This window comes from Chrysoperla carnea, chromosome 1, assembly GCF_905475395.1.
Source record: "Chrysoperla carnea chromosome 1, inChrCarn1.1, whole genome shotgun sequence".
NCBI classification, from domain to species: Eukaryota; Metazoa; Arthropoda; class Insecta; order Neuroptera; family Chrysopidae; genus Chrysoperla; species Chrysoperla carnea.
Window position 1 is genome coordinate 5,880,938 of NC_058337.1, and position 278,511 is coordinate 6,159,448.

The 278,511-nt window shown below is 30.2% G+C and overlaps 19 protein-coding genes across 19 annotated transcripts; 13 read left to right on the forward strand and 6 right to left on the reverse strand.

Moving 5' to 3' along the window:
• Positions 1 to 50,407: 50,407 nt before the first annotated feature.
• On the forward strand, positions 50,408 to 152,374 carry LOC123290627 (putative uncharacterized protein DDB_G0271606). The gene is made up of 6 exons (XM_044870881.1): positions 50,408 to 50,575; positions 142,904 to 143,085; positions 143,539 to 147,822; positions 147,944 to 148,349; positions 150,861 to 151,101; positions 152,215 to 152,374. The coding sequence occupies exons 1-6, from the start codon at positions 50,485 to 50,487 to the stop codon at positions 152,372 to 152,374; spliced, it is 5,364 nt and encodes a 1,787-aa protein (XP_044726816.1). The 5' UTR covers positions 50,408 to 50,484.
• A 9,022-nt stretch (positions 152,375 to 161,396) lies between these two features.
• Positions 161,397 to 163,409, reverse strand: LOC123290401. The gene is made up of 4 exons (XM_044870568.1): positions 163,352 to 163,409; positions 162,995 to 163,156; positions 162,571 to 162,741; positions 161,397 to 161,590 (listed from the first exon to the last, which is right to left on the reverse strand). Exons 2-4 carry the CDS (start codon positions 163,118 to 163,120, stop codon positions 161,429 to 161,431), a joined length of 459 nt encoding a protein of 152 aa, XP_044726503.1. The 5' UTR covers positions 163,121 to 163,156; positions 163,352 to 163,409; the 3' UTR covers positions 161,397 to 161,428.
• Positions 163,410 to 167,774: 4,365 nt separating this feature from the next.
• Positions 167,775 to 174,432, forward strand: LOC123290628. Its single transcript, XM_044870882.1, has 6 exons — positions 167,775 to 167,899; positions 168,331 to 168,495; positions 169,408 to 169,515; positions 172,621 to 172,776; positions 172,843 to 173,007; positions 174,277 to 174,432. Exons 1-6 carry the CDS (start codon positions 167,801 to 167,803, stop codon positions 174,430 to 174,432), a joined length of 849 nt encoding a protein of 282 aa, XP_044726817.1. The 5' UTR covers positions 167,775 to 167,800.
• Positions 174,433 to 177,614: 3,182 nt separating this feature from the next.
• On the forward strand, positions 177,615 to 179,585 carry LOC123290630. The gene is made up of 3 exons (XM_044870885.1): positions 177,615 to 177,761; positions 178,374 to 178,541; positions 179,403 to 179,585. The coding sequence occupies exons 1-3, from the start codon at positions 177,615 to 177,617 to the stop codon at positions 179,583 to 179,585; spliced, it is 498 nt and encodes a 165-aa protein (XP_044726820.1).
• A 4,371-nt stretch (positions 179,586 to 183,956) lies between these two features.
• Positions 183,957 to 188,844, forward strand: LOC123290632. Its single transcript, XM_044870889.1, has 6 exons — positions 183,957 to 183,994; positions 184,148 to 184,336; positions 184,401 to 184,568; positions 185,028 to 185,150; positions 187,546 to 187,731; positions 188,692 to 188,844. Exons 1-6 carry the CDS (start codon positions 183,989 to 183,991, stop codon positions 188,842 to 188,844), a joined length of 825 nt encoding a protein of 274 aa, XP_044726824.1. The 5' UTR covers positions 183,957 to 183,988.
• A 1,582-nt stretch (positions 188,845 to 190,426) lies between these two features.
• Positions 190,427 to 191,536, forward strand: LOC123290933. Its single transcript, XM_044871318.1, has 3 exons — positions 190,427 to 190,603; positions 190,670 to 190,837; positions 191,358 to 191,536. Exons 1-3 carry the CDS (start codon positions 190,451 to 190,453, stop codon positions 191,514 to 191,516), a joined length of 480 nt encoding a protein of 159 aa, XP_044727253.1. The 5' UTR covers positions 190,427 to 190,450; the 3' UTR covers positions 191,517 to 191,536.
• A 6,802-nt stretch (positions 191,537 to 198,338) lies between these two features.
• Positions 198,339 to 201,332, forward strand: LOC123290934. The gene is made up of 4 exons (XM_044871319.1): positions 198,339 to 198,406; positions 199,461 to 199,628; positions 199,686 to 199,850; positions 200,990 to 201,332. Exons 2-4 carry the CDS (start codon positions 199,491 to 199,493, stop codon positions 201,158 to 201,160), a joined length of 474 nt encoding a protein of 157 aa, XP_044727254.1. The 5' UTR covers positions 198,339 to 198,406; positions 199,461 to 199,490; the 3' UTR covers positions 201,161 to 201,332.
• Positions 201,333 to 203,082: 1,750 nt separating this feature from the next.
• On the forward strand, positions 203,083 to 205,357 carry LOC123290939. The gene is made up of 4 exons (XM_044871325.1): positions 203,083 to 203,136; positions 204,126 to 204,290; positions 204,874 to 205,038; positions 205,161 to 205,357. Exons 2-4 carry the CDS (start codon positions 204,207 to 204,209, stop codon positions 205,320 to 205,322), a joined length of 411 nt encoding a protein of 136 aa, XP_044727260.1. The 5' UTR covers positions 203,083 to 203,136; positions 204,126 to 204,206; the 3' UTR covers positions 205,323 to 205,357.
• A 1,442-nt stretch (positions 205,358 to 206,799) lies between these two features.
• On the forward strand, positions 206,800 to 208,765 carry LOC123290931. The gene is made up of 4 exons (XM_044871316.1): positions 206,800 to 206,885; positions 207,691 to 207,855; positions 208,010 to 208,174; positions 208,584 to 208,765. Exons 1-4 carry the CDS (start codon positions 206,805 to 206,807, stop codon positions 208,752 to 208,754), a joined length of 582 nt encoding a protein of 193 aa, XP_044727251.1. The 5' UTR covers positions 206,800 to 206,804; the 3' UTR covers positions 208,755 to 208,765.
• A 1,146-nt stretch (positions 208,766 to 209,911) lies between these two features.
• LOC123290930 lies at positions 209,912 to 212,166 on the forward strand. Its single transcript, XM_044871315.1, has 4 exons — positions 209,912 to 210,004; positions 210,744 to 210,908; positions 210,973 to 211,158; positions 211,923 to 212,166. The coding sequence occupies exons 1-4, from the start codon at positions 209,933 to 209,935 to the stop codon at positions 212,088 to 212,090; spliced, it is 591 nt and encodes a 196-aa protein (XP_044727250.1). The 5' UTR covers positions 209,912 to 209,932; the 3' UTR covers positions 212,091 to 212,166.
• Positions 212,167 to 214,171: 2,005 nt separating this feature from the next.
• LOC123290932 lies at positions 214,172 to 217,050 on the forward strand. Its single transcript, XM_044871317.1, has 4 exons — positions 214,172 to 214,289; positions 214,494 to 214,658; positions 215,673 to 215,837; positions 216,184 to 217,050. The coding sequence occupies exons 1-4, from the start codon at positions 214,218 to 214,220 to the stop codon at positions 216,358 to 216,360; spliced, it is 579 nt and encodes a 192-aa protein (XP_044727252.1). The 5' UTR covers positions 214,172 to 214,217; the 3' UTR covers positions 216,361 to 217,050.
• A 6,320-nt stretch (positions 217,051 to 223,370) lies between these two features.
• LOC123290935 lies at positions 223,371 to 224,867 on the forward strand. Its single transcript, XM_044871321.1, has 3 exons — positions 223,371 to 223,506; positions 223,763 to 223,927; positions 224,534 to 224,867. Exons 1-3 carry the CDS (start codon positions 223,384 to 223,386, stop codon positions 224,717 to 224,719), a joined length of 474 nt encoding a protein of 157 aa, XP_044727256.1. The 5' UTR covers positions 223,371 to 223,383; the 3' UTR covers positions 224,720 to 224,867.
• A 6,146-nt stretch (positions 224,868 to 231,013) lies between these two features.
• Positions 231,014 to 233,896, reverse strand: LOC123290936. Its single transcript, XM_044871322.1, has 4 exons — positions 233,847 to 233,896; positions 232,693 to 232,854; positions 231,992 to 232,156; positions 231,014 to 231,321 (listed from the first exon to the last, which is right to left on the reverse strand). The coding sequence occupies exons 2-4, from the start codon at positions 232,834 to 232,836 to the stop codon at positions 231,160 to 231,162; spliced, it is 471 nt and encodes a 156-aa protein (XP_044727257.1). The 5' UTR covers positions 232,837 to 232,854; positions 233,847 to 233,896; the 3' UTR covers positions 231,014 to 231,159.
• Positions 233,897 to 240,632: 6,736 nt separating this feature from the next.
• On the forward strand, positions 240,633 to 245,614 carry LOC123290633. Its single transcript, XM_044870890.1, has 5 exons — positions 240,633 to 240,746; positions 242,314 to 242,457; positions 242,523 to 242,612; positions 243,420 to 243,962; positions 245,232 to 245,614. Exons 1-5 carry the CDS (start codon positions 240,683 to 240,685, stop codon positions 245,612 to 245,614), a joined length of 1,224 nt encoding a protein of 407 aa, XP_044726825.1. The 5' UTR covers positions 240,633 to 240,682.
• A 3,103-nt stretch (positions 245,615 to 248,717) lies between these two features.
• Positions 248,718 to 250,208, reverse strand: LOC123290634 (zinc finger protein 436-like; the record flags this gene model as incomplete). The annotated part of the gene is made up of 4 exons (XM_044870891.1): positions 250,202 to 250,208; positions 249,873 to 250,075; positions 249,326 to 249,620; positions 248,718 to 249,076 (listed from the first exon to the last, which is right to left on the reverse strand). Coding segments are annotated over exons 1-4 (864 nt in total), but the record flags the coding sequence as incomplete, so codon positions are not given.
• A 1,198-nt stretch (positions 250,209 to 251,406) lies between these two features.
• LOC123290938 (signal recognition particle 19 kDa protein) lies at positions 251,407 to 252,103 on the reverse strand. Its single transcript, XM_044871324.1, has 2 exons — positions 251,942 to 252,103; positions 251,407 to 251,869 (listed from the first exon to the last, which is right to left on the reverse strand). Exons 1-2 carry the CDS (start codon positions 252,007 to 252,009, stop codon positions 251,482 to 251,484), a joined length of 456 nt encoding a protein of 151 aa, XP_044727259.1. The 5' UTR covers positions 252,010 to 252,103; the 3' UTR covers positions 251,407 to 251,481.
• Positions 252,104 to 257,352: 5,249 nt separating this feature from the next.
• LOC123290924 (zinc finger protein 271-like) lies at positions 257,353 to 259,410 on the reverse strand. The gene is made up of 2 exons (XM_044871307.1): positions 259,340 to 259,410; positions 257,353 to 259,245 (listed from the first exon to the last, which is right to left on the reverse strand). Exons 1-2 carry the CDS (start codon positions 259,344 to 259,346, stop codon positions 257,525 to 257,527), a joined length of 1,728 nt encoding a protein of 575 aa, XP_044727242.1. The 5' UTR covers positions 259,347 to 259,410; the 3' UTR covers positions 257,353 to 257,524.
• A 1,472-nt stretch (positions 259,411 to 260,882) lies between these two features.
• On the forward strand, positions 260,883 to 268,554 carry LOC123290923 (probable ATP-dependent RNA helicase DDX43). The gene is made up of 3 exons (XM_044871306.1): positions 260,883 to 262,077; positions 264,580 to 264,987; positions 266,556 to 268,554. Exons 1-3 carry the CDS (start codon positions 261,007 to 261,009, stop codon positions 267,120 to 267,122), a joined length of 2,046 nt encoding a protein of 681 aa, XP_044727241.1. The 5' UTR covers positions 260,883 to 261,006; the 3' UTR covers positions 267,123 to 268,554.
• Positions 268,043 to 275,307, reverse strand: LOC123290636 (trypsin delta-like). Its single transcript, XM_044870892.1, has 5 exons — positions 275,264 to 275,307; positions 273,608 to 273,834; positions 273,096 to 273,344; positions 272,209 to 272,349; positions 268,043 to 268,135 (listed from the first exon to the last, which is right to left on the reverse strand). The coding sequence occupies exons 1-5, from the start codon at positions 275,304 to 275,306 to the stop codon at positions 268,043 to 268,045; spliced, it is 753 nt and encodes a 250-aa protein (XP_044726827.1). The 5' UTR covers position 275,307.
• Between the last annotated feature and the right edge of the window lie 3,204 nt (positions 275,308 to 278,511).

Consider the following 278,511-nt stretch of genomic DNA (forward strand, 5'->3'; position numbering starts at 1 on the left):
AAAAATTGTATTCTTACTTTTCGTCTTATATCGTCAAGTAATAATATAAATTTATCATCAAAATTGAAAATATCTATTTTTAAATTTGTGCCCCCACTACCATGCTCATACATCCTTAAAGTTCATTTAAGGTTATCTCTTCATTTATTTATTTTTGGCTTTACAATACCACGTAACTACAAAAATATATAATATATTGTGTACAAATGAGGCTTATAAATTGCATAATATAGATATCGCTCTTCAATCATCAATACTATAACTAAAGTCGTCTTTGTTCATCAAATGATGAACTCATAATTAAATTAAAATTTTGTTTTGATATCATCGACAATCTTATATTTTTATGGTAATTTTTATAAACTACAAGATTGTCGAAATATTTTAGATAGTTTTTTATCACACTCTCTAGATTTTTTGATATAGAAATATCCAATTGAAAAGGATCATCTATATGATCCATCATTTTTTCAGTCAACTTTGAACGATAAAATAATAATAAAAAGCCCGATGACCTAGGAATTTTTTGTGATTTTTGGAAACTTTGTTAATCAAAATAAAAGTTAAGGAGTTACGAAACCGTAGAGGCATGTGCTAATAGAAACAACTTTAATCTTTTATTTACAGATGTTATATCTTAGGATATTCGAGTCATTCACATTACTCCCAAAAGTAAAAGGGTTTTTTGCTGTTCCTACAGAGAAGAATTTCAATTCCAGCTGCACTCATCTATGTATCGAACATAATAAAAACACATCGACCTTTGAACCTGATGTGATTGACAGCGAATAAAGAAATTTATAACAAGAAACTCCCTGAAACATAAACTAACACTAACAAAGTATACAGGAACATATGTATTTATAGGAAGACAATAGAGAACCTATTACATTACGAAATTGGTTTTTCAGTTTCGAAATCAATGTTTATTTAACAGAGTCCCCGAAAAACGTACACACCAACTTCATTATTTAACCACTTCGAAAAGTGTAAACAAACAACGATGTTTAATATTTCTATCTCTTATCCAAAACAATGTTTTAAACATTGCATTGAGAAAATGGATTTTCACAAATATCTTTGTCTAACGTATTATAAAAAACTGTATTTATCTCTCTGAATAGATATTTATATATCTAAATAACTTTTTAATATTAAGAGAGTAACTTTATCCTACCTCTTTTTCAATAGTAATTTTCTCTTTTTCAATGTGTGGTGTTTCTGGAATAAAAGGAATATTGTATAAATTCAATAATTAGGGACCCGTTACTTACAAAGTCGGGACTGTTCACATTCAATTTGAAGTAATATGTTTATATTTTTTTTAACTGATTTTAAAATGATTTTTAGTTAACTTCCGAAGGAAATGAGGGGATTGCACAAGCAGAGGGCGAATTACCCGAAGAGTTGGTAACCTATAGGAATTTTGGCTTCGGAATTGTGATCAGCGACTCCAAAAACTCTAACTTTGTGGTCCATATTGTCTAATATTTACGAATGTTGCTGTTTTGAATCAGCATGATCGAATTACCTCAGGAGGGGCAGTTTATTGGAATTTTGGCTTCGGAACCGTGATCACACAAAAACTCCCGAGTATACATGTTTGGCTAATTTTGTTGACTATTTTCAAACTTTTAGAAACTTTCAAAAATCACCTAATAAATGGATTCCAATAATTGCCTCATTTGGCCAATGCAATGGCCAAATTTTCTTGCGGAACCAAGTTAATTGTAGATTTTGATCAATGCACCCTCCAGAAGATTTAAAAGCTCTATAGACTGTTTATTTATAAGCTGTTATATTGTTTATGGTGGAAGCATCGAGAATGGCAAGAATAACAATATTTTCTCTATTGGTATTTTTAACCTGCGGCCTTAAAAAAGAGGTGTTATAAGTTTGATCGCTATGTGTGCATGTCTGTCTGTGAGATTTTGATTTTTTTGGTTTCGTTTGAAAGGTAATTTAATGAAAAGTGCTCTTAGCTATGTTTCAAGTGCGAGTTTAGAATTCCACTCCCGAAAATTTTTAAAGTTGGCGATGGTCTTCAAAATCGGCTAAAATTGGAAAAGGCTTTAAGGAAAAAGATAATTTAATGGAGAGTATTCTTAAATATGTTTCAAGGGCGAATTTCGGGTTCCGTAATTTGTCGGAAATTTTTAAAATTTTGTAAATTTCACTTGTTTCTGTTGCTGTTTTAAGAGTAATTACTTCCTTGCGCTTCCACCAAATTGTTTAAATAATTTGACCTTTTATAACCTTTTTGTGAAATATGTTGTTGAAAAATGGTACATGTTGATTTTCTGAACCATTTATGTCTGCATACGCTCTCCACTCAATTTCTGATAAAACTAGACACAAAATGAGTTCACAATAATTTTATAATTATATTTTATAATACAGAAAATGTTTTTAATGAAAGTCACATTATTATTATTATCATCATCGAACATATTACCCATCTCTACCACACTTGAGTACACTCTTAACTACCTCTCTTACTCTTTTAACCTCATCATCATCAACAACTATTACACCCACGCTCACATTTATAAAATATGATGTACAAAATATAACTACTTGAATATTTTATATTAATATTAGTGGGTTGAACCTATTTTATAATAATACAAGATTCATGAGATAATACAAGATTCATTATACGAGAGTGTTGCACCATGGATCAAAACTAACCTTTACAAGATGTATTTCATAGGGAATTTAAATATTAAACAACTATATAATATACCATGAAGCAAATACTTTTGTACCTTTGATCATTCACCTGCATCATCACTACATATTATAAAACAAAGTCGCTTTTTCTGTCCCTATGTCCCTATGTACGCTTAAATCTTTGAAACTACGCAACGGATTTAGATACGGTTTTTTTTTAGAGATAGAGTGATTCAAGAGGAAGGTTTTTATGTATAATACATCCATAGTAGAGTAAGGGGTTGAAATAGGGGTTGAAAGGGATATGCTTCAAAAACTAAAAAAGTTGTGCATCGATTAAGCTCAAATATTGACAGGATATACAACCAGCTTCAAAGATCTATTGTTTTTATCTACTTTTAACCTTCGGAGGGTAGAAAGGGGTAGCGAGAAAGTGGGAAGGAATTATCGAATATTTACAAATATACCTAAGTGGGGTATCAAATAAAAGAGCATGACGTGTACATTACAAAACTGTTATCCCACGGAAGGAAATGTGGAGGGAGGGGTACAAATGGGGATGTTGCCCAGCAAAGTGGGTAGTTCACAGCTAGTTGTCTATAAAACTATTGTCTATAAAAGTCTCTACAGTTTCACTTTAAGAAAAACACTATGTGCGTGGTATGTTGACCTACAAAATGCAGAATAATTATATAACCCGATCATCTTCGTCAAAAAAAAAAGTGGTCAACCTCGGAATCTAATGGAATAAGGTGAATTTTTGTACAAATCTTAATTGTGGTAGTACAAATGCTGTCTCAAAAGTTATATATGGTGACGCGTACACGTCCTTAGATACCCAAGGTCAAAGGTGGCGAAAATCAATTGTTTGTGAATATCTCATTTGTTTTGCTTTCAATCGTATTAACATTTACTTTTTTTGAACGTTTTTTTGTACGTTGAACCGTTTTTGAAATGGAAGGAGCGCTCAGCTTAACGAACTTCAGTGCTGAGTCAATATTTATAAATATAAGGTATTAAATAATTATAAAAGTAAAATTTAACGAATAATAAAGCAAAAAAAAAACCTCATGATAGACTAAGATTCACAATTGACCCTGTTTATTATACTTTTTCACTTAATTATTGATTAAATACTACATAAATAATTATTTAATACCTTATATTTTTAAATATTGACCCAGCACAAGAAAATAAAGAGGTTTTATTTTAAGTTACATGGTCGGCAAGGTACAACAGTTTACCCTCGATATTATAATATATTTATTTATAATAATATATAATAATACATTAATTATGTTATTATATTAATTAAATTTTGTAGTTGTGTGTAGTCATTAATTAAAAATTTAATATTATTTATTATTTAAAAGTGACTTTATTTACATGTTCGTTAAATCGTATTAAAATACTTTACAACAAAATTATATTAATATTCTAAGAAATTTGTTTAAAATTATTTCATTAAAGTTTTATCAAGAATCATCGACATTGCGCTTGTTATTCAATAATACATAAGTTATAACGCTGTTCCTACAGAGTGTTCCCCTACAAGGTCTCTCGTTCTTTTGAATTTCTCTTTATCACTCTGTATCTACACATTATTTTCATATTTGTTCTCTGCAACAACAACACACAAAAAAAAACTAATTAAACATTTCATCAAAGTTATTAAATTCTCTTATTTATTATTTTGTATAAAAACAAAATATCATAATAAAAACAATACAAAAAGAAGTAATTCATATTTTGTATATTTTTTTATGTACTTTGTAATAATTAAATGAATATCTACGGATATTATTTTTATACAGTTAAACCTCTTTAAATCAGTGGATGGAGTAATAATAACATTATTAGGAAAATCATTTTGGCATATGGCAAATTCGAAGTTTCAGCAGACGTTGAATGAATAGAAGCATTTTAAGAAATCACTAAAAAAAAAGATAAATACCAACCGATATAAGTTTGTCTCAACCTCATCGCGAGATCAGATATGGCGAATGGAGTCACGAATGAGATACAACTACCGTACAGGGTTGAGTGGTGAAGTTTACACAAACGCATGAGTTGTTTTTATGAAAGCAATATACCGTCTAACAAATTTCAAATATGGTTTTTTTTAAATGCAACATACTTTTAAACAATTTTTTTTTCTAGTTAGTAATATTCATGTAGTTGACACAATTACATATATACTAGACATGACATGTATGTGTTTATAAAAACCAAATCCTCTATTTAAAGAAAATTCATCGATTCGCTTTACTTACACGATTATATATTCCAACTAAATACAATTTTATTTTCCATCAATAAAATGACTTTAAACTATAATCATTCTCTTTCATAGAAGTAATGATTTTGTTTATTTAACTTCAGTGCTTTTATATCAATGAATTCATAAATTCAATCCCATTATAATATAAATACAAATATTTAGGTCTACTTGTTCCAATCTTTAGAAAATTGTTTGAAATTATTTTTAACAAAAATATATTATTAGTATTTTTAACAAATTACTAGCTGTTAAACCCGCTTCGCTGGGTTGTTTTTGCACATTTAAATATCAAAATTGTTAAATGAAAGACTTTTTTTTTAATTCTCTCTGTGTGTACGGAACAATAAGATTTTTTTGGCCGATCCCAATATTATGTCTACACTCTCTGTGTGTACGGAAAAGTAAGGGAAAGATCGATAGAAACCCATGGAACATTCCAGAATATTCGAGAAAGTTCTAAAAAATTCGATAGAAATCCATAGAACATTCCAGAATGTTCGAGAAAAATCGAAAGACATTTGTGCCATAGCGCCATCTAGTAGAACTATTTTTTTAATCTATTTTCTATGAATTCCTAGATCATTTTTAATTCCACCCCCACCAAACTCCCTTATTCACAATGGGAGCCTAAGGGCTACCCAATGACATAATCCCTTACCGAAGGTCAATGGTTAGTTTTAGGGAAAATCGGGGACATACAAACAAACACTCTCTTTTTATATATATAGATTAACAAAAATTAGTTGAACAAGTAACAAACTTAACGTAGTTTAACTGTTTAAAAGAATATACATACTTACTAAAATATGAAGTAATTATAAAATGAATTTGTAAAAAAAAAAAAAATTAAAAGTAAAACACAATTATCAAAATGAAAGAAGACAATTATTTTAATATAATAACATTATTAATAATCTTGATTAAAAATTATAATATATAAATGTAATTTATTAAAAATATAACAACAATACTACAATAACAAGAATATAATATAAATATAAATATAAATGAATATAATAGCAACAACATAAACTTTATACATACTTATGTTATGTTGTTGTATTATATCACATCTGCTATAGACAACAACATTATGTTATTATTATTTTTATTTTATGTTTGTTTTTAATATTTTTAATGTGATCATATATAATGTATAATATGATTTTAAAGTTTATGTTGAATCTTAAGATATTTATTTATTCAGAAAGCTCACACTAAAAAAAAAGCCGTTTTATATTGAAATAAAGTTAAAATACTTTAAAACTATTTCCTAATGATTGGAACAAGTATAGCTTAATATTTGTATTTACAATATAATGGGATTGAATTTAAGGTAGTTCCTCCGCGACAGTCCAGTCAAAAAGTTTTGGACTAATACTATCATTCAGCGCATTAACTGTGCTATGACTACTATGACTATATCATATATTATTTTCACAAGACGTAGTTCCTCACTACTGTATCTCCTATCCGTATAAACACACACACTATGATATATACCTTTACCATTAGTTTTTATATCCTCTCCACAAAAAAACATCGCTAAAACGAGTTATTTATTTAAGTTTTTTATCGAAACTATATGGTAAATAATTTTTATTTTTTTTTATATATTTTCTAAATATAGTATTCTACATTATATTAGTTTTTCATAGAGATGGTGAACGTCATTCATTGATAAATAAATATAATATTTGTAAATTTGTGTATTTTTATACGCTTCTCCCATGTACACGTACAAATTGCGTCACTTTTAATTGCTAATATCTCATGTATGACATGGTAAATCATCTTCTAATTTTAACAGCATGTGTATTATGAATTAAATATTTTATATTCTGAGTTTTGAGAAATTCTTGAAATATCACTTTCGTGTAGGTACTACCTTAAAATATGAATTCATTGATACAAAATCACTGAAGTTAAATAAACACAATGATTATTTCTATGAAATAGATTGATTTTAATTTAAAGTCATGCATTTTATTTATGGAATATAAAATTGTACTTAGTTGGAATATATAATCGTGTAAATAAAACAAATCAATGAATTAAGAGAAAATTTCTTTGCGTTTGATATAAATATAAGATTTGGTTATTACAAACACATAGTTGTCATGTCTAGTCTTTATGTGATTGTGTCAACTACATGAAGATTGTTGTTACTAACTTACAGTGAGTTTGAATTAAATCAATTAGCAATTCCGTTATTCATCAGGAAAGCTTAAATTACAAAATGATAAAATTTCAAGCTGGGAATTTTAGTTCGAAAAGAAACATCAGAGTTGAAAAAATCGGTTGATTATTGATTAATGAAAATTTTGGTCAGACATACTGTATCGAAAAAATAATTTTGCCACAAGACAACCGGTGGCCTAAAATAGGCCAAAACTGCGTTCAAGCAGGCGTTCAATAGATCAATATTTTTTAAGAAACTTTATAAATTATCAACAATTCTGTTCAAATGGATGAAAGAACTTCATAGCCCACTATTTAATGGTCTACTCATTTCATCGACTACTATCTAATATTTTCTTAAACACCGAACCAAAAAGAAGGATGTTATAAGTTTGACTCCTATGTGTGTGCGCTTGTCTGTCTGTGGCATCGTAGCTCCTAAGGGATTAACCGATTTTGATTATGTTTATTTTATTTGAAAAGTAATTTAATGGAACGTGTTCTTAGCCATGTTTCAAGTGCGAGTTTATGGTTCCATACTCAAAACATTTGTCGGGGGTTTTCTAAATTTCACTTTTTCAAGATTTAAGACTTCCTGCCATATTTACTGCTTTGACGTCATCAATGATTTTCCCAATAAATGTTTCTGTTTTGAAGGAACTTAAAATTTTTCGAAAAATTATAAAACAATGAATATTAGATAATCGAAAATTGCTTACAGTTTACGAAATTGTTAAAAGATCTGAGCTACTCTAGAATAGATACCAATCACCTGTGATTATCTAGGACCGTTACATTCAAATTGTTCATTATTCTATTATTGAAACTAAATATTACATTTTAATTAGTGTATAATAAATGCATTACGTAGAAGTAATATTATTATCATTATTATCAATGGCTGTACCGTTGGTTCTATCTCCGATACCGTGGACGATGGGCGATGGACGCTTACATTAGTATCTATATAATTATAGTTCGTATGCAGTTGTTTTGTTTTTTTTGAAAAAAACATGTTCACTGAGTTTCAATTTATTTTAGTTTTATGGTAATTATTTTATTCTATCTGCACCACCTTTTGCTTTTGTATACGTTTTGTTTTTTTATTATCTGTAAAATCATAATTTATCATCGATGTGCATTTGATAAAGAATTATTATTACATTCATTAATTTAATTAGTATGAATTAATAGGTTCGTTTGTGTTTTGAAAACTACTGTTGTTTTAAAATTAATAGAAAAAGTTCATTAATTTTGATAAAAACTGCCAATTATTATTTTTATAGATAAGTTCACGGCACCAATATTGGACAGGGCCTGGCATTGATCCTTGAGGTATACCTTTAACTGCATACTAACTCATCTAATAAACGTTTCTTATTTCATGCCAATGTCTGTGGACACAATAACTAAAAAACGAAAAAAGATATCGAGCTGAAATTTTTACAGCGTACTCAGGACGTAAAAAGTGAGGTCAAGTTCGTAAATGAGCATCATAGGTCAATTGGGTCTTAGGTCCGTAGGACCCATCTTGTAAACCGTTAGAGATAGAACAAAAGTTTAAATGTAAAAAATGCACCTTATCAAAAATTAAACAACTTTTGTTTGAAACATTTTTTCGTAAACATCACTGTTTACCCGTGAGGGCGCCAATTAGGCGGAAATTTTGTAATATGTACTATACTTGATTATCAGTTATGTATGTGTCACTTGTTTGTATGTGTAATGTGATAAAGAAATCAACACTGACTATGCATGGTATTTCAACAATTAACTCAGTCAATTGTTTGTTTTCACTTGTTTTATTTAGTAGTAAGTTATTGTGTATAATTTATTTCAATAACTAGTATAAAACAAAGTCGCTTCCGTCTGTCCTTAATCCCTATGTATTGTTTGATCTTTAAAACTACGCAAGGGATTTTGATGCGGCTTTTTCTAATAGATAGTGATTCCAGAGGAAGGTTTTAAAGTATAATACGTGCATGATATAATAGAGTAGGTGGCTTAAAGCGATGTGCTTCAGAAAATGCTACTACAGATGTGCATCGAATAAAATCAAATATTGACAAGATATACAACCAGCGTCAAGGATTGTTTTAATCTGTTTTGAACCTTCGGGGAGTGGAAAGGTGAAGCGAGAAAGTGGGGATTAACAATTTGATATTTTAAAATATAACCAAGTAGGGCATCAAAAAAAAGAGCATAACGTGTACATTTCAAAACTGCAACCTCTCCGCAAGGGACAGGGTAAACGGGGGGAAGTAGGGGATGTTGCCTATCAAAGTAGGTAGTTCACAGCTTGTAAAGTATAACTTTAAAAGTAGTTTTATTATAGCAGTAGTAAAATAATAAGTAGAATTATTTTTATGGCAACCCCTAGATCTATGAAAGTCAAAGGATGTTCATGTTAGATTTTTTACCATGTTTATTATATACAATTTATTTGATGATAACAAAAACAAAAATTCAAATTGATTTATGGTTTACTAATTAAATTTTGTCCAATAAAGAGTTGTAACATTAACATCCACCATTATATGTCACACGTATATATCAATTTTATAAAATATAAATGACACTGAATTGAAATACGTGTTGTCGTATTTAATATAACATAACCTCAACTCTGATGACATGCAGACTATATAAAGTGTTTCAGAATTTCACAGCATTATTAGAGATATGCGTTCTTTAGCACAAAATAAACAAAAAAAGTTTATACAAACATGTTTTTCGAATGAATTTATTACCGTACTAGCTGTGAACTGCCCGCTTTGCTTTGAACACGTCATGCTCTTTTATTTGATACCCCACTTAGGTATATTTGTAAATATTCGATAATTCCTTCCCACTTTCTCGCTACACCTTTCTACCCTCCGAATGTTAAAATTAGATAAAAACAATAGATCTTTGAAGCTGGTTGTATATCGTGTCAATATTTGAGCTTAATTGATGCACAACTTTTTTAGTTTTTGAAGCATATCCCTTTCAACCCCTTACTCTTCTATAATATTGATGTATTATACATAAAAACCTTCCTCTTGAATCACTCTATCTATTAAAAAAAACCGCATCAAAATCCGTTGCGTAGTTTCAAAGATTTAAGCGTACATAAGGACATAGGGACAGAAAAAGCGACTTTGTTTTATAATATGTAGTGATTAGGAGCTCCGTTTTCCAGTCTTATCTTGGGTGCTATAGACATCTAGTCGTAGAAACGAAGCAATGAAGTTCGAAAAATTGAAACAATAAGTTAAATTTGGACGCGGTGTTTGACATTCGATTCGTTAGAGTGTCAGGAAATTTTGTGACCTTAATTGATTTATATGCATTTTATAATTGCATTTTAAATTTACCGTAAATATACTAAATTAACAATTCGGTTGGTAGTGATGAAAATAATTCCAAACTTGTTGAGTTTTTGGGTCCGGTGAACGCGAATGTCAGTCAGAATTGGTCATCGAGGTACTTGGTGCCCAGAGTAAACGGTATTTCTGTCATCTCCTGGGGTTTTCGGAAAATTCGATATATAATCGGTTCAAATTCGTTACCCGGGGGTTTTTGGGGACGATGAGGGCGAATTTTGCGACAGAATTGATCCCCGAGATACCTGGTGGCCGATTCTGTCGCGATATTCGTAACAAAGACTCCAAAATCCCTCGAGTAACGATTTTGAACCGACTACATAACGAATTTCCCGAAAACTCCAGAAGACGACGTGGTAGTGTTGCTCAGTTTTTTAACACCCTGTATAATATATCCATTCTGTCACCCACACTACTATGGACATACAATTATTAGCAAATAGTAACAAACAACTAATGCAAATGATCTTCTTCTATTGCAATTCATCAATATCCAATTTTAATATGGTTTTCAAATTATTTGTTATTTTAAATAAATAATTATTTTGTGATGAATAAAATACGATTATAAATGCACTAATGATGAGGTTGTCAGAACTCAGGATTATTAGTAAATGCGGTTAATTATTTATTTCATTGAAATAAAATGTATATTTTAAAAACTGATTATAGATGTGATTTTTAATGTAGATTCTACTTTACACGAATATTGGTAAATTCATAATCCAGCTCCAATATTTTCCGTCTTCTCTAAATAGCTCCACCTTTCCACCCCCGGTTAAGAATAGAAAAACTCCTTGATGCTGGTTGTATATCTTGTCAATATTTGAGCTTAATCGATGCATATCTTTTTAAGTTTTTGAAGCACATCCCTTTCAACCCCTATTACAACTCCTTATTCTTCTATATTAGGCATGTATTGTACATATAAACCTTCTTTTTGAATCACTCTATCTATTAAAAAATCGCATCAAAATCCATTGCGTAGTTTTAAAGATCTAAGCATAAATAGGAAAAAGGGACAGATAGACGGAAGCGACTTTACCTAAAATTTACATGGTTGGTTATTTTTTGACTTATTGTAGCATTAAAATTGACAGGAGTGTACTTCTTTTAAAGTACGAATAATTGAAAGGGAATATCTTTTAAAGTAAATTTTTTTTCGGAGTACCAAAATATGAATTTGGTTTTTGCGTAAGGAAAATTATTTAGTTTCTTAAGTATTATTCTTAAAAAGTATAAAACTTATATTATAAATCATGAGATGTAACTCATTTTTGATTGGTGGAAGGACCTGCTTAATAATAGAAATACAGTTTTATTAAATAAATGCAAAAATATAATAACAGCATAAAGTTTTTTATAATACTAATTGGCAACACAAAATAATGAAGCTAAATGCAACACAACACAACACAACATACAAACACAAAACAAACAAGCTTAAATATGATTCTGGTAATGAACGTTAAAACGATAAAATCCATTCTGTCTAAATCTAAAACGTTATTAACAATGGACTATGAAAACCATTGTTCCAATCTATTCTTCTATTCTATTACCTACCATAGTTATAGTAGGTAGTTGATTTTGTGAAATTATATGTATAGAATAGGTTTTTATTCGATTATAACTTTAATAATACTCGTAGATAGAAACGTACGCTTCCATAATAATTCATTTAAAACATTCAATAATATAATCTACAATATGCATTGTAATAATCTGCATAAATGTACCAGGTGATTCGTATTTGTCGAGAGTGGGCTAATTAGAATGTCTAAAATTTAATTAATGTACTAGCATTTAACACACCCACTTCGCTGGAAAACTGCAGTTTTAAATACAAAGACTACTGCGTTATAAAATTTCACTTAATTTCCCATCATTTATCCCCGCTAATTTTATTGGTTTTAAATTTTTGGTGTGGAATCCTAACTTTTGTGAAAATAAAATACATGTTACTCGTGGATAATGTAGCTTTTTATAAGTGTATTCAATGTACACCAGAATTAATGCATGCAATAACTTTCATTCGCTTTTTCATCACCTTACGAGTTAAATTTCAAAAATCCTTCCTATGGTGCATCTATAGTGTCAAAAAAGATACAGCCAAAACTCCTAGATTTTAGGAGTTTTAGCTGTACGTGGATATGTGTCAGTCAGTCAGTTTTTATTTTGTATAAAAATACAAACGATAAAATATTTTAGATTTTCGATTTAGAAAGAAGCATTTCTAACATACTGCTTGTGAGAAGAATAATGAGAATTCTGTTTTGTAAATATTATAAGTCACATGAAGTTAAAAAAACCTTAGTATAGCAAACTTTGATCTATATTAAATATAACAGACTCGCATCGAAGGAATTCTCTGTCTGTCTTTCTGTGGCATCGTGGCAAATAAACGAATGAACCGATTTTTCAAGTGCGAGTTTAAGATTCCGCATCCTGAACAACTAAAAAATAGGCCATGATCCTCAAAATTGGTTCAGTTTGGAGAAGGGTCTAAGGGAAAAGGTAATTTAATGGAGAGTGTTCTTAGATATGTTTCAAATGCGAGTTTAGAGTTCCGTACCTGGAAAATTTGTCAGGGGTTTTAAGTTTTGTAAATTTAACTTGCCTTACTTGGTATGACTCCAAAGCATGTCACAAACGCGAATTTTTAAATACCATTAATCTACCATTTTTAATATAATTAAATAATGTTTAGATGGTTTATTTGACAATTTTGAGCATTATAATTAATCGCATATTTAAAAAAAACGTTCAACGATTGATTCATTTTGGGATGATTACCCCATCGTATTCTCGGCCATTAAAGATACAGATAATAAAGTTTTTGTTTGGTAAATAAAACTTAAACACCTCTGTATAATTGTGAAATAATTATAAAAAATAGTATGATGTGAAAGAACTCGTCGATAATCATTTAACATCCAACATATAACATTCTCTACATACACCCACTACAAGTTGACTTTTCAAAGCTGCTTTTTAGCTTGTGTAGCTTATACATGCATGCATACAATAAAAAATAAAACAAAGATAGAAGTATATACTAATATATTAACAAGGTAAAAACATACGAATAATGTAGCACAGAACGCGCGTTAAATGTGCGTGCAGTTTTGCATGATATGCGGTAATAAAAATCAAACAAAAATCTTTTTTCGTATCATTGTTTCTACATAACACACAGTGTTTGTATTCAGGGCGTTGTTGCATACGTTATATAGGTGATTTTAAAGTAAATATTCAATTTCCTATAATGATTTGCATCATTTATTTTAACGACAAGATATTCACGGAGAAGAGTGAGCTAGGAATCAATTAACATTCGACTAAACTTTCCCCTGGTAGACTTTTCTAGTTTAAACCACTGCTTACAATCTTTGTATAAAACCTTGTCTCAAAATATAAGAAACTTGTGGTTCTCCAAAGCTGAGCAGATGATCGATTTTCTCTTCTTCTTCATTGAATTTCCTAAAAATAAAAACACAATTGTGATTCCATTACTCTGTGTTTGACTGACGGCCTTTGACTTTATTTGTAGAATCAGTAAGTTTATACTCTACAGATCTGGTAGTCTGCATTTTTCTCATCATTACTGTGGTAGCAAATCTCACTTTTGCATCAGATATCAGGCAACATTTTTCGGTACAAAAGTTTTAGGAAGAGCTCATAAAAAACAATGCATTTACTAGCTATTTAAAGCCTTCGCTACACTCGAAAAGTTGGAGGTGATACTTGTATCGTCTCGCCATGCCCCATTTCGCTAAAAAAGCGAAAAAAAGCGCTCCACATTCCCGTGATTACTTGTGTTATTCAAATCAAAAGTTTTGTTACAATGCACAAAGGACTACCGAAGCAGTGTTATTACTACCGAGGCAGTGTTGTTACTACCGAAGCACTTCCACGACATCCATAGCAATGAGATTCTTTTCGAAATAAAACGAGAGTGAGCTGATGAATGCTTCGCTTCCGCTCACTTTGGCGAGTACACTCGACGAGGATATTTCGCGAAAGTGTGGATGGAGGAGGTAAGAGATTGCTTGATTGTTGTCTTAAAGGCCACTTTCTAAGGGTAATTGGTTGTTAGCGTAACCAAAATAATATATCAGAGATGATAACCATTGATCACATTCATCTTGTAAGATCGAAAAGAAATAAGAATCACTATTTCGTAACCAAGCACTGAGAAAAGCATGGCGAATCCAAATCTAGAATCAGTACTCTGCCACCTAAAACAGCTGTGTCTTCTACTCCTTACAGAAGCAGACGGTATATATGGGTTTCAAATGAATTTAGCTTAGTTTTATGAAGAAACTTTTAAATCATACATAAAATTGAAATGGTTTCACGTAGTTGAACATGTCATTGTTAAAACAAGACCGATATGTTTGTATATATATATGTATGCAATTCACATATTGATAACTTTGACTGTTCTATTAAAGCATGTTGTATGAAAATTAAAATTTATCTCAAGTTTTAGTAAAACGATCGCACACACATACAACAAACATTAACTAAACTGACTGAACTTAAGTAAATACTACTTACTAACTTATTGATATGACTAAGGTATGTGCTTTGCTTTAAACTGCTTAAACTTTAACTACTACCGATTTATATTACAGAGTTTTTAAAAAAGTATCAAAACCACTTCTGATCTCAAAACTTTTGAAAGTTAGAGAAGAATAACTGGGCTTGAATTCGATCGTGTCCTTCAAGGTCCGTTAAAAATTCAACTCTTTATTTCTTACAAAGAACTAACATTTTCTTGTTCAAATATTGGGAAAACCACTAATGACGTGACTCACCAAATCTGGCAGCCTTAAGCAGGCTTTTATCTTAAAAAATTCAGCAGTGGTTTATGGAATTTTCATTCATACATTTGAACAGTATTGTTGTAAATTACTATGGTTTCGTGATATACATCATTTATTGAACATCTGATGAAATAAAGTTTAAGCTTATTAACGCAGTTCCATTTTAGCGCATAGTATAATGATTTTGCCAATAATTGTCTTGGCATTTAATTGACTTTTAAAAAATTGTTTTAAAAAAAGTAGTTATTTGATTTTTAAGGAATCAGTTTCTATTTTCAAACTTTCCCTTATCTCTAACTTTAGATTCTTACATCAAAAGCCAGGTGCGTTATTTTTTGAAAACATTGTTTTATTATAAAGCAAACTATTTATTTTTTGTATTTTGAAAAATGAAATCGTGTTTACACGATCATGACTAGCTTGGTGCATTGTAAATGCATTTGTCGATGATAAAACATTATTTTTATATATAGGTCTGAGTTTATTTACAATGTTGCCAAAATGGAACAAATTTCACATACTTGCATCTGGACTAAGACCTTAAAATAACGATCGATATTGGCACTTATTTACTTGTTTATGCCTCAGTGGAAACTGATATATTTCAGTATTAATTGAACGAGGGGAAACTTTCAAGAGAACGGCAAAGATATCACTTAATATTTGGCCATGGGTCTTTTGTCAACACTTTTCGTCGACTTCACGGTAACCACTTGCACACTTTCAATTGGCAGATACTTCTTAAACGATGAAAATTGTCATTGTCTCACAAATCAGATCCCTCAGTTCAACAATTTTGCTCTTGAAAATTAGTCTCATAGTCAAAATGAATACGCTTTTTAACACAGGCCGTTGTAGAAGTTTTGCAAGAATATGAATATAGATTACAACGTTCTTGCTCACTCAGAACCAAACTCTTACGTGTTTTTGGTGGAGGCGGTGAAAATATTGAGTAAAATAGAACTGTTGAAAAATCAAAAATTAGAGTAACACCAGTGTCTTAAAATTTTTAACCATTATTGAGCCTTTTTTTCGAATAGGGAGTATTAAAACACGAAATATGTTTTCAATTGTTTTTCGCTTTAATAAATCCATAATATTATAACTTATGTATCAAGATAATTAATAATTAACCAGTTTTCAAATATTCAATTGAGATTGAAAAACTGGCAACAAAACAAAATAATTCACTAGGCATAGAAAATTGTTAGTAAGTACTTGAACAAACATGATAATTCACTTGCTGTCAGCCAGAGTTAGTTTTATGTAAAATATGAATGTATGGTGTTATATGTCTGTGTATAATAATATGTACCATAAAATCGGGCTACATCATTTACCATACAAGTCCTAGAAAATTTTCCTATTTTCTAGGCAATATTAACAACAAGGTACTTGATTTTTCAAAACTTTTTCAGCATGATTATAAGTCTTATAAGATGGAATAGAAGTAAATAAAAACTGCTTAATTTTCCTTGTATTTTTTCAAAAAATAACAAATAGGAAAACTCGATTTTTACCCCTCAGAATGGCATTGATTTATCAATTTGTGATGTTTTAAATATTATAGTATAAAAGAATAACGGACTGACTGGTATATCAACGCACTGTCTAAAAAAATTTAACTGCTAAAGGAAAGAAAGAATGAAAGTTTGTATGAAAATGCGCTACATTTTCTAAAAATTAGGATTCCTTACCAAAAACGTAGAACCATGATAGGGGATATGTTAAGGCTATGAAGAGGTAGTCTTTGTTTTTAAAGAAATTGCCCATCGAAGCGGACGGATTGTCTTTTGTTGTCTCTTGTGTTACTGGAGTTGCTCATGGGAGAATTAAGACAATGCCGCCATTTTTAGCCAAATAAATTTAGTATATATCGTAATATGAAAGCTATATGACGTGTTATGAACTAAAAATTCTTAATTTTTCTGTTTTTTTGTTTTGTTTTTTTTTTTGAATCTTTCGAACCTAAAAGGGGGCTGCTATAAGTTTGACTGCTATATGTGTCTGTCTGTCTGTCTGTCTATAAATCTGATATAGGTATTTTAATGAAGAGTGTTTTTAACTATTTTTCAAGTGTGAGTTTATGATTCTGTACGCGAAACAATTAAAAGGGAAGCAAGTCAGTTTGAAGAAAACAAGTGAAAACAAACAATTGACTGAGTTAATTGTTGAAATACCATGCATAAATAGTGCTGATTACTCTATCACATTGCACATACATATACAATTTATATATTGCATACTATACAATTTATGCCTAATTTGCGCCCTCACGGGTAAACAGTGATGTTTACGAAAAAATGTTTCAAACAAAAGTTGTTTATTTTTTGATAAGGAACATTCTTTACATTTAAACTTTTGTTCTATCTCTAACGGTTTACAAGATGGGTCATACGGACCTATAGGTCAAGATCTAATTGATCTGTGGTGCTCATTTACGAACTCACTTTTTACGTCCTGAGTACGCTGTAAAAATTTCAGCTTGATATCTTCTTTCGTTTTTGAGTTATCGTGTCCACAGACGGACGGACGGGTGGACAATCGGAATTGGACTAATTAGGTGATTTTATGAACACCTATACCAAAATTTTGTTCGTAGTATCAATATTTTTAAGCGTTACAAACTTGGGACTAAACTTAGTATACATTGCATATTACATACATGCATGGTATAAAAAGTAATTTAATGAATAGTGTTAACTATGTTTCTAGTACGAGTTTTGGGTACCTTAGACGAAAAATTTGTCGGAGATTTTAAAAAATTTTATATATTTCACTTGTTAAATAAATAAACCATTATTTTTGTGTCCGATTAAGCCAAATCGATTTTAAAATCCATAAATTCTGCAGGTATCACTAATTATGACAATATTTTTTATATTTTCCCCTTTTCAAGTTCAAATGGTTTTATTTGCTTGCATTCTCTGATGATTCGTACTTTGACTGATTCTATCGATAAAATTCACTAATATTCGGACTGGGATCTTAGAATAGCATAATAAATTTATAACAAATATTCAGCGAGAAGAGACTATGAAACAATATCAATATCATACACACAAGTACACAGTACACAATACACAGTACACAGTACAACAGTGAAAGATGAATGCAAAACACTGTTTGGTATTTATTATTTATTGTGATATTTTATCAGGATATTTCTCACGTAGCCATCCATACATATATATTTATGCATGTCGGTATATACGGATTTTATATTACCGATGAGTTTATATCCATGATCAAACCAACTGCATGTCGGAGCTACCTAGAGTAGCCAGCTATTGTCAAATCAATCGACCACATACGAGTTGCATAGAAAGAGCAAGCAGATTGTTTTTTGAAATATTTATTTAAAATGAATTTGAATTTGTGTTAAATATTAAACAAAAATGAATTTCCAAAGTTTATATAAAAATAGTTGTATAACCATAGTTTCAAGAAAGCTTTGTTTTCGAGTAAAAGCTTTTATGGTTTCTCGGGGTTTTCTTAAATGTACAGATTGGAGTTTTTACCATCTTTTATTGGTTCAATGTTTGTATATTTCTTTGAGTCTTGCCACTGAATTTTAAAACAATGATCCTCAACCGATTGAAGTGAAATTTCGAATGCACGTTTAGTTTGGATGACTTTTGGATGCTTAGCTAAGTGATGTCATCACATCCAATGTGGTGGACTAGATACCGAACTAGTTAAGTTTTAGGCACCCACACACATGATACCTGATTTTCCCATCGCTGCCACCATATTTCTTTTCTCACAATAATATGCATGCCATTTTTACTTTTCATAAAAATAATTTTTAATAAACAAGCTTTTAATTGTACTAAAATCCTTGATATTTTTAATTGAGCCCCTCCAGCTTTTACAAATAGTCATGTATGAGTGAGAAATAATTATTTTTTACTTTTTAGTACAATACAAACTTGTCTTTACACATCATGGTCGTATGTTCCTCCATTCTTTGGGTTGGAGACAATGTGTAGAGTCTTCGATCTTAACACACTTTCCCGTCAAAGAAAGAAAAAGGCGGATCCGAACCCTGGGGATTAATTCAACCTTTGTCGGCTTTGAATAAATTTGCATACTATTGAATCAACGTTTCTTTGACGGATGGCTTCTGTAATTTGTAATCTATTGCATTGTAAACTCTTTAGACATTTCTAGACTACTTCAAATAGTTTAAGAAGAGACCTAGAAATTGATTGGTCTCTTGATTAATGTGTGTCTTCCTCCACAGAAATATCCATATTCTAACATAGCTTCTTACTTCCTAGGCGGGCTGAAAGAAAGATCTTCCTGACAAAGCAAACTCATGAAATCGCTTCTGTAGACTGATCTGACTTGACTGGTGTATTATTGGATTGTTTAATTTTAACTAGTGAAATAAGATATTTCTTTCTGTTTAACCCAAAATAATGCAAATTGTAGAATTAAAAGCTCGCAAATAGCTTTTTGTTTGATTGATAGCATTGATCAAAAAATTAAAAAAGGTATGGCATTATGAATTTCTACGACTTTATCCTTGAGACATTATATTAAGTAAATTACTGTTGAGTCTAGACAAATACTTCTTGGATTAGTGTTTCGATAAAATAAATTTTGAATCAAAGGGTACCGTGCCATTCAAAAATTTATTTGCTTGGGAACTTGTTAATATTGAATTCAAATTGACATCCTGTATACATCTCATACATCTCATATAAAATGTCATTTCATTTTATTTTTCATGTCCAATATAAAATGTATTTTTATGATGATAGTGATATATTTGTGTCGAATTGAAAAGGATGATATTTATCCAAATATCGTGCTCACAAATAAAATTTTTGTCAAAATATATTATTTTTCATTGTGTTTATGATTTTTCTTTTTTTTTTTTCTATTAAATTTGACATTTCCCTATATTTTGAACGAAAAATGTTTTTTTGTCAAGTATATGTACAAAATATATATATAAATTGTATTTTGTTGCACAATGAATTTTCATTGTCAGATTTTTCTTTTGACACTGTTTTCTCATACAAAAAAAATTATGAAGCATACAAATTTACTCTACTTCACATGGTTCTGTACTATAAAATTTTGTTGCATCTACAGTTCTAAACTATTGTTATTTCCTTGTAAAACAAAACAAAATATGAAAATACCGCAAAAGAGACGTTTAAAAGTGAGCTTAAATTAAAATCGGCCCAGAAATACGGATGATATAGGCATTTTAAACTACTAATTTAGACATTTTAAACTACTAATTAGACAGTAGAATACTATGTTTGCCATAAGAACTCCAGGCATAATTCTGTTTTGCTAGAAAGACAAACAAACAAATCTTTGATGGCTTCCATATTGGTAGATTTTATAGTTATTTAAAAAGTAAGTTTTTTCTCCTGTTTGAGACTTGAATGAGCTCTTATTAAACGACCATAAATAGAGGGTCATGAACATTCAACATGAACTTGAAATTAAGTTTAAGAGCAATTACTTCAGATAAATCTTCTCTTTTTAAAATTCTCTTTTTGAGAGAAAAAAAGCAAATTGAGAATATCCCAATTTTCAAAATCTTAACCTTCTGGGTAAAAATATTTCAAAATCTTATACTTTTGTATTTTCTTTTTGGGCGTAAGCTCAAAGTGTCACAAAAAAATGACCCAGTTTTTATATAAGAAAGTGAATAAACAAAATTAAAAATATTTTGATGAGATGAAAAATTTACACTTTGTGTCTAGACCTCGTATAGCCGAATTGGCTGAGGCGTTTCGCATGAATTCAAGAGGTCCGGGTTCGAGCTGCATGTGTATTTTTTTTCAATTCTCTTTAATTAAGAAAGGGAAATTTTAACACACTCGGTTTTTTCCCTGTAATGTTCTCAAAACTAAACTGATATTCTTGAAACATTTAGCTAAAAACACTCTCGATTACCTGTCAAGCAAAGAAACGAAATCAAAATCGGATCATCTTTTTAGAAACAGACAGACACACCGATACAACAATAAATACGTATAAAACCTCTCTGTTTCGTCGAGGGTTTCAAAAATGATTCGAAGCAGCCTTTTTGCATTGATATTTAATGCTTTTTTTATTAGATCACACTGTATTTATAGGTAAAAGAACCAGTTGCTATATTAAATATGATTAAACGTGTGTGAAGATTTGTATTATATGGTTTTCATATTAATAAAAGTTAAAAAAGAATGTTTTTAAGGTTATAGCTTTATAGTTTAAACTACAAGAGCCACAAGTAAACAGTTCATAGAATGAAATATATGTTAAAAACCACTAACTCTTGTGTTCAGTATGTGGAATGAATTTAAATTCCATTCTTCGTGTAATTAATTTCATACACATATTATAAAGCCCTCTACATATTTAAAAGCTGTACTACGAGTAAAAGTAATTTCATTTATAACAATTACATATTGCCTTATTCATATATATAAGTGAAGATATGTTTACTTCTTATACTCTCAATGACCCAATTTGGGATTATTTTATCAAAACAATGTATATAAAAGAATAGGTTTTTAATCTATGTTTTCAGTCGGCTTTATAATTACGATAAAATCAACGGAAAAATGTGTTTGTTAACCTCTTAGTTCTTTGTGGTACCCACACATACCTCTTTTTATACCCTGTATATATGAAATATATGTCAAAGTATACTAAATTTAGTCCCAAGTTTATAGCGCTTAAAAATATTGATGTTAAGAACAAAATTTTGGCAAAGGTGGTCAAAAAATCACCAAATTCGTCCATATACGGTTGCCTGTCCTTCTGTCCACCCGGCGTCAACACGATAAAAATTGAAGTTGAGTTCGTAAATGAGCAACATAGGTCAATTAGATCTTGGATCTGTAGGACACATCTTGTAAACCATTAGTGATAGAAAATAAAACCTTTAAAAAAAAAACCGTCTTCAAAAGAAAAAAATTTGTCCAAAACAAATTATTATGCACTAAAAAGGAAAAAAATAACGACAATATAACGAAGTTAAAATTATTGTTATTTTAAGAGTCGGTGTCAGCCAAGGAAACAATTCTGACAGAACAGTTTGCTACATTAACTTGACTGACACTGACTCCAAAAATAACAATAATTTTAACTACATTATATTATAGTTGTTTCTTTTACTTTTTAGTGCATATTAATTTGTTTTGATAAAGTTTTTCTTTTGAAGTCGGTTTTCTTTTTGTTAAAATTTTTATTTTGTGATATTTAGAGAATCTGAAGTACATTAACTAATTTGTTACTAAAAAAAGAATCATCGAAATCGGTTGGCGTGATATTGAATTATTCGTCCTCTTGTCGTGCATACTTAATGCAAATTTTAGACTTTTACGGTTTTCTCATGTAAGGTCGTTGTCAGAACTGGACCAAAAAGAAATGGAACCACATGGAAAGCACCAGCTTTCAAATAGATTAAGAATCATCAAAATCGGTTCACCCAGTCGAAAGTTCTGGGGTAAGACACATTTTAAAAAAATACAGTCGAATTGATAACCTCCTCCTTTTTTGTTTGAAGTCGGTTAACAAAATAATAAATCCGATCAACCCTCAAAATGTATTTTCCACCAAAAACAATCATAAAACTGGCCATCACAAACTTTTATCTTATAAATATTGGGCTATTTATGACAACTTTTGCCCTATCATTAAAATCAATATCGATACCCATTAAAACGTTTATAACATAAATCTTTAAAAGACCGATCTTAAACCGTTCTTCACATTTTCTTTTAACCAAGACCTACATATACTACATGAACAAAGTGACTTTGACCAAGAAATAAAAATCGGTTCTAGGCCATAACATATCCACATTTATGATAATCTCTTGTACAAAGTACTCTCACTAAACGAATACATACAAACCATACATTGATGTTGTGTTACGTTTCATTTAAATTATAAATAATTATGGTAATTTATTTTGACAAGTCTTTTCATATTATAATGCATTAATTTTTATTTTGTAATGTTTTGCGAGTAGGTTTTGCTTATGTTGTTTTATTGACTTGTGTGTTTTATGTATGATATTTATAAACAACATTATCTTAGTTCTTGGGCCAGGCAACGCTTTCAAAAGCTAGATAAATAATTATATTATTTTTTTACGCCAAAATATTTCTACATTATACAGATGGGAAAGCGTATTCTACAGAAATGTAACATACCGTGTGCGGTATACTCTCGTCCACGGTATACATTATACAGATGGGAAAGCGTATTCTACAGAAATGTAACATACCGTGTGCGGTATACTCTCGTCCACGGTATACATTATACAGATGGGAAAGCGTATTCTACAGAAATGTAACATACCGTGTGCGGTATACTCTCGTCCACGGTATACATTATACAGATGGGAAAGCGTATTCTACAGAAATGTAACATACCGTGTGCGGTATACTCTCGTCCACGGTATACATTATACAGATGGGAAAGCGTATTCTACAGAAATGTAACATACCGTGTGCGGTATACTCTCGTCCACGGTATACATTATACAGATGGGAAAGCGTATTCTACAGAAATGTAACATACCGTGTGCGGTATACTCTCGTCCACGGTATACATTATACAGATGGAAAAGCGTATTCTACAGAAATGTAACATACCGTGTGCGGTATACTCTCGTCCACGGTATACATTATACAGATGGGAAAGCGTATTCTACAGAAATGTAACATACCGTGTGCGGTATACTCTCGTCCACGGTATACATTATACAGATGGGAAAGCGTATTCTACAGAAATGTAACATACCGTGTGCGGTATACTCTCGTCCACGGTATACATTATACAGATGGGAAAGCGTATTCTACAGAAATGTAACATACCGTGTGCGGTATACTCTCGTCCACGGTATACATTATACAGATGGAAAAGCGTATTCTACAGAAATGTAACATACCGTGTGCGGTATACTCTCGTCCACGGTATACACAATACAGATGGGAAAGCGTATTCTACAGAGATTTTTTGCCGTGTGAGGTTTTTAACCGCACACGGTAAGCTATAACACACGGTATACGTTTATATTGGGATTATTAAGCCGTGAATGGTTCTATACCTCACACGGTAAGCTATAACACAAGGTATGCGTTTATACAGAGATTTTCAAGCCGTGCGAGGTTTTTAACCGCACACGGTATGTCATAATAGACTGTATACGTCTAGATAGAACTTGTAAGAATTGAAATTGCTTTATACTGCACGCAGTGAGCTATATCTCACGGTACATCTATATATTAAACTTGTGGAGCCTTGTATGCTTTTATACTAAAAAAACTCTTCCACAAAAAAAACTACATCCTCGTAGATGAATAAAGTACAACATAATGTACAACTGATACAAGTCACAGTATTTTACTATGACTTATGGAGTGGAGCACAAGTCACAGTATTTTACTATGACTTGTGGAGTGGAGCACAAGTCACAGTATTTTACTCTGACTTGTGGAGTGGAGCACAAGTCACAGTATTTTACTATGACTTGTGGAGTGGAGCACAAGTCACAGTATTTTACTATGACTTGTGGAGTGGAGCACAAGTCACAGTATTTTACTATGACTTGTGGAGTGGAGCACAAGTCATAGTAAAGTACTGTGACTTGTATTTGTTGTACATTATGTTTTACTTCATCCATGTCCAAATTTGAAATTTGATTTATCAGTTAACCATCCTCTTATACGTCTTTTATGAAAAATTAATATCGATTCTCTGTACGGTTTAGGAAAAATTAACTATCAAAGTCCGTGTTTTTACCAAAAAAAAAGTTTTACATTTTTATATACAGTTCTTAATTTTGGTGTGATTTTAAAGCTTAAAACTTGTGGAAAATTGATAAAAGTTTTTTATATAAATTGTAAAACATTTTTAAAAGCACTTGTTGACTAAAAAACCTACATTTTTGTGAATAAATTTTTCAAAAATGATAACATTTGTTGACAGTCTTACGAGAAAGTAACACTCTACCAATTTTTTCTTGAATTATACTATAAGTTATCGATTAGATGAAGTGCAAAACAATGAAAATTAGTTTTTCGAAATATTCATTTCTATTTTTTCTATATTATTTACGTGCAGCTTTCGTTGCTAATTGTTTTCTTGGTGCTTTACCACCAGTTGATTTACGTGCAGTTTGCTTGGTTCTAGCCATTTTCAAATAATAATGTTTTTACAAAAAAACACACAATTTTAAAAATTATATTCGACAATTTGATACTACAAAGTCAAACGTTTAAATGCCTTGAAAACATTATATTCATTTCGAAAACTTTACCGTGAAATCTATTGAGAAGAAGATAATTAACTGAAATTAAGTGAAAATTTGTTCTTAAGGCAGCAAGTAAATACTTTGATTTAAGACAATAATTTCTGGCTGTACTTTAAGTTAAATAGGTTCTTAATTTAGTGATTTACCGAGATGATTTCGCCTCTAATATTAATAAAAATGCATAATTTACTTCCAGTCAGCGAAACAACCCTCTAAAAAATTTTCCAGGGTCCCTTGAAAGAGGATTTAAGAAATTATTTTCTGGCCTGAGATCTATTTTACATACATAGGTCAAACAAACTTCATCATATCCATTGTGTTTTTTAATTGTAGGTACCTTTATATATAGGACTCTTAAATCAAGTATGTAATTGGTGTAAATCGTGAGGACCTTGAGGTGTATCATATACTCATAGTCATATTAAACGTAGGTACTTTACAAGAAGTTATTGAAGCCATAACAACAAACAATAAACAACCTTTAGTCTTTTAGTCCTCCATTGTCTTATAAATATTTCATGTGTTTATCATAATTTTATTGTTCTAAAACGTTTATTACGAATGCGTCAAAATATGATACAAGAATTGGAAGTTAGAGATAATTAGTTGCTATATTTGTTGGACCAATGATCTCTGTTGGAAATTGAAATTATCGAGGTTTTTTGCATTGCCGATGCATATGCTGTCATACGATTTTCAGATATTTATGTTACAATAATAAGGGTTAGTATTGACAGATGCCTGGTGGATGCATAGCTACTTAATGGATAATACACGGATTTGTACTTAATGGATAATACACGGATCTAATAATTACTCGATTTTCCATTGCATACCTTGATCGACGCTTATTGATCTGGCCAAGACATGTGCTATTATGGATCAATCAACGAATCATGAGCAAACGATCAATCTTGGCAGATATGTGCCTGATCCTCGGTGACATTGTTTGACCGATGCTTTTAGACCTTGCCGCATGTAGCTACAATGTGGCTTCAGTGTAAGCGGCCGAATTTTGCTTACCAATCACTGCCCTGTGATTGACAAGTGAACGGCATTAACTTGTGACTCATTAAGGGGCGTCCATAAATTACGTGAGATGATTAAGGGGGGGAGGGGGTCGAGTCAAATATCATCTAATCTCACGTTGGGGAGAGGGGGGGTCTCGACAAATATCACGCAATTTTTTTTTCTGATTGAAACAAAAAAATATTATACTATTTTGTTGAATTTAATCCAAATTGTATGTACAACGGCTTGGAGTGGCTAAATCAGAACGAAGTTGAAGGAGCGGATGATTTTACTGAAAATCATATGGACATGTTGGTTCCAATAGTCTCTCTTGAGACCGCGCATAATTCTCCATGGACTGAATTAGAGTAATTCTTTTTTTTTAATCACAGCAGACATAATTTAAGTATTCTATTCTTAACTTTTTATTACATTTATAACTCTCAGCAATATTGATTGGTAGTCTTAACTAGTCGTAAATAAAAGCCCAAACCAAATTGTTTTTTTCTTTTTACAATAAACAATCTAACGCGTTTACGTAATAAACCCACATTCTGAAAAATCTCACGTGAGATTGGGGGACGGGGGAGGGGGTTGACTAAAACCTCACGACATCTCACCAAGGGGAGAGGGAGGGACAGAAAATTTAAAAAAACACCTCACGTAATTTATGGACGCCCCCTTATTGAGTGTGGCTGATTCTTGTTTGCATTGCTTGACCGATGTTTTGCGACCTCACTTGAGCTTGTGTTACAAGGAACCTCATGTGATTGTTTGTCCAACGACATTCATGTCTCATTATTGAGCACTTTTGCATCCTTTGATTAGATTTTGCTCTCGTATTTCATAAACAATTTTAACACTTGTGTCACAATATACTATTTCTATTTTCCTTTAAGCCATATAATAAATAATTTAATAAACTTCTTCTCATTATATACATTAAACGATCAGTCAGAGACTTGTTGTTCTTGTATTATTATCAACTTATAAATATAAGTAAAATAATATATCTTAACAAAATTTTAATGACTATTAATTTAAAAGTTATGATAAGTAAACTTTATAATATAAAACTATTAGTTAGCTCATTTAATAATGATTTTAATGACTATTAATTTAAATTAAATTTTATTTTGAAAAATAAATAAAATATATACAAATAAATAAAAAAAATCACACGCATAGCCTTGAGACTCACTCTCTTAATAACTGGTTTTAATGACTTGACAGTCATAAGAAATAAAGTGAGAGTGTAGTAAGTACGTACTTCTTTTATACGTTTAATAAGCGTACATGTATTACTTGTACTTGTAATAACACATATACGTCTTATTTTTATGTACGAATACTTCCAATAACTTTTTAAAAAAATGTAAGGGAATTTTCTGTCTTTTCTAACGAAAGATATCATCCTTCTTATTTCGATACTATGAGGAAAACTACCCTTAGAGGATAGTGGGCGAAGGAGTAGCACCCAGGATCAAAAATTTATGTTTTGTTTTTCCCCAACATTGAGGCAACATCATAATATACCATGGATCACGTCCTAATGTACCTAAAATCATCCCCACTAATTGTACCTGAAGGCGCTTTATTTAGCATGTTATCATTACAGTTGACTCTACAAAACAGCATCATAGAACGTATGTCATTGAGAAACCCTACACATTTTGCTAAAAGGATGTCACCTCCTTTAGTGTCCATCAACACGCTTTCCCTGGTCTTCCGACTCGAATGAGAATTTTATTCCACTGTAACTTTGCTTATTTATTCTTAAAAACCAATAGAAAATAAGAATATAGGTAAATGTAAAATTCTGTGCATACATATTACCATGTATATCAATGGTACAATATGTTGTTAGGTTCAAAGTACATGACTTTTTGTATTTGAAACTCCCTATAAGGTGTACTTAGCTTAGTTCCAAGTTTTTGTCCAACAAAATTTTGGTACAGGTGTTCATATAATCACTTAATTAGTCCATTTTCGGTTGTCCGTATGTCTGTCGACACGATAACTCAAAAACGAAACGAGATATCAAGCTAAATTTTCATAGTGTACTAAGGTGGTAGAAAGTGAGGTCGAGTTCATAAATGAGCAACATAGAGCAATTGGGTCTTGGGTCCGTAGGATCCATCTTGCAAACTGTTACAGATAGAACAAAAGTTTAAAAGTAAAAAATGTTCCTTAAAAAAAAATGAACAACTTTTGCTTGGCACATTTTTTCGTAAACATCACTGATTACCCGCGAAGGCGCAAAATATTTGCAAATTTTATAGTATGTCTTATATGGGAATATCAATTATGTGTGTGTGGCTATCTTTTATCTAAAAATGAATATCTTTCTTTATTTACGTGACGTAAAAATGAAACGATTGCGCCATCAACACTGTCTGTACATGGCATTTCAAAAATTAACTCAGTCAATTGTTTGTTTTCACTTGTTATAACTGGAACATGATATCAACATCTTACTCACTAATAACCAGTGAATTTATGTTGAGTATGATTCATAAAAAAAACAATATGCTCTAACCAAATTCTAAAAGACAGTTAGAAGAATCAAAACTTTTCATTTCTTTCGCAAATATATTTTATTTTTGTTAATTCGTAAACCAAATCACATTTGCAAACAGTCTTCAGCCTATTTGAAACTACTGAATGAGTCAAAAAAGTTTCCTTTCCAATATTCGCTCCGTGCATGAGTTAGGTTTCCATGGTAACGATACACTACTTTAATTATAGAATTGTATGGATGCATATATAATTGTATGGATTGCATTTAAGACTTACATTTAAAATTTAATATTTTTGTTTCACAAATTTAAATAAATAATTATGATAATTTACATTTGAAAAATAATATTTGTTCAATTTGATTTCTTATTTTCACAATTTTTAATGCATTAAGTTTAATTAATTCGTGTTTTTCAATAATTTTAATTTGACATTGTCTATAATATTAACATGTAAAGAATTGCAAATTAGTCATAACAGCCCCCTTTAACTCCAAAATTTTTCACTGGAAGCGCTGGCATCGATTTTATTGTCCCTACCATGACTACGCACACAACGAATACCTTTTAGGAAGTACTTGTATTTCTTTTGTACAAGATGTACTATATGATTTCGAAACACAACACTTCATTTTTTTTTAAATCGTAACTACACTAGATATGTCTGAAGTACTTAACACTTGAAGGTGTATCATATTCGTTATAAATTTATTTATTCGTCTTCGTTACAAACGATCTACTATAAACCGTACCGTTTGTATCCATGCTGAGTTTATGTGCCAATTTATGAAATTTTTATACATTTGTTAGTACGTAAAAAAAATAAAATTTTGCTTTCAACATTTCAAAATAAATAAAAATATATGTCTACATTGTGCGTTGGGGAAAAGTGGTGCACCTTAAATCAATAGTTTCGTTTGATAGAACAATATTTTTTTCAAAATTTCATTATTAAACAGTTAACAGTTATAAATATTATGGATCGTGATCCGTGGTACAAGACAAACTATAAGATGAATCACATTCTTATGTACATAGGATCACCTCTACTAGAAGTACCTAAAGACGATCTTTTCAATATTTATAGAAGGAAAAAGATTATTTACAAAAAATTAGCCTACAATATGGCAGGCATGCTGAAAGCATGCTGGGCCTGGCAGTGTATCACGACTACTGCAGGAGCTGTCACGGTGGTGAGGAGGAGGAGACAATATCTCATCTTCTCTGTCACTGTCCAGCTCTTGCCATGAGAACATGGACTTACTTGAGCCAGCCCTTCTTTGATGACCTCTCCGATCTTAAGTCCGTCGACGTCAAAGCTCTCCTGCTGTTCTTAACAGCTCCAAATGGTTCATGGAGTAGTGGCCGGATGGGCCAAACCTTTTTAGGAATCAACCCTATGGTCTAAGTGTGCCTCCCTCCAGGACTTATTCATGGATTTCAAAAATTTTACGTCAGCGTTTCTTAGTAAAATCTTCATAATCCCACTTTTATACTGAATGAAAAACAAATTTGAGTTTGAAGTGAAGAAAAACCGTGTTTTTGAGAATTGCTAATTTCAAAATCATTGCCCGGCCATTGAAATATAAAAATCACCATCAAAGTTATAACTTTTAGAATGGGTTAAATGAATCAGTTGACTAAAATTGACATTTAAAGTCACATTTTAGAAAATTTTCCACAAATTTTATTCAAAACGGTTCATGCCCGTCTTGGTGAAAAGATAAACAATAACAATTTAGAAATATGCAGTTATTTGTGCAAATTAGTATATCTGTGTACCTTACTTGTCAAAAACTTGACTGACATGACGGGCATTATACTTTAAAAGAAATTAAAGAATGGTCCAAATTACATTGTCTTCAAGGCACAACACTTTATCACTTACGATATAATAAAAAAATAAACAAGTATATGACTGTATGACATGTATTATTACATATTTAACATGAATATAAAAAATCAATCTTGACATTAATTAAAAATAATTATTTTGTATTGATATTGATAAATAATAAACAATATTTATAACTTTTTGATTTATTATGTGTTTTTTTTAACCTATTTTTTTTTTTTAATATTTTAATGCTAATTATTTATTATTAACACGTAAGTTTAATAAATTTAATGGTTTTATTTTTATGATAATATAATTATTATAATTTAATTTATTTAATTGCATTTCACTTTTACTGTTGAGACCTTAAAAAATACTTTGTTTTTGTGTTAATTTGTCTGAGTCAAGAAAATGTAACAAACAAATAACCTTTATTTTCGGAGTATTTAAAATTAAACCTTAATCTTAAAATAAATGTAGCTTCAAAGTAATGTCTCTTTCGTTGCTAAAATAAAAATGTCTAAATCAAGAAAAATATGACACACATGAATCCAAGAGTTTTCAGACTTTTTTTTAGCTATGTTTCAAGTGCAAGCTTAGGATTTCGTACCCGAAAAAACTAAAAATTGGTGATGATCTTCAAAACCGATTTATTTTGGAAAAGACATGGCATATAAATAATTACTATGGAAATGAATGGTCAAATAAACTTGATACAATAGGGCTTTTCATTAACAAAATGATTCTTTTTTGTTTCGGGCTGTTTTCAATCAAGTAAAGACATATCTTATATCGTCTTTCCTTGTCAAAAAGCGCTGCTTGAAAAAGATAAAATATATTTAACTTTCTTAGGTTGAATAATTTTTTGACAACTGCCCGAAACAAAAGCAAATCGATGAAAAGGTCTATTCATTTCGAAAAGTGAAATGGTAAAATAATTAAGTAATTCAAAACAATAATTCAAAAGAACAAAGTCAACTTAAATATTTCAATTTCAATATTTCCAAAAATTTGTTCCAAAAAATGATAGTTCTCTAAGTATTCTTTTCATCTCATCTGATATCCTTGACCATCACTTTGATAATGATTTGAGAAGGAATGTTATAAATTTAAAGTGTTTATCTGTGCATCTGTGTGTTTCTCGGTGGCATAGCCCTTAAACAGTCGAACCGCCTTGATTGCGAAAATTTTATAGCTAAGTTTACAAAAATCAGTTTACAAGGAATAAATCGCATTTGTCGAGGGTTTTTTAAATTTTGTAAATTTCATTTGTACAATTTTCTATTAAGATTTCGTATAATGATTACAAAATTGGTGTAAAGTAATTCTGAGCGACTGGAATCAGTTTGGAAATTTTTTTTTGAATTTTTTAGTCTACGCTATGGAGGGTAGAGATAAGAAGAACCATCTCCGTATATAAAAAGTGTCCATCGAAAAGCAGCAAATAAGGATGGCGCTGCTGTGGCAAAAGTGTAAGTTTTAAAAGAAGTGCTCAAAGTAATAAGAGTAAGATAAAGATGTTCTGAAAAAGTTGTTCGAGAAGGATAGAGAATTTCACATCAAACACTTCCTACAGCGCTACAAAAGCGCCATTCTGGTCAATTTTGTAACTGTTATTTGCTGTTTTTAGATGGGCACTTTTTTACTTTAACTCCTATTTAAGATAGTTCTCCTTATCCCTACCCTCCATAGTTTACGCTTACACATAAGCCCATTAACTCCCAAACAATACACGATATAAATGCCAAAATGCCAATAAACATAAAAAATAAAAGCTTAAATACAATAATATTTTATTGTTTATAATATATTTAAAATAAATGACATCGTATCATCAAATTAAATATGATTAAGATAAAACGATTTAAATAAATAAACATCTAACATAAAATAGATAAACGATGATTATTATATTATTTTAAAATATATATAAAAAAAAAATTAGAAAATATAATAAAATGCGCATTGACCTTTTCGCAAAATGCAATCACCTTATTCCGTTTTTCTTCTTCTTTCTCGCTCTGTCTCTACTCAATAAAAGAAACATGAGTCACGATTATATTATAATAAGTCATGTCAAATAATATAGTTGGTACTCATGCTGTGTATCTATCTATTTTATTATTATGCGATTAGAAAACACGTTGAAAAATTGATGGAATCAATAGAAAAGGGTCTTATGCACAACGGTAAAAATAGTCTGGAGTAGTATTCGACAATCATTTCCAAACGACTTCGTTTCCAAACGAAGTTAATTTTCTGTCATGTTTGTGCCATGACAACTTTTTCCTTTACGAATTTTCATATTAGACTACAAATCCATGCTGAAATTTTAGGGATGAAATGAAATCCGAAGAATCATGTGGAAAAAGATACCCATACATGTAAAAGTAAGTTTAAGCAGAATGGCGTCAATTTTTCGCGGTACAAGTGAAAAGATGAATGTCACACCCCTTAGTGTCTCACCCCTGCGTTGCTGGATGCTAACTCTGCGTATGAATTCGAAGCGAATTACATAAATGCCATACAGAAATAAATCACGCAAGGCTTCGAAAATTAGCGGGGAATCAAAAGCTTTTTACGTCCGGTACCGAAGTTACTTGATTTATTTCTGAACGGCATTTATGTAATTCGCTTCGAATACTTATGCAGAGTAATTATCCAGAAATGACGTATATATTTGCTGATGCAGGGGTGATACATCAATGGGTGTGATATTTATATTCTCATCAGTCCTCACCTGTACCGTGCAAAACTGACGCCATGATGCTGAAACTTACTTGTACATATTGGAGCATCTTTTTACAACATGATCCCTGGTGGTTAATTTTGTAGTCTATATACGGAGACTTCTTTTAAGGAGGATTGAGAAATTTTTCATTGTGTGACAAGCAGAAATTGATTATTTATTTATTTATTTATTTGATATGCCCTATTGGGCTAATCAATCCATACATAAGTACATAAGCTCTGATAAAACAATAAAAAAGTATATTTACATCACAAAAAAGGAAACTTCAAATTATTGAAACAATTAATTAATAAATACTACTAAAAATATCGAAACAATGGATTTCGGAGTTATATTAAACTAAATGAAATGAAACGTTGGGGAAAGAGTGTCAAGGTATTTTCCCCCGTTTTATTAATCATAAATTATTTTCCCCGTTAATCTTGCTGCTCTGTTGTTCAGTATTTCTTTCAAAAAGTTGCCCACTTTCAAGACAGTTTCTTCATCTCTAACATTCAAAACACTTTCTAAGCACGATAACCCACCTCTCATCAAATCAAGTCTTTTACCCTCATTGACTCCTGGACAGTCAAAAATTAGATGGTAGCCAGATTCACCTCCACCACATAGTGGACATATTCTTTGGTTATTTAATTTATTTTTGTTTTCCCACATGTATCGTCCCAATCGGAAGTTAGCCAGAACTCTCCTCGTGCTCTTCTGCGCTACTGTTAGGTAAGGTGCCCCGTATACAAAGTGGCCAATTTTATTGAAAATGTCCAAAGACGGCATATTTTTTATATTTTCAAACATGTTTTTTCTATGCCACACATGTAAGAGTTCTTTTATATAATTTTTTTTACTATTATATGATTTATTAGTATCTATTAATTCATCAATATCAAGTCCGAACTCTTGAACAATTTCTAAGATTCTGTCTTTAAATCCATGATCGAAACAATCCTGTTGAAGCTTTCTTTCATTTTCTCCCATCTTAACTCTGCAAAAGTATGTCAAACAGTGCTGCACTATATACGCGTCTATGGGCACTTCTCCTAACTCTATCAGTGCTGCATCGCTAGAAGCTGCTTTAGCCACACCCAATACGTCTTTCCACATACTGCACACAAAAGACTTTACATTTTTATCTATTTTTTCCATTCCCCATATTTGTGCACCATATGTCAAGATTGGCATAACTAAAGCTTTGATCATTTTTTTAATAACTTCAACAGGAAAATTTGGATGCTTACATAGGCTTAGTCGAATGTTCGCCCAAACACCTTTCGCCTTTCGAATCATATTCTCTTGGTGCATTTTCCAGCTACCATTATGAGTAATGTAAACTCCCAGGTATTTGAAGTCTTTAACGCATTCAATCTCTTTTCCACCCATGCTCCATGTTTCATTTTTATGCTTTTTGCATCCATTACTCACGATAAGCATTTTTGTTTTCTCCACATTAACAGTTAGTTCCCATTTATTGCAGTAGTTTTCCATTCCTTTTAACGCATTTCGCATTCCCCCAATTGAGTTTGAGATCAACACTATGTCGTCCGCATACATTAAAATTCTAATTTCTTGACTTCCAACGCAAGGACTAATAGTGTTATACTCAGTCATATGTTCTGGTAGATCATTTATAAATAATATAAACAATAGTGCAGATAATTGACAGCCTTGCCTTAAACCTCGGTTTGTTTTAAATGTTTCTGACACTAATGTTGAGCTGTATCCAATGCAACATGTTGATCCAGCGTATATTGACTTCAAAATGTCAATCATATTCTTTGGCATTCTGAAAGTACTTAATTTATGCCAAAGTTTATTTCTGTCTACCAGGTCGAATGCTTTACAGAGGTCAATGAAACAGCAGTACATCTTATTGCGTTTCCTATACAAGTTTCTTTGTATCAGGTATTTTAAAATTAAAATATTGTCCACTACCTCATAGTTTGGTCGAAAACCGGATTGACAGCAAGTTATAATTTTGTTTTCAGTGGCCCATTCTTGTATTCTTACGGATAGGATTTTAGTATATACTTTACTTATGCTTGGTAGTAAAGTAATCCCTCTATAGCTTTCTATATTATTCACACTACCTTTGCCCTTGTATATATTACGCACTAACCCCACCGACCAAGCTGCAGGAAATTTCTTGCTTGATTGCAGTTTCTGATAAAGCTCCGTTATCGTTTTTACCCAGATTTCACTTTTACTCGCACACACAATAAAATCGTTCAATATTCCGTCAATACCAGGTGCTTTTCTCAATTTTAAACCTTGTATTGCACTTAAAACTTCGTCCACCTGTATTTGAATGCTTATATTATCATCTGGTACATTCTCAATTTGTTCTTCAATAGATTCATCAATAGAATCTTCTCTGTCACTTTCGTAAAGTCTCTTGTAGTGATTAACCCAATCGTGTACATCTGTTTCTCTGGAAAACTCTTTAGCTTTTTCTTCTCGCATCAGAGACCACAACTTCTTGTTATCGCCTTGCTCCAAAGCAGATTTAATGTCATCAATATGCTTTTCTTCGCTAATGCACTTTTTAAACTTACACGTCTCCCTGTATTTTTTACGAGTATTGATATACGCATGTATAGTGTGATAATTTCTATTCCGCCGCATTTGTCTCAGACTATTTCTCATTTCTTTTTTGAGTTCTATGCAGTCTTTATCAAACCATTTTGCTTTTTTAATTTTATTGTCATTACTAGATGATTTCACTTCCATATCACCAGCAACATGTGAAAACCATTTCTCAAGCAAGTCTACTGCTAAGTCTGTATTATTATTCTTTACACATTCATTAATGCCTATCATATACAGCTCTGTTTCGACTGACTCAAGAAGACTTTCCATCTTCTGCAGTCCTTGTTCTGTACACCTGAATCTTCTTCTCTCTTCACATCTTTCTTCTATGTCTTTTTGAATATTCGAGGATATATATACTTCAAGTGGAAAGTGATCTGATTCTGTTGCCTCACTAACTCTCATGTCAATCCCATCCTGATACAATGCGTCAGAAACTATAACATAGTCAACGACACTACAACCATTTTTATTTACAAATGTCCATTCGCCTTTTTTATCGCTTTTAGTTCTTCCATTAATAATATACATATGAGTATTTACACACATACTTAATAACATTTTTCCGTAATTATTTATAACCTGATCCTTACTTAACCGTTCCAAATTTATGGTATTTATGTTGGTGTAATACGTTAGTTCGTCTGCTTCTTCAGTTAATATTTCTTGTGCATTACCTACTCTGGCATTAAAATCACCACCTAGAACCATTTCTGCGTGTGGATTAAAATTTCTGCGAATGTGGAAAGAATTCTGTGGAAAGAATTCTGCGAAATTGATTAAGTAAGAAAATATTTGAATAAAAGTTGCATAAATGATTTTCTCCGATACTTATGTCGCAATATGTCGTAGAAAGAAAAAGCTTTGGCTATAAAAATTTACATTTAAGAAAAGTAAGGCATGATCATTTACAATCGCCTCTGAAACTTTTAGGAGTGGTGAAATCTGTACACCATAAATTGTTGCGAAATCATAATAAAACTATGATTATTTTTCTAAGCTTTCCATGAACCTGGAATGGAACCTGAAAAATGGGTGGACCATTTTATGGGATATCCTTTCCTTTTTCACTCTTATCAAGGGCGATTATTTGACATTTTAAAGATGCAGTTTTAGAAATTGTTGTATCTTTAATGAAGTTAACAAGATAAATTCTGTAGAAATATATCTTGAAAACAATTTTGAGATCAATGCAATACAGTTTGTTCAAGAGACATCACAGATTGGATATTCATGTTAATTACATAATATATGATTATTTGAAATATTTTTAAAGTATAAAATATCTACTAGTAAATATCTTTTAGCTAAGAAACACAACTGAAGTCTACTAAGTCTATCTTTGAAGTAAGTAACATTGAACTTCAAACAATATTATATAAAATTATTCACTTAATGCTTGTTTATTGGAATGTTTTTATGCAGTGTTCAATGTTTAGTGCTCATAGTTTTCTTACTTGTTGTGGCTTCATTGTCATATATTCTAACGTACATTATGTACACATTGTGTATTAAAAACACTTCCATATTACACAGAGAATAATGTAGTACCTCTTCTCCATATCTGTTATAAATTTTGTACGGAGAAAGGAAAACTTCCTTTTCATTCGCTTGTCAGTGTGCTCAAGTCGAACGTTAGCATAAAATATAACTTTAAATTCATTTTAAAGCACATTCAAACTTTTATTGGCTATTGAATAGTAGTTGCCATAATGAAGAAAGAGAAGAAACGTTTCACTTTCTCAGTCATTGCCTTTCTCTTGTTATGAGACAAGTGAAATTTACAAAATTAAAAAAACCCGCGATGAATTTTTCGGGTACGATACCCTAAATTCACCCTTGAAACATATCTAAGAAGACACTCCCATAAATGACTTTGTTCCTTAAAGCCTTCCAAACTAAATCGATTTTGAAGTTCATCGCTAATTTTTAAGTTTTTTTCGGGTTCGGAACCCTAAAATCCCACTTGCTAAATAGCTAAGAACACTCTCACACATTGGTTCTTCCGCTTAGATGCTACAATGCCACAGACAGACAGATAGGCACCACACATAGCGGTCAATCTTATTACACTCCTTTTTCAGTTTGGGGGTTAAAAATTGACTTGATTCTTTTGAGCCAGTTATTCTTTACACATCTCCATGATTTGATAACAAAGCTCTTTTGCTGTTCTTCACCGTCTCCAAATTGACGATATAATGGACGATAGTTGGAGCTGGTCTAGATACCATTTAATGTATTGCAATCAATCTTGTAGTTTAAGATTATCCCCCCCTCCTTTAGATAGTAATTTTAACTTAACCAAAAATATTTGTTTAAAATGGAAATATTTACAAGGTAGATATCGAAAAATTTTATTCTTATTTTTCGTCTACATTCATGAAGTAATAACAATATTCATCATCAAAGTTGAAAATAAGGTGCAAATAATTTCAACCACAAGTCTAAACTTGCCTTGGCGCTCATACTACCTTAAAATGGAAATATTTGTCATCAGCAAAGTTTTAGGTAGTAAAATTTAATATAATAAAAAAATTTTGCATTCATATAGATACTATTTTGATACATGTACTGTACCAAACATAAAAATAGTATTATGCAAAAAATAAATTTAAAAAAAAAGAAAAACATATATCTAGTTAGAGATTTATCTCAATTTAATTTATCTGAACTTGATCACAATTTATCTCGTTTCTCCGTAGAATTTCTGTAATGTATATTTATTTATATACATATCTTATATAGGTACGTTTTTGATTTTAAATTAAATAATATTCACACAAAGTTAACAATACTTTGGTATTGCATGGTATTTGCAATACATAATTTACATACTCTTGCTCATAAATTTTATTTGTAATAATTTTATATTTTATACTTGGACTTGGAGAGTGAAGAATAAATAATATGTGGACGATTCTTTTATAACAACAAACCACATTTTTTATAATCTAGCAATCTATCTGTTTAAAAATTATTATATGAGAAGTATTTTATATAGAAATAAATACAAGCTTTAGGAAAGATTTCTTTCATAGTTAAGAACAAAAGTATCTATTAAGGAGATATGCAAGGATTGAATAATACCAGGGATTTCAATAAAACTTTATAAATACATTTTTTGACTACAAAAATTTCCAAAAATCATAAAAAATTCCTAGGTCATCGGGCTTTTTATTATTATTTTATCGTTCAAAGTAAAATATTTAGACAATCTTGTAGTTTATAATAGTACCATAAAAAATAAGGTTGTCGATGATATAAAAACAAAATTTTAATTTAATTATGAGTTCATCGAAGATCCATCATTTGATGAACTGGGACGACTATAGTTAGAATATTGATGATTGAAGAGCGATATCTATATTATCAAATTTTAAGCAGCACTTACACATAATATATCTTATATTTTAGTAGTTGCGTGATATTGTGAAGCTAAAAATAACACATTATTTGATTACACAGCATGTATTTGGTTTATATGTATGTACCGTGCAATAAACCAAAACTTTATAAAAAAATAAAAATGAAAATGTGTATTTATTTAATAAATATTACACTTGTATAACTATTGCATAATAAAATCCATTTTTTGACAATATTAATCAATCAATGAATAAAACTCACAACAAACCATTTAAAATCGTATTAATCTTGTGATAAATATGTAAATTAGTGGTTGTTTACCTTCACTAATAACAAACCCACTTTCACTAAATTCACATATGTACACATATTAACACTTGTACATATTTAATACATATGAGTCTAGGACCAGGCGGAGTATTTGATGGACATTTCATAACTGGGAGGCTTTTGTCAAGATCTTCCTATTCAAATTAAATTGATAGTTATTCCTTAAGGTTGATATTCTAATAAAAAGATTATTGGAAAACTAGGTTCTTACAATTTAAATTTATAATTTATTTCTTACATTTGAGAGTCATTTATATCGATACAAAACTGAAAATTCTTGATAAATCGTCCTAAATTTAAAAAATAAATCGATAAATTTAAAAAAGGACTGGAAATTGGATATACATAAACCTTTGCTTAATAGAAGCTCTGAAATATAATAAACCCCAACGCCATTTACCAATTTTGTTCCATTTTTGCATAAGCAATGGTAATGGCGGACGAATCAATGCAGTATTGAAGTCAGGACCAAACTGGTTGGCGATATCACAATACTTCTGGTGGATAGCCCTATTCAATACTGAATAACTTATTCTAACATAAATACCATAGTATCATCTGTCACTATACCATACCACCATTGTAGTAAACGCCTTACATTTGTCAATTTGTATTTTCTGTAAAAACTTTATGTTTTATCGTTTAAATATATTGAGTTTAAAAAGTTATCAGAAGTTATAGATAACAAAGATAATTTAAAGTAAGTGAAATGAATTTTTATGTTATGTCATAACAAATATCCTGATCAAATCAAACATATTGGGTTGACTACTAAGTCAGAAGTATGCCTTTTTTAAACTAATACTACAATTAATTTATACAGTAAAAACTAAAAGTAGATATAAATTTAAATTCCTTAAAATATCAAACAAGTATTTGTCTTCTAAAATTAATACCTTAAATTTTCGGAAAAATAACTTGTAAATAAAAAAAGTAAGCGCATCATTTATAATGTACCAAGGTACGAAAGGAATATAGTTCCTACCAAGTGTCCCACGACACCTTCCATTCTTTTTTATATAATAATTCAATTTGGTCTTTCAGTTTAGTCTTTAAAACCGGTTAGTTGTTACAACCATTTTGACTGTTATAATTCACTTTCCAGTCTTTCTAAAATAACTGTCAAATACTACATTTGATCCTAGTTCTAAATTGTGTGCATATATCAATATACCTTTATTCATTTAAATGTCGATATGAAATGAATTTTGTATTGTTTTATGTATATAATTATTTAATGATAATTACTATACATTAAACTACGCTGTATGTATGTATGTACACTGTTAAATTGTAAATTTACCTAGTTATTACTAATTAGTATTATCATTATAATAAATGTCTTTATTTGAATAATTAACGTACATAATGTGTTTATTTACCTACTACCTACCTACCTATATCTAGTCGGTAACAACATTATCTACATTATTTACAATAAGTACAGTTATTATGTAAATAATAAAAATACAAATACAGCATTAGTAATGTAAAACTCAAAGTACCGAACACGAACTATAAAAAAACCTCTTCACTAATTTACGATGTAATTGCTTTGTTTTAGTAACGCGGAGCGCTTTTTTATGTTTTTATGTGTAGAGAAACATTCAGTATTTATTTGAATTAGTGTTGTTGCGAAACCAGATAAAACGGGAATGTTTCGAGAGTTTCAACTCAAGATTTATTTTACAGAGCTGGTTAATATTTTAATTAGCACAGGATAAAATTTTATACATTAATTTGTTGACACAACTAATATTAGGGGATTTAAACAATAATAATAATAATAATAATAATATCTGTTAACCACGTGATAACAGATGAGTGACCCAAGCCTACCAGTTCAAGTTAGTTCATTATTGTTTGTCTAACTTGTCTTGCATTGCGTGCTTATTGACCACAAAATATAATTTCGTAACAGTATATAATTTACAAACGTGATATTTGTCAACATAACAAAATAACTCACAAACACATTTAGCACTACTGAGAGTGACATCTATAGTAATATTTCACTTTATCAGCAGCTTTGCTTACGTGGAAAATATTATCAAATGTCCGGTGGAGGCGGTTAGAGGATTGGACTAAATTTTTGTTATCATTTTCGATATTCACAGAGATTTCATAGAGATTTCAACCTTTGAATGCAATCTTTGATTGCTTAAATTTCACCTTCAAATTTTGTCATGATATCAAGTCTAGTTTTACATTTTTATGGGTACTATGGCCAATGCGACATCTGGATTAACCTGTATTGGTCAATCCGGAGTCTGGAGATGAGGTTTTCATTGCGACGCACAACCTGAACTATAAATCTCCTTCTAATTTTCTACAGTTTACTCGAAACGGAGGCTAGAAGCGGTAGAAACTCATTTTCTTTATTTTGCTTTGTAGGAGGGCAGGAAAGTTTTTCTGGGTTAATTAAAATATGAACAAATTTGCGTGGGAGCTATATAGATAACATGTCGAAAAGTGATTTTCCTTATTCAGTCCATAAACTTTACTTGGTCATTCACAGATATGAGAATCACAGATTCTTTGTTACACTTCTCCTCGGTTGACAAAAGACTTCCAAAATACTTTTAAAACATAGGAAACTGCCTTGCTTTTTAGGAAAATTAGATTCTTATTTCATCTCATAAAGTAAACGAGATAGAATTTACAAAGCCGCAGTAGTTTCCAAAAATGAGAAATCTCGCAAATTTTCCCCTCGTCCCAATCAAAACAGATGATACTTTTCAATCCCTACGAGACAGAAGGGAGAAATTCTCTTTCCTTCTTTCACACCATGAATAATGGCAGGTTGTACAATCTTAAAATAACGGGAGGTATAACCTCGTGATTATTACAATAATTTGATCTTCTTTCTTCTGCATTTGACATAAAAGTCATTTTGAATTATTTCTAATGATTGCATCCGTTTAAAGACATGCAAACTCTGTACGAGCAACAAACATAAATCTTGATGAAACTCATCAAAAGTAAATAAAACCTAACAGTGCCATGGCAAAAAAATAAGAAATAAATTTCCGTGTAAATATAAAAGGGAGAGAGCGATGAATGAACAGTTTTTGTTACAGAAGTGACTATGTTGAATAATCTATCAAAATAAAGTATATGAACATCAAGATAGACGGTTGCAGTAAAAACAGCATTCATCATGTCAGTTTTATTAAAATCTTATTTGCTCTGTATGATTTTATTTTGTTCTTCCCTCTTCGCACAATAATAAATATAAATCGTGATGAATAGTAGACAAAGAAACAAACATAACACAAAAATATTTATGTGCAGTTCTTAAAAAATTAAGGTGTCACCAATTATTTACAACTCTATTGTCTTTTGAAAATTACTTGGTGAGAGGAAACTGAGATAAATTACTTTGGACAAATTTTGCTCAAATAAAAGAATTAACTTAATAGCGGCCGTAAATCACCCTGATTGATATTTCCTTGGATAAATTTTAATGGTGTTCGCCACATTGGTATTTGAGTCAAACGTTAAAAATGTCTTCGACGTTCAATTTATTGTGGCTTTTACTGTGATAATTTCTCGGTAGACACACGATTTTCGTCCGGGAATTCGTTTATTTTAAGCGTTAAAGAAAGCGCTGCTGAGCAACAGGTATCCTAAACTTTTCCTATAACTCCAGGCGCAACTACTCTCGATATCCAATTACATCTTTTGGATATTTTGTCTCTTTTATGTATAAAAGATAGCGCTGCGCCTCAATAAGTCCTTACAAGTTTCCTATCCTTCCAAGAAAAATTACAAACTGCTGCTAGATTCGAATTCAATTATTTCGGACACTTTTTCCTAGTGCCGTATAAAAAAACGTGTCAGTACGTGTGTTTACTTCCGCTTAGTGTTTACTTCTTCCGTAAGTTGTTTTTCACAAAATTTGCAGAAATGTTTCATTTTGAAAGTCGTAATCGTCTATTTCTTGTCAAATCATCTGCAAACTTATTTCCCTACATGTTTTACCGATAAAATGATATAGGCTTCACTACTTGCGACCTACGTCAATACCTCCTGCAAAAGCGACAAATTTGGATAGTTTATTATGACTAACTGCAACATCTAAGGTATTTTATTACTCAGTAAAAAATAGTAGATGTTAGAAAATGTTTTCTAGATTCCAGAAAATGATTATGCCATCTGGGAAAATATATCAGATAATAATCGTGAATCTATTTTTCTAAACAGAGACAGAAATTTGATTGCCTAACTTTGTGACGCAATACAAACGAAAAACGTATCACGTATATTTTCATAACAATAATTCTTCACAAATAGCATCATGTCAACATCACAGCATGTTGTTAATAATCACGACCACACCTCGAATTACAGTACAAAAAAAAAGTAACAAAACAGAAATATTACGTCACAGTTTTCATCTTATGATAAATTGGCACTGTGTATGATTAATAATACTCTGTTTTGACATTTTTAAAGTCTACATACAAATGTTTCATTTCTTTCGGTGTATGAAGGAGCATGAAGGAGAGAGTTGTTTTGTAAAAGTTGTCTTCTCTAAACCCTCTACAAACCAGTGCTTACACCCAATTGTCATCGTTTATTTATGGAATCATGTTCATGGTTTCAACGAGTCACATGCTAGCGGTGCTAAACAAATTCTTTGGTCATCTCACACGAATAAGCTGGAGAGAAACTCCCGATATCCCCACAACGTGCACACTTGCGAAGATTGTTTGTTGTGTTTGAACTACTTTGCTTTCGTGTCTTAAGTTAGGTAAGGTAAGAGTGGCTTGTCGTTGGGCACACTTAGACCATAGGGTGATAACGAAAAGAGGGTTGACCCATTCTACGCCACTATTCCATGAACCATTTGCTGAAACGTCAACGGTCTTCAGATCGGAGTGGTCGTCAAAGAAAAGCTGATTCAAATGAAATCTCTTCATGACAAGAGGCAGTGACATAGAAGATGAGACATCGTTTCCTTCTCCCCCACTATGACAGCTCTTGCAATAATCGGGATACTCTGGTAAGCCCTGGCGTTAAGTGTGCCTACCGTCTAGACAGTATTCTGTAAAAGTTGCAACGATCTCCTTAGTTATGGCACAATAAATGAAGACTGACTATCGTACTATAAATAAATGATGGCATACTAATTTTGCCCATACGATTCTGTGCGAATAAAATTGAGAACCGGGGGTGTGTATCTAGAATATCTGAGCACGACGAGGAAGACTAAGTTATCGAAAGACTATTATCGACATTTGAATTTCATTTCTTACTGTAGTACCCTAGCCAAGTATTTTAAATGAGCTGCGATTTAGATGATTTTAGATACCAAGATGAACACAAGGAGTTTCTCATCTTGCCTCATCTCACGGCAATCTGGGGTCAAGAATTCTCGAGAGACACCACTTAAACTAAAGAAAGGAGTTGTTTTATTCGTAAACAATGCAAATTAGTCTTTATAAAACCATAAAACTAAGAAATTTAGTCATTTTGATACAGGCAATCTGAATCGAGAATATAGGGAAATGATAGATCGGGATTCACGTGAAAAATACTCTCAAAAATCACGGAATCGTGTGATTAGAATGTGTAAAAACAAAATACAAAATTATAGTAGCAAGAAAGGCTTTTTGTGTATAAACTTACTAACTCTCAATTGCTTTATTTTATACTACCTACTACATATATGCTTGTAAGTTTGTCATCTTTTCCCGTTGCACTTTATATTCGATTTATGAGATTGTTTATGTCTTTTGTTTTGTTGTTGTTGTTGTTGTTGTTGCCTGTTTGTTTGTGTCGAACAATAAAGTATTGTCAAAGGACATCATTTTGTAATGTAGTTAGTTAAGGATGACGTGAAGTGGAAGCAAGTAGTATCCTTTTTAATCCCTATACTTGAAATACGATTATTACCGTTCTTATGGTTTTCTTAAATAATATAATTATGGATTATTTCCTTTTTGTGGTTGAAAAACATATTTTGAAAGATTTCAGTTATTATTCACAATTTTAAGATTAATTTCAAGAAGTATATTGTTTCTTTATCTTTGAGAATTTGTAGGGAGATACGATGTTTCAAAACTTCATTGTCTTTACAAGGAATGATCATTTTTTTGAATTCCTTTAAGAAATGCATTTAAGCAAAACATTTAGTTGCAGAAACAAGGTTAAAGTTCGAGAAATGTGAACAGTCAGTCGGATTTGAAAGCATTCGATTCGTTAAATTAACTGTACACATCCTAAACTCATAATTTGGTAAATAGCGATGAAAATGATGCCAAACTTAGTACCGGAGGGTTTTAAAGGTGGCTGAGTACGACTTTAAAGTCAGAATTGGTCTACGAGGTACTTGGTGCCCAGGGAAATGGGATCTCTATCATCTCCTGGAATTTTCGGGGAATTCGTTATATAATTGATCCATACTCCTTACTCGGCGGTTTTTGGGGCCACTGAACACGAATATTGCGACATAATTGGGCATCAGGTGCACCACGGGGAGGGGGGTGATATCTGATTACAAACTTTATTATCTGCATACTTCAGAATTGTTAATTCATGTTCACAATATGTTTTTTCACTAAATCCTTCTTATTTACAGAATCACCCCCTTAGGATCATCCACTTTGATATCAAATCAATCCATTATCCATGGTTAAACCCAATTAAAGACCACTTTTATCCTACTTTATTATTAATATACCTAATATAGTAATGAATAGTTTATTGACCGTATTTAATACGTTCTAACTATTATGTTATTTATTGACAACAAGAGGGTGGAACTATATCCAGAATGCTAAATCTAAAAAATTCACTAGTCAAGTTTATTTACTTTTTCACAGGCAATTATGGATTTCTCCCCGTAAACCATTTTTTTCAAATTTTTTATTTTACCGTTTTGTTAAAATAAAACCACGATATTAGACTTAAACTAAATTTCAGCAGGGGGTGGATAAATAAAGGTATTTTATAGTCATTTTCCATGGAAACCATAGTCATTTTTAGCAATACTGTTAAAATATTTTATAAACCACGCTTTTTCAATACGCTTTGTCTATAATTTTATAGTTATACAATAGAATTTAGCACAAGTTTCGTAATATTCCAATGTGATGACGTTACTGTTTTTTTACCGATTCTCTCTCTGTATTATTTTTTTAGTAGTGCTCATAAAGAAATTTCAAAAGCTGTTGGACTAAGCATAATATCTCACTCCAATCCTAGAAATGTGTTTATCTACGCCAATATATTCTTATGGACAGTGTTATTAAAACCCAATAATATTTATCAGAAACTTATTGGTCTGACGCATAAAGGTATCTATATCCAAACGACATGTTTATTATTCCCTTTATATGCCACAAATAATCTTTTTATATGAATACGTAATACATTCGCAATAATAAAAATGTTTCCCCTATAATAATATAGTAAAATATATTGATAATATTATTTGTGATTTGAGGGTGGATACCAACCCTCCCCCATATATTGGCAAATGTTTATGTTGAGTTTTGATTACAGTCAATATTAAAAATAAAAGTTAATAGAAGTCAGACTCGCAGTCATATCATTATTATTAATGTGTATGGAAAAAATTCATATTCATAAATTGACGTTAAATTGATAGTAAAAAAAACTGTATTCCATTTACTTATAAATAAACGGGAGTTATACATTCAAATGTTTATTTATATATTTTAGGTTTCCGAAGAGTACCCAACGGAACCCTATTATACTAAGACTCCGCCCTCCGTTTATCTATCTGTTAGCGGGTCGTATCTCATATACCGCACCAATTAAAGAAGTAAAATTTTATCAGAGTGGTAGAATTTACTCGAAAGTCTCGAAAGAACTTAATCTCACTAATAAATCTTCTTGTGATAGAATATCTCTGAAGTTTGTTTATTACCGCCGTCGCAACAAAATTAATTTAATTAATAGTTGTGATAGGCTGGTGAAGTGCATGGTATATGCATGAAGGAGGTGCACTCAGCGTCTGAAATTGAGGAGCTGATAAATGAAATTATCAGCGAAAAGGTGGTAAAACACATATATGGTATCGCAATGGACTCTATAGCCTAAGTGTGTCCTTCGTAGACAACCAATATAACCTAACCTAACCTTGTTTATTACCACTTTAAAGAAACGTGAGATAATTCTTATTTCGACATCTTACATAATTATTCCTGCTACTTTCAGTTTTATGAGAATTTCTCTCGGAAGATTATTCAAGGCTAAGACTGCATATTTCAGAGTTTTACCAAAGAAGCCACTCTACACTGTGTAATTTCAACAACCTGAACTGTGTAAAAATGCCGAAACCGTCATGATTGACATTTGTAGAAACTTTTTTTTCTTGCATAACATAAAACGTAAGATACTGAGATTTGCAGTGATTATTGTGATTCGTATTTTAATTTTCCGTTTTTTGGAAATATTTTTCAACGCTAAACGCTTCATTTTCTGCAAATGACAAATACATAATATTGTGTAATATTAAAAAACTTTGTGTCTCCCTCTTTAAATTAAATTAAATTTTCATTGAAAAGTTTAATTTACCAAAAAAAAAAAAAATACAAAGGCACACACACACACACACACACACACACACACACACACGCAGACACCAATCAATATAAAACAAAGTACAAAAACATATTTTTGAAATTAATATGAACGACAAAATTGACATCTCCATAGAATTTAATTCTCTATTGACATTAAACTACCCGCAAGCAAAATAAGTTTGCTTTACTACTATTTACGTGACTATATTGCGTCATTAGAATTCGAAAAATTCAAAACATTTGAAAATCGATAAATTTAGGAGTTCTTATTTGTTATTGGGCTTTCCAGATAAGAAATAGCCTATTTAGGAGTTTAAATAATAATTAATATTTTTAGCTTTTTTTACACTTTTTTTAGGAAGGCTATGACAAAATACTCTTTCTTGACAAGAGCCAAACTGATAAAGACTTTAATTTGACAACACATTTATTTTGATCGATTTTGGCTCGTATTTCAAAAACTATTCGACCAGTCAGCAAATGTACCCGATTTTTGTACTTTTTGGGTCAAAATTACCTTATATACATACTGAGTTTTATCGAAATTGGAGATTAAAAAAATTTTTCAATTTTTTGCAATTTTTTTAAGGGGTACCCCTTTGAAAAAATCGAGAAAAAAGCAAAAAAAAATTTTATTTTGGAATTTGATGAAACTTGGTTTATGGGGTAATTTTAATCCAAAAAGTATAAAAATCAGGTTAATTTAATGATTGGATGCAGAGTTTCTGAGATATCGCAATATTTGAATCGATTTTAGTGCATATCTCAAAAAGTATTCGACCAGTCAACAAATACACCCGATTTTTGTTCTTTTTGGGTCAAAATTACCCTATATACTGAGTTTTATCGAAATTGGAGATTAAAAAAATTTTTCGATTTTTTGCAATTTTTTTAAGGGGTACCACCCCTTTGAAAAAATCGAGAAAAACGCAAAAAAAAATTTTGTTTAAGAATTTGATGAAACTTGGTTTATGGGGTAATTTTGATCCAAAAAGTATAAAAATCCGGTTAATTTAATGATTGGATACGAATTTCTGAGATATCGCAATATTTAGATCGATTTTGGCCCGTATCTCAAAAACTATTCGACCAGTCAACAAATACACCCGATTTTTGTTCTTTTTGGGTCAAAATTACCTTATAAACTGAGTTTTATCCAAATTGGAGATAAAAAAAATTTTTCGATTTTTTGCAATTTTTTTAAGGGGTACCCCTTTGAAAAAATCGAGAAAAATGAAAAAAAATTTTTGCTTTGGAATTTGATGCAACTCGGTGGATGGGGTAATTTTGATCCAAAAAGTATAAAAATCAGGTTAATTTAATGATTGGATGCAGAGTTTCTGAGATATCGCAATATTTGAATCGATTTTAGTGCATATCTCAAAAACTATTCGACCAGTCAACAAATGCACCTGATTTTTGTACTTTTAGGGTCAAAATTACCCTATATACTGAGTTTTATCGAAATTGGATATTAAAATTTTTTTTCGATTTTTCGTATCTGCTAGTGTATTATAAAATGATTGTATTTTGTGAAAATTAAATCACTAATAGTAATTTTTTGTTTATTTTCAGGTTGCTGGTAAACCATGGACTCTAACGCCGGACACAAATGTTGGGGACTTAACCAAACTATGCAACCACAAGAGAAAACTGCTGGCAATGAACTCTAGTAATAATACAAATAATAGTAATAATAGTAATAATATAAATATAAATAATAGTAATAGTTGTAATATCAGCAATACTCAAGGAAAACCTCTAGCAGCGGTTACAGCCATTGGTGGGGGTGCAACAACAACAACAAATAATATTAATATTAATAATAATAATAATAATAATAATAACAATAATACAAATAGTAATAACAATAATAATGGTAATAGTAGTGATGGAAGTAATAGTGGAAGTGGTGGTATGATCACTACAGTTCTACCATCGACAACAACAGCACCTGTGAATGCCGTCGCGGCGACAAACTCCGTCGATCCGAACAAGCTCAGGAAAGGTAAGCATCATATATATACATTTTATATTTTAACAGTATATGTTATTGTTATGTGTATAGAAAAGTCGCAATTTATCCTGCACTGCAGTATTACTGTGTATTATGTAATATATAAAGGTACTTATTGATTTCTAACCCCCTCCCCCCCACAACGATGTTTTAATATTCACGGTGTCTCAAAAGTGTGAATGACAGATTTATTAATTAATATAAAGGTTGATCGAAAATAACTGGAATCTTACAGATCACATAAAATTTTATACCATGTATGTATGAAATATATCAAGGTATACTAAGTTTAGTCCCAAGTTTGTAACGTTTGAAAATATTGATACTGCCAACAAAATTTTGTTATAGATGTTCATAAAATTACCTAATTAGTCTATTTTCGGTTGTCTGTCCGTCTGTTCGTCTTTCTGCCTGTCTGTCAACACGATAACTAACAAACGAAAAAAGTTAACTCAACTGAGCAACATAGTAGGTCAACTGGGTCTTGGGACCCTAGGACCCATCTTGTAAGCTGTTAGAAATAGAACAAAAGTTTAAATTTTTACAACTTTTGTTTGAAACATTTTTTCGTAAACATCACTCTTTAGCCTTGAGGGAGCAAATTATAAAGTATATGTTTTATATGGGAATATCAGTTCTGTGTGGCTATCTAAGAGTGACTAGATCATGTCGATTCTTTCTTTACTTACATGGCGTTAAAAACGTAATCAACACTGTCTATACATGGTATTTCAACAATTAGCTCAGTTAATACAAAACCTTTTCCCGTGCATTATCCAAGATGAAAATTAGCCTATGTCCTTTTCTGACTCCTAAGCCACCACTAAATGTGCAAAAAATCATATCGATCCTTTGCTTATGACAAATTAAAACAAGTCTATCCTACGGGAACTATTCATTACGGGAATTAAAAGTAGTCTATGCGGTATTCCACTATATTCATCCAAATTCGTTCGATCTGTTACAATTCAATGCAAATAACGATTCTCACAACTATTTCAGGTGTTACCTCTCAAACTATTTGCACTCACTTGACCTGTGTTAAGAAAATTCCTTTGATTTTTAAACACTTGGTATATAATGTTTACTCGAGTATACTGATTCCATTATCTCCTCACTATCTATCTTTTTTTAGTTTTTTTTTTTTTTTTTTTGATACCATTTATACCTTTCTATTCTTCATACTTTGAATAAAATGTATAAAATGGTATACATAGTTGGATAAAATTATATTAATATGTGTGTGGTAGATGGTATTTGTTTGGCGCAAAACAAATCTAACGCCAGAAAATAGCAAAACCTTCTTGTATTTTGAATTTACAAAAAAATTTGTTCATTTTATCATGCGTTAAACATAAAACATTGGTTAAATTTCCTACAAACCTTGTTTAAATAATACAATAGTAATTAAATGTAAAAGATAAATTAACATTATTTAGGGTGATTGTAAACCCACAATATTGTAAAAAAGTTTTGGTTTATTGCACGGTACATCCATATAAAACCAAATGCATGCTTATTAGTCAAGTATTGAATTATTTTTGGCTTTACAATATCACGCAACTACAAAAATTTATAATATATTGTGTGTAATTGATCAATACTCTTTAACCATTAATACTCGAACTATGGTCGTCTCTGTTCATCAAATGATGGATCCTTAGATTAAATTAAAATTTTGTTGTTATATCATCCACAACCTTATATTTTTATGGTATTATTATAAAGTAGAAGATTGTCTAAATATTTTAGATAGTTTTTTATCACACTCTCTAGATTTTTTGATATGGAGACATCCCATTGAAAAGGATAACCTATATGATTGATCATTTCTCAGCCAACTTTGAACGATAAAATAATAATAATTATTGAAATCTCTAGTATTATTCAATCCTTACAGATCTCCTTCAATAAAGAATTTTTAAAACGTTAACTGAACTGTATATGTAAACTGAATAGTTCCACGAGGTGGCGCTAAATTCAATTCTGCACGCAATGAATATATCTGGTATCGTAGTATGAGATAACGGCGATCATTTTTTTTCCTACTTTTATTTGTATGCATAAATAAAATAATAATAATAATAATAATATTCTTCTTGTGCTCATATTTATTATAAATATGGAAAGAAAATCTTTTTATAATATTTAAATTTTTTACCTACCTCTACTCTCTCTACAAAACACACACAAATTCTGTTTATTTTTTTGCGTTTTTATGAAAAATATGAATTCATGTGAATTTTAAAATAATTTATGTTTACATTTTATATGACGTAAATATATATATACAAATATATTCAGATATGATGGCATAAATATTTATTGTAACGTACGGTTTAATAATGGTGTGTTTGTATACCCTGTGTTTATGAAAATTGGTACTCTTCAGTACAGCCAACAGTGTAAAAAAAGTCCTACTTGAAAGAAATATCAAATATGTTCTTGGTATAAGAAAATATGTTCTTAAAGTAGTTCGATCGTCACGTGACTAGTCAACTAGTCAATTAGGCAATTTGTACGTAAATGTAATAAAATGCTCTTAAAATATCGTAAAAGCGTCTAAAACTAAAGTTTTCTTATGTTTTCTTTTGTTTTTTAATAGAGGATTTGGTTATTACGAACACGTACCTGTCATGTCTAGTCTATATGTGGTTGTGTCACCTTCATGAAGATTGTTGTTACTAATTTACAGAGAGTTTGAAATAAACTAATTGATCTATAATATATAATATATTTTTATAATATGTATGTAATATATTTTTATACATATATATCAACCATCGGTAGCCCAGTTGATACAGCGGTGGACTTAAGACACTAAAATGAATAGGTCCATAGGTCACTAATTCAAGCCCGACTCGACGAAATATATATATTTTTTTAAATAAAACTAATAAACCTGCTCATGTGGTTGTGACAATCACATCAGTATTTTGTTATAATATTTATTAGTGGTAGAACCAATCAAAAAAAGATTTTTTAAAACTATGTTTCATTTCAAAGCAACAGTATTTGAAATTTGCCAGAAAGTATATTACTTTCATACAAACAACTCAAGCGTCTTCACATGAGTTGAAAACTGCTTGTGTTAACTTCACCACTCAACACCGTGCGGTAGTTGTATCGCATTTATGGTCCCAATTATGTTATTTGATCTTGCGATGAGGTTGAGACAACCTCATATCGGTTGACATTAAGAATCTTTTTTCAGTGCATTAACAAGGCACTGTACAAAGCATCATTTCATCGAATATCAATGACGCATAACTAATTATTTAGAAGCTCAATTAATTATTGCAATTGATATGTCATTGAAAATGTCGATTTTAATTAAAAATTACAGAATTTTAACTTCATAGAACAGAATGACAGGAGATATAAATTTCGTTTTAATTCAATCGAAGTTCTATGATATCGGTTTACATGAAAGAAGATAATTTAATAATCATTACACTGAAACTTTATTAAAAACTTTTTTTTTATTTTCAATCCAGAATAAAAAACCATGGGATAGTTAAAACCTTGTTACAAATATAATAAAGTTTTATGTAGGGTAAAGGTGGGAGAAGTAGAGTGTATATAAAATGGTTTAGTTTAAGGATGTCATGTTTAAAAAAAATTTAATGAATATTTTATTAGAGGGAAAATTCTTTTACGTATAGAGATGGCATAACGTCACAGATTTATCCGTATATATAAAGAACGGACAAACATGACCACCCACACTTTTCTGTTCGCATGAATAGTGTATTTATTGATTCACTCCCTCTTTAACTTGAACGATAGCGGTGACGACCTTACACGAATGACACACTTAATTGCTTTTGTCATCAAATTGAAATTGATATTCTTCAACCAAGTTAACCAGGTTTTTTAATAATATCAGTTTAAAGAATCAATTTTGTTAGATATTCAAGTGACCTTCGTATACGGGACTAGGTACTGATTTTCACTTCGAATATGTTTAAATTGTTCGTAAATTTCCGTATACACTCGGTAATCGAACTGCGGTTTTTGGGGCGCTTAAAGCCCGCATATTCTAACAAGTAAAATTTGCAGAATTAAAAGAACCCACGAGAAATTTTTCGGGTACAAAACCCTAAAATCACACTCGAAACGTGTCTAAGAACACTATCCCTTAAATTACCTTTTTTCTTAGAGCCTTCTCGAAACTGAACCGATTTTGAGAATCATCGCCTATTTTTTTTTGTCCAGGTACGAAACCCTAAACTCACACTTGAAACATAGCTAAGAACACTCCCCATTAAATTACCTTTTAAACGAAAAAAACAATCATATCTGTGCATCCATTTACGCGCTACGATGCCACAAACAAACACATAGACAGACAGACAGATACACATAGCATTCAAACTTATAACACCCCTTTTTTGGTTCGGAATAATTACCAATAAAAATCGAAAAAATCAGGTACTGGTAACTGGTAAATATAAAATCAGTTAAATTCACGATTTTTTTTTGTCAATTTAAGATTAAACCTATTTTAAAAATCTATTACAATCATATATCTGGCTTTATTTTGACTTAAAGCCTTCACTTATTTGTGGACATTTACGCTAACATGCTCGCCAACATATTGGCGATATTTTCCGCAGAGTGAGATTTGGCAGAGCCGTAGTATTGCTGGTGGCATGTAATAATGAAACTTTAATTCCTCAAATATGTCTATCTGTTTATTATGTTATACAAAATAGTTATTTACCACGCTGTATACAAAATACATTAGAAGTGAGAGTGACTATCTATTTTTGTTTGTATTAACTTGTTTGTTAAACACTCATATCGCTAGATAATGAAATATCTGTGGTGACAGACTAATAACGTATGAAATTTGTTATAATATTTTTATTCAATAAGTCAGACTGACGAGCTGGCTAGTTCAGATTTGCTAGGCGGACCTACCAGTGAAGTCATGTTTACGGGGCAACTGACAATGCATGTCTATAAACAATCATATCACATATCATCACATTTATTACATAATACACATGAAAGTCAAATACATAATATGCTCTATAGTAACATAGAAAATTGAGACGAACACAAGAAAGAACAAAAGAGCGAATTATCCATTTGTGAATATAATTTTCATGCAAAATGTAATAAAAATTCAATTTAAACTTTTCTGCTATTATAAGCTATATAAATATTATACTTGAAGAGCTTTTTATAATAATAATCATAATAATAATAATATGAACTGAACTTTACATATAGCTGGTTGGTTGGCTGCAACAGTGGCGGTCGATGGGCAAGTAAACGTGAGTAACGGGTAACGTTCGACGTTTTACGTTTAGTGGTTTTAACAATAATAACATATACACTAACTCTTACATTCATATATATAAGGTAGAAAAAGCTTCACACATACATGTAAGGTAGAAAAAGCTTTTCATATAAAATAATAAAGCTTTACGAATATGTATGTTTAAAATACGATAAGCTGATTCATTCGTTTTTATTTTAATTATTTTATGAGTACAAAAAAAAAAAATAAATAAAGTGAATTATTACTCTTTGTGAAAATGGTATTTTTCTTTTTATTTTAACAATGGGTTAAAGCTAGTTAATTTTTGCACCTCTATGTACAAGCTTTGAGCTTTCATCAGATCTACATATTTTGAAAAGATTTCATGATGACAAATACATCATGTTTTAACCCCCCGTACTAAAAAGGTTGTTTGATCGCTATGTGTGTCTGTCTGTGGCATCGTATCGCCTAAAAGGATGAACCGATTTTGTTTGTTTTTTATTTCGTTTGAAAGGTAATTTAATGGAGAGTGTTCTTAGTTATGTTTCAATTGCGTGTGAGTGTTCTGTATACGAAATCACTAAAAATTAGGCGATCGATGTTATTCAAAATTAAATGGAGAGTCATTTTCCTTCGCTATGGTTCAAGTTTAGGATTCTATAGCCGAAACATTTTTCGGAATTTTTTAAATTTTATAAATTACACTTGTTTTGTCCTTTCAAAAGCGGAAGCTTAATCTAAGAATAAGTTGTAAGTAAATACAAATCTCTTGACAATTTTTATTATCTCAATTATCCAGAGAAAATAAAAGATCAAAGTTTTTTGAGAATGAAAGAAAAATTTGGCTTTAAATAAGTTTTCGTAAGGGAATGTCAGTTGTGTTGGACAGTCCCCTCAATGTGTGTGAATTTTGATTAAAAACTTGATGAATTGTAAATTCAGCAAGAAAATGAGCAAAGTGAAACTTCAAGACTTTATTTATGAAATATTTGATCGAATTCGGCAAACTTATTTTACTCGTGTCTCTTATCCAGTTATTCCTTCAGTTTTTCTACTTCTCTGTTTCTGTAGTAGTCAAATAGTATTGGCTTTGAAAAAAATTAAGTGATCAGCTACAATTATTTGATCATGGCCACTGTCGAATGACCAAGTCGAATGTCTCGAATTATAATGTTTTCCACAGAGTAAAAGACAACGTTGTGTTGACAAATTTTCCCGATTTATACCGATGTTCAAATTTTGTAATACTTTGAACATCGGTATAAATCGGGAATATTCGTCAACACAATGCGTGTTGTGCTTTGATCTGTCGAAAACATCATAGTAAAATATTTAAGATTCTTAAGATTAAGTCTATATATGGAGGTTTTGTGGCATTGAAAGCAGATTTTCTAACGAGCTTAGAAAGCTAGTTAATATGTTATTTTTTTCCTAACTGTATATAAAACAATTTTAATATGGTTTACTTACCTTTTACGAGTGGGTATATTTTAATACGAACCTTTTTTTATATTTGTGCCTGTTTTTTTTTTTAACTGACTGCCTTGCTTGGTTGCTTGTACTCCAAGCTATTATAATAATTTATATAATTACATTTTTATTATTTGAAAAGTTATTATATCAAGTGAATGCGACATATTGTTTTGAAAATATTATTTGCAACAAAAAATGTATTCAAGCTTTTTAAGGTTATTCGATAGCACATATTTTAAACAGATTTTAAAAGCCACACATCAAGATGTCCGTGATACTATACTTAGTAGTAAAACTGTTGGAGGATAATTTTTTGAAATAAAACATCTAAGGCCAGACTTAATTCAACACATATTTAATTCGATAAAATCTCGAATTTTATTATGAAGGATCTATCGCAGAAAATGCCACAAACATGCATCCAAAAAGATTAAACATCCATCTTTTTTGTTGAGAGATTTTCTAAAACACCCTTTTAAATGGAAAGAAATTATTGGACCAAAGTCTGAGAAACTTTAGAAAAATAATTAAAGTATTTACAAATTACCAGATAATCTCCTTAAACCTGGATTGACTTTTATAGATAGCACCGTTATTCAATTGATCGTCTTGAGGATTGTGGGATCATAACCACATTTCACACACAGTAAAGTTTAATGAATTCCTGTAAAAGTTTTATAGAGAATTAAATCCCTTTGTATATCAATATCAAGTTAAAGTTTTCAACTCTTATTCAAATAAATCAATCGAGAAAAAACTTTTATTATTTTAAGATTAGGAGCCAGGCGTAAAATTTAAAGGTAGACCTCATATCAGGATGCGTCTTCCACGAAAATTTGCATAGCCGTATGATTCCAGGCCTGAGAAATCTACTCGAAATTTAAATAAATAGATAATTAAATAAAAAAGTAAAAATAGATTTTATCGGTTCCAAAAAGAGAGATGGTAGTTCTTCGACACCTATCGAAAATCGTCCACAGAAATGAATAGTCGTTAGTTTTAAGTCCCGATTTAAAATTTTTGACTTCATGAAAGAGAAGTCCCTGTTTATAAAAATTTTTGTACTTTCAGTTTTTCGAGATGATCTTGAAAAGAGCCTTTAAAATTTTCATACCTTCTAAAATAACTGTCAAACACTCCGTCTGAACCTTGACTCAAACCTCATTAAATTCAATTATAGAGGATAAAACAAAATGTGGACGATTATAATTGATCTGTGTCGATTTTTTATTTCGAATGTAAACAAATAAAATTAAATGAGCATTAAAAGTAATATCACCGCCATTGGTTTTTATGTGTATTATATGAACTCGAACTAACTTCGAATATTATGATGATTCTATTCGAGTAGGTGGTATGGGATGAAAAACGGTCGTGGTGATGGGTGATGTGGCTATATATATATATATGATGATTTTCTTTTTTACGTCCAATACAATATTTTAATATACAAGGTATCTCAAAACAAAGTGCGCTGTCTCAAAACTTTCGGATCAGAAATGAAGCCATCAATTGAGAAGTAATTTAATTGGGTCATTCCTAGGGGAACATTTTTGAGAAAACTGTCAAACATGATTTTCTTGGTCCATATTCGGCAAATTCTTGGCAAATTAAGGCTTCAATAATGGGTGGAAAAGGAAGATCCAATTTATTTACAGACTGTTTTAAAAATGAAGTGATGGTTTTTTAACACACTGTATACACACTCATTCTACCATGAAAAATAAAAACGTATTATAGAAAATGAGATACCCTAGAATTGTTATTGATACAAGCATAGAGTCGCGCGTTGCGCATAAGATCATCACTTCAATGCGAATAATATTATTGTTCTATGTGTGTGTGTATGTTTTCGGAGAGGGTGGGGCAGGAGGCGCTGTATAAATCTAAAAGCAGATAAAATAATATATATTTTTGTTTGGTTTCATATTATCATTTTCACACCAAATGTTTTGTTATTTTTGTTTCTTTGTTCTGTTATTTTTTTCCAATGTTTGCCAACTATGGTAATCTAGGTCCGTTTTAACCTTCTTGTAGCCTGTGGCTAAATAATATGTTTGAAATAATCTATTCTACTATTCGAGTTTGGGAAACATATCACGTAAGAAACTTGGTAAGCAATTTTTGGATTTAGAAATGTATCGAAATATTATCTGTTTTGGTGGAAAAGATAGAAACTGCGCTGTCGTAACTCTAAAAATTTCCGACAGGCATCCTCAACCCTGAGCGCCAGTAACTGTTTCAACTGGTTTTTGATTTTTGAGAATTCGAGATGAATGAGACTTCTTGGTAATCTATAAAAGGATATAATTGAAAAATGTAATGCGTTCATCAAGTATCATTGATATGTTATGTTTTAGATTCAAGGTACATGATGCGTATTAGAAACTGTATCTTTTCATAGTTTATGTTTTTTTTATAACTGAAATATTGTATAACAACTTACACACTGAATTATAAAATAATATGCATTCATCAGCTTATATTTTTTTAAACAAAACCACATTGACTATCAATCTACAGCCTACCTACATTCTATTAAATATATATTTTCAAAACGATTGTTGTTTAGTTAATTTGCGAAAAACAACAGAATGATTTAAGGTACATTGTACTCTAAGTGCCGCAAAGTTATTTCAACTATTACCTTACTTATTATTATTTTTTTGTCATATTAACAGCGGGGATTTTTTTTTTAAATAAAATTTAAGGATTTATAAGCATGATAGTGGAGGCACAAATTTAAAAATAGATATTTTCAATTTTGATGATAAATTTATATTATTACTTGACGATATAAGACGAAAAGTAAGAATAAAATTTTTCGATATCTGGCTTAATTTTCAAAATATCGAAAATTGAAAATTTTGTTTAATTATTTAGCTTTCGATATTTCGAAAACCAAGACACATATCGAAAAATTTTATTCTCATTTTTCGTCTACATTCATGAAGTTATAACAAAATTCATCATTAAAGTTGAAAATAAGATAAAAATAATTTCAACCCTTAATCTACCCTGCTCTTACATCCCTTATATGGACGGTGACACTTAGTTTTTTTCTTTTCTAATTCATTGCTAATATGTTTACTTTCTATTAAAAAGTTTTTTTTAAATTTGTTTTCATTCATTCCAAATGAAAATTATCAAAAACTTCCAAAATATGTCGTTTTTTGAGATTCCTCCATAAGAGCCAATGTATTTTATATCGATTTTTAATGACTTTTTTCTTAAAAATTTGCACGGATACCTAAGCTGAAATTTTAACCACATATTCTTTGAGTAAAAGACTATCTACAAACAAATTTTGAGCCTTTAAATCAAACATTGTTGTCATGCTCATACATCCTTAATAAAAATAAAAACAGAAAATCTCTAGTTTCGTAATAAAAAACAGACTCAGATATCAAATGAATGGAAGAAATTGTACGTTATTATGTTGTATTTCTTATCAATAAATAAATACTTATATTCAATAGCCCAACCAGTTTTTCTATGTTCTTCGACATGGTAGCACAGAGCATAGCGAAGTAAAATAGAGCAAGCAGTTTTAGCTCATAGCTTCCAGTTGTATACACACGTACAAACACACATACATACATACATATAATGTTTGCTTTGTCTTGCTTTGTATAAATGTTATTTATTTTTATTGGTGACTGGAAAATTGTTTTTCAAATGAAAATATTATTATTCCTTTTTCTCTTGTATTTCATAATGTTAAGGTATTAAATTTCCTTCTTTGTAAAATATTTTCGTTTTTGCTACAACATTACTTTTTATTAGATGTGAAAGATGTATTAAGTTTGTAGTAAAAAAACAAGTACCTTAAAATCTACCAACCGATATGATGTTGTCTCAACCTCATCGCGGAATCAAATATGGCGAATGGTGCAACCAATGTGATACAACTATCGTACAGGGTTGAGGGGTGAAGTTGACACAAACGCATGAGTTTTTGTAGTTTTAAACAATCTTTTTTTTATTGGTTCTACCACTTATAAATATCATAACAAAATACTTAAGTGATTGTCACAACCACATGGCCAGATTTATAACTTTATAGGAAGATTATCAACCTACTCCAAATTTCTTGTTTTCACAATAGCTCGTATTTTGTAATTCACGCTAGAAAAACAGCACGAATATCCCTTGATATCAGTCGCTTTTGATGAAAAGCGGGAGGTGGAATGAAAAATTGGTAATACGTTTTGCAAACACGATGGTGATTGTTTAAACATCTTAAATTTACATTTCCTTGTGGAACTTGTAGCTGCCTCCAGTTTCTAAACAATATGTTTTCCAAAGTTACCACTGCTAAGAAATATATTCTTCTGATTTAGGAGATTTTCTGATTAAATAACTAGGAACTCGAAAACACTCAAGATAAAGTATTGGAAATAGCTCGAGAGTGTTCTTAGATACAATTCAAGTTCGTGTTTAGGGTCCCGTACCCGAAAAATTTATGGAGGGATTTTTTAAATTTCACTTGTTCCTAATAATTCGAAAACCAAATAAGAAATTCGAATTTTTTTCCCTTTAGAATATACTGTACTACCAAATATTTCCGTCCACACTCTTTATACGACAATTGGTTCGAATATATTTTCGTATTTCTCGAATAAGCAGCAAAAAATAAAAATAAAGCAATAAACAACAGTAGAGAGAGAATTCATGTATAATAAAACACAATATTATATAGAATTTATATATTTGTTTATTATTTTCATTGTATTTTCTAGAAAATTTTTGTTTACATATACAGTTTCTAATTCATATTTGATTTGTTTTATTCACAACTGACAAATGCTGACGGGGAATAATGATTCCAGATACGATCTCTCTTAGACAGAATCGAATATTTTTAATACTCGAAGCTATATCTTTGGTGTAATATAAATGTATATACAATGAGTCATATATGCAAATTTATACACGTCTCAAGTACTATCACACTTTTCTCCGCATCACTATACTTGAATTTTTCACTCCTGATACTCTCAAGTGATTTCTTCATTGATTTTTATTTATGAACTGTTTTTTTTAAAACTCAACACAAAAGAATGTATTGGGTGCCTTAAAAGAGTACATTTCTGCTTAAGGTGTTTTTTTCCCTACAGTATTGTGAAAAAGTTTTGGTTTATTGCACGGTACATACATATAAACCAAATACATGTTTTGTAATCAAATAATGTGTTATTTTTAGCTTTACAATACCACGCAACTACAAAAATATATAATATATTGTGTGCAAGTACTGCTTATAAATTTGATTATCTAGAAATCTCTCTTCAATCATCAATATTCTAAATATAGTCGTCTCTGTTCATCAAATGATGAAAAAAAGTCAATTTTTCATAACCTCACTCTATACTTTATATTTTATTTTCTAGATAATATATAGAAAAAAAAAAAAACTTTATCCAACTGAAATAAATTACATTTGACAAATAAATATAAAAAAAAAGACACAAAGCATGGATGGAAGAAAAATGCTTAATAATACAGTAAAAAATGTATTTTAACATTGAATTGAACAACTTTTACAGAATATGAATCTCATCTTCTTCATATGTTCAATTCGTATGTTGTAGGATATGTTTTTCACCTCTATGTTCAATAGCGTTGTTCTTCATATGGAGGTTTTGGATCCATGATTGATTTGGGAAGTTATTTGCGGCTAACTATTAAATATAGTTTACTATATGGCACATTTACCAAAGTTTTCTACGCTTAATGCAAAAGTCATCGCTAGCCTGCAAAAATCTTGAAGAAGGTTTAAAGGACTGCACAAAACTTGAGGTGTTTCTTTCCCTACAAGTTTTAGTTTATTGCACGGTAAATACATATAAACCAAAAACATGCTTTCTAGTCAAATAATGTGTTATTTTTAGTTTTACCATACCACACAACTACAAAAATATATAATATATTGTGAGGAAGTGTTGCTTATAAATTTGATAATATAGATATCTCTCTTCAATCATCAATACTCTAACTTTTGTCGTTTCTATTCATTAAATGGTGGATCTTCGATGAACTCATAATTTAATTAAAATTTTGTTTTTATATCATCGACAACGTTATATTATTATGGTTTTATTATCTCATCACTCCTTAGATTTTTTTATATAAAAATATCCAATTGAAAAGGATATCCTATATGATTCATCATTTTTTCAGCCAACTTTGAACGATAAAATAAGAATAAAAAGCCCGATGACCTACGAATTATTTGTGATTTTTGGAAATTTGATTAATCCAAAAATGTAATTAATAAAATCCCTAATATTAATCAATTCTTGCATATCTCTTTAAAGAAACAAGGAAAATTCAATGCATTCGTATAGAATCGCTACCAATTTTTAAGAATCTAAGAGTTTTTTTCCCCCTGAGCCCTGAGTTTTTTCATTGGAAATACCAAAATATACTCTTTTTGACCAGACGACAACTGTTTGATCCAAACTAGAACACAGAACTCGTTTATAAGCAGAGGAGACATGTATATGGAGGTAATATAACTGTTCGGATCAGATTTTTTATTTTTTCTAATATCAATTTGAATGACAAATTTAGTGTGGATTCACAGTAGTTGGGGTTTATAAAAACTTAACATTGAATATTTGCTACACAACAATATGTTCAAATGATGGTAAAGAACTACTACAACCTCCCCCCCCCCACTCCTACAGTTTATCTCAACATATTTCTATCTATCGCCGATGTAGATGGTCATACAATCCATCTATATAAAAATATATATGTGTAGCATTGCATATATATTCCTATAAATCTTGTCCTGGCTGCTGCTGAGTTATTGGATTAGATTATAACATTTTCATATTCAAATACAACCTTTTTAAAACCTAAATATAATCCGGATTTTGATTTTTGATAAGTAGAATTTATCAACCTTCTTTCTTGGAAATTTTCTTTTTTAAATTCATTGACAACCCAAAATCAGTCAGGAGAAAACAGGGACTGATAGAAACAAAATGGTAGCATACATTAAAACATTATTACTAAATTTTGCATTCTAGTAAGTACCTGAATGACTGGACTGAGCTTTGCTCGCTATTTTTTTCGTTGGAGCCGTTTCCGAGATTAAAGTCTATGAGATAAAACGTTTTCTAAAATGAAACCTAGCTAGAACGATTGTTCGCCGTCGAAAACATTCTTCTGATATATATACCTTCGTAGTAAATTTATGGAACATCTCGCCGAATGAACAATCTTTAATTATTTCTATATAAGAGGCCCATGCAAAATTATCTTATCTTTAAAACTACAACTTGAAGTATTACACTTAATTATTTTTGGTCCTTCAAGCCGGATCAACAATTATGGATTATTTTTATAAGACGTTCACTGCCCACACCTAATGTAAAGATAGATTAACTATCTATTTCTGATTATAGAAAGAAAAAGAATCACTCAAGATAAAGCAGAAAGAAATTTCTAGATTTAAAAATAATTCTTAGAAAATAGAAAAATAAACTAGAGAGTTTTCTCAGAAAATTAATAAGCTTCAATAAATAAATTTTAATGTTTATTATAGAAATGAAATGAAAAATTATATACTCATAAATCAAAATATTTTATTAAATAAAATAAACGTCAAACTTCAAGAAAATGATATATTTTTTTTAAATTAAAAAAAGTAAGAAAAAGAAAAGAAAGCACTGCTGAAGAAAGCTTTTCATTATTATTAAAAAGACCCTTATTATTATTATTATTTTTATATAAAAATTTTCTGCACATCAACAACAACAAAAAACCGAAGTATTATTATTACTCTCTATACAAACCGTGTTATTGTGGATGTGAAATTGTGAAAAATCAGTCACAGAATATCACAACAACTTATATAGACATGAACAGCATACATAGAATCTTCTACCACCACCCTAAACAGTATAATCTTCTTCTTGTTGGAGTTAGTTCATCGAACATTATGTTGGTATGTTTCGTAATGTGAATTTTCTATGTCATTATACTCCCACATTTCTACAGGGTGAGACTTCCAGAATATTTATTAAAAATGTTTATAATTGCTGATAGATTACTGTTAAGGTTTTTCAAAATGTCGCTTAATAACATTATCTTGAAAGCAGTTAAAATGAAAGCATTGGTGACTCACAGGGAAGAGCAATCTTGGATCCGAGGAAGCGAAAGGAGTTTTTCCATAATCCTCCGACATGAGTGGTTTAGTATCGGATTCGGACAATACGAAAGATGTTGTAATAAAAACAAAGCTTGGCATCTGAAAACACAGGAAAAATAGCTACCACTATTATCATAGAACACTGAGCAGTTAATTTTTCGACAATTCTTTGCGAATGCGAATTTGAAAGACTGACTGTTTTTTATATAAATTGTATCACCCGATATATAAAAAGTACAATGTTGACAACATATCATTTAGTTTTATATATATTATCGTCAATACGATTTTTAACCCTTATCAACTAAAGTTGACAGTCTGTCTGTTTGTCTGTATGTCTGTCGGTCGGTCGATCTTTACTACAACATGTTATATCAACGCCAGCTTATAACAACACATTGCTTGCTTATACTTTTGCCTATATTCGAAAAATGTCGTCGACAAAGATAGTAAAGTATAGCATCAGAAGAATATATATTCTCTTGTCAAGTTTCTGATAGAAAGTCATTTTTTCACTTCGAAAATCAATGTTAACAATTTTTTACGCTAGGAAATTTTTGTCATAAGCCTTTAATATTGAGTTTGTATATATGAGAGATCGTGGTAAAATTTTTGTCGCATGATAAGAATCAATCAATTTGACGCGACAGAAATGCTTTATTTGAATTTGATCCCATTAGTTTGTCAGATTGTCCTGGGCTGAAACACTCAGGGTTCGTTATTATAACAAAAAATGAGTTGGGCAATCCCAGGCTGTTTAAGAACAGCAAAAGTGCTTTGACGTCAAGCGATGCTGAACAATGGCATTGAACATGACATATCGTTTTTTGACTGCGACTGCTTCTGCGATAGTCGTGAAGCACTGGTAAGCCCAAACGTTCAGTGCGTTTGTTTCCTAAAATAACTGCAACGATTTTACTTAAAGAGGCTCTTTGGAATGAGAGAAGAGCTTAGAAACGTCTACGATTATACTCCGACATGTCTTCCCGTATCACAAGTGCGTTTCTTGCTTCATTTAAGATTTGCCTTTCTAACGATTTTCTCATTGAAGAGCAGCTTGAAGTTTGCAAAGGGAAACCCCAGATTCCAAGTGATGTCTATGTTCCGTGGAGATTTGTTTAATCTTTATTTCAATCTATAAACACAGCAGTAATCAATTCCTCACTTCATCCAAAAGGTTATTGATTTTGGGTTGGTGTCTAAGGGTCATAATCACTACAGATTGTAAAAGAAATGAATGTTGACTAGTTGTTCCAGTCTCTAGATAGGGATTATTGATCTTAGAAAACATTTTTCTATATTTGTGTGTGTATTAAAACATACATTTTGTGTGCGCGATTTTTCAACTATCCCATTTTTATGCAAATATATATACATTTTTTTTTCTTCACAATTTGTTATACGTGTATGTTTTGTAAATTTTGTTGACATTTGATTTAAATGGTTTTGTGTTTTGTCTCCCTTTTTTTGTTTGAATTTTACTCGTATTTCTCGTATTTTCTCTTTTTTTTTTCCTTGTTAAATTCATTTAGTTTATGCAAATATAATTAAAGAAACAAAAAAACAACTCAACGATGTTAATGAAGCTTAAAAGAATTTTGTGGTATGTTTTTAATCGACTTAATAAAAAAAAAAGCTTTTCTCTTGATTTTATACATAGTGTTTGTAAAAATACTGGTGATGGAAATTGCCTTATAGGACCTTTTTAAAATATAAAACAAGGCTTGCAAATTTGACACGTACAGCATGGATATCTCAAGAGAGTAAATATAGTTACACTTTGTTTCCTGCTGAGTAGAAATATCATCATCTATCTGTATTGTGGTTGTAACAAAAACAACTATAGTAGAATATTGTTAACAACTTATCACAAACTGAGTTATGTTTGTGTGAAGCCTCAAACTGGTACAGTATTAGACAAAAATTACACCTCACTTCACCAAAAGCTCATATACTCTTACCGTGCACATAATCAAAAACTTTTTGGCAATATGGTAGCAGAGCAATATCCTGACGTAGATTTGACTCAAATCGCAAATCACAAATCATCATGACAAAAGTTTGATACTCAACTGATTTCAACTTTTAAAGAAGGATATGCTTAGAGTTAAGACACAATATTGAATGCTGTTTTCAATTTCGATAGTAATTTTCAAAAAACTTTTTGATTAACTCTGATACGATGGTTGACAAATTAAATATAAGACAATTGCAACTCGTTTTTCGTGAATCACAACAATTTTGTTTGAACTATGTTTTTTTTTTCTTTAAAACTATTTGTCAAGTTATTTGCTTGTATAAAGTTCAATGAATCATCCGGTATACAGCTCCAATAAAATACATAATGTATAATGAAACGTTCACAACAGTTTGTTAAAAACCATAAATTTTTCTCAGAATATAATAAAATTTTCATCTAAAGTCTTGTATGATACAACAAATCTATAATGATCGTTTATAAACGTCTGTAATATATTACTGCTGTTCGATGTTTTTAATAACGATGATAACCTGTTCACTTTTCAATTTTCCATTTCTACTTGAAGAAACTTGGCATATGTTTACTGGATAAACGATAATGTATATTTTTTTTATTTCATTTATTTTTCAATTTTATTCACATACAATATTATTGTTGATGAAATTGACAAAATAATATTGGATACATTTTTTTACATCAATCCAGATATACCCGGTGTAGCAGAATAAACGTGTGATAAGATACACACGGTAAAAATTTGTGGATATCACTGTGTACTGTATTGGGAGAATAGTAACATAAGTAATAGTTCTGACAGCCGAGTCAATGCAGTATGAGCGTCAGGCCCATACTGGTTGGCGATACTCACAATACTTCTGGTGGATAGATGTTAACATAGATACTATAGTCTCTATACCAGCATTGTAGTAATCGTCATACATTTTTTACATTGCACCAAAATAACTATTTTAGTCGAGGGAACATGTGTCCAGAAAGGATCCTTTTCAGAGCTACAGACGTTTTTGTGTACCATTACGAATTTCTGCCTAATATGTTGGTTTTTCGAAAAAATGTTTCGAACAAAAGTTGTTGAAAATTTTACAAAAAATATTTTCGCTATTTAAAGTTTTGTCCATTCTTTAACATATTATGAAAAAAAACGAAGTTTTTGAGAAAAATTGATATTGAACATTCTCAATTCATAAATAGGCAAAGTTTAGTCATATCCTCTTATTAACTCCCAACAAAAATTACCGTAAATTAAGCTCAAGCAGCTTTATCTAGAATTTACGATTATGCTCTCGACATATATCGTTCACATTTTGCCTACGATTAATCTACGTCGTTTTCTAGAGGAAAACATAATGAACTTCGAAAATTTTAGATTGTGCTTTGTTCATTTAATTTAAATATCTCTAGACACGTTGATCATTCGACTAGATAGAATATATTTTGACATGTCTACAGAAGATATGAACAACATAGGTAAATGTGTTTCCCCCTAAAAAACAATGAATATTCAAGAGATAATATACGGAAAAATCGTAGATTTTTCCCGTGTATATGGTATTTACATATGTTTTAGATATATTATTACATTATTTCATATACAGCTTGTTATATGATAAGATATATAATATGAATTGCATTTTATATGCTGATGATTGATGTATATAATATATGAATAAAGTTTTATACATCATCATATCACGTATGCGTACAGTGAGTCCCAAAATTAACCGATCATGAGTGCAAGATTGAAAGAGAAGCTTAAATCGTAAGCAAACAGTTCTTTTAAGTAGTTCGGTTGTTTGAGCAAATTCGGTGAATGTTCATTATTTTTGCGATAAATGATAGTTCTAAGTCCCTTGATCACAGTTTTAGGGCCTCTTGTGGGAAAAAATTGTGAATTATTTCATTTTAAAAGTGTGATTTTTAAGACAGTACCTTATGGAAGAATAAAAATTAATTGGTGATTGAGTTTTCGTCATGAAGAAAATTTATCATAGATTTTGTTTATGCAAAATAAAAAGCGCGCTTTTCATAAAGAAAATATAAAAAAAACTTTGATTTTTGACATTTAAACGTCAAAAACTAGTCAAATTGATGTATAAATTTTATTTTTTTACGATATTACGTGATACAAAAGAAGAATTTACGTGATACAAGTATTATTTTTATTCTTAACTTAGATTTAAATTCAATAAATATAAATTATTTGCTAACTTGACTAGTCATGTGACGGCCGAACTTCTTTAAGGAGCAATTTTACAATACGCTCCAACTTTTTTTTCAACAAAAAATAAAAATTTTAATGTTAAATTAATTGTTTAAATTTAGACAGCCTCTACCATCACTATTAATCGAATTTATGTAATTATTTAATTACTTAAAATAAGTTATCATTTTTTGACTCTAGTAAGTATGGCGGACGAAAATTTCCATGTTAGAGGTATTTACAAAACTCTTTGCCAGACTATTTTAACGTAATTTTTAGACTTTAACGTAATGTATACGACATTAAATTAATACAAATAGAAGTTTTATCTATAGAAGGTGGAGAAACATTATCGAAAATGTTGTTGCATTCAACATTTGCTGTTCTTATCTCGTAAATGATATATAGATTCCTTAAGATAAATAATAAGATTACTTCTGATGAACTTTAGAACACATTGTATGGTAATAAAAAGTTATGGAATGCTGCTATGGATATTGCATGGGTTTGACGGTATGTGAAGGTAGAATTGTTTTGTGTTATAAGGTAAAAGTTTATAGTAAAATTGATATGATGAGTGAAGTAATATTATATTTCATACAATATGAAATACACATATGATATTGTTTGTCATGCTATAACTTGTGTTTGTGTTTGTGTGTGATGTTTTATAACATTGTGACAATTTTGGATGGATGTTGAATGTGCTTGAAGTTTCAATACTCCTAATACTCAGTTCTTAAGCCATATTCTTTTTTAATCCAAGATTTTTTAACAAAATGTTGAATATTAAGATATGATGGCGTGAAATTTTAAAGCAAATCGTCCATTTTGAAAAAGTGTGAGGTTTACGCATGCGAGCAAAGTGAGGGATAGGCCTATCAACCCTCTGGATTATATCCCATAGATGCATTTAGCGTAATTTTTATTTGGAAAATGTAAACACCTCGTATTCCCTTTTTGCATAAACAAAAATTGCTTTCAATTAAGAAAGATAGCCAAGTTCAATTGCCCAGTAGCTTTTAATGGCATTAAAGCATTGACAAAATATTCGATTAGAGCAGAAATATAATTGACATGCTGTATATATAACACATATCGCATTATATGCAGACATGACATGAACAATCTAAAATTATATTAAAATGTTCATTTTGAAGTTTTGTTTTACTGATCTGTTTAGAACTATTTATATCCACCAAATGTTCTACAATCATATACAAGCCTGTACTTTAAGAATACCACCTTCTTTATTTTCAAAGACACTTTTCGAACACAAGCACTTGAGTATGAATCTATTTATTCGAAGTAGATACCAATTCGCTTCGCTGAAAAACTTGATACATTTATACTCTGGATGTATTAAACAGAAGAATATAATAAGGTCCTTGCATAGTTGCCATTTTTGGATCATCCAAAATGTCGATGATATGATGAAAGTATGCGAATTTTAGCTCAAAAATATTTTTTGTCCAAATATTTCAAAAATCCAATAAAAAATGATTTGGCATTTTTTAAAACTAGTTGGTCAATATTCGCTGAGAAACTTCAGTTTTAAATACAAAGATTATTGTGTTATAAACTTCACTTAATTTGAACCTTCTTTTTTTGAAAACAGCCAAAATTAAGAATGTGGATGCAAACCTTGAAGTAGATTGGACCAACTAATCTTGTTGTTCCATACAAACTTTGCCCCTGCTTTTCACCCTCTTAGGGGTAGAATTTCGGAAAATCCTTGCTTATCAGATTCTTACGTGATACAAAGAACAGTGGTTTAGGCTGTGCGTTGATCCATCAGTCAGTCTTTCAGGACAAAGCATTTTATTTGTATAGATTTATATATGGATTCAACCGGAGCCTTTCAATTTCGAATGTCCTGCTACTTATCGTGAATTCAAAAATTTGCAGGTGGCCGAATCTTAGGAGTTCAAGTGGACATAAACATTTAACTCTTTGTTCTATACATCTAGGGTTCTATACATAGAAAATTTCCCATTCTCTGTAAAAAAATTTAACATTTCCTTAATACAAAAATAATTGCACGTATTTTTTCTATAACTTTTTCGATGACATCAAATAGAAATAACTTATTATTTAAATTTGTAAATAAAATATAAAAATCATGGAAATTCCGCACGTAAACATGATCAAACATCACGCTTAAAATAAATCACTCAAACACACAACAGCTAAAAAATACCCTCAATATTTCCATTACAAAAGGAATACATAAGGAAAAAAATTCCTTTGCTTGATATGAAATGAATGAATGATATCATTTTTATCAAAGGAATAAATTTTTTTTAAAGAAATAAATGTATAACATTAAATTGACAATCAATTGGGAAATTTCTTTGAAATCAGAATGAAAAGTGTGTGTTCTTTTCATGACATCTTTTAATATTAGATACTTAAAAAATAATGTTATGTTTTTCAATCATCAACCGGTCATACTATAAAGAAACAAAGTATTTAAGGTTATTCGATATTATCAATAAAAAATATTCGTATATTTTTGTATTCTATACGGTAAGAAATGTATGGCGTTTACTACAATGCTGGTATGGTATAGAGACAGATACATACAGTATCTATGTTAGCATAAGTAATGTTAGCCTGGATGACCGTGCTTTACTCGGTATTTTTTGAGTTAAAAAGACACAAATTTTATCACTAATATAAGAGCCATTTAAAATGTCTCCACAGAAGAACAATTTGAATGTCCCCGTATTTATGTACTTTTTTCCTTTGCCAATAGATGTCAAGAAGAGTCATATTTTGCAGTTTTGCCTGAAAACACGAATAAAACACGACATTTTCTAAAATAAAGCCTAGTTAGATCGATTTTTCTAAACTTTTTATACCTTCTACATATTAAATATATCAAGATAAGTTCAGTCTCCACTTTGTAACGCTTAGAAATATTGATCCTACCAATAAAATTCCGTCCGTCCGACTGCCTGTCTGTCTGCTTGTCAGTGAACACGTGCTTAGGATGTAAAAAGTGAGGCCGAGTTCGTAAATGTTCAACATCTTGTAAACCGTTACAGATAGAACAAAAGTTTAAATATAAAAAATGTTCCTTATAAAAAATTACACATCCTTTTTTTCAAACATTTTTTCGTAAGCATTACTGTTTACCCTTGAGGGCGTAAATTACGACATTAACATTATATAGTATACATGTATTGTGTATATTTTGAAGTTGTACGTTACATATATTATGCATGTGTGTGTTTGTTGATAGCATAAACTATATCCACTGACAAAGTGAAAAAAAAGATACTCTTACTTTGATTACTTTGTGTGTAAGAGTGGCTATTTTTCTTTACTTACATGACGTAAGAAAACGTGCGTAATCAACACTGTCTACACATGATATTTCTATAATTAACTCAGTCAATTGTTGCTGTATGTAAAAATATCGTTTTTGACTATTTGTGAATCCGTTACAAGTGTACAAAATCGAATAACCTTAACAAAATTACATTTTACGTAACATAGGAAATAAAATATTGCTTAAAATTTTTATAAACATTGTATAAAACCAACATGTTTTGATAGGTTTTCTTCTTGTTAATATCTCCTTTTTCGAAATAAAATATCTATTTCTCTAAAACTCTCTACTTCTAATATAGATATAAAAATTTATTTGTTGGATCAGAGAATGGATTGTAAGTATATATTTCCAATTATGTGTTTACTATAAATGGAAATTTATTGTGGATTTAATAAGTTTTTTGTGTTGTGTTGTAAACTATAATATCAATGAAATTACTTACTTATACTTTGCTATAGAATCTAATAGAGCAATAGCTTCTACAGTGTTTCTACTTTTGTTTCTGTTACACTGTTAAAAAAAATAACCAGATTGGAGTAAAAGCATTTTGGAGTAAATAACAAGTAAATATTTTGAAGAATCAACAATATTAATATTTAATGTAAGGAAATGAGACTGGTTAACTGGTTACTGGTTTTCTTGAACTAAGCAATTATTTACTTGCTGTACTTTTTTTAGAGTGTATGGATGTTTACAATAAGGTAAAAAAGATCTGCTATAGATTGGTAATTGGCTGTTTTTTATATGGAGATAATAAGATTAGTTTTTTTCTAAGAGATTTGCTTTTCCATTAACCTTAATTATTTTCTCTTTTTTGGAACTTGTTAACGATTATTTTATTTCGAATCATATAAAAATTTTGAGATTTTGTATTAAATCAAATGCAATTTATGGCTTTTGTATCTATTTTTGTGTCAATTAAGTTAATGTTATTAAAAGTCTTAAGAAATTAGCTTCTGATGGTGACTGAAATATTTATTTCTAACTAGCTTTGTCCCGCCACGCTTCGCTGTTGCACATAAAGGTCATGAAAATAGATGAAAAGTTTAACAGCTAGCTAATTTTATAAAGTTTTATAAACCCATGATAAAAGAGTGCACTGCTTTTAAGGATGTACGAGCATGGTAGTGGGGGCACAAATTTAAAAATAGATATTTTCAATTTTGATGATAAATTTATGTTATTACCTGACGATATAAGACGAAAAGTAAGAATAAAATTTTTCGATATCTGGCTTAATTTTCAAAATATCGAAAATTGACAATTTTGTTTAATTATTTAGCTTTCGATATTTCGAAAACCAAGACACATATCGAAAAATTTTATTCTTATTTTTCGTCTACATTCATGAAGTTATAACAAAATTCATCATCAAAGTTAAAATAAGATAAAAATAATTTCAACCCTTAATCTACCCTGCTCTTACATCTCTTATATGGACGGTGACACTTAGTTTTTTTCTTTTCTAATTCATTGCTAATATGTTTACTTTCTATTAAAGAGTTTTTTTTTTTAATTTGTTTTCATTAATTCCAAATGAAAATTATCAAAAACTTCCAAAATATGTCGTTTTTTGAGATTCCTCCATAAGAGCCAATGTATTTTATATCGATTTTTAATGACTTTTTTCTTAAAAATTTGCACGGATACCTAAGCTGAAATTTTAACCACATATTCTTCGAGTAAAAAACTACCTACAAACAAATTTTGAGCCTTTAAATCAAACATTGTTGTCATGCTCATACATCCTTAAATGGCAAAACATGGACAGAAAATGGTTGTTATCGTCAAATATTAATCCAGACTAATTTCACAATCATAACAAAACGTTCATAGAAACTATATAAGCTATATTTTTAAATCTAACAAAAGAATTTGTTGAAGAAATAAAAGAAATTTACATCTGTTTTTTATTTATTATTTCAATGACAATATTTTTTTTCGTGATTCAGCAATAATAATAATCGATGTAGAGCCAGATGTAAAAAAAATCATATCAAAATTTGTAAAGCGATTGTAAAGAAGTTTGGAAAATTTTTAATTTCTCGACAAGCTTAAAATATGATTTTATATGAATGATCATTATTTTGGGTATTAAAAGTTGCACAACAGAAGGTATCGGACAACAGAAACCTGCTTTGTCGAAAAAAAAGCTTTGTCGGATTTCGATCTATTGTGAAAATACTGTTAAAAGCAACCGCTGGTCATAGATCTACAACTAACTATTTCAACAAATAAAGTTATTTTCGGTTCAGTAATATTATTTATTATTCAAATGTTCGTTTTTACGAAAGTAAATCTTATTGAAACACAAAAATACATGAATTTTTTATTTTAAAAAAAACACAACAAACATTGTAAAAAAAAACCTAATATCATAATTCACTTAAATGATAAATTATATTGGAAAAACCATTTTCAATTCTTAGAATATATTATTCCAGTTTTTTTTTGTTGTAGTCTAGTCAAATAATATTTTCTTTTTTATAGAATTGACAACACATCTTTCATTTGAAATCGATTCAAAGTTTTCATCAAATGAAATTAAATATACCGCATCATTCGGTACTTGATGATTTCGAAAATATATTTTCATTTCCCTCTTATATCGCTTTTATAGTATCAAAATATTGCACTGAATTTAATTTTTGTGCACCTATTGCCAAGTCGTTGCCAATCAGCGAAAAGTATGAAGTTTGACGTTGAAAAAAAAATAGGGAAAATTCAAAACTTTATTTGGTATTTTTCTTTTCTGTGGAGATTTATTCAGAAATGAAGAAAATGGCTATAAATGATCAAAATTTTGGACTCGTCAAATATCATACCATCAAAATATATTTCAATGCATGAATAAAATTCAGTAATTTTTTTTAAAGAGAATAACATTAAATTGTCAAAAAAATTGCAAATATATTTATAAACTATAAGAGTTTAGGTGAACAAGTCCATTGAAAACTACTGTTAAGACATTTGAATTTAATTTTGTATAACAAAAGAATTTATGAAATATTAAGAAAATACCATTTTGAACAGAAGTAGGTACATTTTAAAAATAAATAAACAACTTAGAATTTCGATGGTGGATTCTAATAAGTAAAGAATATGACATAACTGATGAGTGCATATTCGTATTTTAATAGTTCCTAGACGTATATGATATAGAAATACAAAGTTGGCTTGATTAAGGACGTTTTCGAATGATTTTCGAAGTATTGCATTTAATAATAACGATAGTTATCTTGTGTGGACACAATTTGTCTTCTTCGAAATATAGTTTAAAAACAAAGTCCGACTGTCTATCCCTATGTATACTTAGATCTTTAAAACTACGCATCGGATTTTGATGCGGTTTTTTCTAATATATGGAAGCTTAATATGTATAATTCATGCATAAAATAGTTATACATCGATTTAGGTCAAATATTGACAAGGTATCCAACCAGCTTCAAGAATCATTTTTATCTATTTTTAACCTTCGTTGGGTGGAAAGGTGGAGTGAGAATGTGGGGATAAATAATCGAATATTTACAAATCTACCCAAGTGGGGTATCTAATAAAAAAGCATGACGTGTACATTACGCAAGGGGATATAGGAGAGGAGTGAAAGTAGGGATGTTACCTAACAAAGGGGGTAGTTCACAGCTAGTTTTTTTTTTTTTTAAATATTCAAGAAAGATTAAGAAATATTCAAAGTGATATTTGGTTTGAGCATCGAATTTTTTTACATTAGTCCCTACCTTAGATTTCTTCTTTTGTTCTGAAAACATCAAGACTGGCATTTTTGACCAAAAGTAAATCTTACCTGTGAACTCACGGTTGTTAACATACCTGCAAACGATTAGTTTCTTGCACAATATTGTCGTTTTACCAAACGTTTCAGCACATAAAGCATTAAATTAAAGAAAAGAAATAAAAAGATATTTTTTTTTTTTTTTTTGTAAATATAAAATGCAATATGCTCGAATAACTGGCAACAAGCCAAACGATATACAGAAATATTATCATTATATATTTTGTATAAATCATATGTATAAAATATTTTCTAGTATTCAACCGTAGAGAATGAATTTTCTGGATTATTTTTCTTATTCATAACAACAACAACAACGGTTTCCAATATCAAAAATATATATTTTTAAATGCTCAATTTACTTTTTTTGAATTCAAATTTTACAAATTGTTACGTCTGTCAGAAATAGTTTCTTTTAAAACTGTGGACAAATTCAACAAAAAATGAAATCAAAGCCAGAAAATTTCAGTCACTTGAATGAAGACAAAAAGTAGATCAATTTTGACTTTAATCAGGGGAATTTTTCGAATATATAAGGAGCCTAACATCTTTAATAATTCGTTTCCCATTTTTCGTCTCAGCAACGATTTTGTCATGTTTATTATTGCATCCATTCTTATAATTCTTATCTCCGTTTTTCTGACATATACGCCTATAACAGAGGCCACTCACATCATTATTTGTTAATCTTTATTTATTGAATTACAAACATATTTACAATTACATTTTGATGTGGGTGGAGTCGGTTACTTCGTTCTTATCCAAGCGACGACAATGTGATCAATTCTACCATCCTCATTAATCATAATTGTTCACACTGCCGCTGCCTGGATTCGAACCCGCAACCTAAGCCTAAATGGACAAACAGTCTAATACACACGTCTTAGACCGCTCTTCCATTTACGCTCTTCATTTTTATAATACCTAGTATGAGAAAACATGATCCAAAGAGATAGCAAGCAGCCCACTCGATTTACTAGCGTATTTTCGCTCGTGGAGCATGTATCAACGCTGAAATATTTTTCAGAGCTTTCCAAGACAGACGCGGGAAAATGAAGCACAGAAATATGACTTTTCTCTTAAGTTCTAGTAGATTTGATTCTACCCTGATGTGATGAAATTGAATGTGTATTGGAGAAACTTAACAGAGATGCAATCACTGTACTTTATTAAGGGGGTTACATTATATGTCCTAAACGATTTCTTTCTAGGAGGAGAATTAATATATTAATTATTAAAAATCATATAAGTATGACTGATTTTTAAATCAATTATTCTTTTGTATTTAAAAATATCCAACACGTTACTTGAATGAAATCCATTTTATGCTATAATGGTGTAATTTCGCAAATGAGTAAATTTATCCGTATTCAAAAACCCATAACAAATTAAGAGGTATATACGCACTTAAGGGAAAGTTGTCTAGGTCTAGATATCGTACAAATTTATATTTCCTAAAAGCAATGAAGTATTTTGGTGCAACTAAAAATTTTGGAAATCTTTGGGTAGTTCAATCACATAAGATGACGATTGCGGTGAGAATAAAGTCTCACAAGTTTTCAATATGAACGTTGCAAATTTGGTACCCCTTTGAAAAAAAAGAGAAAAAGAAAATTGATGAAACTCAGTGGATGGGGTAATTTTGATCAAAAAAGTATAAAAATCAGGTTATTTTAATGATTGGAGGCAGAATTTCTGAGATATCGCAATATTTGGTTCGATTTTTGGCCGTATCTCAAAAACTATTCGACCAGTCATCAAATGCATCCGATTTTTGTACTCTTTGGGTCAAAATAACCTTAAAAACTGAGTTTTATCGAAATTGGAGATAAAAACATTTTTCGATTTTCATGAGTCAAAATTATGATCACACTTAACAACCTTCCCTTACAAAAAATTCTTAAAAATTATATTCATGATAGATTGGTGACAAATTTTAATGAATTAAAAATACGTTGAATAAATTCACTTTGAAGATTTTAATACCACAATTTTAATTAACAAAAAAGAACAAAATGAATTAATATTAACAACGCACAACGATACAGGAATATAGGGAAGATGATGAACAGAGGAACGTTATTTAATGAATATACTTTCTTGTATGTAAAAGACGTATTGTATTTAAAATGTAATCATATTGTATAGTTGTGGAATATGTCGCATAAGCTTCATCATCTTCTTCCACACGAAGAGAATTAAAATTAAAATTTAAATATTAATAAATAAATACAAATAATATTCTTAAGGTAGTTCATTCGTTGCATCAAATGTCACATATTTCATTTAGAAGTTCCATCCAAGACTGATTATTTCAAGTCATTTTACTTAAAGCATTTCTAGCTTAATGCAAAGACTTTCATGTGTTTGGGTATTTCTCTGAACTTCTCCGTGAACTTTGGATGGTGGTATAGCTGACGTTAAATTGTCTTTGCTTATTCTTGTTGCCCTGTAATAATTGTGGTTTATCATCTTTCAATTGAAGGCTTTGCCTATTTGCACAGTTTTATATGACTACTCTCGCGTTTGAGATTACCTAATTTTTCCTAGTTTTTAACACTCGCGTGTAATGAATTGGCATAAACTGACAAAGTCGATGCTGTTCGGACATCCCCAATGCTCTACTTTGCCCAACTTTCATCTTTGCACTTCTTTAACTCAATGGTTGGAAGCTGTGACAGTTTTATTGCCCCGATCCTACTTTTACTCCCCAATTAATCTGCTTTAGATTACAATGTACATTACAAAATGTACTCAAAACCAGACGAAATTTATCTATGCTGTCTGAGTCTATGAAAGCACTACTCTACAAGATCATATTTTATCAGGATTTCAGAAGATCATGATTGCTCGAATAGGTTGTGTCATTTTCCATTCTCCAGTATTAGTCCTAGTACACGAGACGGCATAAGGTTTACCATTATTTTCGTAATTAAATTATCTTTCTTCTGATAGCAGTTACGATTGGACTCTAAAACTATGACATGAGAGTTTAAAAATCAATAAAATTTCGTAAAAAATATGTCTCGTCTGATTATCAGAAGGGTGAAGATCGACCTTATACCGTCTCTTCTGATCATCTTTTTGCCTGTCTTCCTGCCAACAATAAAGTACCTTTGTCGACAATATTTCTAAGACTTATTTTCACGAAGAAACCATCTTAAAAATTAAATGAGATAATATATTTATAGATCAAAAGAAAATACAGAATAACAGAGAGTTTTTGTGTTTTAATGAGTTATTGTGTTACGATTCACCGATTTTATATTTGACAATAAGCATATCTGTTAAATTGGTGCTCCAGGAATATAAGATTTGCCGACATTTTCAACATTATATGTTCTCATAGATGAGATTTTGCACCTTCTGTTCTAATAGCATAATACTTTTATCCGTACACTATGAAATTCCGTCACATGTTCACTAGATTTATTACAAGCTGTATGATATAATTTATTTATCATTTTTGTTTGATAGAACAAAAATTTTGTATTAGGCAAGTACAAAAGAAAATTATCAACAAGTAAATTATAATTTTGACATGTATGCAAAAAAAAAACTTATTTTTAAATTATCCATAAACATTCCATTATAATATTTTCAAAATAAATTCATCAATAAAAGAACAGAACACAATATGTTTAAAATAATATAAATATTTTGATGTATAAAGCCCACTAATAGCTTTTGTTCTATAGAGGGTGTTTCCACCAACATTGGTCCTAGAAAACATAAAAATTTATATTCATTTGTTTTAAAGCCATTTTTTAAATATAACAATCAAAAGAATTTTATAAATATCATCTTATCATTGATCAATGGTACAGTATGTCGCTTGATTCAAGGTACATGACCATGTGTTTTTTTAAGGTTTATCTCTTCAACATTTACATTTCAAAACTGAAATATGGAAAAGCAAAATACCAACTAATACGCAGTTATTTTAGTAGAATGTCATTTAAGGCAATAGTATTTATAGAATGAGCACGAACAGGCTTCCGTATTAGGCCCCAGGTAGATTTACGAAGACCAAATACATTTAAACAAAAAACACCCGATATATTTTCAAATAATTTGTGTGCTGGCATAGTTACAATTTATATAATTTGTTGGCAATTTTACTAGTTAGATGATACTCTTGACGTTAATACATATATAAATACAGGATGGCTCATAAAGTATGCTGTAACTAATACAAGCTAATAGTTGTACAAAATATGTTTAATTGGATATGGCATTTTAAAACACCACCAACTGTTTTATGTTTTAAGAAGATTTCAATTACGAAGAAGTTTTTTTTATTGTTTAAAACATTAAAATATGCATTATACAGAATTATATTTTTGCAAGATTATGTGGGCGTTGTCTTTTTTCAAAAATTTAAGATAATCAACTGGAATTGAAAGGCAATGTATGGTTAATTAAGTGACGTCATTCTAAATCTAATGTGACGGGAAAGGTAGATATTTTTCTGCACCACCATGATATAGGTATCAAATGAAAGGGTTTATTGAGATGTAAGGCGAATAACCTGTAACTCGGAGAACAATGCATTTTTATGGTAAGCATGAACTGATTTTTTTTAGAACGTTGACTCGAGAAATATTTACTTGTTATAAGAACATCAACTGTAAAGAAAACTGCAATCCAGTTTATTTTACTGTATAGATATCCCTATCTGACATTTTACTACTCCATCTATGATCATAATTTTGAACTTTAAGTAAAAGATTTCTGTAAAAATTTAAAATAGTAAATGTCAAACAATTCATGGCCATCTTTTCTGATATACTCAATGAATTATGACTATTTTACACTTAAAAAATTTGAATACTTATATATTTTAGCGGTATAAAACAATCCCTTCGAGTGTTATGAAAGGGGGATACGTTAGATTAAGCGAAGTGGAGGCTATAAAGCGATGGTTTTTACTTTTAAGCCCAGTGAACCGGGCGGGTACGAAGCTAGTTAGTTTATAAAATGACTGGGTCAAGATTCAGTATTTCAAAAAAGAAGTCAGATTTTCAAATCCCTAGAACTGAATAAAACGAGAATGGTAGGTAGAAAACACACAAAGGTTCTTATTGTTGATTTTCGTTGTGAAAATTTGTCACTATATATTTATATAAATATTGAAGAAAATCTTTTTAAAGCTGTAAAAAGTTTTCTTTTAACAAGTAATGTAAATAAATCACAACATGTAGTTACCTACACAGTGATAACAAACAGCATATATGCGCTTAAAGTTTATATTTACAAAAAGGCGAAAATACATATGAAAAGTTTATATTTTATATAAAAGTACCCAGAATACAAAGGTATACCTCTTATATCATCTTAAAATGAAAGATGGGTATCTTAGAAAAGTAGGTATAAAACTTTTCTAAGTAAAATCATTTTATAATTTATTCTTTAACTACATTCAAAAGAAAATGTAATTATTTTTCTTTAAAGATTTTATAGCAAATAAAAGTAAGACATACAAAAAAATTATTATATTTATTTTATTTATTTGATCAAATTCACGCTTACCTTACAGAAACGAGCCGAGAATTTTGAACCGATTTATGTAAAAACCAAAAATAGTAAATGTAACAGAATTCATGGCCATCTTTTCTGATATACTCAATTAATTATGACTATTTTACATTTAAAAAATTGAAAACAGTGTATAAATTTTAGCTGTGTAAAACAATATCTTGGAGTGTTATATAAAGGGAATAAGGGAGATCAAGAGAGCTGGAGGCTATAAATTGGTGGTTGTTACTTTAAAGCCCAATAAACCGGGAGGGTATCAAGCTAGTAATGAATAATTTTTAATTGGAAAAATATAGACTATTAAAACCAATGAAAAAATATTTATACATAATTAATATTTAAGTTACACTATACTCTCCTAACTCATTTATTCCTGCAGGTACTCTGTATATTTTTGCTTTCATAGAAAGCACATTTATATATAAAATTAATGTTCATAAATTATTTATGAATATTGAATATTGAATATTATTTTAAACATCCCAAAATATTGATTAGGACAATTATTATAATCAACTTGAATAAATTAATTTAATCAATTTAATAACTAGTCACTGTTGTACGACTATACAGTTACATTTGTAACAGGAGTAGGTACCTGTTCAGTTCATGTTACAGGATATCATATTGTCAATTTAATATTACCTCCATTCATATGCAAATTATATTGGTATAATTATTATTTGCTATACTGGTAGGTACTTAAGGATGTATGAGCATGGTAGTGGGGGCACAAATTTAAAAATAGATATTTTCAATTTTGATGATAAATTTATATTATTACTTGACGATATAGGACGAAAAGTAAGAATTAAATTTTTCGATATCTGCCTTAATTTTCAAAATATCGAAAATTGAAAATTTTGTTTAATTATTTTAATTATTTTAGCTTTCGATATTTCGAAAACCAAGACACATATCTAAAAATTGTATTCTTATTTTTCGTCTACATTCATAAAGTTATAACAAAATTCATCATCAAAGTTGAAAATAGGATAAAAATAATTTCAACCCTTAATCTACCCTGCTCTTACATCCCTTATATGGACGGTGACACTTAGTTTTTTTCTTTTCTAATTCATTGCTAATATGTTTACTTTCTATTAAAAAGTTTTTTTTAAATTTGTTTTCATTCATTCCAAATGAAAATTATCAAAAACTTCCAAAATATGTCGTTTTTTGAGATTCCTCCATAAGAGCCAATGTATTTTATATCGATTTTTAATGACTTTTTTCTTAAAAATTTGCACGGTTACCTAAGCTGAAATTTGAACCACATATTCTTTGAGTAAAAGACTACCTACAAACAAATTTTGAACCTTTAAATCAAACATTGTTGTCATGCTCATACATCCTTAACGATGTAGAGTGCCAGGGCAATTTTGGATAAAAGGCTTAATTTTTTTTATACAAAGTTGGACTATATAAATACATGACTTCAAAAGTAGGTATATTGATTGAATGATCTTATGGGAAAACGGTAGATGGATGAAACTTAAAAAAAAACTATTTTAATTAAAGTTAAAACCTTAATAAATTATTGAAAACTAAAATAACCTGTAGTTCCTGACTAATTAAGGATGCGTGAGCAAAGTAGGGAATACACAAATTTAAAAAAATTCATTTTCAATTTTGATGGTGAATTATTTTATAACTTAACAGTATAAGCCGAAAAGAGATAATAATATCTTCCGATACTTTTCTTAATTTTCAAAATATCGAGAATTGAAAATTTTCTATATTTCGAAAACCAAGGAATATATTGAAAAATTGTATTTGTAATTTTCGTTTACAAACATCAAAGTTGAAAATAAGGTACAAATAATTTCAACCACTTGTCTAAATTTGCCTTGACGACCATACTACCTTAAGTTAAGCATTTTTATCGAAAGTCATGATTTTTTAATGTCATCCATTCGAAATTTGAATGGCACGTTTCTTAAGATTTTGGTCACTCCTTAAATAATGTTCATTCATTGCACGAATTCAAGTTTTGTTTTAATTCCTTGCACAATCACTTACAGTTTTTTGATTTTGCATTACAAACAGTTATTTTTTGTTTTTGTATTGTAATTGTAAATAGTGGTGAAGTGTAAATACATGCTCTATTTGAAGACGTAAAGGAGTTCGTATTTCAGTTTTGACTCGTACTTTTCAAAAAATAACTGGTGAATTAATGCGTCTTTATTGTATTTCAATGTGTGTTTTCAGCAACTTTGTATTAGTACCATTTAGGAAACATGGTAAAATAGGCATGTTGACTTAATTTTCACTTCTGATAAAAAATTCTCACTGCACGGGCAGAAAAGTGAAGTTCATTTTTGAAAATCTTTAGAAGTACGCAAAATATGAACGTTTAAAATTCCTAATTAAACAAAGAAGAAGATAAAGGTTAGTGACATCATTGCCCGATATCACCATAGATGCATATGAAACTTTGTTTTGCTAAAAGAGATGGGCAATAATCTTTGAATGCTTATAATTTCTTCGTTTTTTAATAAATTTTAATTTCACTTTCAAATTTTGTGATATCAAGTTTAGGTTTACATTTTTATGCGTAATATGGCAAATTTGACATCAGGCAACTAAGGTACTTAAAATATTCTCCTTAAGTGGTTTTATGAAATTGTTATTATCGTAAACCTCTTGATTTTATCACATCTTTATTTCTCAAATTAAACTGCCATTCTAAACAAATATTTTTTGTCTAGATTATTTATTAAGCGATCGTTAGATTTTGCCTAAAAAACAGCCAAATACGAATTAAGTACCGGTACGCAATTGGCTACTTATTAAGGTACAGAACCCTAACAAAACAATCTGGTAGTTATTTTTACATATTAAACCCTACCTAGTTATACCGTATGAGTATATTGATTGATAAGAAGACATTCTATCTGTTTTTACTGCTCGTCAAGGCGGTCTGAAAAACTGTCTGTCCTTTGTATATATGTTGTTATGCATTGTGAAAGACAATAATCAGATTACCATACAATGAAACTAAAGGTTTTTTTTTATTTTGATACACCAGATGTCAGACCTCTGTCCGGTTTGTTGATTTGACAGCGTGTGCTTTTAATTAGAATCAAACAAGGAGAGGTATAGATTCATCAACTTGAATATTCAATAAATACAAAAAAAAAATTTAAAATAAAACAAAAATAAACACCTTATTTCGTATGCACATTTTGTATCCTGTTTAATGAAACTGTTTTTCGAGGGTCCGTATCTTAATGATCTAGAAACGGTCTTGGTGTTTGTCTGAAATTTGATTGCATTGAAATACAGAGAGTGGATCGATAAAGGACCTTGACGTCATCACATTAGAATTTAACGAAACTTGAAACTATGCCTTTTCTTCTTACTGTGTAATATTAATAATAAATACATTTTCCATTCACAATCGTGTTCTAAAATTTAACCATAGTTTTATTTCCCATTTATAGATAGCATACGTGTACTAAAATTTAACAATAGTTCTATTTTCCATTCATAGATGGCTATTTATTGTCAATCTACATAATCAATTCTAAATATTTATAATTTATATAAATTTTGTTTCAATGATGTATGAGCATGACAACAATGTTTGATTTAAAGGCTCAAAATTTGTTTGTAGGTAGTCTTTTACTCAAAGAATATGTGGTTAAAATTTCAGCTTAGGTAACCGTGCAAATTTTTAAGAAAAAAGTCATTAAAAATCGATATAAAATACATTGGCTCTTATGGAGGAATCTCAAAAAACGACATATTTTGGAAGTTTTTGATAATTTTCATTTGGAATGAATGAAAACAAATTAAAAAAAAACTTTTTAATAGAAAGTAAACATATTAGCAATGAATTAGAAAAGAAAAAAACTAAGGGTCACCGTCCATATAAGGGATGTAAGAGCAGGGTAGATTAAGGGTTGAAATTATTTTTATCTTATTTTCAACTTTGATGATGAATTTTGTTATAACTTCATGAATGTAGACGAAAAATAAGAATAAAATTTTTCGATATGTGTCTTGGTTTTCGAAATATCGAAAGCTAAATAATTAAACAAAATTTTCAATTTTCGATATTTTGAAAATTAAGCCAGATATCGAAAAATTTTATTCTTACTTTTCGTCTTATATCGTCAAGTAATAATATAAATTTATCATCAAAATTAAAAATATCTATTTTTAAATTTGTGCCCCCACTACCATGCTCATACATCCTTAATATAAAGCTAGTGAAGTTTTAGAGTCCTCCGACCAATCAATTTTTTTTAAACATTATTTTGTATAAACAATCCCCCGAAAAAAATTTATTTATTATCAATTATTGTTAATGTTTTTGCTGTAAGTTAAATGGTAATCCAGTGGTATAAGGAACTTATTGATCTACAAAATCATACTTTTTCTTGTAAATAATTCACAGTTAAGATAGTACGAGTGCCAAGGCTAGTTTTGCTACCGACCAGTTTTGGAGAAATCTATAAAAACATATCATCCATCTTCCGTTTTCCCATAAGACCAATGTTAAATATGTTTAACAACTATAAATAAACTTAATTTGAATGTTTAGTTTAAAAATTATAATAATATTTAGTATAAAAATGTAATTACCTAAATAGTACCGGTACATTTTCAGCACCTCTATATTAGTGCACGTATTTCAACGGAACCTTCGATACAAGAGTCCCTCTCACATTTGACCAGTGTTGTTTTTTCTGTAACAACATAAGGTAATCAGTTTCGATACATTTAGAAGAAATCATTTACATTTCTAGAATTTTATGGTATTATTTTTAAACTTTTTACCGTTGATTCTCTTGAAACATATTTATTTCGTGCATACAAATTATGTGTTTTTTTGAGATAAAAATCTTCGATTTAATGATTTTAAGATTATATGGAGATATATGCAAGAAGTTAACTCTTTTATCCATTTACAGAAAATTCAATTCTACGAACAATCTAACGAAAACCTATTGTCTTTGGAAATAATATGCAAAAAAGCTTTCGAATTGAAATAAAAGATTAACAACTATATTAAACACTGCTTATTGATTTAAAAATGTGTAGATATATTCAACAAGTGAACTCTGTTTTCCATTTAGGGAAAATTAAATTCTACGAACCGCTCTCGCAAAAAAATTTAGAAATAAAGCCTTTATATTTACCACTTTTTATTTGGTTAGTTTTATTTTATATCTTAATTCATTTCTTTTTCTGTTTCAGGTATGTATTCTCGACTATTTTACTTCGAAAGAAAATAATTTTTAACTATCCTCACCTGTAAGTATATTTTTAGTTCTGTAATTATTTTGAATCAAGGAATTATAATCTACGAAAAATTGAAACATTTAATGTGTGTCTGTCTGTGGCAACGTAGGGCCTAAACGAATGTACCGATTTTGATTCTTTTTGTTTCGTTTGAAAGGTAATTCAATGGAAATTGTTCTTAGCTATGTTTCAAGTATGAGTTAAGAGTTTCGTACCCGAAACAATTAAAAATTAGGCAATGATCTTCAAAATCGGTTCAACTTGGAGAAAGTTTTAAGGGAAAAGGTTATTTAATAGACATTGCTCTTAGATATCTATCAAGTGCGAGCTTAGGGTTCCGTACCCGAATTTTTGTCGGGGATTTTTTAAAGTTTGTAAATTGCACTTATAAGCTTTTTCCATATAAACACATTATACCACAAAACATAAGAAGCCGGGACTATACACTTCAAAGGTTTAACACGCCATTACGTTTTTTCATTGAAACATATAGAAACGAAAAAAACTCGAAACGATTTATGGATACAATTGTACCTATACTGATAAAATAACGATTTATGGATACGATAATTATTTTAAATTGGTAACAGTTAGCGAAAACTATATGAACTTGGCACCTGGTGCTATCAATGTTGGATAATTTCGTACTTATTTTCAAAGGTAATAATTAATCCCAATTATTTGATTGTGAATCTATATTCCACTTGACACAATCAAGAAACTGAATCTAATTCTGTTATTCAGTTATGTCAGTTTCATAATAATAATCATTTTAGTACCAATCATGACTTGTCCAAAGTGGTATAAAGTTCACAGTGTTGGCCCATAACCTGTACTATAAATAAAAAAGCATATGTACACATTTATTGAAGCGTACGTGTATAAAATGTAACCATCGATGCAATAGTAAATACATGGTAACATAATACACGTATCAATAATAACAACCGTATGAACTCTACCAAAAACTATATTTATCAAATTAGTTCAAATTTTGTTGTATTTTAAACTGCATGATAGGAAATTATTGTTTCCGTCTCAATTTTCCTGATTGATGAAAATAACTTTTAGAAAAAATATTTTATTATTTTATTGTTCAAAGTTGGATGAAAAAATAATGAATCATATAGGTTATACTTTTCAATTGGATATTTCTGTATCAAAAAATCTAGTGAGTGTGATAAAAAAACTATCTAAAATATTTAGACAATCTTGTAGTTTATAATAACACCATAAAAATATAAAGTTGTCGATGATATAAAAACAAAATTTTAATTTAATTATGAGTTCATCGAAGATCCATCATTTGATGAACAGAGACGACTATAGTTAGAGTATTGATGATTGAAGAGAGAGCATGAGCATGTATTTGGGGGGACATTAATTTTGTGAGATATCAACAAAATCGTAAACCCCGTTTCAATACAATTATTCGATCTATCAAGAAGTTATTGATTACTCCTCTAAAGGTCATATCCACAAGCTTTGTTTTAATTTTTTTGTTTTCAGTTATATGGTTTTCTACTATTCTTGTATTAAATTGATACCTATGTTATTTCACTAAATACAAGACTTTTAAAAAGACTTTTATCTATTTATAACATAAATTTTAAATATTTCCGGTATTAGTAGGTAATATTATACACCGTTAATCGTCTCGATTATCGTGTGTTTAAATATATCTGTCTGTTGTTATTTAACAGCTTATGTTTTTTTTTTTTAATTCTATATTATTTCAGATTAGATTCATTTATCAAAAAGATGTTATCAATTATTTACAGTTCGTAAAATCTAATGAAGTTTAAAATAAAAATTGATTAAACACAATAGCCACGATATTAATGTTAGTATCAGTTGAATGAATTTCTACAAGATTTGAATTTCGATATCCGATTTGGATGTTGTCGATGTTTTTAATCAACTTATAAATAACGTGTGCGAGCAGTAAAAAATACTACAATAGAGTCTCGATAATCGAGAAAGTCCAATAATTGGAATACCAGTGTCCTCACGTTTCTTTCAATGACTCAAAAATGACTTTGTTTGTATATACATCTAATATGATTCATTTTTATGATGCTAAAAACACCAAGGCTTCACAATAGCACGAGTTTAATAACGTTTACACTTTCGCCTAAATTCATACACTCTAAAGCTGTTTTTTTTTCAATGCTTTATATTGTATTTAAAATAAATTTACCATACATTCCCAGTAATTGAAATAAATCCAGTAATCGATACATCCCCGGTAATCAAGTCTACTTCATTCGAAAAATTTGGTTGACTGTAAAATTAAAAATCCCTTCAGAGCATGATTATTATCTATCAGATTATAATACAAGTGATAACAAACAATTGACTGAGTTAACTGTTGAAATACCATGTACAGAAAGTGTTGATTACGCAATCGTTTGTTTTTTTTACGCCATGTAAGTAAAGGAAAGACAGCCACACATACAAACATGTCACGCACACATAACTGATATTCTCATATTAATTCAAACTACATAATTTGCACCTAATTAGCGCCCTCATGGACAAACAATGATGTTAACGAAAAAATGTTTGAAACAAAAGTTGTTTATTTTTTTATAAGGAACATTTAAACTTTTGTTCTATATCTAACGGTTTACAAGATAGTTCCTACGGATCCAGGACTCATATTGCTCATTTACGAGCTCGACCTCTCTTTTTACGTCCTAAGCACGCTGTAAAAATTTGATATCTCTTTTCGTTTTTAAGTTATCGTGCTAACAGACGGAGGGACAATCGAAAATGGACTAATTAGGTGATTTTGACAACGCCTATACCAAATTTTGTACAACATTTTTAAGCGTTACAAACTAGGGACTAATCTAAATATACCTTGATATATTTGATATATACATGGTATAATAAGAATAATTCTTAAATTTCATACCTTTTAGTATAATAAATATGAGAATCTGTTGAATTGTTATTAATTACAACGAAAATTATTTGAAATATGTTTGTTTCAAGAAAGTTTAGCTTTACTGTATCATATTTATTAGATGCTATTATGCCTAACAAATATTACATAAATATTAATATCAAAAAGTTTTAAACATTTATATATATCTATGCGCTTGAAATGAAGAAGGTAAGTAAAGTGAGGTGAACAAACTAATCATAAAGTTTTGTGTTTTGTGTGCCTTTTAATATCTAGGGAATTATTTTGTCTGTAATGTAGAGTAATCTCATTATTTATCAAATAATATCTAACAAATGTTATAATATATTATTATATGATTATTATATAATTGGTTTGACAATACGTTGTTAGATGTCCTTTTATATCTCATTGACTACATAATGCTAAAGAATTCATTTCATTACCTTTTTTTAAAAAGTTATCTTTTAAAAAATTGATATTTCCCGAAAAAGCTATATTAGATATTTTAAACAATAAATCAACTCATTCACTAGCTGGTGTTCATTATATAAGCGTCTCATTTGGTAAAGCGAATGATTAGAGGCCTTGAGGCCGAAATGACCTCAACGTATTCTCAATCTTTAAATGGGTGAGATCTCTACCTTGCTTAAAAACATTTTATATAATAATGTGAAGCTATGAGAATATATTTATTTTTTGGATCAGAGTGCCAAGTGGGCCGCTTTTGGTAAGTAGGACTGGTGCTGTGAAAGGAACCAAACGGAGAGTTAAAGCGCAAATTAACAACTCACCTGCCGAAGCAACCAGTCCTAAAAATGAATGGCACTAAAGCGTCATGCTTATACTCTACCGTATAAGTTATTTTCGATAGAAAATTTAGCTATTTTATCATGAAACCCTAACGCGTAGGAGGATCGCGGCGGTGTACGTGGAAGGATTGGCTGTAAGGCCATCTGGAACCGCCATCGGTGCAGATCTTGGTGGTAGTAGCAAATACTCCATTGGGAATTTAAAGGATTGAAGTGGAGAAAGGTTTCATGCCAACAGTTGATGTACATGAGTTAGTCGATCCTAAGCCTTAGGCGAAAGTTTTTATAATATTTATAATATATTAGCCAAAAGGGAAATTTGTTGATATTCCAATACCTAGTAGCGAAACCGATATGCTTTTTAATATATTTTTTATATATCTTAAGTCATGCCTTTTGAAAAGTTCGTCATGGTAACTTAACATGGAGAAGTTGTCGAAAGATCTAAAAAGAGTTTTATTTTCTATATGAGTAATCAGGTACCCTGGAATTTTCTAGCAGAAAGATAGGGTAACAAACAAAATGCCTATTTACAGTCACGTTCTTATTACTTAAGAGGAGTTTTGGAAATCCACGAAAGTTGAATCAACTATTTATAATGCTAGAGGAAAAATGTTTTTCAAAAAAATAAAGATTTTTTCTGGTTACAGATTAAACAGAAAAGTTATACCATTGTTTTTTCAACGCGCTTTTCATCTTGTATTATTTCTTATAATCATACTTTATATAACTGTCCTTAATTTTATTCTTTAAAGTTTCCAAGTATGTTGTTGCCAAGTATTCTATTTTATATATCTTGTTACATTATGTTTGACAGCGATTAAATTATCTTAATTGTATGTATATAATTCAAGTAAGTACAGTACAAATTGGATAAAACTGTACTTGAACAACTAAAGAAAAGTACAACTTGAAAATAACAAGTGGCCTTATACTATATCTGGAATGAATGTACTAAACTTTGAGTCACCTTGTAAATAGGTACTTTGAGATGGCTTATTTTTCTTTGTTAAATCCAAAATATACTTTATCATCATATCTAAAGTGGTCCTCTTTTTTATAAGCACTAAGGAAGGTCTAAAACAGAAAAGTTTTAGTATGCCACTTCTTTTCTTTCCTTCTAATGCTTAAAATTTATATACCATGTATATTAAATATATCAAGGTATACTTAGCTTAGTTCCAAGTTTATAACGCTTAAAAATATTGATCCTATGAAATCACTTAATTAGTCCATTTCCGGTTGTCTGTCTGTCCGACAACAAGATAACTCAAAATCGAAAAAAGATACCAGTTGAAATTTTTACAGCTTGCTCAGGACGTGAAAAGTGAGGCCGAGTTCGTAAATGAGCAAAGTAGGTCAATTGGATCTTGGTTCCGTAGGACTCATCGTGTAAACCGTTAGCTAGAACAAATGTTTAAATGTAAGAAATGTTCCTTATAAAAAAACTAAACAACTTTTTTTCGGAAACATCACTGTTTACCCGTGAGGATGCAAATTAGGATCGAACAATGTTTAGTATGTCTGGGAATATCAGTTATGTAAAGTGACAAACAATTCCGTAATCAGCACAGTGTATACATGGAACTTCAACCATTAACTCATTCAATTGTTTGTTTTCACTTGTTTTCTTAAAAATTTGAGTGGATACCTATATATTATGTACTAGTTTGATACCCACCCGCTTCGCTGGCCTTAAAAGTAAAGACCATTATAGCCCTCACGTCCATTGCTTTCATTGTGTCCCCGTTTGTCCCCATCCATCTTCTTGGGGGTAGAACTTCAGAAAATATTTTCTTATTGAATGCCCTCGTCAGGGTTTTTGGTTTTACGTTGACCCATCAGTCAGTCATTTAGGACAAATAATTTTATATGTATAGATTTATTTAGGAAATCAGTCTGAGCCTTTCCAAATTTGACTGTGCTTGTAATTTTACTTACCAAAAAGATTTTCTGATGAATTTTCTCAGATTTAAAAAGTATTTAAGTACACTACTATCGAATGCTTTTGATAAACAGTGCAACAGACATTTTTTTGTTACATCAACTTAAAAACATAATATGCCTATTGTTTTTCTGTCCATTTTATAATCAATTGATTATTTTCAAAAAATTTTTTTGTCAAATAAATATTGCGAATAGAGAAATATCTTTTGTTTTTATTAATATCGTATTATAATTATTATTATTCATTGCATCCATCATATTGTTGTGTTCACAACATGTTGAATAAAAATAAAATAGGCTTTAGAGTGATTGTAGAGTGTACCTATGTAGTGCTTACAATACACAATACACATTGCTTTATGCAATTTAAAAAAATGTAGTATGAAAAAAAAATGCAATGAACGCCCAAACACCTCCATGTAAAAGGGAGAATGATTTTATAGGAGTAGTATTCTTTGAAAGTAGAAATATTTATGGAAATATGCAAGGATTGAATAATACTAGGGGTTTCAATAAAACTTTATAAATACATTTTTTGATTAACAAACTTTCCAAAAATCACAAAAAATTCTAGGCCATCGGGCTTTTTATTATTATTTCATTGCTCAAAGTTGGCTGAAAAATGATGAATCATATAGGTTATCCTTTTCAATTGGATATTTGTATATCAAAAAATCTAGAGAGTGTGATAAAAAACTATTAAAAATATTTAGACGATTTTTTAGTTTATAATAATACCATAAAAATTTAAAGATGCCGATGATATAAAAAAAAAAATTTTTAATTTAATTATGAGTTCATCGAAGATCCATCATTTGATGAACAGAGACGACTATAGTAAGAGTATTTATGATTGAAGAGAGATATCTATATTATCAAATTTATAAGCAGCACTTGCACACAATATATTATATATTTTTGTAGTTGCGTGGTATTGTAAAGCTAAAAATAACATATTACTTGACTACAAAGCATGTATTTGGATTATATGTATGTACTGTGCAACAAACCGAAACCTTTTTACAATACTGTAGGTTTACAATCACCTTAAAGTAATTTTAAAAAGTAGAATTATTTTTCTTACGAAAAACAACTTTTCTGCAAACTTGCATATGGAGGTGATTTTCTAACAAAAACAATGCCAAACAAACTACTCAATAACTAAAATAATACAACAAATATCTCTCCATTCTGTGTAGACTTTTGAAATGAAATAATAAAATAGAAATCACGTGCAGCTGTCCAATTTTATTTTTTGACACACATGTCGATCTAAAACAATGAATTTCGAAATGGATTCGTTGCAGTATTATTGATTATCACTTTTTTTTTTTTAAATATTTTGTGTTGTTCACTGCTTGTTCAGTATTAGTTTTTAAAAAAATTAGAAAAAATTGGTGAGGGTAGCACATGACTTCATTGTACGCTTTTAAATTTGTTAAAATAAGAATTCAAGAATTGTCAAAAAAGATATTTCTTTTGAAATTTTATTGAAAGTCGTTCAATTGAAATTTTAGTTCTGGATAGCGCTGCGTTCAAGGAAATTGTAGGTATGTGAACTACTTACAAGAAAGTATACAAAAAAGGTGGACAAGTGCATGTAAAAGCAGTTCTTAAGGGGTATGTAAATATACAAATTATGAGTTCATCAAAGATCCATCATTTGTTGAACATAGACGACTATAGTTAGAGTATTGATGATTGAAGAGAGATACCTATATTATCAAATTTATAAGCATCACTTACACACAGTATACAAACTACAACTTGACTACAAAGCATGTATTTGGTGGACATATATTTTTTGAGATATCTTAAGGGATATGTAAATAAACAAATTAGGGATCATTTGTGCATAAATAGGTTGTAATTGACCGTTTAATTCACGAAAAAACAATTAACGAAGATAATTTTGACGAAAATTTATTCCACAAGTAAACCATGTAATTCTGTGCGCACAGGTGAGCAATATATGATAGCATTCGTTGTAGCATTCACAGATTAACTACACTTATACAACTTCTATTTAGAGAACAATTTTTTTTCTCTTTCTAAAATATCGCGTTGTAGAACATACGTTTTTTGATCTATGAGAAATACATGCTAAAAATGGATTTCATCTTGAAAATTCAATATCGAAGTTTTCTGCGATCACAATACTTCCTTTAGTTCTTGTACAAGGGAGTAAAAACATAAAATAAAAATTCTATTCGATTATTATGTGACGAATATTTCAATTTTTGAAATTCATATATTTATTACTGACTATTGGTGTACAGTTTTTGAATAAAAATATTTTTATTGCAATTATTATGATTTTGTTTTCATAATACATGAAAAAAACTGTCGAATTTTTATCGAAGTGAGATACTGCATTTCAATTATTACATTTTTTGTTATAAGTTTGATAATATTTTTATTTTTACTAATTCAAAACAAATTCTTTAATATTTTTCATGTTTTAAAGGGTGGGTTCGAAATTTCCGACTCATTCTGATACCCTGTATTTGTTATACCATCTTTTTCTCTTATAATTTCTGCTTTTCAATAGTTTTAAAAAGCTGAGTAGGTACCTCTTTCTATAAAACACAATACAAGCCCATTACAACTATTAACTAAATTAATTTTTATTATGATACCGGGAAGCGACCCCTTTACCCTAAATCAGCTACTAAGAATTCTTCATTCTTTGAATTTTCTACCCATCTTTAAGATACACCCTGTATTAATATAGTGTTGAAAACTAATTAATAGAATATCAATCTCTTTCTAATTAATAATTCATTAATAATTCATTAAATGAGGGACTAAGAAATATATTTGATACGTTTATATGAAAACATAAAATATCATTGTACATAGAATTTCGTTGAATGTCCGAAGTACGTTGCTTTATATTGATTATACGTACGTTGATTTATACAGAAAGTAATGCATTGAGCCAATCTTATTCGTGGAATGTCCATAAAACAATATGAAATGTTTTCCCGGGAATAAATACGTTGTTTGATGTTCTACTGTCATTATAACTACGATTTTAGTATGTAAGTTGCCGTGTGTTATTATTATCAACCAATCTGTTTTTCTTTTATATTAATGCTCACTTCTATGACATATAAAATAATTTCATATCAGTTTCATCTAGCGTAAAATTTAATATCCTACTTACTGACGTTTTAGGGACGACAATTAAACTATAAAGACAAGTAATTTGTCGAGTTATTTGTTAATTAAAGATAATTGAAAAAAAATATACACACCAGAAGTCGAATTCGGGTCTCTTCGATTCATGCCAAGCACCTTATCCAACTGGGTCACATCACATGTGCTCTAGGGCCAATGTGTAATTTTTAAGTGTGGGTAACATTCTTCGTTGTCCACACTTTAGAGGATGTATTTGATTTTCAACATGTTTTTGTGTAGTTCATGGTGTTTTGTTGTTAGGTAATAATTATCTATGAAATTCAAATAATTTAATATGGTATCTACGAACAGTAACAGTAACAACGTGATATTAGTGTAACAAGACCATAATGATTAATGTCTTGTCTATGTATAATGTTTAATGCTATGCGTGAGTGAATTGTGTTGTTTGTGTGATATTGTATTAAATTTTAGTTATGAAACATTACGAACGTACGCGTTACATATATCTACTACAACTACGCTATCAGGCTAGTATATAAACAGGGCTGGATCACCAACTCAATAAGGGATAATCCTGATATCGAATTGGCCATATTACCCATAAAACTGTAAAACTAGACTTGATACCATGACAAAATTTGAAAGTGAAATTAAAATTGATTAAAAAGCGAAGGAGTTATAAGCAATCAAAGATTGTTGCCCATCTACTTTTAGCAAAACAAAATTTTATATGTAATCTCTATGGCGATAGCCATGTATGACGTCACTAGTGGATATCTTCTTCCTTGTTGAATTAGAAATTTTAAACGTTCTTATTTTGCATTCTAGTAAAGATCTTTAAAAACCAACTTCACTTTTTTATTCGATCCTGTATTAAGACAACCTTACCAGAGGTCTACCCATTATTAAATTATTCGTACGAGCCAAAAAGTAGGTATTCTATTTCTTCTTCTAAGGTATTTCCATCGGAGTAAGAGAGAACAGAATGACTTAGAAAGAGATGAGTAGAGCTCTCTAAATAAAAGTTGTATTAGTGCTGTAAATCTTCTAATTCTACAACGAGTATATTGCTCATCCGATGGCTCAATACTGAAAAAATTAAAAATACGAATTGTATTATGAAAATCGATATATGAGTATAAAAAAAATATACTAAGCAAAATGTTTTTTTCGATATCTCTAACCATCACTGACGATAGACAAAATAATCGGCCCTATTTGTTAATTTGTACTAAGCTAAGTTTAAAGTTCAGATTTCGGTTAAGTATCTTAAAAAATGTGTCCTCCATCACTCCATCATCCTGTATGACTGTGCAAAATTTCCAATCGATATTCTTATAAATTACGAAAATACGAGGGTGTCTTCATCTTAAATGCGACACACTGTAATTCTAGTTTTGTTTACACAGTTACTTTTAATTACAAAAACGCGAACTAAAAATGTCTTCTAAATAGTAAGTAATCCTATCCTATATCGACACCTTTGAAAATTTATAGCAGCTAACAGAAACGGTCAACTCTTCTACAACGTGTCGTTAAAAACTACCTCTTCCCTTTGTAATCAATACTTTTAGGACTTAGAAATACCTAAAATACGGATCTGAACACAATGGATTTAATTTATTGTTGGAAAGGTAACAAATATGTATAATAATAAAGCAGTACCAGTAAAACAATAACGTCATATCAAGAAGGGCAGCTTTTTAAATAATAAAGGGTGATATTCGTCGAACCGAAACGTTCATTTAATACATACACACACATATACACATATATAATATATAATATCCCTTTTGTCGTAATGTTTCGTCAATTCTACAATAATACTACTATATTTTGAACATTTTTTTTTTATCAAAAGGGTATAAAATATTCTAGTTAGTAAATCGTACAGTTTTATTTCTAATTAGTACCTGAGGCTCTTCATAATATGTACGGCTGTGTGTGTGTATATGGATTGGGGAGAGGAAGTAGGAATTACTGGATAGTATTTATGTAGTATCCATTTTCTAAAAAGGGATTATTTATCCAAACACATATGTATTTATTTAGTGTTGGAATGAATTTTCATCATAAGCTTTTTCTCACGGATTCATTTAGTGAATTATTGATTCATTTAGAGAACCTGCCTTTACCTCCTTTTTTCTCGCAAGTAAAACAATATCAACTTTGAAAACTCGTATGCTTCAACCTGTTAGCCCGCCCCCTAAACATCAACTTTAAATCCATCCCCTTGGGGTATAATGAGACCGGAGCTCGCTACCTCCCGTTCGTCGCTCCGTCCGGTTCGTTTTTCTATGGAGATCATTTTTGTTCAAATTGAATCAAATTGAAATACTGTCTAAACTATTTGGCTTACAAAAAAATGTTTCAAACAAACAATGTTTGCGTGTTTATAAAGAACAACTTGGTAATTTAAGGCGTTCATCTGATGTTTGTCAGTTACGAACCGGAGTGAAGTTTTAATTGAACCTTAAAACTAACATCGAATTCGATATCGGTATAAGATGTGTGTCTTTGAAGCATGTCTCGTTTGAAGCATTTTCCGCGATTAAATTCATTTATCGAGCTTCAAGAATATGTCAATTCAAAAATAACACTCTGTATAAATAAAACAGATTGGTTTATAATAATTACACGGCAACTTACATACCAAAATCGGAGTTATAATAATATGAAAACATCATACTACTTATTTATTCTCGCACTTGGCCTTTTCGTTGAAAATCATGTGAACATTCCTCGAATCAAATCGGTTCAATACATCCCTTTCGGTATTAATAGCGTAACCCATTCTTATATATTCGTAGAAGGTAATAATGTGAATTTATCACAGTTCAAGAAACTGTATAAAATGTAATTATGAAGTTTTCTGTTGTCTCTTCTGTTTTTAATTTGTACGCAAGGGATCAAGTAAGGTATGCAACATACTAATGTTGAATTTAATTCCTCTTTTTTTAAGATATTTTCATTTCTATCCTTAAAATCTCATAAATTATACCCTTATCAAATTGTGTAGGCAGGCGTGTGTGTACCTTTCTTGATTTTAATGAAATTTTTAGGTAAATTTTTCTTGATTTTTATTTTTTTAATTAACGATGGAAATCTGCCTTTTTTTTTATTTAAAATAACAAAATTACTAGAAAACGTGACGGAAATATCCTCTTTTGTTTTTATTTGAAAATAAAGTTTCTCGACAGTTTTATATCGTTGTCGCGTCTTAAATTTTTCGTTTCTTCTTTATTTCATCATTTCAAAACGAAAGAATTCGTAACAAAAAACAAACACCTTACAGTCCTAAAAATAGGGAATTTGATTACCTGTAACCATATGGTGGTAGGAAATTTTTGAGTTTCCAGAAAACAAATTCCTATATACAAATCTGAACAGTTTTATGTAATATTCTAAAAGGATTTAATGTAACCCCCTCCCCTTTATAATAAATAAAGTATGCATATTATAAACTAAAAAAGGAAGTGGAATAGTTAGTATTGATTTTAATATCTATAAACAACTATTAATGAAAACCACCAATGGTAAGTTTTAACTTCCATGTTAACTTAAACCTTTTTAAACCTGTAATTATACCATATATATATGAAATATACATAGTATATTAAGTTTAGTCCCAAGTTTGTAACGCTTAAAAATAATGATGCTAGGAAAAAAATTTGGTCATAGGTGTTCATAAAATCACCTAATTAGTCCATTTCCGGTTGTCCGCCCGTCCGTCTGTGGACACGATAACTCAAAAACGAAAAAAGATATCGAGCTGAAATTTTTACAGCGTACTCAGGACGTAAAAAGTGAAGTCAAGTTCGTAAATGAGCATCATAGGTCAATTGGGTCTTAGGTCCGTAGGAACCATCTTGTAAATCGTTAGAGATAGAACAAAAGTTTAAATGTAAAAAATGTCCCTTATCAAAAATTAAACAACTTTTGTTTGAAACATTTTTTCGTAAACATCACTGATTATAATATGTACTGTACTTGATTATCAGTTATATATGTGTCACATGTATGTATGTGTAATGTGATAAAGAAATCAACACTGACTATACATGGTATTTCAACAATTAACTCAGTCAATTGTTTGTTTTCACTTGTTTTCATATACAAGGTAGACCATTTTAATATATTCTAAAAGCTCGTTTTGTTGTTAATCAATCAAAAGAATAACTTAAACAAAAGTTCTAGAGTTTGACGTGGGGCATTATGTTCTAACATCAGCTTGGACTTTGTTCTCCGAGTTGCTTTAATAGTCAATGTAGATCCTAAAAGGTAAGAGATAAGATAACACTTAAAATTTGAAAGTTGATCATCATTAAAAAACATTTTTTCGAATTAATGTCAAAACAAGCTATTTGCCATAATGATGGATTAAATGATGCATCCTGTATAAATCTACTTATTTGTTTATGGAGGTCACATGAGCGTATATTTTCTTCGATTTTTTTATTCTTAAAGTGTAAACACGTATTTGTATACTAAATACGAATATAATAAAAAAACCAAACTTATAGCTTGTTAAATAAAATGTTCTATTAACCACATTTTTATTTTAACCCACCTTTAAATAGCATATAAATTTATGAAAACTAATTACTTAATGGTTTTGCTTTTATATTATGTATGGGTGTACGTTTTATACACAATGTGTACCAGCAAAAAATACACTAAACACTTGAAACAGATTGCTATGCTTCAATATTGCCACACAGATTTGGATTATAACCGCGGTAAAAGTTTTTGAGCTTGTAGTGAAATAAGGTATAATTTTTGTCTTATACTCTACCCGTGGAAGCTTCACGTTCACAATAATTTTCGATGTAGGGAATTGTGTATTTAATTACTTATCAATTTTATAAGTTTCTTAGTATATAACAATCGTGGAGCAACTACCTTATGTAAAATTACAAAACATTATAGAACAATCGAGAAGGTGCATTAATTTTTTCTATGGAAAATTACGTTATAACTTACTGGAAGCCAGTTGAGAGACAAACTATATATCATCATTATTCATGTTATTTTATTATTTCTCCGTGCGGTAGCGTTACGAAATGGATGTGTTGGCGTCACTTCATTTGAGTTTATAGTTTAGAAACACCATTTTTCAATTCTAAAACATACACTGGACTTAAAAATAACAAGTGAAAACAAACAATTGACTGAGTTAATTGTTGAAATACCATGCATAGTCAGTGTTGATTTCTTTATCACATTACACATACAAACATGTGACACATACATAACTGATAATCAAGTATAGTACATATTATAAAATTTCCGCCTAATTGGCGCCCTCACGGGTAAACAGAGATGTTTACGAAAAAATGTTTCAAACAAAAGTTGTTTAATTTTTGATAAGGAACATTTTACATTTAAACTTTTGTTCTATCTCTAACGGTTTACAAGATGGGTCCTACGGACCCAAGACCCAATTGACCTATGATGCTCATTTACGACCTTGGCCTCATTTTTTAGTCTTGAGTACGCTGTAAAAATTCAGCTCGATATCTTTTTTCGTTTTTGAGTTATCGTGTCCACAGACGGACGGACGGACAGCCGGAAATGGACTAATTAGGTGATTTTATGAACAACTATGACAAAATTTTTTCCCTAGCATCATTATTTTTAAGCGTTACAAACTTGGGATTAAACTTAATATACTATGTATATTTCATATATGCATGGTATAAAAACTACCGCTTTTTATTCTCCAACTTTCTTGATCCCACTTATCCCCATAACACTCAAAGGGATTGTTTTACACAGCTAAAATACATTTAAGCGAATTTTTAATATATCTTCATAAATTAAAGCTCATGTATTATTCTGATGTATGAGCTGTATTGTTGTACAGTTTCATTCAAATCAATTTGGTAGTTTTTGGGTGCAAGCGTAACAAACACACAAACAAACAAACATCCTGACTTTTATAATATACAGTTATAGGAAGAATAGGAATATGTATACATTGATATTTATTTATAATCCTTCATTACATTTATGTCGGTCAATCTGACTCACCTTGTAATCACTGTATTACTGTATGTAGAGTGTGGTGGTTATTATATGTTTCCTCACCTCATGTCATGTAAACAAGAACCTTTTATTTATATAAGCACTTAACGTATAAACAACATATATTTTAGTTTAGTTTAGTATGATATTATTATTGATTTATTAAATATAATTTTATTACATCACATATATATTATATATTATATTAAATTATATTTTATAATATATTATATTGATTCTATAATGTAAATTAACATAACTATACTAAACCAAATCTAACTTCATTATTTATTTATTTTAAATCTTTAATAGAGTATGTTTATAAACTTGTAGTCACTGAAACTTGTAAACTTGTAGTCTCGAGTGGAGCTAATGAAAGCTTTCAAAGAAACTTAGATAGTTTCCAAAGTTTGTAAATTAAATAGTAGTAAATAAGATACAAATTTCGATGATAATAAAAGCATTTTTTGTCTTCGGGCCTAAAAATAGTTTTTATACAAATCAAACTTTAGAGTAGTTGTTAATCAAGCGCACCACTCAAAGTGTAAATTACGAAATTTTAAAAACCCCCCGAAAATATTTTTCGGGTACGCAACCCTAAACTCGCACTTGAAACATAGCTAAGAATACTCTCCAATAAATTTCCTTTTAAACGAAACAAAAAAAAACAAAATCGATTCATTCGTTTAGACGCTATGATGCCACGGACTGACAGACAGACAGACAGGAACACGGTTCGGGCTTTAAAAAAGAAATACAGACAGTATACCATTAAAAAAACCTGACGTCGTCGCCTTGGAATGTTGCAAAACTTGGAAACTGAAATCCCATAGATAGCGCTCGTGTACTAAAATTGAACAATAATGCTATGTCTCATTCACAGATGGCGCTCATGAACTAAAAGTAAATAACAGTTCTATTTACTAATCACAGATAGGCACTGGTGTACTAGAATTTAACAGTAATTCTATTTCCCATCCACAGATGGCCTTCGTATTCTAAATGAAGAAGATATGCAGTTCTACTGTATAACATTTATATCACTACTACCCTATGTCCCTATGTACGCTTAAATCTTTGAAACTACGCAACGGATTTTGATGCGTTTTTTTTTTAATAGATAGAGTGATTCAAGAGGAAGGTTTTTATGTATAATACATCCATATTATAGTAGAGTAAGGGGTTGAAAGGGATATGCTTCAAAAACTAGAAAAGTTGTGCATCGATTAAGCTAAAATATTGACACGATATACAACCAGCTTCAAAGATCTATTGTTTTTATCTACTTTTAACCTTCGGAGGGTAGAAAGGTGTAGCGAGAAAGTGGGAAGGAGATATCGAATATTTACAAATATACCTAAGTGGGGTATCAAATAAAAGAGCATGACGTGTACATTACAAAACTGTTATCCAACGCGAGCGTTATCCAAAGGAAATGTGGAGGGAGGGGTGCAAGTGGGGATGTTGCCCAGCAAAGCGGGTAGTTCACAGCTAGTTATTATTATAAAAATTAACAAAATCATTTAAATAATAACAAAATACATATTTATATTATTATTATTAATATAATCGTTTGTTCGTTATTGTATATTATTTGTTGTTTGTTAAATGTTCAATAAATTGATATTATTTATAATATTTGTTTGAATATAATAACCATTGGGTTTGTTGTGTGTTTTATATTAAATGTAAATATGTATAAATATAGTTTTAATAAATAAAATATAACAATTATTATTATATTAAATTACATTTAATATAAATAAATAAATATTATAATTTTAATTGTATAATGTATGTATTATTTATATGTGAATCTGTTATTTAAATAACAATTACTATTTAATCGTTTACGGTGCAGTTCGTTATAAATCTTTTTACCCATGCACTATTTAAAATTGTCTATTAGAACTAGGACGGATCTAGGGAGAACGCAGTTTTTGTTTTATGAAGCTTTACTAGTGTGGCAATTTTGAAATTTACGAGTAGTGGCTGTGGATTATACTGGTTGATTAATTTACAATTTGGCATAGTACATTTCCCGAAGGTAAGAGAGAGTACGCATACATTAAGCAATGCCTACAAGAAAGAGGTGTTATAGGCTTGTTTTTTTTGCCATGAGTTGAATGTAGCTTTTACACGCGTTGAGTTGTACACAGCACATACAGCACAATAGAACTGTCGTACAGTTTAAAGAGAACCGAAACTACAACACTTTCAAGAAACACATAAACCTATAACACCTCTTTCTTACACGCATTGCTTAACGCATATACTCTGCCATACTCGTGGGAGATGCCTATGCCAAGATGTAAACTAAACGCATGGCATATTCAAATAAGAAAGTATTGTATGTGTAAGAGAAATAACTATAGTACTATAGTATATGTTTGTAAACAACTAATCAGTGATTAGTAATCACTAAGTGAGTGTTGTATGTGTTTAAAGTTGTGTGGTACAGTACTAGAAAAAATTATACCTCATTCCACTGCAAGTTCATTCACTCTCTCTTTTTTTGACAATATTCTAGCAAGATAATATCGTTAAACTTTCTCTAAATATTATATAGAAGCGACATTTATTTTCAGAAAACAATAACAGTATTTAACATACATATACAAATGTGTATATTTGTCAAACAAGATACAGAAGAAGTAAATTAGTGATAGATGTAAGAAGTGAATGAACACATAGGCTTCTTGAGTAACTATCTACAAGTTTTTAAGAGATACCTGGCTTGTTAAGCAAACATAAAAGTATATACTTGAACGATTCAAACAATATAAAAACATTACATATTACTGAGAGTCACAGAAAAAAAGTTTAATTAAAAATATCTTTTAAAGAACAAGTTTTTATTGTACTACAAGGTAGAAAAAAATTATTAACATATTTTATTCGTATTCTTCTCAGCAAACCCTTTCATTTGGTACCCATCTCATTGTAGTTCATAAGATACAACTAGTCTGCTATTTGGTCCGCCATATTTAATTTGAATGACGCCCCTAAGTTAAACATTCATTATCACCCAAATTAAACTTGTATGCGAAATTCAAGCTCAATCGATTGTGAATAACGGCTTAAACATTCACTTGAAAGATTTAACCCGAACATACTTACAAAAATTGAAAGTTAATAAAAGCTTACAAACTTTGCAAGTTACATAAAAGATTGTAAAAACAGGAGCCTATCTTGAAACGAGTTTGACGAAAAGTTCGTGGTATGTTGATTATTTCTTTATGATTTTCACTGGCTCAATTTTAATCTTTGAGTTGCTCCAATTGGCAGTAATAGGAAGAATAAACTGCCCTACCAATCACTCATAAAAATGTTATTGTTTGTGTGTATATACATCTAATATGATTTAATTTTGTGTGTATAGTCTCGTTTAAATACATACATTCTAATGCGGTTTTGCAATGTTTTATTTATATTAATATTGAACTTTTCCATGCAATTCCAGTAATCGGAACAAATTCAATAATTGGAATACCCCTGGTTTTTATTGAATCACAATTATCGAGAATTTTTGATAAGCATTTCGTGGAAACTAATTGTTTCATGAAATGAGCATAAACCATTAGGTGCTATAAAGCCAGGCTTGTAGTAAGAATACTAATGGACACACATTTAAAAAAATAATCGTAAAACTAATGAGAAGTCAGTGAAAAGAATTGTTAGAATGTCTAACACTGTCAATGAAACAACTGATGTTATAAGGCATGTTCAAATAAAATTTCATGTAAACAAGGCAGAAGCATACTTTGGCAAAACGTTTTGTAACACTCTGTACACAAATCATTTACTACTAAGAGAGTTGATAAAAGTGTAGGTGAATTGGGTTTATTCACACTCGGAAAAACATACACCATTTAAGTAGTAACATAAGTAAGATAGCTTGTATTTATTATTACAAAAGATTTCTTCTAAACTAAACCTATCCATGCTGTTGTTAAACAATTACTCAGTTAGGTGCGTTTTAATCCATTAATTGTGTAAACATATCAACTACACAGAACAGAAGAGTTTCAAGTACAGTCATCATCAAATGTATCCTCATCACAAAAGACTTTGTTATTAATATCATTAAAGGTATCTTCTGGTATATCTTACAATTCTATACAGTTTGAATATATATAATAAAATTTATTTTAAATGGTTTATGGGTTTTTATTTATTTAGCATCTTTGTATCTTTGTGGGTATTATATCTGCAATTATATTTTATGTAACATACATTGTATACAGTCTGTGTTGAATATTATGCCCAACACGAATTCAACGTCAAACACAAACTTGCATATGTGTGGCTGTGGGACATGCTTGGTAAAACCCCCACTAAATGGAAATAATACTTAACGTTGAAGTAATATTGGAAATGATATTTCACACACGCTGTATATGTCGGTAATATTTTTTGTAGAAAAAGAGCAAGCCATTTTTATTGTACAACGTGTTCTGTAATTGACTGCAGAACTCTTCATTCCCTAAAATCTCTTTATCAAATTTTGGTATGAAGCTTAATTTCCGAGAAAATTAACCAAATAATTTTCATATTATCACTCTCACTTTTTTTAATTTTTATTAAACCCAACTCAAAGTAACCTGTGTGTATTTTTATATACCATGGTAATTACTGAGTTGAGTTGGTTAATTATCTCGGAAATTAGACCTCAGATCAAAATTTAGTAAATAACTTTTTCGTTCGTCTTTATAAGCTTATTTAGGAAGTGAAAAGTTCTGCAGTCAATTATTAAACACTCTGTATATGATTTTCAAAAAAATGTCATATGGCCATCAAAAATGTATTTACCAAGATAATTCAAAAATATCTTTATCAAAAATAGGGTAGGTCATTGGATAATGAGGCATATAAACTTAAGAGTGCTTCTACGTTAACGGACTACTGATCAGAGGGATCCTCAAGGAAAGCCTGACCCAAATGGGTAAATATTCTCAAGATAAAAGTCTGGGCGATGAGAATATAGGGGCCCTTTGAAGAAAGCTAAGATCTTCGGGACAAGTATGTTCCATCCTCCATTTAAAACTAGACATTTTTAAGATTTCCTCATTTCAGACTTGCTCGCAGTGCGCAAAGGGTACTCTTGGTTGCTCCTGATAGTGATGCTTGTGGTTAGATTAGCAAGCTAGAGGTTAGGTTATAATTTTATGGTTATTTTTTAATACTCACCCTGTAAACAAAAGTATTTTAATCGATAAAATACAAATCATTGTGAAAAGACATCGCAATATTCTATAACCATTTATGAACAATTCAAGCGTATATTCATTCAGTCTATATTGTATTGGATAATATAATATAATTAATAATATACATCCATACTCCATACTTAATATTATAAATGCGAAAGTAACTCTGTCTGTCTGTCTGTCTGTCTATCTGTTACTCTTTCACGCCTAAACGGCTGAACGGATTTTGATAAAATTTGGTATGGTGATAGATGATAACCTAGAAATGATCATAGGCTATAAATAATCACGCCATCGTTCTTAGGGGGTAGGCAGTAGGCAGATAACTAAATTGAGTTAGTGATTTTTAGTCGTTTTTGTTGGTACTTTTGCTCTTTCACGTCTAAACGGCTGAACAGATTTTGATGAAATTTAGTAAGGTAATAGATGGTTACCTAAAAACGGATATAAGATCAAAATGATCACGTCATCGTACTTAGGGGGTAGGAAGTAGGCAGAAAACTGAATTGAGTTAGTGATTTTTTTATGGTTTTTGCTGGGAGTTTTGCTCTATCATGCCTAAACGGCTGAACGGATTTTGATGAAATTTAGTTAGGTGATAGATAGTAACCTAGAAAAGGATATGGAATATGGGGGAGGGGTGAAAGTGGGAATGTTGCCCAGCAAAGCGGGTAGTTCACAGCTAGTATGTTATATGTACAGGTAATGCAATTATTTTATTCAGTCTAGAAGATTACTCATAACATTTTTTCAGTTTCTTTGTTGCTAGATTCATCTTCATATGTTCTCTGTAAAAAATTATAACCATGAAACTGTAGAATTGCGACCGTCACGACGGACGAAGTTTCTTAGATAATCACCGTGGATATTTGGTTTAAATTAGATACCTAGATTATTTTCCCGATAATAAAATTTTGTTTAAAAATAAAAAACAGTTAGAAATTTTAGCGAGGCATTGATTCGGCCCAGATAGGGTGAGGCATTTAAATCAGTCTCACGTTTGGAACATAACGCAGTAGCAATGTCCTCCCTTCCAAACTGCTACCTAATCAAGAAGCATGTTCCAAACGTTGGCCTGGTTTGATTGCTCCACTTACCTCGAGTTTAGCATTCAGTATGCCCTACTTGGGCCGAAAGTCAAAAGGAAATAATAGAGAGCCGAACTTATCCCCGAATAGCTTGAGATTGTCATACACAAGTTTTGATTAGACGTTCCTATTTAGATGAGGAGGTGGAATTTCACTTAGTCTTTAATATAGGTTTGCAAGTCGAATGTGAAAAAGTATATTACGATCCTAGGCCAGAAAGTTGGATTTGCTAACTGTAGTTTTTACACTATTCTAGATTTTTTAACCACAAATACAGACTTCGTGTCCGCTTTTACCTCCGAGAAGAACTTCAATCGCTCTTACCGAAACTAAATACATCTGGAAGACCCTATTTTTGGTTTACTTAGTAACTATTATTATCTACCCAAGTTTAAATCTTTCACTATCTGTATCATCACTACATAGTATAAAACAAAGTCGCTTTCTCTGTCCCCAGGGCCGGATTAATCCTCAACGGGGCCCTAGGCAACCATCAACTTGGGGGCCCTTTTTTCACGTCCGTTCCCTTCTTTTTTCGATTAAAAAATACAAACTTAATCTGACTCAATGCAAAGTATACCTAACATCTCGAATCGCTCTTGTCGCGTTGTAGCTCTTTCAGCAGCTTCGATTTTTTTTTAATTGCGAGAAGGATCGTTCGGCAGAACAATTTGTGATCATTAATGTTAAAAAAATCCGAAGAGCTATTTCTGTGTTAGGAAATACATCGGCTAATTGATCTTCCATTAGAATCTTATACAAATGACTATAAGTTGTGTCAAAGTAGTCGGAAATGTCCTTTTTAGGAACTTTGTCTAGTTCGTCGGTCGTCGCCTTTTGAATGCGGCCAATTGAGTTTTATTTATTTGAGTAAAATTTATTTTCAGTTCTGATTATATTTCCTTTCACTCTCTAGAATTTTATGTTTGTAAGAAAATTTTAGAAGGCTTTTTCATTTTTTGGGGGCCCCCTAAAATCGGGGGCCCCAGGCAACTGCCTATTCTGCCTACTTGTTAATCCGGCCCTGTCTGTCCCTATGTCCCTTTGTATGCTTAAATCTTTGAAACTACGCAACGAATTTTGTTGCGGTTTTTTTTAATAGATAGAGTGATTCAAGAGGAAGGTTTATATGTATAATAACATCCATTAAATAGTGGAGAAGTACTGCTATTTTTGAGGTTAATAGTTAAAAATGTAAAAAGTAAATAAGTAAAAATGTAGTGTATGAATTTAGATATTCCAAAGATAGCAGGAAATCTTCATGGTATAGGGAAAGGGGGATTGTTTTACTCCAAATTTAACGCGTGCGGGCCACGGGCAGTAATGAATAAATCAAAACTACTGGATCGATTTTAATCACATAGGCTATATATTTTATACCCGTGCGAAGCCAGAGCGGGCCGCTATGTTTTTATATACAACGTTCACAGTTTTTCTGTAGTGTGTTTAGTATCAGCATTGCACCCGTGCGAAGCCGGGGCGGGTGGCTAGTTTTATAATAAAGTACTCTGCATAGATACATATACGCATTGTTCACTTTACAAAAGATTCATTTTTTATTTATTCTACAGCAAATTTAAAACAATTTTATTATCCATGTATGTATATATGTATGTATGTATGTTAGTATGTATGTATGTGTGGATTTATTTGTTTTATTATTGTTGTATTGTCCACTTAACAATAACAACTGAAAATATACACAAGAGATGGAATTTTTATTTTGTAACAATTTAAAAAGCTTCTCTGAAAATGATATTCAAAAAAACAGAGTATTAAAAAATTAAAATCATTATTCCATGAATTTGCAATTAAAACTGTTTTGTATATGTTGTAAAAAAAAAAAACACTACATCTTTGTCGGTCTGTAGTCAATGAAATTATAAGTTTCATTAAAAAATCAATTTTAATCAAATAAATCAAAGTTGAATCAAATAAACGAGAAATTTTATCAACTCAATCAAATATATCTCTTAGATTTCTAAGATTGATTTTAATAAAGTTATTATCTTATTTATCTGTGCATTATTTATAAAATTCTAAATATCTTTCAACAATATTGCCATTAATTGCTCGTACACCAAAAAGTTCCATTCAAAGAAACACTTTTTCTAGGACTCATGGAATGTGTTTCTTGGGTGTCAAATATCATTAGTAACGCACGAGTTAATAAATATTAAATTGTTAATTCAATGGAATGGTTAATGTTAAAGTTGACTAACAAAATACTTAAATAGGCAACTTATAATACGTATACGCTAGTCCATACTAATATTATAAATGCGAAAGTAACTCTGTCTGTCTGTCTGTCTGTCTGTTACTCTTTCACGCCTAAACGGCTGAACGGATTTTGATGTTATTTGGTATGGTGATAGATGATAACCTAGAAATGGTCATAGGCTATAAATAATCACGCCATCGTTCTTAGGGGGTAGGCAGTAGGCAGATAACTAAATTGAGTTAGTGATTTTTAGTCGTTTTTGTTGGGACTTTTGCTCTTTCACGTCTAAACGGCTGAACAGATTTTGATGAAATTTAGTAAGGTAATAGATGGTTACCTAAAAACGGATATAAGATTAAAATGATCACGTCATCATACTTAGGGGGTAGGAAGTAGGCAGAAAACTGAATTGAGTTAGTGATTTTTTTATGGTTTTTGCTGGGAGTTTTGCTCTATCATGCCTAAACGGCTGAACAGATTTTGATGAAATTTAGTAAGGTAATAGATGGTTACCTAAAAACGGATATAAGATTAAAATGATCACGTCATCGTACTTAGGGGGTAGGAAGTAGGCAGAAAACTGAATTGAGTTAGTGATTTTTTTATGGTTTTTGCTGGGAGTTTTGCTCTATCATGCCTAAACGGCTGAACGGATTTTGATGAAATTTAGTTAGGGGATAGATGGTAACCTAGAAAAGGATATGGAATATGGGGGGAGGGGTGAAAGTGGGAATGTTGCCCAGCAAAGCGGGTAGTTCACAGCTAGTATAAATATATATATAATAAATATATTCAAGAATTGTTCGTTTAAATATATATAATAAGATAACAAGAATTGTATCTTAATTGATTCAAAAGCTTAATTATTTTCTCTGTTTAATTAGCTAAACCCTGTATTTTACAAATACCCGGTATCGTAATTTTTTAATAATAATAATAATCATTGAATCAATTTCAACAACAATTTATTATTATTATAAAATAATTCTTATTCAAATTGAAATTTATTGTAGAAATATTGTTTTGTAGTATATATGTATATGTATTATGTATGTATTTACTATTTTTCCTATTTATTATTATTTTATTTTAATTTGTATCCATGGTATTGTATTGTTTACTTGTGAAAACATATATAAATTCATACATATAATATACAATACGAACAATATTGTATATGTGATGTCACTAACGAATTATTTTGTAAAATATATTATCTACAATTGTTTTTACTTGTATTGTGTACAGAGTGGTCTAAGTTATAACAACAGCTTTTCTTCAAATGGTAGAATGACGTAAAAATAATGACAATTTCTCTATTAGTAGACAAAACGTCCGTTATTACCCCATCCACCTAGTTTCATCGAATTCCAAAACAAAATTTTTTTTTTGCGTTTTTCTCGATTTTTTCAAAAGGGTACTCCTTAAAAAAATTACAAAAAATCGAAAATTTTTTTTTACCTCCGATTTCGATAAAACACAGTTTATAAGGTAATTTTGACCCAAAAAGTACAAAAATCGGGTGCATTTGACGACTGGTCGAATAGTTTTTGAGATACGGACGAATATCGATCCAAATATTGCGATATCTCAGAAAATCTGCATCCAATCATTAAATTAACCGGATTTTTATACTTTTCGGATAAAAATTACCCTATCCACCAACTTTCATCAAATTCCAAACAAAAATTTTTTTTTCTTTTTTCTCGATTTTTTCAAAGGGGTAAAAAATTGCAAAAAATCGAAAAATGTTGTTTATCTCCAATTTCGATAAAACTTAGTATTTAAGGTAATTTTGACCCAAAAAGTACAAAAATCGGGTGCATTTGATGACTGGTCGAATAGTTTTTGAAATACGGACTAAAATCGATCCAAATATTGCGATATCTCAGAAACTCTGCATCCAATCATTAAAATTATCTGATTTTTATACTTTTTGGATCAAAATAACCCCATCCACTGAGTTTCATCAAATTCCAAAACAAAAATTTTTTTACCATTTTATCGATTTTTTCAAGGGGTACCCCTTAAAAAAATTGCAAATTTATTGTTGTTCATTATGTAATTTTGTATATCATATCTGTAATAAAATTGCCTATAAAACAAAGCTTATATATTATTTCTATAGTTGGTTAGCAACTACGAAATTTCGTACAGATCAAGCTTAATCCGTTCTTATGTATAAAACAAATAAAAAATCAATTGTATAGCTGTACAATTGATTTTGCTCAGCACATAAGTCCTTTTAAAATATTAACGATAAAAACAAGATATTAACAATATTTATTTTTAGTATATTTTCATCATATTTAATGTTTATTATTATCGTAAATAGTTAATAAATAAAATAGTCAGGATAATTTCTACGATTGTTAACCTTTTGATCTAAGTAGGCGTATAATTCAACTTTATGGTTATATTTGTTTTTTTTAAACAATTTGTAAATATGTACGTTTAAAATTTTATAATGATTTGATATGCATAAGTACAAAGTGTATCGTAAGTGGATATACAGTACTTAAAAAACTTAATTTTTCAGTTGTTTCAAATTTTTTTCGTTTCTTGTCACGCAAATCGGATGTTGACTAATACTAACTCTGTAAAATGAAAGGGGTTTTCAATATGAAAGGGCGAAACAGGCGAATAAGAACATTTCCAAAAAAAAAAAAAAATGAGTGTATGAAAATATTTGAGAATTATGTTTCAAATTTTAAGGGTGAATTATTTTATAACTTGGGGAATTAAGATAAAAATTAAGAATAAAAGTTTTCGTTATGAAAGTTTTTGAAATATTGATGCCTAAAGATTTAAAAAAAATCACTTATAGAAGATATAACACACAAATGCAATTCATTTCATCACTTTAAACGTATTTTATGGAAAATCGAGTGATTCATATAATTTATAATAGATGATCTAAAAATGGTCTCACCAGACTGGGTTCATGTATACACATATACAATACCGCTTTATTTTATACATAAGAACGTCTGTAAGAACTTTTCCTACTTCATATAATATAATTGGCTAACGATTTGGTTTAGAAACAGTAAAAAATCTGATACAAATCGATAGAAAGATATAGGTATAAAATAAATACTTCTTGTTATAATTACTGTATATTCACTTAAGCTTCACTCTGTATATTTATATAAATATGTTTTACTGTAAATAAAATATTATTTGTTTTGTATAATAACCATTAAAATACAATTTACACTTACACAACGTTAAATCACACACAATAAAAGCGAGTTTTGATCTTAAGGCTGAAGCGCAAACTGCAGAGAATTTATGATCTTGCTATGATGCTAAGAATAACAAAAAACATAATAAAAATAAAACGAAACAAGAAAATTAATTTTATTTCACTTTGAATCGCCTGTCGACATTCATATTCATGTAATTAGTTTTGCTCAATAATCTTAGATGTTGTTGGATTTCTACTTATAGTGATGGGCACTTATGGTTGATTTTAATAATATGTTTTTATTAACTCGCTTTTTTAAGTCCGCGTGGAATTTTTTTATTGATTTTAAACTAACTTCCCGATGAGCTAGAAACTCTCTAGCGGTCACAATCTAAGTCCAATTTGAACAAAATTTGGTATCAAGAAGAGTTTTGGTTTGATTTGAAAGGTCAAATCCGTTAATCAGAAAAATCGACAGGCAAACAAGGGGTCAGACCCTCAGTTTTCGAAATAAAAATTCTAGAAAAATTTAAAATGCCCATATTCGATTTTAAGAAAATTATGTTTTTTTTTTTCAATGCATGAGGGAATTCGCTTAGCTAACGCAGCTCCTGCGATACGAATTTTTTATTTTTTTAAATTTGCCATTTAATTTACGTTTATGGAATAAAATATGTGATATGTGATAAAACTGTTGACCGATAATTTTAAATTGAAAATAATAAATATCGATATTATATGAATATCATATTTCAATTTGTTTTCTCAACAGATTTGCAATATATCCGTGATTTTGTAAGGAAATCATTCATAAATCATCCATATTTTACAGTAATTTAACCTTTATTTCATATTTATGTTGGTACTTTCGATTTGAACTATGGAACTTAAGACCAAGAACCTACAAAAAGTGTTCAATTGTTACACATTTCAAAACTTAATCAATTTTGACATTTTTATACTAAAAAAACAAATAATTTATAAACTTATTATCGATAATTGCTATCGATATGGATTTTTCTGTCAAAATGACAAAATTTTAGTCCAAGAATTTCTCTAAATCTATGTTCTTCTAGCTTCAAGAAGTCAATCATGTTCCCATGGTTTAAACAAATTTACCTGTTTTTGTTTGCTTTGACGCATTTTGACCTTTTAGGAAAGCTCATTATTTTCTCTATGTCCATTTTCGTCGCCTCAGCAAGAATATTTAGAAGATCTTGATCTTCAAACAGTGGCACAATTATATAGATTTAATTTCATCTTGTCATCTAAAGTGGTAAATATTCCAAATTATTCCACTTCCTTAACAGGGATCTGATAATTCTTAACAGGGATCTGATAATAATTTGCAAAGGGTGATTATATATCCACAATAAAACAATGGGAAGACATCGATTCCAAAAAGTTTTGAGTCGGAAATTTTACTAATTCTATTTGAAAAAATAAATAAATCGTTTTTAAAGAAACACACGGTACTAAAAAAATAATTTTCCATTATTAGCGAAATGAACTAAATATTTTTTAATTATTATAAACTATTAAAAATAATTATTAAAGCATTTATTTATATAAAAAAAAAAAATGAAGTCAATTTATATAAATTAAAAAATAAATTTAATAAATCAGTTTTAATAATGAACTCTTTTAAAATATAATATGATTCAATTAATTTGAACAAAGAATATTATGTAACTGAACTTAAGTAGAAAATTCATAGAATTATCTTTCTATTACGATTTTAAACGAATTTCTTTTTGTATGCTGAGTTATTGGTTTTGTACCGATCATGGTATTTTGCAAAAATGTATTCAAACTTTAATCAATTCCACTTCATGTATGATGCATTTTCGTTTACAAAAGGGGATTGGACTAAATTTTTTTTGTCACTTCAGTTGAAGAACTCTCACTTCACGAATAAAAAAATAAGTTGGCTTTTAAAAATTTTTACTTGCAAGATATGAACGGTTAAAATTCCTAATTAAACAAAGAGATGGGACACCTTTGGATGCAATCAAGTCCCTCTCTCCATGTAGCCTACCGCAGCCTTTACTACGATCCCCTCCCTATTTAACGTAGTGTGTCAAAAAATATATACCAAGAAAATTACTTACCTTTACTTCATTTTCACCATCCCCTGGCATAGCTTAGAGAAGACTGCGCCACGTGCTTTAGAGATGCTCCCTCACATGGTGAAAAAAAATTAGTTGCAAGCATGTTCATAAATATTTTCACACCATATTACATTAATTTTTACAAATACACTTAAATTTAGCATGCCTAGCTCACTAGGTCAGTGCTTATGATATCGGACTTCGAAATTAAAGGACTGGTGTACGATCCCAAGTCATGCTACTGATTTTTTTTTTCATTTCTTCTTAAGAGATAATTCTTTTAGTTAACGCATCTTTTGTGTAGATAATTTTTTTACAAAATGAACTAGATATTATTATGAGGTAATATATTATACATATATTTATCCAATATAATATATTATTTTATATACATTGTTATGTTAGAAGTACTTAGAAGCAAATTGAAAATTAATGTAGTGTAACAAATAAAGTACTTTTGTATTGGATGGTGTTACATGTTACATGTTTCATGTACTTGTTGTAATAAGTGATACAAAAATATTATAGAATACTATGCAACTAATAAAACTATATCATTTTACTTTACTCTCTTAAGGATGTATGAGCATGAAAACAATGTTTGATTTAAAGGCTCAAAATTTGTTTGTAGGTAGTCTTTTACTCAAAGAATATGTGGTTAAAATTTCAGCTTAGGTATCCGTGCAAATTTTTAAGAAAAAAGTCATTAAAAATCGATATAAAATACATTGGCTCTTATGGAGGAATCTCAAAAAACAACATATTTTGGAAGTTTTTGATAATTTTCATTTGGAATGAATGAAAACAAATTAAAAAAAAACTTTTTAATAGAAAGTAAACATATTAGCAATGAATTAGAAAAGAAAAAAACTAAGTGTCACCGTCCATATAAGGGATGTAAGAGCAGGGTAGATTAAGGGTTGAAATTATTTTTATCTTATTTTCAACTTTGATGATGAATTTTGTTATAACTTCATGAATGTAGACGAAAAACAAGAATAAAATTTTTCGATATGTGTCTTGGTTTTCGAAATATCGAAAGCTAAATAATTAAACAAAATTTTCAATTTTCGATATTTTGAAAATTAAGCCAGATATCGAAAGATTTTATTCTTACTTTTCGTCTTATATCGTCAAGTAATAATATAAATTTATCATCAAAATTGAAAATATCTATTTTTAAATTTGTGCCTCCACTACCATGCTCATACATCCCATATACACGATTTTAACCATATATACGTTAATGTTTTCTGCACAAGACAATGTTATTATTATAATATGTTTTTGGAACACAATGTGTTTATAAATATACAAAAAATTCTAAAAGTATCACATTTTTTGTAATCTGTTGCGTGTGCAATTGTTCTGAGCCCCGCTCGAGTAAATACTTGCAACTTCTATAAGACTTTAGGCCTAAGATTTGATAAAAACGTTGCACATCTGATATAAGTTTGTCACATTTTGTTTTGTTTGTGTTAAAATTTTATTCAAAAACTTCAATAATTTAAATATATTTCAAATGCAATTTTTCGGGGTTTACTTTACAAGATATTTAGGTCACAAATTTTTTTTCAAGTTGTTTTTAATTTATTTAACAAATAAAACGAACCAGGTATTTTCATTTAAATAAAGACTTCCTCTTCAATAAAACACAACATAAAACTGTTGGATAATCTGATTTTATTACCTACAAAATTCTTTAAAGTAAATTATGCATCATAGCATATTCATTATTTGTTCATAAATATGTATAAAATTTCATTTAGGGTACATTAAGTTAGCAAACACACAAAATATACGACATACACCAACTTCGACCAAGACTAAAACCGAACACCGCATTTTAATGCTAATATTTTATATGTAATAGATATTGCACTCTTACTACCTAGAAAGCTTCTGTCTATTCATGCTAATCAATGCACCATTGGTTTATCAAAATTGGGTAAAATTTGGGAAAGATAGAGCAAAATTAAAATTTTGGATTTTGATGACGTCATGAAGTTAAGAAATTCAATTTTTTTGATAACACAGGCAAATTTTATCGGATCTTATTGGAATTTTTTTTGAAACCCACTATTTTTGGGTCATTCTTTTCAGCTGTGATGTCAGTTTTGCGCTAGCTATCACTTATGTTCTCAATTCCGGGGCGAGGACTCCACATTCTTGAAATCTTTTATAGCTAGATTAATTTTGACCACAAATTTGAAAAGTATGTCCCAAATTTAGTAGGATTACATACTTGATTTATTAAAATTGGATAAATTTTGGATGTGATAGAGCAATATTAAATTTTTTTAGATTTGGTATATTTTATTTTCGAAAGAATTACTCCGAATATCAGAGAAATAATACAATTATTTTGGAATCTAATGTGCTGGTAGTGTCAGTCACGCTTTGTTCTGTAACATTAGTTACGATTTATTTTTCTTATAAATTTAATTCTAAAATACATAAGTTCTTTATTTAACTATTTTCCAATAATTTGCAGCTAAAGTTTATTTTTGTATTTATTCAATTTTCTTTTTTTTGTTTCAGGTATGCATCTAAAACCATCTGCCTATAGAAATATTTCAGCTTCTGATATTTTTCTTTGTGAGTAAGCATGTAATTCTTTTTAAATATTATATAAATAGCTTATCAACTTCAGCTCTAGAAGCAATCTACGATAAAAACGATATCGATCTCTCGATTGGAAAATCCAGCATCCAGCATCCAAAATCTCTTGTAGTAACTTTATCAGTACAAGAAGTTGATTTAATTTTTTCGCTTTCAGATGAAGAATTTTCACTTCACGAATATAAAAATCGATTATAATAATATTATTATCAGAATTATTATAATTCATTGTAATATATGTATTCCTATGATTTCTGTTTTCTGTGTTTTGACGACAATGTGGGTAAAAGAGTCATTACATAATGAAAAAAACTAAGTAAATAATAAAATAGGGGATCGGATTTAATTTTTTCGCTTTCAGATGAAGAATTTTCACTTCACGAATATAAAAATGAAGTTGGTTTTTGAAAATCTTTATTAGTATGCAAGATATGAACGTTTAAAATTTCTAATTAAACAAAGAGGAAGATACTCACTAATCACGTCAAACGTGGGTATCACCATAGAGATTACATATAAAATTTTGTTTTTCTAAAAGGAGATGGACAACCTTTGATTGCCAATTCGACATCAGGTTTATCCCCCCATTACAGCTACACAAATGTTTCGAAAAACGCTTCTAGCAACCGCAAAAGCGCACAAATATGAAAAGAACTTTTCTTGGCGTAATTTTACCTCATAATATCTGTTTGAGTTTCACCCAGTTTAAGCCACAACATAATAACAATAATAAACTTGTTCCTCATTTCACTAACTCCGTTTAGCTCAGAACAAACAATTAATGTATAAAATAACTTTATACATATTGGGGTCTGTCTACCTAAATTCTATACCGATTTTAAACTATCTCGTAAGCCATATAAAATATATGAAGAGTTTTCATGGGCGTTCTTATGTATAAAACAAAGAGGTAATGTGTACTGTGTGTTATGGTTATTGTCACTGTGTGTGATTGATACTGTATGTGTCAATCCCTCTTTGCTTTATACATAAGAACGTCTGTAAGAACTTTTCTTACTTAATATAAAATAAATGGCTAATGATATGGTTTATAAATTGTATAAGTTTGCATCTATTTAGTATAAAAAATACGAATGAATTTATAAACCCCAAATTATAATATGTATTATATTCATCGCATCGGTAATAATAAAGTTCCCTTTGTTTTAAATTTTAAATGATTTTATTTACGAAATACTTGCCCTATTGTGGTCAAACTCAAACCTATTCGAATTCGATTTTAATTTCTATATTGAATACAATAATTTTCGTTTATTATACAAGATTCATTTTTGTGGAAAATTGCCTCACGTGTTTCAGAAAATTAGAAAATGTTATTCTATTAAATAAATGGTCACGTGAGGCTACTTTTCAAAATATTTTATCAAAAGAGACATGTGTTTGAAGTCCCGTGACTATACTTCAAAATTTTATTATTAAGGCTAGAATACAAATTTTTAACTATCGTGAAATCATTCTATGATTGGAGTGAAACTTTATAAATTTTGAATTCTCTCAAATATTCATTGGTGGGAAAAAAATTGATAAAGAAAAGCAGTTTATCGATTTGAAATTTGGGTATGTTATGGTTGTTCTACCTGTCCTTGGTACTTTTATTTTTCGAAAATCCTGTTAATTTTCCCAATTTTAACCAAATTAACATGAAATTTTAATTATTCATTTGTACTCAATTTTAATTTCAAAAGAGAAACAGTTATTACAATTTTTTAAGCTTTCATTTCTGTCACAATCCCCATGACTGTCTATTTTTAACCCCCGAACCAAAAAAAAGGTGTTATAAGTTTTCTCGCTATGTCTGTCTGCCTGTGTGTCTGTCTGTGGCATCGTAGTGCCTAAACGGATGCACCAATTTGGTTTTTTTTTGTTTCGTTTGAAAGGTAATTTAATGGAGAGTATTCTTAGCTATGTTCAAGTGCGGGTTTAGGGTTCCTCAACTCTTCTTATTTTTAATTGTATCACATTTTTCAATAAAAATTAAACTCGATATTCATGTACTAATGATTTAGAAGCATTGAATTTGACATCCGTAATACATAAAATATGGTCTGTATATAAGATATTGTTTTTCAATATAAAATTTATTGTTTAATAATATCAATTGAAAAATAAAATAAAGAATAAATATAAAAACAAGAATAAAAGTTTTCAATATAATATTTTTCATCTGATATTCTGCAAATTTAAAATCCATTTAACAACAAGAATGAAGATGACGGAATAAAATAAGTAGAATTGTATTTTATGTTGTATTTTGTGTCTGAAAATGTATATATAGTGTAGGATAGGATACATGGGCGCAATCGTTAGGAATATTTTCCCACTAAAGATTTTTTCTTTCGTTGTTGTCTCTGCCAAAAATATCATCGAAGAGGTTATGTACCGGGCTAAAATTTACCACACTTGTTATACCATGCATATATGAAATATACATCGTATATTAAGTTTAGTCCCAAGTTTGTAACGCTTAAAAATAATGATGCTAGGAAAAAAATTTTGTCATAGGTGTTCATAAAATCATCTAATTAGTCCATTTCCGGTTGCCCGTCCGTCCGTCCGTCCGTCTGTGGACACGATAACTCAAAAACGAAAAAAGATATCGAGCTGAAATTTTACAGCGTACTCAGGGCGTAAAAAGTGAGGTCAAGTTTGTAAATGAGCATCATAGGTCAATTGGGTCTTGGGTCCGTAGGACCCATCTTGTAAACCGTTAGAGATAGAACGAAAGTTTAAATGTAAAAAATGTTCACTATCAAAAATTAAACAACTTTTGTTTGAAACATTTTTTCGTAAACATTACTGTTTACCCGTGAGGATGCCAATTAGGCGGAAATTTTGTAATAGGTACTATACTTGATTATCAGTTATGTATGTGTCACATGTTTGTATGTGTAATGTGATAATGAAATCAACACTGACTATGCATGGTATTTCAACAATTAATTCAGTCAATTGTTTGTTTTCACTTGTTTATGATAAGTTACCTCTGTTCCCCGAATTTCAACTCCTTTTTTATTTGCGTCAATCCGATCAATAGAGGCAGAGATATTCAAGAAAACGTCACCAAAGTAGAGATAAACTGTCCAAAACCGCGTGCAGAAGGTCGTGTGGAACGTTTCGGAACCGACAAACCACTTTTCTCTGTTTTTTCAGTCTGCCAACAAAAATTAACCTTCTCCCCAAATTTTCCGAATTGATTATCAAAATCCGGTAAATTTAACCCACTATTCACCTAAAATAAACGAAGAAAAAAAACATTTTCGAATGCTTGGCTATGGAAAGAAGATTTTAATCCCGAATAATCTTCAAATAAAGTGCACCCACTTAAATAAATAAATATCCTGAGATGATTTTTACCCAATGGATACGCTTAGAAATCTTTTTCCATTGAAAACCTTTTATTTGCACATAACTTTTGGAATATCTTGTAATATAGTATAGTAGTATATATAAGACGGTATACATTACTTGTGTGTTGATGCAACTAACTCTTCTTTATTCATCCAAAGTACTACTAGTAGATGGTAAGAATGGTAGAATGGGATACAATGAAATGGTTTGAATATATACGTAATACGTATATAGTGCAGTCAGTGCATCAACATCTTGGTGATGTGGATGTGATGGGTGAAGACATCTAGCAGGTCATTCAACCAATGACCCTAACAAAAACACCCGCCTTCACTTATATATACACATGTATACTACATACATACCTACAATACGTATTACATGATGATGCATCATCACTATATCAAATACATACATACACACTGATACCAAGTCTTTCACATTTTAACTACTTCACCTATACAGGTGGTAGTTTTAAGGACTGCGTAAATAGGACAAGCTTTCTTATCGTGCATAATAGGTGTGAAGATCTAAATAGGGAGAAAAGCCATCACGGTCAATCTGTTTTACTCTTAATGTTTCCAGCATGAAAGCACTTATCGGCAGATTTGACCGATTTTTTTTCACTAATACTGAGAATAATGCTGTGAGATCCCGCAGTTGCCTAATTTTTGGTCATTTAGATCGCGGGATAACCAGCATCAAAGTCCGCGATTTCGAGGGTCAAACCATGTAAAACTCACAGTTATCCCAGCTATTTGTTACGATATTAAAGAATTCTCTCGACAGAATTGATTAAAAAAAAAAGTAGGAGAGGTGAAAAATCTGTATTACGAAAAACAAACAAAAAAATAGCACCAAATCTTTCAAGAAAAATGGGAATTTAGGAAACAGTTATCTCGCCTTTTAAGCGGTCAAAATTTCTGAAACTTTGGGATTTAATAGTAAGCCCTATTCTTAGTCTGTGAAAAAAAGTCGTTAAATTCTGTCGAATAGTGAGTTTTACCACAGTTTTAGCATATGAACTGCAAATACCGTGCTGGAAATACCTTAAAGTACTTGTTGATCCCGATAAGCTTAGTAGTTAGAAAATATTGTAATTGAACTCCTGTAATAGTTAAATGATCACAGTTTTATAAAAATATAGGAACACATTTCGAAGGCAATAGTTTTAGGTACACTCTATATATTACTCGAATGCGATAATTTAAGGTACATGGAAAGAAATTTTTTGTGGGCATCACTATATCAGTATCGGTTTGAACACCATACTTACTTGACACCATTGAGAGAATAGTAACATTAGCAATATTTATAGCGGGAAAATCAATGTAGTATGGGCGTTAGGCCCAGACTGATTGCCCAAACTGACAGCTCTATTATATTATGCTAGCATAGATACTTTAGTATTTACTTCTTTCCCATACCAGCATTGTAGTAAACGTCTACATTTCTTACCGTGTACATTCATGCAAACTTAAAGTGAATATTCAATTCTAAAAAATACACACTGTTATAGTTGGAACATCTACACATACTTATCTTTGTAAAAGGTGCTCCTCGCGTTTTGTGTCTTCTATCTTCGTTGAAAAGTCTGACAATTGATCGACTCAATTTAGTTTATTATATACCTGATATACATTATTTGCACTATTATTAAATTATTCACTTTAAAACTACAAAATGTAATTAGTCTTTACTCTCCTTTTTTTGTTGCTATCATGACTCTCTTATATTTATTCTTCCTGCCAGAGTCTAAGGTATCAGATACCAGAATTTTTTTGGCTTAAATTTTGAAAACGCAAAAACAAAAGATGAACCCATTTAAAAATCGTAAAAACATAGAAGAAGTTGTCATAAAGAGTACTTGAAAAAGGTTGTAAATAAAAAAGTCCATTTTCCAGAGATTTTGACTTTTAGCCACTTCCTTACTTCCACCTATTTTGTTACATATTATGTCTTGTCAGTCTAAAGTTTCCAATTTCTTCATTAAAAGTTTATCAATCTTCCAAAATAATGAATTATGTCTTTATTATCATGATTGAACTATGGCCGAACCAAAGCCCACAAACATGAAATTCCACTTTGAATTCCATGTTTGTTCGAATAGTATCGTTGGTCAAAAATAAATAATGAAATTTGAAAAAAGTTAAAATTTATGTAAAAATATACTTAAATATTCTGATTTCGAGTCATAAAAGCACATTTCTCTTTTAACATATTAAAATTAAAAATCGTAATTTTTAAACTGTATATCACGTGATCTAAACCGCGGGTAAGCCCTGCTGTGATGTCATAGCGGTATGAGTCATAGACCATCAGTTAGTTCAGTGTAGACAGCTGGGTATAATATATCCATAGATAATAAGTATTTATATTTATTATAATCAGATGTCTATGAATATATCTGTCAATCTTATTTGTGTTATTTCGTATAGTGATACCCATATTACGTCATCAAATTGGATGCCCGCGTTTTTTGGCAGTTTAAAATTTAATTTAAGGTTTTGGCAAGAAAGCGTGTGTATTTTTCCGAAATAAATTTTTGGTGTCTTTTTATTAGCAAAATCAACATTTTGAACTACTTTTTCAAAAATAGTGGAATACCCTATTTTAATGTCCATTCATAAAAATTTTTATTTAATTTCAAAGTTATCAAGTGACAAATTCACTTAAGAAGTAATCAGAAGAATAAATTATATTTTTTAAATACTTTTTGAATTTTGCAATGGATATAATTATTAAAAAAATAAAAATAAATAAATAATATTAAAAATTAATATCGCGTTTCAAGGCATACAACAACGCAATGCAACGCATAATAATTTATATCAATAATTATGATGAGAAAACTATTTAAAATTATCTGATTTAAAAAAGTCTTTATATGATTCATTAAATTCATCTGTTGGAATGTGCACCTATGTACAATAATGTACAATAAAATTACACCACCATAATTAAAATATATTAACATTGAAAAGTCAACTATTTCATAAACAGTGTTATTATATTTAAATTAAATAATAAATATTCATAATTGATTATGTAGAATGGCCACAAATTGCCATCTGTGAATGGAAAATAGAATCCATCACTATTTTTAAATGGAAGAGATATAGAACTATTGTTAAATTGAACACAAGCGCCACCTGTAAATGTGTAATAACATTATTCCAATGCATATGTAAAATAAAGACAGCGTGAGAAGGTAGCGAAAAAATAACTTCATGGATGAAAAGTACGACCCAAAATTAGTGGGTTTCAAAAAAAGTTCCATTCAAATAAGATAAAATTTGAGTATATTATGACAAAAATTGATATTTTGACATTTTGACCTTAATGACGTCATCAAAATAAAAAAAATTGAATTTGGCTCTATCACACCGAAACTATATCCGAATTTGGCAAACAAAATATGCAATTCTACTAAATTTGGGTCATACTTCTCAAATTTGTTGTCAAATTTAACCTACCTATGTTAGTTTTCAAGATAGTTCAGTCTTAGTCTGGTTACTTCGCACAAAAGTGAATGGTAGCGAAAAACTAACATCATAGATGAAAAGTATGACCCAAAATTAGTGGGTTTCAAAAAAAGTTTCATTCAAATAGGTTAAAATTTGCTTGAGTATGTCAAAAATCGATTTTTTAAACTTAATGACGTCATCAAAATCCAAAAAATTGAATTTAAATCTATTACACCGAAACTATATCCAATTTTGGCAAACAAAATATGTAATTCTACTAAATTTGGGTCATGCTTCTCAAATATGTTGTCAAATTTAACCTACCTATGTTAGTTTTCAAGATAGTACAGTCTTAGTCTGGTTACTTCGCACAAACGTGAATGGTAGCACAAAACTAACATCATAGATGAAAACTATGACCCAAAATTAGTGGGTTTCAAAAAAAGTTCCATTCAAATAGGCTAAAATTTGGATGAATTATGACAAAAATCAATTTTTTGAACTTAATGACGTCATGAAAATCCAAAAAATTGAATTTTGCTCTATCACATCGAAATTATATCCAATTTTGGCAAATAAAATGTGTAAATTTACTAAATTTGGGGCATACTAATCAAATTTAACCTATCTATAGTAGTTTTAGAGTAGATGCATTTTTAATAGGTTCTATTGTACATGTTTCAATTGATATTAAAAATCATCTCCTGAAGCAACAAAATTATTAAAATAATTTTTTTTGAAAATAAAAATCTGTGAATGCGTGTACGAATGAACGAATGAACACTCCAGTGATGGAATAATAAAACATTTATGAAGAGAAAAAAATGCAATAAAATTAAACAGATACATTTTTAAAGAGGTTATAAGAAATACTAATACATAATAATATCAGAGATGTTTATAAACTTATTACAAATTAATGGAACGGATTCTTGAAATTATTTTCTTTTAAAAGTAAAGGGCCATGACATTAAGCTCTGCTTAATGTACCATTTTGAAAATATATATGCAAAATGTTGACCGTTTTTATATCTATAAGACAAACATTTCAAAAATATCTCATTTTGGATTTATTGAATGTATGGTATTGATATTAGGTAGATATGAAGTACTTCTAGAAACCTGAAAATGGTTGCACTTACTGCATTTAATAAGCTAGAGATGAGCATTTCTAAAAAGGTACGAAAATTTCTGACTTTCAAAACCTTTTAAGGATGTATGATCATGATAACAATGTTTGATTTGAAGGCTGAAAATTTTGTATAGGTAGAAATTTATTCAGATATTTTACTTTACTCCATCTATGATCATCATTTTTAACCATAAATTATACCATAAGGATTTCTTTAAAAAAATTAAAATAGTAAATGCAAAACAATTCATGGCCATCTTTTCTGAAAAACTCAATGAATTATGACTATGTTATATTTTAAAAAAAAATTTAAACCTGTGCATATATTTTAGCTGTGTAAAACAATCCCTGTGAGTGTTATGGAAAGAGGGTAAGTGAGATCGAAAGAGGTGGAGGGTATTAATCGGTGGTTTATACGTTTAAGCCCAGTGAAGCAGGCGGGTATCAAGCTAGTAATTTTATAAAACACACAAGTAACGAGCAGAGAGCTTAATGTCTTCACCTATTACTATTACAATTATTACTACTGGAATAATAACATGTTTTTATTAATTTTTTTAATTAAAAATATCTCAAGAAAATAAATTATTAAAAAAGTAAAATATTTTATTTAATTTCATCGTAGTTTTCATTGGTTATTACTGATAAAAATGACATTAATTTTTTTATGTAGTTATATTAAATTGAAAATATCTTGATTAAAACGACCTTGATGCGATATTTAAATTTATTACTTTTCTAGATTTTTATTATAATTTTTATATTTTGAAGTCATTTTAAAAATTATAAAAATTGGAAAAATTAATTTTTTTTCACTACCTACAAAATTTTAAGATTTCTTTTTACTAAAATTAGAATTATTCTAAAATTCTAATTGTGTTAAAAATAGATATTTTCAATTTTGATGATAAATTTATATTATTACTTGACGATATAAGACGAAAAGTAAGAATAAAATTTTTCGATCCCTGCTTCTACCCTGCTCTTACATCCCTTATATGGACGGTGACACTTAATTTTTTTCTTTTCTAATTCATTGCTAATATGTTTACTTTCTATTAAAAAGTTTTTTTTTAAATTTGTTTTCATTCATTCCAAATGAAAATTATCAAAAACTTCCAAAATATATCGTTTTTTGAGATTCCTCCATAAGAGCCAATGTATTTTATATCGATTTTTAATGACTTTTTTCTTAAAAATTTGCTCGGATACCTAAGCTGAAATTTTAACCACATATTCTTTGAGTAAAAGACTACCTACAAACAAATTTTGAGCCTTTAAATCAAACATTGTTGTCATGCGCATACATCCTTAAAAACTTCAAAGTTATTATTTTATCAATTTGGTAATATAAATTCCAGAACTAATTTTCGACCTCATTAGGCTAGTATTTCATCCGGTTACATATCAAAATTGACTTTAAAATATTAACATGTACTATATTTCAAGGAAATTCTTACTCGTGAATAAAAATTTGAACCCGTTTTTCGACTTTTTAAAATGTATATAATATACACGTCCAAATTTTTTACTTTTAATTTCATTAAGTAATCTTTTCTGACTTTTTTGAACCATAAATTATGTAATTTTTTCTTAAATTACTCTTTTAATTTGCACGTATAACTGGAAATCCTAGCCAATTGATAATTACAATCATGTAGGCAGCAGTTGGTTATTTGAACACAACAGGTTACCAATAAATATTAAATTTATTATTTTATAAGAGGAAAAATACCTGTTGAAAAGTTAAACGTATACAATAGAATACGATTACCCGACGCATAGATTCGGTTCGATATCATCGATGGCATACCTTTAAAGATACTCGATCAAATCTCACATTTTGATGACGTTTGCATACAGTCGCAGAAACGGAACACTAAAAACGTCAAAGTTCGAAAAATTTGAACAGTTACTAAATTCACAATTCGGGCAATAGTAATGAAAATGATTCCAAACTTGTTACTACGGATTGCTGAACACGAGTATCGCGTCAGAATTGGTCTCCAAGGTACCTGACTCGCAGGATACCTCAGATATTCTGCCATAATTGTGTTCATCGATCCGAAAAACCCCCAAGTAACGAGTTTGGATCGATTATATTACAAATTTCTCGAAAACTTCAGAAGACGACGGGTGTACCGTTTACCCTAGGCATCAGGTACCTCGGAGACTAATTCTAGTGCGATATTCGCATTTAGCGACCCCAAAAACTCTCGAGTAACAAGCTTGGAATCATTTTCATCACTATCAACCGAATTATGAATTAAGTATATTTACGGTTAATTTAAAATGCAATTATAAAATGCATATTATTTATGCAAATTGCATATTTTTAATTTCTTACAAATCAATTAAGGACACAAAATGGCCGAAAACCGCATTCAAATTTTTCGAACTACATTGGTTCGTTTCTGCGACTAATATTGTTTTATTATTTATTGAATCGGTTGCCTTTTATTATCCATTTTTCGACTATCCCGAGTAAAAAAAATGTATCACCAACATGGGTTATTGGCATAGACAGCGCCTTATTTGGAGTCATGTGTATATTGGGAACAGTTCATTAGAGGATTTTTCCCATCACTCATCAAACATTCATCTAAATTATATAATAATTTTATTAATCATTCAATAAAATACGTAATAACGTAATAAAGTAAACGCAGCACATTGTAAAGCAAGTTAAAAAAAACGACTTTTAAAGCAAAATACAAATAAGTAGCCTCTCACTATATTTAAGTATAAGTGTATAGAGTTTTAAAAAAAATAAAAAGCCAGTTTTATTTTTCGATAAGGGCCAACGACCTAAATCAATTATTATATACTTGAAAAAAAAAGTATATTTTTATGTATTAAATTTAAGCGCGAAGCTTACTCTTCAACATAAAATATACGGGAAGGTTGTTAAGGTCTCCCATAATTTTGTCTTATTATGAATTTGGAAGAACATTAGTAATAGTCTATATATCGGAAAATTGTTACATGAGTGGAGAATGAAAAGGCTAATTGTTTTTTTTTTTAAAAGTTTATAAAAGTTTGGCCGTTTTCGTCTAGATTGGTTCATTGTCTCATCTTTCGGCTGCCATTTATTTGGTTTTCGAAAAATTATGGTTTTGTCACTAGTAGTTACAGTTTTGGTGAAAATAGACACCAAAGTTTTGTCTTAAGCTCTTACGAATAGACAGTGTTGTTTAGAAAAAAATGTTTCAAACAAAAGTTATTTATTTTTTAACACGCTTTTATTAGCTTCATACGTATGTGAGTATGTTAGATGTAACGGAAATTTTGAACATAATTTTGAACCCCTACAAAACGTCGATTTAACTCGAAATTAGCAAGAGCCGATGACAATACAATAATTTAATAAGGTTATTTGATTATCCTGAGCAGAATTTTCAGGATTTTCGATCTCCATATCTGAAAATATATAAATTTACTTGCGCTGCCATTTATACTGAATTTTTGATAAATAAATAATAATCTAAAAAACTGAAAAACGCAAAATAAATAATTGTTTAAAAAACTAAAAAACACGCTTTTATGTAACTAGCTGAACTAAAAGGTAGAAAATGATTTCTTTAATTCCAAAAAATCTTTTATCGTAAAAAAAGCGTGGGGTGCTTCTATCTCTAACGGTTTACTTCAAGCCTCAATTGACTTATGTTGCTAGTTGACGAAAACAGACTCACTTCTTGAGCATTCCATAAACATTTCAGCTTGATATCTCTTTTCTTTTTTTGATGTATCTTGATATGGAACAAACAGACGGACAATCGGATGAACGGACAACCGGAAATGGACTAATTAAGTGATTTAATGAAGAACTTGACTTAAATTTTGTTCGTATTATCAATATTTCTAAGCGTTACAATCATATATATTTCATATATATACAGAGATGACTTCCATTCCACATTCACATTACTTACCATGATCATTTCATGTTTCTGTTTTACTTACATACCAAATTGAAACGTTTAAAGCAAGATAAACAAACGAAATTTACCTAGATGATTATCGAAAAGCTAGGTTTATTTAGACAGAAGGCTAATCTAGACAACTATCCCCTTTAAAATAACCACTTTTTCGTGTTTGACCACCTTTTTCGTGCATACGCACACACACAGATCAAAACATCTTCTCTCAAGTCTCATAATAACTACATACAATCTTACAGTTGATTTCAACTTAAAAATATATGTTTTAAGAAATTTTTTAAAAAACTTCTTGTCTTGTCAACTGGTTTTTTTTCCTTCTATATTGTGGTACTCGTTTATATTTTGTTGTTGTTGGTGGTGGTGTTACTCAAATCACTGTCATTTTTTAAATATTTATATTATTACGTTGTTATTCGTATCGTTTGGTCGCCATGTTCTTAATATCTATAAAAATTATGTATCATTTTGTGTGTTTAATATTTTTATTAGGTGTGTCCTATAATTTAGAATATTAGACCGTTCACTTATCTTAGATGAAAAACCTTTTCAGTATGCGGTGTCCAATGTTTCAGCTTCGTAAACTATTCGAAAATGCAATGGAATTTTTAATAATCTAAGGATATCGGAACAAATTAAAATTTCGTATATTATCGTAATTAAATAAGTATATTTTTACCAAACGAAAGAAAGTAGAGCTTTTAACAGATACCAAAAATCTAAATCTTTTACCCTTCTCAAAGATTCCAGCTTTCTAATCCTAAACAGATAGGAAAAGTTTTGTAGGTCATCAAATGACTGATTAGATTTTCATTAGCCACTATTGGGTCAATAATAATCGAGGTATCTCGTTCAGATGCGGCGGGTGCCTGTTCGGGCTCACGTACCCTGGCTTACTTCAATTTGTCCGGTCAGCTGCCTGGTCGGGTAAACAAATATTGAATTACGTATATTTAATAACTAAAAGTGCCTGGGTTGGTTGATGTAATATGAATCTCTATTTTCTACCCAGTTACTTTCCTGACTGGGTTCATAGTGGTCGGGGTTACTATATTTTGCCATGGTAGGAGCCCGATCAGATTTATACACTGTTGTTAACGTTATTTTTCCGGATTGGTTGCCTGGTTGGGTTATTAGTAATCAGGGTAGCGCGTTCAGCTGTTGCGGTTGCCTTTTCGGGCTCACGTATTCGGGTTCACTTTATATACCCGGTCAGTTGCCCCGGTTGGGACAAGATATTCGGGCTAGCGATACTAGTTACCTTGCAGGGTTTGCATAAGTTGAGGCAGTATAATCAGCCCCGGCCTGTCACCTTTTATGGCTCACGTCATCGGGCCTTCTTTTCATTCCCTGATCGGGCCCTGGTTGCAAGTCGGGCAGTAATCGGGCACTTTCTACCAGGGCTTCCATATGAAAATTGATCTATCAGACAAACACTTAAAATTTTTGATTTTACTCTTTTTTAACCCCCAAACCAAAAAAGAGTTTGTTATAAGTTTGACCGGTATGCGTGTGTGTTTGTCTGTCTGTCTGTCTGTAGCGCCCAAACGGGTGAAGTGATTTAAATTTTTTTCTTCGTTTGAAAGGTATTTTAATGGAGAGTGTTCTTAGCTATGTTTCAAGTGCGAGTTTAAATCAATTGTTCCGTACTCGAAACAACTAAAAAAAATAGGCGATGAACATCAAAATCGGTGCGGCTTAAAGGGAAAAGCTTGTTTAATGGACAGTGTTTGATTTGTCGGGGGTTTTTTTAAATTTTGTAAATTTCACTTGTTTGCTTATGTCAAAAATAATTAGTCCCATAAATACATACATTTTTTTTTTTATGGTATTTGTAAAATATTTCTATGGAATCAAAATTTAATATTTATTTCCGACGCGTCCCGATATAAAGTTGATTTTTTAATATAGATATGTCTCTTCTTTCGAAAATTTGTTTGTTGTATTGTTGATTTTTCAACAGGTATTTTCTTTTGTACTAAGTTAATATTATCTCTTTATTAATAAAATACCAGTTTTTTTTTAAATTTTTTCTATTTATCTATTTTTTATATGGAAATAAGTAAGGAATTAGTTAAAGTAAATTTATATTTTTATGTATCTATTAATTTTAAAATACCTAATAACATACATTTTAAAATTATTATATTTTTACCTACAAATACAATTTATGAAGGAGTTTTCGAGATTAAATTTCAAATCAACTAAATTTCGAATATTTCTTTTTTTTATTAATCTTAAATATGGAGGGTAGAGATAAGGAGGACTATCTCTGTATTTAAAAACTGTCCAAAAAAGCAGAAAATAAGGATTGCACTGCTGTAGCAAATGTGTAAGTTTTAAAAAGAACTGCTTAAAATCACCTTTTGCTATACTAGTGCCATTCTAGCTACTTTATTTACTGCTATTTTGGGACAATGTTTAGTCAAACAGCCAAACTAGATTGTTCTCCTTTACTTCTACACTTCATAATCTTAGGACAGGGATGAAACACCTGAGGGAGTGGTTGCATAACCTAACGATGAAAAGATTTTAAAACAAGAGAAAACAAACAATTTACTGTTAATTGTTAAAATACCTAGTCAGTGTTGATTACTCTGTCACATTACATATACATACATGTGACACATACATACATGATATTCAAGTATAGAACATACCATAAAATTTTCGCCTAATTGGCGCCCTCACGGGTAAACAGTGATGTTTATGAAAAATGTTTCAAACAAAAGTTGTTTAATTTTATACGGAACATTTTTTACATTTAAACTTTTGATCTATCTCTAACGGTTTACAAGATGGGTCCTGCGGACCCAAAACCCAATTGACCTATGATGCTCATTTACGAATTCGACCTCACTTTTTACGTCCCGAGTAAGCTGTACAAATTTCAGCTCGATATCTTTTTTCGTTTTTGAGTTATCGTGTCCACAGACGAACGGACGGACGGACGGACAACCGGAAATGGACTAATTAGATGATTCTATGAACACCTATACCAAAATTTTGTGGGTAGCATCAATATTTTTAAGCGTTACAAACATGGGACTTAACTTAGTATACCATGCATATTACATATATGCATGGTATAAAAAAAATTGTTTAATGATTATAATATCATGTACAAAACACCCCATATAATATAGATAGTGTGCAATGTGAAATGTGCATTGACCTGACTCTAAAAAATTACATGGAATTAATAATTGGACGAGGCGAGTTTATAATATTTTACCCTCTCATTTTATCGTATCCGTATATTTATTTTATGCTGTTAAAAACAGTTAAATTTATTATTGTCATTGTAAATTTTATATGTGGGTGGAATAAAATAGATGGATGTTTTTATTGGAAAGTTGTTTATATGATAATTGTTTGTTCATTTCATATACACTTGATGCTATCACATGTACAACATTAGTTTGTTGCTACCGTCATGTCATTGTAAATATGATGATCTACTATGATCTCTTACTGAGATAATCGATGATAAAAGACAATTATTTATTTTTAAAACAAGTGAAAATAACAATTGAATTGTTTTAAAGATACCAGGAGGAAAACACTCTTGGTATTTAACCATCTACAACAATCCAGTAAACGGAACATTGCCCACCCTTCCGCACTTTTTACACAGCTCTACCAATCACTCAGAAATGGTATTGTTTATTTCAGGATTCGAAAATAACCGATATTTACTTAGGCACTTCAAATCAGACAAATGAAACCAAAACATAAAATATTCTTCTAGATCAGGCAAAATCAATTAAAAATAATAAAATTTTTATAAATAAAAATCAACTTTAAAACAAAAAACAATTTTATAAATTGTTATCAGTCAATGGTCATAGCTACACTCAGGCAACAAAACAATAAACATTACAAATAATAACTCTAGAGTATAATCAGTCTTTTAATTATCAAATCAGTCATCAGTCATTCATTCATCAGTGTTAATTATCAAATAAAAAATAAAAAAATGTCGTTTCATAATTGTGCTTGGTTTGACTGCAAGGAAGATAAAGCTAGATCATCTTTCTATTCTGAATCTTACTTAAACTTACTCTTTAGTAACGAACTTTTTCTGACACGACACGATTTGAGCTTAGTATTAGTAGGTTTTAACTCTACTCCAATGCCATCAAAATTTGGGAAGTAGACATACGGTAACAAACGCCAAAAATTACTAAATAATATTAAATTTTTTTAAATCATTTTTGTATTGATATATATCATAAAAATTCACGTGATATATATCGGATATATATCGGATATATATCATGATATATATCATGATATATATCCATTGATATATATCCTCGAACCCTGGTATTTAGCCATCTACAACAAGCCAGTAATCGGAACATTGCCCGACCTTCCACACTTTTCACACATCTCTACCAATCACTCAGAAATGGTATTGTTTGTTTGTATAAACATCTAATATGATGAATGATTCATTGTTTTGATTCTAAGAACACAATAGCATCTCAATAATACATATTTAATGCTGTGTGTACAGTCACGCTTAAATACATACATTCCACTGCTGTTTTTGCAAAGCTTTGCTTTATTTATAATAAATTTTTTCATGCAATTTCAGTAATCTCAACAGATACAGTAATCGAACACTCCCTCAGTTTTTATTGAAGTAGGATTATCGAGGCACTACTTTAGTTGTCTCGAAATGATCATTTTCAGATGTGGTGAATAGAAAAAAAACTCAATGCTAGTTTTTTGATTATTTTTTTAATTCGATTTAGCACGTGTTGATATCTTTTGAGCTACATCGAATCAAATATTTCTAAGGAAAAAATAAATTATGTTTATTTACATCAGATCAATAGACTTCAGTGCTTTTTCTATCTTACATAGATTTCGAATTAATTAAAATTTGATATGCTGAGAATTTTCTTCTTTGAACTTTTCGTTCTATATTCCGTTCTATATTTTCGAATTCGATTATTGCAAATAAATGAATTAGTTTGATATTTCTCAATATTGAGAAAATCGACCGATGGTTTTAAAATAGAAGTGTGATAGCAGTCTTAAAATGTACTTCAGCAGTCGTTGAATAAATGATGGAATTAACAAATGAAAGTAATTTACAATAATACGGTTTAAATGTATGAATGAACTGTCAAATTATAAATAGAACACTTTAATCGTCTTGCTTTTCGTAGACTACTGTTTTTTGAAGCCTACTAATGACTGCCATATTGACATCTTGACGTCATTAGTGTTTATCCCAATACTACGCGTATATATCTTGGGAGTATGTCTGTGATATCGTAACTCCTAAACCGATGAACCGATTTTGATTTTTTAAATTGATAATTTGATCGAGAAATTGGAGAGCTTTACAAGAGAAAATCGCATTTGTTGGAAGTTTTTTTAGTTTTAAGCCTAAAACTTCTTTATTTCATACAACTTTTCGATACATTTTCTTAATTCTAATTTTACCAAAAACTCCAAGGCTATAATTATATTTTTATGCATGCTGTACCAGATATGTAATATAACTAACGATGTAGGTATTTGGTTTTGGTTCATATAATATCTAATAATATTCGATATTCAAACAGAACCAAATACAAAAACAAATATTAAAATACCCAAACATTAAGCATACTCATGACCAGAAAATATGACTATAATGTAAAAAAATTCCAAAATATACACCACGAAAGTTTTAATTTGTTTACTTTCCTATTTCTATTTTTGATTCTTTGATTATCACTCAAAAAATAAGCTATCAAATATTTAGTAATTTGTATGTTTAGTGTAGAAATTCAAATGAACATTTTTAGTAGCTCTGTATTGGTACGATTTAAGAAACATGGCAATGTAAAAAAATCAAAACAGCATCTACAATTAGTTAAAAATATTAGATGAAATTGATCTTATCAAATAGTAAAATAATCGCAGTTTTATAAAAATATATCAGTATGGTATTCTTATGGATGTATGAGCATGACAACAATGTTTGATTTAAAGGCTCAAAATTTGTTTGTAGGTAGTCTTTTACTCAAAGAATATGTGGTTAAAATTTCAGCTTAGGTAACCGTGCAAATTTTTAAGAAAAAAGTCATTAAAAATCTATATAAAATACATTGGCTCTTATGGAGGAATCTCAAAAAACGACATATTTTGGAAGTTTTTGATAATTTTCATTTGGAATGAATGAAAACAAATTTAAAAAAAACTTTTTAATAGAAAGTAAACATATTAGCAATGAATTAGAAAAGAAAAAAACTAAGTGTCACCGTCCATATAAGGGATGTAAGAGCAGGGTAGATTAAGGGTTGAAATTATTTTTATCTTATTTTCAACTTTGATGATGAATTTTGTTATAACTTCATGAATGTAGACGAAAAATAAGAATAAAATTTTTGTGTGTCTAATTATAAAATAAATGTGTCTTGGTTTTCGAAATATCGAAAGCTAAATAATTAAACAAAATTTTCAATTTTCGATATTTTGAAAATTAAGCCAGATATCGAAAAAATTTTATTCTTACTTTTCGTCTTATATCGTCAAGTAATAAAAATTTATCATCATAATTGAAAATATCTATTTTTAAATTTGTGCCCCCACTACCATGCTCATACATCCTTAACAGGCTAAATAAGTCAAAATGTTATATCAAACCTAATCTGATTTTTTGATATCCTTATTTTTTATATTTAATTGCCTTTTAAAACTGACATAATCTCTAGATTATTGATTAATCATCTAGTTTATTATTAAACGACAGATTCCACATGAAAACTTCAAACTCGCACCGTGCATGAGTTTTATTGAAGACGTTTTCATGGTAATGATGCAATACTTTATTAATAGAATTGTATGGATTTTCTAACAAATTTAAAAAGTTTAATTAATTATTATTTTAAAATAATTTTAATTTGACATTTACTATGCCATTTACATGTAAGGAACGCCAAAATTATGCATTGAAAGCGCTGATTTTCATTACTACGTACCCAACGGATAGACTACTTTCCCATTCTCTTGCAGTAAGTTATTTGGTGGGAAATTTTTAATTAAAATACATTTTTTTTCGATTTGTTGACCGTAAAAACTTTCAGTTTTTTTGGCGACGAGTATAAATATAATTCATAAACAGTACCTATAATAATATATCTAAAAATAAATATCCACTGGTAGAGGAGTAGTCAGTGATGTGGCTAGTTGATACGAATTTAATTATGTTTTGTCTGATAACATTTTAATTAAAACGAATCATTCTACTACATACACTAATACAATGTTATAACTACTGGTAGTTTGTTGTTCTCGTACTCATATATATGTACAGGGTGTTACTATTTAAGGTGATTGTTTCCCTACGATAAAAAAGTTTTGGTTTATTGCACAGTACATACATATAAACCAAATACATGCTTTGTGGTCAAATAATGATTTATTTTTGGCTTTACAATACCACGCAATTACAAAAATATATAATATATTATAAATTTGATAATATAGATATCGCTCTTCAATCATCAATTATCGACATCCTTATATTTTCATGGTATTTTAATAAACTACAAGATTGTCTTAATATTTTAGATAGTTTTTTTATCAAACTCTCTAGTTTTTTCGATATAGAAATATCCAATTGAAAAGGATAACCTGTATGATTCATCATTTTTTCAGTCAAATTTTTTCTAAACGATCATTAACATTCGTATCGAACTCCATTTGTGGACATTCTGTACATTCGATGTCCAGAGTGAATAGCTGAATGCTAATATTTTCGAAAACAGAGATGTTTATTAATAAATTTTTTTTTCGTAAACTTATTATTACAAAGTTCTCCATATGTAGCTAACTTAAGTAGGACATCCTGTATATTATATTATTATTATTATTATTAAAGGTACCTACTAACACTACACTGCTCAGCTCAGGTTCATACAATGTTGTTTATTTATTTGTCATGTTTATATGAAAATATATATATATATATATATATATATATATATATATATATATATATATATATATATATATATATATATATAATTATATATATATTCATTCATTCATTAATATACAAACTATATTCATATAATATACAAGTTATTTTGTACCATAAAGGTATTAAATATTATACATTATTATATTTATTTTATATAACATTGAATATTATATTTTTTATTGTGAGAAAGTTGTCAAGGTTTGCCATACTTTTGGATTGTCGGCCATAACTTTTTCGTGAAGAACAGAGGCAGACCAAGACTTTATGTCAAATGATAGACAACATTGAAATAAGGTCAATTTCTCAACACATCTGTACCAAGGTACGAGTTCATTTCTAGATACTGGATCATCCATAAATTATGTTACACTTTAAGTAGAAGGAAGGAGGTGGACGAAATGTGAAATTATATGACAAGGGGCAGGACAGGAGTTTTTAGTCGTCGGCGTGGGCGATCCTATTGTTCCGTGCGTAAGTTGTTTGTGAGACCTTCGATAAGTGTCACCGCATGTGCCAGCATAATATTTGCCTTGATGTGACCACTTGTGATAAAAACGGGGGAGTCAAAAATCATAGTGTTGGAACTTTAAAAGGAAAAGGATAATTTAGTTTATATTTAGTTTATTGCGAAACTACTACTCAGAAAAATTTAAAATTTAACAGTGTAAACTAACAATTTTTCATAGAAAGGATAAAAAGTGGCGGTGGATACCTACTACATGTTGTGAATACCTACGCAACTTTCTCCTACATAATCATACCTGTATGTGGAATGAAATAATATAAGACAGGAGGGGACACTTGTTATGAAAATTCATAAAATATTTCAATATCTTTGTCACTTAATTTTTACGAATGAAAAATTTCTAAAATATTCTATACTGAAATGAAATATAAATTTATCACACATAGCATTATGATCATATAGAAAAGTACCACTTACTTAGAAGAAAAAAAAATAGTATGCATTTGAGCGAAGAAAATAAAATATCATACCTACCAAATTTCTAGACCAATTTTTGTATTATAAAAACTTATTTTAACTATCTCACTACTGCATTTTGCCTGAAAATGCTAAATTTGATTTCAGTAAGCGATGAATAAATAGATTAATATCCATTTACAGAAACCATAGTAATTTACCACAATACTGTTCTAATGTACGAATGACCTGTCTAATAAAAAATAGTCTACTTTTTTTTAATCCTGTGATTGCGTTCACTTACATATCCACGGGTTTTCCATGCCTTTAATGGGGTCAAGTTAGCACAGATCTGCGAGTTTTTTGGATATATAATAGTAAATTTTGTGTTTAGTGGACGGCTAAGCAGTTGGTTGCATTAGCGGTTGGGCTTAACGGCCTAAGCGGGCGGGCTAAGCATTGTATAGCTATTAGTGAATAGTAAATTAAAATTTGTAATCGCTGATCAATAGTTTGTAGGTGAAACGAAGTTCATCGGGTCATCTAGTTTTCAATAAAACGATTTGATTTAGTTGTTATTTGACTAACTTTCTATTAATGTAAGAAGATTATATTAATAAAAAAATAGATATATTTAAAAAAGCAACATTTCAAACGAGCATTATTAATATAAAAAAATTATGAATTTATGATTAATAAATAGTAAATAGTAAATGATATTATTGAAATAGAAAATTGTTTGTTGACAACACACAGTTAATTTGTAATGAAACAAATGGCGTTAGAATTTTTACTTATTTTAGTGACGGAAATCCAAGCCTCCCTCGAAAATGTGTAAGCAAATTTTCCGAGTCCCCATTTTAATCGACTATCGATAATTGAATTTCCGGTCGCATGGAAAATAATTATATTTATTATTAACAACAAAGAAGTGCATTTCTTTTCAAAATATTCAAATATTGATTTCCAAGTAATTAAAGCTTTTTTAAGATCATACAAAAATTTAAAACCTTGTCTAAAATATCGATTATTTTTAAATCATTCAATATTATTTATCTTTTGTACTTAAATAACCGAAAATTTGATATTATTTAAAAATAATAAATTGATAAATATTATAATTTAAAACCGTAATTGTAAATGTATTATTTCATTTAATAAAATAATTGTTCAAAAAAAATATCAAATACACAACGAAATTAAATAAATAATTGTTTATAAAAAATTATATTAATAAAAATGAATATGAGATATTAAATTTTAATAAAATCGAATTTTAAGACCAAGAGTTTAATGTCAATCCTTATGTGCCCTGAAATACATATTCCCACGACAATTATAAATAAAGTTATATATACAGTTTAAAAGAATACAGCCTGTAGATACATGGATCAATAATGATAAATAAGTTAAAATTATAAACACCTATCAAAATGATATTAAAATGGTAGTAAATAAAAAAATAATAAATGCATAATTTTTCTTACATTTTTATTAAAATGAAATATATATAAATTATTATAACATTGCAATCAATATGCAAGCTAATAAAAATGCCACACAAGATGTTCTTTTGATGCAGAATATAGTCGGGGTGCCAGTCAGCATGCAATGCCATTGATAAATACACCTCTAAGGGCATTTCCGAGATTGTTGATATATACAAGAGTTGCTTGTTACAGAACGCGTTAGCAAATCTCTCATCACTCGACTAAAGAATATTGCACGATTGACGCGAGTGCTGACGGCAGGCGGGTAAAATCATTCTTGATATTTTTTTTAGCAATATTGCCAGATAGTTTTCCGTTACTACTACTGCACCAGATATTATAACAATTCAGCAAAAAACCTATGTAAATCGTTTAAGTGTGGCTGTAATTTAAGGATGTTCCCTCGCCAGTAATAGAAAAAAATAAATTAGTAGATAAGGATTCGAATTTTTAGTATGTTGTAGTTAACGATACATTTTATTAAATCCAAAAAAAATTTGGGTATCTTATCGATCAATTAAGAGAGTTTTTATTAATTAAAAATACACTAAATAACATACCATCCTCATATCATGCTATGTTATTTAGTGTATTTTTAATTAATTAATTACTCTCTTAATTGATCGATAAGATACCCAAATTTTTTTTGATTTAATAATATGTATCGTTAACTACAACATACTAAAAATTTGGATCATTTTCTACTAATTTATTTTTTTCTATTACTGGTGAGGGAACTTCCTTAATATGATTTAGTTTCATAATTAAAAAATGTAATTTCAATTTACAACCACTCTCAGCTGCAAAACGTACTGCACCACTAAGTTCAATAGGGAAAGAAATAGCTGAAATTCCACCGTTCTTAAAATAAACTCTCGAAAAAATTTGCCAGCTCTCGTACTAATATTATAAAATATGCAGGAGTAAAAAAATAAATTTATATTGTTGCATATTATGGCATGTTTTTTAATGTATGTTAAACATAACTGCAATGCACAGAAAGGATCTTTCACCTTAATAATAACAGATGTTACATAATTCAAATTTAATTTCTCAATAATATTTTTAACATAATAAAAAAAAACGCAAAGAGAAGTTAAAAAATTTATAAAAACAACTTTGATATCTACCTGCTGTAATAAATATTATTTATTTATCGATTGATTTTTTAACATAAATGTAATAAATTATAACAGTTATATGTATTAAATGTTATAAATAATATTATTATGTATAATTTTTTATTCAGTTTTTGTATTATTTACATCGATAATCGACAATACTTTCACACACTATGGATAGTGTAATCGTTTATACGATATTTAACGATTGTATCTTAGTGACTCGAATAAAGATGTCAGGTACAGACCCGGAAATGAATCGAGACTCTAATCTCGACACAAGTTACATCAATTGTTTGAATGGCTGTAAAAAACATGCATTGCAATACGTCGATAAATCTGATTCACGTTCGAAATTCGTACGCACGGTTTTTTTTTTGTACGGTTTGACCATCCGTTTTATGATGAATACTTTTTGATGAAGCCCTTATTTTCCCCAACAAATTTCGTTTTATAAACTCGAGCAATTTCACGTTTCAACGGAGCTGAAATTCTAGTATTTCTTACAAAATTATGAAAAGAAAATATAAAAATGATTTTATATTAATTGTAATTATTTTAATTTTTTACAGATGTCAATATTAAACGAAAGAAAAGAAAAGTTGGTGGTCCATATTCTGGTGTATCAGTTTCACAATTATTAGCACAACGGGAAAAATTACAAATATCTCAGCAACAGCAACAACAACAACAACAACAGCATAATGCTAATCATCCGCATCAACAACAAATTGTTCAATCAAATGTTCAACAAGTAAGTATTGCTTTACCTACAGACTTAAATTACATATAGCCTGACATATTAAGAAATAGTGCTGCGTTTAGCCGAGGTGAATACGCAGTGACCCTTTAAGAAAATTGCAAAAAATCGAAACAAAATTTTTTGTTTCAATTTCGATAAAACTCAGTACAAAAGATAATTTTGACCCAAAAAATACAAAAATTGGATTCATTAGATTATTATATGCATACTTTATAACATATCAACCAAAACTCTAATCGAACAGCGATTTCTCGGATCAAGTTCAATCAATTTCTTAGATGAACCCATTAATGTACGATTTAAGGATACGTACGGCCTGAATTTCCACGAGAATAAAATACAAAAATCAAGCTTGTTTACCCAAAAATAAACGGCACAAAAAGTTGGTCCTTTGCAGACGATTAAAATTTTTCTGAATTATTAATTGTTAATGTTACTGTGTAGGTATGGTCTGGTGTTAACAACACGCAAACAGTACAAATTCAACAGCAACAACAACAACAACCGCAACAGCAATTACAACATCAACAGCAACAGCAACAAATTCAACAGCAATTACAGAATCAACAGCAACAGCAACCACATGGTAATCGAATAAGTAGTTTTATAGACCAAACAACAGGACAAATAATACGATATCAAAATGCATCAAATCAACAAATTAACAATAATCGGCAATTTTCAAATACATCAACAATATCAGGTCCTGGAAATAACGGTGGAAATAATACGACAATGATGATTCAACATCAACATCAACAGCAATCGCAACAGAATCAACAGCAAATAATAATGCAACAAAATAATCAACAAATTTTATCGAATAATCAAAATGTGATTACTGGTCCGAACGGACAACAATTTGTATCAATTCAACCGCATCAGCAACAGCAACAAATGGTAGCCACATCAATGATGAATCATCATATAATTAATCAACAACAGCAATCGATTAATCAACAACCATCTGGTCAATCAGCGCTAATTCAACAACAACGAATCATTTTAAATCAGCAATCAAATGATGATGATCAACAAAATATTACCCTAAATGTAAGTGGTTTACCAGCAAATGTTAGTCATTCCGAGATTATTCAACGAATACAACAACAAAATCAACAATTTAATCAACAAAATCGTAATGATGATCAACAGCAACAACAAATTAAAATTATAACACAACAATCATCGGATCAATTGAATAAAAATTTACGAAACTATTTACCAAACAATAATCAACAAATTTTCAATAGTTTTCGAACGGATAATTCGAATCAACAACACCAGATTATTCTACCACAGCATAAAACACCACCATGGCAACAGAATAAAATTAATCAACAAGTTGCTCTCAATAACGCACAACAATTACAGCAACAACAAGCTTTAATGCAACAAAATATTGTTGTAAATAATAATCAACAATTAATAACAGCAAATCAACAACAACAATCGTTGCAAATTCAACAACAACAACAACAGCAACAGCAACAATCTGTGAGTAATATTTATGATAGAGTACCACCATTACATCATCATACACCTCCACCACCCATCTGGAATGATGATTCATCGCGAAAAACCAAAACAAAAGTATGTAAAACAATTCGAAAATCACGTCCGTATAGTACAACTGTTGATCATCGAAATGAGAATCAACAAATTGCATGTCCGAATATCGATGTGCGACAAATTTCATCGGATCATCATACTCGGAACATACAAATCCAACAATCATCATCTAGTCCATCAGGTCCAAGTTTTATGGAAGATCCAAGTGGATATTTAGCACAACAAACTGCTCTATTGAATAGCACCATATCACGACAAACTGGTATACATAATGGTAGCATGAATTACAATTGTAATAGCCCGAGTTCATCGCCTCAGAGTACTCAACATGTGATACCAATCTCAACACCACCCAGTGCTCAACAGAAAAATGTGCAATGTTTCACATCACGATCTTCAAATCAAAACAAATCTGTTACATCACAGCAAAGTGGTTTTAATACGTCATCTTCCACACAAAAATCACAATGTCAAGGTTGTGTTACGACTTCGCAAGTTGATTCAAATCAACATTTTAATAAAGTGAAATCATACTCACATTCACGTCCAAACAGTCAACCTGGAACACCAGGAACTCCAAATAATACGCCTATGTATCGGGAAGATAGTCCAGTTACGTCATCAACATTTTCCGATCGTTTTAATAATAGTGCGCATCAACAATCCCCGGATACACGACCTATTCAAGGTGGCACTATAAGTACAAGTAATGGGTCACCAACTGAGATGTATCAACCACAACCGGAACCATCTCCTTCGTCATCTACATCGTCCTCTTCGTCAGGAATGCAGCAACAAATTCGATCGTCTAGTACACCAAATACATTTGTCTCTTCAACGCAGTCATCACAAGTTGTAACACCTAGCCATAATTCGCCTGTACATTATACCCGTAATGATAATTATTTGAATAACTCTCAATCTGCATCACCAATAAATGCAGATTCGATAAGCGTTTCATCTGCTGGACCATCTCAACCAAAACAACAACAAATAGATGGATATTGTCCTCATCCACATGCTGCTGGTGGTCCCTTAGATTTACCTATACCAAATATACCTCGTACAGTGACCACAATGGCTAGTGGTCGAACATTTGGTAGCAACACAATTACATCAGTATTAGCTGGTCGTGCCCAAACTGCAACCGTATCAGTTAATACACCAGCAATTGTTCCTGCCTTAGCTGTGGCCCCTCAATTACCTCAATCATCACAACAAAATGTTTCAATACAAAAGTCACCGTTGGAGATGGTACAAAGTGTGGTTAGCAGTATACAAGTTCCTCAATCTCAACATCAGACAACAATTAATACGATTAGTATAAATACAAATCAACAACCAGTATCCCCAAATCAACAAGTTGTGAAGCAATCTCCATCACAGGGATTACCTGCAGGACATATACTAGTTTCATCGAATGGACAAATTATTATGACGAACAATGGACAAGGTAATATTATGCCTCCTCCACCTCCGAAGATTGTTCCAAATGGTGGTATGCCACCAATATCAGTTTCGCCTAATGTTTCAGGAACTGTCACACAAGTTATACCAAATGTTGGTATGACCCAACAAGTTTTGGGACAACAAACTGTTCTTGTGAACGCTCTTCCTGCACCTTTCGTAATACAACCTGGTGTTATGACTGTTGATGGTATGACTGTCGGACAAAACATGCAATTACCACAATTAGTTACTGGTAACGTTATCCAACAGCAAATACAAATCGATAACAACAATGAACATAACCGCAATCAAGGAACATTTGTGAATCGACAACCACAGTTAATATCTCCGGATAGTGGTAAACGGAAAGGAAAGAAACGGAAAATCGGTGCTCAAACAGTCGCATCAATGTTACATGTGGCCGCGGCACAACAGAATTCTAGTGTTGTTATACCACAACAATCAGGATTCCAAACACAAAGCTTCCAAATGGCACATAGTCCACAAGGTGTGAATTCATCTGTGCTACAAGCGCTTACGATAGTTCCTGGCAAAGGAGGTGGCCCACCACAAATAGTTATGAATGGGCAACCTTCGGCCCCTGGACCGTTTAGTCAACAAATAATAACCGGGTCACAGCCTACACAGCAGATTAATTTATTACAACCGGTAAATTTACTAAATGGTACTACTGGAATGGTACAAAATTTCCCTACGATACAACAATTTATTGTTCCTGGTTTGGGTGGTATGGTCATGGCAACAGATGGATCTGGTACAGCGACGCTAATGCCAGATACAACTCCTGTTGGTATGCAATTGCAATTACAAAACGTGAATGGTCAAAATGTTCTTACGCCGGTACAAAATACTGGTGGGACAGTTTTTGGTACCGCTGGAGGGCAAAGTATTTTAGCGGCTGGACCAGCTGGTATGGTAATACGATCGCCAGGTGGAACACAAGGGAAAATCATACAACAACAACATAGCCCTGGGGCACAGTTCTTATCACCAAATGGCGGTCAGTTTGTTGTGAACGGAGCGCAATTTAACGGACAATTAAGTCCATTAGTGGCCAGTGTTAGTCCATCACAACAAGTAACAGTTCGACCTGCATCGTCTGTCCAACATACACAGCATGAATTTATTCAATGTGGACAAATGGGTCAAACTTTGATGGTTCCATGTACTCCAAATAATCCACAAACAATTGCTGTATCCTCGGCATCCGGCCAACAGAATACAACGTTTGTCCAACAAAATACAACGATTGTCCAACAACAAACCACAATGCTATCAAATAATCAACAAATACAAAACTTTCAATCCTCAAATCAAAATAATCCTGGACCCCAAAATATATCAGGAACAACAACCACCCTAAATGTTGATCAAAATTTTATCATGAATAATAATAATGGACAAAATAATGATAAACCACAACAAACTGCAACCGTCCTTACGCAACAATCTTCGCAGCAAAGTTTAAGCGCAGCATTGTTAATGCAACGTCATTCGGTATCAACACAAACAGCAGTTGGACAAAGTCCAACAGTTGGTACAACTGTAAGTGCTGGTGCTGGAAGTCCACCAGATACCACAACACATAGTCCATTAGCACCTGGTGCAGATACAACAACACATGAGGGTACATCACCGTCCCCACCTAGTATGACACGTGATCATCGACAAATAACGCATTCAATGGTAAGTATGTTTTTAAATACTTTTTTAAACAAGAATTCTGGCTAATCAAATAACCACAGCTGAGAGAGAATTCGAGAAAAAAATCCACAAATTGTTAATAAATATCGCATGATTTTTTCAGGCCATGGTACATTGTATATCAAGTAGTGAACCAGATGTAACAGATTTACAAACACAAGTGAGTGGCTCTCAAGATCCAAGTGATTGGAGTGGAAGCAGTTCAACAGGTAGTGCAACACCAAAACCCATTGATTGTGGTGATTACAACATCCTAATGACAACCACACCGTCATCGTCAGCAACAAATCAACATTTAATACATGGAGGTGGACAAATTAGAAAATCATTGACACCAACATACGTTGAATCAACAATGTCCATAATGAATGATATGATGAAAGCCCAAGAGGCTGTTGTTAGTTCGCAACGAATGAATACAAAACGAAAACATAGTGATGCTCTAGCTGTTATGGAGACGAGACATTTGCATACATCGTTACATCATCATGATGTGATGGACAATGATGGTAAATATTAATTACAGTTCGAACTTTTTTGGGTTCTATTTTTGGGAAATACTTAACGGGTGAATACTGGTTGATTCGTCTATGAAACGAATTATATTTAAAAGTCGAACCAAAATCAAACAAAATTTTAGTAAAAATATAAGAAGTTTGTATGATTTGAATCCAATACACCGTTTTTGATCCGAAAATCGGTCACAATTTCTGCTCTATGGGCAGAAGTTTCACCCAAGCGACTAGTTCAGTTTTCTGCGATCCTTTTTAAACGTTAAATACTACTCGTACACCCCTATTTTGTCAAATCGGTTGTCTAATAAAAGAGTGTTGCCAACTCAAAGATGTGATCACAATAATGTCAAAATTTGTTTTCGAAAGTTTTTCAAAATTTGTAAAAATGTTTATGTCTTTTGTCTAAAATATTTCCACTAGGGTTTCCATAGAGAACTATTAAAGAACTTCAGTTACACGATTAAATCAAAGTTCTAGGTCATTGCTTACAAAATACTCAAGTTTGATTTTTGTTCGACCAATCTGTATATACACTAAAGTCATAAAATTTAAAAATAATATGTCAATTATGTAAATACTTGGTGAATATTAATTGAAATCAAAAAATGGTTAATTACTCAAGTAAAGACATTTCTGATTGATTATTCAAGTTAAAGAATGAGGTGAATTGTAACTATACATCGTGTAACATAATAACCGTGGCAAAACCTAGTTTCTTTAGTAGTAGTCAGAATCGAATTTTTGTTTTTTTCCACCCAAAATTTCCTTTTGGATCGACACCTGCTCTACTATAACGGTGCGAATTCTGACTACCAGGTTATATCCTTCTTACTCTTACATAACCTAATAGAATAAGTTTGACAGTTTGCTTTTTTTGACAGACTATTTTGCTTTAATAAGAAATTAAAGCATTGTTTGATCCTACTTAGAAAAAATTGTTGCGTTGTATTTTCACACACACATTTTTGTAAATGTGTATATCCATATATATAGACATTTATTTTTACCTACATTACCGACTAAGATTTTTGAGAACTTCTTTTAATTCACTCACAGATGGCGAGACTATAGTTCGCGATATACCTTAAATAAAAGATTATATTAATAAAGAAAATAATAAAAATGCGGTTGCAATGTTGCACTTTGTATATTTCTAATGTATATTTTAAATTTATTCCATGCGTGTACGATGGGATTTAAGTTTTTGGAATTTGGTTTGGCTTATAAACAAAAGTAGGTACAATTATTTTTAAATTTTATGACAATAGTTTCTCAAATCTGGCTCTCATTGGTGATTGTATAAAATCTATTATCACTGACGTATGACTGGTGAAAATAATTGGTCAGTCAAATGTACATAAATATTCATGATTGAACAAAGTGGAATACTAGAAATGGGAAGGGGCTAACATAGGTTCAGATTCCACACAAAAAAAGATTTTGTAAATATTTTCAACAAATAAAAAATTGGATTTTAATTTTGCAATTTTCATTTGTAAATAAAGCGCAAAAATTAAGCTTATGAAGCTTATTGCTTACACAAAATTCATTCAGTTCCTCATTACATTCAATCATTTTCATGTAATTGCTAAAGTAATATCCTGGCCTTTCGCTATTATCTTATTTTAAAGGGAATTATCTTAATTTACTAAACAGTGGGCTAAATCTCTTTAAAATACAAATTTAAACCAGAAAATTTAGCATGAAATTTTACGTCGGAATGTTGTCGTCAAAAGTGATACTCTGACGTAATAAACGTGATATAAATATGTTGTTAAGGTAGTATAGTAGTGTCGAGAATTTGAATTGAGGTTATGTTTATAAATTTAAACAACAGATAATAATTGAATTTGACATTTAAATTTTAGTCAACCCATTATTTAAAAAATGTTTTTATGATTTTTAATTTCTATTTGACTGAAATGCTTGCTGCCTCGACATTGCTATACTACCTTAATTAGATTTCATCATGGTCAAATTAAATTAAGAAAGTCGCATTTTTTATCAAAATGACTCATTGAAAGAGAGTTTGAACCCTGTGTACTTATTTCTATCTGGTTTTTTCATTTGAAGAGTTTAATTTTTAAATATTAATTTAAAAAAATGATTTTCCGATATGCATATAATTAAAAGGAAATCATTTCAGCCTTGTGTTAATAATTTCCATTAAGTTTTCATATAATTTTTGGTGTGTGGTTTTCAAATTGAACTGTTTTGTTTTTCCATCAAAGCTTTGTAAATATAAAAATTTTGGTGTGTTTCGAAATTTCCATTATACTCACTTTTCCATCTTTCATATAAAACTATATAATAAATCATTTTTCATCCTCATCCATATTTTTGATTGATATAATAAATCATCCCGAAAAATCTTTTGCATGAATTACGAAAAAAAATAAAAACAAATGAATTTGGATGCTTTTGTGATTGTGGTGTCGGATCTCTCATATTTACGATCAACTGATTTTGTTTTTCTAAACATCCGACTTGATAATCTATCTACAGACAAACGGAGTAATTCAAGTAGTCCAGTGAATTTTATGCCAGGTGAACTTGTATGGGGGCCAGCACATGGTTGTCCAGCATGGCCAGGCAAATTAGTGGATGGTCCTAAAGAAACTAACGGACGTCTTTGGGTCCGTTGGTTTGGTGGTGATAAAGTTCCTACTGCCATCGATCCCGTATTGCTTCAGACCCTAACTCAGGGGCTGGATGCACACCATCGAGCCCGCAAGAATTGTCGGAAGTGAGTCCTTTCTTATCCCTATCAAAACGTTTCCCTTTATAAATTAATTACAAATTTTTTTTTAAAATTATTACTGATGGGTAATATATTAATTACAAGGCTGGAATTTATTGAATTTCTTTCTTGGATTAGATGCACAAAAAGTTGTGCTTAAATTTAAATTTTTTGTCAACACCTAATTTGGTCGTTATAAACTTATCTACATCGAGTTAGTGTTTATCAAAATATTTAAGCAATTCGAATAATCGAATCTTTTGGAAAAGTTATTTTTTTCCCCCAGGTATTTACAGCACCCGATAAGATAAACCACAGCAGTTTTTTAATTATTTATTATTGTTACAAATGCTGTCAATTGAAGTTATTTTTGCCACCTCAAAGGCAGTGGCGGAGCAAAAGCTATATTATGTGAGGTCCTCTATTGCACACGACACCAATTTTTATAAAAAAAATTATAGATAAACAAATGAAAAGATTGAGTGAGCAACCAATTAAACATATTTTTCTCCTGAATGGGACATCCCCAATTTTGACAGGCAGGAATTTCCCGTAACGGTAACGCAATGCTAGTAAATGTTGTCAGACTAAATAAAAACAATTTAGAGAGGATTTATAGATAATAATTATTAATAAACTTAGATTGGAAAAGAAAACCAACGAAACACAAAAAACCTATAGCTAGACGCAAATCTTGTCAAACTTTTGTTTTGCAGTGTTAGTGGTGACATCTGTTAAAGTAGACTAGAATTACAATTGAGTTAACAGTTCAATCCATTCAAATAGATTTTTTTCGTCGCATTCTTCAAGGGACGAGGCCTCTCGGACTGCGGAGTCGTAGTCTGTGGCCCTCGTGGCCTCCGTCTTACTGGTGATTACTGCTCACTGATGATTATTCCCTAAGCTCTTTACACTGTGATGTATTTTAAAAACAACAGCATTGTTACTTTTATTCCGAAAGATTCGAAACTTCACATTGTTTCAATACTTTGAGAGTATTATCGATATATATTTGTTAAGAATGACCGGATTAAATTTTCTTTTATCCAAACATAATTTTGTATTAGTTAAACCAAAAATACTATTTCAAATAATTAAAATTTTTAATAAATTTTTTAGAAGCCGTAAATTGAATACACAATTGGAGAATGCAATACAAGAAGCAATGATTGAATTAGATCGAATGACAGAAGAATCACAACAAGAAAATACAAAAAACAATAATGAAAATTTATCTAAAAAGGAAATTGCGGGTCGTTTAAGAAGCAGTCAAAAATAAAATAATAGACTATATATTATAATTATTATTATTATTAAATAATTTTACATATTGACGATGAAAAAAAAAAAAATATATATATATAAATAATCTCGTATTATATAAATATTATATATTTAAAATAATAATTTTAAAAGAAAATTGACTTTAATAATTTGTGATACATATTTAAAAAAAAGTAAATAAACATCACATACATACATCTTATTAATTATTATTGATTAAATGTTATTAATTAATTATTAGAAATGCATGTAAAAAGGACCAATGGCATCTCCAGATTAATTATTATATAAAATTTTAAAAAAATAAACCATTATACATATTAAAATATTATTACTAATTACTATTATTATAATTATACTTATACGTGTAAGTAACCAATAAAAAAATAAATAATAAAAATAGGCTTTTTAAATATTTATTACTTATATATTGAGGCTGAGGCTTGAATGTAGATGCTAGGCATAGAATTTTGATCGATGATGTAGAAACCCTGGTAGAAATATTTCTCTGAAAATCTTGAAAACCCTAAACAAGAATATCCAAAAGGTTTTTGTCTCCGAAAAACTAAAAGAAAATGGGAATAATTTAAATAAACTATGAACAACTCTAAATGAACTCAATTATTCTCTGAGATTTCGGGCTTTTTGGAAGAAGTATTAAGAGTTAATAAGATTAATTCAGATTGTTTAATAGAATAATACCTAAAAGCAGAATAAGCAAAGTTTTTTAGAATAAAAAAAATGAGTAAAAAATTCCTCATTGGTCGAAAATAAATTCCCAAATAAATTCGAAAAAGGCGAAACATTTACTCAAAAGAAGCCAAAGTATAGAATAGACAAATTCAATTTTATATACAAAAGACTTCAAGATATTTTATTGAGATAAGCACAGGAATTTTTATTTTGTCTCAATACTTCTTCTATGCTCCTCTCAACAAACAATGTTTTGCCTTTTACTAGTTAGTTACACATTCGGTTAAAGCATCAGAAATTCCGCACGCGGTATGCCTAGGATAACGGGTTCGATTCCCGCCGTCACAACAACAAAAATAATTTAATTAATGGTTAGAGAAGGTGTACTAAGCGTCTCAAAATAATTGAGGAGCTGATAAATGAAGTTATCAGCGAGAAAGATGGTAAAGCACATATATATGGTTGTATGGCCTAAGTTTGTCTTTCGTGCACAGCCATTATAACCTAACCTAACCTACTAAAGAATTAAATTGTAGAGAATTTTTTATTCGGTTCTATATATTTTGAAAAATTCTGAATAACTTTTCCAATCTCCGAAATCTCAGAGAATATTTCACTTATTTAAAAATGTTCAGAGTTTATTAGAATTCTTCCCATTTTCAAAGAAAAAAGGCTTTAAGAAAGTCTTATTTGGAGTTTTTAAGACTTTTTCCAATGAACTGTATAAAAATGTGATTATTTTATTAAAAACTATGTGTTGCTGGATCATAATTAGTACAGTTCACTGGAGAATTTATATCACGGAATGAAAAAAAAATCTAGAATCTATGCTTGTTCATTTGCATTTAAGTCTCAGCTTCGTGCAGACTATTATATTGAATGTAAGAGAATATGATCTTGATTAATTGACAGTCAATAAATGTTTTAAATTAACTATCAATTCAATTTTAATCAATTTCGTACATTTAATGTAATTAAAAAAAATGTTATTTTACAATTTTTTCTTCACAATTACATAACCTATTATTACATTTGTAAAAAAAAAGAAATAAAAATAAATATCAAATCGAGTCATTCTAGAAAAAAATTATAGTTTTTGTCATCTAGAACGTTCTAGTATGTATTCAAAATGGCCGACAAATTAAATGTCAAAGTAGTAGCTACTAAACTAGATGAAAATTAGACATCTTTATTGAAACTTTAACGACAAAGAATATACAATTCGTAAACTGGGCGTGTTTACGGATGATCTCAACGGAAATGCTTAAGCAGCAGCTCAAAGTATTTTGAACATTTCTGTTTGGGGAAATTGTGATCGATCATTTTTGCCTTGCATCAATTGCGACCACCATAGACGTTTATGTTCATAGACCGCTAGTCGCCCGAATTCCGTACTAGTGTATGAATGCATAGTGACGTATTGGAAACGTCAAAACAACTAGGGCTCATTAGTGCACGAGCGTTTGCTGGTACTTTTGAAGGAACCAGCGGTCCATGTACTAAAAAGTCAATGTCGGCCACCTAATTTGAATTGACTATTGAGGATTGTTGAAGGCAAAATATCGATTAGCTGAAATAAAACACACAATTTGATTGAAAAATTAGTAGAGGACAGCTATTACCGAACTAGAAATGAAACTTACTAGAATGTTAGATTAAAAGAACTTAAAAATTTTTTATTTTCTAAAATGACTTGAGTTATTAAGTGTTTTTTACTACACGTAAAGCAGGGAATCATCATATACACCTTTAAACTAATCAAATGATATAAATAATTAGTTTTTTAATTATCTAGTCAATAATTATGAGCTAACAGACAGTTTTTTGATGACAATAACAATATATTAATTATTATTATTATTACTATCAATGTGTTTTTATTGTTTTTTAAAATAGTATATGGTGATGATCTTTTTATAGCATCTCAATAAATTGAACTCAGCATAAATCAAATACAAAAGGCCTTTTGGTTTACTTGTTTGAAAATTTTGTAAACTTTCTTTCTTAACATGCTGCTTTCTTTACCTTTTGGAGGTGACAATCAGACACCGCAACCAGTTCATTGAAAAGCCTTGATCGTTGATGAACGGAATGTTTACGATCTCTCACTGTCTCTTGAATTGATTGACAAATGTCAAAATTCTTCGATAATTATATACCGACATAAAAGATGATGGACCCTATAGACCTGACGTAATATTCATCTTGGGAGAAAAGCCACTAGAAAGCGTTTGCTCTATTTTTAAGAAACTATGCTACAATTTTGATCCCTTCATATTTCAAAGTCCGTTAATAATTTTATCATTATTTCAGTAGGTATGTTAAGAAAAATCTTTTACCAAATTTTCTGACAATTTGATCGAAACGTTTCTATGAATTTGATTTGTACAGGGACCTTGAATCTTATTTCTTTCCCATTCACAATTTTTATTTAAGATGAATCTGCTGAAATGTTTTCTTATATTTTGGACAACATTTGGACAAAATGTTGGTAAAAGTTGATAAAATTATTCTCGTGATGATCATCCATAGTGTAAGTCTCAAGCAGTGCAGTGTAGGTACGATAAACTTATTCGGGAAAAGAACTTAAATTAATTCGTACCGAAAAAAAACTTAAACCGGCCCATAAGGATGCTATAAATAAAGCCGTATTCATTCAAGATCAAGATACGGTTTCATTACTTTGTTGTATAAAATTGGTTTCTTGCCGTTAACCTAAAATAAACCTTTAGTAATTCAATCAGAATAATTATTTCTAACAAATTTTCTAAACACCACAAACTTATAAATATTATATAGCTCGAATACGACTTGTAAGTATTTTCTTCTAGTCAAACTGAACAAATAAAATGCTATTCAGAAAATTTGTGGTACCAAAGTAAGACAAACAAGACCTCATAATAAATATAATCGCTCAATTCTGATTGTATTACTAATTTTTTTACAAAATTATGTATATAGTTTGTAGTGGCATTTGATGATGTTGGGAATATGGGAATTGAAGCAGGAATTGATAACTATCTGTTATTCCTCCTTTTTATTCCTTCCCAACTTCATATGTTATTACATCTAATGTTAATATGATACCATAAAGGAATGGAATGGTGTTAGGGAACTTGGTACTTGGCGGACAAGGGAATTTCAATTAAAAAAAAACCACCATTCAATAAAACATGACGTCACTCTATCGAATATTCTTACTCCTCATCCACAATATTGCGTTGTATATTCGCCTAGTGTACTCGAAATTAGTCGAAGTGAAGGACTCACGACCACATTCTCGACTTACTTTGTAAGCATCTAATTGCTATGACTGTCATCGAAGTGGTAAAAGCTGTAGCTTTCTGTGCGTGTTGCTTGCAATTATCTTCACATTTTTTTACGAGAATGTGGAGATGAAGCTCGCCTGTAGTCGTTTGGATGTCACGTGTCGGAAAAGGCGAAGCGAAGACAGACGAGACACCACTTGTGTTTCCGACTATGTGCTACTTCACGAAACTGTGAGCTGGGCTTCTAAGAACACGAATATTAATATAAATCGTGCTTGCCGATATCGATTTTATGACGTCATATAGTTTAGTTTGGTGTTTTAGCGCGAATTTTGAATATTAGGAAATACTATCTTGTGTTACAAACAAAAAATTAATCATGTACAAGTTCCCTAATAAGTATAAAAAGTATAATTTAAAAATTTCATACTTGCCATTGTAGAAAAAAATTATCCATCAAGATTTGGATTTAAAATTAACGAAAAGCCATATTTTTCTCAATTTTTCTTTTTTAAATTTAATATTTTACAAATTATTAGCTTTGTATTAAATCAGCTTGGCCTCGTATTGTAAATACAAAAAAAAAAAAATTAATTATATAATATAGTTTACTTCAAAAGTATTTTACACACGAAAAACGCGCTAAAAAAATATTATGCCTAATTTTTAGACGGGTTTATTTTTTCTTGAAAAAATTTATTAATCCCTAAACGTTTTATGAAAGCACTAGAGAAAAGAAGGTCTTTATTATTAGATTGCTAAAAAAAATAAAAAACTATTATGTAGGTTTTTTATAAATTTGTAGATTTTAAAAAACAAAATTTATTTTTTTAACAAATTAAATTTAAAAAAAATGAAATTCATTAATTTTTTTGGGTGTGGAATTTTAACATGAAATGAAAAATTATTAATATTATTTATTTTCTTGAATATTTGTTGGTCCTGTTTGATGGGATCGTATTAGTTGATCTGGCATTAAAAGATATAAATCTGGCATTAAAAGATATTTTTTAAATTATTGCCTAAAAAATATTTTGTTTAAATCAAAGTGAAATGAATTTTTATATTCGATTATTGCTATATTTAGGGAATGAGAAAGAAGAAGTGGCTTGAGTGATGAATAGGTATTAGAAATTTTCCATTTTATTATCTCAATTTCAGGAAGCTTCTGGAAAAATTTTCTGCCTGGTATACAGTATCAATTAAAAGCAAATATTTCTCACTATTGGAAAATGTTCTAAGGCTCTTTTACTGACCTAACTTTCTCAATAAGATATGCAAAATGAGAGTTTTTTAATTTATACAAAGTTTTGAAGTCTTTCCTGTGAAAAAATCACTGGGGAATTTACCGCTGGCTTTGAGTACAAAACATTTAAAACAGTGTAAATTCCCATCGGACTTATAAAACCCAGTAATAGACATAGATATATAAGAATAGACTGAAGAAGTGGGCATGATCTGCCCAGACTCTAGAAAAAGAGAACGATGTTCTGACGTACGTTTTGTTTAGTTGATTAACAGTCTTGGACAAGTGCTTACTGTAAGTGGACAAGTGCGCCAGTAAGTCACGTCCAAAAAAAGAGGCAAAACGTACGTGAGAGCAACGTTCTCTTTTTACTGAGTCTGGAATCCCAATTACACAATCGTCCGTTACTAGAGTGGTCTGTTCTTATATGTCTATGGTTATTGACGATTAGGAAGAAAAATGACGGATTAGTAATTTCTGTAATATCATGAATTATGTAAAACTTCTAATTTGTAATCATTTTTCATTAATTTATCTGTATTCCCTCAATAGTATAGGTTTTGTGTTGGTTTACCGGAGGTGGTTAATCCGTAGTTTATCACCTTCAGACTACGATAGGATAAATTAAAAGCTAAAATATAATACGAATTCTATAACAAAATAAAGAGAAAATAAGAGCTATCTGACATTATCAACATTTTTTTTTTCGAACGATGCAGAAAATTATAATTTTTTTGAAAATTACTACAATTTAATTTATCAAAGTTTATACATATAGTGCAGTATGTGCGGCGAAAATAATACCTCGGTATTAAAAAATATTAACCCGTTCGATTTCTCAACGCGATAATTAGGAGCAAAATTGAAGTTTTTAAGAAAAAATCAGATCGTAAGAAGTTATTAACTGAAAAGATCCAAAAAAGACGCAAAGATCAGTTTTATATAACAAAAGGATATTCTAGCGTTAAAAAACGAAAAAAAGTAAGACTAGAACATGTTTTTGTCCATTTTATTTCTCGGGTTGTATGACTCGCAGGAAATCCGTTCAAGGCTCAAATTGTAGCTTTTAATGGTGCCTTTTTTGCGAAAATTCTACAGAAAAAATGTGCACGATCTGTAACGAAGCATCCTACAAAAGTTGCCCTACAACCTCTAATTATGTATCTCGTAGATGCATGATGAAATCATGTTTGATGAATTTATTTTAATTCAAGAAGGAATTTGACTTCAGCGAGTCTCATTTTTTTCATTTTTTTAGCGCTACAACCTCCTAGTTTTTTTTTTTTTAAATTACCATTTTTCTCCTAATTATCGCGTTGGAAAACCGAACGAATTAATTTTTTTTATATGAAAATTCTCAGCCTGTACTAAAAAATGTTTCTAAAATAAATTGAAACAAATTGTATTTTACTGATAGTAATTTATCTAAACACAGATGCATTTAATATTTAACAAAAAAAAAAAAAAAAATTAATTAATTAATTAAAATTAACAAAATAAATGAATAATTACTAATAATTAAAAATAAAATTAATGAATTATATTAATAAATGTATTTATTTTATATTGTAAATATTTTTATAGGTACCTGTTTTATGATGTATTTCCAAAATCAGTTGTGTATAAAATTATATAATTATTAATTATGGATGAATATATAGATTAATGAATTAATGAGATATTTGATATGATTGATTTAAAATTGAATTTATTGATTATCAATCAAATCTCCTATAAGTGTATAAAAATTTATATTTAAAAACAAACAAACAACAACAAAAAATAATAATTTTTTCTTTTTAATTTTTATGTATTTTATTTACTTATTTAATTTGAGACATATTTAACATTTATTCATAATGGATATAATTGTTTAGGAAATGGAAATGGATCTAATAAGTCGAGTTGTTACTTCCTTCGTACTAGAATCTTCTTTTGATGAGAAAAAATCTCACTCTATTGCACAAGCGGCAAGAACGAAATGTCAGTTTTTTTCAACCGATCTACAGTTTAAAAAAATATATTTTATTCAAGTCCTTCAATATTGTGAGAATTTATCTCATCGCGAGAGTAAAAGTGTAAGCAAAAAAGTTTTTTCTTCGATGCTTTGTATATTACTTTCTCGAAATTTATCAATAGTCTAGGATAATTTTACATGAAATCTGCAAGAAGTGTTTTGGCATTAATACTTCGTGAGAAACTGTCCGCTAGAAAATCCTATAAGTTTGCCCTATTGACGTTAAATACCGGGTGTCCGAAATCAAAGATAATTTTTATCAATCGTTTGGGAGATAGTTGTATAATTTAATGTAAAAAAATGAGTTTTTTTTGTGTAAATTATTGTAATTTTGTAAGTTATGTAACTATTTAATGTGTCTCAAATTAAATTCAAAATGATGTTGTCTGTTTAGCAAATCACATGCGCTTTGATACCCAAAATAAAGCTCATATCATATAGATTTATAACCATCAGTGACTTATTAATAATCCCTATTGAGCTTTACTTCAACAGTTTTTAAATGAATCATCAACGCACATGTGATTTGCTGGATAGGACCCCAAAAAAAAATGTGTATTTAAGATATGATCCCAGTGATAATGTATAGCACCCCTTCAGTATAATTATTATATGTTAGCTGCGTATTGCATACCGTTGTTTTATGTGCTACCTGTTTTATTGTAAATAAAAATAATATTATCAAATTAATATAAAATATTGTGTTCATTTTTTTTTTTCAAAAATTGTTTACACAAATTTAATTCAGTACCTTAAGTCAGCCGACGTCAAAGCCCTCCTGCTGTTCTTAAACAGATCCAAATGGTTTATGGAGTGGTGGCCGGGTATGGGCCAACCCTTTTACGGTATCACAAGGAACCCTATGGTCTAAGTGTGTTCCACCCCAGGACAGCCACTCTAACCTAACCTAACCTAATTCAGTAACCTTGTCGTCTGAAAGTCTTGTTTATAATGTTGGTCTAATGAATAATTCAAGATTGTTACCTCGAGCGCCAAACACAAACTTTATTAAAAATCCAAAAAACCGCGAAAATTTGAGATTTTGACAATTATAACCTTTAAAAACTAGTTTTTGATAGTACCATTTCAGGAAGTAGACTAAATTTGCTACAAATATGAGACTAGAATGGACTCTGTAGACCCAATACTTTCTGAAATAAAGCTTTTCAAATCCGGTAGTTCTGATTTTTAGCAGAATTGTTTATGATGTTGACCCAATGAATAGTCCAAGTTTGTGATCTCGAGTGCCGCACGTAACTTTGACACAAATCGAAAAAAATCGTGCAAATTTCGGCTTTTTTTTAGATTTTGGCAATTATAACCCTAAAGTGCTAGTTTTAGATAGTACTTTTTCAAGATGTTTTTAAAGTAGACTGAATTTGCTACAATATGCGCCTAGAATCGTCTCTGTAGACCCTATTACGAGGATAAAGCTGTTCAAAATGAGATTAATTTTTTCTAACTTCACAATTTTTTGCAATATTTTAGACCTTACTCGAAGTACTTTAGCGAGGGGCAATTCCACTTACCTTCGACGGAGTGTGTTAGTGTTGCCCAGGGTCATAATTCATTCTTTGAATTAATTAAATATTTAAAAAATAGATACTTATAAATACCCAAATTAAATTTAATATTTCTACAGAAAAGGAAATTTTATTCATTTTTTTCTCCAAAGAAATTATTTACAGAGAGATTATGTGAAATTTTTATTTAATTAGAAAATGCTAGTAAAACAAAATCTATGTGCACCACAAAATTTTCCATATCTAATTAAAAACCGAAAATTATATAAATAAGTATTGCTCATTGTTGAGATTAATATAATTAAGTTCCTGGAGCCTTCTTCTCAACATCCACAAACACATGTATTCCAGACAACGCAGTATCGCCAATTTGATTGATTAATGTAAATTTCCAATAATTTATTGGAAGAGAGTTTGGCATTTTTTCTGGATCTGGCATATAATTAGTTACAGAATAGACACCCTAGAATGAAAAAAAAAAAAATTAAGCTAAGTTAGAAAACTGTTCAGAGTACTAAAAAATAAAAAAATTTAAAAATTTTTATCAGTGCTGTTTTAAACGTATGATTAGAGATACCGAGAGATACGAGAGAAAAAAGCCGAGACGTTAGTCATTAGATTAATGATTTTGGTAAATTTTCGAGAGACAATCGGTAAATAATCAAGAGACTCCGATTATCTTTATTCCGAGTTTCGAAATCTACCAATAATATCAAACTTTCGAATGATCTTGCCTTTTTTGCTTTATTTCGAGCTTGAATTTTTTTAAAATGTAATTTCTAATATCTTAGAAAAAAAATTTCAAAACACTTTGTGCCTGTTTTCAGGTTAGCTAGGGTAATTAGAATCTAAAAAACATACAAATACGTATCATTTCACGATTAGACAATTACTTTGAGATACATCGAATAAAATCACTTCGAGAATCAGCCTGCGCACAAGAATTTAAATAACATCCCACTGATCTTCCTATATAGAGTGTAACTATTCTTCCAACCGTCCTATAGGGGGAAATCGGAAAAATTTTCTTTTCTTTTTAATAATTTACTCTCTCAATTGGACAGAAAAACGAATAATTTCGACAATATTGCTTAAAATCCTGTGCGAAGAGTGATTCACGGAGCGACTTGAAGTAATATACCGGGGACTGATCATTCTATCGTCAAAATTACTGAATTTGTGTTTTATAGCCTAAAAGATCTAATTACTCTAAAAGATCTAACAAAACATTCCAACAGAAACACAAAACAAAGAAAATCATCGACTGTGGAAAAAAGACTTTGGATAGAAAACTTCCAATTGTGGAAATCATGTGAGTCAAAAAGCTAGGACACTTTTGAAACTTCAGACAATATCAGAGGCATATTTTTCTCGTATTGTATTGTATCGCGCCATTAATACTACTATCGGGAATTAATTATACGGATGAACATAAAAATTTACCTTCGGTGGAGGACATTTATTAAAAATATCAGTAATGTTAGTACATTTAATAACATCTTCCATAACCATTTTTTCAGTACGAATATATTCACAAAAATTTTTCTTCTCCAATTGCACAAGGGATGATTGCTGATATCCATTAGTCTTTTTTTGAGCACCTAAGATTGTAATCTAACAAGAAAGTAAAAAATAATTAATCATCAGGGAGCCATTGCATTTAATACGTCACGTCAAACTTCTCTGAAATTTAATTTCACAATTTTTAGACTTCTTTTCCCCCATCAATAATCAAAAACTTACAAAAAACAAACGTGCTAAGGCAGAAATTAAAATGCCTTTGAAACTAACATTTTTCGTTTGAAGCATTTTCCTCGATTAATATAGTAAACTTTCCCCTGTATAATATAGTAAACTTTATACAAACCAATAGATCGTCTTTAGAAATATCATCGCGTAATACTTCAACTGTTCCGTCCATTACATAATGAGTTCGGTTGACCTTTTTCATTTTCATTGATTGATACTTGATATATGGATTGTTTTCAGCCATTTTTTCCCATCCTTTTAATTTTAATGTATAATCTTTCTGTAAAAAAAGAGAGAATACATTCGATTACATGTTTGGTACTAAAGTTTTTCGGTACTGGATCAGAGCGCCGACCAATTTTTCGGCCTAAGGATTGGCAATTATACATTTTTTTGTCGTTACCGATCGGAAGTTTCGAAACTATTCCCGTTAAATTTAATTATATCCCACAGGACAACACTATTAAAAACTTACTTCATTCTTTGCATCGTCACTGTGAACATATTTTATAGCAAAAAAATAAAAAACTAAGAATAAAATTTTACAGTCAAAATAAAACATCATATTTGATGTCTAGAACTTCGATTAATAAATTATATATTATACTTTTATATGACTAGAATTTCAATGTTGTTGACCAAGGATTTCCGTTACATGTAATTTTTTTTGCACTTGTTGATTTTGAAATTAACATGCGAAAATCTAGTAAGTATAACAACATAACGCAAATAATATATGTCAATATCAGGGTTAAAAATCAGGGCTCGATCGCCCCAATTATCGCACATTTGCCGATTTCAGGCAACTGTTGGTGTAGCGCATACTCATCCAAAGGTTAAATTTGTTACGCCCCTGCACAGGGATTTGTAATTGTGAAAACCTTTTGGTTGTCTTCGTAAATCTACTCAGGACCTCTGTATACTAAATTGAAATCGTGGGATCTACCCATTTCAACATCTTATAAAGTTTTCTTCCTTCCATCCATGTGTTGAATAATTCTAAGTGTTAAAAGTTGAAAACGTCATAAAATAGGAACGGGGGGGGGGCAAGAAAATGGTTAGCAGTAGATATAGATTTGAGACGAAAGTTTTTATAATGCAGCTTGTTCTAAGTATAACAAAAATTATGTATTTCGTAGTTCTAAATTCTTGAGAAGTTCTAATAAATCTGGATTTGATAGTCCAGAGTGCATTTTTTTTCCACTGAAATTTGCAAACATGCTGAAACTGCCCTGATAAAAAAGTCCGATTGAATTCCGATTCAAATTTCCAATTCATTCCGATTGAATTCCAATTCAACCCAATATGAAATTTCCAATTCGATCCCATTCATGAATTGCATCTAATTGGAAATTTCCGATTAGTTCTAGTGGATTGAATCGGAATTCAATCGGACTGAATTGGAATTTTTTTTTTTCAATTATTATATCAAGCGAGTATCCGTCATTTTGAATTCACGGGAGGCGAAATCAATTTCAAAAGGATTTATCAATGACAATGTATGCGGGTGGCTCCGTGACTATATTGTGTGTGCTAGGGCAGAATACTGGGTCTATTGACATGTATCTAGCTGGAAATTTTATTTATTTAACACAATGTCCTTTAATTATTAAACAAACTGCATTTTTTTACGTCGAAAAACTATTTTTTATATGAGTACAATGTTTATAATTTCCTGCTATAAAGTTACTTTTTTTTTTGTTTAATACAATGTATTAAACAATTAGTATTATTGAGTGAAATTGATTACAAGCAAATATCAGGCGATACTTTTATTATTCGGGATAACGGCTTGGACAAATTAAAGAAATAAATTTCGAGTACGATTCTGTATTTCGTTAATATTTATATATTTCGTTAATTTTGTGTGCCTAAATAAAAAGAGAAAGATTTTGAAAAATATTTATCTTATCTACAAATAGGATGGATGTTTATGGTTGTCGAGCCCAAAACAATCCCAAGACATGCAAATCGGGTTGATTTTCTACAGAAGTTTCTAAGGTATCAACTACAGAAATTGTTCCGGAATATCATCTTTTGAGTAAAATTTTAACCCATATCTCAAAAATTATTCGTCCAATCGTTATAAGAACTCAACTTTTGTATTTTTTTGGGTCAAAATTACAATAAAAATGATTTATGTTCAAATTCAATTTTTGGCTCTTTTCTTAAGAGGTACCCCTTCGAAAAAATCAAAAAAAAAATCGGGGGAAAAATTTAGTTTCAGAATTTAATGAAACATTGAAATATGGAGTAATTCTGGAACAAAAAAGTACAAAAAAATGATTTCTCAAAAATTACTCGTCCAATCGTCAAAGAAACCAAATTTTGTATTTGTTCGGTCAAAATTAGTCAAGAAAATATTTTTTTATCCAAATCGGAATATACAGTAATTTTGACCAAAAAATATTTTAAAAAATCGTATTAGTTTAACCATTGGATGAATACTTTTTGTGATATCGCCTAAAATCGTGTACGAGCTAGAGATTTCTTCAGTAACCACCTCAGAAACTCGTAAAATTAAAAAAAAAAAATTCATATTTATGGAGCTTTTTCGAAAGGACTCTTTTTATATTACAAATCTATTCCTATTTACTCTATGAAAGTTTATTTAGTAAGTTTAAAATATTCTCAATAATAAAATGATATAAAAATGATCGTGGAACTGTGGTAGTAGGTGTAACTAAAACTACTAAAAGTAAGTATAAGTACTTAATTAATATAATGAAGTTTTTATCTATAAAAAAAAATTGTTAACTTTAAAGAATACTCAATTGAGGATAAAACAACTGGGAAAAAAACTATAAAGTTTTTTTAAGGTTTAGGATCAGGTGTGGTACCTACTTTACAATCGTTTCGAAATGGTTGGAAGATTAACAGACTGTTATCAAAATCACGTTTTGATAACAATTTTGGTACAATGTGTCTCCACATTGTTTTCTTTGGTGACGTTTTCTTGAATATCTCTGTTTCTATTGATCGGATTAAGACGAATAAAAAAAAGAATTTTTTGCTATGAATTTCTGCATCGACCGTGTCTGATATCCAACTTTGAACATATCAAAATAACTTCAAAATCTCAAGAAAATCGCAGTAACCTCATATTTTCAACTTTTTCCGATAACTTTTCGAAAAATGAAGGAATTGTGGTAAATTTTAGTCCACTACATAATCTCAATTTTTTTAAATTTGTGTCCCCACTACCGTGCTCATACATACCTTGTTTAAGATCTTTCGGAAAATTCCTTTTTTGCAAGATCTAAAAAAAATATAATAAATCCAATACTGATGTGATATGTAAATAAATTACTTGTGACAGAATTTCTATGAATTGATCAAGAATTTTTGGTATTTAAATCAATGGAAAAATTCATTTGTACACATGCGTGATTCGACATTCAATACAATTTTCATATAAAATATCGACTTCAGTTTCGCTTGAGTGTCCATTCAAGTTGAATTTACAATAGTATACAAAAATATATTATTTAAATTACCTAATCATTATGCAGTGTTTTTTTAAGGCAGTTTTATTAATTTTATTCAATTATTTTTTATTTATAAATTATGTTCAATCAATAGTAAGTACCTATCGTTATTTCAGGAGCGTAAATGTTAAGAAATTTGGAAACACAAGTTTTGTACAAATCTATAAATCGGCGGGGATACGATATGGATACCACTCTCATCAGTTGTCAGATTTTCTGGAAAAAACATTTCTAGCCAACTCCAATCATTTTCAGTCAATCACGTTCACTTCGAAATAAAACGATTAAGATTATTTTCAACTTTGATGATGAATTGTTGTTATAACTTCATGAATGTAGACGCAAAATAGAATAAAATTTTTCGATATCTGCCTTGGTTTTCGAATTATCGAAAGCTAAATAATTAAATTAAATTAATTTTCGATATTTTGAAAATTACTCCAGGCATCGAACAATTTTATTCTTACTTTTCGTCTTATTATTGTCAAGTTATAACATAATTTACTATCAAAATTGAAAATATAAATTTTTTTTAATTTGTTTTCCCACTACCGTGCTCATACATCTTCTATCTATAAATATATAGGAGACTTTCTATAGATATAGTCACTCATCACGATATCTCTGGAACTATAAGACCTAGAGACTTGAAATTTGGCAGGAATATTCCTTTTGCCAAGTAGAGGTCAGCTAAGAACGGATTTTACGAAATTCCATCCACAAGGGGGGTTGCGGGGGTGTTCATGAATAAAAAATTCATATTTTTCAATTATGGCTTTTAATAGTTCAAAACTTGGTCAGAATGTTTTAAATTACATTTAGAAATTTTTTTAACCTTCGGAGGGTAGAAAGGTGTAGCGAGAAAGTGGGAAGGAAATATCGAATATTTACAAATATACCTAAGTGGGGTATCAAATAAAAGAGCATGACGTGTACATTACAAAACTGTTATCCAACGCAAGGAAATGTGGAGGGAGGGGTGCAAGTGGGGGATGTTGCCCAGCAAAGCGGGTAGTTCCCAGCTAGTTCTTAAATAATGGGGCACAACGGTTTTTTTTTGTTTTCAATAATTTATTAAGGATTGACATTTAATTTTAATTTTTTTTGATTGATCATAAATCAATTTTATTTAAAATTGCCTTGGTGCTCGTACATCCTTAAATTTAAAGCCGATTCCTGACGCGATTTATTAGTTTTGCGATTTTATAAATCATTGATATTTTTCGAAGGTACATTGCCATTTTTCGAAGTAAACGTTATTAAGAATTAGTGAAGTATGCCAAAATTTTTTGTTTGGAATGGATTCTAACAACTAATAGGAGCTGCTTCCATATCAGAGTCCCGTCTCATTTTTTATGTTTTTACGATTTTAGAAGTATAATATAAAAATAAAAGGTACCTACTCTTTTGACAATATTGAAAATAAGTTATCGGATATGAAAAACCTGAAATTAACAAAACTCAACAAAACTCATTGGACTATAAATGGAGTTATGAGTATACTTCGTGATGATATCCCACGATCAAGATTGAAGGTAAAATAAAAATAACAAAAACGTAAAAAGATTATTTCTTTATAAATACATATAGTCGAGTACAAATCGGTGCATGAGTACCAACAATTATTTCACCTTAATTTTTGTATACGATTCTACATTTTTAAACGACCATTAACATTCCTATCGAACTTGCTTAATTTGTGGACACCGAAGTCAAAAGTGAATAGCAGAATGTTAATATTTTTGAAAGCAGAGCTTTTTATAGAGAAAATTTTTTCCGTAAACCTTATCATAAAAAAGTTTTCCATATGTAGCCAACTTATAGGTAAACATCCTGGATTTATAAGTGCATGCATATTCAATAGCACAATTTGAATAGAATCATGTACAAAAATTGAGGTGGAATAGTTCTTTGTACACCTTCGCCGATTTGTACTGGACTAAAACAATTTTTTATAATTTTTTAGGCATCAATTCGTGGCGCCACAAAATGGGGCAATGGATATCAAGATTCGTCATTGTTGCAAATGAACAATTTAAAATTTTGCGATATGTGGGATACTGATACAGTATTTATAGGGCCTCTAAAGAAAAGTATAAATATTACCAATCTTCCTTGTCCTTATCCACTGGTAAATTTGATTATATACATTATTAATCTGGCATATATTGGCACATTTTGTCTTAAAAATACATACAGAGCGATCCATTTTTAACTGACTTCAAACAAAAAGGAGGAGGTTATCGATTCAACTGTATTTTTTTTTATATGTTTGTTACCTCAGAACTTTCGACTGGGTGAACCGATTTTGATGATTCTTTATCTGTTTGAAAGCTGGTGCTTCCCGTTTGGTCCCATTTCATTTTGGTACAGTTCTGACAACGACATCCATGAGAAAATCATAAAAGTCTTAAATTTGCATTAAGTTTGCACGACAAGAGGACGAATAGCTCAGTATCACTTCCATGATTCTCTTTTTAGTGACAAGTTAGTGAGTGTACTTCAGATTCACTATAAATCACAAAATAAAAAAAACTTTTAACAAAAAGAAAACCGACTTCAACAGGAAAACTTTTCCAAAATATATTAAAATGCACTAAAAAGTAAAAAAATAACGATAATATAATGTAGTTAAATTATTGTTATTTTTGGAGTCGGTGTCAGCCAAGGAAACAACTCTGACAGAACAGTTTTCTACATTAGCTTGGCTGACACCGACTCCAAAAATAACAAGAATTTAACTACATTATATTATCGTTATTTTTTTACTTTTTAGTGCATTTTAATATATTTTTTTTAATCGAGCCAGTCATTTTCTTCGAAGGGGTGTATTAAAAAAATGTTTCAAGCAAACGTTTCGTCGTTGTGGGAGGGTTGAGGATACAAAATGAAATATTTTACTGTTCGTATTTTTTTGTTTTAAAATGACATTTTGCTTGAAGTTCCAGCATTTGTTTGTCAATATGTGCTGGATTATTTTCTTATTCGGATAGTTATTTTTTTGTTTGTTTTAATGTAGTTTATTATAACCTTATTATTCTAGGGCCCATTCGCTATAATAAATTATATTCCTGATACAAGCAAATTGCCACCATTTATACCAGCAAAAGAGTGGAGAATCGATTACATCGTTTATGATGAAGATAAGAAAGTGGCTCATGACAGATTATTTGTCGAATTTACACCTGATAAATCATAGAATTTAAATGTGAAAATGCATATCATGAATAAATCGATTGAATTTAAAATTAATTTTAAATGTTATACAACATCGTTAAGTAAACTGAGTTAACTGTTTAAATATCCTACAACATTTTTCTTGGTCATTTTTTTTTCAGTTATTATTTTCTTAAATTCAGGAGGAGAGCGTCTTGTACTTTTTTGACAACCTGTATATACAGTAAGTCCCAGGAGTTAGTTGCCACTCTCTAAACGCTCGTCGAAGGTAGATCAGATACAGAAAAAAGTTTGAAAGTATTAAAGGAGAACACCATATACGCGCATGGGATTGAATCTCGATCGTTAAGGTCAAAAAAAATGTATTAAGAAAAGCGGTTTTCCAGATAAGAATGGTTAAAATTTGCAATTAAATTTCAAGCACTGCGATTACTCTTCGTTCTCTGCGATCCTTTACTATTTCGTTTTGCAATATGGATATGTTAGGTGTTTATATTTTACCGGCTCATCTACTTTTATTTTTTGAAAATCCATTTAATTTTCCAAATTTTCTTTTTCACACCGATATACAGTGGAATAAGAAAAATTTCTATAGACCCAGGGCAGATAAAAATACTTTTCTATTAAAATGGGTGAAAGAAAATTTTGCAATGAATATTTAACAGGATTCTTAAAAAAAATTATAAAGTTTCACGCCAATCAAAGAATGTTTAAAATTTGAAACTAACAGGCTTAAGCCTTATTAAAGGTCAACTCGTTTGCCTTGTTTCTGACATCCCCAAACACCCTCAAAGAGTGTTCTACGCATAAGTCTATATTTTCGGAGAAAATATGACCGAAAACAGTAGGTATTAAAGATTTTTTTTTATTTGACCTGTTAACAAAATCAAGGATTGGGTAAGTAGTTTTATTATGAGCGCAGTGAAGTTTTTCGAACCTTTGATAATTTTTTCCACGAAATGATTAAATTCTTTCGTGTATGCATCTTCCATTTTCGATGCTAGTTTTAAATGTGCCACCTTTTTCGTGTTTTGCACTAGAATGTTTTACTACGGGAGCTTTATTATATCATGTATGTATGAAATATACATAGTATATTAAGTTTAGTCCCAAGTTTGTAACGCTTAACTTAAAAATAATGATGCTAGAAAAAGAATTTTGTCATAGGTGTTCATAAAATCACCTAATTAGTCCATTTCCGGTTGTCCGTCCGTCCGTCCGTCCGTCTGTGGACACGATAACTCAAAAACGAAAAAAGATATCGAGCTGAAATTTTTACAGCGTACTCAGGACGTAAAAAGTGAGTTCAAGTTCGTAAATGAGCATCATAGGTCAATTGAGTCTTGGGCCCGTAGGACCCATCTTGTAAACCGTTAGAGATAGAACAAAAGTTTAAATGTAAAAAATGTTCCTTATCAAAAATTAAACAACTTTTGTTTGAAACATTTTTTCGTAAACATCACTGTTTACCCGTTAGGGCGCCAATTAGGCGGAAATTTTATAATATGTACTATACTTGATTATCAGTTATGTATGTGTCACATGTTTGTATGTGTAATGTGATAAAGAAATCAACACTGACTATGCATGGTATTTCAACAATTAACTCAGTCAATTGTTTGTTTTCACTTGTAAATATTAATTTTAGAAAAAAAAGTTTTAGGAAATTTGTAGATTTAAAAATTAAGTTATCGCATGTAAGAGTAGATAGCGCAATAAATAATTATCTAATCTGGAAATAATTTCCGATTTTTTATGCGATGTTCGTGTTTTGAAAATTAACAATATTTAAATTATGTAATCAGTTTAATCTGATTATTTGGTAATTCTGTAATATTGTTTTATTTATTCATTTTATTAGTTTTATTATTTCTTTGAATTATAGCATATTTATAAAGGATGTTATTTTTACCTCATAATCCAGAAATTCCGTATTTTACTTGATCAAAAGACAAATCCGTTACTGATATGATGTGTAATTAAATTATTTATTACATAAATTCGATGAATTGATAAAGGTAGCTAGAATTTGCGGTATTTGTATTCAATGCATGTGCGTGATTCAACAATCAATACAAGTTTCATATAAAATATCGAGCTCAGTTTCAGATTGAATCCATTCAAGTTGAATTAACGATTTTATACAAAATTTTATTTTATTTAATTGCATAATAATTATGCAGTGTCTTTTTAATGTAGTTTTATTAATTTTGTTAAATTATTTTTTATTTATAAATTATGTTCAATCAATTGTAAGTATCGTTATTTAACGAGCGTAAATGTTAAGAAATTCTGAAGCTCTAGTATTGGACAGAATTTCTGTACAACCCAAAAAATGTGTTAGGGCTACGATATGGGTGCCACTTGCATCAGTTGTCAGATTTTCTTGAAAATCCATTTTTAGCCAACTCCAATAATTTTCAATGACGTCCACCATAAATCTGAGCCAGGGCATGAAGGGAGAGCTGAAAAGGCCTCGGGGCGAAACCAAATTTGGTTGATTTCATTTTGTCGAATCAAAACTTCTCAAATTATAGTAGGATAGGTATAGTCTTTCTAATTTTACCCATTGAAGTTGAAAACTGCTATATGTACCTTGTTTTTCCATTTTATTGGTTCCTGATGTTTTCGATAACCACTCAGTCATTTTTAGGATACTTTTGACATTAGTAGCTTTATAGAGTAGAAAAAAATGTAAACCATACTAAAGAACTCAGTTAATTTTTTCATTTAATGAAAAGACAAAAGATACGTACTTTATTGTATTAGCTTACAACATTGTAAACAAACATTTCCGTTAAATATTCTATATTTGTGGGCGTTACAAACTATAGTTATTTTTTATATCGCTAGGTAGAGTCTTTCTTAGTATTAAAATCTAAAAAAACTATAAACGGCTTCAAGATCCAATTTGAGGAACAAATAAACAGTCGTTAAATCGTTATGTTTCAAAGTAAACGAGAATGAGAGTTATAGGAGTAGGCTATAAATGTTTTTCTGAAAGGATTTTTACAATTGATGTGGGTGGAATGCCGACCCATTTTTTTTGTAGATAAGTTTTATGTTGTTGGTGTTTTAGAATATAAAAATAAAAGGTTTCGAATCTTTTGATAACATTGAAAATCGCTTGCATGATTTAAAAGAGTTGAAATTAACAAAAGCTAACAAAACACATTGGACTATAAATGGAGTTATGACTATACTTCGTGACGATATACCTCGTGAAAGAATGATGGTAAAATAAGACAAAGCTAAAAAAAATATTTTCAATATACAAACAAGTTTTTAAAATTATTTTTAGCTTTCAATTCGTGGCGCCCAAAAATGGGGCAATGGATACCAAGAATCATCATTGTTTCAAATAAACAATATCAATTTATGCAATTATTGGTATAATGATAAAATATTTATGCCATCTTTAAGGAAAAGTTTTAATTATACCAATCTTGGCTGTCCTTATCCAGTGGTAATTTGTTTATACATTATTTCGGTCCAGCATATATTGACACAGTTTAGTTTAAGTCTTAAAAAGACGTCCTTTGTAGCAGTGTCGGATTAAGTATTTTGCCGCCCTAGGCCCTGTCTGATTAGCCGCCCTTTTTAAAAGATGAAATTTTATTTTTTTGAATCCGTTTATATTATTTATCCGTTTATAATACTTATATCAATTCATATATGAGACACCAGAATCATTGAAAATAAAATAAGAAAACATTGTGCAATTCTAGAAGCGGCTTACATGTAATAATTTTACTAAAGATACAAAAAATCAACAGAGCTTTGAAAATTCTTCAAAAAAAGCTTATCAATATTCAATTATTTCTGTTATAAAACATTTTTTATCAGTATTGCACTCACAAATAAAAAAGTTAATCAGAAAATAAATTCCATTCTATTTCATAGAAATTTATTTGTAAATTTATATAAAAAAAATTCGAATAGATCCTTAAAATGTATTGTCGTTACATTATATCAGATTTAAAATTTTGACATTCTGAAAAATTTGCCGCCCCCCAAATTGTGCCGCCCTAGGCCCGGGCCTCACGGGCCTAGGCGGTAATCCATCACTGCTTTGTAGGAGAAAAAATAGATAATAATTTGCCTTGGTAACAATTATGCAATTTTTTTCCTAGGCAATATTTAGAACTGTATTTTCTATCGATAGATGGGGCTAGAAAAAATAACGACCAACACATTTTTTATGGTATTTTATCTTGAAATATTAATATTATATTCAACGAGGGCATGGTCTTGTGGTTACGGTGCCCGCTTCTAATGCGGAACGTTGTCAGGTCAAAGCTCATCTATGTTCATTTTCATGGATTCTTTCATTGTGCTTGTTATTCAATAATACATTATTTATAGCGAAAGGGACATAGTTCTTACAAAGTGTTCCACGGTACCACTCTTTTGATTTTAATTTTATGTGAGAAAATTAACAAATTCAGATATTTGTATAATTTTTTATCGTTTTGGTCTAATTTTATTCTTAGAATGTTTACATGTTTCTATTTAACTACAAATATCTTCGAATAATTAGGTAAAAACGGTTTCTTCATAAAAATCAAATATCTCGGAAGAGCGTGCCAAACATTTTATAGTTCGTGTTATTGTTTCCAAGTAACAACTCGCCAGGAGTTTCACAATTTATTGTGTCAATATGTTCTGGAATATTTTCTTATTCGGGAAGATATTTTTGGTTTTGTTGCAATTTGGCTTATTTATATGATTCTAGGGTACATATGCTATAGTCAATTATGTTCCTGATACAAGAACAGTCCCACCATATGTCCCAGGAAAATATTGGAGATTTGATTACATTATTTGGGATTTAGATAAGAAAGTGTCTCAAGATAGAATATACTTAGAATTTATGCCTGAAAAATCATAGAATTTAAACGTGAAACTTTGTACCATGGATGAGTTGATTAATTTAAAATTACTTTAAAATCTTAGAATACCATTTTAAATAAACTTACTGAATTAATTGTTTAAATAATCTGTAAATATTATGTAATTGAATATGTGAAAAAAATTTGTTTGTGTGTATTTTTTATATTTTTGTTAGCTGAATTATTTTTTGTAATATAACAAAAAAATAATTGTTGTTACGAAATTTTAAAATATTTATAGTTATCCCAACTCATGTACACCCTTTTTAAACACACTACCTCAATTTGGAGAAGCTATAAGATGTCTATAACAACAAATTTGCCCTAGGAATCCTTTCTCAATCTCAAATATAATATGCTCTCTTCAATTACGACATCAAGCCTACATAAAACTACATAGAATTACATTATAATATTTTTTCTAAAACACATAGAATCAGGACAATCTGGAAACAGTTCATTTATTCAAGGCGATGGAAGTAGGCAAAAAACTGGAACCAATATTTGCATTTGATTGACTATACAGATGTTATTATGTATTAAATTTGGAGTATCCAAAGGAATTAATGAAATTAATGATATATCGAAATGTCATGCATGCCATTTCGATATTAAAAAGGGAGTAGAGATGCTGGGAAATATATAATGGGGTTTAACTTCCGTTTTTCAGAAATTCATCTATAACAGAGGCCTCCCAAATCATAATATTTTAATCTTCGGATATCGGATATACAATTAAAATAATGATTTGGATGAAGTCGGTTACTTCGTTCTTATTCAAGCGACAACAGTGTGATCAATTTATCTTCCCATTAATTATGATTGAGCAGATTGTCGGTGCCTAGATTCGAGCCCGCAACCTCCCAGTCAGTAGTCAAAAGATTAAATGTGATTGCGTCTTTACTTTCTTCGCCACTGAGCCGGTTTGTGTTGAGATGTTCTAAAAGGTACTTAAAACCACATACAGATTTTCAATCTCTTATTTCAGTTCGGAGGGGCTGTGCAGGTGTAACAGAGGAACAGTGAAGCTTGTTTAGAACTTAGTCCTGTTAGCCCTTAGAGTTTAGACCCTAAGCTATCCTCTAACGGACACATCCTTCTAAAGTAGCCAGATACAAAAAAAAGCAGCAAAAATTGTTTATAGGTGCCTCAGATTGTATTTTGATCTTAAAGCTTAATTAAAGATCAATTTGTTATAGGTTAATAATAACTAATATCCCTGAAACTTCTTGAATAATATTCTATGCATAAGTTTATTTTTTCGTGGAAAATATTGCTAAAAATAAGTGTTTTTTTATATGATTAGTTAACTAAATCAAGGCTGGATATGCTGTTTTTTATGGCAACAGTGAATTTTTTGAAATCCTTGAATTCCATGGTAATCAAAATGGCATCATATTCATAAATCTATATATATTTACCACTGACTGACTAATCACGAAATCTCCGAAACTATTGGTCCGATTAACTTCGCATACTTACCTCTTTCGTGGCATAGACGTCCACTAAGAACGGATTTAACGGAATTTCTTCCCCAACGGATTTTCTGTAGTTTATAAGTATGATACAGTCATAGAGGTAGTAGATACTGTTCTAAAATTAATCGGTGTAGACTTACGAAGTGACTGTTTTTCTCATGGTCAATTTTAAGTGGTGTTTTCAAGATGAAGTGATGAAAAATGGAAATATAGTTGTTATTTATAAAAATTGTCATACATTAAAAATAAAGGACGTAAAAATATAATTGATTACAAAATTTAATTTAATAGATTTAAAAAATGAATAAATATTTTTTATAAAAAAAAAATTTGTCCTTTTATGGTGGCAATTTTTTTGTGGTGTAGGGCTACCGGGGATCCCGTCACAATAAATAACGGGAACGCATCCCAATACACAGTACCTCATGGGTGAGGTGGAAATCTGTGTATTCACTGACTGGCACTATATTTTTCTGTTTAAAATTTGAAAAATTTATAATAAATATCAAATCGAAATTAAACATTTCGTTAATAAAAGAAGTATAGTTTCACAGCCAAATGATTAGTGTAATGATTAGCGCCAGCAAAGCGGGAAGGAATCAGCTAGTAACATTAAAAAATGGAACATGATTTGCTTGAAATAGTTGCCTGACTTTTTTTTTATTTATTTAAAATTTGCAATGTGCGTTTTTTGTAACAGAACAAAATTTTTCTATTTAATTACGAATTAAGCTTGGCTATATGTGTCATTTCATTCGTACAAAAATTGCAAGTTAAGAATGTTCTTTATTACAATTTTATTAATTTCTTTAAATTATTTCTTGTTGATAAATGATGTTTATGCAACTGTAAGTATTTTGCTTTAAGGTATAATGTTCGTTATAGGAAAAACAGCCGTCTAACTGCTGTTACATATCTAAATATCCACACCCAAAAATGTTGCTTATTCTGTAAAAAAGTGGGTTTAGTGGGAGCGTGGGACAGAAAGGATGCTTTGTAAAATGATTCATACCTACTTAAAACTTCGTGAGTGGCTTTCTTTTGGCGAGTCTACCAAACTTCTCTCTGCTAGCAAAATTTTGGTATAGGTGTTCATAGAATCACCTAATTAGTCCGTTTCCGGTTGTCTGTCTGTATGTCTGTCTGTCGTCTGTCTGTCCGTCTGTCATCGCGATTACTCAAAAACGAAAAAAGATATCAAGCTGAAATTTTTATATCGTGCTGAGTACGTAAAAAGTGAGATCAAGATCGTAAATGAGCAACATAGGATAGTTGGGTTGGGCCATCTTGTTAACCGTTAGAGATAGAACAAAAATTTAAATGTTAAAAATGTTCCTAATAAAAACATAAACAAATTTTGTTTGAAACATTCGTAAACATCACTGTTTACCCATGAGAGCGCAAATTGTATAGTATGTATTATATGGGTATATCAGTTATATATGTGTGACATGTATGTATGTGTAATGTGATAGAGTAATCAACACTGTCTGTCATGGTATTTCTACAATTAACACAGTCAATTGTTTGTTTTCACTTGTTTTAATAAAAAATATGTCTCATCTGGTTATCAGATGGATGAAGCATTACCTTTTACTGTCTCTGGTAGCTACCATATAAAAATATTGAAAGTTTTACGAACATGAGAAAGGGAGTCACAAAATAAGCGGTAATTATTTTTTTTTTAGAAATATAATATAAAAATGAAAGGTATCGAACAGTCTGATGATATTAAAAATCCTTATGAAGATATAAAAGAATTGAAACTAAAAAAAATGAATAAAACACATTGGTCTTTGAATGGACTTATTAAAATACTTCGGGACGATATTCCTCGTGAAAGATTATTGGTAAAATAGGACGTATAGACTTGGAGACACTGATACAAAATTTCAAATCATTTATCTGAATTAATTAATTAATCATTAATCTAAATTCAAGAACCTGTCTGGTGGGGTATGGTATTGCTGCTGGCCTGCCAGTTTTTTAACCGACTTCAAACAAAAACGGAGGAGGTTATCAATTCGACTGTATTATTTTTTTTTTATGTTTGTTACCTCAGAACTTTCGACTGGTTGAACCGATTTTGATGATTTCTCATTTATTTGAAAGCTGGTGCTTCCCGTGTGGTCTCATTTCATTTTGATCCAGTTCTGACAACGGCATCCATGAGAAAACCATAAAAGTCTTAAATTTTCATTAAGTGTGCACGAAGTGTGTCGTTTAGATTTGAGAACAAATTTGAAATCTTTATATGTGAATGAAATTTATCGAAGCAGAAATATTTTTTGGAAATATTGTAAATATTGATGCGAATCTAGATGTGAGGCCCCAATTCCATTTTCAGGCTAGGTACTTGTCTATAATAAACGATTTGCAATTTTGTATTAATGTCTTCAGATCTAGTAGACGTTTAAAAAAAAAAAAAAACTAAGCAAGTTAATATTCATTACGATATTTAGTATTCGCTTCGTGGAGCCACAAAAAAGGGAAATGGATATTCAGAAACGTCATTGTTTCAATGGAACAAATTAAATTACTGTGAAATTTGGTGTAATGAGCCTTTATTCATGCCATCTGTAAGAGCAAGTATTAATTATACGGGGTCCAATTGTTGTCCTTACCCAGTGGTAAGTAATATTACGCATTGTAAAATTTGGCAATTATCGATATACGCACGCGATAAATTTTCAGCGAATGGTTATCGTTAAAATTCGTTAAATAAAAGTTGTACAAAATAATTGTTTTTTGAAATATATATCTAAGTACATACTGTGTCCAAAAAATTAGATGACATTCGAATTTAAACTGCGCGCGTTTGTTGTGCACTATGAATTACTTTCGCGCGGCCAAACAGCCAACAAGGAATATTATTTGAACGTTATGCGTCATTTGCGTAATGCTATCTACCTAAAAAGGCCGGAATTGTGGAAAGACAATTCATGGTTTTTACACCACGATAATGCACCATCCCATACTGCACTCATAATTCGTGATCATTTCGTCAAAAACTCAACCCATACCGTTCTGCAACCACCGTATTCACCTGATCTGGCGCCGTGCGACTTTTGACTGTTCAGCAAGCTTAAAAGACCGCTCCGGGGACACCGTTTTGATACGATAGAGGAGATTCAAGCCGCAGCGAAGACGGAACTGAAGGCAATTCTGGAAAGTGACTACAACCAGTGTTTCGAAGATTGGAAAATCCGTTGTCATAAGTGCATTGCATCGGGAGGGGATTACTTTGGAGGGGATGAAATTGATTTGGAAGAATAAATAAAGAATTTTCAAATTAAATACAATGTCACCTTATTTCTTGGGCACAGTATATGTATATCTAAGTATTATTCAGAAATTCGGTATAAATTTAATTTATATCGGCAAAATTTCGAAAACGTGGCTAGATTCGATCTAATACTGTTTCAAGTGAAAATTATTCGCTCTCGTACAACAATTCACCATTAATTTTTGTTTCTTTTTGGTATTATTAGGGTACATATGCGATGGTTGATTTTATTCCTGATACAAGCAAACTTCCATCATATATACCTGAAAAATATTGGAGATTTGAATACCTTATTCATGACCTAGACACGATTGTTTGTCGAATTAAAGTATATATAGAACTTGAACCTGTTTTAGAAGAACATCCAAAATCGTTCACAAGTTCCTAAAAATGAATATTCATAAATCAGAACAGTGCAAAAATCAATCCAAATTTGAACAAGCTATGAATTCGACCTTTATTGCCCAAATCAACTTCCAAATATTAATATTAATTAGGTATTGTTTTATAGAAAAGCTGTGTAGCTAAGAGGTTAAGCACACTCATTGTAGACACCCGGTACAAACTATGTTCCTATCCTATCTTCGTATGTCTAAAATTTGTTTTATTCTTTAAAGAATTTAATTTTAGCTACTTTTACTTATTACTGTATTAATTAATTGTAATATTAGTTTAAAAAAATACATACTTCTGATTTAATTATATGTCCGTTCCTACATTTGGTTTGATTAGGATTACTGGAGTAAATCTAAGCAAAAAAAGGCTGTTATATGGATTAAAAGTTCGAGCAGCGAAACTTTGGGGTTTTTCTATTCACATCAAAATAAGTATTTTTTGAAATTTTTTACTTTCCCGGAGTGGTGCAACATGTTTAAAAAACAAAATGGCGTCAAAAATGGAATTTTTTTCAGAAATTTTATCATTTTTATTTTATATTCGCAAAAGGGGCATCGGTGGATATCCAAATTTGGTAGGTTTGTAGTCAATGTTAAGAACTACTCCTCATATTTGGGGGGGGGGGGTTTATCCCTTCCCCTCCCAGTTATATATATATGTATACATACATATGGTAAAACAGTTCATTTGACTGTAACTTGAAAAATATTTGATTGATTTTAATGAAACTAATATCAATAGTAGGTTTCATTACTTACAAATTTCGGTTAAAATTTTAGCGAAATCCGTTACATAGTTCGGCCAAAATTTTAAATTTAGTAAATTGTTTAAAATGGCTGCCATTTTATGCCATTTTGTCCTACGAGGTTAAATTTTTTTTTAAATTGTAGCATTTTTTATTATCTTTCGATTTTATAATAAGTAGCTTACCCATAAAATAACTCCTTGATCCATATTTTTGCGAAAGACGGAAAATTTAACACTTTCTGGAAATAATTGTTTGGGGGGTGTATGGACTGGCTTTGGGGGGTGTTTTTTGCTTTGGCTTTAGAAAACTATTTTTAAAAGAGGTCTATATGGTTTAAAGCAAAATTTTTAAGTTTTAACCCCCGCGCTGTTAGGGGGAAAGGGTGAATGGAATAAATGTATCTTAAAAGATTTTAAAAAGAGGTCAAAATAGTTTAAAATGCTAAAGTAACCCAAAACTTTAGATGTTTTAATTAACATAGCCCTTTTTACAACATCCACCCCTCCCCGTCCCGCTTTCATATTTTTGCAAATTCAAAATTTTTATGACGTATAAAGAGGTTTTTGGGGTCGCTGATCTCAATTTTAACCGAAAGTTGTAAGTAATGAAACCTACTATTGATATTAGTTTCATTAAAATCAATCAAATATTTTTCAAGTTACAGTCAAATGAACTGTTTTACCATATGTATGTATACATATATATATAACTGGGAGGGGAAGGGATAACCCCCCCCCCCCCAAATATGAGGAGTAGTTCTTAACATTGACTACAAACCTACCAAATTTGGATATCCACCGATGTCCCCTTTTGCGAATATAAAATAAAAATGATAAAATTTCTGAAAAAAATTCCATTTTTGACGCCATTTTGTTTTTTAAACATGTTGCGCCACTCCGGGAAAGTAAAAAATTTCAAAAAATACTTATTTTGATGTGAAAAGAAAAACCCCAAAGTTTCGCTGCTCGAACTTTTAATCCATACACAAGGCGTAACTTCACTCTACTAGATACTTATTATATGAATAACATAAAATTTCCTTGTACTTGCATTAAATTATCTCTATTATCTTTAACTCCTGATAACTCACTTACAATTTTTTTTAAAATGAAACAACATATAATTTTTATATAAATACAAATTCAGCTATTTTAAAACTATTTTTGTATATTCTCAAAATTCATGGCAAGCTGAATCTCTCATGATAACGTTCTAGTTCCTAGGTGAAAATGGTTGATTTTTGTTGTCGTTTTAAAAATCAAGGTTTAAAACGAGCTATGAGTTAGTGATTAAAGATTAAAATGACCCATTCTGTTCCTATGCTTACTTGACTTGTTATGTCAATTCAGTGAATCTTACTATTTAAAAAAAATTAAATAAAATTTTATTTTTATAAAATACAAGCTGAATACAGAGAATTACAAAATTATTCTCTTTTTGTATCCAATTATTCCATCTGGCAGTCCTGGAGCAAGCCCCTAAATCAACAGCCAAACCAATGTTTATGAAAAATAATGTGATTGGCAAATTCCGTCTATGGGGTATGGGTATGGAAGTTAGCGGACCATGCTCTAGCATCGCCAAATAGACCCTTGCACTCTATCCCCGCTACGTTTTCGTGGCTATTATAAACCAACTGATGTACTGAAACCCAGGATTTGCCTAGCGCTGAGTTTCTTAATTTCTTCTGGTTCGACTATGGTCGAACCAAACCATTTCCTTCGCTGCTGTATGAGCGCCGGGCAGTAACAGAGAAAGTGGATCGATGTTTCTTCTGAATTTTCTCCGCATCTGTCACACGCGGGAGATAGTCTTTTCCAATCTTATGTTGGAACTTGTTCAGGTTATCATGCCCTGTGAGTAACTCTACGATGACTCTAATATCAGCTCTGTTTAGTTTTTTTTTCTAAACCATCCCTGAACTATAGCGAACAAAACAAAAAAAAAATTTTGAAAATCGGCCCACCCCCACATGATTTTTTATTTTAATATTTCAATCTTACTATACCTTTACCAAAAGTACGCTTCTGATTGCGATTAGTTGTGCATGTTGAAGAGAATAAATTGCGATTTTATGTGATTTATATATTTTCATATTGATGAATGGACAGCTGCGGTTATAATAATAAGAACACGAGATACAATATTATACATGTATACAGTCAAACTTGAATAAGTGAGAACTGGATAAGTGAGAAAACTCTATAAGTGAGAGTAATAGCCAGGAACCGTCATTTTAAGCTCCCAAAACCTCTATCAGCGAGAAACAGAAACCTCTGCAAGAGAAAGTCGTTTTTCCCTCATGAACCTATGTAAGTGAGACTGCTAGAGTTCGTACAAAACGAAGTGGCACCGAGCAAGAGAGAGTGTATGATGTATATGTATGTGCACTCGTATCTACACTCTCTCTTGCTCGGTGCCACTTCGTTTTGTACGAACTCTACTTATCTATACCTCTATAAGCGACAGTATTTATGTACATAATATATGTTGTGCATATGATGCACATAATTTTATCATATTACATATTTACTACATTCGTACTTGCTGTGACTTGTTATTGCTGAGTACCACTATAAGAGAGAAACGCGACCCATGTACCTCCATTAGCGAGAAACTCGGATTAGTGAGAAACCTCTATAAGCGAGAATTAGATTGCGCCCAGGTTTGACTGTACTTACAGTTGCAGTAACTCTCTTTCTTTTGGAGCAAAATAAAAAAGAGAATTATGCAGAATTATTCTGTTCTTCTCACTTCACGTAATTTATTGATACATTTCATGGAATATAAGGACTTAATATGCAAATGAGCTCGAAAATAAATGACAATATACTATATTATAATCATGAAGATCCAGGATTCAAGGCTGGAAAGAAAGAATTCATTTAATTCAGTTTACGTAGCTCCTGTGATTTTATTATTTTTAAATTTTTTTTTCTTAAGAATTGAACAAAAAGTAGAAATTGATCGATAATATACGAAAATTTTTTTTTATTTAATAATATGTATCGTTAACTACAACATACTAAAAATTCGGATCCTTATCTACTAATTTATTTTTTTCTATTACTGGCGAGGGAACATCCTTAATGACAAAAATAACTTTCAAATTTTTGCCTTGAGAGATAGAATAATTTATTGTTTAACTGGAAGAGGACAAATTCGGAATAAAATTTTAGTAGAAACGGTCAATAAGTGTTGGGGGATAAATTTTGGGTTATAAATCCGAACGAAAAAAAATTATGATATAATTTTTTCCCAAAAATTTCCTATAATGAAAAAATGATTATTAATATAAATTATCATGCAAGCATTGATACTAAAACTATCTACACAGGATATTTAAACAATTAACTCAGTCAATTGTGATTTTCACTTGTTTGCGTTTAAAATATTTTAAAACTAATATTATCATGGTTTTTGCAGAATTGACATTACTAGGAAACTAATAATAATGTCCTTTATTCCATGAATTCAGTTTCCGGTTCTCCATGGAGCGTCCTTGCGTGTTTTGCAAACGAAAAAAAAAAATTTACATATGAACAAAGTAAACATTTTAAAACATGGATATAAAATCTGGTAATATCCAATTTTAAGTCAAAATGATGTTTTACCATGGAATTTTCTTAATTTTATTTTTTGTCAAAATGCTTGTAAGTACACTTTTTACTAATATTATAAATATGAAAGAAAGTAATTCTGTTTGTATGTTTGGATTTTCCGAGTAAAAGATCAAACTAATTTCTCAAGTTGTGTATGCGATATCTTGTTTTCCAAAATGAATGTATTATCATATTGCTTTATAGCCTGTTCCAGGAAATGCAAAGAAAACTACATACAATGTCAAAATTAAAGGTTGGGAACAAATAAGCGGAGGTGACAATCCATTAATTGATCTAAGCACATTCAAACTAAGTAAATTTAATAAAACAAATTGGGCAATTAATGGGATTATACGTGTTCTTCGTTCTGACATTTCCAGAGAAAACTATTTGGTAAAAATTCTTAATAATCAATTTTACGGACCATTTTTTTTTTATACATATCATTAATTTTAAGTTTACGCTACAAGGTGCTATCAAATATGGAAATGGATATCAAGATTCACCGTTATTGTCCTTGCACAAAAAGCCTTATTGTGATTTATTTGAAAATGATATATTTTTAATTCCGGACATATTAGCTCATCTAAAAAATACAACCAGACCTCCATGTCCTTTACCAGTGGTGAGTTTATTTACCCTCCTGAGTTCGAGACAGGTTTTTGGAAATATATTCTTTATCGTGGATTCAGTAGAAAAATTATAAGTCTCAATATATATTTATTTTTATTTAAAAAAATATTTTAGTCTTGTGCTTACGGTGCCCGCTTCTCATACGGAAGGTCAATAGATCGAAGCCCATTCACGTAAATAGATTTTTTTTAAATTCTACTTTGTTAAATAACTTTTGATTCTGATCTTTGATAACTTCTGATTACTGTTCGTAGAAGGCTTTTGACAAAAATTTTCGAAAACATAATTAAGTTAATGATTTGTTTATATTTTTATAATAATAATTAAAAATAAAATGAAAAATTAAATACACGAGGTCCGAAAAACGTGTCTCTTGCGAAGGAGGTTTATAAGCGTAACACATTCTTAAACCTTTTTTTTTGACAAAACTATTTTTTATTTATATATTTAGGGTGATTATGAGTTGATTGATTATATACCGAATCCAGATAAATTTCCACCTAATATGCCAGGTAAAAATTGGAAATTAACCACATCGTTTTATGATGGAGAGAAATTTGTTGGAGGACTCCAAGTATTCATGGAAATAGAATCTGTAGTTAAACAGTGAATATGAATAAAAACCTAATATATTTAAAAAAAACCTTTTTTTCAATAAATCCTTTCTCTCAATTAGACCCATGCAACCTATACCCTACAAATACCCAGATACAGATAAATCAAAAAATTTGTTGGGTTTTCAATAAGATGTCCCATTTTACTTAAACTTTTAAAGGGTAATAAGCCTTTTTTTTATTTTACACTTTTTGGTTGAAATTTTCAAATATCTACTTAATAAGACCTCACTTAACGTTGATGACTTTTTGGCGCAGTCAGGTAATTTATATAATTTTTATCTAGCCAATACCACTCTCACAATCTAACAAGTCTACAGAGCGTGCCAAAGCTCGTGCTACAAGAGCGTGCCTTATGACAACTGATTCCTTTCGTTATTTCCAAGATTGCTCTTTTGTGTTGTTGCAGAGGCCACCCACACCATTATTTGTTAATATTAATTAAATTTTTACAATTATATTTTTGATGTGGGTGGAAACGGTTACTTCGTTCTTATCCAAGCGACGACAATGTGATCAATTCTGCACTTCCATTAATTATAATTGTTCACACTGCCGCTGCCTGGATTCGAACCCGCAACCTATGTCCAAGAAGTCAAAGGATCTAAGACTGACGCCTTAAACCGCTCGGCAATTTAGGCTAGCCATTTCCGTTTACAATCCGTTTACATTTAATTTTTTCATATAGATAAAAATCAATCATATTTATGATCAGTTTGAACTTTACACTAAGGTTCTTTGCTGAATTAACATAACTAGGAAACGATGATTAATTTCCGTTATGTGACTCTTCATGGAGCCTAATTGCGTGTTTAAAAGAAACAAAATATAAAAACAAAATTAACATTTTAAAATGTGGATCTGATAATTTCATATTTCATATAGGTATCTATTTTAATAAAGTCAAAATAATGTGCTATCATGGAATTTTCTTAATTTTATATTTTATTACAACTCTTGTAAGTATTTTTTTTTTTTGCAATTATTATAAATACGAAAGTAATTTTGAGTGTATGTTTGTTTGACTCGGGTACAGTGACGGATTTAGGCTTGCTGCCGCCCTAGGCCCCGTTCGATGCGCCGCCCTTTTTGATAGAATAAATTTCATTAATTTTGATCCAGTTTTTTTTTTAAAGTAACTTAAAGTAATTTATTGAAATATAATTTTTTAAATATTACTGATAAACAAGACAGATAAATATATATATAAACTTTAGACAGATAAATAATTCATATTTCTTTTAATATATTAATCAATTAGAAAATGTCTTTTTCCTGGCTTTGGTCCGTGCAAAAACATCAATTATGTCGTCGTAATTAATTTCTTGGACTAGTTGAGCTTCAATAGACAGTAATACAAGTGCATTAAGTCTATCTTGGCCCATACTTGCGCGTAAATAGGTTTTTACCCTTTTAAAAGTAGAAAAAGATCTTTCTCCTGAACAATTTGTAGCCGGAATACTCAAAAAAATACGGAGAGCAATGTCCATATTCGGATAAACATCTCGAAGAATCCGTGAATGCAATACATTGCATATTTTTTGTGCTGAGCGTACATCTTCCATATTTGCCAAGGAATCTTTGAGTTGACAATGTAAATGAATGCATTCATTGCCTACCACTCTTATTGCAGGCCACTCTTTTTCTAATGCGTAGCATGCATCATGGGACATACAAATCTTCGTTATTTTTATTTCACACTAAAACCAAATTGAGAAGTCATTTGGATTAAATAATTTCGAAATGCTTCATACACGTGAGATTAATCTCACTAAAGAAACAGAAAGTAAAGAACAATACTCGATAAAGAATATCATTGATCGATTAAAAAATTAACATCTTATCCACACAGATTGAGAAGTAGATTAATGAATTGGATTATAATATTTTCTATCGAAAATTTTTTATAAAAACTCTTCTGAACCAATTTTTATAATTGATTGTCTTTACTTTTTTGTGACTCTAAAATTTTGGCATTTCATAAATTTTGCCGCCCTTCAAATTCTGCCGCCCTAGGCCCGGGCCTCACGGGCCTAAGCCTAAATTCATCACTGCTCGGGTATACTACCAAACTAATTTTAAAGAAATTTTGTATGCGATATCTTGAACAATGAAAATGAACATAAAGCACTTTTTCTAAAAAAAAAATCAATTCCTAATAGAGTGGATTGGAATGATAGGAGTGAAACAGGTCTTGTATAGAAAAATCAATCACATTTAAAAACTTTTTGAATTAAAGTTGTTGGAAAAAAATAGGATGTTCTACCCATAAGCTTTCGGTGAATTATCACCATTTAAAAATTTGGTTATTCTGGTTTATGGTAGAAATATATGAATTTTTAATTCTTGTTTTAGCCTATTCCAGGAGATACAAAGAGAACATACAATATTAAAGTTACAGGATGGGAGCAAATACACGCTGCAAAAGATCCATTATTTGATCTAAGCAAATTAAAATTAACGAAATTTAATAAAACAAATCGGGCATTAAATGGGATCATACGTATTCTTCGTTCTGACATTTCCAGATATAATTATTTGGTAAAATAAAATTCATAACAATAAATTTTACGGTAAAATTTTTTTTATACATGTTATTAATTTTAAGTATACAATGCAAGGTGCTATAAAATTTGGAAAAGGATATCAAGATACATCATTGTTGTCATTACTCAAAAAGCCTTTTTGTGCTTTAGTTGAACATGACATATTTTTAGTTCCGGACATATTAGATCATTTTTAAAATAAAACCAGACCTCCATGTCCTCTTCCAGTGGTGAGTTTATTAACCCTCTTGAGCTCTAGGCACTTTTTTGGGACTATATTCTTTGTCGCGCGTACGGCGGATGGGAGCTAGACAAAAAAAAGTTAAAAATTACAAATAGAGGTATTAAATGAAATCAAGAAATATACAATTCATGCATATTCTCTAAAATTTGATTTTTATTGATAGTATTTTTAATGTGGCCATGGTATTGTGGCTTTGGTGCCCGCTTTTATAGAGAAAGGTAGTTAAGTTGAGTCCCACGAACGTCAATAGTTTTTTTTTTTTTAAATTCTTCTTTGTTAGATAACTTTTGATTCTGATCTTTGGTAATTTATGATTACTGTTCATAGATGGCTTTTGACATAGAATTTGAACAACATGATCAACTTTATGTTTTGTTTATATTTTTGATATAATAATTAATAATGAGATGTTTATCTTCATAATTAGATAAGCAAAAGTTATTTGGAAAAAAATGATACATGGTATTCAATAATACATAATTTATAACGAAAGGGGCTTAGTTCCTACAGAGTAACCTACGATGCTTCTTGTTCTTTGGGTTTTTACAAATTTCATCGTGAAAATATTGTAAAAAACAACATTCGCCGGGAACATTAATTTTACGCTTATTTCTTACATTGAACACACAGGAACTGAAAAATTGGCACTTGCGATGGATGTTTATTACCGCGGCTCATTCATTCAACTGTTTTTTGATTTTACATGTTTAGGGTGACTATGAGTTGGTTGATTATATGGCAGACCCAGATAAATTTCCACCAAATATGCCTGTTAAAAATTGGAGATTAACTACATCATTTTATGATAGAAATATTGGTGGAGTCCAAGTATTTGTGGAAATAGAATCTGTAATAAAGGAGTGAATCTGAATAAAAAGCCATATTATTAATTTTTTTAATGTTTTTTTTTGTCCTACAATTAATCCTTTTTCTCAACTAGACCCGATACTTGACCCTTTTCTTGACTAGACCCGTTTCGATACCTTTACATGTTCGATACCTTTCAGTTTCACAGTCAGTCAACCCTAATAGAATGATAAAATAAAAATGATTATTTTTTATTTCAATGAATATGCAATAATCAAAAGTAAGTACATTTCTTCGATTATTTTACATAGATAAAAGTATATGTATCAAATTATCAGTTTTCATTTTTTTTTTTAAATGAGATGAGATGTCCATAAATTGTATCTGCTTCACCCTGTTTTATGAAATGTCAAAAAAAATAAATATAATTTTTTGTTTTCAATATATCTTTATAAATTATAGCTCATGAATTATTCCGATGTATGAGCAATATTATTGCCAAGTTTCATTCAAATCCATTGAGTAGTTTTTACGTGAGAGCGTAACATACAAACAAACAAACATCCTTACTTTTATATTTATAATGGATAGGGATAAAGATTAATACAAACATTAAAAATTAAAAGTATCTTATAATATATTTCGAAAAACTTGCCAAATCGAAAAAAATTATTATTTTTTAAAATAATAAAGCAAGCAGTGAAACTGAAACTGTATAAATAGGATATTTTAAAACTAGTATCATCAGGGTTTTTCCAGAATTCACTTAAATAGGAAACAATGAATATCTTCGGATATCCGTTTCAGCATGGAGCCTGTTTGCGTGTTTTGCAAGTAAAACATAACATAAAAAGAAAATTAATATTTTAAAATGTGAATATCAAATCTGGAACTTGTATATTTCGTAAGCATCTATTTTAATAAAGTCAAAACAATGTTTTTTTATGGAATTTTATTAATTTTGGTTTTTGTCAAAATACTTGTAAGTATCGATTTACTAATATTATAAATTCGAAAGTAATTATATTTGTATGTTTGACTTTTGTATGTTTGACCGATCAAAATAATTTTGAAGAAACTTTGTACGAGATATATTAATTAATGAAAATGACCATAAAGGCACTTTGTTTTCTAAAAAATTAATTTCTTACAGAGTGGATTGGAATGCCAAAATTTTCTTGGTAGCATCAATATTTTTAAGCGTTACAAACTTGGGACTAAACTTAGCATACCTTGTATATTACATATATAGGTTAGGTTAGGTTAGGTTATATTGGTTGTCCACGAAACACACACTCAGGCTATAGAGCCCATTGTGTTACCATATATGTGTTTTACCACCTTTCCGCTCATAATTTATCAGCTCCTCAATTTCAGAGGCTGAGTTTACCTCCTTCATGCATATACCATACATTACACCAGCCCATCACAACTATTAATTAAGTTGATTTTATTGCGACGGCGGGAATAGAACCCACTACTCTAAGCATACCGCGGACGGAATTGGTTACGCCTTAACCAACTGAGCTTATAGTAAAAATTTATCACATTTAAAAACTTATTGAATTAAAATTAAAAAACTTGGTTTGGCTTTGGGAAGAATATATTAATTTTTAACTTGTTGTCTTAGTCTGTTCCAGGAGATGCAAAGAGAACATACAATATGAAAGTTAAAAGTTTTGAACAAATAACAGGAGCAATAAATCCAATATTTGATATAAGCAAATTAAAATTAACGAAATTTAATAAAACAAATTGGGCATGGAATGGTATTATGCGTTTCCTTCGTTCTGACATTCCCAGAGAAAAATACTTGGTAAAATAAAATTCTTAAAAATAAATTTTACGTTCAAAATTTTCTATACATATTATTAATTTTAAGTATACACTGCAAGGTGCTATGAAATTTGGAAATGGATATCAAGATTCGCCATTGTTGACGTTACGTAAAAAACCTTTTTGTGATTTATTTGAAACTGATACATTTTTAGTTCCGGACATATTGGCTCATCTTAAAAATACAACCAAATTTCCATGTCCAATACCAGTGGTGAGTTTATTTACCCTCCTGAATTCCAGGCACGTTTTTGGAAATATATTCTTTGTCGTGCAGTAGACGACAAAAATTTAAATTCTACGTTGATTACTTCTGATTCTGATCTTTGGTGATTTCTGATTACTATTCATAGATGGCTTTTGACATAACATTTGAAAAATATGATCAAGTTTATGTTTTGCTAATATTTATGTTCTAATAATTTATAAGAAGATATCTTATTTTCATAACAAAACAAAAGTTATTTGGAAAAAAGATTATTAAAATTTTTATTAATACATAATTTATAAACGAAAAGAACTCAGTTCCTACAGAGTGGCATACGACACTTGTTGTTATTTGTTGTTTTTGTTTATACTTCATTGCACCACTGATGAAAAAGAATTGTTTTAAAAAACATGATTTCTCACATTAAACTGAAAATCATGTCCTTGACACAGGAGGGTAATTACCGCAGCGCATTCATAAAAAGTCTTTTTTTCCAATAATTTTTTTAATGATTTTACATGTTTAGGGTGACTATGAGTTGGTTGAGTATATGTCAAATCCAGATAAATTTCCACCTAATATGCCTGTTAAAAATTGGAGAATAACTACATCTTTTTATGATGGCGACACATTTGTTGGTGGAATCCAAGTATTTGTGGAATTAGAATCTGTAGTTAAACAGTGAACCTGAATAAAAAACTTAAATATTTGAAAAATTTTAAAAGTTTTTGTCAATAAATCCTTTCTCTCAATTAGACCCATGAAACCCACATACACATAAATCAAAGAATATCTTAGGTTTTCAATAAGCAGTCTCATTTTAGTTAATGAGACTGCTTAGATATTGTTTACAATTTGTATACAGGATATAAAAAGACTTATAAGTGAGTAAACATAGTAAATAAATAGAAAAGTTAACGGAATTGATAAAATAGTTTTACAGAACATTGTTTTCATCAATATGTTCGAAGTTGTAAACTAACAATTTTTACATTGAAAATTTATGTTTTATTTTATAAAACATATGTTTAAAAAATTCTCAAAACACGTAATTCTATTAATTTTTTTGTTCGGAAATAGAAAAAAATCTTTCATGTTTAGCTAAACATGTAAATAATGTATATGTTACACGAAAAGTAAGACTTGATTCAAAAAAAGTAAATATACTTTTCCTAGGAAGAGTTAACTATGCCTGCTATGGGTTAGTAAAAGTTGATTTCCTGAGTTCGATAGAGACATATTTTACGTTGTGATTGTGTGTTTATTTTGATTGATATCTTAGAAATGTTACTGAAAATGTATCATTTGGAGCAAAAATTACAGTTTAGCTAAAGTTTGGCGTCATACAAGTAATATTAATTGTAGCAAATCTTATGACTTTGTTTTTTCGTTTTCTGGGGCGAAATGAGACCTATCTTTAATGTTTCAGTGTCAGTAAAGCAGTTAGTTACTCCCAATTTAAAAAATAATAGTATTCCTACTCGCCAATAGATGCCAGTAAGAGTAACATTTTTCAGTTTGTTTCAGTTTTTCCTGAAAACACGGATAAAACGGATTTTTCTTAAAATAAAACAAATCTAGTTTGATTTTTCGCCTTGAAATACCCGTATCCGTTTTATCCGTGTTTTCAGGAAAAACTGAAACAAACTGAAAAATGTGACTCTTACTGGCATCTATTGGCGAGTAGGAATACTATTTTTTTTAAATTGGGAGCAACTAACTGCCTTACTGACACTGAAACATTAAAGATAGGTTTCAGTCGATGGCGTTGTTACTCGATTAGTATGCAGTAGAACCAGTAGGGCTTTTAGGACGAAAAATCCATCTAGCTAGGTTTCATTTTAAGAAAACGTCGTTTTCTCTCGGAATTTTTAATCTCGGAAACGGTTCCAACGATTTTTCTCTCGATTGTATATTTTGTGTAAGTGATTTTATAAAAGCAGCCAAATGAAGTGGAAAACAGGAGGTTGAACAAAGGAAAATAATTATTTAGAGTTTTTAATGGCTACGAATAAAAGTGTGGTTTTTCAAATAAAAAACTAATAATTTTAATTTATTTTTCATTTATTTCTTGACATTGACAAAAATTGGCTTATATAAGTGGTACAAAAAATTGATAAATATTCGGCGTTTTCTTTTAAGACAGACGAAATTTTTAAGTTTATGTTACACGTACGAAAAAGATTGTAATCAGGAGAAAAGTATTGTTTCAATTGTTAGAATAAAACCTCATTGTTCGTATAATTTTTTTCATGATGAAGCCATTTACGAAGTCACAGGTAAATGCTCGACAATTTTTGTTACCACTTATACGGTACAAGTACTTATATATAGGCCTATCAAATTTCATATGATTCACTGTAGTTTTGGGTACAGCAATACCTACGCCAATTTTTAGGTTTTTACCTGTAGTATAAAAATTTTTGTATGCGCAAAATAACTATGCATTTTAGAGAAAAAATAGTTTAGTTTTGTCTAAAGTCATCGGGCGTTAAAGTCCCGATCGATTTGTTTTTATAAACTTTTTCTTATCTTTCAAATAGTTTCTGAATAATCGAATGTATAATTTTCCGTGTTTTTGGGCGTTTTTTCGATTTTTCTCAAAAACTGTGCATTTTACGGAAAAATACTCGATTAGAAATTTTACGCCCGGCATATTTTTTTCTCATATAAAAACTGTTGTTCAAAAATTGGCATATGTGGCATTGCTGTCTCCTAAACCTCAGTTACTATATATGAATCGTTTACATACCCATACCCATGTCCATACCCATTTTAAGTTCAAAATATACTTTAAATCCGCCAATAATTTCTTCACCTTGAAAATAAACAAAATTTATTCTCCATAGACCTACGGGTGAATTTGGTGGTACTTTTTTGCCTGGTATGCAATTCACCAACGCATACGTTCCCTAAAAACGAAACGAATCCATGAATAAGTAATTAGAACCCATTTTTAAAAATTGTCAACAAAAATTTTGTCACATTTCCGCAACTCCCTATCTTTTAGACAAAAAAAATTTATTAAATAATCAACAATTTAAAATAGAAGCGTTAAACTAGGAACGTTACGATTTTTAAGAACATTCATTTCTTGTCACATTTTGTTCCGCTTTGAAATTCCCTTCCTTCTCTTGTTTGTCTTGGATGAAAGGCCCTTCAGGGATCGTCGTTATTCTTTTCTCGGGGAAAAATTATTGTTCCTTTTTTTTATGTCAATGTCAAAGTCAACGTACGAAAAACTTTTCGAGCGCAGTTTCTTTCTATATTTCTATTATAGGAAGAATTGATAATTATATTCTTGCTGTAACTCTCTGTCGAAGTCGAACGGAACGAGGGGAGGCAAAACAACACAAGTATAACCTCCACATTCTCGTTTCTCGCCTGGACTTAAGGCTGTATTCTGGTCTAGGAATTTAAAAGGATTTTTCAAAATTCTAATTATTATCGGGGATATAGCTCTGTACTGCGAGCTTCTGCTTCTGTTCAAAAGAGGGCAAAACAGCTCGGTTAGCAGAAATAACTTTGCAAGGCATTGCATATGAAGTAAAGAAGGCGTAATATTTAGATCTGGGATCGCCGATTAATCCAAAGTGAGTAATATTATTTTCCGAATGACTCTGCCGGAATTGTCTCTCAAACTTAAAACGCATATTATTCGCAGTTTTAAAATATCAACAAGTGAAAACAAACAATTGACTGAGTTAATTGTCGAAATACCATGCATTGTCAGTGTTGATTTCTTTATCACATTACACATACAAACATGTGACACACACATAAATAATAATCAAGTACTTATAGTACATATTATAAAATTTCCGCCTAATTGGCACCCTCACGGTTAAAAAGTGAGAAAAAATGTTTCAAACAAAAGTTATTTAATTTTTGATAAGGAACATTTTTTACATTTAAACTTTTGTTCTATCTCTAACGGTTTACAAGATGGGTCCTACGGACCCAAGACCCAATTGACCTATGATGCTCATTTACGAACTTGACCTCACTTTTTACGTCCTGAGTACGCTGTAAACATTTCAGCTCGATATCTTTTTTCGTTTTTGAGTTATCGTGTCCACAGACGGACGTACAACCGGAAATGGACTAATTAGGTGATTTTATGAACACCTATGACTTTTCCTAGCATCATTATTTTTAAGCGTTACAAACTTGGGACTAAACTTAATATACTATGTTTATTTCATATATACATGGTATAATAAATATCATGACAAAATAGCTACATAAATGTTTTTCATTTTCTTATAACCTTAATTTGAAAAGTGTCTACAATTGAGGCTTCTAGTCCAGAATACCTCCTTAATACTACTCTGCGAGAGTATTGAGAGACCATAAAAATAAATCTTACCACTTTTGGAGGACATTGGTAATTAGTATCATTAATTTTAGATTTTATTAGTGGCATAATAAATTTTTCAGTTTCCCACAAATTACAAAAGTTTTGCTTTTTCAATTGCAATAATGGTGAATCCTGATATCCGTTGCCCATTTTTTGAGCAATAGTTATTGATACCTAAAATTGATCAATATATATTAAATATAAAAATAAATATCAACCATCTATACTCATTAGACCATGGGACAGAAATAGTGTTTTGTTAAATGATTATTAATTCATACTTGAAATAACGTGCGTGTCTTCCTTTTGGCGAATAACATTAATAATTATCGAGGTCCACACGAAAAACTTCCCAGTATAATAAAAAGTTATAAAAAGGCCTTGTTAACATTTATAGATCATGTTTCGGACATGTTTTGCAGCTTATCCTGAAACGATCATTATCTCCATAGATAAATGATGAGTGAGTTTCATCCACTTTTCAGATTCTGTTTATCGAGTTTTTTCCAGTTTTTCTATTACCATTAAAAAAAAGGCTAAGTCAATTCTGCTGAAAACTCCTTCAGTTCTTCGCGAATACGCGTTTACGTGTCGAAAAAGCCTAGTCACGTGTTCATGTCATAATTGGTTGGCGAGATAATCGAGGCGAATGAATCCGAACTAAAATACGTACACACACACACAGACATCACACTGAAAAGGTTTGGTGCGGATATTAAGGCCTTGAAACCGGGAAGAAAATCAGCAAAAGTGAACCATGTATGCATTCAAAAACGAAAATGCTCATCGGCAAAGTATTTTTCTGGGAAAATATTTTATTGTTTAATAATTATTAATGTTATCAAGTTGGCATAGAGTTCGAAAAATTATAGCTTAAATATGACGCTATCACGCCCATTAAAATACGCAGTACTTTCGAATAAAGTCGCAGAGAGAAGTTTGGTAGACTTGCCAAAAGGAAGCATTCAGGAAGTTTCGAGTATATATTAATCATTTAAGAAAAACACTTTCTGTCCCGCGTTCTGTATACTTTAATTGTACCAAAAAATTTTCTTTTTCAATATTATCCCGAACCACATTAAAAATTCCATCTATAGCGTAATGAGTTTTGTTCAGTTTTGTGAGTTTCAAAGCTTTTAAATCCAAAAATGGATTCTTAATTCCTTCATCATGCTCGAGTCCTTTCAGTTTTACGATATAATTAACCTAAAAACAAAGTTTTTTTCATTTAAAAAAATATTTTCTGGCAATACAATTACGGATTCGAAATCTGCATTTCGAGAAGAGAGATGTATAAAAAATTGTTTCGAAGAAAAGTTGTTTTTAGTTTTAAGTGTCAATTGGAAATTATTTTTTTGTTTATTTATAACTTTTTGAAATTAAAAAAAAATATATTTCTACTTTCTATTTCTGTGAAGTTTATCAGTTTTTCGAACGAAATGTTCCCATTTGTTAGAAACACGACAAACCTTGTTCTGTATTTATATGTATTAATGTCTCGGAATCTTTAAACGTAATTTTTTACACAATTTAAATTAAAAATAAAATTAAAAAATTAAAATTAGTAAAAAAAGTAGAAAAACAGGGTTTATAGCACTGTAAAAGTGAGTAATCATTTTAATTGCAGTGAAAAATTTAAAGCGTGGGGTGCACGAAGTCTGTCAAATAAGCTAATTTAAAAAAAGAATTAGAGACCCTTACGCTTTAAGTTTGACAGTACAATTAAAATTATTATTCATTTTTAATGCAATAAAGCGAATTTTAATTAGTTTTTTTAAGCCATAATTTATTTTTTAAATCAATTATTTGAATAACTTTTGGATAAATGAAATTTATACGATCTCGAAAGACTAGGCCTACTCGGGGCAGTAAGATGTCTTTCTCCAAACAAATATAACAACTTATACTCTTTTCTACCAAAACGCATTAATGACGAAAAAAAATTTAGATTTTGTACAGGTTTGGATAAAGTACAAAACTCGAAACTCCTTCATTGGTCAAAATGTTGACTTTTAATTTATAAGGCAATTGCCGTAATTAGCTATTGCTTTATTCCTGTAAAGAACCTCGCACAAATTAAATATAATCTGCATTTTTGTCAAATATTTTCAAATTTTGGGAAATGATAGTTTAAGTCATTCTGAATAAAAGTTCTCACGGTCACAAGTCATGAAAATGACAGTATTTCAAGTTATCGAAAAATTAAAGTTGGAAAATGTACTCATTTATGTAAAAAAATTATTGTAATTTAATTGTCCAAAATCATGTACGTATATATGTAGATGAAAATATTGATCTTAAAACTTCATATTATTGATCCCACTGAACATTTAACACTGCTTTTTCTTTGAATTTCGTAACATTTGTCTCAAAAAAACAAGAATTAAAAAACAACACCTTACATTAAAAAACATACGTATGCATGTAGTTATACATATCTGTATATGTATTTGCCTATACATACATAGTCATATATTATAAAAATGAGTACATTTTCTAACTTTAACTTAGCATGAAATCCTGCCATTTTCATGACTTGTGACCATGGGAACTTTTCTTTAGAATGGCTTAAACTAACAGTTGTCAAATTTGAAAAAGTTTGACCGAAATGCAGATTACATCTAATTTGTGCGAGGTCTTTTGTAAAAATGTTATTTTTCGTCCACATTCATGAAGTTTTTACACAATTCGCCATCAAGTTGAAAATAAGGTACAAATAATTTCAACACTAAATTTAAGCTTGCCTTGGCGCTCGTACTACCTTAAGAATATGACTTATATTTGAGAATATTAAATAAGACTTACAGATGAATAAACATAATTAATGAACAAAAACTTTAACAAAATGTATGAGACGATTTTACAAAACATTATTTAGGACTTGTGCGTACGTGGGTACTTTTTAAACTAAAAGCACGCAATTTCGTGAATCCTCATCAATTTCAATAATTTTTCCTGAAATTTCAAATCTACATTCATTTGGGAAAAAATGTTTAAAATGATTTTAATAATTGGTAATAAAAAAATTCTTTTGAATTTTTTTTTTAAAATATTATACACTTGCGTGTTTAAACAATTTCAGAAAAAAATTTTTAATTTTGTATAAATTTTAGTTTTGAAACTTTGATCTTATTTAGTTGAAAATCATGTTTCGTAAAACAATTTTATATCTTTTTTTTGCTTTTTTATCGATTGATTATGGAGAATCGATTGAAGTAAGTAATTCCTTAAAATTATCATCGTTTATTAATTTCGATAGTGATATATTTATTATGCCTAAAAATATTTCGAATTCATTAAATTTATCGTCTTTAGTTGATAAAAAATTTTTATAAAAATATGGGACAAGCTTTTATTGTATTAAAAAGTAGAAAATAATTTTATCTATAAATCATACCCGACTATTTGTGAAAGCTTGAGGTATTTAATATCAAGGATGAATCGAAAAGTAATTAATTAGGCATGTGGAGTAGATGAGGCGTTCCGATTCATTTTCCGATTCAAGTTTTTACAAATAGTCGGGTATGAGTGACTTATAGATAAAATTATTTTCTATTTTTTAGTACAGTAAAAGCTTGTCCCATAAAAAGTATTTTTTATTAAAATTTTTAATTTAAGACTAAAAAAATGTATTTATATAAAATATGTTGGAAGCGATGGGAAAATCAGGATGGCGCCCTACCATGCATTGCCATCCAAAATAAATGCGCATGCAAAATTTCAGCTCAATCGGTTGAAGATATCTTCTTCAAAATTGAGTTCAAAGTAACACCGAGTGAATCCACCGTAACATTTATACATACATTGCAAGTTAAATAAAAGCTTTTAATAAAAAGCTGTTGCAATTTTCACACTGACAACATATATTTTTCGCTTTCCGAAGATCTCGAATAAGTCAACATACACGGTGTCTTTTTTACGTTGCATATGCTTGAAATTCGATAAATAAATTAAATCGAATAAAATGCTTCAAATGTTAATTTCGTTTCGATTTATTAAGGATGTATAAGCATGGTAGTAAAGTATAAGACGAAAAGTAAAGGATACAATCTTTTGATATGTGGAGTAATTTTCAAAATATCGAAAATTGAAAATTTTGTTTAATTATTTATATCGAAAAATTTTATTCTTATTTTTCGTCTACATTCATGAAGTTAAAACAAAATTGTTCATCAAAATTGAAAATAAGATAAAAATAATTTCAACCACAAGTCTAAACTTACCTTGGCGCTTGTACTACCTTAAAAATAAAAATTTGAATGTTTTTAGGTTATAAGTTATAATATAAAGTTAAAATCAATGGAAAAATATGACGGAATAAAAGATCCAGTTTGGGATCTACAAGATTTGAAAATGAAAAAAGTCAACAAGACACATTATGCTTTGGATGGAATTTACACTGTCCTTCGGGATAATATTCCAAGGGAAGATATAAAGGTAATGAAAATTATTTCGATTAAACCGGGTTGATATTAAATTTTTTGTTTATTTCAGATGTCGTTTTATGCTGCTCGCAGAAAAGGTAATGGATATGAACCATTGCCATTTGCTCAACTTCATAAAAAAGATTTTTGTGATTGTTGGGAAAATGATCAATTCGTAATGCCAGCAATAAAAAATAGTATTAACGAAACCAATTATAAATGTCCACCGTTAAAGGTAAGGTTGCTAATGAATGGCGTAATAAATGTCCTTAGTTTTTAAGTGCTCACGTTATGAGCATTTTGCTCACGCTTTTACTTTTTAAATATATGTGGATAAAACTTTTTTTATTTTCATATAATTTTATTCAAATAGTGATTTTTTCAGAGTTCTTCAATCTGTCTACAGTTTTTATAAATATAATCTTTCAGGTTATTCTGGAAATGCGAGAATTTCTTTCACCACGAGAGTAAAGGTGTAAGCAAAAAATATTAACTTCCGAAATTGTAGAGCCTGTTCGTGTACTTTCGTTAGATTTATATAAGCCGTATTTAGAATAGGGTATTATCGTTAGTCAAAAATAAATCATGAAATTTGAAAAAAGTTAAAATTTATGTAATAATATACTTAAATATTCGGATTTCGAGTCAAAAAAACACATTTTTCTTTTAAAATATTGCCCTGCTGTGATGTCATATCGGTATGAGATATAGACCATCAGTTAGTTCAGTGTAGACAGCTGGGTATAATATATCCATAGATAATCAGTATTTATATTTATTATAATCAGATGTCTATGAATATATCTGTCAAACTTATTTGTGTTATTTTGTATAATGATACCGATATTACGTCATCAAATTGGATGCCCGCGTTTTTGACAGTTTAAAAAAGGTTTAAAATTTAATTTTAGTTTTTGGAAAGAAAGCGTGTGTATTTTTCCGAAATAAATTTTTGGTGGCTTTTTATTAGCAAAATCAACATTTTAAAGTACTTTTTCAAAAATAGTAGAATAACCTATTTATGATAATAGAAAATTTATTGACATTTTCTATAATGTGTTAATATAAAATCGAAGACGTAATTGAAGGGTCGTGTTTGAGAAAATAACGAAAAAGGCACGTCTTTAACACTTAACTGAACTCATATACTTATTTTCAATCGCCTGACTCGATTTGGAGCGGCTTAGAGATGCAAAATAGAGCCTAAAAAATTGCGAAACTCCTATAAAATTCCAACCTGTTGAAATATGTATATTTATATTATTTTCGCAATTTTCAAGAATTTCTTATTCTTATCATTTTTAGCCACTGACTGGTTATTTTTTGAGCCAATGATTTGTCTTTCTAATTTGCGTTTTCATTTGTCTTTCGTAGGGTACATTTGCATTGGTTAAATACATACCTGACACAAGTAAAATTCCAGCGAATATACTCGACGGATTGTATAGAATTAATTACGAATTTTATAATAAAGAGGAAATGGTTGGTGGATATAAAATACATGTAGAACTTCAAAAAGACAAAAATTTGGACGCGAAGATTTAATTTGCATTCATTAATATTCTTATTTACGATCGTATTTTTACAATAGAAAAAATGGCTCTAGTAAAAGTTATTTTGCTCGCAAGGGGTCTCTTTATGGTGAAATTCAATTTCAATCAACCATTAATTATTGCTGATCAGATTTAACAATTTTCCGAGCAAAACAATTAAATTTTACTGGTGTCACTTTTTCCAAATCATTTGGAAAACGATTGATAAAAACATGATTTTGAAATGAAAGATATTAAAGATTTTTTCAAGATTGATAGGATGTTTCATTTATAATGCTCCAAGTATTGCAGTTTAATGTTATTCAATTCCAAACCTTTTTGGGAACTCAGAATCCACAAAATTTAATTTTGCTCTATCCCATCCAAATTTTATCCAATTTTGATGAACCAAGTATGTAATGCTTCTAAATTTGGGTCATAATTTTCAAATTTATGATTAAAATTAACCTAGCTTTATTAGGATTCGAGAATATGGAGTCCTGGTCCCGGAATTAAGCGCATTAGTGATAGCTAGCGAAAAACTGACATAATAGCAGAAAAAACTGACCCAAAATTAGTGGGATTAAAAAAAAATTCCAATAAGATCGAATCAAAATTGCCTGTGTTATCAAAAAAATCGAATTTTTGAACTTTATGACGTCACCGAAATCCAAAAAATTTAATTTTGCTCTATCACATCCAAATTATATCCAATTTTGATAAACCAAGTATGTAATCCTACTAAATTTGGGTCATATTTTTCAAATTTGTGGACAAAAGTACCCTAGCGTTAATAGGATTCAAGAATGTGGAGTCCTGGTCCCGTAATTAAGCACATTAGTGATAGCTAGCGAAAAACTGACAAAACAGCTGAAAAAAATGACGCAAAATTAGTGGGTTTAAAAAAAAATTAAAATAAGATCGAATCAAATTTGCATGTGTTATCAAAAAAATCGAATTTTTGAACTTTATGACGTCATCGAAATCCAAAAAATTTAATTTTGCTCTATCACATCCAAATTTTATCCAATTTTAATAAACCAAGTATGGAATCCTACTAAATTTGGGTCATACTTTTCGAATTTGGGATCAAAATTAACCTTGCTCCCATAGGTTTAATGAATGTGGAGTCCTGGTCCCGGAATTCAGCACATAAGTGATAGCTAGCGTAAAACTGACATCACAGCTGAAGAGAATGACCCAAAATTAGTAGGTTTCAAAAAAAATTCCAATAAGATCCGATCAAATTTGCCTGTGAAATCAAAAAATTCGAATTTTTAAACTTTGTGACGTCATCAGAATCCAAAAAATTTAATTTGGCTCTATCACACCCAAATTTTATCCAATTTTGATAAACCAAGTATGGAATCCTACTAAATTTGGGTCATATTTTTCAAATTTATAATCAAAATTAACCTAGCTATTAGAGCTAGCAGATCTTTCTGGAGATCAATGAGTAAAATTGTCATTTTAGTGCCATTAAGGAAACCGGTTGTCAAAATGGTACTTTTATTATTTTAATAAACAGCGGAAATATTAATCTAATTTAATTATAAATAGATAAATTCATGCTCTATTTGGAATTTTAAGAATTTGGTATTCGATTTTCGTCCAGGAAATTCTTCTATTTAATTGACATATAGACAACTCTGAAATTCAAACATGCTGAAACAAAAAAATGAAAAATTTTACGAATTGTTCGTTGAAATATTTTATCTTCAAATCTGTAATTTAAAAAAATGTCCTTTACATGTACACTATTTTTTTTTTAGAATTTTTAAGTTGCATGTACAAACAATTGAACATTTTATAAAATGAAAATAATTCTTCCTTTTTCTATAAATTTTAGTTTAAAAATTAAATTGAGTTGATTTAGTTGAAAATAATATTTTATAGAGATTAAAAATTTGCCCGGAAATAATGTTTCATAAAACTCAATTCCATATTTTGTTGGCATTTTTATTTATAAACTATGTTGATTTGGCCTTAGTAAGTCTTATTTAATTGTAATTTAATATTTAAGCACTCGAAAATATTTAGCAATTTTGATTAGAAATAACGTTTTACATTTTAATATTTTAAAATTTTATGGGATTCGTTAAAAGTGATGAAAATGATTTCAGACTTCTTACACGGGGGTTTCTGGGGTTGCTAAACACGAATATTGTGAAAGAATTAGTCTCATAGGTCGCTTAATGGATTTTTCGAGAAATTCGTCATATGATCAGTTCCAACTTGTTACACGGGAGTTTTTGGTACCTCTGAGACCAATTCTGTCACGATATTCGTATTCAGCGGTCGTAAAAGCCTCCTAATACGGAGATACCGTTGCAACAGGTACTTCAGGAGACCAATAAAGTCACAAAATTCGTTTTTAAAGATTCCAAAAACCCCCTAGTAGCGAGTTTGGACTGATTATATGACGAATATTTCTCGAAAACTCCAGGAGCCGACAAGGATCCCGTTGCACCAGGTACCCCTTAGACCAAATCTGTCACGATGTTCGTGTTCAGCTATCCTAAAAACTCCCTTGTAACAAATTTGCAATCATTTTCATCACTTTTAACCGAATTATCGTCGGTTATATCCCTATTAGCTCAGTTGGTTAAAGCGTAACCAATTCCGTCTGCGATATGCTTAGGGTAGCGGGTTCGATTCCCGCCGTCGTAACAAAATTAATTTAATTAATAGTTGTGATGGTCTGGTGTAGTGCATGGTATATGCATGAAGAAGGTGCACTCAGCCTCTGAAATTGAGGACCTGATAAATGAAATTATCAGCGGAAAGGTGGTAAAACACATACATATATGGTATCACAATGGGCTCCATAGCCTAAATGTGTCCTTCGTGGACAGCCAATATAACCTAACCTAACCTAACCTTACCGAACTATGAATTTATACCTATTCCTTTCTAGAGAAAGTAAAACAATTAGCCTATTTCTAGAGAATTTATTATAAAACAATAAATAATTTTAGATCATTTATAACATAAAATTAAAAGGAATTCATCATACGGAAGGAATTAAAAATCCCGTTTGGAATCTTGGAGAACTGAAAATGAAAAAGATGAATAAAACTCATTATGCTTTAAATGGACATTACAGCGTACTTCGAGATGATGTTCCGAAGGAAGATTTAAAGGTAACAAACGCAACAATGTTGAAAATAGAGAAATTGCATGTTTTTTAAACAAGTTCACTAAAAATTATTAAGTAAAATTTAAAATATATATTTGAAAAATTTGATTTTTCACGTAATTTTATAATTGAAAATGGTTTTTCTACATAAATTCAAACGCCAGTGACGTCAACACATCGTATTAGCAACGCCACCGCACGGAGAAATGATAAAATAAAATGCAAATTGTTAAATGATTAGTCTCATTAAAGGTATTTTTCTATGGAAATAAACTAAAAAATGTGTGATTCTGATTGGCTCATTGCCTTCACGGATATAAATACGTCACTACCGTGTTTTTTATTGAAAAATATAACACTTTTTAAAAAAAATTACTAAAATATACTTTTATTATTGGGCTATTTCGTGAGCTTATCCCTTGTAACATCTAAATTGAAATCCGCCGAACTTCGCCTAATAAATGCTCGTTAGATTAAAAAACTTTGGTGGTATTCATTAGAATAATGTTGACCATTGGGAAAAGCTATTTGTGGTAGTATTTTTCGTAATTTTGAATCATAAATTTAGGTTAACGTTTTCATTTTAGATGAATTTCTATGTGGATCATAAAAAAGGCAGTGGATATGAATCAGTCTCACTTATTAATTTACGCAAAGCAGATTACTGTGAGAAGTGGGACCATGAGCAAATGGTATTCCCAGCGATAAAAAAGAGTATTAATGAAACGAATTATCCATGTCCTCCAAAGAAGGTATGTTATTAACCTTTCACAGAAAGATAATTTTTGGCCGAAGTTGTTCGAAGCCGAAGCTCCAGTCGGACAATAGGAGCTAGTAATTTTTTTTATGAATTTATCTTTTGATTTCCTTGCAGGGTCATTATGCATTGATTAATTATATTCCGGATACAAGTAAAATTCCTCCGGGTATGCCAGAAGGACTTTATAGATTAACTTTTGAATTTTTTGATAAAGAAGAAATCGTTGGAGGATATAAAATATATGCAGATGTCACAGAAGAAGCCAAAGTAGATTAATGATTTTAAAGATCAGTTTTGTTAAAAATCAACCTTTCTTTCTAAATTGGGTTGTTGAATAAAAAAATAATAATCAATTTTTGTATATTATTTTAAATCTTTATCATAAATAATTTTGAACTTCGCCAAGAAAGCTATTCAAAATAAAATATAAGTTAAATAAAATATATAAAAGAATTCACAGATTAGAAACGTTATTTAAACAAAGTTTGCTATGTTCATGACGTAAAAATGTTAAAATTTCTGTAACTTTCAAATTATTATGGAAAATAAAAAAAATAAAAAAGTTTTGTTGTAAAACTTATATGCCATCTTTCCATTTTTGTAAAAAAGAAAAAATTTGTTGAACAACTCATTTATCACAATTAAACTAACAAGCTTAGAGACCGTGGGACACCACGGGTTTTTTTAAAGTGATTCGGCCGTTACGTGACTAGTTACCCAGTCAACTAGGCAATTTTTATGACGTAAATTTAATAAAATACTCTTAAAATATCAACTACGCAATTTGTATGCCGTAAATGTAGTCAAATGCTCTAAAAATATCAGAAAAGTACAAAAATCAATGTTTTTTATGTTTTCTTTTTGGAAAGATCCGTAAGGTAATGTTTTTTTTTTTTTTTTGAATGAACAGAATCTGCGATAACTTTGAAAATGATGAGAACTTTTTTGAAGATCAATCACCGATTAATTTTTATACAATTATTGTGAGTTCTTTGATAAGGAACTGTATTAAAAATCACAATTTTGAAATGAAATCATTCAAAATTTTGTCCAGCAAGAGGCTCTCGAATCGTGTTTATTGTGCTCAAGGGACTTTGAACAGACTTTGACTTTGATATTTGAGTTATCGTTCCGGAAAAACCTTGCAGGTAATTTGTCGGACACTATGACCACTTGATAACATTAATAATTAATAAATAATAAAATATTTTGCCCGATAAAAATACTTTTTGTACAGTTTCGATTAAATTCATTCAGTAGTTTTTGCGTCAAAGCGTCACAAACAAACAAACAACTTTACTTTCACATTTATAATACATAGAGATAGGGATTACTTGATTATGTTATTGAACCACTGCAACACGTGACTTGATCGGCTAGTAGTTTTATATGGCCAACCATTGCGAACAATGTTTTTGAAATGGTTCGTTAAAAATAGCAAATTTAACTCAATTTACGTGTTGTTTGAAAATGATTTTTTAAAATCCGCTTCCTTTACAAATTTCAATTTTGCAATTCTATGAAATAAGTTTTTATTTCAGAACAAGGTTGTTCTGAACAACCTTACCTGAAATATTGTTCGTTAAAAAATGAATTTGTTAAAAAATGGGGCTATTGTTTTAATAGAACGCTTACATTTAAATATTTTTTTAAAATTATGATTTTGCGTGACCATGTTATTTTAAAATAATTTTTCGATTTTCTATAAATTACTCGATTTAATATTAGCCAGCATTTTTTGAGGTCTTAAATAACAGAATGCACTGTGGAACGGCCGTTTTATCTATTTTATTGGCAATTTTATTTGAAAATAATGTTTACTTAGCTGCAATGCCGGGAGTAAGTATAATCTCTATATATTATAAATGCGAACATAAGCATGTTTGTTTGTTTGTTTGTTTGTTACGCTTTCACGCTTAAACTAGCGAATAGTTTTTAATGAAACTGTACGGCAATATAGCTCATACACCAGAATAGGACATGAGATATAATTTATAAAGATATATTAATAAAAATAAAAAAATTTAAAAATTAATTTAATTTGACATTACCATAAATTACAGATTTCTGTAAAAGTAGTCATTTAACATAATCACAAATTACAGATTTCTGTAAAAATAGTCAATATAAAAAAAGTCACGGCCATCTTTTCTGATCTACTCAATGAATAATTACGACTATTATACATTTAAAAAAGTAGAAAAGCATACATATAAGCGAGAGCACTCTTTTTCAATCTTTACTTTTAAACCCAGCGAAGCGGGTGGGTATCACTCTAGTTTAAATATATTTTAATAAGTAAAAAAAGTAAGATCTACTATAAATGAGAAAAAATAAAATAAAAGTATCAAATTTATATAAGAATAAAAACTACAAAGCTTATGTAAAACACTAGGAAAACCATCGCAATTAGGGGAACAAATATGCACACACCACAATAAAGTGTAAAAGTTGGTATCTTTTGGCTTTTCATTCAATGAAAAAATCAGATGAGTTTAACAAATATGGTTATCATATTTGAATATTAAATGATAACCATTTAATTTTCAATTTCATTTTCATTTACCTTAAAAATAAGCTCATAGTTCGCGTTTTAGTAATTGCAAAAAAATAATTGAAAAAAAAATCACCTTTTTAATTTAAGATCACTTATAACGTTAAGTTAAAAGGAATTGAACCTTATGAAGACATTAAAGACCCAGTTTGGCTGATAACAGAAATGAAACTGAAAAAAATCAATAAAACACATTTTGCTATAAATGGATTATATAGTGTACTTCGAGATAATATTCCAACTGATGATTTATTGGTAAAATAAAATCCATGTTTAGTTCGTGCAAAACGAAATGAGACCGAATAAGCGAGAGCAAAGATGCTCTATCTCTCGAATAAAATCATTTCATTTTGAACGACTCGTATTTCTGGTAAATTCTTAATTTGTATAATTTTTATTTATATTTGAGATGTCATTTCATGCTGCTCAAAAGAAATCAAATGGATACCAAGAATCAGCATTAATTCAGTTGATCAACAAAAATTATTGCGATCTATGGAATAATGAACAACTTATATTTCCAACTTTAAAAAAGAGTATTAATGCTACTGATTATAAATGTCCACCTGCAAAGGTAAAATTATTATTACGAGGATATTAAGTTCTTCTCTTTCGATTCGAATTTATTCTGCCCCTGGCATGAAACCAACTTTCCTATTTTAAATCAATAGTAAATCTATCCAAACTCAAAATTTGTTGTGTCCAAAATGTTTGCGTGTGTGTAAAAAAACATAATATCAATATGGGCTTCGATTCAATGTAGGGTAGTGCAATATGTGAAAGGACTGCACATAACGAATTAAACCTTTAAACGTAATTAAGAGTGTAATTTAACCTTACATAAAGTTGTGGTAGAAATAGGTACCCTTTTCACAAAATTTTACCAAAAGAATATTCACGTCCTTGCGCAGGAAATGACCCCCTTCGATCGTTCTCAAGGATTTGCATTACTTAAATAAAATTTACCATCTGGATATTTTTAGGGTCATTATGCGATCACGAATTATATTCCTGATACAAGCAAAATACCACCAAATGTTCCAGAAGGTTTGTGGAAGTATACTTTCGAATATTTCCAAAAAGACAAATTGGTTTGTGGTTATAAAGTATATGCAGAAGTGATAAAGGAATCTATTACGGGTGGTGCAGTTTAACTATAAGCCGTAACGAAACCATTTATGGTTAAATTTAATGTAAAAAATTAAAATTTAATAAAATTAAAATATTACACAAAATGAATGTTTTTTAATCAAAGGGCATAAAATTCTCTCTTCACCATGACAAAAAAAATGAAATCGGTCGATTGGTTCTCAAGATAGACTACATAGAAGATGGAACATATCCATCCTTAATAACTCTTGACCTGATTTGATTATTGTATTGAGTGAAAAAACGTCGCAGTTTACGTTCTACACAGGCAGCATCAATTTTTTTGCTTGACATACCAAATAACATGGCTCCCACTCAAGAAAAGCTTGCGAGGATGCCATACCAAGAAGGTCTTAAGAGATTAGGAGATAATCAGAAAAACCAACAATTAAAGGCATGGACCAGCTACGAGGGAGGGCGAATCGCCAAAAGACTGTTGGGTGAAGGAAACTCGCTCAGTAACAGAGCCGAGGAGATCTTGAAACTAAACAGAGCTGATATTAGAGTCATCGTAGAGTCCCTGTGAGTCATCGTATCACTCACAGGGCATGATAACCTGAACAAGTTATCCAATATCAAATTGGAAAAAGACAATCTCCAGCGTGTGACAGATGCAGAGAAAATTCAGAAGAAACATCGATCCACTTTGTCTGTTACTGCCCGGCGCTCATACAGCAGCGAAGGAAATGGTATGGTTTGGTCCGGCCATAGTCGAACCAGAAGAAATTAGGAAACTCAGGCAAATCCTAGGTTTCCTAGGATTTGCTAGGCAAATATTCGCTAGGCAAATCCTGGGTTTCAGTACATCAGTTGGTTATAATAGCCACTGAAAAGCGTAGCGGGGATAGAGTACAAGGGTCTATTTGGCTAGGTGCTCTGAACCATTGCTTCGAGGCCCGATGCTCGAGCATGGCCCCCTAACCTCCACACCCATACCCATACCCAAATAACATTCCAAAAAGCAGCTTTACATCGCGTTTTGCGATTTTAGTTATTTTTTTTTTTTGTAAGATTTAACTGGCGATAACAAACATAAATTCAATCTGTTTCCTTTTGATCAGAAATAACTATGTAATTTTTTTTTGTTAAAAATAGATTTGCCTGACAAAATAATAACGTTCAAATAGAAATAGATTTGTTTAGTTTATATTGAGTTTGGATATTATTGTATTGATCTAAAATTATGGTTGAACAAAAGGTCTTTAAATCAATTTTATGGTTATTTTTATTAATAAATAATGTTTATTCGATAGGTGTAAGTTTACTGTGTTAATTGATTTAATTATTATTCGCACCGTGCGTGAGTTTTTTTGGAGGCGTTTCCATGGTAACGATACACTACTTTAATTATAGAATTGTATGGATGCATATATAATTGTATGGATTGCATTTATGAGTTACGTTGAATATTTAATATTATTGTCTCACAAATTTAAATAAATAATTATGATAATTTACATTTGAAAAATAATATTTGTGTAATTTGATTTCTTAATTCCACAATTTTTAAAGCATTAATTAGTGTTTTTCAATAATTTTAGTTTGGCATTTTCTATAAGATTAACATGTAAAGAACTGCAAATTAGTCATAACAGCCTCCTTTAACGCCAAAATTTTTCACTGGAAGCGCTGGCATCGATTTTATTGTCCCTAGCATGACTACGCACACAACGAATAGGTATACAGTGATATCAATTGAAATAGTCAACAGATTCGCATTCCAACACAAAAATGCTTATTTTGTTTTTATTTTAATGACTTTTGATGATTTTTTAAACTGTCAAAATCTGCCACCTGTCGAATTCCAAAGGAACCTGTTATAGCGTGCAAACACCTGGAAAATCTGGTCTTTTGATTAGTTATTGTGAGAAATTTTTTGTGGTAATTGTTTAGACTCCATACTTTTTCGAAAAATATATCCAATTCTTTTACCTGATAAAAGTAAATTCATTGAAAATTGATTGCAAATTTAAAACAAAATTTTATAATTTTAGCTCAATTATGACATTAAAATTAAAGGAATAGAACCGATGACAGATTTTAAAGACCCATTTTGTGATCTAAAAGATGTGAAAATGAAAAAACTCAACAAAACACATTACACTATAGATGGAATTTACACTATACTTCGGGAAGATATTCCATCCGATGATTTATTGGTAAAAAATTATATAAATGTGTAAAAGTTATTACCTATAAATTTAAAACAATTTTTTATTTAAGATGTCGATCCATATTGCTTTAAAAAAAGGTAATGGTTATATAGAATCATCGTTAGTTCAGTTACACAAAAGGAAATATTGCGATATGTGGGATAATGAACAATTTTTAATGCCAGACGTAAAACGCCATATTCAGTGTATCAGTAACAGCAAAAATAGCACTGAGCTATTATGCCCCCCCTTAGTGGTAAGTTATGTCAATCAAAAGTACCTACTATTGACGAAAGCATCCATTATCCAATATGTGATTACTGTTCTGAGTAAAAACACGTCGATTTAGATTTCGAGGGGAAGTTCAAAAACGGTAACTAGACCATTTCAGGTTACACCCCTTCACCCCTAACCGCTCTTACTTTGAAATTTCAAATGTCAACCCCTACTTTGATATACCTTATTTTATAGAGCAATATCTGGATGATCGAGCTTTGCTCGTTTATCACTAATATAAAAACCGTTGAAAGCTCCACATAAATACCAATTTGAATGTCGCGGCAATGTACTTTATTTCGTTAACTACGATATACACCAATAGATGTCAGGAAGAGTCATATTTTGCAGTGTATGTTTCAGTTTTTCATGAAAAGACGGATAAAACGACTTTTTAAAAAAATTAGACCTAGCTAGATCGACTTTTCGCCCCAAAAAACCCTTGCCTACTCATTTTCATGAAAATCGTTGGAGCCATTTCCAAGATCGTTTACAGACTACATAGAAGATGGAAGGTATCCACCCTTCATACCTTTTGACCTAATGTGATTATTGTTTTGAATGAAAACACGGCCATTTAGGTATCGAGGGGAAGTTCAAAAACGGTACCTAGAGAAATTTAGGTTAAGGGTGGATTCTTTTGGAATAAACGTACTATATAGAAGAAGTAATTTGTAGCAAGAAAATAATTTCTTGATAAATTAATTTTATGGCATCATGATTTGATTTTTTTGATATGTTTAGGGTACATATAAACTGGCTAATTATGTGCCGCAGTATAAAGTACCCGCGAATATGCCAGAAGGACGATGGAGATTTATATTTGAATATTATAAAAATGATGAACTGATCGGTGGGTATAAAGCCTACGCAGATTTTAAACGAGAGATTATGGCGGATGATATTTTTTGATTTGATGCTGTTTCTAGCCGTTGCGTTTTAAATGATTTCACAAATGATCTATCAAATTTAAATTAACAACGCCACACAAAAATAGGGAAAAATTTCCGAAATTTGTAATATTTTCGAAAATATATATGTAAAAATAATTTGTAACATTAAAAAACCAACGTGGGCTCAATAAACCATATTTATCAAATCATCTGTGTTAATTCATTTAAGTTTCTTATTCTTTCCAAACTTATTTAATAAAGCTAATAGAGGAAAATGAAAGAGACTCCTCGCATTTTACTTAAACCGCATGGAATGTGTTGCTTAGGTATCAAATATCATTAGTAACACATGGGTTAGTGGCGCAAATGTTTCTATCTGTTAATAAACAAAAATTTTTTAATTCAATGAAACAATCAATGTTAAAGTTCACTTAAAAATTAGTAATTAGGCTACTTGTATGACGTAAATGCTAAGTGTTTGTCAAATAATCGAAAATTATTATACATGAATAATGTATACGTAATTCAAGTTGCCTTTAACATTAACTATTTCATTGAATTAACAATTTATTGTTTATTAACAAATAGAAACATTTGCGACACTAACTCATGCGTTACAAATAATATTTGACACCTAAAAACATATTTCATGAAGTTTTAGCAAAATGCGAAGGGTTTCTTTTATTTCAGCTGTTGTAAGTATTTAGAGTGCAAGAATTCATGAAGTTATTTTTAATAATTTTGTAAATTAATATCTATTCATTCATTCAGTTAATGATTTATTTTTATCGAGGGTGGTGACTTAGGGTGACCAGTATGCTTAGGGTAGCGGGTTCGATTCCCGCTGTCGCAACAAAATTAATTAAATGAATTGTTGTGATGGGCTGGTATATTGCATGGTATATGCATGAAGGAGGTGTACTCAAATATTGAGGAGCTGATTAATGAGATTATCAGCGAAAAGGTGGTAAAACACATATATACACATCGCAATGGGCTCTATAGCCTAAGTATGTCCTTCGTGGACAGTCAATATAACCTAACCTAACCTATATAGTAAGGTAGAATAGATACACGAAAGCTATCAAAAAATAAACTAAAAAATTTGGAAAACGGTTGACCCTACAGGTCATCCCTGTAACTTCCCGCTAAATATTGACTCATAATGTGTAAAAATTTTTATCTATTCTGATGTTATATCCACTCGCATTTTATTGTAATTAGATGTGATCTTAGACTAAAATCTGATTAAATTTTTAATCAATTCAAAAAATTCTAATAATTTTTTATTAGAAATATATAATAATAATTGAGGCAATTTTTCTTGAAAATTTTTCAATTTTGAGGTTATTCCGAAAAAACGCTTTTTTGGGTTTTCTTTCGTCAACGATAACTCACGAACGAATCAACCGATTTTGACCGGACTGGTGGTGATCGACGTGGTTTTTTGATGTTGAGAGCTGATTAGTTTTTGGAATTGATCGATACAGCCGTTTAAAAGTTATTCAAAAAAAAACCACTTAAAAAAAAAGTGTTTTTTTGCATTTTTTTTTGAGATTTCTCGAAATCTATCGGTTCGACTAGGCCTCAAAATCTAAGTTTGGTCAAGCCCTTTCGAATGGCACCAACCGCGATCAAATCGGACAAGCCGTTCAAAAGTTATGAGAGGTTTACATACATCCACACACACACACACACACACACACACACACACTCATACATACATACAGCCATACAGACACCCTCGCGGAAGTAGTCAGGGAAGCTTCCTGACACCTTAAAACGTCGAGATCTGATGAAAACTCGATTTTGGCAAAACGGGGTGAAAACAATAACTTCCCTATTTTCTAGCGGGAAGTTAAAAAATCATGCATAATTTTCTGCTACCGGAATCAACAGTTATATTGCATTTTTTTTTATTATTCCACGAATTGAAAGCTGTCCACAATATATTCAAGGCCATTTTAAAATACAATTTTTTTCCCAGATAAGAATCCATTTGCATGTTTTCACAATTGTGAAAAAAGTGATTTATATAGAATTAAAAAGTGATTTAAACATTAAAATTGCTTGATTTTTTGAAAAACTTTTGCACGGTTTAAAACTTTATAAAATTTATTTAGTTATTTAGTCTTTCGAGTTAATAATGTTTCGTAAAATAGCCTTAATAATTTTATTGACTTATTCGCTTCTCAATAATTGTGTGCATTCAGGTGTGGTAAGTATTCATAGCGAGTTCAGTTCTGCAGAAAATTTCGGAAAACTTTAAGACAATACACAAACTTTAGGGAAAAGTGATTTCAGCGTTTGTTATGTTTGTCAAGTTAAGATATCGGAAAAAAGAACAATTATATTTTATCCATTTTTCCAAAAGGATTGTGGCGTTTTTTATGTGTATAAGAATATTATTTTACGTTTTCAGACTCAATATAATGTTAAACTGAAAGGAATTGAACCTTTCGAAAACATGAAAAATCCATGGCTTAATTTTCAAGAATTAAAACTCAAAAAACTCAACAAAACACATTTTGCTATTGATGGAATATTTAACATATTGCGAAACGATATTGCTGTCGATAAATTACTGGTAAATATTTTTTACTTAAGTCATTTGGTTAAAAACAAGGGATTAGCTGGAAAGTTTTCCGGGATTTTTGAAAATGATTTTACAAATTTGGAGGTGTTCTTTCGAGTTCCCTGAATAACTACTCAAATAATTATTAAATATCTTATATTTATAAAAATCGACCCAGCACTAAAGTACGTTAAGCTAAGCGCTTCATCTTCTACGCCCTCTATTTCAACGCATAAAAAATAGTTTCAGACAAAATTTGTATTACATTCTCTACAACTTTTATAATAAATGTAAAAACAATTGACGGCAAAAGAAACGAGCTATATCAAAAAACTGATTTTTCGACCTTTGATCTTGAATATCTAAGGACACGCAAACGTGACCATTTGTGACTATTGAGACAACATTTGTACTATCAAAATATTTATTTTTTAAGCAGCTAAATTTGTACTTTTTATACCATGTATATATGAAATAACATAGTATATTAAGTTTAGTCCCAAGTTTGTAACGCTTAAAAATAATGATGCTAGGAAAAAAATTTTGTCATAGGTGTTCACTAAATCACCTAATTAGTCCATTTCCGGTTGTCCGTCCGTCCGTCCGTCTGTGGACACGATAACTCAAAAACGAAAAAAGATATCGAGCTGAAATTTTTACAACGTACTAAGGACGTAAAAAGTGAGGTCAAGTTCGTAAATGAGCATCAATTTATTGGGTCTTGGGTCCGTAGGACCCATCTTGTAAACCGTTAGAGATAGAACAAAAGTTTAAATGTAAAAAATGTTCCTTATCAAAAATTAAACAAATTTTGTTTGAAACATTTTTTCGTAAACATCACTGCTTACCCGTGAGAGCGCCAATTAGGCGGAAATTTTATAATATGTACTATACTTGATTATCAGTTATGTATGTATCACATGTTTGTATGTGTAATGTGATAAAGAAATCAACACTGACTATGCATGGTATTTCATTAATTAACTCAGTCAATTGTTTGTTTTCACTTGTTGCTATAATTTTGAGGTTTCAGTTCATGGTGCAATAAAAATGAGTAATGGATATCAACAATCATCATTATTAAAATTGGACAAACAAAGCTTTTGCAATTTTTGGGAAAATGATCAAATATTAATGCCAGCCGTAAAGAAGGCAATTAATGTTACGGATGTTACTTGCCCTCCGAAAGTGGTAAGTTATTTGAAATTCTAATGTGGGGGGTTTGTGGACGGCAAAACTGTTACGGATAGTAGTAAATAATTACCAAATACGTGAGATATCGACAAATGATTATTTTGCACGGCCGTTTTTTCTCTAGATGTTTAGTTTTCGAAATAATAATTCTTGGAAAACTAAAAATGCAACAATATTCCATTTTAAGAAAAAATGTGTTAATTTTTTCATCTCCGAGGGAATTCGCTTAGCTATCGCAGATTACTGCCCGCAGTTTACAAATCATTGAAGATCACTGCCGTGAATATTTTGAGGTTTTTTATGGGATGATAAATTTCGTCTCTAATAATTTATTTTCGTTTAGGGTATTTATGGATTCATCAATTATATGACCGACACAAGTAAATTTCCAGATAATTTGCCGGGAAAATATTGGAGATTCACTCATACTTATTATGAAGGTGACGACGTCGTTGGTGGTTATAAATGTTATATGGAAATTGATTCTACTACAAATGTAGCTTTCACTAAGATGACTTGAATTTTATAGTTATAATGCGCATGGAGCGGTGTTTCGTCGGACGAGAAACGAGAATCTGGAGATGATACTTGTGATGTCTCGCCTGTGCTCGCCTTGTCTGATTTCGCTAAAAAGGCGAACTTATTGTACCCGAGGCAAAGGCCACCAGACGAGTACTAGGTTCTTTTCCACATTCTTTTGATTCCTTCTGTAGTTCAATAGCAATTGCGTCTTACGGTTAATTTCTTAAAAAACCTTATTAATCAAATAAACCGTTGCGTTGTTACAGTAAATTTAAAAATGAAGATAGTATTGTAATACCTATCCACACAGGCAGCTATCGCAGCAGCTCTTGTCATTTCTATGTCAGCTATAGCAAAGAGATACTTGCGAAGTAAGATCAAAGTGTGATAGTGAATGTTTCACTTGCGCTAACTTTGGCGAGTATGCTCGGCGAGGCTATTTCGCGAGGACGAGGGGTTATCGAGTGGGTAATCAAAAATTCCTTTTTTTGAGTAGATAACAAATTTCTGTGGCTACTTACCAATCTATAACAAATTATAGTTCAATCAGACGAATGATATTTTTGTATTTGCAAAAAAAAGTGGTAGATTTATATTTACGTGGCACCGCTCTTTGCTACACTATAACGATTGCATTGTAATATTTTAGTTATATTAATAAAACTTGAAATTTCACACTCATATGTTTTTTTTTCTAAACTCGCACTTGAAACGTATCTAAGAACACTCTCCATTAAATTACCATTTTCCTTAAAGCCTTCTCCAAACTGATGCCAATTTTGAGGGTCATTGCCTATGTTTTAGTTGTTCCGGATACGGAACCCTAAAATCGCACTTGAAACACACAGATAGCGGTTAACTCATAGCACCTTTTTTATGGTTCGGGAGTTAAAAAACAAATAGATAAGTTTGCATCCCTAAGTTGGCAAATAAAATTTTATTAAGAAAGTATTTGTGTTTTTATTTTTTCAACATTTTTTAGTTTTAAAGCCAGGTCGAAGTCTATCTCATTGACCAAAAGATGGAAGTAAAATACGTGTTTAGATGGCAGGCTAAGATGGATCAAGCATAGTATGGCTACTTATGAATTGGAGCTGCATGCGAGCACAGCGAGTTCGACAAGGTAGGCCTAATAGTTGCGAGTGGGCTAACCGGGCGGGCTAAGCGTAGTAAAGCTATTAAAGTTATTATTATCTTATTCTGCCCTGGGCACATAAGCATAACAGGGCCTTGTTTATTTTTATAACTTCATTTGACACCTAGATCGAAAACGTATTCCATTTTCTATTTCTATGGCCGCGTCATTACTGACATACAGAAACGAGACAGGCGTCAGCCAAAGCATTGGCTCTCCCTTCGTGTCAAAAAAATTGATGTGTTCAAAATGTATCTCAGTTTTCTGTCACGAAATACAAAATATTAATAATTATTTTTCGACTTAATTAGTTATTCAATGTCATTGCCGCATTTCGTCTCATTTTCGTATTTTAATAGTTAGCAAATCGAGTTCCAACAGTTTGGGGTCAGAAACTTCGAAAATCACATTATAAATCAATCATTTTTCCATTGGATTATATATGGAATGCATAAAATGGAACGACGGGTACAAAAAATTATTTTTTTTAGATCAAGTCGGGGTCATCAATTTATTCATTCAAAGAATTTATACCGTTTTGAAGTTACGTGGGCCTTATATAAACGGTAAAAAAATGTATGACGTTTACTACAATGCTGGTATAGTATAGAGACAAATACTAAAGTATCTTTTTAAGCATAAGTAATATTACAGTATTGAATAGAAATTCAATTGTATTTTAAACTGAAATTAAGTCATTCAGTCAAAAATGTTAAATAAATAAGAACTCCTTGCTCGTCAAATTTTCTAAAATACCGTTATACGGAATAATTTCCGTAATTCCACCAAAAGTATTGTGGGTATCGTCCATACTACATTGACTCATCCGCCATACTGACATAGTGATACCCACAAAAAGTTCCTTACCGTGTATGCTTCCAGTATCTTAGACCAGTTTTGTACAAATTTTAGATTGGCGTGAAACATTCTTTGATTGACTTAAAAGTTTACAATTTTGTCAAGAATCCTCTTAAATATTCATCGGTGGAAAAAAAGTTTATAAAGAAACACAGTTTTCCAGATAAGAATGGTTAAAGTTACAATTGAATTTTCGGGCACTTCGATTATACCCTTTACTCTATCAATTTGAAATTTGGATATATTATATGTATTCATATTCTACCAGCCCTGGGTACTTTTATTTTTTTAAATTCTGTTTTTTTCTCAAATTTCATTGTAAAACTGGGTGTGAATAGTGAAAATTGGAGAATTAACATAATTTTCGAAATGTTCATACCAACGTCTCCAAAAAATTTTCTGAATCCGCGCTTGATAATTAAATAAAAATTTTTATTTCCGGTAATATATTGTATGGATTAATCAAGGACATGTTTTTCTAGACTGAAATTATACATTTCATTTAAGTCAAAGACTCGCAATATAAAAGTATTGCATCCCCATCATAGTAAATAAATAATGATCACAAAAACAGTAATATTGATTTTATTGATGAATTATTTTGATTTTGGCTTCAATGTATTTGTAAGTACATATTTGTAGGTTAAGAACTGATTTAGATATCAAAGGTGATGCTCCCATGCGTTTCTTCAGGCAAAGTCCAATGTTCGTATATGGGGCCCGGTTTGACTTACAACCGGAATAAATCTAACCATACCTGGGTTGGTCGAGTAAAAAAACTAAATAGATACAATTTTGTTTTTAGACTTCTTTCGATTGTAAATTAAGAGGCTGGGACTATATCAATGGCAACGAGAAGAGTGATTACATTCATTTGACCGAGTTCAAGCTTACAAAAATCAATAAATCACATTTTGGTTTTTCTGGAACTGGTATCATAAAGCGTGATAATATCTCAAGGAACAATTTACTGGTAAAAAAAAATTGCTCATATAACGTTTTATGAAATAGGTGAGAGTAGCCAAAATCGTACTCCTTAAATCTGAGGAATTAATCTGATTAACTTCTTCAATATCTTCATTTTTAGAAATGTATGTTCCAAATTTATTTCATATACGGCGTTCTGTTATTAACTGCAGATCGTTGGCCTACAGAATAAGCTCATAAAGACGAACAAAAAAGCTCATTACCAAATTTCGATCTGAGGCCAGATTCGGTAGATGTGCCTATGGGAAAATAGAAAGATTTATGAATTCACAAACCTATCAAATTCATTAAATTAGTAGGTGTCACTTAGAAGAGACTATCATAAAACAATAATTGATTTATTTGGGTAGTGAATACTAAAAAAAATATTTTGTTGTTATTATTCATAAAAAAACAACACACAACAAACATACTTTGGTTTGTGTCGGTGTATGTGTATCTCAGCATATATTTATCAAAACGGACAGTTGTCCGTCTTGCCAAATATATGCCTAACGTATGTGATATTCGCACGATTAGTTGCGTACAACACTTAATTTTCCAAGAAACGTAGTGTAAGTTTTAATGGGTTAGTTTTTATAATAACATAAGTTGCCAAATAGAGTTTTTTTGAAATAATTTTGCATTTAGAGACCCCTTCCACTATGATAAAACACATCCTCTCTTTAAGTAGTGTTTTATTGGTTTCATTCAAAATGTTATTGAACTGTGATTCGCTAAAGATATATTAATTTATTTTTTTAATTATCTCGCAAAGAGGCCTTTTTCCTTCATCTTTATGAGCTTATTCTGCAGGATAACGATCTGCAGTCAATAACAGAACGCCCTGTATATGAGAATAAAAATGTCGAAATATTAGAACATAGTTGAATTTCCGCGGTCTGTTATCACATAAAACTAAAATTTGTTGTACTTCAATAGTTCACCGATTTATAATTTAGATTTTGAGCTCATCGTCAGATTTAGCAAAAAAAACCATCAGTTAATGAGAAAACCACGTAGTTGGATTGAAGCATTGGCAGGCTACTTTCCCCTAATTTATATATTTTTTATTGTAAATAAAGTTTAATATTTTCAAAGGTATCTATTCACGCTTCTCAAAAATTTGGAAATGGATATCAACCAACCGCATTAGTTCAACTGGAAAAAGTTAGTTTTTGCAATATGTTTGACAAAGATATAATATTCTTTCCTTCTGTGAAGGCCAGTGTCAAACCGTATATGACAAAATGTCCACTTCCGGCGGTGAGTTTTGTAGTTGTTAGTTAATTTAAGATTGTTCTTTTCCCACAAGCTGCGCCCACATTTACAAGAATGGTATTATTTACATTTTTATACACGACTTTTTTACAAACGGCTTGTTTGTCGACCGGCTTGGAAGTCGTAAATGAATGAGGGAACTTAAAATACCTTTTATATGTCAACAGGATACTTACGTAATGACCAATTATATACCAGATCCAAATACGTTTCCACCATTTGTACCAGGATATCCAGGACGAGATTTTTGGAGGATAGAATTAATTTTCTATGATGGTGATGCAATTGTCACGGGCTTATATGTATATATACAGTTTACTTATAAGACTGATATACGTGACATGATATCTTACTGAGTTTATAATATTATAAACTCTCACGAGAGTCGATTTTAACGCATTCAACATACGTTAACAAGCGTTAAAATTGACGTTCGTGTTAACAGTCCTATTTAACACAATGCATTAAAATACTTGTTAAATTAAATCAAAACAAAAACATTGAAAGAATTCACAAGATCCAAAAACACTTCAAACTACAAAAAAGTCCACTTTTGTTAAGAATAATTTTCTAGAAAAAGTAAAAAACAATTTTAGTTTAAATTTTCCATTCAATTTTTATCTATGCCCTGTGGTATTCGATTTGATTGAGCTTTTATTTGGACTTAATTAATTTGTGCTTTTGAAATTATTAATTGTTTTTAAAAACATTTTAAAAAGATCTTTAATGTGTATTGTCTATGTTAAAAATAAAAGTAATAATTCAATGTTAAATGTCCATTTATTTTTTTAACCTTCGCAGCTTCGTCCTATTCCAACCATTCAATTTTTGTTATTACTTATTGTTGTTGTTTACTTATAATTATGCATACGTTATTTACATCATGGTCTATTCGATTATTTTTGATGTAATATGCTACATACAGGCGTAAACTAAATATTGACAAATATCTTGTCTAGTAATTTTAATTAAAGAGAATTGAAAATAATAAATAAGTGGATAAACAAATTAAAAAATTCATTGAGTTGAAAAAATTGCATTCGTGTCTAGAACTCGAATAGCCTAATTGGTAGGGCGCTTGACATGAATAGAAGAAGTCCAGGTTCGACTCCTGGTTCCAGTGTATTTTTTTCAATTCCCTTTTTATTTTCAATTTTTGCTTTATTTTGAAATCTATAAGCTTTTATATGAATTAGATTTGATGATCCAATTAGATTTTTAATGAAAATCAAAACGTAGTAATGAAGACTATTTACCCTTGAAGTGACTTTCAGGGTCAATGTTAAGATCAAATTCAAGGTCGCCTTTAGATTTTATGATAGAAATCTTACAAATTTTGTGTTTGTTTTTTTTTTCATGGTTTTTCTTCAATTGAATTAGTGATAAATTTGAGATATATACTAGCGCCACCAAATGACTAACTAGAACATATATTATATGCGTTGAATGGTTTTATTTAGTTCCCAGCCACTCACACTGAGGCGCTGTTTTACGCCATATAGATCCTCTAGATATTGTACCAAATTTAGCCTACTCAAAAAACATCCTGAAAAAGGTTTTATCAAAAAAGTACTCCTTTTGGGTTATAATCACCAAAATTTTCACATATTTTTCGATTTTTGATAAACTTGGATTATTCATAAGACCAACATCATAAACAAGTCTGCGAAAAATCAGAACTACCGGATGTGATGCAGACTACTCCGTACTTTCACTCGAAAAAAGCTACTCAATTAATATTGGTTCAGCAGTTTCACATTTTTTATGATTGTTAGGATTAATTACTAAAAAAAATTCTAATAAAACGTTTCAAATACCCTCTCCAAAAAAATTTTTCGTTTACGCGTTTGAATTTATAATAAAATATTTTATTTCCGGTAAATGATTGATTGTATGCATGCATGAATGACTATTCTAGACTAAAATTATACATTTCATTTTAGTCAAAAGTCTCGTCATATAATAGTTATTGAATCCCCGTCATTGTAAATAAATAATGCTCCGAAAAACAGTAATATTGATTTTATTGATTAATTTTTTTGATTATGGCTTCAATGTGTTTGTAAGTACATATTTGTATAGGCTTAAAGTTGATTTAGATAGGTGTTTTTTGTCCCTTGTGAACCCTTTCTTCATTTATGAAAATATCAAATTTGCTGCTCCCTACGCCCTTTTAGAATAAGTTCAATGTCCGTATATGGGAACGGTTGAATTTACGACTGGAGCAAATTGACAAAACTTTTGGCTTTATGATCTTTTTTATTTTAAAATAGAAAAATTCGGTCATGCAAAACAAGATTTTAATTGTAGAAGTGTCGCTAAGCATAATTGCTTTCTGAAAAAACGCACGCGATGTCCAGAAAAGTCTAACGATAGCACATACATTGAACTCCTTTTCAACCCCCGACTATAAAGGGGGGTTTTCAATTTAACGTGTATGTGTAGGTATCTGTTTATCTGTGTGTCTGTCTGTGGCATCGTAGTTCCAAACGATACATCGATTTTCGTTTTTGTTTGTATCAATGTTTCAAGAGTTAGGATTCTGTACCTGATAACAGCTAGGTAAGAGGTGATGAACTCCAAACGGCTGGATAAATTTTGTTGAAACATTCTCAATCAAATTACATTTCGAACAAAACAAAAAAACAAAATCAAAATTGATTCATTTATGTCGAGGTTTTGTTAGATTTTTAGTAAAGTAAAGGAAAAACTAAATAGATACAATTTTGTTTTTAGAGCACTTTGGATGCTAAATTTAAAGTCTGGGACTATATTAAAGGTATGGAGAAGAGTAATTATATCGAGTTAATCGACGTCAAACTTACGAAAATCAACAAAACACATTTTGGCTTTTCTGGCACTTGTATTATAAAGCATAATAATTTCACAAGAAAAAATTTATTGGTAAAAAGTATTGCGAATACAGTTTAATCTGAAGTAGGGGAGAGTAGCCAAAAATGACTTTATTTTAAAGCCTCTGAAAGAACCTGATTTACTGGGTAAAAATTAAAAAAGCGCATATTAACCTTTAGTCTATGAATTCATCAACAGAATTTGCAAATAAACCACCTGCTACCAGAAAAACGCGCAGTACTATTTAGGCTTCTCTCTCCTAATTAAAAATTTTTTTATCGTGAATAAAAACTGAATATTTTAAAAGGTGTCAATACACGCTGATCAAAAATATGGCAATGGATATCATCCAACCTCTTTATGCCAACTGGAAAAGATGAATTTATGCAATCTGTTTGACAATGATGTAATGTTGTTTCCAGCTTTGAAGGCCCATATCAAACCGGAGTTAACAGTATGTCCAATTCCTGCGGTGAGTTCAATAGTTGTATGTTAATTAGCATTGATGTTATTTTCCCAAGCTGTACGCCGATACGCGTATGACTAGTGTCTTTTTTTTTCTTGTATAGTATTGTAATCGCGAAAAAACTCGAACATTTTAATCAAAAAAAGTGAAATATGTAGGTACGTCATCTTACCTATCACAAGATTCAAACATAAGCGATTAAGCGTTAAGCGATTTGCTTCGTTTAACTATTTAGTACAGCTCGGCAGAGATTTGTCAGACGATACGATAATACAAGTAAATATAATAATAATAGGGTTTAACCTCCGTTTCTCTGACATATACACCTATAACAGAGGCCACCCACATCATCATTTGTTAATCTCTATTTATTTAATTACAAACATATTTACAATTACATTTTGATGTGGGTGGAGTCGGTTACTTCGTTCTTATCCAAGCGACGACAATGTGATCAATTCTGCACTCCCATTAATTATTAAATTGTTCACACTGCCGCTTCCTGGATTCGAACTCGCAACCTGATCAGACAAAGACAAACGCCTTAGACCGCACGGCCATTTAGGCTCTACAAGTAAATATATAATTAACATGCTTTTTTTATGCGAACAGGGTACGTACAAAATGACCAATTATATTCCAGATCCCAATGCGTATCCACCATTTGTACCAGGATATCCAGGAAGAGATAATTGGAGGATAGCTTTTACTTTCTATGATGGAGATACAATTATTACGGGAATATATGCATTTGTTCAGTTTACTTATAAGACTGATATACGGGACATTTTATCTTAATATTATAAGAGTAGTAACACATGAGCGCTGATTTTAACGCATTCATCTCACGTTAATAAGCGTTAAATTTGATGTTCGTGTTAACTGTTCTATTTAAAACAATGCATTGAAATACTTGTTAAATTAAATCAAACCAAAAACATTGAAATAATTACAAGATACAGAAACATTTCAAATTACAAAACATCCCATTTTTGTTAGAAACATTTTGAAGAAAAATGGTAAGATTGTACAAAAAATATACAACAAACAATTTTGGCTGAAGCTTTGCATTCAATCACCTTTTCAATAAAGTACAAATTTCTAATTTAATGTACTTTTTTTATTTCTTACAAAATACGCATCTGAATGAGCTTTTAATTGAACCTAAAAGCTTAGATCGAGTTTTATCGCGGAATATGTACTTTTGAACCTAAAAATTGTTGTTTAAAACATTTTAAAAAGATTACGAATGTGTATTATCTGTGTTAAAAATAAAAACAAAAGTTCAATGTTAATGGTCAATTTTTTTCAACCTTCGCCCTATTCCATCTTTTCATTTTTTTCTCTACTTTTCAAGGATTTTTCGGGCATATGAGATGACCTTTCAAACAATAGAAATCAAAATCGATTAATCCGAAAAGTCAAGAAGCTACGATGCCACTGACAGACACACAGACATGTTAAACTTCACAATCCTTTCTGTTAGTCCTGAGTTAAAAAGAGGTTTCATCTTAGAAAAATATTATTTCATGAAAATTAGTGACATAACTGGTAGGTTTTTCTAAATATACAAACATTCTTATTTTGATGTCAGCTATGAGTACGCTTAGAATGTTTTAACTGTGGCATTTTTTTGACAGTGAGATACGTCTTAATACACCATCCTCTAAGAATGTACAAAAATGGCTCGGCTTTTTGAAGAAACGGTAAAAAATGTTAAAAATCAGATCGTGTTAGCCCCAAAATTTATTCAGGATCTTCCCGATAGTATACTTAGGACCAAAGATGTATAAGTTCGTGGTGAATATACTTCATTCAACAAAACGGCAGTTTCTTTGAATATTTTGGTACTTTGAAAATTGTCTAATAAATTTGTTAATTTTCTAAAACAGTACCGCCATGCAATTTTAAAAAACCTTGAAGATTTTTCAGTTTCAACAAATGAAAAAAAACTCGCTTATTTTCTGAATAAAATTTCGCTTATACAAACGTGAATACTTAACTAATACTTACAGGAGAAAAATCAAACTGTCCTCTTTTTGATGTCAGTTAAAATAAAAAATATGAATTTCCTGTTTTAATGTTCTTTAATGTTTTCCGAGAAATTTTACATGCAATAATGAAGGACAAACCATTATTTGAGAAAAAAATGTATTCATCAGTTCTGTTATATTTTTAATATTGTATTCAAAATTGTTCATGATGCTTTTTAATTTAATTCTATTCATTTTTTTATCCTATTTTTGTGACAGTTACGTTAATTCGATTGTAAGTATTCATATATTTTACCGTTTATCACTTGCAAACTTAGCCCATGGCTGAAAACCTTGCTGATAAAGATTGCATTGTTTATGTATTCTAGAAAAACTCCTTAAATAAGAGAAATTTTCGAACTGCGACGTCCTATTTTATAAGCTAATAAAATAACGATTTAAGGATTAATTTTTTTTACGAAAATTGACAAATTGAATGAATTGAGTGATGTACCTTTCAGCGTGTGTTGGTTTCGTAAAATGTCTCTCTCCGAGTAAACCAACTTTAACTTTTTCCCTAAAATGCTTTGTTGATCAAATAATTAAGGCTGCATGTCTCTCTACTAATACAAAATAAAGTAAACCCGACTTAATTGAATCCCAGCAAATATTACAATGATATAAAATTTTGTTTTTAGACCACTTATGATATAAAATTAAAAGGATGGGAACAATTGCAGGGTGCAGATGACACTCCATTCATAAAGTTAAAAGAATTAAAAATGAAAAAAGTTAATAAAACTCATTGGGGTTTGGATGGAAAATTTAGTGTAATACGTGATGATCTAGACAGAAACAGGATTTTGGTACAAAAACTATGTTTATAAAATTCATTCAAAATAATTAATAAATTTTTATCACATTTCAAAGGTAAGTGTGGTTGGTGCTGTAAAACTTGGTAATGGCTATTCAGACACGTCATTACTCCAAATGAAAAATGTGAGTTTTTGCCAAATGTTCGACAACGACAAAATAGTAATGCCAGATTTGTTAGCATCTATACAACCAACTGTTCTTGTTTGTCCTTTTCCAAAGGTAAGTTTTATACGAATTGAATAATTTGTATCAATTTTTTGGATTTTAAAGTTATTAGTGGCAATTAAAGTCGGCCGAGGCGAGGCTAGTCATCATTCTAACGAGGCGAGGATAGTAAACATACAACCCCATCCGAGGTAGAGGCAATGGTCATATTTAAAAAGCGAGGCGAGGCAAGTATGTACCAAAACCTCGCCTCGCGTCGTACCTCGTGAAATACTAATAACTGTAATCATTTTAACAGTTATAACTGTAACGTATTATTATTTTGCGCCAAAAACATCCATCTAAGGGCACTTGGGTTTTTAAGACAAATATAACGATACCTTAACTGTCGAAACCTATCGAGCCGTTGGGAAGAAATGAGATAATAACAAGTGAAAACAAACAATTGACTGAGTTAATTGTTGAAATACCATGTATAGACAGTGTTGATGCGCAATCGTATAGACAGTGTTGATGCGCAATCGTTTGTTTTTTTGACGTCACGTAAATAACAAAAGATATTAACTTTTAAATACACAACACACACACAACTGATATTCCTATATTAATACATACTATAAAATTTGCACCTATTTAACGCCCTCGTGGGTAAACAGTGATGTTTACAAAAAAAAAAAGTTTTTTATTTTTTTATAAGGAACATATTTTACATTAAAACTTTTGTTCTATCTCTAACGGTTTACAAGATGGGTCCTACGGATCCAAGACCCAATTGACCTATGATGCTCATTTACGAACTTGACCTCAAAACACATCATTTATCTATGAAGATAATGATCGTTCCAGCATAAGCTGTAGTACATGTTCGAAGAATAATCTATGAAGGCTAACAAGACCTTTTTTTCATGTTTTTTTCCTCTCTGGGAAGTCAGTCGTGTGGACTACTACAGGGGTCCCACTCACACGACTTCAGTTCCACACCGATTATGTACTGCCAATTTTTTTTATTAAACTTATTAATTTATTCAATTACCTATAGAACAATTATGTACTGACCAATTTTGTGGTTGATTCGAATAAACTTCCACCATACATCCCAAGAAGAAATTGGAAAATAACAATTACTATTTACTTTGATAATGAAATTATGTTGGGATATACTGTTTTTTTCGATATTTTATGAAAAATAATGTATGTTATAGAAATAACATACATTTTTGTATGTTATAGAAAATTCATTTATTTTTAAGAAAATCATTTAAAATAAAAAAATTTTTTCTTGTAAACAAAATGTATTAATTTTTTCTTTTTATCGATCGTTTGTTTTCAAAATGCTTTAGATTCCGGGAAGAAAAGAGGTTCGATTCTTTGATGTGTCCGTTGGATGTGTAGTCATGGTAGGGACAATCAAATCAATGCTGGGCACTTCCAGTGGGTAATTTTGGCGTAAAATGTGTCTACTATGACTAAAACTTAATGCATTAGAAATTATGAAAATAAGAAACGAAATCATATTTGTAACCGACTTTATTTATTTGAAAGCTCGTGCTTCCCGCGTGGTCCCATTTCCATGGTCCAGTTCTGACAATTAGTAGAGTGAAATTACGCCTCGTGTATGGATTAAAAGTTCGAGCAGCGAAACTTTGGGGTTTTTCTTTTCACATCAAAATAAGTATTTTTTGAAATTTTTTACTTTCCCGGAGTGGTGCAACCCCCCCAAAGCCAGTCCATACACCCCCCAAACAATTATTTCCAGAAAGTGTTAAATTTTCCATTTTTCGCAAAAATATAGATCAAGGAGTCATTTTACGGGTAAGCCACTTATTATAAAATCGCAAGATAATAAAAAAAACTACAATTTAAAAAAAAATTTAACCCCGTAGGACAAAATGGCATAAAATGGCAGCCATTTTAAACAATTTACTAAATTGGAATTTTTGTCCGAACTATGTAACGGATTTCGCTAAAATTTTAACCGAAAGTTGTAAGTAAGAAACCTACTATTGATATTAGTTTCATTAAAATCAATCAAACATTTTTCAAGTTACAGTCAAATGAACTGTTTTACCATATGTATGTATACAAGTATATATAACTGGGAGGGGAAGGGACGAAACCCCCCCAAAAAATATGAGGAGTAGTTCTTAACATTGACTAAAAACCTACCAAATTTGGATATTCACCGATGTCCCCTTTTGCGAATATAAAATAAAAATGATAAAATTTCTGAAAAAAATTCCATTTTTGACGCCATTTTGTTTTTTAAACATGTTGCACCACTCTGGGAAAGTAAAAAATTTCAAAAAATACTTATTTTGATGTGAAAAGAAAAACCCCAAAGTTTCGCTGCTCGAACTTTTAATCCATATAACAGCCTTTTTTTGCTTAGATTTACTCCAGTAAATGGTATTCATGTGAAAACCATATAAGTCTTAAATTTGCTAATAACTACTAATTATAACTCAGTATCATGCCAACCGATTTCGATTAATTTTTTAGTTATTTTAATTTCGAAAAAGACGTTTTGCCTTCTGTTATTGCCACAAATAGCAGCAAGATTATATTTTGGCCAGCAAAAATAGGTTATTCTTGTTGGTATATTCAAGGTATCCAGGTAAATAAATACTAAAGATTGTCATTTACAAAATCAATTTCCTAATGTCATATGCTTGGTTCAATTTCCTTTCAAAATCTTATCAATGATTTATATCATTTTATTTTCCAATCAACATCAAAGGATTATGATGAAATTGTACTTATCGATACCTTTACATAAAATTATTTTTCAAGAAATTTACTTTCATTAACTTAAATTATTTTCATTTATACAATATGTGCCATTTCCAGTGTAACAACCGTCAAATTTTGAAGTTTGTGCGAGAACGATTTTACGAATTATCTAAATAATTAACATTCAGAGACGATGGTCTGTGAGTTAAGCTGGGGTTAAATCCTGTGAATTAACGGGCCGAGCGTGTTGATTATTATTATAAAATATAAACAGGTCATATCCTTAATTATATTTTTCAGACTTAATGTCTAAAGTCATCTACAATAATAAAAAGTTACCAGAATCAGATGGAACTTAGCAAAGGTGAAATTTAAAAAAAAAATTTGGAAAACGGTTGACCCTGCAGGTCATCCCTGTAACTTCCCGCTAAATATTGACTCATAATGTGTAAAAATTTTTATCTATTCTGATGTTATATCCACTCGCATTTTATTGTAATTAGATGTGATCTTAGACTAAAATCTGATTAAATTTTTACATAGTAACACTATTTTTTAAATTTTCAAATCGCGATAACTTTAGAATGAATAAACCGATTTTCACGCGGTTGGTGACATTCGACGCAGTTTTTGAAGCTTCATGAAGAATCTTTAAGTTTCAGTTGATAGAACAAAAAATTTTGGGGTTATTCCGAAAAAACGCTTTTTTGGGTTTTCTTTCGTCAACGATAACTCACGAACGAATCAACCGATTTTGACCGGACTGGTGGTGATCGACGTGGTTTTTTGATGTTGAGAGCTGATTAGTTTTTGGAATTGATCGATACAGCCGTTAAAAAGTTATTTAAAAAAAACCACTTAAAAAAAAATTTTTTTTTGCAGTTTTTTTGAGATTTCTCGAAATCTATTGGTTCAAATAGGTCTCAAAATCTAAGTTTGGTCAAGCCCTTTCGAATGGCACCAACCGCGATCAAATCGGACAAGCCGTTCAAAAGTTATGAGAGGTTTAACTACATCCACACACACACACACACACTCATACATACATACAGCCATACAGACACCCTCGCGGAAGTAATCAGGGAAGCTTCCTGACACCTTAAAACGTCGAGATCTGATGAAAACTCGATTTTGGCAAAACGGGGTGAAAACAATAACTTCCCTATTTTCTTAGCGGGAAGTTAAAAATTTCACGATATTTCATACACAGGTTGAATAATTTTAGTTTAAATTTCTATAATTTTAAAAGGGTATTTAGGGTATTAAAATAATTGAAACATTATTTGTAATTTTCACTGATTTACTATTAATTTTCATTACATTGAAAAGATGATTTTTTTCTGGCAACGTTACGAGAGTTTATTTCAAGACAGTTGAGATATTTGAATAATATCGCGATGTGAGATAACAATCTCTCTCAGGTGTCGACCGTTCTTCTTCATTCGTTGAGTAATCCAAAATCAAACCATCCTAAAATCATTTTTTTTCGTAACGTTACCAATTTGGACGTGTTTGTATTATATTAAAATACGTATTAAGTGTTGATAAAATTTGAACATCATTCAATACATCTATTGAGACTTTCCATTGTTCACCAGGTATATTTTCGGGTAGTTTATCTGGATCAGGTATATAATTTGTGAATGAATACACTCCCTAAAATGAAAGTTAGTTTTTTTTAATTAAATTGAAAATGTGATTCAAAATGTTGATTTTCCTAAGAAAAAGGCACAAAAAAACGTATTTCGGCAAAATAAACACGCTTTCTTGTCATAAAATTAAATTAAATTATAAAACTTTTTCTCTCTCAAAAATACTGTCTGCCATTTTAATGACGTAATATTGGTAAAAACAACAGCCGAGTATATAAATATTATATGTATAAATAAAGTTTATGGTAATATAATCTACAATTAAATGGGGGTTTAACCTCCGTTTCTCTGACATATGCCTCAACAGAGTTCACCCACATCATTATTTGTTAATCTTTATTTATTTAACTACATATATACATTTTATGATGTGGGTGGAATAGGTAACTTCGTTCTTCTCCAAGCGACGACAATGTGACCAATTCTGCACACATTAATTAAGAAGGCATTCAGTTGAAAATGGGAAAACGTTTTTTGCCATCATCTCTCGGTCTATGAGTACTTCAATAAACGAGGAGAGAAAAAACAAAATCCATAAATATTAACCTCATCGATTGTAATGAAAATTTGGTATTAAGCTTATTTCAACCTCTAGATCAAAAGTTATATATGGTGACGAGTGATGCTTTTGTCCAAGGGATGGTAACCATAGTTATTGGATTAAAAATCGTTACCTTTGCTGGTGGACATTTGTCTTTGGTATAGTTCGATGCAGCTATTATACCTGGAACGATCATCTTTTCAGTTTCAAAGGTTTCACAAAGAAATTTCTTTTCTAGGTATATAAGAGGTGATACTTGCCATCCATTTGGATATTTTTGATAGCCTTTAATATTTATCTAAAAATTTTCAAAAAACAAAAAAAATAAAAACGTGGATAATTGTGCGAACTAATTTTGTAATAACTTATATATGATAACTCTAGCAAGTTTCTTCTGTTCTGAACTTATCTTCCTTATTCTTTTTTCAAATTTCATAATTCAACACTCATGTTCAAGCTTATTATGTCTAGATTTGACGAAAAATATACTAACGGTCTAAAAATGTACCGATTAGGTAATAACACGCTCGACAAATAACTTGAACGAAAAAGTATCATAAATTTAAATAATAAGTTTATTCGGCAAACATGTTAGTTATTACAGATGCTCTGCTAATACTCTATCTATAATACTATAGTTATAATTACTATTTTTAATACATGTTCTCCTAATACGAAATTTTCTACGAAATTTGTTGTTTGTTGTTTTAAGCCACTAGTACGGGGTAGCCACGAATTGCGGTAACTACGGGAGCGGAATTCCTCTCGGGTCGAACTAGTACTTACTAATTTTAGTAAAATATACTTAATAATAAAAAAGGATATCTATCTTACTTTTAGTTTATCAGCAGAAATATCCTCACGCTTAATTTCAACCAGACCGTTAAAGCACATGTGTGTTTTATTTATTTTTGTTAATTTCATATATTTAAAACTAAAATAGGGATTGCTAGATTCCACTTCATCAAACCCTTTCATTTTTATATCGAATTGTGTCTGAAAAAAAAAAATTTGTTAATAATATACACGAAAGACGATTTTAATCGTAGAAAAATTTCGTACCAGTCGTTATTTACAATCTCATGGTAGTCAAAATCGAGCCTGGATGAGGTAATTTCGATCCAAAAATTATAAAAATCAGGTTAATTTAATGATTGGATGCAGAGTTTCTGAGATATCGCAATATTTAGATCGATTTTAGTCCGTATCTCAAAAACTATTCGACCAGTCATCAAATGCACCCGATTTTTCTACTTTTTGGGTCAAAGTTACCTTCTATACTGAGTTTTATCGAAATCGGAGAAAAAGAAAATTTCTCGATTTTTTGCAATTTTTTTAAGGGTTTGACCCTTTGAAAAAATCGAGAAAATCGCAAAAAAAATTTTATTTTGGAATTTGATGAAACTCGGTGGATGGGCTAATTTTGATTCAAAAATTATAAAAATCAGGATAATTTAATGATTGGATGCAAAGTTTCTGAGATATCGCAATATTTAGATCGATTATAGTCCGTATCTCAAAAACTATTCGACCAGTCAGCAAATGCACCCGATTTTTGTACTTTTTGGGTCAAAATTACCTAGTTATATTACTGATTATATAGAATATAAAAAGTTATTGTAAGTAGAGCAGTTTTGATCAGTTCCCAAAAATATTTTATAACTTTAATCAAAATACTTACTGTAAGAGCTTGTTGGTAAAACAAATACAGTAAAACCACAAATTACCTGTTATATTACTCATTATATAGAATATAAAAAGTTATTGTAAGTAGAGCAGTTTTGATCAGTTCCCAAAAATATTTTATAACTTTAATCAAAATACTTACTGTAAGAGCTTGTTGGTAAAACAAATACAGTAAAACCACAAATTACCTAGTTATATTACTCATTATATAGAATATAAAAAGTTATTGTAAGTAGAGCAGTTTTGATCAGTTCCCAAAAATATTCAAACTTAATTTTTATAACTTTAATCAAAATACTTACTGTAAGAGGTTGTTGGTAAAAAAAATACAGTAAAAACACATAACAGTAAAAATAACGAGACATGATGAAGACTGTGAAGACTGTGAAGATGAAGATTAAAGGGTTTTTCACTCGATTTATATGCCAATGAGATTTTACAAGAACGTGAATTGTAGTTTTCATGTTTTAAACCGGAAATGTTAATTTTTTTTAAATTCACCGGCTCTTTCTACTGTATTTACTTCCTACATTATAGAAAGAGCCAGTGTACCTCTGTATAATAAATGACAGGCTAGGCTCCAGCCCCAAAAATGGGTCAGGACGCGTCTCGCATCAGCTGCATGACCAAAATCATATTCTGACAATAATTGCATAAAACTAATTGTCTTTCCAATGAAGCCAATTTCATTGATATCTGATATCCCCATCTCTATATATTATAAATGTGAAAGTAAGGATGTTTGTTTGTTTCTTTGTTACGCTTTCACGCAAAATTACCGAATGCATTTGAATGAAACTGTACAACAATATAGCTCATACATCAGAATAACACATAAACCAAAATTTATAAAGATACTTGCAGATACCCACCCGCTTTGCTGGGCAATCTCCTTTATAAAACAAAGACTATCACGTTATAGCCCTCACTTATCCACCCTTTTGTTCACAATTTTATGGATTTTAATTTTTCGGTGGGAAACTGTTTTTGAAAATGAAGTTTTGCCCATGATACTCGTTAACATTCTAACTTTCTGTAGGTCCAATCATTAAATTAACTTGATTGTTATACTTTTTGGATCAAAATTACCCCATCCACTGAGTTTCATCAAATTCCAAAATAAAAATTTTTTTTCTCGATTTTTTCCTTTTAAAAAATTGCAAAAAATCGAAAAATTTGGTTTATCTCCGATTTTGATAAAACTCAGTATATAAGTTAATTTTGACCCAAAAAGTACAAAAATCAGGTGCATTTGATGACTGGTAGAATAGTTTTTGAGATACGGACTAAAACCGATCCAAACATTTCGATATCTCAGAAACTCCGCATTGTAACTGATCATAGATGAAATAATATTTAAAATCGGTTAAGTCGTTAATTCAAAAATGCCGAATTATCATATAAACTATCATCCCCTTTTCACCACCAAAATTACAAAGTTTCATATAATCTTTCACCCCCAATTGGACTCTCTTAAAGAATGAATTTGTATGAAAAATGTATAAAAAAAACTTTTAACAAAAAGAAAACCGATTTCAAAAGGAAAACTTTTCCAAAATATATTAAAATGCACTAAAAAGTAAAAAAATAACGATAATATAATGTAGTTAAAATTATTGTTATTTTTGGAATCGATGTCAGCCAAGCTAATGTAGAAAACTGTTCTGTCAGAGTTGTTTCCTTGGCTGACACCGACTCCAAAAATAACAATAATTTTAACTACATTATATTATCGTTATTTTTTTACTTTTTAGTGCATTTTAATATATTTTGGAAAAGTTTTCCTTTTGAAGTCGGTTTTCTTTTTGTTAAAAGTTTTTTTTATTTTGTGATTTTTAGTGATTTTGAAGTACACTCACTAACTTGTCACTAAAAAAAGAGTCATCGAAGTGATATTGAGCTATTCGTCCTCTTGTCGTGCATACTTAATGCAAATTTAAGACTTTTATGGTTTTCTTATAAATGCCGTTGTCAGAACTGTACCAAAATGAAATGGGACCAAACGGGAAGCACCAGCTTTCAAACAGATAAAGAATCATCAAAATCGGTTCACCCAGTCAAAAGTTCTGATTTAACAATAAAAATACAGTCGAATTGATAACCTCCTCCGTTTTTGTTTGAAGTCGCTTAAAGCTTTTGTCTCAAACAATGAGCTCATATATCAAGTTTTACATTTCTAACTTCAAAAATGACATAGTTTCATATAAACTTTCACTTCCTTGAAGAATAAATTTTTTGAAAATAGTAATACAGGAAACTTTTGTAGTGAACCATGCTCATATATCATTTTTTACATTTCTTCAAAATTGACCAAGTTTCATACAAACTTCCAATCATTTAACTCCTTTAAGGATTAATTTCTTGGTGCACACTTACGTAACTTAAGGAACATTTGTACAAATTTTCATTCTTCTACACACAGCGGTCTAAAAAACACCCTATTTGTACATAGAGGTCTAAATGTTTTCGACGTGACCATGATAATATTAAATTTAATATTTAAATCCTATATACTACAAACCCAAGACTTTGACTTATGTTTACTCATTTATGTCACTTTTTACATCCTGAACACGCTATACTGAAATCCAAAATTTTCACATTTATGTGAAACAGGTGTACGGAAATGAGCGTAAAACATTTGTTGAATTGTACCAAATCATTTTCAAGGATGAACTGTTTTCAGCGTTTCCAAATGTTGAATGTCTCATCAGGCTATTCCTTACAATACCGATAGCTAATAGTACAGGGGAGAGATCGTTCAGTGCATTAAAACGCGTCCAAAATTATTTACGCTCATCGATGTGTCGAGAAAAAGTTAGTGATTTAGGCTTACTGTTTATCGAAAAAGACAAGCTTGAAAAACTTGACTTTGATGATGTCATTCATCAATTTGCGACTGCGAAAAGTAGAAAAAAGTTGTAATTTAGATAGTAAATTATAAGTTAACTGTAAAATATATTGATTATGCAAAATTAACTAGTTATTCATTATTTTGAAATATTCGGGGGGGCGGGGGGTATTTTACAATGAGGGCCCCAAAAACCTGAGGTTGCTTGGGGCCCCGTCAGAGGTAAATCCGGCACTGCATATAGGTATGTACAGTGTGTCGGATTTAAAATGAAGACTTTCGTTATTTATTGGAATAACGATTTGAAATTTTACACAGTCATACAGGGTGATGGGGGTCACATTTTTTAAGATAAATAAAAGAAATTGGAACTTTAAACTAAGCCTATAGTACAAGATCCGAATTAGGGTCGACCTTCACCCATCTGTTTACCGAATGAAAGTTATTTTTTATGAAATGTAAAATATTAACAAATATTCCTGTAACGGGTTGCCTTAAAAAATATGGTCAAGACTATTTTTAATATAAATATCAAAACTTGGAAAGCTTGTAAACATTATTTTTGACCAATATTTTGTGACCAATCATATGCCACCGTATTTGTAACAAAATTATCTTTATTTAGATATGCGAGTCAATGAATTAACAGATGCACGTAATTACTATTTTCAACTTGTATATATGGGATAATAGAGAATGAAAAGATCGACAATTCAGCCGCTGCATATCTCTTATGGCTTTTACTATTGAGCTGCTACATACTTTTATGACCAAAATTCGTTAGATATGCAAGTAAGAGAAAAATTTCAAAAGATTTTACTCTTGATATTTTCACTAAAAGTAGTCTTGACCGCATTTCTTTAGGTAACCCATTACAGGGATATTTGTTAACATTTTATACTTCATAAAAAATAACATTCATTCGGTAAACAGATGGGTGAAGGTCGACCCTAATTCGGATCTTAGACTACTACTACAAATTGACATATTCGTTGTGTGCGTAGTCATGGTAGGGATAATAAAATCGATGCCAGCGCTTTAAGTGAAAAATTTTGGAGATAAAGTGGGCTGTTATGACTAATTTGCAATTCTTTACATGTTAATGATATAGAAACTGTCAAATTAAAATGATTGAAAAACACTAATTAATTAAACTTAATGCATTAAAAATTGTGAAAATAAGAAATCAAATTGTACAAATATTATTTTTCAAATGTTAATTATCGTAATTATTTATTTAAATTTGTGAAACAAGAATATTAAATTTTAAATGTAAGTTTTCAATGCAATCCACACAATTATATATGCATCCATTAATTCTATAATTAAAGTAGTGTATCGTTGTCATGGAAACGAAATTCACGCTCGGAGCGAATAGGGTTAATTCTTAATATATTGTCTAGCGTCAAAAATAGTTACTTAGAATATTTTTTTTTACCCATACCTATACCGATTTTCATGACAATATTCGCAATTTTTATTATACCATGTATATATGAAATATACATAGTATATTAAGTTTAGTCCAAAGTTTCGCCTAAAAATATTCATGCTACGAAAAAAATTTTGGTATAGGTGTTCATAGAATCACCTAATTAGTCCATTTCCGGTTTTCCGTCCGTCCGTCCGTCTGTGGACACGATAACTCAAAAACGAAAAGAGATATCAAGATTAAATTTTTACAGCGTACTCAGGACCTAAAAACTGAGGTCAAGTTCGTAAATGAGCAATATGGGTCAATTGGGTCTTGTAAACCGTTAGAGATAGAGCAAAAGTTTAAATGTAAAAAATGTTATTTATAAAAAAATAAACAACTTTTATTTGAAAAATTTTTTTGTAAACATCACTGTTTACCCACGAGGGCGCTTATTAGGTGCAAATTTTTTAGTATGGATTAATATGGGAATATCAGTGTGTGTGTAGCTATTTAAAAGTGGATATCTTTTTTATCAACGTGACGTCAAAAAACAAACGATTGCGTCATCAACACTGTCTATACATAGTATTACAACAATTAACTCAGTCAATTGTTTATTTTCACTTGTTTTTTCATTATTTTGGACTTTACACAAAGCTATTAAGTTTATTGAGAGATTTGAATACATAACACTATTGAATTATCAATTTGTCCAGTTTTTCAAAAAAAAATTAAATAAACTTTTATAACTAGTGCACTATGGAATGTAAAAAACTGTACAAACTGATAATTTAATAAAGTTATGTATTCAAATATTTCAATCAACTATTGTAATAAATTTGAGTTAAGACAAAAATAATTAAAAAATAAGTAAAATGCAAATTTTGTCATGAAAATCGATATACCAATGGGTATAAAAACACATTAAATATTAAATTAATATTAGAGTTTCAAGTCCAGATTTTGTTTAAGTATCTTAAAAAATGTCATCTATCACCCTTAAACACATTTGTGTGCAGTGATGGATTTAGGCCTAGGCCCGTGAGGCCCGGACCTAGGGCGGCAGAATTTGAAGGGCGGCAAAATTTATGAAATGCCAAAATTTTAGAATCACAAGAAAGTAAAGACAATCAATTATAAAAATTGGTTCAGAACAGTTTTTATAAAAAAATTTCGATAGAAAAAATATTATAATCCAATTCATTAATCTACTTCTCAATCTGTGTGGGTAAGATGTTAATTTTTTAATCGATCAATGATATTCTTTATCGAGTAATGTTCTTTACTTTCTGTTCTTTTAGTGAGATTAATCTCACGTGTATGAAGCTTCACGAATCTCAAGCTGATTTATCATCCGTCGTTCAGATCTATAGTTCTCTGGCTCTATTTCTTCAAGACATGCGAGACAAACAATTTTCTGAATATGAAGAAAAAGCCAAAGCATTATCTGGAGTTCACGATTATTATTGGTATGATAATCGACGCAAAAGAACCAGAAGAATTCAGCCAGATGAGTCGCGTGTGAATGAAAGAACACAAAGAATGAGAATGTGTAATATCCTATTCTAGATACTCTGAGTGTACAATTGACCAAGCGTAAAAGTGCATATGAAAAACTTTATGAAAATTTTTTTGATAATTTATCTGAAAGAGACACGAATGAATTAAAAAATCTTGCCAATAAACTAATCAGTAAGTATCCTGATGATTTGGAAGAGACGTTAGGCAATGAATGCATTCATTTACATTTTCAACTCAAAGACTCCTTGGCAAATATGGAAGATGTACGCTTTGCACAAAAAATATGCAATGTATTGCATTCACGAAATCTTCGAGATGTTTATCCGAATGTGGACATTGCTCTCCGTATTTTTTTGAGGATTCCGGCTACAAATTGTTCAGGAGAAAGATCTTTTTCTACTCTTAAACTGGTAAAAACCTATTTACGCGCAAGCATGGGCCAAGATAGACTTATTGCACTTATATAGACAGTAATCTATTGAAGCCCAACTAGTCCAAGAAATTAATTACGACGACATAATTGACGTTTTTGCACGGACCAAAGCCAGAAAAAAGAAATTTTCAAATTGATTAATATTAAAAGAAATATGAATTATTTATCTGTCTAAAGTTTATTTATATATTTATCTGTCTTGTTTATCAGTAATATTTAAAAAATTATATTTCAATAAATTAAGTTACTTTAAAATAAAAAACTGGATCAAAATTAATGAAATTCATTCTATCAAAAAAGGGCGGCGCATCGAACGGGGCCTAGGGCGGCAGCAAGCCTAAATCCGTCACTGTTTGTGTGTCACAACACGCTGTATATTAACTACTTATTTTTAATAATATGTATAATTAATGATTCAGGAACCAAATCCAATACGATTGTTAAAATTAATAAACATTAAATGAAGACTGACGATTGAAGAGGATAGGCACAGACACAGGTACAGCACGGGACGGGACATTGAATATATTTTGATTTAGTGTTGTAATAAGGTCGTTTAAACATAAATAAAGTAACATAATTTCTTATGAAATACAAAGCTTGCAATTCAATGTAGGTAGTAGGTACGTAATAATTACTTCATATAAAAACAATTAATATTAAAAATTCAATGAAACTTTTTTATTTTATTATTTTTTAATAAATAATATTTTTATTTGTTTACGGTTGCGTTGGAATGTAAACAAAACAACATGTTACATACGTTACGTTGCATTGTCAGCGATTTTTAAAGATTTTAAACATATACAAACTTATTTCTATATATAAATCGTCCAAACTATTACAATTTTTAATTATGTTAAATAGTTTATTTAAAAAATAAAATACAATTAATTAATTATCGAATCTAAGTAAAATGAGATTGAAAATATCTTTATGTGTTCTAATTACGTTATGTGGTGGTGTATATAATACTCATGGTAAGTCATTTTATATTTTTATTTATTTATACCTAAATAGAATACCGAATCAATTGTTGGAATTATAATTTTATTTTAGTCCCAAAAATATACCCCATGAGGCAAATAAAAAAGGTTTTTTTTTTCAATTTTTTTTTTTTTTTGTAACGTATTTGTTATACTCCCAGGATTATTCATCCAAAATAAAAAACAATTGAAAACAAACAATTGACTGAGTTAATTGTTGAAATACCATGCATAGTCAGGGTTGATTTCTTTATCACATAACACATACAAACATGTGACACATACATAACTGATAATCAAGTATAGTACATATTATAAAATTTCCGCCTAATTGGCGCCCTCACGGGTAAACAGTGATGTTTACGAAAAAATGTTTCAAACAATTTGTTGAATTTTTGATAAGGAACATTTTTATACCATGTATATATGAAATATACATAGTATATTAAGTTTAGTCCCAAGTTTGTAACGCTTAAAAATAATGATGCTAGGAAAAAAATTTTGTCATAGGTGTTCATAGAATCACCTAATTAGTCCATTTCCGGTTGTCCGTCCGTCCGTCCGTCTGTGGACACGATAACTCAAAAACGAAAAAAGATATCGAGCTGAAATTTTTACAGCGTACTCAGGACGTAAAAAGTGAGGTCAAGTTCGTGGTTCAAACTTTTGTTCTATCTCTAACGGTTTACAAGATGGGTACTACGGACCCAAGACCCAATTGACCTATGATGCTCATTTACGAACTTGACCTCACTTTTTACGTCCTGAGTACGCTGTAAAAATTTCAGCTCGATATCTTTTTTCGTTTTTGAGTTATCGTGTCCACAGACGGACGGACGGACGGACAACCGGAAATGGACTAATTAGGTGATTCTATGAACACCTATGACAAAATTTTTTTCCTAGCATCATTATTTTTAAGCGTTACAAACTTGGGACTAAACTTAATATACTATGTATATTTCATATATACATGATATAAAAAGAATCCATTAAGTTGAACATTTTTTTCTTGAATAAATGATTATTATCAATTTTTATTTTTGAAAGTCTCGATTAAAATAAATTATTAAGTATTTTGTACATAGTTTTTTCATTTCTAAACAAATAAGGGGGACTCTACGCTTACTTAATAGTAAAATTAAAGTTTACTAACATTTCCAACGATTAAGTAGATTCCAGCGCGAAAATTTAATATTATTGTCTCACAAATTTAAATAAATAATTATGATAATAATTATAATAACATTTGAAAAATAATATTTGTGCAATTTGATTTCTTATTTTTACAATTTTTAATGCATTAAGTTTAATTAATTAGTGTTTTACAATAATTTTAATTTGACATTTCTATTACATTAACATGTAAAGAACTGCAAATTAGTAATAACAGCCCCCTTTAACGACAAAATTTTTCACTGGAAGCGCTGGCATCGATTTTATTGTCCCTACCATGAAGGTTATAAAGAATATATAAGCTTCTAAGCTTCATGGTCCCTACCATGACTACACACACAACGAATAACAATATTTGAGTAATATATATTTCTTTTGATTACAGGTTTCGCAATAAAGGCAACCAATAAAATTACTAGCAACGAATGGCACTGTACAAATATATGTAAATCTTGCTATGGCGAACCATATTTCGATAAAATCAATGAAAAATGTTATTGTTCATTAAGAAAAGGAAACTCGATCGAAGGTAAATATTTTTTTTTTTTTAATTTTAAACATATTTCACATTAATTACCTATACTTACTTTACAGATAGAACTTGTCGTGATGCAATGAAAATGAATGCGAAACTTCACGATATACATTTAATAATAAAAGAAATTCCAGAACCATCGAACAGGGGTAATTTAATTTTACTTTAAGAATCATTTTTTAGGTAGTATGGTAGTATCGAGTGTCACACAATTAAGGATGTATGAGCATCACAACAATGTTTCATGTAAAGGCTCAAAATTTTTTATAGGTAAATTTTACTCAAAGAATATGTGGTTAAAATTTCAGCATAGGTATCCGTGCAAATTTTAAGAAAAACAACTGAAAACAAACAATTGACTGAGTTAATTGTTGAAATACCATGCATAGTCATTGTTGATTTCTTTATCACATTACACATACAAACATGTGACACATACATAACTGATAATCAAGTATAGTACATAATATAAAATTTCCGCCTAATTGGCGCCCTCACGGGTAAACAGTCATGTTTACGAAAAAATGTTTCAAACAAAAGTTGTTGGATTCTTATGAAAACAAAGTTAAATTTAAAAATTTTTCTTTTTTAAAAACTAATATTATTTAAACACACTATCATGTAAGTTACAAGCATATATTTACTTTGATTTTCGGATTTTCCGCCGGGATTATTATAGGTTTACGAAAAATATTTCAAACAAAAGTTCCTTGTTATTCTATAAAGAATGATTTTTACTTGGGTTATTATTCCCAAAATAATTGCGTTGGTGAAATATTTAACTGATTCGTTTAAATTGATTAACACCGCGGTATATTTCTATGAATTATTTTACAGAATGCAACAATTATCTTGATAATCATAAAAAAAGTATATACTCAAGCATATACAAGGTGTTTAAGCAATTAACCAACCCAGTTAGTTGTTATCTTTATTAGTTTTAAATTGTTTTTTAGTACGTCGAGAAGAACCTGAAATTGAAATAACTACACCCAAAACGGAAATAATTCAAACTACAAACAAAGCCGCCACTGAAACTCTCACTGATGCACCAGAACCAATTGTAGCTGAGGGTAATCCAGAATCAACAGCAACTACTACAATAAAACCTGCTGAAAATGCAAATCTAGTTGCTGCAACTAATACAAAGGCAAGAGCTAACTCTAATAAAAATGTCATTGAGCGAAAAGCACGGCCTCAAAAACTGATTGGAGCAACAAGAAAGTCAAGTGGTACGCAAGATAAACAAATTGATGATCTTGTAGCAGAAGCACAACAAAAAGTTGAAGAATTTGTTGTGATTCATAGACAGAATCCAAAAGAAGCCCAAAATAAGATAAAAGACATTCAAGGTACATTTAACAAGGTTGCAAGTCGTTTGAAACAGACCAATGAGCCACCCACATTACAAGAACGAATTAATCAATTTGAAGAACGTCTTGCATCACGTAAAGTAACAACAGCACCATCAACATTAATTGTAGAACCAGAGAATTTAGGTTAGTTTAATAGTTCACAATGTTCAATCTTCACAATGTTTTTATTAACTATAGTTCAAAGCATGAAGGTTATAATAAGGAGAACGATCGCTATAGAAAATATTGTCCCCGAAATATGGATAAAATAAGTGAGGCGCTGCGACCGCTAAGTAGTATCAATAAAAGCGGGCTGTTGTGCGCTAATTTGAAATGATATATCAATTTGTACATTATGCAACTAACTTCATCTACTTGTACTCATAAACAGCTAACTTCGCAGATACTACTTCTTGATGACAGCGCGGCTGGTGGCTGAAAAATGAACTAACTATAAATTCTACAAATTTTCAGGGACAGACGCGCTAATGCTTTAACACGTATCGATCGTTCTCCTTCTTTATAACCTTCATGATCTATATTGTGAATGGTGTTAAACAATTGTAAGTAACTTCAACATGTAGTTTTCGCGTCCCTTGTGCGTGCGCATCATAAAAATTCGCTCTCATAATTTAATCATAACGTGCCTAAAGAAGTATAAATTCAATAATTGCTCATGTAAAATAAATATGTATTAGTTTATGTAAAATCCATACTCGTTGATTTTATATTTTTTAATTATACTTCATACCTAAAAATTTGTTAATCTAAACATAAACCTAAAATTGGTTTTCTACGCTTTATTTCTGTAAGTTACGATGTATCACAACATCAACACAGCATCAAAGCCCTGATACCATTTGAAGGATCTTGATTTAAAATATTTGTAGTCAGAGGTGCAAAGATTTAATATAAGGATTTGAAAGAGGAGTTTCGACCACAACTGTTTTAAATTCAAGATCTTTCAAATGAAATCGTGATTTTGATTTTTCTCGATACTTCTAAGCAGATTCATCAAAATTCTACTGAAATAAGATCGTTCTACAAAATTAATTGCTCTACATTACCGGAAAGTGTCAAATAATATGAAACAAATTTTATTTTTCAATTTTCTCGAAAAGGTGAAATAAAAAAGTTCTGACAAGAGTTGTAGCAAATTCGATTTTAATAAAAAACAATGCTCTATACTTATTTTAACTAAACAATGCTCTATACGTATATCCAATAGAGGGTAAGAAGATATTCTCAAAAAACTCTTTTTGGCGTCCTTTCATCCCACGTAAAACTTTTATGAATTGATTTTATACAGGTTTAGAGAACACCAAAGGTTTTATTTTAAAAAATCCAGTTTTTCGACAGTTTTTTTTGAAATTGAGGGTCCATAAAAAATTGAATTATTATTTTTATTAGTAGGTGAAACAAATCCTGAAGAAAATGCAAACAATGCAATAGTTGGAAGTCGAAGACATCCAAGTCATAGGCAAAGAATTCCATTATCACGACGTATTACAACACACAATGAGGAACATTTAAGGCCACGATTATCTCATAATGAAAATGAAGAAAACACACGTGCGAGAATCAGATTAGGACGTTTACGACTTCGAGATCGTCTAGGTGCTAAAAATCCAACTGAAACAACAACACAAATTAATGAAGAAATGGGAAATGATTTGAATAATGAAATAACAAGTGCCAAAAATACTGAAACAATAAATGAGACAAAAACAGATGAATTATTAACAAATGCAAATGTGGAAAATGTAGAAACAAATCCTATTAATAACGAAATATAATTGAGGAAACAAGTTGTTTTCTAAAAATTGTATTTATTTTTTGAAATATATTTTCTAAGAAAATATTTTAGTTGTAAGGAAATTTTGTATAAATTGTAAAAATAAATGTTGAAAAAATTTATTTTCTCTTTAGTTTTAATTTTAATTTTTTAACTTATCAGTGTAAACGTAGTATTTTAGGTGCACCATATTAATAACTAATGAGCGAGGTGCCCGTGACAGAAAACTGCACTTACATGGCTTTCGAAATTTTGCGTATAAATCAATACTATTTAACGATAGGTATAAATCGACATAGGTCTGCCTTATCCGGCAGAAATATTTTTTATATTTTATTACACTCCCTTATGGGAAAAAGAAACTGTTATTAAGTCTGAATAACACTTCTCAAAGTTTTACTTTCTCTTAAAAACTCTGAAAAAGTCTTATAATGTCGAAATTATTCTTAATAAGACGTAATAAGTCGGAATAATTCCAAGAATTGAGACTCTGCCAGAAGAGTTATTCAGAATTAATTTCATTTATACTAAAACAAGTGAAAACAGACAATTGACTGAGTTAATTGTTGAAATACCATGCATTATCAGTGTTGATTTCTTTATCACATTACACATACAAACATGTGACACATACATAAATGATAATCAAGTATAGTACATATTATAAAATTTCCGCCTAATTGGCGCCCTCACGGGTAAACAGTGATGTTAACGAAAAAATGTTTCAAACAATTTGTTGAATTTTTGATAAGGAACATTTTTTACATACGTACTTTTGTTCTATCTCGGTTTACAAGATGGGTCCTACGGACCCAAGACCCAATTGACCTATGATGCTCATTTACGAACTTGACCTCACTTTTTACGTCCTGAGTACGCTGTAAAAATTTCAGCTCGATATCTTTTTTCGTTTTTGAGTTATCATGTCCACAGACGGACGGACGGACGGACGGACAACCGGAAATGGACTAATTAGGTGATTTTATGAACACCTATGACAAAATTTTTTTCCTAGCATCATTATTTTTAAGCGTTACAAACTTGGGACTAAACTTAATATACTATGTATATTTCATATATGCATGGTATAAAAAATTTTTAATTCTAAATTGTTTTTGGTCCGTTTTTTTTTTAATGCAGATTTTTTTTTTTTTTTTCAAAGTTTTCTCATTATATTTACATTTTTTTATGGGGGGGAGTAGATGTAACGGACACATCTTTCCGTTGGCTATTAATTATTCAAGTAATTAATAGGATGAGGAAGGCTGTGACGTTGCATTTACCATAACAACATAATTTGTATAAACATCCATTCGATTAATAAATTCTAAACTTTGTAGTATGATTTATTATTTGCGCGTCAATATAAATTCTACAAATTTTCAGGGACAGGTGCGCTAATGCTTTGGTACATAGCGATCGTTCTCCTTCTTTATAACCTTCATGATTCCAGTAGTGAATTTTCAAAGGTCTTTATTCATTATATAGTATTTCTATTGGTCGAAATTTCAAAAAACATGGCTGCTTTAAAATAAAATTATAAATGAGTAAGATATATAGATATTATGTTGAACCAAAAGAGACAAGTATATTAGTAATATCAATACTGCCAACCCACCGACATTAAAACTAAATATACCAACCTAACATTATAAATGAATTTTGTATCACATTCTCATTGATAAAAATTCTTATGAAATTTTTTTTATCTGACAATGAGATATTCGCTCCGTGCGTGAGTTTCGTTTCCATAATTGTATGGATTGCATTTAAGGCTTACATTGAAAATTTAATATTATTGTCTCACAAATTTAAATAAATAATTATGATAATTTACATTTGAAAAATAATATTTGTGCAATTTGATTTCTTATTTTCACAATTTTTAATGCATTAAGTTTAATTAATTCGTGTTTTACAATAATTTTAATTTGACATTTCTATAACATTAACATGTAAAGAACTGCAAATTAGTAATAACATCCCCCTTTAACGCCAAAATTTTTCACTGGAAGCGCTGGCATCGATTATATTGTCCCTACCATGACTACGCACACAACGAATAGACGATTCTGATGTTATAACCAACCGCATTTATGACACTCACTCATGATAATCAGAATAGAACTATTACTTCCCATAAACTCAGAGAGCTGTAATTTGGTACAAAGATAGGGTTTAATGGCCACATAAAGGGCAAACTATAAAAACTAGGATAATCGAAGATCTGGAGTACATGGTGACCCTGATTAGAAAACACAAGAGCCCAACCAAACTATTAGAGATCGACATACTGCCTTTACAAAGGCGTAAATATGGAACCCTCCGGATATAAAGCACGTAGGCGTAAATACCTATAAAAATTGTTGCTTCTGTACAAGAATCGGAAAATCGTGCCAAGTCTAAGGTTCCTTACTACTATTCTGATTTCTTTATTATTTAGTTAATGTTGTGTGACTGAGCCGTTGAAGGTTACACAAGGGTACAAAACTTGGCTCGCTTATACATAAGTATTATTGAAATACTAAGCTTTATCAAGCCTACAATTGACTGCTTATTGAATCCAAGTGGCAATTTTCCATCGTTAATGGTTAGCGGTTCTGGCGACAGATTGGTGCAATGGTGTCATGGAGTACCTGGTTTTGTATCCTTGTGTACCCTTCAACGGCCAATTCACACAACATTAACTATAATAATAAAGAAATCGCAGTAAGGAACCTTAGACTTGGCACGACTTCGTCTAGATTTCATTACTTTTTAGAGATATACAAGCAGCTCCATCGAGACTTGGCTAGTTTTTAACAGAATGTTTTTGGTGGAATAAATTTTATTTATATTATGTAATAGGAGAACATGATTTTAAAGGAGAACATGATTTTTTTTTCCACCCCCTTACAGAGTACTAAATAGTTAATTAATCGATAATATTGTTCTGAAAGAAAAATTAGGATAGGAAAATTAAAAAAATAAAACAAAATTTAAAATATCTAACGATTTTTATTTATTCATGGAAAAGGTTTTTCACCAGTATGAATTCGTTTATGTTGAATTAAATTACTGGTCTGTGCAAATGTTTTATCACAAATGTCACATGAAAAAGGTTTTTCACCTGTATGAATTCGTTTATGTTGAATTAAACCAGAATCCCGCGCAAATGTTTTATCACACATGTCACATGAAAAAGGTTTTTCACCTGTATGAGTTCGTTTATGTCGAATTAAATGATAATTATGCGTAAATGTTTTATCACACAGTTCACATGAAAATGGTTTTTCCCCAGTATGAATTCGTTTATGTTGAATTAAATGACTGGCCTGAGTAAATGTTTTATCACACATGTCACATGAAAATGGTTTTTCCCCAGTATGAATTCGTTTATGTTGAATTAAATTACAGGTCTGTGAAAATGTTTTATCACACATGTCACATGAAAAAGGTTTTTCCTTGGTATGAATTCGTTCATGTCGAATTAAAACATATTTTTGTGTATAAGCTTTGTTACAAATTGCACAGGAAAAAGGTTTTTCCCCAGTATGAATTCGTTCATGACGAATTAAATCATGTTTTTGAATAAAAGCTTTATCACAATTTCCACATGGGAAAGGTTTTTCTACACTATGAGTCCGTCTATGCATAATTAAACAGCTTTGTTGAGCAAATTTTTTATCACAATCTTGACAGGATAGTTTTTCACCGCTATGTAATCTTTTATGTTGTTTTAAACTGCTTCGCATAGAAAACGTTTTATCACAAACTTCACATGCAAAAGGTTTTTCACCTGTATGAGTTCGTTTATGTTGAACTAAGTTGCCTTTACATTTAAATGTTTTATCACACAGTTCACAGGAAAATGGTTTTTCCCCAGTATGAATTCGTTTATGTTGAATTAAATGACTTTTCTGAGTAAATGTTTTATCACACATGTCACATGAAAATGGTTTTTCCCCAGTATGAATTCGTTTATGTTGAATTAAATTACAGGTCTGTGAAAATGTTTTATCACACATGTCACATGAAAAAGATTTTTCCTTGGTATGAATTCGTTCATGTCGAATTAAAACATATTTTTGTGTATAAGCTTTGTTACAAATTGCACAGGAAAAAGGTTTTTCCCCAGTATGAATTCGTTCATGCCGAATTAAGTCGATTTTATTATTAAATGATTTATCACACACTTCACATGAAAAACGTTTTTTATCAGTATGAGTTCGTTTATGGCTAGTTAAATGGTGTTTTTTATTAAAAGTTTTATCACACACTTCACATGTTAAAGATGTTTCTTCATTTTCAATATTATGAAATTCTAAATCATTTCCATCAAATATTTCATCTTTAATAATTAATTCAGTATTTAATTGTTGTTCAAGTTTAATTCGTTCATTCTCCATTTTAATATCAGTTTCTTCAAGTATTCCCTCTTCTTTAATTCCTTCATGTCCACCTTTGAATGGTTCTTTATAATCTATTGAATCACTTTCACTCACATCAAATATTTCATTTTTAATAATCACTTCTGTATTTAATTTGTTTCTATTTATTTGTTCTTCACTGATAAATAAATCAGTATTTTCGTTTTGAAATGACTTACTCGCCATTTTGTTTATATTAATAGAAGATTCTTAGATGTAACCGAAGGTTATAATTTATTACATAAATAGTCAACTCTACTGAACATCAAATGTTGTCCAAAAAGCCCCTTGGAGAAAAGCACTTAAAGTGAACTAATTTAAAAAAAAAGGCGGGGAAGGCGGTACTATTTGAATTATTTCTATTCATAATTTTTTTAATTTTAATTAGTCTTCTAATAAAATAAAGTGATATTCTTTAAATAAAATAACAAGTGTTAGTAAAATAATAATTTATTGCAATATTTGAAATAAAATAGCATTTATTTTAATATTAACAATTATTTACTAGGTACTTTGATGTAAGTTAAATGCAATTTCTAACCATTTTCGTTCGTTAATAGTCAATAATAATCACAAATTAACACGACCGAAAGGTAATCAACACGATTAACAAAACCCAATACTAAAACAAGTGAAAACAAACAATTGACTGAGTTAATTGTTGGAATACCATGCATAGTCAGTGTTGATTTCTTTATCACATTACACATACAAACATGTGACACATACATAACTAATAAAGTATAGTACATATTATGTAAATGACTTTATAGGTTTCTGCATTACCGACCGACATTTAGTGTATAGTTTGTACACATATTATAAAATTTTCGCCTAATTGGCGCCCTCACGGGTAAACAGTGATGTTTACGAAAAAATGTTTTAAACAAAAGTTGTTTAATTTTTGATAAGGAACATTTTTTACATTTAAACTTTTGTTCTATCTCTAACGGTTTATAAGATGGGTCCTACGGACCCAAGACCCAATTGACCTATGATGCTCATTTACGAACTTGACCTCACTTTTTACGTACTGAGTCCGCTGTAAAAATTTCAGCTCGATTTCTTTTTTCGTTTTTGAGTTATCGTGTCCACAGACGGACGGACGGACGGACGGACAACCGGAAATGGACTAATTAGGTGATTCTATGAACACCTATGACAAAATTGTTTTCCTAGCATCATTATTTTTAAGCGTTACAAACTTGGGCCTAAACTTAATATACTATGTATATTTCATATATGCATGGTATAATAAGGGGAGTATTATAATCTAAAAAACAAAACGTGTATTCATTGGATTATTTTAATGATAAGTTCTTTTAAAGGAATAAAATCAACACAATATTTGATGGAAATATATATATATATATAACGATTAAAATACATACATGTAATATTAACGAAAAATTATTGTGTGCACTACACATCAAATGTAATTTAATAAAAAATTCTTAACTTATCGTCGTCCTTTTCCTTTCTTTTTTCCACCACCAGTACCACCCTGCCCTCCGCTATGACCATCTTGTTTCGGTTGTCTGGTTTTCAATTTCGGTATCATTTTACTAACATGAAACATAACATCTTCACGAGTCGTAAAATTTTCTAATAACGGTTCACCATCATCATTTTTAATTTGGACACGAATACGTCCTCGAAATTGTATTTCTTTACTACGTTCGCGACTGTACAACTTATTTTCACTAATCACATTTAATCCAGCTGCTACGCATACGTCACGAATTTCTTGAAATGATGGATTATCCACACATTTATCTTTTGGTATTTTACGTCCCTGCGCTAAAGTTTTCTTACTATTTATGTATGCTGGATAAATACAAATCCATCTGTTAACAAAAAAAATGGTAATTATAATAGGTTAGATTTTCCATATTTTTTGTTACAATCGTAAATCTTACCTTTCTTTTTCGCTATGTTTTTTATTTGGATTCCATGATCCAACTTGTACAACCGGTTCTCTGGACATTCTTTCAATAATTTTTCAATTTTGTATTCAAATGATATTTTCTTTTATCACAAAACGTCACACAAATTTCTCCACAACCATAGATGATAATATCTTGTATCTTATGTTACTGTTAAATACATGAAGGTTATAAAGAAGGAGAACGATCGCTATGTACTAATGCATTAGCGCACCTGTCCCTGAAAATTTGTAGAATTTATAGTTTATTTTCAGCCACCAGCCGTGCTGTCGTCGGTAAGTAGTATATTAGCGCTCAACATTTAATGAGACAACTTAGCGATCCCAGTACCTCACTTATTTTGTCCATATTTTGGGGACAATATTTTCTATTGCGATCGTTCTCCTTCTTTATAACCTTCATGGTTAAATATGAAAAATAAAGAATATATTGGGTGCATTCAAAAGGCGAACTTTTTAACTATATTAACTATCTATTTATTCGAATGTCATGCCACTTGTTGTTAATCTTGAATATTTTGATAATCGTGTTTAGTTCCGCTTTTAAAATTAGAGAAAATAGAAATGCAATGTTTCACGTTTTATAATTTTTATTTACTAAGTAAGAAATTTTTTATTACATCTAGTTACATCTGAGATAAGGTGCGTTCAAACAAAAAATATTCACATGTTCAATAATTAATTTTTCTAAATGTTGTAAAAGCTAACAGTATAGCATAATAATATTTGCTTTATACTTTTGAACTTCAATTTGAACACCTTATTAATTTTCAAAAAAGATTTTTCATAATTTTAGACATTTATGTGCATTTTTTTAGTCATAAATTTGAGTTGTGTCCAAAGATTATAAAATTATTACATAAAAAAAGAAGATAGGCAACTCTACTGACCATGAAGGTTATAAAGAAGGAGAACGATCGCAATAGAAAATATTGTCACCAAAATATGGAAAAAATAAGTGAGGCGCTGGGAGTGGGATCGCTAAGTTGTATCATTAAATGCGGGCTGTTGTGCGCTAATATACTACTTATCGACGACAGCGCGGCTGGTGGCTGAAAATGAACTATAAATTCTACAAATTTTCAGGGACAGGTCCTCTAATGCTTTAGCACGTAGCGATCGTTCTCATTCTTTATAACCTTCATGCTACTGACCATGAAATGTTGCCCAAAAAGCTACCCCTTGCGAGTAACACTTTAAGTGCACTTTTTTTTTTTTTAATTTTAATTTTATTTGAATTATTTTTATTAAGTCTATTTCTATATTAAATCACAAGTATTAATAAAATATTGATTTATTACAATATTTAAAATAAATTACCATAAATTTTATATTAACATATTTTAAATAATTATTTACAAGTTTGGTGTAAGTTCATGATTAAAAAAGTGATAATTCCAGAGAGATTGAATTTATTTTAGGTTTTGAGAAACAAGTAGCTAGGAACTTTAACGTAGCTGAGAAATGTCGCACAATGCAAAATCTCACCATTTTTAACTTTTTAGTTGGCAGAGTTGCATCTCCCAGTTATCTGAAAATGGTAAGTACACATATGCCATCTGGTAGTCAAAATTGGAAATACTCATAAAGGGTCAGCTTGCTGTTCTAATTAGTACGAATTATTATCGCCAATTAGTGGAGCTGCAACTCCTAGTTATCATTCTATTATTTTTCGTGACTCCAAAACACTAAGCTGACCTCTACTAATAAAATGAGGAATTTTCAAAATTGATTTGAACTTAGTCCAACTTTTATCCAAAATTTTCCTGGCGCTCGTACATCCTTAATTGGAACTTTTTTACAGGTCACTTTATAGACACATAATATTATACAAATGTACGGCTATCGCCATAATTATAATTGTTAATTGTGATATCTAATAACGTAAGAATTATGTAAACCTTGTAAGGAAAAATCATATTTAAATAAGATATTTGACATTGATGTGACGTCACTGTGATATCATTGTTAAATCATTTTAATGTCAATTAGGTCATATAGATGTAAATTTTACGTCATATATGTTACGTAAAAATCTTACGTCAGGAAGTGGGAAATAATGAGTCAAACCTGACTCATACATGACTTATATCTTACGTAAATAGGCCTTTTCATCATGTCATAAGCGCAAGTGCAGAGTTTATTTTTTCGTACTGACAGCAATAAGAAGGACTAAGATACAAGATATTTGTTATTCATTTTATCACATTGGTTATAAATCATTTAGTACGAAACAAATGTGAATAGTGATTTGAAAATGAAAAGCCCTATTATGACATTGCGTGATTCAATTTGACGTCATTCTGAATTAATTTAGTATGAAAGTTACAGCCTTTTACAACACATCTATTATTATTTTGTAGACAAAATTTTTAATAAATATCGTTTATCTCGAAAACCTTAACGATTAAGAGGGGTCACTTTATTACAAAAGATACTCAGAATTATTGATTTAAGCGAGTTATGTAAAAATAAATAGGGCATTCCATTTGAAATAATGCTTTTAGGGTCAACTGCTAGTATGACCGGAATTGCAGTCGCAAATCTGAAAATATTTTAGGTAGATTTATCCCAAGCAGTTATGATGGAATACCAATTTTCAGATTTCTATTATGGCCGGTTCTTTAGCAACTTCTAATGGACGATCACCGTGAGCACCCTGTATATATATATACATGACGTCGCCATATATTTAATGTAAACGAATTATTGAGTACATTAAGGACCATAATTTTGAAAATACTTGTTTTAGGAGATTGAAATTGATGTTTAAAAATCAATGGCAGATAGTTAATATGTATATTTATTTATATTTCAAATAAAAATGTTCACATAACAGTATATTACAATATTGATTAAAATAGTACCTACTTATTTACATAATTGTATCTGTCCATATTTCTTAATACATGTCCATCTACCATATTTCTAATTTCTATTTCTAATATTACATGTTCAAAACTATAAACCTCGTATAACTTCGTTAGCCCATTCGTCAAGTGAACATCAAATGATCTGAAATGTGTATCTTTAACAGGAAATTGGGCCTCTAAAATTACTTGTTTTTAGCTTTTTGATCCCGGAAACTACAAAATATGCTTTTTTAAGAAATATCGCAAGCTAGATTTGTTTAAAAGATTTTTGTTTATGTCTTTTTCTATTCACAAAGTTAGACAATATAAGTCTCTTTGAGAGTGGATTCAAAATAAGCACAGAAAATTCAGCCTTTTGTCAAACAAAAAATACTTAAAAACGGAATCTTTCTGTTATAGTCCACTCATATTGGATGAAATATCGCTAACTTTCAGAAATTTTAGTCGGATAAAGGAATACATAAAATAGTCATTCTTAGCAGCTCCGATTTTGATGAGTTTTTTTTTTTTTTTTTTAATGTACAATTTCTGATCGATCTCTATATTTTTTTTTTTAATCTTATGAATTTTCGGGAAAATCTGTATTTATTTTAATACTAGCATGATATCCGTCTGCTTTGCTGGGTTTAAAAGTAAAGACCTCGAGTTATAGCAATCATCTTCCTTGCTCTCACTTGTTCCCATTCTATAACACTCGAAATAGGGATAGGGATTATTTTTTTAGGGATTTATTTATGTTAATCGATTTGTCTTAATCCTGCAAATGCCACTAAATATATTGTAGTAATGAAAATTTATTATGGCGACAATCAGACGCCTTATTGCGAAAAAGTAAAAAAATGTAAGTTGGCGAAGTATATTAAGTTGGGTATCATTGAATAGGTATTTTAAATCCTAACTAAAAATGTATACAAATTCAATTTCAAAAAGCCCAACTGCGTTAAATAACACAAAAACACACACAAAAAAAACAAGTTCAGTAGTTGAACATTAGAGATCCATTAAAATCTAGACCGGCTGAAATGTTCCCAATAATGGATTCCGACTGTTAAAGTCGCTATTGTAAACTATAGGACTTGTTTATTTATTTTCAGCTTTTATTTAACTTGGTCAGGTTTTTTGATTTTTAAATTTTAACTGAGATTTTATACTTCAAATAAACTTTTCCTTATAGATGATAGAAAAATAACTATAATTTCATAATTTGAGTTCGAACGATATTTTGATATATAGTGGGGGTTCTTGGTGAACTTAACTTCAAAAATTTGGGATGCGTTCTTCGGGAAAACGTACCGCAATTTTAAATTTAAGGGTGCCTCCGGTTTTTCCATCTACGTTCTTATTTAACTACGCTAGCACAAGCCAGGGAATTGAACCGAACAACTAAAGCAAGTTTACAAGATCTAAGAAATAAAGAACTAAACCAGTGAAAACAAACAACTGAGTTAATTGTTAAAATACCATGTAAAAACTTTGTTGATTACACTGTCAAATTACACATACATACATGTCACACATGCACTGTTATTCCCATAAAATACATACTATATAAGTTGCGAATAATTTGCACTCTCACGGGTAAACACATGTTTACGAAAAAATGTTTCAAACAAAAGTTGTTTATTTTTTTATAAGGAACATTTTTTACAATTAAACTTTTGTTCTATCTCTAACGGTTTACAAAATGGCTCCTACGGACCTAAGACCCCTTTGACCTATGTTGCCCATTTACGAACTCGACCTCACTTTTTATGTCTTGAGCACGCTGTAAAAATTTCTGCTTGATATCATTTTTCGCTTTTTAGTTATCGTATTGACAGACAGACAGACAACCGAAAATTGACTAATTAAGTGATTTTATAAACACCTATACCAAAATATTTTTCGTAGCATCTATATTTTTAAGCGTTACAAACTTGGACCCATTTTGAAAAACCGTTAGAGATAGAACAAAAGTTTAAATGTCAAAAGTGTTCTTTATAAAAAAATAAACAACTTTTGTTTGAAACAATTTTTCGTTATTCGTGAGGGAATATAAAGCAAGATTTTTAAGTTTTAATCCCCGCGCTATTAGGGGGAAGGGGTGCATGGTATAAATGTATTTTAAAAAGAGATCAAAATAGTTTAAAATACTGAAGTAACCCAAAACTTTAGATGTTTTTATTAATATAGCCCTTTTACGACATAGTCCCTCCCCTTCCCGCTTTCATATTTTTTGCAAATTCAGAATTTTTATGACGTATAAAGAGGTTTTTGGGGTAGCTGAATCAAGATCAGAAGTTTTTATGGCCTGCGTAGGACGTAAAAAGGAAAGTCAAGTTCGCAAATGAGCAACATAAGCCAATTGGATTTTGTTTCATTTTGTAAACCGTAAGAGATAGAACAAAAGTTTAAATGTAAAAAATGGTCCTTATAAAAAAATTAACAACTTTTGTTTGAAATATTTTTTCGTAAATATTACTGTTTACCCGCGAGGGCGCAAATTAAGTTAGAAAGATATATACAAATATTTTTTAAATTTATACGTTACATATATTATGTATGTGTTTGTTTATTACTATGTGCACCGAGAAATTGAGAAAAAAGATACTCTTATGACTTTGTGTGTAAGAGTGTATATCTTTCTTTACTTACAAACGATTACGTAATCAACACTTTCTATACATGGTATTTCAACAATTAACTCAGTCAGTCAATTGTTTGTTTTGACTTGTTGTTGAGGTAATTGCTTGTCCGTCCGTCCTGTACAGATAATCGTTATTGTGATACTCCGGTTTGATTCTATAAATATGAGACATATCCAATGGTACAGATTCTGTTCTAGTAACTGAACATTTATGTTTCTTAAATTTACAACGCTCAAAGAATGCTTTATGACAGTAATCGCATGAATAACGTTTTTCACCCGTATGAATTAATTTATGTTTACTTAAATTACTTCCACTCGCAAACTTTTTATCACAAACAGTACACGAGAACGGTCTTTCTCCCGTGTGCATACGTTCATGTATAACGAATACACTTTGTTTAGTAAACGTTTTATTACAAACATTACATGTAAAAGATTTATGCAGAGATTTAAACTGTCCCGAATGAACCAGTTTATGTCTACTTAACGACCGTCGATTCGAAAATGTTCTATCACAAACATCACACGAACATGGGCATGGTTTGTTCTCTCTAGCATGGAACTGTTTATGTTTAACTAAGTTCCCTGAACTGCTAAATGATTTCGCACACAGATCACATGGATACGGTCGTTCTTTCGTATGGATCCGTTTATGTGTGACTAAACTACTTTGTTGACGGAATGTTTTAAAACACACATCACATAAATACGGTTTCTCTCCCGTATGAATTCGTTTATGTCGATCTAGTGAACTTTTCAATGAGAATGTTTTACCACACACATCACATGCATATGATTTCTCACCGGTATGAATACGTTTATGTAAAACTAAACTACTACCTTCGGTGAACGTTTTCCCACAAACATCACACGCATATGAACGTTCTCCCGTATGAATTCGTCTATGTCGAACCATTCTACTTCGACTGATGAATGGTTTTGCACAAATATCACATAAATATGGTTTTTCTCCAGTGTGAATACGTTTGTGACCTTTTAAAATACTTAAATCCGTAAATGTTTTGCCACAAACATCACATGAGAAAGGTCTTTCTTCATTATGACTTCGTTTATGTCTAGTCAACTTACGTCGACTCGTATACGTTTTACCACACTTATCACATATAAATGGTTTTTCTTCACTTGATTTATCTTCGTTTTTCTTGGATTTATCAATATCACCGCCAGATACAGATGAAGAACAAGAAGCTTTTTCTTTGGTACGAATCGAATTATCAATTTGTTCATCATCACAAGAATCACCATTTGATTTTTTGTTAGAATGAATTTGTTCACGATCACTTGATTTACTGAATGATTTTTTCGATTTTTTTCTAGTATGTGTTCGTTTATGCCGATCCAATTGTTTTCGATTAATGAATGTTTTATTACAAACATCACATAAAAATATATTTTTCTTGTGTATTTCTTCATGTTCAAATAAATCAGTTTGTGTTGTAAATGTTTCATTACAAACACTACACGAATAACTTTCCTCATCATTTTCTGAATCACTTATTTCAACCATTACATTATTTATAATTTCATTTTCTGAATCACTTATTTCGACCGGTTCATCATTTTCTGAATCACTTAATTCGATCATTTCATCATAATATGATTCTTCACCTTTGATAATTACTTGTTCAAAAGAAATACTATCGTTTTGTGGTGTCCCCATATCCTCAACCATTTCATTTTCTTCGTCATTTGAATCGAATTCGTTCAACATTCCTGAATCGCCTTTAGGAATTAATTCGGAACTTAAGTTTTCAACTATCATATTTTCACCATGAAAAAAAAATTGTTAATATGAGCAAATTGAAATTACAATATGGAAAATTAGGAATACCAAAAAAAAAATTCTTACCGTCCATTGTTAATTTCAGAATAAACAAAATAATATAATTCTTGGTTAAAATCACAACGTCAACAAGGAGAACCGATCCGATACTCGACACTTGACAGTGGTATCCATGAAGGTTATAAAGAAGGAGAACGATCGCTATGTACTGAAGCATTAGCGCACCTGTCCCTGAAAATTTGTAGAATTTATAGTTCATTTTCAGCCACCAGCCGCGCTGTCATCGGTAAATAGTATATTAGAGCACAACAGCCCGCATTTAATGTTACAACTTAGCGATCCCAGCGCTTCACTTATTTTTCAAAATATTGGGGACAATATCACTAAAATAATATAAGCTAGCGCTTTAACGGCCACAGCCATGTACCACACTTGACAAAAAAACATAACATAAGGTATATATTCAACAAATGTCATTTTTCATAACTTTTAGGCTGCGCAGTACTAAACGCAACCACTTCCGGTAGCCAGACCGCCCAAGCTCTAACAGAAAGAGCAAGGGGAACAACATATCATAAAATCAGCAATAATAAAATTCTTTTTTTGCCGACGTTGCGAGCTCCTGTACCACAAGTAGAATGGGCAATCATTTTTATGCAAGACACTTACCTTACCATTCAAGATAAGAACCTTATTACATAAGATAATAATCAGCTCTATTTTGTCCGTTATACTAATTTAGTTTGTTTGTACATTCAAAGATGGCAATAAATTCTATGGGATAGAAATTTTTATTAAGTTTCGCTTCTGATTTGACGATAATTCTCTCTGGTAATAGTACCTATCTATGTATTATTGTCAAAGAGGTTTTGTTATTACTTTACAGACCATGGAGGTTATAAAGAAGGAGAACGATCGCAATAGAAAATATTGTCCCCAAAATATGGACAAAATAAGTGAGGGCTGGGATCGCTAAGTTGTATCATTAAATGCGGGCTGTTGTGCGCTAATATACTAAGTACCGACGACAGCGCGGCTGGTGGCTGAAAATGAACTACAGAACTCAGGGACAGGTGCGCTAATGCTTTAGCACGTAGCGATCGTTCTCCTTCTTTATAACCTCCATGTTACAGACCATGGAGGTTATAAAGAAGGAGAACGGCTGTCCCTGAAAATTTGTAGAATTTATAGTTCGTTTTTCAGCCACCAGTCCATGCACCAGTCGGTAAGTAGTATCTGCGAAGTTAGCTGTTTATGAGTACAAGTAGATGAAGTTAGTACCATTCAAATTTATAAAGTTATATAGATAAATTTATGAAGTAGAATAGATAATTTATAATTTATTCATTAGTAAATAATAATAATAATTTCATTATTTGCTCTTTTTTTTCCTTTGAATGATATTATATACACGTATATTAAACGTTGATATATCATTTGAAATTAGCGCACAACAGACCGCTTTTAATGAGACAACTTAGCGATCCCAGCGCCTCACTTATTTTGTCCATATTTTGGGGACAATATTTTCTATAGCGATCGTTCTCCTTCTTTATAACCTTCATGTTACAGGCTATGATAATTGTATATATTCTATGATTATAATTTGTGTACTATAACCTCAAATATAATTGAATGTAATTTAAAGAGAAATATTATACGTTAAAAAAAGTAAAATAATTATATTTTACTAATCGATACAAAATTTTATTACTTAAGTCTATTCATTTAAAATGAATAACGAATGGAGGCGATCAGACGATGGAGATGTCAATGAATCAAAAAACTTCAAGCCAAAAAAAGTTGTCGGCAAACGATTTTTTCCACGTGAAGGCAATCAGCAGAATTGGCGTGATCGAAATCTTGAGGCTCAAAACGGTAGAGACGTAGAAAGTCAACCAAATAACTGTGTAGATGATTTTGCTTCTTCTTGGGGCATAACAAATGAAACATATTCAAAACCAAAACCAAAAGCACGTCGACAACGCAACGCTAATGATACTCATTTAACCATTGATGTGCCGTCTGATAAAGTTGGTAAAATAATTGGCCGTGGTGGTTCAAAAATCCGTGAACTTCAAGATGAAACTCAAACTGAAATACAAATTTTAAAAGATGATGAGGCTGATAATGGAATGAAACAGATCACTTTAATTGGTTCTGAAGATGATGTGCAAAAGGTACATAAGCTAATTGAAAATTTAATAATCGATAAAGCTCGTTATGAAAGTACACCATCACAAAGTAATACTTTCGAGGAAGATAATGATAATCATCAAGAAATTGATTGGCTTCAGTTGGCTAAAAATTGTGAAGAGGAAGCGGCTGCATTTTGGAATACTCTACCGGATATCAATAAAAACTTTTACGTTGAAGATCCTACAATAGCCAAAATGTCTTCACAACAAGTACAAAAAATACGAGAAAGTAATAATAACACAACTGTTGGCTATGTTTTTGACGAAAAAACTCATCTTAACAAAATACCAAATCCTGTTACGAATTTCGAACAATGTTTTAAACCATATCCAGAAATTTTAGAAGGTATTCGAAAAATGGGTTTTGAAAAACCATCCCCAATTCAAGCACAAGCATGGCCCGTATTAATGAGTGGACAAGATTTAATTGGTATCGCACAAACTGGTACAGGAAAAACTTTAGCATTTTTATTACCAGCGTTAATTCATATTGAAGGTCAAGTTACTCCACGATCCGAGCGTAAAGGACCAACCGTTTTAATTCTTGCACCCACCCGTGAATTAGCTCAACAAATTGAGAAAGAAGTTAAGAAATATAATTATAAGGTAATACAATCAAATTCATATTTTAAATTCAAAAAAAATAAATCACTTTTACATCTTTTAATTTAATTTTATTTATTAGTACAATTCAAGTCAGTGATGGATTTAGGCCTAGGCCCGTGAGGCCCGAGCCTAGGGCGGCAAAATTTATGAAATGCCAAAATTTTAGAGTCACAAAAAAGTAAAGACAATCAATTATAAAAATTGGTTCAGAATAGTTTTTATAAAAAATTTTTATAAACCTTTACCTTTTAATGTTCTTTACTAAGTAATGTTTTGATAATTTATGTGAAATAGACACGAATAAATTAAAAAATCTTGCCAATAAACTAATCAGTAAGTATCCTGATGATTTGGAAGAGACGTTAGGCAATGAATGCATTCATTTACATTGTCAACTCAAAGATTCCTTGGCAAATATGGAAGATGTACGCTCTGCACAAAAAATATGCAATGTATTGCATTCACGGAATCTTCGAGATGTTTATCCGAATGTGGACATTGCTCTCCGTAGTTTTTTGAGTATTCCGGCTACAAATTGTTCAGGGGAAAGATCTTTTTCTACTCTTAAAAGGGTAAAAACCTATTTACGCGCAAGCATGGGCCAAGATAGACTTAATGCACTTGCATTACTGTCTATTGAAGCCCAACTAGTCCAAGAAATTAATTACGACGACATAATTGACGTTTTTGCACGGACCAAAGCCAGGAAAAAGAAATGTAAAAAGAAATGTTCAAACTGATTAACATTAAAAGAAATATGAATTATTTATCTGTCTAAAGTTTATTTATATATTTATCTGTCTTGTTTATCAGTGATATTTAAAAAATTATATTTTAATAAATTAAGTTACTTTAAAATAAAAAACTGGATCAAAATTAATGAAATTCATTCTATCAAAATGGGCGGCGCATCGAACGGGGCCTAGGGCGGCAGCAAGCCTAAATTCGTCACTGATTCAAGTTAATATTTTAAAAGAAACAATTAATGCATCTTTGAAACAGTTGTTTACCACAGTTGTTTATTTGGGTTTAAACACTTTGTATAAAAAAGTCCACCCCCCAGGGGCGTACCTACCCACCTTTTTTGGGTGTAATTGAGAGTTTTAATCAGTTTTTAACAAATTACAAAAAAAACTGCATTAAATAAATACAAAAATTCAATTAAGAATTCTAGAGGTAAGTATTTGTGGACATTTTCATTTTTATTCGACTTTCTAGCTTCAAAATTGATCGATATATGAGAATACAACAAAAATTTAAATGTAAAAGTTATTCGTTTAAAAAAAATTAATAACTTTTATTTGAATCATTTTTTTCGTAAACATCACTGTTTACCCGTGAGGGCGCAACTTAGGAAAAAACTTTGGTGTCTATTTTCTCCAAAACTATAAAAATATGTGTGTTGATTTTTTTTCATTTTAATTTCAACTAGTGGTTTTGTGAAACATTCTAGAAAAACCAAAAAAAAAAAAATCCAGAAAATACTTGCAAAACGCACGGATAAAAAGAAATGTTTAGAAAAGAATATTTCAAACAAAAGTTGGTAAATTTTTGCAAGTATTTTCTGGAATTTTTCCTCTAGTTAAAGTTAACCTGAAAAAATCAACAAAGTTTTTTTTTTATAGTTTTGGAGAAAATGGACACCAAAGGTTTTTCCTAAGTGGGACCCTCACGGGTAAATACTTAAACAGTGATGTTTACGAAAGAATGATTCAAATAAAAGTTGTTAATTTTTTATAAAGAATAACTTTTACATTTAAACTTTTGTTCTATCCTTAACGGTTTACAAGATGGTCGTTTTTCATTTGATTGAATTGGCTAAAAATGCACCATTTTAAAATTGGCATATCTCGGTCAAATTTGAAGCTAGAAAGTCGAATAAAATACTTTTTTTTTATTTAATGCATAGTTTTTATTTTTTGTAATTTATAAAAAACTGATTAAAATAACCCTTAATTACCCCCCAAAAAGGGGTACGTGCTGCCCCCCTCTAAGAAGTCGATTTTTTGGTACGAAATTTTTATAACCTAATATAATACTACAGTAACCTTGTCGTCTGAAAGTACGGGATAGTTTGCGTCAAACTCGGTAGTTTTGATTTTTACAGATTTGTTTGTGATGTTGGTCTAATGAATGATCCAAGTTTGTGACTTCGATAGCCGAACGCAACTTTAGCAAAAATCGAAAAAAAAATTTGTAAATTTCTAGTTTTTGAAGTACTCTTTCTAGATGTTTTAAAAAGTAAAGTAAATTTAATTACAATATGAGACTAGAATCTCTAGACCTAATATTTTCCGAAATAAAGCCTTTCAAAGTTTATAATTTTTTTCTAACTTCGCAATTTTTTGCAATATTTATGGTGTTGGCACAAGTGTGTGAAAAATCAGAACTACCGGATTTGATGCAGACTGTAATGTATAAAGTTACTGTTAAATTTCAAAGATGCAACACTTTTTTTGTGTTAATTAGCATGATTTTTTATAAAAATTTTATTATATTAAGGATATAAAAGCGGTTTGTTTATATGGCGGAGGCAGTCGTAAAGATCAAATCAACATATGTAATCGTGGTGTTGAAATAGTGATCGCAACACCAGGACGATTAAGTGATTTAACTGTTGCTGGACATATTGACATGAAGTCAGTTAGTTATTTAGTGTTGGATGAAGCTGATCGAATGTTGGATTTAGGTTTTGAACCACAAATACGTAAGATTTTATTGGATATACGACCAAATCGTCAAACTGTGATGACTAGTGCTACATGGCCACCTGGTGTACGTCGTTTAGCACAATCATACACACAAGATCCGATTCAAGTGTGTGTGGGAACATTAGATTTGGCTGCCGTACATAGCGTTACACAAACTATTATTCATTTGGAGGATAACGATGATGTTAAGTATAATGAGGTAACGTACTATTCAATTTTTAATTATAACTTATTATATATATAATCCAATTCATCTACGGAAGCTCAAAGTCTAATTTCACAAAATTGCTACCAGAAAACAAAAAATACTTTGGTATAGAAGAAAAAACAAGCCAAGAAACATTGCATTTTATGTTTACGGCTAATCAATGACTAAGTTAACATAAAAATTCACTAAAGTCGATAAATTAAATGGGAAAGTTCTATATCTCAAAAAAAACCTACCCATTGACGTCTGGTAAGTCCGATTAGGATGCGTAGCTGCAGAGAAAAAATGAGCGAGTATTAGGTTCCCTAATCTTCAGTTTAACAAAAAATTTTTATTAATTTTGAAAATGTCTTATTTTTTCGAAAAAAAAAACCTTTTGTAAACTTGTGCAAGTTTCAGAACTCTACGAGTTTTACTTTTTACCGCGAAAAATCCATTCCAAATAATGCATTTTTTCAAGGCCCGATTTCGGCATCAAAAATTAAAAAATTTTATTTGTTGCTAAAATATTCCAAAATTTTTAACTCAGTTTTTGTCGATTTCGACAAAAATCGAATTCAACTGGTTCTTCATCAAAGATTATGGATTAATTTTTAAAGTACGTAAAATTTGTAACAATTTGAGCCCTGAACGGTTTTTATAAGATCGATAATTTCGGAGATACAACTTTTCCAAAAATTTAGCCAATTATTCAAGTTTCACAATTACTCATCTGCAGAGGACATGCTAGATAAAGAATTATCTAGCATGGAAATTGTTGGTGCCCGTTTGGATATTCTTAAAAAATCCTCTTGACATTTCAAAAGACGATGTTTTGGGTCAACCAGGTCCATCAGAAGAGGGTATTAAAATAAATACGTTCTCAAAACTGATGTCAGATTTTCAGATTTTTTTCATCGAGATATTTATGTATATATTTAAAAAAAAAAATATAATTTAGCAGTTTCACAAAACTTCACCTTTTATAGTGCCATTCAAGTTTTTGAAAACCTAGTATTTCCTTGCAACCACTCTCTCTTCTTATCAATTGCCTCTCTTAATTGAAGAGGGCCACTTCGGAGTCCCCTGAGACCCCAAGAAAACCAACTGATAGGAATGGAAAGGGTTTCCAAGGAAATACTAGGTCTTCAGAAATTGGAATGTTATTGAAAATGGTGAAATTTTGCTAAATTATATTAAAACAGAATTATATATGTGAATACATCGAAGAAAATTATCTGAAAATCTGACGTCTTGAGGATGTATTTAACTGTACTAAATAAAGATTATTTTGTGTTTCTCGTCAAAAATTTGATTTGAAAACCATGTGTTTGACCAGAATCACAACACTGACTATGCATGGTATTTCAACAATTAACTCAGTCAATTGTTTGTTTTCACTTGTTTACTTAAATATTTTTGAAAATATCCCTATACTTGCATCATTTCCCCTAGAAATGGGGACCATTGTGAAAATAGTTATAGAAGAGGTTAAGTTATAGAATAATTATTAATTTTAAGAAATTTTCATAATTATTGTTAAGAATGACGTTAAAAATTGATTTTATATATTTTTGCAGTTGATGAACTTTATAAATTCGATGGAAGAAGATTGGAAAGTAATTGTGTTTTGTGGAAAAAAATCTCGTGTCGATCATTTATCAAGCGAATTGGCATTACAAGGAATTGCATGTGCCACAATACACGGTGATCTTGAGCAATGTGATCGTGAACAATCACTGGCCGATATATCAGCTGGCCGTTTACAGATTCTAATTGCAACGGACGTCGCTTCTCGTGGTATTGACATAGCCGACATAACACATGTCTTGAATTTTGATTTTCCACGTAACGTTGAAGAGTATGTACATCGTGTTGGTCGCACTGGTCGTGCTGGTCGCACCGGTGAATCAATTACGTTCCTAACACGTTCTGATTGGAGCAATGCAAAAGAATTGATCTCGATTTTGGAGGAGGCAAATCAAAGTGTTCCACAAGAATTGCATGATATGAGTAGAAGATTTGAAGCTTTCCAAGAACGGCGTGCGCTAGAGAAAGCTGCGCTTCGTAACTATGGGAGAAATGATGGTGGAGGGGGATATCGTGGCCGTAGAGGAGGTGGTGGCGGTTCTCGAAATCGTTGGTAATTGTTGAAATTTACCTTTTGTATTTGAATGGTTTTTTTTTCTTATTTGTATTCCAATTTACCTAGAATAATAATTATTATTCCCCTAATATTCATAAATCTCTCAAGATCATCATAAATGTGATGGACTTGAATTTTCAACTGGTTAATAACTGTGATATTGTTTTTCTAGATTTTTTGAATATTTCATTATTAATTTTTGATTCGAAAATATATAGTTCGAGAGCTGGTAAACAATTTGAACCCCTAAATGAGATAGTCGAAGTGTGGCTGAAGGCGTCACCCTACCAACCCTTAAGGGAATTTATTTATGAAAATAATGTTTTGAGGAATTTTGGTCTGCCTTTTTGATTTTTAATTCCTTAAATACCTAACTTAAGGATATTTAATATTTCCTAAATAAATTTTCCAAAAAAAAAAAAAAATTAAGGATTGGTAAAGTACCGCTATCCTTCAGCCAGACTTGGACTATCTTATTTGGGAGTCCTTCAAGGACAATTAAATAATTATCCGTAGTGCCTCAAGAACGTATTCCAAATTGTTGACCAGCTCTCGGACTATTAAAGAAGTATTTCTCATTTAAAAATATGTATAATTTTTTTTGTAAATTAAAGATTTTGACTGTTATGTTGATTGGACCTGCTCATAGAATAACTTCAAACATTAAAAGTACCGGTGCATCGGGACAAACATTCTTAATCATTTCGATCTTTATTTCGTTTAATACGAAAGGAATTAAAGCTCAGCTCTCATTTAAAGGACCAAATCAAGATTGGAATTTTTCGATACTCTTTATAATTTGACCCTGTGAAAATAGCACCCCCAAATGTGAATTTCCCTCCATTGCTGATTGTATTCGTTTGTCCATCATTTGTCCACACAAAATTTTCGTTTGTCCACCCTCAAAAAAAAATTTAGAGTCTAAATTGACTTTGTAAAACAAACCAAAACAACTAGTTCCAATCTGATGCCAAAACATGATGTCCTCCATAAAACTCTAAAATTTTTGTTTAAGTTTTTGATTGGTTAACTACAAAACCAGATATTTAGTTTGATAGATATTTAGGTGTATAGATTGAAATGACTCACCCTGTATATGTATGTCAATATTTATCCAAAGTTCCATTTTAGTTAGAAGTTATGAAGAACGTCTTAAAAGATCAGGTCCTTTAGCTACTAGTTAAAATGCTCAAAATTGAGCTTAAGTTTTATATTATTTGTATAGAATTAAGAATTAAAGCTTGAATGGCAATTAATTTTATATACGTGGTTATAATTTATTAAGTGTACAAGTCAATCCCACCAAAAACATAAACGTGTAAAAAGTCGTAGATGTCACAGAATCCTAACAAACTCAATAACGTCAGCCCAAAAAAGTTGTGAAATCTCGTAGAGAACAAATTCTTCGAAAAAAATAAATAAAAATGACATAAATTTATTGAGTAACTTTTCCGTAAGGAAGCATTAAAGTATTACATAAGCCACTTTTCGGTGACTTCATACCTACACGCACCTGTATAGGAGAACAAAAGATAATCGCTAACCCTCTACTATCTCCCTCCTCCTCTCTAATGTTATGACGTTATAATTTTTTCACAACTTTTATTAAACATCAAAATTTAAATTTAAACAATCAAAGTATTCTTCAGATAAAAGTCAAGCACCTACTTAACAAAGGCCTATTTTTTTTGTACTAAAGTACGAAAATTATTGGTTTAAATTTCTTGTGTAAGTTTCTCCTTAGTACGTATTTATTTAATATTTTACTTGGCAAGTTTTTTATTTTTAGATTCGTTTTTATATTCCGAAAACTTGCGAAGTAAAATATTAAATAAATACGTACTAAAGAGAAAGATTTACTTTTGGTCCACGAAAACTCCTGCATACTTAATTTCATGAAAATCTTTGGTGTCGTTTCCGAGATAAAATATTGTTTTGAAACCATCAAACCTCTTGCATGCTATATTACATATAAACTTTGGTACCGTTTCCGAGAAAAAAAATTTCGAAATAAAATGAAGTTTACTCTAAACTATAAACTTTTCAATATTTTTCAAATTTGCAAAAACGTTCTTCTTGGGCATATTAAGGACTAACTTTTCATTAAGGGACGTTTAAAAAAATATTTTTTTGAAAGAGATACCGGCGTTTCAAAAAAATGCTATTTTTAACAGTTTTTCTTTTCAATAAATTGTTCATTTGAAAATTTTTTGATATATTACTGCGCTTGATCGATCCAAAATAAAAAGTTACGTATTTTTGTTCGAAATTTTTTTTGATACAAAGCTTATTTTAAAAAAAACTGTTTTTAACCAACTTTGGTATTTATTTTGAATGTGATTCCGCACTTTAAAAGTGTAAAAAAAAATGGTGCATTGAATTCTACGGAAAATTTCTGACTTCTTACATGAATTGATTTGCTGTATCTCGGTTACGAAAATTTAACATTGTGCTCAAAATAGATAGACAAGACTATTTATGAACAAAAGTAATTCTTGCTTATTTAAAATTAAGAATGGCATTAAAAATATATTTATTGAAATGTACATGGTGGGCAAAATTTAAGAAAATATGAATATGCTTCAAGTACCTTTATAGTATAGTCAACAAATTCAAATATAGAACTACTGGGCGCAAAAATACGTGTGATAGAGCTATCTCTTTCTTTTCATTGATTACTAAAAAAAATGTTTAAATAATTAGCGTAAAATTTTTTAATTTCGTGGTGCCCTTTTTATATACATGCCTATCAAGACAATGTCAAAAGCTTTAAAAAAGTTTTAATACTTGTTTATAATAAGGGAGGTAATTTAGAGCCAGGAGAAGGACATAGGATTCTTTTTATCCCGTTCGACAGAATTCCCGTGGGACTTGATAACTGGGTTGGGTTTCGGTGGTGGTGCCATCTATAGTAAACATATTGAACTAACATTTATTTCGATGGTGGCGCCATCTATGGTAAACTTATTGAACTAACATTAATTTCGATGGTGGTGCCATCTATGGGAAAATTATTGAACTAACATTAATTTCGATGGTGGTGCCACCTGTAATAAACATATTGAATTAGCATTTATTTCGATGGTGGCGCCATCTATGGTAAACATATTGAACTAACATTTATTTCGGTGGTGGTGCGATCTATAGTAAACATATTGAACTAACATTTATTTCGATGGTGGCGCCATCTATGGTAAACTTATCGAACTAACATTTATTTCGGCGGTGGTGCCATCTATGATGAACTTATTGGCCAATCCTTAAAAGTTTGTGGTTTAAATCTAGAACATTCATGTTTTTCCCATGGTCAATTATACGTGGCATGTTCACGGGTCGGAAGACCATCTGCGTTGTTTGTTTTTGCGCCTGATAATAAAAAAAAAAATGTCGTGTATCACAAGGTACTTAAATGAAGAGCAACCTATGTACTAAAATACAGAAATAATTATGAATGATTAATGTATTTTTTTATTTTATTTTTTTTTATTTTTTACAATTAAAAAAAAAAAACTGCTTATTTATTGCCATTAAGGCGGAACAAAGTTCGCCGGGTCAGCTAGTAAAATAAATAAAATAAATAAAATAAATAAAATAAACAAAATAAATAAATAAATAAATTGTTTGTTTATGACCAAAACTGATTATACAATTTTTAATTTTGATTCTTGATTTTTAATTCTACATTCTTATTTATAAATATGCAATTAAAGTAAAAGATAAAATATAATAATATTTCAATGGGAATAAGCCTGTACCAAAATCTGGAATAGTAGTAGTTTCTTGTGGAATAGTAGTTTCTTCTGGATCATTCCATGTTATATTATCGATCCAATTTTTATATTCCCAAACATTTGTAAAAATACCTGGTGAATTTGGAGAACAACGTTCTTGCACAATTGAGGTAATACCGGCTAAATTTTTATTACCATTTACATCAGTACAAACTAAACCACTGCCTCCATCGCCCTGAACAATCAATTTTATATGAAACATAAATTAGTAGCAATCTGATGTTAGACAGAATGGGAATGACAAGTTTATATGGATTTTACAGGTAAGTTATAAGGTAAATGTAAATTATTACGGGGTAGTATGTTATTCCGGGAGTTTTTTTTATTTTAATCAAAAATAAGAAATACTAAATAAATTTTTTAATTTAAAAAAATAACAGAGCCTCTAGAACTAGTGTATGAGAAGAAAATTGACTTTTGAACAACTAATCAAAATTAAATACTCATATCGAACGAAAAAGTGATAGAAGAAGGCAAATATGTTGTCTGTTTTTGTAGGGTGATAGTGTTCCATTGTTAAGGGTTTTTTAGTTTACTGGTAAGTAAGTTTATCATATTTCAATATGTAAAAATATTGATTGGAATGAACAAATAAATTGTTTTAAAGCTTTTTCAAATTTTTAAATTTATTATTTTCTTTAAATTATGATTCCCACAATTATGTTCTTAAATCAGTGACAATGAACCATATTACGGGATTCTACCGTGATTAGGGAAAATAAGAAGTAATTATTTTTAACTCTCATTTTAAATTGGTGTTAAAATTATTGAAATATTTTATACCAATAGAAGCAATAGATACCGTAAATTAAGACAATATAGAGACAGGCATTCCAATCATTCATGCGGTTGCGCCGCCTCGAGTGTGTCCAGCATACTAACCAACTGTCAACCAAAGTGCTTCCATAGCAACTCCAATAATAATAAAAATATTTTTTAATAATTAATTAGCGACTAAAAAATTAACATTAGATTGATAAACGTATATTCTAATTTTCGAACGTATATAATAATAAAAATAATATTTTCGAATTTCTGAGTTAAAAATTTAAATAATTTCATTTGTTAGTTGAAACACAATATATCATCGAAATACCTGATAACTGTCAATTAAGAGAAATTTAAAAATACGGATTGTATTATCTTTGTGGTTGGGCAGTATTTTAATTAATTATCCAGTACTTTTATCAAAACTTACCGAGCACGCATTAGAATATTTCGATATAGCACATATCATTTGAGTTGTTACTCGCATCTTAGCTAGCAAAAAATACAATTTACATTTCATATGATTATAAATTGTAAAGGTTTGGAATGTGGTTCAGTTTTACCCCAACCAGCAAGCACACAATTGGTACCACTTTTATATTGCGTTGATGCTATTTCAATTGGTTGTATATTTGGTGTGGGTGATTCATCCCAAAAAATTTCATTAATCTAAAAAAACCAGTAATAAATTAATTCAAAAATTATCAAAGAAGAAATATAATTCACGTCGAATGTGACTTTATTATGACGATCCTGTAACATTCTAATTCTAATAAATTCTAGAAAATGCGACGTTCTTTTTTACGGCGGCAGAAAATTTTTAAATGTAAGATTCACCATTATAGTAACAAGTGCAAACAAACAATTGACTGAGTTAATTGTTGAAATACCATGCATAGTCAGTGTTGATTTTTTTATCACATTACACATACAAACATGTGACGCATACATAACTGATAATCAAGTATAGTACATATTATAAAATTTCCGCCTAATTAGCGCCCTCACGGGTAAACTGTGATGTTTACGAAAAAATGTTTCAAACAAAAGTTGTTTAATTTTTTACAGGAATATTTTTTACATTTAAACTTTTGTTCTATCTCTAACGGTTTACAAGATGGGTCCTACGGACCCAAGACCCAATTGACCTATGATGCTCATTTACGAACTTGACCTCACTTTTTACGTCCTGAGTACGCTGTAAAAATTTCAGCTCGATATCTTTTTTCGTTTTTGAGTTATCGTGTCCACAGACGGACGGGCGGACAACCGGAAATGGACTAATTAGGTGATTTTATGAACATCTATGACAAATTTTTTTTCCTAGCATCATTAAGCAAGCGTTACAAACTTGGGACTAAACTTAATATACTATGTATATTTCATATATACATGGTATAATTAGTTGACATTACCTTAATTATTGCTAAATCGTTTTTAAAAGTTTTTTGATTGTACATTTCGTGAGGATGAACACTTTTCACAGTAAAGTGTTTCATATTGATTTCATTTGAATTGACATCACCTGCACCGACTTTGATTTCATTTTCTGGAATCAATTGGTTTTTATCTGGATAATAAAGACATTGAGCGGCTGTTATAATTGTATTTTTGTTAAGAACAGCTCCACCGCATACATTCAAATTGCTAGCATAAACTATTACCTAAAAATCAATACCTACATTATCTTCAAGTACGCAACACTTAACTTAAGTGGGATAAAGACGTTCAATGTTTTTGTTCAATATACCCTGGTGGAAAAAATATTTGAAAACCTATTACGAATTTTTTTGTAAACTGACTAGTTTTTCAGGTAGTACGCTTACTCTAGTCCCCGAAAAGGAATCGATCTCTCGATCTTAAACTTTTAGGTATAATAATTCATATGGAACAAAAATAAATGACGTCTATGAGCGGCATTAAATACTTGATAAGGAAATTGTCCAACTGTTGCTGGTTGTCCATTCAAAATTCGATTTTCAGGAACAGATGATTCTTTTAGGTTATTCCTGGTCGTTTGATGCATAATTAATGAGTTAAGATATGTTGAATTACTAATCATTTGATCATCCCGAATTGCGTTAGTGTTTTGTGTTGAGCTACTTTTTGGTGATGTAGCCAAACATTGACGAAGATAACCAATTATCAAAATATCTAAAACAAAATAAATTTAAGGCTTTAGAAAACTTTACTCAATTTTCTTCTTTTCTCATATTTTTTAGAAGTTATTGCGCCAATTTTGATAAATATTTGTGAAACTGTGAATACTTTTTTGGTTTTTTTCATGAAAAATTTTTCATATTGCTTCTACCGTCTTTAAAAATCTTATAAGTAGAGGAGACCGGGTACAAAAGTAACGACTGGTCGAAAGTAACAATGCGCTGTAGGTTTATCTAACAGTCGAAAAACGCTTCACTGCCGTCAAGTGATAGTCGATGGAGCTCTCCTTACTTGCACCCTGCGCTGTCAGTGTCAGGTTTTGTGAGGGACAATACGTGATTTTACAAATCAAAAGTAAGATTTTTCAAGTTTACTTATTTGATATTTACGTCGTATTAATAGCCTAATATTAATCCGAATGTTTGCATATTATTTCTTGATTATATTAATTGTACCATGTTTTAATTCGTTTTTGTCTACCACTATCCGTTTTAACGTCATCTTTATTGTTTTACCAAAAATGTGATAGGGTACAAAAGTAACATAGCTCTGTGGATACACAAGTAACATGTTACTTACACAAGTGTATGGCATGCCATTTTACTATTTAATAGGCTAATTTTTATCGAGAAAAAAATTAATTAATTTTTTTTTTCAATCAGAAATTTTATATTTTATATTTTGTAAAATAAATCTTAGTAAAATAGAGATTGATATAAGATAAGATGAGAAAAGAGAGATGAGAATTAAAATTATGATGATAACATAATAAAAATGTATTATTATTATGATGACATACATAATAATAATGTATTATTATTATGATGATACATAATAATAATACATTTTTATTATGTTATCATCATAATAAAAATGTATTATTATTATGATGATACATAATAATAAATCAGTTAATTTTATTTGAATTAGATTAAAAAAATGATTTAATTAAAATTATGTACATAATAAAAATTATTGTATTAAAATTATGTACATAATAGAAATTGAGAATTAAAATTATGTACATAATAAAAATGATTGAATTAAAATTATGTACATAATAAAAATGATTGAATTAAAATTATGTACATAATAAAAATCCAATATTGATGGGGTTTTCTCCAAGGGATAGCTTCTCAAGGGAGAATTAATTTTTAAGAGAAAGGGAGGGGGGGTTGTAATCTCAAATAAAGTTATGCTTATCAACCGACAAATACGTAGTTATCTTTTATACTTATACTCATAGCAAATAAATCGGCTATAAAAACCTACACATGTATGGACACATTTTTTTTTATAATATGTAAAAATAGTTACGAATGATTCTTAAAATAAGAATTGCAATATTTAAAAAGGGCATCAACATTTTCTCTTAGTGAACTATTTGAATATCAAAATAAGCAACAAATAAATGAATACTTACAAATTATAAAACTCAATCCAATCGAATATTTATAATTAGCCATGGTTAGTTCACAAATATTAGTTTTAAACAGTTTTTTTTTAACCGACTAAATAATAATTTTTTAGTTGATATATTTTGTAGTTTTTTATCTACCCAATAAAAAAATATATTGATTAATTATTATCAGCTAATTGATAAAATATAACTTCTTTGTCGTTTTCTCATTGAAAATAGCGTCATATTATTTTTATTCCTGCCAAAATTTTATTTTCTAATCATCTTTGTCAAAATAACAACGAAAATTCTTCACAGGGAAGTGTGTTGATAAAATCAAAAGATAATTTTTGCCATTTATATTGCAAAACTAATTTAATTAGTTTTTGATTTCCCCGTCATCGAAAAGGTTATTTTGTTTACTTATTTAGGTATTTATTAAGGTGTTTGTCTACGTACAACAATATTGTAAAAATGTTTTATACTATTCAAATTATTGGACTAAGAGCCAGCGCTTGCCAGACATACGTTAAAGTATAATAGCTGAAATTTTTTTTGCGTATTCTCACTGGTGTAGGGACCAATCTTTGGGGGCTACAAACCTAGACTAACGGTTCCTTCGGTAGGTAGCAGATAATCAGGGGCGCAGTACCCGAGCTCTCTCACGTTAAAGTATAAAAGCTGAAATTCACACAGAGTGTTCAAATGACCATTTTAAGTCAATATTGAAAAAGACAGATCAATCCGAAGGGGCTAACACTCCCCCAGACGTGGTAGAAGGTCAAATGCAAAAATACACAATTATCTACATTTTCTTCCATGATTATGAACTTATTTCACTGCAAGAGTTATTTTATTATTTAAATATGTTCAGTATCACGTACTGAATGGAAAAGCACAAAATCCTTACAAAAATAAGCGGGGAAAGTGCCTCCATTTTAAGGAAAACCGTTTTAGGCTATATCTCCATAACCGTGCGCTTTAGACCAAAAATGGTAATAACTTTTATTGTAGATAATTAAATTACCTACTTTTTTGTAAACTAATTTTTTTTTGTATCACTAACCGCTTATGACTTATACAACTATGACGATTTACTTATTGAATATTTGACCGATATGTCTTCTAATGTTAGTTGGATGGATTGATCTGTCTTTTTCAATATTGACTTAAAATGGTCATTTGAACACTCTGTGTGAATTTCAGCTTTTATACTTTAACGTGAGAGAGCTCGGGTACTGCGCCCCTGATTACCTGCTACCTACCGAAGGAACCGTTAGTCAAGGTTTGTAGCCCCCAAAGATTGGTCCCTACACCAGTGAGAATACGCAAAAAAAATTTCAGCTTTTATACTTTAACGTATGTCTGGCAGGCGCTGGCTCTTACTCTATATTATTACCATCCTCCTTTTTTTTTAGAAATAAAATTATGTTTCGCATGTATTTGGATAAATTTTTTTAGTTTTACAAAATTCTTAATTTACAACTAGTTTCGAATTTTTGTGTAATAAGTTAGAAATCATCACTATTAACCGAATTGTGATATAAATATTTACGATCAATTTAAAATGCAATTATAAAATGAATATTAATTATGCCAATTGCATATTTTTCATTTCTTATAAATCAAATTAGTTCACAAAATTTCCTGACGCTCTAACGAATCGAATGGCGAAAACCGTATTCAAATCCGACTTACTGCTCAAATTTTTCGAATTGGATCATCTTTGATGCTTTGTTTCTTCGTCTAATGGTTATTATTTATAATTAGTACATATTAGTGAAGCTGATGATCTCGTGATATTAATAAATTAAAATGATTCATTAAAGAATATTATGCAATACATACCCTAAGATTCAAATCATTATTATTAAATCATATGACTAACCTCTGCCCTAAAACAATTAATTCTTATTATGGAATTTTTTTTAACAATTATACCTGTTGATACAGTAAAATTTACTAAAATATCGCCGTAATGAAGGAAAAATTGTCATCCTCTTAAAACATCCGGCAGAGCAGGTTTTAAGTTTAACTATTTTGCAAAAAAACAAGTGAAAACAAACAATTGACTGAGTTAATTGTTGAAATACCATGCATAGTCAGTGTTGATTTCTTTATCACATTACACATACAAACATGTGACACATACATAACTGATAATCAATTATAGTACATATTATAAAATTTCCGCCTAATTGGCGCCCTCACGGGTAAACAGTGATGTTTACGAAAAAATGTTTCAAACAAAAGTTGTTTAATTTTTGATAAGGAAAATTTTTTACATTTAAACTTTTGTTCTATCTCTAACGGTTTACAAGATGGGTCTTACGGACCCAAAACCTAATTGACCTATGATGCTCATTTACGAACTTGACCTCACTTATTACGTCCTGAGTACGCTGTAAAAATTTCAGCTCGATATCTTTTTTCGTTTTTGAGTTATCGTGTCCACAGACGGACGGACGGACGGATGGACAACCGGAAATGGACTAATTAGGTGATTTTATGAACACCTATGACAAAATTTTTTTCCTAGCATCAATATTTTTAAGCGTTACAAACTTGGGACTAAACTTAATATACTATGTATATTTCATATATGCATGGTATAAAAAGAAGTGTTCCCGATTCCAGTGGTTCTAATTTAGATCACCAGCTGGTAAGTAACCAAGGCTACTTACCATTTATCAAAAGCTTTGGAAACTTTTTTGCGTACGCTGTATTTATTTTTTACCCCGACTATACAATGGCGCGGGTTATGTGTTGACCGATATGTGTGTATGTTAAAATTAAATTGAATATGGTGCCCTCTTGAGGATATAAAGTTCTGATCGAAAAACAAATTTCGATTTAATTACAGCGTATTTTATATCAAATTAAAGGGCGTAATTTGCACTTTTCAAAACTATGTGTATTGTTATATTTAATCTGTTTTTGTCAAATGGTCACCCTATTGTATGAATGGCCTAACCAACAATCAGACTCACTACGACTGAATATCATTCAGGCCGCTATCTAGTTAAACGGCGCGGCGTCGTTTAATAAAAAGGCTAGACTGTTATCTGTACGACTAATTATGGTAGTTGATTGCGACATGACATATTGATTGTAATATTTGTTATTTGTAAAACTTTATCAAATGTTTATAAAATAAAGTTAGATTTTTTAATGCATTCTTTATTAATTTGCAAATTACATTTGTTACATACATTAAGTGTTCAATATTTTTTATGTCCTTGAAATGAATGACAAGGGCATACAGATTACAC

Excerpts from the sequence above, each read along its gene's own strand:
- LOC123290628 (XM_044870882.1), top strand. The coding sequence starts at position 167,801 with ATGAAAAACCTGAAATTAACAAAACTCAACAAAACTCATTGGACTATA. Across the intron at positions 172,777-172,842 it reads TACCTCGTGAAAGAATGATG|CTTTCAATTCGTGGCGCCCA; the intron begins GTAAAATAAGAC and ends AATTATTTTTAG. Across the intron at positions 173,008-174,276 it reads TTGGCTGTCCTTATCCAGTG|GGTACATATGCTATAGTCAA; the intron begins GTAATTTGTTTA and ends ATATGATTCTAG.
- LOC123290936 (XM_044871322.1), bottom strand. The coding sequence starts at position 232,836 with ATGAAAGGGTTTGATGAAGTGGAATCTAGCAATCCCTATTTTAGTTTT. Across the intron at positions 232,157-232,692 it reads TTTCTGCTGATAAACTAAAA|ATAAATATTAAAGGCTATCA; the intron begins GTAAGATAGATA and ends GAAAATTTTTAG. Across the intron at positions 231,322-231,991 it reads ACAAATGTCCACCAGCAAAG|GGAGTGTATTCATTCACAAA; the intron begins GTAACGATTTTT and ends CTTTCATTTTAG.
- LOC123290401 (XM_044870568.1), bottom strand. The coding sequence starts at position 163,120 with ATGGCTGAAAACAATCCATATATCAAGTATCAATCAATGAAAATGAAA. Across the intron at positions 162,742-162,994 it reads TTTCTAAAGACGATCTATTG|ATTACAATCTTAGGTGCTCA; the intron begins GTTTGTATAAAG and ends CTTTCTTGTTAG. Across the intron at positions 161,591-162,570 it reads ATAAATGTCCTCCACCGAAG|GGTGTCTATTCTGTAACTAA; the intron begins GTAAATTTTTAT and ends TTTTCATTCTAG.
- LOC123290935 (XM_044871321.1), top strand. The coding sequence starts at position 223,384 with ATGGAGAAGAGTAATTATATCGAGTTAATCGACGTCAAACTTACGAAA. Across the intron at positions 223,507-223,762 it reads TCACAAGAAAAAATTTATTG|GTGTCAATACACGCTGATCA; the intron begins GTAAAAAGTATT and ends ATATTTTAAAAG. Across the intron at positions 223,928-224,533 it reads CAGTATGTCCAATTCCTGCG|GGTACGTACAAAATGACCAA; the intron begins GTGAGTTCAATA and ends TTATGCGAACAG.
- LOC123290633 (XM_044870890.1), top strand. The coding sequence starts at position 240,683 with ATGAGATTGAAAATATCTTTATGTGTTCTAATTACGTTATGTGGTGGT. Across the intron at positions 242,613-243,419 it reads TCCAGAACCATCGAACAGGG|TACGTCGAGAAGAACCTGAA; the intron begins GTAATTTAATTT and ends ATTGTTTTTTAG. Across the intron at positions 243,963-245,231 it reads TGTAGAACCAGAGAATTTAG|GTGAAACAAATCCTGAAGAA; the intron begins GTTAGTTTAATA and ends TTTTATTAGTAG.
- LOC123290938 (XM_044871324.1), bottom strand. The coding sequence starts at position 252,009 with ATGTCCAGAGAACCGGTTGTACAAGTTGGATCATGGAATCCAAATAAA. Across the intron at positions 251,870-251,941 it reads AAACATAGCGAAAAAGAAAG|ATGGATTTGTATTTATCCAG; the intron begins GTAAGATTTACG and ends TTTTGTTAACAG.
- LOC123290627 (XM_044870881.1), top strand. The coding sequence starts at position 50,485 with ATGATCACTACAGTTCTACCATCGACAACAACAGCACCTGTGAATGCC. Across the intron at positions 143,086-143,538 it reads TTCAATCAAATGTTCAACAA|GTATGGTCTGGTGTTAACAA; the intron begins GTAAGTATTGCT and ends GTTACTGTGTAG. Across the intron at positions 151,102-152,214 it reads GCCCGCAAGAATTGTCGGAA|AAGCCGTAAATTGAATACAC; the intron begins GTGAGTCCTTTC and ends TAAATTTTTTAG.
- LOC123290931 (XM_044871316.1), top strand. The coding sequence starts at position 206,805 with ATGCACTGTGGAACGGCCGTTTTATCTATTTTATTGGCAATTTTATTT. Across the intron at positions 207,856-208,009 it reads TTCCAACTGATGATTTATTG|ATGTCATTTCATGCTGCTCA; the intron begins GTAAAATAAAAT and ends TTTATATTTGAG. Across the intron at positions 208,175-208,583 it reads ATAAATGTCCACCTGCAAAG|GGTCATTATGCGATCACGAA; the intron begins GTAAAATTATTA and ends GGATATTTTTAG.
- LOC123290923 (XM_044871306.1), top strand. The coding sequence starts at position 261,007 with ATGAATAACGAATGGAGGCGATCAGACGATGGAGATGTCAATGAATCA. Across the intron at positions 262,078-264,579 it reads TTAAGAAATATAATTATAAG|GATATAAAAGCGGTTTGTTT; the intron begins GTAATACAATCA and ends TATTATATTAAG. Across the intron at positions 264,988-266,555 it reads ATGATGTTAAGTATAATGAG|TTGATGAACTTTATAAATTC; the intron begins GTAACGTACTAT and ends ATATTTTTGCAG.
- LOC123290939 (XM_044871325.1), top strand. The coding sequence starts at position 204,207 with ATGAAAAAGATGAATAAAACTCATTATGCTTTAAATGGACATTACAGC. Across the intron at positions 204,291-204,873 it reads TTCCGAAGGAAGATTTAAAG|ATGAATTTCTATGTGGATCA; the intron begins GTAACAAACGCA and ends TTTTCATTTTAG. Across the intron at positions 205,039-205,160 it reads ATCCATGTCCTCCAAAGAAG|GGTCATTATGCATTGATTAA; the intron begins GTATGTTATTAA and ends ATTTCCTTGCAG.
- LOC123290636 (XM_044870892.1), bottom strand. The coding sequence starts at position 275,306 with ATGGCTAATTATAAATATTCGATTGGATTGAGTTTTATAATTT. Across the intron at positions 273,835-275,263 it reads TGGATTGAGTTTTATAATTT|ATATTTTGATAATTGGTTAT; the intron begins GTAAGTATTCAT and ends ATTTTGTTTTAG. Across the intron at positions 268,136-272,208 it reads ATTCCAAACCTTTACAATTT|TTAAACAAAAATTTTAGAGT; the intron begins ATAATCATATGA and ends CCAATCAAAAAC.
- LOC123290933 (XM_044871318.1), top strand. The coding sequence starts at position 190,451 with ATGAAAGTTAAAAGTTTTGAACAAATAACAGGAGCAATAAATCCAATA. Across the intron at positions 190,604-190,669 it reads TTCCCAGAGAAAAATACTTG|TATACACTGCAAGGTGCTAT; the intron begins GTAAAATAAAAT and ends ATTAATTTTAAG. Across the intron at positions 190,838-191,357 it reads TTCCATGTCCAATACCAGTG|GGTGACTATGAGTTGGTTGA; the intron begins GTGAGTTTATTT and ends TTACATGTTTAG.
- LOC123290930 (XM_044871315.1), top strand. The coding sequence starts at position 209,933 with ATGGTTGAACAAAAGGTCTTTAAATCAATTTTATGGTTATTTTTATTA. Across the intron at positions 210,005-210,743 it reads ATAATGTTTATTCGATAGGT|CTCAATTATGACATTAAAAT; the intron begins GTAAGTTTACTG and ends TTATAATTTTAG. Across the intron at positions 211,159-211,922 it reads TATTATGCCCCCCCTTAGTG|GGTACATATAAACTGGCTAA; the intron begins GTAAGTTATGTC and ends TGATATGTTTAG.
- LOC123290630 (XM_044870885.1), top strand. The coding sequence starts at position 177,615 with ATGAAAGGTATCGAACAGTCTGATGATATTAAAAATCCTTATGAAGAT. Across the intron at positions 177,762-178,373 it reads TTCCTCGTGAAAGATTATTG|TATTCGCTTCGTGGAGCCAC; the intron begins GTAAAATAGGAC and ends TACGATATTTAG. Across the intron at positions 178,542-179,402 it reads ATTGTTGTCCTTACCCAGTG|GGTACATATGCGATGGTTGA; the intron begins GTAAGTAATATT and ends TGGTATTATTAG.
- LOC123290932 (XM_044871317.1), top strand. The coding sequence starts at position 214,218 with ATGTTTCGTAAAATAGCCTTAATAATTTTATTGACTTATTCGCTTCTC. Across the intron at positions 214,290-214,493 it reads ATTGTGTGCATTCAGGTGTG|ACTCAATATAATGTTAAACT; the intron begins GTAAGTATTCAT and ends TTACGTTTTCAG. Across the intron at positions 215,838-216,183 it reads TTACTTGCCCTCCGAAAGTG|GGTATTTATGGATTCATCAA; the intron begins GTAAGTTATTTG and ends ATTTTCGTTTAG.
- LOC123290632 (XM_044870889.1), top strand. Across the intron at positions 185,151-187,545 it reads AATTTGTTGGAGGACTCCAA|CCTATTCCAGGAGATACAAA; the intron begins GTATTCATGGAA and ends TTCTTGTTTTAG. Across the intron at positions 187,732-188,691 it reads TTTCCAGATATAATTATTTG|GGTGACTATGAGTTGGTTGA; the intron begins GTAAAATAAAAT and ends TTACATGTTTAG.
- LOC123290934 (XM_044871319.1), top strand. The coding sequence starts at position 199,491 with ATGGAAAAATATGACGGAATAAAAGATCCAGTTTGGGATCTACAAGAT. Across the intron at positions 199,629-199,685 it reads TTCCAAGGGAAGATATAAAG|ATGTCGTTTTATGCTGCTCG; the intron begins GTAATGAAAATT and ends TGTTTATTTCAG. Across the intron at positions 199,851-200,989 it reads ATAAATGTCCACCGTTAAAG|GGTACATTTGCATTGGTTAA; the intron begins GTAAGGTTGCTA and ends TGTCTTTCGTAG.